This window comes from Aulonocara stuartgranti (assembly GCF_965226115.1).
Source record: "Aulonocara stuartgranti genome assembly, chromosome: 22".
Classification (NCBI taxonomy): domain Eukaryota; kingdom Metazoa; phylum Chordata; class Actinopteri; order Cichliformes; family Cichlidae; genus Aulonocara; species Aulonocara stuartgranti.
Window position 1 is genome coordinate 20360012 of NC_138957.1, and position 243793 is coordinate 20603804.

The 243793-nt window shown below is 42.0% G+C and overlaps 7 protein-coding genes and 1 long non-coding RNA gene across 17 annotated transcripts; 5 read left to right on the plus strand and 3 right to left on the minus strand.

Annotated features, from left to right (window-relative positions):
* Positions 1-22870: 22870 nt before the first annotated feature.
* zbtb10 (zinc finger and BTB domain containing 10) lies at positions 22871-44472 on the minus strand. Of its 2 annotated transcripts, XM_082522077.1 has the most exons (5): positions 43534-44471; positions 34782-35811; positions 28024-28089; positions 25384-25559; positions 22871-23501 (listed from the first exon to the last, which is right to left on the minus strand). In XM_082522077.1, the coding sequence occupies exons 1-5, from the start codon at positions 44200-44202 to the stop codon at positions 23220-23222; spliced, it is 2223 nt and encodes a 740-aa protein (XP_082378203.1). In that variant the 5' UTR covers positions 44203-44471; the 3' UTR covers positions 22871-23219. The 2 variants fall into 2 exon arrangements, with proteins under 2 accessions (XP_082378203.1, XP_082378204.1); XM_082522078.1 differs by lacking the exon at positions 28024-28089 and having other exon boundaries at positions 43534-44472.
* Positions 44473-46269: 1797 nt separating this feature from the next.
* tpd52 (tumor protein D52) lies at positions 46270-66546 on the plus strand. Of its 4 annotated transcripts, none has more exons than XM_082522083.1 (7): positions 46270-46417; positions 59274-59404; positions 60240-60388; positions 60851-60952; positions 62358-62399; positions 63219-63267; positions 64589-66546. In XM_082522083.1, exons 1-7 carry the CDS (start codon positions 46399-46401, stop codon positions 64712-64714), a joined length of 618 nt encoding a protein of 205 aa, XP_082378209.1. In that variant the 5' UTR covers positions 46270-46398; the 3' UTR covers positions 64715-66546. The 4 variants fall into 4 exon arrangements, with proteins under 4 accessions (XP_082378209.1, XP_082378206.1, XP_082378207.1 ...); XM_082522080.1 differs by lacking the exon at positions 46270-46417 and adding an exon at positions 54257-54948; XM_082522081.1 differs by lacking the exons at positions 46270-46417; positions 62358-62399 and adding exons at positions 54258-54948; positions 61427-61453.
* A 1591-nt stretch (positions 66547-68137) lies between these two features.
* znf704 (zinc finger protein 704) lies at positions 68138-134770 on the minus strand. The gene is made up of 9 exons (XM_082522079.1): positions 133606-134770; positions 125411-125598; positions 89579-89682; positions 88223-88500; positions 84825-84925; positions 84310-84604; positions 83120-83257; positions 82952-83043; positions 68138-80217 (listed from the first exon to the last, which is right to left on the minus strand). The coding sequence occupies exons 1-9, from the start codon at positions 133864-133866 to the stop codon at positions 80103-80105; spliced, it is 1572 nt and encodes a 523-aa protein (XP_082378205.1). The 5' UTR covers positions 133867-134770; the 3' UTR covers positions 68138-80102.
* Positions 134771-136492: 1722 nt separating this feature from the next.
* On the minus strand, positions 136493-197726 carry pag1 (phosphoprotein membrane anchor with glycosphingolipid microdomains 1). 4 transcript variants are annotated; one of them, XM_082521407.1, is made up of 10 exons: positions 197474-197726; positions 179276-179312; positions 160772-160807; positions 157841-158072; positions 155869-155917; positions 151073-151166; positions 150671-150840; positions 149965-150399; positions 139711-139770; positions 136493-139334 (listed from the first exon to the last, which is right to left on the minus strand). In XM_082521407.1, exons 4-10 carry the CDS (start codon positions 158026-158028, stop codon positions 138999-139001), a joined length of 1332 nt encoding a protein of 443 aa, XP_082377533.1. In that variant the 5' UTR covers positions 158029-158072; positions 160772-160807; positions 179276-179312; positions 197474-197726; the 3' UTR covers positions 136493-138998. The 4 variants fall into 4 exon arrangements, with proteins under 4 accessions (XP_082377533.1, XP_082377530.1, XP_082377532.1 ...); XM_082521404.1 differs by having other exon boundaries at positions 155860-155917; positions 197474-197724; XM_082521406.1 differs by lacking the exon at positions 179276-179312 and having other exon boundaries at positions 155860-155917; positions 197474-197724.
* Positions 197727-199999: 2273 nt separating this feature from the next.
* On the plus strand, positions 200000-203301 carry mrpl53 (mitochondrial ribosomal protein L53). The gene is made up of 3 exons (XM_082520631.1): positions 200000-200117; positions 201503-201615; positions 202985-203301. The coding sequence occupies exons 1-3, from the start codon at positions 200023-200025 to the stop codon at positions 203101-203103; spliced, it is 327 nt and encodes a 108-aa protein (XP_082376757.1). The 5' UTR covers positions 200000-200022; the 3' UTR covers positions 203104-203301.
* A 1860-nt stretch (positions 203302-205161) lies between these two features.
* fabp4a (fatty acid binding protein 4a) lies at positions 205162-206528 on the plus strand. Its single transcript, XM_082522431.1, has 4 exons — positions 205162-205329; positions 205492-205667; positions 205772-205873; positions 206246-206528. The coding sequence occupies exons 1-4, from the start codon at positions 205257-205259 to the stop codon at positions 206297-206299; spliced, it is 405 nt and encodes a 134-aa protein (XP_082378557.1). The 5' UTR covers positions 205162-205256; the 3' UTR covers positions 206300-206528.
* Positions 206529-212646: 6118 nt separating this feature from the next.
* LOC309699606 lies at positions 212647-217426 on the plus strand. Of its 3 annotated transcripts, XR_014274410.1 has the most exons (8): positions 212647-213476; positions 213640-213769; positions 215262-215393; positions 215511-215610; positions 215729-215788; positions 215879-215969; positions 216136-216293; positions 216953-217425. It is a non-coding gene; the product is annotated as an uncharacterized lncRNA (long non-coding RNA). The 3 variants fall into 3 exon arrangements; XR_014274409.1 differs by having other exon boundaries at positions 212647-213764; positions 216953-217426; XR_014274411.1 differs by having other exon boundaries at positions 213026-213769.
* Positions 217427-229916: 12490 nt separating this feature from the next.
* Positions 229917-235085, plus strand: fam8a1a (family with sequence similarity 8 member A1a). Its single transcript, XM_082521271.1, has 5 exons — positions 229917-230625; positions 231212-231332; positions 231451-231574; positions 232658-232797; positions 232978-235085. Exons 1-5 carry the CDS (start codon positions 230244-230246, stop codon positions 233120-233122), a joined length of 912 nt encoding a protein of 303 aa, XP_082377397.1. The 5' UTR covers positions 229917-230243; the 3' UTR covers positions 233123-235085.
* Positions 235086-243793: the final 8708 nt, after the last annotated feature.

Genomic DNA, 243793 nt, shown 5'->3' on the forward strand with positions numbered 1-243793 from the left:
TGAGATTACACCAAAACTAGTGCAGTACCTCCATTCAGGTCAAAATATTTCACTTGACGCTGTTAAAAATGACGCACTGCCCACCCACCAAAATCTGACAACACCAAATTCTGTTTTTTGTGTGCCACTGCAATATTTTTAGTGGGCCCCATACCGCCACCCCTATGGAAAAAATTCTAGAGGCTTCCCACTTATAGGCTCCACAGCCATCATGGCGAACAGAAACTGTCTTACACGATTGTTTTATTGTACTTTTTATATTTTACATTTATATTTATTATTGAATCTTGCACCAAGGGAGTGGCACTCCAATTTTGTTACACACAAGGTTACGAAACACGACCAACACTTTGCATGTCAAGAGTTTGGAGAGATGCTTCTGTTTTGTTTTTAACTCTTCAAAAGCAAAACAGAAACATTGTGGGGGTTTTTGCTTTCACACAAACTGCAATCATTATGATTTCCATTCAAATAACTTTATACACACACTTGTAACCAATTTACTTCAGAGGCTGAGGAGCACATTCTTAACTTACCACACTAGTTTTGGGGGTTATGTAGGAAAAAAATAAAGCTCAGTTTGATTCTCGCACTTCGACTGAGTGTCGTGAGGATGTGCAGAGGTCGCCCCAGGATGCTAACAGAGTTTGGGCTGCTCTCTCTTGGCTTTGGGCAATTTTTACACTCCAACAACAAGAGTCAACACTGCACACGATTATACAGGCATTACTACATTTAGACATCAGCATGCGTCTGCACGCACACACACACACGTACACACACAGCAGAATTTCTTTCCAGCCATTTAAGACCTAAGAATATTTCTTGCCATGTCTTTTGGTTCTCACAGTCCTCAGTCACTGTAGGAATGCTAAGTATCCAGGCACCCCCTCTCCGGTTGAGGGGACCAGTGGTTAGGCCCATGATTTAAAACAACTCGGGTTGTTCCCATGTCACACGCTGTGACAGGGGGCACCATCTATGCCACGGCCCTCAGCAGTCAACTCTCCATGTGCAAGCTACACATACTTGGAGTTTCTTCTGGGTGGAGCAGAGACATCCACCTACAGTAACTCCGTGTTGGTGAAATACAGCAATTTGTTTCTGTGCATTCAAGCTTTAGCCTGTTCAGCTAAAATTAAAGCATCATCTCCTTTTTAAGATGCAGATTTCATTTCATTTCTGGACATTTTTAAAGACACCTTGCATGACTTGCAGCAAAGCACCAAAATGCTTAAACGTCCCATAGGAATCCTTAACACCAACAAGTTTTTCATTGCTGTAAAAGGACATCTGATCAAAGCTGCTTTTGCCAAAGTTAAAACAGCTTTGACAGAAAGGTCTACCAAAAAAACCCAAAAAACAAAATGAAAAATAAATCTTAGTGATTAATTATTCTTCTAAAGGAAAAGCCCAAAGCGATGGCTCTGAGCAAGAGAGGAACAATGCACTTATGGCTTCAGAAGATTTTATGAAATGGTTATCAGTTATATAAATAATGTGTAATTAGTGGTAAATAAGAAAAGCCTGCAGACCCATGAGATGGGTGTGGTTTAAATACCAATGAGTATTAACAAGCCTGTTCTGGTGCCAGAATAACTTCAGTGGTTAAGCACAAAGTAAACATAACTTCTCTGGATGCGGAGTTTTGCTTTTATTTTAATAAACACCGGGTGGTATTCATGTACATCATGAAATAAATGTGGTTTTAGTCCAATCAGATTAGCTATGAGTGGTCAATGACCATGCAGACCTCAAGAATCACCATCGATTGTTACAATCCCTCAGACAGCTGGGACCCCAGGATTCACAGATGCCCAGGCGAGAGAGGTTGGAGATGGGACCGTAATTGGGTTGGGGGTGGGGTGAGTGGGTGGGGGTCTGGAGCTGTTAAATATACACATGCAAATGTGTCCATGTCTGTGTGAGGCAAGTTTGACATGTCAGTGACCGCATGCGTGTTAAAAGTTTCGTGCTCTGAATCTTTTCATTGTCAGCTTGGCAGCTGATTGTGATTAATATTTTACAGCCGACAAATGGAGAGCACAGGCAGGAGTGTGTGTGTGGGTGTGTGTCCATATGACAGCAGTATAATTGACATAATTACCCACCCCGACAGACACCGTAACACATGCACATGAGCAGCGTCCTTCGCTTCTCAGCCCACATGTTTAAGAATCAGACATACGTGGAACCGGCTCATGCAGAGAAATGAGCACACTGTGCCACTGCGTACACACACGCTAATGTGGTGACTTTGAATCTGTGATGCTTTGTTACAGTTTGGTGAGTTTATTAACTGTACTTCAGCTTAGATAAAGCTTGGCTTCATTTGAAAGATGGATAACATTTCAGTTGTGGAGATAAGTTTACATCCACTCATCATGGGCATGAATGTTGTGGTAATTTGGGGCTTTTAAGGATTTCTTTCCATTATTCTTTATCCAGGGTTTAATGATTGTACTGCGTACATCTCTAATGTCTTTGAACAAGTTGGAATTTTCTTTATTCCACAAGATCAAAGCACAGCTGTCCTCAGAAACAGCTCTGTTACCATTAGTGGTGTGAATACTGCAAATTATGGCATTGATCTGATAGCAAGTAAATACAGGACCTATAAAGGCAACTCGTGTAAGGGAGCAGTGTGTCATGATTTATGAGATTAATTATCGTCAATCTACAAATTCACATTTTATTGAACAGCAAACTCAGACGATAGAAACAAAGCATCGATCCAATACCAACACCAGCGTCGGTAAAGATACTATCGATATTTGGATTGATCCACCCACCTCTATAGACAGGGGTGCACATAAGTGGTCTGCAGGTTCGCATTCGCTGTCAAAATAAAAGACACGCACCAGACGCGCGTTGCAACTTCTTATCTGGTGCGCGTCTTTTATTTTGACAGCAAATGCGAACCTGAGGACCACTTATGTGCACCCCTGTCTATAGCTACCATTGCTGCTGTGTTAAACAGTTAAATCCATTGTGTGGCTGCTCTGTGATGAAGGTTGGACAAAAACAAATGTCAACTCCTGCAGTGGTGGGGTTTTTTTCCAGTTGTTCAGCTTGTGGAGGATATTTCTCCATCCTCTTTGTAGTATTTAACCGAGCGAGTGAGCCGATCATACATATTTAGGGGAGCATTCGAGTTGTGGCTCCTTTGTACAGCTGTGCAAGCACTGGTATAATGGTGGCAAGTTTAGTCAAATATAACCAGCAGCAAGTCTTAGAGTGGTATGTATATTACTCAAAGCATGCAGTGATGTTGTGAACTTGCAAAACAGAACTTAGTAATTTATAACAATCTGTTGCTTTTTGGATCCTCCTCCAAAACATTCAGTGAACCAGACTATGAGAAAGCTTGACTGAGTGTCATCATGGTGTCCAACTTTGCTGCATTACACTTTGTCTTTCAGACACGTCGTTCATAACTAAGATGCTTCATGAGTCACTTTTTTCTTTTCTCTTCTTCACTAAAAAGCTTTGTGCATAAAGGTCCTGCTTGTGTCTCATTTTAATGACATAATGTATTTATGTGGTATACTCCTTTAACAGGCGCACAACATTGTCACACATACAGTTTTGATTTTACTTATTTTAAACATTTATTATAAATTTCAAAAATGCATTTATTTTAAAAAGAAAAGGCTAGCCAGAAAAAAAATGCCAAAAGTTTGATTCTTTGCTCTTTTTATTTTTTGCAAAGAGGGCAAAAAGCTTCCATCAGGCTACCTTGTTACTGGCTCTTTGGTTCCTCTGACCGTCGGCCTCTTTTTCTTTGGGTGGGTTGAGTTTCCACTTTCACTATGGCGGTTCCAGAGTCCACTACTCAAGTAACCTGTGCTAATCAAAAGCACTAACATTTGTTTTCCCAGGAAGCAGACAAAGAAAAGTAGCACTTTAAAGCAGTGGTGTCAAACATAAGACCCAGGGGCCAGAATCGGCCTGCCAAAGACTCCAATGTGGCCCAGTCATGGAAAATGTGAGCGAGGACATAAACTTTATACTTTTAACCCTATTTTCATAAGTTTTACAAGCCTCCCATATGGTCATTCAAACTACACTGAACTAAATAAGTAACAATACCAAAGATTTCCTGTTTCTTCATTATCTACTAAGAAATTTGTGATTTTTACAGTTGGTTCATATTTTTAAACAAGAACATATAACCTTCCAATCTTCCATTTTATCTACAGCACAGTCAACATAATGAGATAACAGAACTGTTTCTGTAATTTTACACATTTGTTTCTTACAATTTAAGCCCCAATCAGCATTTCTTTATCATGTAGAAAATTAAGGTGTATTGTTGAAAGTATACTTCTTGTTGTTACATTAAAATATCCCAATATCTCAAATATGTCTATTTGGACTATACATTTCTGTGCCTATGGTACGCAGCACTTTTATACCTTTGCTTGAATGGCACCTGTTTTGTGAACCAGACTATAAACATTTCACACCCATAATGCATAAAAAATAGCGTACGTGAAGAATAACAAACCTTCCAGCCCTTTAGTCTCTTTCTTCTCCAGCGAGTAATCGCTTTACAAATGAGGGCGTCACATGCTTCAAACAGCAGATAACTCATTTTGGAATGAAAATTAACGCCAAAGTTAAAACCGTTATCTGTGTTGTTTGCTGTTTTTGTACATGAAAACTTCAAAATAAAATCTTTATCCCATGTGAAAGTTGTCCCTGATGAGACTCCTTTGATGGGGGCTTTGAAGTGGAAGAGTCGTGGTAATAATGGCGATGATGGTAATTGATAACTGTGAGCTGAACAGTAAATGGCTGTTCATTGGGGATAGGAAGTGCTGAATGCGAGCCAGACTGGATGCTGCCTAGCCTCGGGCTGTGTGATAATAAAAGGGAGGAGCTGGAACAGTGATGATAAGGAAAAGTGGTGATTGCATGTGTGTACTTGTTTTTCTATGTGTCACTGCATCTATGTGAGAGTATGTCCGTTTATGTGCTGAAAAGCATGTCCGTGTCCGTGTCGCCGTTCTGTGTACGTGGTGTCAGCTGGCGGTCGTACGGGCTTGTTAGGGGAGCGGGTGTAAAGGTCAAAGTTTATGTGTGGGGAGCAGATGGTAGACAAACCAATGCATGCTTTCATTCTGGGAAAGAAGAGATTAGCAGAGGTATTTAAAGAGAATATGATAACATGAAAATATGATTGAGTATTTCTGAAAGGTTTGAGTATTAAATGTATAACCCCGCCACGTCAGGGTGTCTGAAGAACACCACATATTGGTACTCTAGTGCTGAAGTGTCATTCCCAAGCTTTTATCAAAGCAAACAAAAAAGTTGCTTGTGACTTTGTGTCTCAAATAATATATAAATGTTTTCTGTTCTCATGTACAGAACGACACAATTTGTCAGTCCTTCCAAAATCTGTACAAATCTCTTCAGGAGAAAGGAATAGGCAAGCAACTGCTTGGGTCCGGAGGCCCCCTGAGGGCTAACAAACTTCAAACTGCAGCAGTGGCAATGTGTAAAGTTTGCAATGACAAGGAGATACTTGACCCTCCTCAGGGACCCCACATGACTCCACTCACTTCACTTCAGCTGCAAGTGGCATGCATAATTCTGTTGAAACAAACCAAATGACAATAACAAACACCTCTCAGTGAAAAAGGAGGGGAGTTATCCATCTGGGAGTGAAAGTAACAAAAGAAGGAAAAAAAAGCAAGACAGTAGTAGTGCAGCAGATAATAATGATTTATCATAATGCTAAATACTTAAATGCTGTTTGTCAAGGCTTTACTGTGAGAGAGAAACATTTGAATAAAGCCCTTTAGCATCAAAGAATTCCTTGGGGTTTTTTTTACTTTAATTTTTAACATTAGTTATTTTCGTAACTAGAGTAGCATAGTGAGTCCAGGTCTGCTAACCGTGATGCTAGCAGACCTGTTAGAATAGCTAACAGGAAGCTATGTTAGTATAGCTGCCAAGAATAGAAGCTAGTAGTTACAGTAAAACTTCACAACCAGTCAGCTTAGCCTTGGTCCGTATTACAGCAATCAACATGGCCTCTTCCATTTTTAAGCCAATGTTTTATCTGTTGTTTTTTCTTTGGGTAATTTGGAGGGGAACTCAGCAAACTTGGGCAATACTTTTTGGTACTTAACTGCTGAATGTTATGTTTGGAGCAGGTTTGCATTTTTTTTCCCTGTCTTTCTCTCTCGCTCTCTCTCAGGTAGAGTTTTGTGCCAGAGCTTTCTAACTAGCAACTTTTGCTCAATAACCAGTCGACTTGTGGCATTTAAGGACCGCTAACTGCTGGTGCTGCTACTCTCTGCCAGATTGTTGTTGCCATAATGAAGGTAATTAGGCCTCCCTTGTTTCTTACAAGTTTTCGTGTTTTCCGCCCAGTAATTGCATCCTCTCCCCAGTTGTCATCTCGAACCTCAGCAGATCATCCGGTCACAAGCAAAAGGAAGAACCTACAACTCACCTGCCTGCACATTCTCCACCGGTTCTCTTTGTGCTACACTGGATTACCACCTGCCTGCCAACTGCCCCTCTGAAACACCTGTTCAAGAAATCTACAAGTAAGGCCTCAAACTGTAATTACAAACTTTGCAGACTCCACTTGTCTGCTGTTAACACCAACAGAAACGCCACCCCTGCTCCAGCACTGGTTATGTAGTCCATACCACTCACCTCTTGCCCCAATAACTCGTTAACATTTGTTATTAAACCTTTCAAAACCGCTGTAAGTTGACGTGGTGTGCTTCCTAGCTCCAAATTGCAGTTACAAAGGACATAAGTTGACTTTTAGATGCAAAGCTATATTGACAAGAGTTCTATGTTTACATTGTGCCTATCAAATAAATGGATCCTATGCTATCCTGGTTGGAGGGGGAACCTATGAATTTATGAATAGAACTCCAGCAAACTCTAGAATTGCCACTGGGTGCTAGGTTTAGGTACAAAAACAATACTCGGGTAGAGAGTTATTCACGGTTACAGTATTGGAGCTGGGTTCTTACAACTTCTCAATAGGGAAGAACTCCCACTGTCAAAACTCTTCAGTGAACTGGGGCCTATGGAGCTGTGGAGTAAAAGAAAAACAATCTCAACTCCCGTTGTTTTTTCTTGGGGGGGGGTTGGATAAAAGGTTTGGTTTAGATTTAACAGCAGTAAAACATCTTTAGGATATTAAGTATTAAGGCTATCACAGCACCAGAGCCACATTTGCTTTTTGATTTCACGCATCAGCAAGGCGCCACCGTGCAGCAGTCACCATCGACCATGACAACCGGCAGCTTCCCATACACAAAATGCTTCTGTTTTCCAGGAGCATGTTGTAGTTATCCTTTGAAAACTGGTGCCCCTGTAGGACGATATCCTGTTGTCATCAGTGGCAAATCCTTTGTTTTCTTTTTTATTTCAATTCTCACACTTAAGTTATACAATATTTAGGACACAAAAAGTAAAGATTGGGGTAATATCTTATCTACCAAACACTGAATATATTGTTGGTTCATTTTCATCTCAAAATTGCATGGGCAGTTTAGATGACGAGGAGCGGGTTTTCAAAAAAGGTATTGTTGGAAAAAAGGAAACAAACATACAAATGAGAGAAAGAGATATGAGAGGCAAAGACAAAAATAGTCTGAAAATAAACAAAGAATGTTAAAAAGGCAGCAGAGAGCTGTTCAGATAGCTTTTATCTCATCTTGTGAGTGTGTGTGTGGGTGTGAGAGTGTGTGCGTGCTGTAAACTCCTGGAGCCAGCAGGGCGGAGTCAGTTACTAACGAGTACAGATTTTCCCACAAGCTCCAGCTGGTTTGAACACGCTTGCTCCTGCACGCGTCTGTATATGTTTGTGTATATGTCTGTGGCAGTTATCGGTACATGTTTGTGTACATGATGGTTATCGCTATATGTTTGCATATGCAAATTTGTAGCTGTGTTGAAAAGTTAACTTTAGTCCTCACAATTTTGTTGTTCAACACCAGCTTTGTTAGTCATTTATTGATTTTAGGAAAAAAGACAAAGCTTTATTACTGGCTTTTGATTTTATTCAACAACACTTCATAAATAAATCAACACCACATGCAACACATGACGATACAGATGGCAAAAGAATGAGTTCCAAAACCACAAATTCTAACAGAGGGAGGAGGATTAGCAAGACAAAATGCAGATTATATTTCTGAAGACATTTTTTGACTGTAAGATTAGTGACTTTGCTCAAAATTAAGAAACGTCAACAAGACACTTGTTTTTTGCGGCGTAGGGGTGGAACAAAAAGTGATATATTTGGATAAGCATTAACATGTTATCAGCTAATACTAACAAGTCTGGTTAGCAAGCTATATCCATACACCACTTGACTGTCACAACGGACACATATATTTGTTTAACAGTTATAACAGCCTAAAAACAATTCAGTTTTTAGACTTAACAAACAGCTAACAGCTACTACTCGATATTTTAGCACACTTTTATAAACTGAGGTGACAATTTGGGCCAAAGGGAAGAGAAGTAGAGGTGTTACCTAATGTTAGCGCTGGTTAGCAACTAGCTTGTTTAGCATATTCTAATTCAGTGGGAGATTCTAATGTTTGTTGAGCTTAAACATGTACTAAACAACGAACTCTGTGCTTTTTTTGTAAATGACCATGTCCTTATTACACATAACTTTAGCTACATATATAAGAGCACTTTTTTGTGGCCAGCTGTAAATTTATTTTTGTTTTTTATTTTAGGTTGTGTTTTTTAACACCAGTGCTAGCTAAAACTTATTAGCATATTGGCTTAGTATTGGTCATTTTAAACAAAATGGCACTTGCTTGGGTTGAAAAACAAAGTCATTGTAATGGAGTTTGACTTTATATGCAAAGCCAACATTGCAGAACCAGAGAGGTGGGCTGTCTAATTGGTTCAGCATATTGTGGAGATGGCTCTGCCTGTTAAACAGCTTAGCTTAGCTGTTGCCTCCACTGTTAGCTTAAAAGTGTAACATGCAAACCCACCATTCGACCTTTGTTCCTTTTGTATCGACTGCAACACAAATACCAAATAACTAAGCAATATTCCCACATTGAACAGGATGTGAAAAAGAAGCTTTTCAAGTGACTTGACTAGCCTCCACTTTTCAAGCTCCAGCATTGAAAATAAGTAGTCTTGGTATTGTACTTCAGCTCACTGCCATCTGGGCCTTAGGCCACCAAAACCAGCAGTAACCCTGCTTTAAAAAATGCAGCTCCCTCATTCATTTGAATACAACTGTGGCGCCAAGCTTATTCTGCAAACAAGTTGTACCTGGCTCTTTTCCTGCAATAAAACTCTTTCTAGTAGGAAACTGCACTGGTTAGCTATATTTATGTAACTGACACATTCCTTTTGGATTTATTTGTAATGAAAACTCTGTATTTATGCTGTTTACCTCATGATTGCTGTGATGAAAATTGAAATAGATGCCACTGTGATAACCCTCTGATAACTGACTATTACAGATCATTGGGAAGTGGGCTTTTTGGCTGATAAGCCTTTTAACTCTCTCCATAAGAGTCCTTAAATCTGAATTTCTTAATTTCTAAAAGACACAGAAGAAACTTCAGTCATATGTGTTCATGTCGTCTGTTCTGTTTGTTTCATTGTGAGAAAGCTCTCAGTCTCATGAACGGGGCGTGAGCACACCGTCGTATTGTTGTTTACTCATGCTTCCATTGTGTTAGTGTGTGTGTGTTTCAGCCCCATGCGTGCATGCTGTTGGCTCGTCTTTGATTGTTCTATTCAATATTTGAAAAAGTGTCTGCTATATTATACAGAACAACTGCAGCAGGAAGCAATGCCATGCACGATAACATCGGCCTCAATGTAGGGTTTGGTTACCCAGGGGATACCGAGCTAGTGACTAGTACACACACACACACACACACTCATTTGCACAACACCTACACCCACGATTGGGAGCCAATAAGGCTGGACAGCATTCTCTTCAGTGGGTCTTTCAAAAACCAATCAAGCAGACATCTTGGCTCTTGTCATTGTTGGCTGCTGCAGCACTGTCGCCTTTGTCACCGGATATAACTACAAGTAGCTCAAGACTGTGTAAATCTCAGGATGTAGGCTGTTGTGCCAAAGTTGTATACAGAGCGCAGGGAAGTCATTTTGTCTGAACACAAATATGCTGTGCAAAAGCATTTAAAACTGCCAGAGGTGGCAGTTAATACTCTTGGGTGTGTTTCTTTGAGTGCAATAAACATGTTAATCTATGATAAGAAACACAAAGCTGGTAGGTCAGTGAGTTTATTGATGACTATTGAATGATATGATAGCGCAGAGCTGCTGCAGATGATATGAGCCTCCCGTTCCACCACATCCCGAAGGTGGTGGAACAGCTCCCTTGATTTGAGTACAGTGAACTCATTGTCATGTTCAAGATGTCTTGAGCTTAGTGACATGGTGTGTTATCTTGCACACCACATCTTGTAAGCTGTTGCAGTCACTTAAATCACATTTCAACCCTGTGATGCTTAGTCTGAACTTAAATGATCTTGACTACGTCTGCATGCTCCAATGTTATTGGCTGATTAGAGATGTGTCCCAAAACCTAGGCCGCATCCTTCAGACGCCGCATTTGTTGACCAATTACTCACAGCCAGGCGACAAAGGCTGTACCAATTCGAAGGTTGCTCCAAACGCGTCCAACAAATACGTCATTCATTTCCCCGAATTTGAAGGATGGGTCAGGTGTGTCCTTTGTGGCCCATCATATCCCAGAATTCATAGCGTGGCCCAGCCACTTCCAGTTTCCAACAATGGCAGCAGCTGCTTAGTTTTAATATTACTCTTATTAATCTTTCTGGGTCACAAAATAATGTTTTAACATATTTTCAAGCGAGAATGTAGCTGTGTGAACTTCAAATATCTGCTCGGTTTATCAAAACATCGCATATTTGCAAAAGTGCTCCAACATTTTTGGAGATGTTACCCACCAGATCGATAGCTAGCCGGGGTTCTAGGGTTGCTAGAGCCGGCGAAAACAGCGGACTTCCAGCACATCGTTTTCAAACCCCCGTGGTCTTTCGCTACTCAGATTAAATATGATATATAAGTCACTCACTCATGTTGTTGTTTGTTTTTTTTCAGTGTTTCATTTGTTCCTGATTAAATCAGTTTGGCTGAGATAAAAGTTATTAGATTAGATTAGATTAGATTAGATTAGATTAGATTAGATTAGATTAGATTAGATTAGATTAGATTAGATAAAAATGTATTAATCCCTCTGGGCTTCCTCTGGGGTTTTCACACAGGTCAATAAACATCAAACAGAAAACTGATTAAACAGAAGTGTGAGACAGTCGAGAATTTACTCCAGTGTCCTGTTATATTTTAGATAGCAAGGAGCAGACGGCTGAGTTTATTCAACTCCACCGAGACAGCGGTGACGCAATTCTGAAGGTTAGACCGTCCAATTTCACAATCTCGCACTTCCGGCCTTCTCGGTCTTCGAAGGACCCGGCCCACGTAGACTGCGAAGGCCGGGTCGTCCGAAGGATGCAGCCTAGGTTGTGGGACACAGGTTAGATGTTTGCGTTAACCAACACTTAATAAAGTGACTGTTGCAATGTAATTAGAAGAGCTTTGTTTACCTAAATTCAGTTAACTGTTGGTATTACCTGGAGTTTGTCTATGAGTATGTATGTATGTATGTATGTATGTATGTATGTATGTATGTATGTATGTATGTATGTATGTATGTATGTATGGATAGATAGATAGATAGATAGATAGATAGATAGATAGATAGATAGATAGATAGATAGATAGATCAGCATATATTATTCTACATACTGCTATATATTATTATATTATTACTCTAAATCAGGGGTGCCCAATCCCGGTCCTCGAGAGCTACCGTCCTGCAGCTTTTAGATGCATCCCTACTCCAACACAGCTGAATCAAATGGTTTGATTACCTCTTCAGCATGCCATCGTGTTTGGCAAAGGCCTGATAACAAGCCATTCATTTGATTCAGCTGTGTTGGAGTAGGGATGCATCTAAAAGCTGCAGGATAGTAGCTCTCGAGGACTGGGATTGGGCAGCCCTGCTCTAAATGATGTACCTAGAGCTTCTTTAGAAATGATTGAAAATGCACTTTGCAAAACAAGGACTTCTGTGTCGTCGTCATTCTTTGCCTTTCTTTGACCTTTGACATTTTCAGATGAAATAATGATTACTTGTTGCCACGTCCTGGGGTGAAAATGAAGTAAATTAAGGCCAACGGGGTAAAGTCTGAATAGCTGATGTCACAGTTCACTGGTCTGTGTGTTAATGTGTCAGCGGGCATTTTGTTGTGTTTGGTAGCGAGAGCCATCGTGTTGCGTAACAAGTAAAAAAAGTGTGTGTGTGTGTGTGTGTGTGTGAGAATAACAGTGGAGTTGCTAACAAGACATCAGTAGCACCTTTAGCCACGGTAGGATCTCAACCCTCAGGGCTGAAATCACACACAAACACACACATTCCTTTTGCCTGGTGTACCAAACGCTATTCAGCCAGCGCACAATATGCACACACGCGCAAAGACATGCACACACACATGCATGAATACAATAACAAAGTGCTGAATGCACAGCAGTGACTGTATAAACACTTGGACATTAAAAGTCTCAGGGCACCAGCATTTGCATGAACAATGGCACACAAACACACACACTTTTGTTTTCACACAAACACTCCCACATGTTCTCAGCCGCTCCCACACACACACAGACACACACACACACCCTCCTGGCTGGCCTGATCCCTTATGATTTTTTTTTTCTCCCAATGCTCACAAACGCAAACTCTCACACACACTCGGCGCTCCCACAGTCGTTCACATCTGTTCGGATTTGTTTTCTGTGTGAAGCACAATCCCACTCTTCTTCACTCCCTCCTTTCCTCGCTGCTCATCTCCGTACTTTGTTTCCTCTGTAGCCGCAGCAGGCCAAAGGAAACTTTGCACAGCTTACACTCTCTCAGCTGTTCTTGTATGTTGGGCACAAGCACGTGTTTAAGGCACATACCCATAAATTTACCCCAGGCCTTTCAGCCTGACGGGTCTCTCGGCAACAAAAGTCACACGTCGGTTAATAAAAGGTATTGACAAGAGAGCGACAGTTTCATTCATTGTCTCTCTATTTTAAAATGGGTCCAGTAGAGTGTTTATAAAGGTCTGTGGGTTTTTTTTAAATGTTTTAGCTCCTCTAGCTTTAAGACCCGCCCACATTCAAGGCAGCTTTCTTCTGATTGGCAGCCCCTCGCAAACAGAGAAAAGAGAAACCCCAAACTGTCTGAGCTGTAATCCTGTCTCACCTACATTTCACTCGTGTAATTTCCTGTGAGAAATTCTGCACTTTGGTGGTAATGTTATACTCCATTTCCGCATTTTCAGAGAGAAGAACGTAGAGACACAGCGTGATCACATTAATCTCTTAAAATGCTTTTTGTTCATCTCTCACACTTTCATTTCTAAATGTGTGATATGCTTGTTTCGATCAGCAGTGATTTATGATGCTTTTAGCACCAGTTTAGACACTCAGGTGAGCTGCTATGTGATATGCGAGTAGGAAACAGTGTCCGACTTCTAAGACAGCAGGCAGTTAGGTCACTTTGCATTCAGACGATTAAAAAAAAAAAGAAGACAATTCTGTGCAATATTTTCTCAAATAGATAAATAAATAAATGCATGAATAAAAATAAAAGATTTGCTCGTCAATATCGAATACTGAAACATGAGAAGCAGGTGAGTCTGCTGATAAGACTTTTATGAGGCGTTTGCTGTGAGTTTAATATCCTCATGCTGCTCTTAAATTGTTGGAAGGACATGCATTGTGTCTTAGCCCCCCGGAAAAACCAATGGCGATATGTACACAAACACACACACACACATGATCAGTGTCCCTTAACCTTCCAGATGTCTGAATGGTAGGTGTAGGTTGTCTGATTTGTATATGTGAGCGCGGGTTTGTGTGTGTGCGTGTGTGAATATGACTGCTGCTGCTGCCGTCAAGCTCCTGGCGTTGACACAGTAAACTGATCCTATGGGGTCTGAAGGGAAATGTCTTCCCCACCACACACACACACACACACACAGATGTATATACACTCACACACACGCACACACACACAGAGTCCAGAGGGAGAGGAGAGCACTGGAGGAGCGACACTCACACGGAGATTGAGTTACAGATGAATTAGATCTGAGCTGTGGGAACCAGCACCTTCTCTTAGACACACACACACACACACACACACACACACACACACACACACACACGTGTTGTCACTTCTTGACACCATAGACGAGCTGGGACACACGCTGCGATGATACGGTATGAGTACACATTCTCACACACATGCTGTCGCACACACACACACACACCAACAGATGCTAATAAACAAACAGAGAGTCATGAACAGATGCAGGCGGACCCTCAGGAAGAATATGACATCAAAGAAAAACACTATGTCACTCGATAAATATACCGCAAGTACGAACATGAAATGACAGTGTGTGTGTGTGTGTGTGTGTGTGTGTGTGATACTCATCTGTAACTATAACGGATTAAAAACACAAACACACATTTCTCTCACCCGTGCACCAGAGAAAGGGAAGCCTGAGGCAGCAATGTTATATCAGGCAGAAACACAGCCTAACACAGTTTTTGTGCGTGTGTGTGTGTATAAATGATGCAGGCCTTGACTTGGAGATGGTGGCCCTAAATAAAGCTCCACTGAAAAGAAAAGGACAGAAGAGAGGCCACAACACCACAAGCCAGTAAACTCTCCACGTCTTAATTGCCCTTTCGTTTTCACATGGTAATTCCTTTCCTTACGTGTGTGTCTGTGTGTGTGTTTATTTGTGCGCCCCTGCCAGGTTCACACAGCAAAGCCCGCCAGACCAACTGTGTGTGTGTGTCCTCCTGACATAAACACACACACTGTGTCGCCCCGAGCTCTATTGTGCACACAGCCGGATGGAAGGATGGATGGAGCATTTCCACCCACACATGCACACGTTTTAGTTCATCAACCAGTTTTTCCCACCACCACCACCACTGCTACCCGTCGGCTCAGAAATTTGAACAATTATTGGCGTTCTGAGTTTTTTCCCATTTCCTGAGAAAATATAATTAATAGATTTTTAACAGTCGACTTGATTTGCTGTGATTTACACGCTGTAACAAAGGTTTTTATTTATTTTTTTGCTACTCTAAAACATGAAGTTTTTTTTAAAGCACATTTTACTTCCCGATTTTTTCCCAAACAACTGTGGGATATTTTCACCTTCTAGATGCTGCCACATACTTCATTACTCTAAATAGGATTTTCAGGTATCTGTACTTTACTTAAGTATTTATTTTTCAGATGAATTTTTGTTTTTCCTCCCTACATTTTCACACACATATCTGTACTTTCTACTCCTTACATCTTCAAAACAGGCTTGTTTTAAACTTTAGGTTTAATGCGTCTGAACGAAGGCTTTATTTCACATCACTGCGCACCAAACAGAGGGAACAATAACACATAAAAACCAGGATTACTGCATACAAAGAGCTGAAAGAGGTAAAAACATATAATTTATGCATCAGTTATAGCGCTATACTCAGGGGTCAAAGTGGGCCAGAATGATGGGGGACGGCGTTTTTGGTGCAGTGTTCATCATGCTGAACCACCAAAACCAATCTTGGGGTTCTCCCACCTTCTGAATCCCACTGTACTCATAATAATATTATTTTAATATAATGTTAATATAGCTTAAGGTTCAATTACATTTGCACAAAAATAGCTGGTAGAAACGTCCCTTAGAGACCTTTTTTACTTTCCTACTCTGAGTACATTCCAGAGCATGCACTTTTTTACTTTTACTGACTGTCAGTATCTGTCCTTCTACTTAAGTAAAGAATGGCTCTAAGTTTGCCAGCTCTTCAGGACACTGTGGAAGAAAGTGATCAAATAAATGTTTCATCCTTTTAAAAACAGCTAAATTATTGAATGTGATTGGTGCAAAATTCATAAAAACCTGCAACAGTTGGAAAATAAGCATTAAAATTTAAACCCTGTATCTCTAAAAACGGTACTCCAGTACTCTGACTGGAAAAGACTGGTTCCACAGAGGTTCAGATTCCACTTTTAGAATCTTGTTTCAAAGCTCCAGAAGCACCGAATCCTTTGTTTTCTATAACGAACATAAATCCAAATCATATCTTTCATTTCCTTGATAAATGATCTAACCCGACCAGGAGATACAATAAGTTCTTTCCATACAAGATCTTCATAATGAAAAGAAAAGATACTTGCTCCAAGACATCAAAGTGGTTCTGAAGCATCAGTGTAACTGCAGGTCACGAGCTGCACGGTGCTAAACTGTCCTGCACATGAGAACCCGATTCGTCCAGAGCAGGGTCACAGCAGGTCACAGAGGAGATAATGGTGATCAGGGAATAATCTTCTCCAATAATGTCTTTCCCCCCTTTGACCTATGAGAGGACAGCTATGGCCTGATACATCATGACGGTCAAAAACACACCCACATGCACACACATGAACACGCATGCACATTTCATGCCCACACAATGTGTGGCAGTGGGGTTCCCCTGCAGCTTGGACCCTATGATTATCGGCCGTTCCACTTTATTTTCATGTCCAAGCTACCACGCATGGGCTACACACACACACACATTATAAACATCCCCTTTACTCACACACACACACTTCCACTACGCTGCCATCCATTCAGCCACTGCCCTGTACACACAAGCTCCAGGAGCACCAGGGGAGAGAAAGGGGAGTGCAAACAAACTCTCCCCAGGTCCAGAGCTCCGGTTTCAGCCTTCCGTCCATCGTGGCTGGGAGGCCATGGGAACATGAAGCGCCAGGGGCCCTGTGTCAATAAGGAGCAGTGGTTCAACACAATGAGGGCCTGCCTGCAGACAACACTGCTGACAGATATACACACAAAAGAGCCTGTGAATGGGAAGGAGGCTTGTGCACACATTCACGCGCGTGAACACACACACACACAGGATAAAGAATAGGGCAGTGTGTGGTTGCCCACAATGCCAGTGTTTGATGATTACTTCTTTGTGTGTACACATCGCACAGCAAACAGCAGTCTTGATGCCCACGAGGAAATAAACACACTTATAATAAACGTTTGGCTCGGCATACACCGCAAAAAACGGCAACAATGCACTCTTTGCATTTTGTCCGTTTCAGCGTAAGCATCAAGTTTGTGGATTTTAGTGCTGATCGCGTCATTTTCATGTGGTCTAAAACATGCACACTGAATGACTGACATGTGCTAAAAACTTTGAGGGATATTAAAATGAGAAATTTAAAAAGGAATGATGCGTTAAAGCAGGGATGTCAAGATCATTGTACGCTGTGGACCACATGCAGCACACTTTGATTTTAAGTGGGCCGGATCATTTCACCAAACACTGAATCTCTGAGATTTTTTAATATAAAAAAAAGAAGAAAGGAAATATAGAAAGATAAAAAGAAGAATTTCAACAATACAGCTCAGTTTCTGTACACGATAAAAGTGTAAAAGAACAGAAAATGTTCTGGTAGCTCACTGTCCAGACTGTCCTGTAATTATAAAAGTTTTTTTTAAAGTAGACCCACAATAATGAAAACAGACACTTCTATAGTAGATAGAGGAAATCAAGGAACTTTTCTGTCATTGAGCTGTTTATTTATTGCTTAATTGCTTTAGCGTTGTGTGAATGGCAGTGGGGTGGGAGTCTTTATCAATAGGAAAAGCTCTAAATCCTGTGAAAATACAGCTAGAAGTTCTAAATCTATACTCTCTTTCACATTTTCCAAAGCCTTCCAGTGTGCCGGATTGGAGTCTGTGATCGATTCAGGCTCCCAGGCCTTATGTTTGGCACCTCTGCATTACAGACTCACTGCATCTCCTCACTCAGCAGCACAGCTACCGTGCTGTTCATGATCAGTATCACTGCGTAACTGGAACAGAAGGATGACTTTTGGCCAAGAAGGAAGAAATGCACAGAGAAGTGCTGCCACCTGGTGCCAGAGGGGGGAAAACTTAAACTTCATGCTCAACCGGATCCTACCAGCAGGTGGCAGCACTTCAACTTCAAAGGTCAGAACATTGCAGGATAAAACCATCTGTGTCCAGCCTCTGATAAGACTCCAGAGGACTTCTGGGCCGTGCTATCAGGCAGTAAAATTAAATAACACATGTTTTACTGATGATGGATTCTTCCAGGTATCAGCTGACCCCACTGTTTCCTGTCTTTAATGAAGACATTATTATATTGGGAGGAAAATGTGACAGAAATAAGCACACAGTAAACTGCTGACCGAACATGACCTGAAGCTGTGCAGGGATCAGTAAATCTCTGAAAATATCATGTGTTCACCAGAAAGGAGTTACCCTGACTGCCGGCTGTCTGTCAGCTGTTGTTATCCCTTAACCACAGGTGTGTCACTCCTGCTCAACCTGCTGGTGTTCAACAGTTAGAGGAAACTCATAGTTTCAACTGCTGAAGCATGCTATCTGAAACACTGACAAACCCGGCACAGCACAAGGAAAAACATAACATGTTTAAAACAAGGAAGGTCTTCCCCAGTCCCGGGCGTATTTTCCTCCCGTGTATGATCCCTCTATGATCATAACAATACTAATATCACCACAGGTGGTGCACAGTGTCCATTAAACAGTTTCTATCAGCTGTGACAATGCGCTTGGTTTCGTTTGCTCGCCTTGTGACTCTGTGTGGGTGTCATCGTGACACACGTGTTCCTGGTGACACCTGCTGTGGGAACTACCACAGAGGCGGCTCTACCTGTCTCTGGATAGCTTTTGTTAACATGATGGCATCTCATTTGTGAAAAATACAGAGATAAACCTTGACGTGAAAGCTGGGTGTGGCTGACCCACGGCACTGGAGGTCATTGGCTCCTCCACTAAAGGCCACGGCCTGGTTCCATGTCGTTCTTGTTGTTTATTTATTTTTTATTCTTTTAATGCGTTTGTTATTTCCCAAATAAGTTATGTCATCATCTTGTGTTTAAAAATACATTCACTGGCCACTTTGTTAGTTACATCTATTCAACTCCTCATGAACACAGATATTTAATCAGCCAATCAAATGACAGCAACTTTGATCACTTGCATCAATCCGGCGTGGTCACCATGCCAGATGGGCTGGTCTGAGTATTTTAGAAACTGCTGATCTATGGGGACTTTCCCACACAATCATCTCTGAAGTTTACAGAGAATAGTCTGAAAAAGAGAAAATATCCAGCGAGCAGCATGTCTCTGGGTGAAAGTGCCCTGTTGAAGCCAGATTGCTTTGAGTTGATAGGAAGATGTTTCTTTGTTGGAAGGCAACAGTAATCCAAATAAGCACTTATCACAACCAGAAAATCATCTCTGAATGCACAACAGCAGAAACCTTGAAGAAGACGGGCTACAGCTGCAGAAGACCAACGGGTACCACTCCTGTCAGGTGAGAACAGAAAACTGAGGCTACAGTTTGACAACAGAAGGCATGTGGATGGCAGGGTTAGAATTTGGAGTTAAAAAATGTTTCCAGCATCTTGTTGAAAACCTAAAGCACAACTGTTGTACCTAATGAAGTAGTGAGTGCATGTTTGCTAGTGTAGCTGATACCGTTCATCTTGTGAGTCAGTCTGTGTGTGCACGATTATGCCACAGTGCGGTTCTGGGGAGCAGGATCTACCATAGAGGCTGTGCAGCTTGCTCTGGTACAGATTTTGTAAACACAATATTGTCACAACTGTACAAGATGATTCATTTAGAGGTAGTAATTAACATGAAAATTAAGCTTAAATTTGAGCGTGGGTGTAAGTCTGAGAACTCCAATGTATCCCACTGCAAGACGGTCCATCAATTCATGAAAACTAAGGTGAAGCAATCAGAAACTGATTTGGTTGGGCATGTTTGTCTTTGTTGTTCAGCGCTCTGGGTTTTGAATAGATGGAGTTCGGTTTATTTCTCCGAATAGAAAAAGGATTTGGGAGGCCATCATCAGAAAACCGTAGGGGGCCGCTGCAGGAAAGAGAAGCGCACAAAGAGGTTAAAGCAATATCAAAGTTTTATTCTTAAAATGTAGTATAGAGAGGAACAGTAGTACAATTCAGACAGAAAAAAGGAGAATGTAGTTCCATCTTTGAAAACCCTTGATAAAAACGTAAAAAGAGTAACCTGAATCTGCTTTGTGTTCGGAGGGCACTGAGGCGGCGGCCCGAGTTTTGCATCACTGTTAAAGTTCGAGAGAAATTGAAAAATACAACCTTTTGCAACAGCGTAAAAAAATACAGCTGGGGAAAAAAAACCTCTGCTTTACATCTGTAGTGTTTTTGCTCTGGTTTTTTTTTTTCTTTTTTTTTCTCGTGTTTTTTTGGTGTGTGGTTTTTTTTTTTTTTTTTTTTTAATGTCCATATAACAAATACAGCATAAAATCTAAAATGATACATCATAGTTTTGAGTTTCATTCATTACAGTAAAATCAGTAGGATGGTAAATAGTATCAAAAGAACAAACAAGACAACAGGATGGTGTCATGAACAAGCACACGGCGTGAACAGAGCGCGTGACAGAAAGCGGAAGGTTAAAGTTCACGGAAATACATCGCCACAGCAGGTTTGTAGCCGACTGTTAATGTTCCATTAAGTAAATCCACTAGTTAAATAATATATTCTTCATATATATATTTATCTCATATATTCTCAACATTTTTATATATATATATATATATATATATATATATATATATATATATATATATATATATATATATATATATATATATATATATATCCGTAATATATCCCCTCCCACAGTGATTTGAAGGTAAAAGTGACACGAAGAGTATGAATATCTCTAAAATATATCATCTTCCACTGAGTGTGAAGGGAAGTTACACATCTTCTGTATCATCAGCACTTCAGTACTATACTGTATATTCGACTGCATACGAACAGATACTGCTGTTCCAAGGTTTTAACCCGCAAACAATCCGTGTTTCTTTAGAAAGTATGTGCTTAAAGAAATAACCAAAAAAAAGGGAGAAAGCAAAAACATCTGTGGAAAGGAGAAAAATTAAAATATGTTTCTAGGGTAAAGTGAATGATTCTGTAGCATTAAAAACATTTAAAAAAAAAAAAAAAATCTCAACAATTAACAGACACGAGCAAGGATTTTTTTTTTCTTCTACACTAAGCAAGTATTCACCTGGCTTTTCTCATACATTATATTTCATCAATAATTACAAACAACAATTTTGGTTGGACAAATAGAAATTAACAGTCTTGATTGCATTTTGGAGTCTATATATATATATATATATATATATATATATATATATTAAATAACAAAAAAACCCTAATAATAATAATAATAAAAAAAAAAAAGTCGCACATTGGAAGAAAACAGTTCCATTCAGACCCGCTTTTGGGGAGAAAAAACAAAACAAAAAAAACAAAACAAAACAAAACACAGAAACATAAAAAGAAAATTATTTAATGAACGCAAAAGTAAGTGCATGTCTATGAGGCGCCATAGAGCTTCACTTTTTGTGGAACAAAGTGTTTTCTACCTGGCAGACCTTAACAAAAAAAAGACATCAAATTAAACGATGACATTTCTCTATCATATGAAAAAAATGGAGTTCTTTTACACTTAAAAACATCACACATGATGATTTCTACACGCCTCCCTGACCCCCCCACCCTCACAACCAACGTTCAAGTGATTCAAAATATATAGATATACTGTATTTACTTTATACCTCAGTACCAAATATAAACAAACGGGTATGGATGTCCACTTAGGTCCTCAAAATGTCAATTGCAAGTACTGCCGGTAGTTCTACAAAAATGTTGTACATGTATGTGTGGATGTGTGTGCGCGTGTGTGCATTAAATAAATTTTTTTTTTTTAAAAAATAAGCTTAAAAACAATGGCAAAGCATACCTGATAGTCGCTGTAGCACAACAGTGTTTCTATAGTTTAAGCTGATTACATATGCATAACTGAGTCAGTTTAAGCTTTATGATTATAAACATCATATATAGCCTGTAGGTCCAGTATTCTGCAACAAGCATTACAGCACCAAACGTTTCGTCATTTGGCAAAATTCAAGCTTTAAGTGAAATTCAAATGCTTTTGTATTATAATAATAATAATAAAGTGTTACTGTGACGCCGTGATTTGTGTAAAGCTAGCAATAACATTTCCCCTTGTACTTTCTTTTTATTTGTTTTTGTTTTTTTAAATCATCTTCCCCCACCCTGCCCGCTTAACAACAAACCTAACATCGTCTTTCTCTCACTCTCATCTTTTTTTTTTTCTCTTTTCTTGTTTAAATTCAGTAGTTTTTGTTTCCTGCTTAATCTTGGTGTGCGGTCTGTTTGGCACAATATCACAGCCCTCTTAAATTAATCATAAATATGGCTGTAATACATTAGAGTCGCAAAACAGATTTTTTGGTTCCAAGATTTTGTGCAGGGAAGGAAAAAAACAAACAAACATAAAACACAGAAAAGAATAATATTTAGCGCATATAAGAAAAGAAAAAAAAAAATCTACAGAGCAAGGTAAAATCTTCCTGTGGACAGTAATGCTCTTCTTCTGTGTACTTCTACAACGCACACTCAGACGCAGCAGAGAGCGACGGCTTACTACGGCTCTGCTCGCAGACAAGGAAAGAAACAATAGAACAAAACAAATTATAGAATCTGATAAGACCATAAAGACCTCTCTTCATAAATTAAATAATTAACATTTCTTTGTTTAGATGATTGGCCTAACTCAACTCAAAAACGACTTCACCCTACCAGACTCCCGCCCGCCCGTCCCGAAAACAAAAAACAAAACAGGAAATAAAATACATCACCAAAGACCTGATTCATCACGTTATTCGTCATTAAATCGTTCTCTTGTGGGCGCTGGGCCCAGAGTTGGACACATTTGAGCAATAATAAAATCTGTACATCTTGGAGTTCCCGCAAAGCTTTTCTTTAAAAAAAAAAAAAAAAAAATCAAACTCTTTGTCATATACTCGCACAATTAAGTAACCTCAAGGTTTGATAGCACTTTGGAGTTGATTGTTTACCAGCTAGATTTCTGTATACATATATATTAAACATCAACTGTTATTCATTTTTGTTTCTCAAGCTTGTTAAAAATGTATTTATTTTTTTTTTAGTCCTCTTCCGGGGCAGCACCAGCGTTGCCCTCGCCCCAATTTGATTGGTCGTTCTCAGCAGGTTCCTCGCCCTCCACTTCTTCCCCTTCCTCCCCGTCAAAGTCTTCGTCCCGAGGAAACTCGATGCCCTCCAGGCCCTCCTGAGTGGCCTGGTGCGAGTCGGCGCAGTCTGCACACACGCCGTAGCGCCGCGAGCCGTGGCGGATACCCACGCTTGCTGCGAGCATGAAGATCTTCTTGCATACCATGCACTTGTATTTTTTGTCCTTCTTGTGAACCTAGAAGGTAGACAGGGTCGATGACATTGAGTAATTCCAGTTAGTTGTTGTGTAAACGATGCGTTCACTGGTAAATCTAATGTGGACTTATGCTACTTTTCTTTAGTTTTAGTCACAATACAAGTATATTAAACATGAGCAAAGTTAATGTTCTCCTTGAGATCACCGTTGTTGCTAGGAGATAACCAAGGTTTCCCATAGGTCACAAGTGCAACATTCGCCTTCGAAGTAAAAGTTGTGGCTTACCACAAAAGTTTCAAAACTTTTACTTTGAAGGTGAATGGTCTCCGTTTCTGGTTTGAGCTGCACTTTTCATGACTCAGTGTCTTTGATGGAGACTAGGCAACTGCAGGAATCTGCCAGCTTGCTGCTAGCTGGACTAAAGCTAGCGCAAGGAGGTTTTCGGTGCAGTGGCATACATCTCAAGCAACCACTTGCCAACTGGTTGGGGAAACATTTTTCTCGGCCAGGAGGGCACTGACCCATCTTTAGGCCTTTGGGACTGGTGCCTTAGTGGCTCATTACACTTGCCACATTGGTCATGTTGTTCAGTGACGCCACTACAGCTCTGCGCTGTTTACAAAATCCTCCACATCAGCGCTTGTAGAGGAGGGGGAAAAAAAAGTGTCAAAACTGGAAGCAAAGACTTTACTGCAACATCTCCCTCTGTGTAACCTGCTACTCTGAGCTTCTGTACTGAGGATCATTAAAATGGTAGTAAAAACTGACACAATTGTAAACTTGTGTCTGGTCAGCACCGGCCACATCAAAAACACTGAGGTTGTGAAAATGAGGTGAGATGTGCACGCCTGGTGCCTCTAAACTGAGTTTCGGCCACTAATGTTCAATCACTTTTGCTGGACGTGACGACACAACAATGAGGATAATGGGAACTTTGAATGGAGAAAAGCTAAAACAGCTGAGGATCTGCACCCAGGCCAAGTTAAAAAGACTGATTATTTCTGAATTATGAGTCATGCAAAGCTCTTCTATTGGAAGCTATGAATAAAATATGGAGCTGAACCATCCACGTTAAAGAAAGTAATATTCTGGTAATCTCGGAGCTGATGGGAGGCTTCAGACTAATCTAGGTTAGACATTTATACGTTTCCAGTTTCTATGCTACGCTAAGCAGAGGTAAGCAGTAGCTCAAAATCTACTGTGATTAATTGGATGTTAGCAGAATCAATATTCCCATCGGACTTGAAGCAAGAAAGCAAACAGAAGTACACCCTTCAATGTCAAAGTCTTCGTCTCAGCCAGTGATTCTCAAACAGTACCCTGATGAAGGAAAAACAGACCAACACGTTTGCTGATTGTGCCATACTAGCCTTTATTTTACCAGTATTGAACTTGAATCCTTTTTTTTGTTGTTAATGATTGATAAAACCGGGGTGTGGGGTTTGGGCATTTATTTTCCAGCTACTAGGAGTGGCTCACCAGAATAACTGCTTTTACCACTAGTGGAACACAGAAACATTTCCCCTTCTTTTTTCACTACATGGAACTGGGATAATCTTTCTCAACTGACTAAGGAGTAAAGTAATTATGCTCCATCTTTAACGGGACGATGCCAGGACAATGATTAACTTGGCCTCCTTATCTTTAGATGCAGGAAATGAGGGACGATCCCACAATTCCATTTGTTTCGAATCACTTTGTGTTTGACCCTACAGTCCTCCCACCATTACAAAGTAAGATATGCAGCCAAAATGTTCTACTTCTGCACTCACTCCCTTTGAGCAAAAGCTACCAGACACAAAACACAAGGTGGAGGTGCACTGATGTGAGGGGGCGGCCAAAACGCTGTGGTGTTTGCCAGAAATTGGAGGGCGCATGTCACGTGGTAGCGCGAGAGGATCCAGTGCATATGCAAACTCACCAGGGAATGTCTCTTTACATGCTCACGGCGGGTGAACAGCTTGCCGCAGATGTCGCAGCTGAAAGAGCGCACACCTGAGTGGATGATCAGATGCCTCTTGAGCGTGCGACGGTGCTTGGCGATGTAGTTACAGTGGGGGCACTTGAGCTTATTGAGGGCTAGGTGTGAGGACTCGCCTGCGTAGAGAGAAAAACAGAAAACATGCAGATGCACAGGAAGGTCAGCAGGAGACAACATTTTGCTCAAGGAAAAGAAAGTTGCTTTAAACCAATAATGGTGAGATGGAGCAAGACAATTATCGTAAAAGCTGCATTTCCACCGAATGATGACAGAGGGGTGTGCCAGCAACCAACATCCTGTTTATCAAATCACTGAGTTAAAATGCATTACAAACCACAAACTGTAATGCAGACATAATTTAGGCAAAGCTACGCACACTGCTAAATGTGACAGATTCGCAATCCCTCTCTGTAGCTGCTGACTGGTCTGCAGGTTAACTTTACGACAGAGGTCACGCTATGGCGATGATACAAAGATCTACGTTAGGCATGAATGTAAAGCAGCACCATGGATCTATGGATCTACTGCTTGGCTCATGTAGTTCAGTCGGGGGAGTGGGTGGTGGGGTTTATACAATTACCAGAGCACTGCAATTGAAACGAGGAGGCAAGTGTTAGCGGGCTACTAAATTAATGAGTCTCTTTATTAAATAATAAACTGAATAACGGTATGGTAAGGATAGCTACACGCTAATAACGCTCGTTAGGAGCATTAAGGCAATCTGAATAATCCATAGACACTGATCTGCCTAATGATACAGAACACACGATTAGCAAGCTAAATAAATAAAGCCTGGCTATTTTATCACTCAAGGACAAAGTCTATGTATCAGCATGTTTATTTATTTCCTTATTATTTTTATTTCAGTGTGTAAATCAATAATAATGCAGATGTCCTTGCACCCTCATTTTCTTCATTAACCCTGTGGGTATGTTTACAAGCCAGCGAGGACAGCTGGGTTTGCAAATAAATAGACGATGTATTGATTTTGAAAAGGCTCCAAACGGGCTGTCTCCACTGAGAGTGGGGTAATAGGGCTGATCCTTTTGTTTGAGCCAAGGAGCGCACAACAGAGTCGTCGTCAAGGCAGGTTGCTAAGGGGAGGAGGGGACGATGGTTGATGAGAAGCAGGTCACCTGTGTATTCACTCGGCCTGCGTGTGTTAAACACAGCACAGAAGCACCTCGGGGAAGTGCAACACGCTGTGAATTTAAGCTGCACAGATTTTGTGTAAATTCACAAACTGCCCTAAAAGTGTACATTTAAATAAATGCATTTTAAATGCAGTGATTTTTTTTCTTTTAAGTGAAAGGTCACATTCAGTAAGGTTACATTAAAAAAAACAAAAAAAACAATCCCTATCACACCTTTTCAGCTGATGCCACCTGACTAACCTGCCTCTAAATCATTAATCATCTATTTAAAAACAAACAAACAATCAAAGCAAAATCAAAACAGAAGATCCGTCTCAACTTTGGGAGCAATGGGAAAGAATCTAATTTAGAGTGTGCTGTGGATTCAAGTCAATAACACACAGCTCCTATATGGAATCTGGACTCTGATCTAAACTCAGTTTAGAGTCAGACGAAGTTGAAGGGATGAAATGACGGCTTCAAAATGGCTTGACAATCTTTTCCAGTTTAAAGGGAACATTTAGGAAAATGCAAAAAAGTAGTGTATACCCACTGACCTACCATTTCACACCCGCTGTATGAACTATATATACACACACACTACACACCCTGTCACTTATGACTGTAAGCAGTACTCTCCCCTCCTACATGTATGTGACGATGTCAAGTTATTTTGCATGTGTTAACCGTTCTGTCGACTACTCTGGTTCTCAAGAATATACTGAAATCAATTACAGCTTGTTGTACCGTTGACTGTTCAGTACTGTTGAGTCGGAGCACTGGCCATTTTCATATCCTTTATAAATAGACTGAAAGTAACACATAACCTTGTCTAAATTTGTCTTCCCATCTCACGCCTTGTTGAACACTACCTTTTTTTTTTTTTAAATAATAAAAAAAAATAGAAAAAAAAATTGTGCTCTCTGTGTCATTGTTATACATATACCGTTTAAAAAAAAAAAAAAAAAGCTTTGGTTATAGCTTTAATTTAGCAGCTTTATAGATATTAACCCAAAGGACCAAATTAAACACCAAACGTTGTTGCTCATTTTTACAGAGAAAGAAGCTACATGAGACAGTCTTGTTTTCCATATGTCAGTCTAATTTGCTTAAACTTGCCCCAGGCTTTCCACATACTGTGGAAACTCAAGTCCCGATTCGGTAGAGGAACTTTTACCCCTTGGAAAGTGCCTGGACATCAGCTGATTTGAAATTCCAGGAACTTTTGGTGGAAAAGCACCTCACAGAGATCACAGGTCAGCTGCACCTTCTAAAACCAGTTGAACAGGAGTTCCTAAATGAACCCGGTTGTTTGTCTTCTCACTTGTTAAAAGAAAACATGTTAAATAGACTTCCCACACTCATTTGAAATAATGGGCATTGCACAAGAGTCACTAAATTTGCCTAAGCTGGTAATTTAGCAGTAGTCTAGAGTGTGGCATCTTACCATTCTCCCAGGACTCCCCTTGTTGTAAGTCTTGCATGATGCTATACTGGATCTGATTGGCCAGCTCTGGGAAAGGGGGAAGGGACAAGAGAAGGGAAAAAGACAGATGAGAGGTGGTTGAGAGCTGGAGGGTGGGGTGGGGAGTGGGGGCGACGCACACCTCACAATGTCTTGTGTACACAACTAACCACCCCCACATGAAACAATGGAAGTTTCAGTGAACAACATAGGCAAACACAAAGACACAGGCCCCTACTGTATGTAAAGCAGTGTGTTTTCCACCAACCAGCGCAACAAGTTAAGGAGGCTCCAGCAGGAAGGGGGTTAACTGGAGGATGACAGAGTCGAGCCCTCACACGGCTCATCTTACACTCAGCTTTTGTAAGCACTAGTGTGAGCACCTGTGTGTGTGTGTGTACGTGCACGTCCGGTTCGTAAAGCATCAACGCTTAGAGCCCATTAAAGACACACCCCTTTGTGTGTGTGCGTGAGTGAGTGAGTGAGTGAGTGAGTGAGTGAGTGAGTGAGTGAGTGAGTGAGAGAGAGAGAGAGAGAGAGAGAGAGAGTGTCTCCATTCTCCCTGGGTCAATATTTGGAATAGTGAGGACAGCCCCAGTGCATTAGAGTGGATTAGGGAGAGAAGGGACTGCCCCTTGCGGCTTTGCACCTCGCAGGGATTGGGGGTAGGGTGAGCAGTGGTGGGTTGTTTCTATGTGTGGGTGTGTATGGGTGTGCTACAACAGAGACCAGTGTGCATGCAAATACATTTCACCTGCTCTTTGTGCCTTTGCAGCACCCACCCTTTAAACAATCCAACAGTCTTGTTTGGCCAAAGAATTTACTGGCCATGAGTAATGGCTGTGGGCTTGGTGTAGGAAGAACAGGCAGCACCAGCAGAGTAACATAACCTTGAAACACTCTTCACTTTCAATTGCTCTTATCCTATTCAACACCAACCTTCCTTCAACATCAGCCGTCTTTACAACTGAACCACTGCCAAGAATTAATTGCTGCTTTTCTGAGCTTTCACAGCTCATAATTAAATATTTGAATAGTTTGGGACGTTACCTTTAACGCTAAAAAACTGACATATTTCACTAGTCAGCCCAATTTAAAGGCCAGACTAATTATGAAAAACAGGGAAATAATTGACAGTTGTTTGCAACAACGAATAATCTAAAGCACAACAAGAAGAAGACTGATAAAAAGTTACAGTTTTTATTATCCCTTTCAAAAACTGTAACAAACAAAGGCCTCCATTTGTGCTAAAATGTTTCCATCCTTGGAGCGCGACTACACAGATCAAAATGAAGCAAAATGAAAGCCAAGAGCGTGACATCACTGTGGGAAACTGGGACAGCTAGTATTGCTCGATGACTATTCACTCAAAGAGAAATATGCAAGGCAGCTAGTGCGAGAGAGCTGTGTAGTTTAAGCCAGCAGAAGAGTTTTTGTGGTATGTACTTGTACTAATGACGGAAATGGATCATTCTAGTATTTTCTATCCAAGTATATGTAGATTTAGAAGATCATGTGACACACAAATCAAGACTGAATTACAACAATTGAGCACTGTATTCAGTACATGGCTAATCAAGGCTAGACTGTGGGAAATGCCGTCACCAACCGACCGCTCTGACAAGAAACTTTTTGTCCATAAATGGCGCTGGACAATCGAGGTGAAAAATTGTAATGGTACGGATCTTTCAATCAGACAACAGTGTATCTAAACCAATGCAGAATATCTACCATTGTGGCTGCTGCCTGTGTCTAAAATAACTCACTAGAACCACAATTTGCAAAATGCTGGCTCCAGAGATCTGATGAATTTTTTTTTAGTAATACATTTATAATAAAATGAGGGGGGGGGAAAAAAAACACAAAAACTTGAGGAAGCCAAATCTACTTATATAGAATGAGGACAAAGGTTAGTGATCTTCTGCAGAGTGGAGAAGTACACTCAGGGTTGTTGTTTTTTTTTAGCATCGTCACCTCCCCAGAGACAGAGGAAAACTCACCAGCTTTGTACCATTTATTAACCACTTTTAAAGATTACTCAGTAGTACAAGGTACCATTAAACAGTCAGAAATAACAGGGATATGGAGGTTTCTGTCAAATAATGTCTAACACACTTGTCTTTATGGCTCCCAGAGGTCAGTCTACAGTCGTTTTACCATTAGTACCTACCAGTGTTGGGTAAGTTACTTTAAATGAGTAACTTAGTTACATTACTAGTTACTTCTATCAAAAGTAACTCATTTACTTCAAGTTACTCATTACTTTCAAAGTAACTAGTTACTAGGGAAAGTAACTTTGGTTTTACTCAGAATTCTCTTGTTAATGTGTTGCTTCCATAACTTTGCCAGTCTTCTAGCTTGCTTACTTGCCACAAGTGCACTGCGCCACCTACCAATAGAAAGGAAAAAATAATGTGCATATTTCCACGAGAGAAATCCCACGCCTGGACCGTCATTGACTGCTGCCATGATTCTAGCCTACGTCACAGCGTCATGTGTGCTTTGTACATCCAACACGAAAACTGCAGTTGTGGTGCTTTCGATTGTACTCAGAACTCGGAAATTCTGCCTTCCGAATAGGAAGATGTAGGCAACACCAGACTGCAGATGAGCTGCCTGGGACAAAAAAAATAAATAAATAAATTTTAAAAAAATTAAAAAATTAAAAAAAATAAAATCGGTCCAGGCGTTTTGACTAGAGACCGGCCCGCCATTATAGGAAAAATCATAAAGCCTTTGAATGAAAACAAATGCTATTGTGACAGTGATGTACACCGTTTTGATGGTATATATGCGTCAATCTATCAATCGTTTGTTGTAAGATTCAGATAATTTTTTTTTAAGAGCTAGATATTTTAAATGAGAATAAGAAAGAAAAGTATTTCTTTGTGCCCCCCTTTCCCTGTTAATGCCCTACCTGGCTCCCTGGCAAAACTTTGCTAGACCCGCCCCTGCACAGTTACCAGCTGTCAGCTACGTTAAAGGAAAAAAGAAAAAAAAAAAAAAAAAAAAGGATCCTGGTGTTATTTGTCTCTCAGAAACAGTTCATAACTTCCCTTCAACTCATCCATGTCACCTAAAAGGCAAACCTGTTTCTCCATCACCTGTTCAGCTCTGATGATTCAGTAAGGACATCTCCTGGTTTCATCTTCATGCTTCCCTCTCACCACATATCCAAACCGACATCATGATCAGCAGTGTTTATGGCTGTGGTTCCAGCAAACATCAGCTGATACTAGAAAGTAATATTAAATAAATTCTAACAACAGCTGATCAAGCTTAAACGTGCTGCTGTTGTTTAGCGCAACATTTCCTCTTTCTGGCACAAAGTGATAAACAAACGAGAGAGAAAAGCCGATCAGCTGATCATTGATCAGTTTCATGATTGAAGTAGCAACAGGAGAGTGAGGGAGAGAGAATGAGAGAAGAAGAGACCGCTTTGTGTCTTTTTCATTGTAGCTGAAGTACCGGACAAACTGCATTCCTTTTCACCTCAATACGAAACGCGTAATATTTTCTCTGAATATGAGACGATTCCGTTTTTTTTTTTTAAACGGGATGGTTGGCAACTCTAATAATTAACCTTATGAATAAAATAAAGTTCAACATCAGAAACATCATAGCACCTACCCAGCTGTATAGAAACTCCGTCATGCTAGCTAGTACACTGTACGAAAAAGTCAGCATAACGAAAATAAACTCCACCTAAACTTGGTTTATATCTGACCCGGATAGACTGCAGGTCATAACTTCTTACCTGAAGTTCAGTTCACCTGACACCAGCGGCCGCCTCGGTCCGCCTCGCCCTTTCCCTCATCCACCTGCTGGCCTCCACCACTTGCTAATGCTACTGAATCTGTGGAAGCTCCACGATAGCCACCACACGAAGTAACGAATAACGACCCTATCTAAATCCCAGTAACGATTAACGCGTTCCTGATTTTGGCATAATAACTAGTTACTAGGGGTGGGGGGAAAAAATCGATACTGTGTAGTATCGTGATATTTTGTTTGCTAATAATGTATCAATACAGGGACAGCAGAAATTGATATTTTGTTACAAAAAAAAGGTTTTTGTGCTCTGACTTCAGAGCATGTTGATCCTTTTTCTGAGCAAGAATCCTGACATTCCTTCACTGTCCAAATGTGTTTAACTTTTTTTTGGCAGCAATAAACATGACAGTTTACTTATTTTAACTTAATTAAAATAAAACATGTCTTAAATTAAGTTTAAAACTTTTTTATTTTATGTAAAATTATATTTTGTTTTAATTTACTTTCAAATTCTTCAGTTACTGAAGGGGCTGCATAGTTTTCATAAATTGCTTAGTTCAGAATAGCTATAATTGTACCAGATGGTTGCATTCAGTTAAGTTGGACTAGACTGTAATACAAACCGTTCAGTTTTTCAACAATAAAACTGACTGAAATGAGAGAAAGACTGAGTGCGAGACTTTGATATTAAATAAAATGAATATTGATAAAGTTTACCTTTATGTACAGAATCTGAATATCGCAAAATATTTTAAAAAATTGCAATAATATCGTATCGTGGGATGTATGGTGAGTCCCACCTCTACTAGTTACCGTGCTCGTTACCACAATAATAACGTAGTTACTGTAACGCGTTACTTAATAACGTGTTAGTCCCAACACTGGTACCTACTCAGATCAGCTTGACGGGACTCGAGGCAGTACGACTCATTTTTCACCGCAATTAAGTACCACCTTGCGTGGGGTCGTTATAGCAATGCGGCTGAACATCCTGTGACGTCATTTGTATGTGACACGAACACCACAAAGGTGGACGTTGAGATGACATATTTAGACTTGTTCAAAACAGCTGATGAGATCAGGATTCTTTGCCAAAACTTTTGTAGTTTCAACCTCAGCTCTAATCTTCAGAAGAAGAAAAAACCCTCAGCAACTTAACTTAGTCTGCACTCTGTAGCACTACTCCAAAATGGGAACTAACACTAATACACACACAAAACAAAAAACCCCCGCTTAGAATACACCAGAACCAGAGAAATACCACAAACGGTACAATTTAACCTTAAATGAACGTTGTATCACATGTTTAGCGCACAAGCGGGGCTACATTTCTTATGACCTAAAAAGAGGTGAAGCGCCCTCCTCTCCAACATCAAACAGCAGCAGCATAATGTGCTGCACATTTTAGCCTTAAATTCTCTAGACACCACCACTCGCAGATATTTCACAAAAGGCCGGCCATTAGTTACAGACGTTCAAGGTTCTTGACTGTAGTAGTTAAAGGGTTTAAGCGTCTGGATGAGGAGGTGGTTATATTTTGGTGAGCCGATCATTATTTACATTGAAAACGCAGCACATACTGCTCGACTAAAAATCTGGTAGTTGAGGTAAATGTACTGTTGGACAGAAAATATAATTTAGGGGTAAACAGCTGCCTTAAAACCTTTTTCATGTGATTGATATCTTACACAAAGCCATAAACATCTCTTTATTTGGAAAAAAGCTGTATATACTGAACAGAGACATGGAGCACACATGTTAAAAACTAACAGCTTTAAGTGAACTCTCTCTAGGCCAACACCCAGCATCGCTACACGTACATTTTAAAAGAGGCCTTGGAGGCACAAAGAGCATTCAAGTGCATTTAGGGAGGTCTGCGGGAAGAAATACTTCCCCTGCTTTCTTCATTATCCCGCATCAGGGAGGGCTTCTGTCTCTCTCACACCACACGTACATAAAATGTAATTCTCTACTTCTTCTACACACAGTCTTCACATCCTCTTCCCCCTATCCATACCACTCCACTTAATATGTGATATCATTATGGTTAGATGGAGAGCCATGCTTAATGGCAACAAGAGATGGAGAAGGCTGGATCTAAGAAGAGATTACTAAGAGTGCTACAACGTATGCGGACTGGATAGGGTGGATGAAGGAACAGACAGAGTACAAATGTAACCAGTGTTGAACAGAAGAGATTTCAAGAAATGGAATACATGAAAGTCTCTTACAGAAACAAAAACGACCTCAGCGTTAGAAGGACAGACCTGGCAACATTAACATATCTAGATCTCTCATCTCTTAACTTTTATGAGCCCAACGGTCTGGAGTATTTGGTGAAGCCCGAGTCCAGGATTGGCTTAATTATTGACCATTCATGGCAGGTTAGATGCTTGAAAAGCACAGATTGGACTGCTTTGGGTTCAATCTGTGCTTTTATTGGGTTAGCAAGTAGGAAAAGTTTGTTACTTGATGATAAAGCCAACTGAATGTTGCTTTTGAACCACTCATGTTTCAGGGCTCTACTCAGTAATCTTCACTATATTTTTTAAAACCTTTTTGGCCGACAAATGTGCAGCTACAGACTCCTTTCAAGGTTGGAATTACTTCTAAAGCACAGTGCGTTATTCTGCATTTGGACAAAAAAAGGGTTCGTTTACATTATTCACTTTAAATACAAGGTTTTAATGTGTCATGTGACTACCAAGAGTGCAGAGATGCTTTACAGCGGAGGACAAGAGCTCGGTCTGAGGCTCCACTGTGTGTTGTAGGAGTTTCTGACAGAAGGAGTTTGTCAGGCATGATGGGGGGAGGGGTAAAGGAAGAATATAAACACTTACACAAGAAACAAAATTTCTTATGCTAATTACTACTTAGCATTAGCTATAAAGGACAATCCACATATTCTCACATCTCATAGCAAGACTGTTGTAAAGTTGAAAAGGCGTGTTAAATGTGTGTCTTACCAGCATTTTCGGAGAGCGAGGAGAAGTCCTCTCTGGGGTAGGAGGCTGAAGGCTGGATGAGCATCCCCTCATCAAATCCCTCTTCAGGCTCTGGTGGGAAATTGTAGACAAACCGCCGTGTTGTAGCTTGTTTTTTCCTCCGTCCACTTCCAGCTGCAGCATCTGGTGCCTCTCGCTTTATTGCTGCGGGTGATGCGGCCGTGCCGCCTGTGGCTGGCTCGTTCCAGACGAAGACCCGCGTCTGGCCACTCGTCGCCCGCATTTCATTGGTCTCTGCTGAATCAGATGAGTTGTCGTGGTGGGTCCAGCTACCAGAGGCTCCGGGGGTTACCAGGGCACAGCCCTCACCCCCGACCACTGTCACCTCTATATCACTCGTCTCCTCTTTCACGCGGCCATTTTCGTCATCTTCTTCCATTGCCTCCTTCCCTTGATTGCTGCTGGCCTTGATTGATAGCTTTGACAGGATGCTTGTCGCCCAGAAGTTACTTGGCTTACGGTCTAGCCCCCTTTGCCCCTCTTTGGCCACCATCTGCCTCTTGTTGTAGTCCACCACCACGGAATCGGGAGCTTCTTGCTTGATGCTGATGTTCAGAGCATCCTTTATAAAAGCCCTACAAGAATGTACAACCTCTGTCATCTGGAGGTAACTAGCAACTGACATCACCTCAATGGCATTTTGGCTTGTGAGCAGCAGATTCCCAGAGTAGAGAAAGTCGAGGATGACCGAGAAGCCCTGCACAGCAGCAACATCTAGGTGTGTGACCGTGGTCTGGTCCTGGGTCTCGCTCTTGGTCAGACAGTAGAGGGTTTTGAAGTAGCGGCTGCCTGCGACCAGGATATTTTTGTGCGCGCGGAACACCTGGCCCGAGACGACAATGTTGACGTCACAGAGGATGCCACTTTTGCGTTGCTTGTCCAGCTCTTGTAGAAGCTGGTAACAGTAGGAGTTCTCGTTGGTCTTGTTGCGGTAGTCTTCCTCTGTGCAGTTAGTGGAGGGGCTGGTGTTGTCCGAGGGCCTCAGTGTCTCCTTTTAAGCAAGAAGGAAGAAGAAAAAAAAAATATTTTAAAAAACTGTGTGTGCCCACACAAGTAATTTGCAAGCGCAAGCATAAATGCAATCGTACACAAATGTTTTCCCTTCCTGTAAGTCCTGTCTTTACAAAAAACAAATACACCCACTGGGTTCCCAACGACACTGTTGCACCTGTCCTGGGGGTGAAACTGGTTTGACAGGCTGCTGTTAACGGGGAGGTGGGAATGACGGAAGGCAAGGTCCAGTACTTTAAGGCTAGGTAACACACTAATGTCAATGTGTTTTCTAAACCAAATTCCACAGCTGCAAATGTAAACATAAAACACAACCACATATTAATAAACACGAGAAATGACTGTATTCAACCATCACAAACAAAAGTAACACATCTTATTCTATGTACCAATAGAATGCCTGCAAAAACCTGAACATGACGCCATATTTGAGCACGATGGCATGTTTGTTCAGCTAAAGCAAGCGTTACAAAAACTTAACACGTTTCTGAGGTAAGCATTAGTGACCAATCAGGCACAGATCAAGTCAAATATCTGACTGATTCAACTCCTGCCAGATGTTGTGTTCCAAGTAAGCGGAAAACTCAAGGACTGAATGAAAGTGCAAATAGAGAATACAGTTCCTTGAATGGCCACTAAAGACTGGCTCAGTGAGAGAGACACACGTTAAATGCCTGTATTAAAATGTTGACATGTATGGAATGAATTTTCTTTTTAATAACTTGAATAATTTCATATTGATAAGGCTTAAAACCATGGTTATAGTCACCATGACTCCCAGGTGTTAACAATACACCTCCTGAAGTTCCCCTCCTTAGGGTACGTCCCCACTAGCTAGCCCTGATAGATTTGAAAACTGTGTTTTCATCTGAAAAGGCTCCGCGTCCACACCAGCGTTTTCAGTCATTTTCACAGAGTTGTGCGTCCACATTGAAACGGCCCAAAACGCTTACGTTCCAGTCATGCGCAAAAGCCATTGAGAATTAAAGAACTTGAAGAAAAGCTATCTGGAGCAATCAAAACAACCGCTGTATAACGCACTCTGCTATCTTTGTTTATTTGGTCACGTGACTGCGTCACATGACTAAAATGCGTCATCGTTTTAGAAAGTCTGCGTTTTCGTGTGTCCACACTGCGACGGGACAGCTGCGTTTTGAAATGTATGCGTTTTTGAGAGTGTTTTCCCTTGAGGAAAGCGCCATCTTAGTGTGGACAGGAGGTCAAAGCGGAGAGAAAACTGGACGTAGCCTCAGTCTTTTCTCCTTTTGGAGATTCTCAATGCAGTCATTTCAAGAATTAACATGACTTACTTAACAAGTGTGTCTCAGTTTTGGTAAGCAAGATTCTACCCTTCTGTTGTAGGAGATGTGTCTCTGCAATGAACCTACACAATCTTTGAAATCAGCTTGCTAACTGTAGCATTAGCTGATAACTTATCAGTCCACCCTTTCACCTAAACACGGTCACTCCCGGCCTCAGAAAGAAAAAAAGATGGCGATGGCTATAAAAGAAAAAAGAAAAGTAGAGCCTTCAAAATGCAGAATCTACAAACCGATGGGTGAGATCACTGCTGCTACATTAGTCTTTTAGATACAGACCGTGGTTTCAAAAAGGGAAGAAAACAAACACATAACATTAACACTACACAGAATGAAACAAATGGACTTTCAGTGACCCCTATATACACTCGCATGGATAAGAATAATTCTGGATTAAGACCTCTATCCATTTGTATGTCCTGATAACACAGTTTGAGGCACCATTAAGAAACTAGCCATAACTGTGCTAGGAGCATTTTTGAAATGTCTCAATGTCTTGAGTTTGTTTTATTTTTTTCTCCCCCTTCATTAAAACATGTTTTCTTTCCATTTATATTCTTTAGTTAGTTTCTACTACAGATTCACAGGATTCAACGTTTTGCACATATTCTGTTTCTAAACAACTAAATTCTGTCACTTGATGAACAGGAAATAGGCCATAAATAGACCAGGAGGCCTGAGAAGTATCCAAAACAAGCATGGGAGGGGTACAGGCAAAGGCATCAAACCCCACTCACCTGGAAAGAGTTGAAGGGCAAAGAGCCCGACTAACACAGAGCAGGAGAAAGAGGTGTGTATAGAGATGTGCATGCATATGCTTAATGCAAACATCACATAACACACAGTCTGGGGTGAAGTAAATGCATATATACTCACAGACAAAATACAATGCGCCCCCCTCCCCCCAAAAAAGTATGTATGTATGTATACACACAAAATCATAAACCCAGAACATGTATGTCAGTTTTCCCACATGATGTACACAAGCAGGGCATATATCTCTGGCTCATTTTAGAATTGCAGAGCAGATGTCCTAATCCAGAATAATTCACATTGCTCAAGCCCTGCATTTTTGCCCCCACCCATCACCATCTCGCCGGCGCGCGTGCACATCCACACACAAACCCTGCCTACACGTACAGCTGGGGTTTCAGCTCGAGTAATTCAGATTAAATCCATTTCTCTGAGGTCCCCACCCAGCCCCCACCCACCACCCCTACTCGCTCCACACTGCAGCTCTTGTCCAGGGCAGCCTGGTCACAGTATAGGGGAGCTTATCATCCTCTGCCACAGCTGGAGGGAGAGAGATGGGATGGAATAAAACGAAAGGCAGAATGAGGGAGAGATAGGAGGGGTTGACTTTGCAGACCACATAAATAAATAGAGGATGCACAGATAGAGCACATTAGGAGACAAGAAAGCTGCACTGCACCATCCTGGTGGGGAAAAAAAAAGCAAAAACGTAGAAACAGAACTGACAGAAATATATGAAAAGAAGCTGAGAATGTGCTGATAACACACACTCCAAGAAAATGAATAAAAGGCTGAGCTTGAGAGAGCAGTGAGAGACAGGGCGGAGGAGAAAATGTCGAGCAGAGGGGGACAGAAAGCGAGCGTGATAGAGAAGGAGTTGGGTCACCCCATTTTAGCCTTCACAATAGCTCGTGTTCTCCCCTAGGCTTATTGTCCACTCACTGTGGGCCTTTGTGAAAAGGCTCGGCACTCACTCTCTTATTACACAGCAGCTCCCACTTGCAAGCATAGAAAGGAGCCATGGTGCATGTGGGTGAGGCTAAGAGGATGAGGAGAGAGGGAGAGAAATTATTCCATGATATACACATCAAAGCCTGTGGAGGGGCACGGTTATCATGTTGAGTACTATGGGTGGGGTGGGGGTTAATATAGCGTTGTGGTGACAGGCAGGAGAGCGATCGCAACAAGGGGAGTCGGATATGCTTTCAACTTAGGTTGTCAACACTCATGCTTGTTTGTTTTTGCCCAGAGTTTTCAATTTTCCACCTAACAGCATGAAATAAAATAACCTTAATGACAACTTCAGGGCTCAACAGACTCAGAAAATAAATAAATAAAAACAAATACATCTCAAATACCACAAATAAACCAACACCCACAAACTTGCAGACTGCTTATCATTTGCAGCAACTAACCATCCCGCTCCCAAACACCCTGACTCCTCTCAGCTTTTATCCGGGCTAAGTTGCTCCATACTGGCTTCATGAGCAGCATCATTCTTTCTCCAGATGTGCCATGTGTGAGATGGGAGCTTAAGAGAACCAGCAGATCAACCCTGCACAGCAGATGCTGGAGGCAAAACCAGCTTGAGCCAAAAGAGAATGTGGGGACAATATCAGCCTCCCCCAGTCATGACGTGGCTGGGTTTTTATTTGAGCCAGAGATGCCAGGGGTGGAAGAATAAAAGGCAGAAAGAGAGCACAGCATCCAAGAGGGTGCTTTGATCTAGGTCAAACATGAATGCTTCAAAATCTTACAGTGAAAAGCCAATAACTGCTGATTTACAGGTGGATTAAACAAACCAAGATGGTCATAAACCCGAGCCTTGATGCTCTGACTGCTTGTAGAAAAGAATACTTCAACAAACTCAACCACAAACCCAAACAAACCACAACGCCCCCAAGGCCAGCAGATCCATGGCAAACACTCAGACACACCTCCAACAGATCATGTCATACAACAAGGTCCCCTTGAAACATAATAACCCACTGGAGCCAGTTTTTGTTTACCTTTTATGCACACATGTTTGCCTCCGTCCCCTCACTTATACCCCACCACCCTCCATCTATCCAGTCCCATGACCAGCCCAACCCCGAGGCCATCTCCACCAGTCTTTCACTAACTCCCTCCATCTAGTGTATCCTTCACTCAGCCCCCCCTTTCCTCACCCAACCCGTCTGTCCCCAGATGCTAGAACAATACTGCAGTGTGCATTTGGCCCAAGGTGTGGGAGGGCTGCACTAAGCGAGTCCCTGCCTCCCAACAATGCTAAAGAGCCGGGGGTGTCACTGACAGACTCAACGAGAAGAATTCTCCCTCCGGCTCCTCCCCACCCATTCCCCTGACCTGCGTCCCCCAATAAACACCCCCCTCCCGCGTATCCACCCCGGTCTATCTGCTAGGCACCAGGCTGGCAATAGGCTGGACCCCTTATCCCTTGTGGGAACACTCAATCACAATGAATATGGTGTTTGTCTAGGGCTACAACAAGAATTAAAATCTGAATTTTTCAGGCCAATATTAATGTCATCATTTCTCAGAGACTTTGGGAAAAAAGCATTTCCTTCAGCTTTAGTTGCAATTCAACAGAAATTAAACAAATAATGAAAAGAGAAAGAAATACGACCCGAACTAAACGTGTCCCGGCCTGCAGGAAGGGAAAGTGGGCTTTTAGGGAGCAACAAAACTAAAAGAAAGTGTGTGCGGTTGAAACACAAGCACAAGAGAGACACTGTCAAATAATCATTTTATCTCCGCTCTTTATCTTATTTCAATAATCGTTATAAGCCAAAATTATAACTGAAATTAAAGTTTGATTAATGATGCAGCCCTATGTTTGTCTCTACTAAAATGACAGGATGAAAATTACATATAAAAAAGAAGCCTAAACATATCTTAATTTCCCTTTTGGAGAATTAAGTGTAGTGATATCATCTTACACCCTCATTTAGACCAACACAGTAGTGTTTGTTTGGCCATCAAATCAAATGGGTCAACATACATCATCTGACCTGACTACAGCCGTATCCTGAGCTGGTTCGGGCACATATCGCTGATCTCTGGTGAACAGGCGAGATGGGGATTAAATTTGTCATTTATACTCAACAACAACAAAAAAAACAAACAACGAAAACAAGGAAGTAAATGAGGGGTAAGAGAGAATGGCTGTCAAAAACTTGGTGTGACAAATGACAATTACACATCTCTCTGTGTCATCATGTTAAGAGGAATACCAGCCACATAGTCTCTGCACACAACCATGACAAGGAACTTTCTCTATCACTCTGTAACATCTAGAGTGGGTTTAACACACCCTCAGCCGCCCTCCTTTAAATACGTATTAAAAGAAGTGTATGGACTGCCCATTTTTCACCATAAAAAATAAAACTTTTCTGAGAATTTAATTTAATTAAAATGGTCGTACATATGTGACTTCATATCTAATCTCAGAAAACCTTGTCTCCTTTTGCCTCCGTTTACCCTTTTTTTCCCCCTCTAGTGAGCACGGGGAACAATCTGACCATAAGACAGCATCTAGAGAATTAAGGACAACGGCCCCCTTCTCCAAGGATACCCACATTTAACACAGCTGCCCTGGTGTGCTACAGATAATTGAATTAGGTTTAACAAATGCAGCAGAGGCCTGACTAACATCAGGAATGGGTGAATAGAACAAGACGTTGCCTCATAACACCGTAGTTCCCCTTTAATGTACTGCTTCATAATGCTGTCTCGCTTACACTGCTGCCTATTATTTCAGCAGTACTGTGTTTGCTGTTTTGTTTACTTTAAAAAGGCAGACCAAGTTGAGGAAGCATAAAAACAAAAGATAAATAGTTCAGAAAAAAAAGAAAGAAGGCTTTAAGCTTTAATTCAATCTTTATCTACTCAGCTATAACCATTTATGAGGAAATGGCCTGAAAAACCTCTCAAGACAGCGTCTGGGGTCCTTGTTGCTAGGGAAAAGCCTCACCAAGCCCCTAATCCACTCCTAGTGCTCTCCTTACCAATTAGAGATGTGTACAAGTTAGTGGATCACTTTAAGTCATTCTGATTAGTGATTGCGTGTACAAAGGAAGGAACTAAATGTAGTAGTACAATCCTCTTCACTCACAAATCACAGACAAATAGCACCCTGCTCTTAATTCTCGTGACAGCCCAAGCCATTCTCTGAATATGAGGTAGGATGTGGCAATTTAAAAAGGAACTGAGCTCCCCCCCTACTGTAGGACTAATAAGAAAAATGTCCTTTGACACCGAACTGTACAGACAAATCTGCCCTCCCTGTTTTTATGAGGTCACTAAAAGAGTATTGTAGAAGTGTTGCTTAAACTGTAATAAAAAATGACGAAGCAATAAAAACATCTCATGGACATCAATAAAGGCAGTTCACATGCAATAAGACGTGAGTGTTTTGAATTTTAAAAAAAAAGGCATTCAAGAAACTGATACCCAATTATACCTACATCGAGCTTTAGCTAACTACACACTCTTTAAGTGCCTATTAAATAAAGTGGAGTCATTTCCTGTAAGTATGACCCGTGGTTTCAGTCGTCTGCAAACAGGATAAGCCTTTAATCATAAGATATGCCCCAAAGTTATAGCCAGAGCCCAATAATCCAGAAATATGGATGACAGGCTCAGGTGATGCTGTGTCATCCTATTACTGACATCTATTTTCACTCTTTCAAACCTTTTCAAACGCTGCCTCTGGGCAAGCAAGATGTCACGCTCAGGGCAACCTGATTTACTCTCCCCTCCTTGTCCAGCACTGCAAGTGACACCATCTATGGATTTTGGGGGGTCATTCTCGCACAATGCCTCTAATTTAGCTCCCTAAAGGGAGGCGGAGGTGGAGGAGCAAGAAATGCGCCAGAGGTCACCCGGGACAGAGAGGCAGCAGAGCTGCATGAGAGGCGGGGGGTTGGGTAAGGGGTGCGGTTCCCCGAAGGCTGCCAGGGTCGAGCCCTTGCCATTGTGCGACCTCTAGCAAGCTAGCGATCAAGACTACTGCTGGTGAAAGGACTAGCTGCGATGTACAGTGAACATCTAAAAGTGCTCCACAACACCTTCACTGTCCGATATGTATCCCTTCATTTTCGGCAGTTATCGGTGATTAGCAGTTAATTGTGACATGCAATTAGTCACTTGACAACAAACAGCCTCCGGAGCGATATTAGCTAGCAGGTGTCAAACTGGAGCAGGTCTTTAACTTGCCCGGTGAGTGGGCACACAACAGTAACTTGCATAGTACAATATATTTTGAAGTGATTTTGTTTTTCCACTCTGTCACCCCTTAGCTTCGGTACAGGGGCTTTCCAATGCGGCCACTGGTCACCTACCTCCGGCTAAACAGTAAAGCCGCGGGCGGCTTGTGAAGCTAGGCTAGACATTAGCTGTGGTCGTTAGCGCACACCGATGCTAACTATTTAGCCGGGAGAAGGGATTGTGAAGCTTAGGTAAAAGCTCATTTTCCTGCCAGGCTGCGCTTTACAATTTGAAGTAACTTCTATTATGTGTGACAGAAAAGGGAAACAGGTAATGACATTAAGGTATACCGACGGTGTGACAGGTATTTCACGTTACGTAGTTAACTAAACGAAAGCGTCGTGGAGTTGGGCTAACGTTACCTGTTTGGTGGGATCGTTTCTCCCGTGCTCAGAAGACAGGTGATGTCTCAGCAGCAAGGCCCGCTTGTAGTTGCGACTGCCTTTGACGAGCTCGTCGCTGTTTTTAGTGGCAATGTTGTGACACCAGGAGCACGACATGAGTCCAGTCTCCTGGCAAAATTTGAGCCATGGAAATTCTTGCAACCACGAAGCGTGGAAAAGCGAGTGTTTCTGAAGCAGCGTCTGCGGTCTCATCTCTACCCCAGATTTCCTGGATCCCGTCTCGCCTCCCCTGGCAGTCTCCTGGCCGTCAGCGCTGTTGCTGTGACCGTTCCCCGCAACCCAGTTTTTCCCGTCCCCGGACCCGTCCTCCGCTTCCACCGAGTCGACACGATCGTCGCCCTCCGCAGCTGCCCGACTGCCCCCTTCCGGGTCCTCTTCTTCCTCCGCCTCGGGTTCCGTGCTATCGCTGACAGATCCAGCGCCCTCCACTCTCTTCTGCGATGGTCCTTTCGCCCCCAGATCCCTGTCCTCCTCTTGATCCGGCCTGTTCCCGTTAAAATGTCGATCTTGACAGGCCGGGGCCTCCCAGCTGTTACAGTTCCCCCCACCGATACCGCTGGAACCCGTTAACCCAGCTAATCCACCTCCTCGGAAAGCCAGCGACCTGCGGTTTCTCTCACCGGACATTTTTTTTCTTAATATATGTTAGAATCTTCACTTTCTCAACAGTATTCCCCCTCCTCCGATTAAAATGCTGTGTTTATAACCGATGTGTTTTCCGAAAGAGATGGACCGTCGTCGTTTCTGCGCTCCGCTCGGCCCTCCCGGTGAGAGTATGTAGGTTATGCGGAAATAAATAAAGGTTTTAAACGCATAATGAATTTCAGGGTTCTCGCTGCGTCCGCGCAGGCCCCGCAGAGGTCGAATGGCAACGACTTTCCTCCCCACAATGCACCTCGACCAGAGGGGGCGGGGGGGAACGCGTTGGTGGTAGTGGTGGTGGGGGGTGGCTTTTTAAAGGAAGATGACGGGGGGGGGGGGGGGTGTAGATCAGCATGGGGTCTTTTGTGCTTTAAAAAAAAGCACCCATTTTCCGCATGCTTTTCATCTGATATCTGTTTGTTTTATTAGACCGCAAATGTCAAATCACATTCCTCACGGCGGGGTGTCCCAACATTCACGAATGTCTGCAGTAGGAAACTTGTCGGGTGTCTTTTTTATATTATCCATTTATTTACTTTTTATTATAGTGAATATATGTATTATACATAAATAAATAAAGGTTGGCATTTGAATATAAAGAAGTGGGGCCAATAAATATACATAAAAGCATGTTAACCGAGATATTTATTCCAAACAAAATTGCTTACACTACACTAATATTAAGTCAAGATTCGACATTCAACACCACAATATTCCCTCTGAGCTTTATGTGGTGTGTGTAAGAATGATGCCTTATATTTTGTATGTGCTCGAAGTACATTTTCATTTGTGTGTTTTTTTCCAGACCTCCTTTGTTGAGTTTGCTGATGCATGTTGAACCCTAAAACAAAGGTGTTATTCATTAACTGAGATTTTGTATATATATTTTGAAACGCGCGTGTCTGAAATAAAGTCACGCAATGCGTTTGGACGCGAAGCGTCATTCTCTGGAGACTCCAGCCTTGTATTCTCGCGTATCTGCTCGTCTCCCACTCCTTGTGATCAAAACGAAATCCAGTAGGTGGCACTCTTTCATCTGAGCGTCTTTTCTCACCCTCAGTGTGTGTCACATTGCTTGGTGTATAGTTTCATTGCTTCCCAATTAAGAGCTTTGCACACACAGCGTGTGAACAAGAGTGGGAATTAACCCGGGTTTGGATGACAGTAACGTGGAGGATTGTATATCCCACAGGAGTGGGTAAATCCCCGAGAAGAAGACAAGGAATGTTTTGTATGGCTAGTGTGTGTGTTTATTCATCTAGCCCGTACACGCTATCAGCTGGAAAATAAAAATATAATGGAACTAAAAGGAAAAATAACTGAAATTCCTTCGATTCTGTCATACTAAAATGCAGTGTGTCATCTCGCATCAAATGAACAGCAGGCCTCGCAGGTGGCAGTGAATTCTGTCTCAGCAGAGCAATGACTGCTGTATCTTTAAAATTTGAAATAAATCTTGAGTTGACTTGATTGTAAATGGAGGTTAGTTTGAGCTTAAGAAAGATATGCTCAAAACAATATTTAGCCGAATATATATAACTCTTAAAAAGAAACAAAAAGAAGAAAAACAAAAAAGAAATAGAAACTAATATTTAAGGCAGCCATGATAAAAATTGATATTGATATATAATTTCATTCTTCCTGTATATGCTGGAGTTACATGATGTGGAGCAGCGGTATTTTCCTCACTATTAGTATTAAAAATAAAATGATAATGATTTAAAAGCCCGATTTAACTGGCTTTTCTTTAAACTGATTTAACTGGCACCAGAAGCAACAGGTTTGCATGTGTCATAGTCTTCTTCGCATTTTACCTGACACTGTATCTGTAAGAAAAAATAAAACAACATATATATACTACTACACTATTGCAGATATATATACATTTTACATATACATACTCTTGTTGTACAGTAAAAAACAAACAAACAAACAAACAAAACAGAAACACAAGTAATGACGTGTCCTTGTTGCGCAGCTTTGCATTGTTGCTGGGCTAAAACTTGATCCACGTGCTTGCTTCTGTTTACACTGCTGCGTGCTGACGTCACCGCGAACCCCACCCCGCACGGCGGGCTGCCTGGCAACATGAGGCAGAGAACAGGAAGACCCACAGCAGGAAAGTGAACAACCTGAGGACCCTGAGTAGAAATCGACGAGAAACAACGCTTTGGACGGACAATGGAGGATGCAGACAAAGGTAATTAAATCATCGACGCGTGCCAGTGTCGTAATAGATGTTTTAAAACTACTTTTTCCTTAGAGAAAAGTTAGCGGACTAGCTAACTTTGTGCTGTGACTCAAGTTAGTTCGTTGAGAGCATATGCTACCTCTCGCCATACGAATAAAGTGAGTTATTTTTGCGACGGACAACAGTTTGAAGAATTTGAATAAGAAAATAACTTTTTTTCAGCAGCATCACTGCAACAGATTTCTAGAAAAATGACACGGAAGTGCGGTGTCACGCCACAATTTGTTTTTTAACCACCCATTAACTTATTAGGTGAAACCATAAACGCACATTTCAGTTTTTGTGTGAGTTAAAAACCTTGACAGGCAGTGAAGAAAAGCAGTAAAACACTAGTCAACAACATATTTTGTAACTGACGGCGTAGCCTGTAAAAATGGGTTACACCTGTTTGACAGCTCACTGCTATAACTAGTTCAGACAAGTCACGCTGTGCTCTTATGCTCTTTCAAATGGTTTTTTACACTGAAAAAAAGTTTTATTTTGAAATTTACGAACACTTATTCTGTGCCAAAGTGGTTGTGAGTTGTGGGTTTTGCTGATTTTTCTCGTGCCAAACTATAGCACAGTTCAGTTAACCACAGGTATCCTACCTGCATTTCTGTCTTTCACCTCGTTACTCTTCCTGCACGTTTGCTTTCCTATCAAGCAGCTGTTCTGCTCTCTTATGTACTTAAACACAACTGCTCCTGTCTCAAGTCCATATGTCTTTGCTGGAGTACAGAAAAGTCCACATTTGCACACAAAAAAGCTTGTATGTCCAACTTTTTGTGATTTTACTCATAAACAGCATGATCCATTCTTCTCTGATCTTTGTGTTATTTTATTCTACTTCATTTGCACTAAAGTGTTTGTGGAAAGAAGCAAAGCATCTGAGTTTTATTTGTTCATTTAAAATGTCATGTTGGAATTTTTGACCAAATTTCCCTGCAGCACAAACAGCCTTCACCCTCCTCTGGGTTCTCAAGAGTAATTTTCTGATGGTTGAAAGTTGTTTTGTGTGGGGGTTTTTTTTGTTTTTTTTCCCCCTTCTTCTTCTTCTTCTTCCCTTTTTAATAACGCAGAGCGAGAAAGCCAGAACAAATGTTGCGTATGAACACCAGAATTATTGATGTAACTGGTTCCTGATTGATAATTTGTGCTTCTCCATATCAGAAGAAATGAGGTGTGTTTCTGCATCACTTTCTGTGTTGCTGCCAGTGGACACAATAGAAAAGAATGCTTTACTTGGCTTTAAATGCCACGCTTGTGAAGCCCATTCCTGAATTAGAGTTGCAGGTCCTGAACACATCCTTAAGTAAATGGTATCTTAGTAACTGTTTGATCTGGGTTCTCTTTGCTCATAAAGGTTTCTTGTGGTATGCTTTGGAGGGTTTTCCCTTCCCACATGACATGTTTTTTCACTGTGTGCGTGCGGCGGATGCACCAGTTAGATATCTTGTCTTTTAGTGGTTTTATAAGTCATTGCATGTGACCTTAAAAAACACAGTTTGAAAAAAGGTGAATGCCAGATTTCTTTTAAGGCCGTGCACACTTGCACTACAGGCTATTGTTCATCAAAATCGCAATAAAACAGGCCTGTACCACAAGTAATCACAAGAAAGTGAAATTGCATAGTTATCAGATAAAGGGGAAACTCTTTGCCAATCTCTAACTTTACTGCAGCCTTGAGGTGGTGTCTGTTTACCTCTCTAGGCAGCAAAAGTAAATGATCTGCCTCTCGAGATGTAATTTTATCACCTTAAATATCATCATAGGAACTGCTGTGCTCTCTGAATTTATAGTCGCACTGCTGTACAGGCAGCCAAGTTTGTTTCAAGGTCAGACTTTTGGTATGGTAGCTATATTTTACTACCATCTGTACCTGCATCCTCCTCGTAGAAGTTGAGACCGCTCAGTGACAAGTATTTGCTTGCTTCAATACAATAATCTCCCTTTACGTTATTTATTTATGTATTTATTTTAAGGGAGGGTTTCATAGGTTAGATGTTTCAATCCTTTGACAGTAATTCAGGTAAAGCATTTGCAAATAACTTGGTGAACAGGTTTTTTGCAGGACCAAGGTCGGAGAGTGCTCTGACTGGTGCCTCTCAAAGGAGTCTGCTCTCCCCTGATTGTGTGTCTCTGTGCAGATGATCTTTGGATAACAAACTTGTCTGTTTGTGTCCTCCCTTTTTCTTGCAGTATAATGTTATTTTTTCCATAGTGAATGTTTTTTTCCCCTTAAACTCAGGTTCAGTGAAATCTGTGGTTGACTCAGATGTGCCTTATGATCTTGTTAATCTTGATTTGTTCATCAACATTTATAGAGCTTGAATAGACTACAAAGAAGTTATTGGTACTCTGATAGATGCCTGAACCTAAACGCCTTCTCACTCAGTCATATTGTTCCAGGTCAATGTCAAGGACTGTAGAAAGTTTTTGTACTCCAGACTAACTTTTATTGTTGTTTTGAATGTTGCCTGTTTCATTTTCTGCATACAAGCTTGTGGCTTGAATCAGTTCAGAAAGGACGTGGTCAGGTTCACCAGCCCGTGTTGTTTTTCAGCTACCGGTCTAATGAGATTGATCAGGAGCAGAAGCCAACATTTTTTGGCGTTATTAGATTTCTGCGATGCACAACTGTCTGCTTTCAGCTGTCAGAGGAAGTCTCTCACAAACAACATCCCCACCCCAGTAATGTAGATCCGGTCGTTTGAGCTGGAAATACATTCAGCACAGCCAAATCACACTTTAAAAGCTGCAAACACTGCATGTGTTTATGTAAAGGTTTGCTATGATTTTTTTCAGTCATGCCAATAAATGTCATATTGGGCTACAAGCTGTGTCAGTCTGGGCTGGACCTCCCATTTAGTGAAAACCAGATGTGTGTTTACCAAAACCATTAGTATTTGAAGTCTACTCAGAAATACACCTGTCAGCAGTCATGGCTGTCGTAGATCATTTTCAAAGGACTTTTGGAAGGGTTTGATGTATGCGAGAAGCTGTAGCCTTGAAAGCTGTAACTTTGAACGTTGGTGTCGCCAGGTTTGCACATTTCATTTCAAAGATTAAAGGGAACACCAGCTGTCTATTTGAAAACTTTGTATGTGGACCTGATAGTTGCCTGAAAGAAAACGTTGGCAAATATGGTATAAGATGCTTTATGCTGATCCAAAAAGTCTGAAGTTTGAGAGAATACTCAGGCAAAGGTGCTTTTAACCTAAATATATACATCACAATGCAATGCATTTAATATTTATCTGAATTGTTTGACATTTCAGCAGTAAAATGCAGTGATCAGGCTCTGTTAAACTGAACGAAAAAGAAACTCAAAGGTCAATAAATTCCACTACTTTCAGTACAGCTTTATGGAGAATTTTTCACCGACTTGTGAGATTTGGCCAAGCAGCACTCTCACCTAGTAGTTTATTTTCCAGTGAAAGACTGCAGACAGAAACTTTGATAAACTATTTAAAAGAAAGTTCAGTAGAGATATAAATTATTACTCCCAATTAACCAAAAGTTCTTTTTTATTTCAGGTTACTTCTGTCCCTGCTTTCATTATCTTTTAATCGGTACCTTACATGACAGTAGAAGGTTTGGCAGACCCTTTTTTCCTGTCCGATACCTGCTGTTTTCATCTAAACTCCATCACTTCAGTTATTTAAGGTTTTGTAACACAATCAGGGAAAAAACGTAAACTTTTAGCGTTTATTGGTATCATCTAAGATGTATAATGACTGCAGAAAGTTTTGGTTTCATTACTTTTTTAATGTGCTGTACTACCGTGCTGCTCTATACACCATGTCCTGTATTTGTAGTGCAAATAGAGTAAGATGGTGAATCTGTTTTGGAAGTAGGCCACACAACAACAGCTTTCCAATCTGTTGCCATACATTAGACCTTGTATTTGGAGAAACAACCCATTTTTAGTGTTTACCGTTGTTTGAAGGATGAGAGGATTGACACCCTTTTCCAGTTTGAATGGTTCATGTACAGTTGTGTTCTGGGTCGGTTAGCTGTTTCCAGTTGTTTCCAGTTGTGCGCTAACCATCTGCAAGCAGCTGCTTCACATTTAAGCAACAGATCGAGAGGAGATTTTTTTTCCCCCAGCCTGTCAGACTAACTTTAATCAGCTTTCATCTCCATGTTTGTCTTAAGTCGTGTAGCCAAGAGTCTAGATTGAATGCACATGTACGGTATCGGTGTCCATCTGAGGTATAGCCACTTCCCATCATGCACATCTCATGCTTTGTGGGCCTAGTTAAAGTATCCACAGTTATCCATGTCTCATGATTCCTGTTTAGGCTAATCGTGTGACAGGCCCTGCTTTGAATAGTAAGGTAATTGATCGTGCGCTGTGCTTCATTAGCCGCTCTAAAATGGCTGTTTGTTTGTGTTTACGGTCACAGTCGCGGCAGGGGTTGATTTGTGTTTCTGTTTGTCTTATAAATCAAATGGGATGTTTTAATGGCATGAACTTATTCTGTGAAAATGTCTGATTTGTGACCTTGACTTTCATCATTTTTAATAATATAGCTATACAAGCGTACTGGTTTGTGTGCACGTGTGTCTGTGTACGTTGTTTTAACAAGTATCACATGGATTAGGGGCTCCACTGATCAGGAGGGAGTTATGTTGAGTTCATCATGTTGGGAGGCCTGTCCAGTCTAGCTGAGAGAGATACTGTTTGCGAAGACAGAAAAATGAGTGTGCTGGTTTGATCCGTTTCAGTACAGAAGGATTCTTGTAGAAAAATATTTGTGCTTGCATCTTAACGAGGACCTCTTATATTCATATTTACCTCTATATTTGTATTCTGAGACTTCCCAGTTTAAGAAAAAAAAATTTTCTGCTAAACCGAACCCTCATAGAGGCTTTCAGCTCATTCTGCCTGAAACAATCACTTTCAGCTCTTTCACATTTCCTTCTGATTACCCGTCCCTTGTCTGGCTTCCACAAAGTGAACCACAAAGTCTTTGTGAACACTACTTCCTCTTTTTGGGAGTATGCAAAGTCACAAAAACAAACCTGCCGAGGGACATAATTTCTTATTGTTTATGTTGTGGCTGACTTGTGGGGAATGTCATAAAATGCCAGTTGAGAGGGGAAAATATCTGTTGTCAGGAAATCCCAAAGTTACAGAAACCAGAGAAATATTACCTGCAGCCGCCAAGTGAATGTGTAATGACTCTCAGCACTGGAGGCTGTTTGTATGCTGGAGTACTTGAAAGAAGTGCCAGTAATACTAATCATTTAGACTGTTTTAAGAGAATGTGTTCGTACATTTACTGAGACGTTTATATTGGACTGTTGTTTGCACGTTGAGGCTTGATAGTTTGCCGTGAGCGACTGCAAACGCATTACTTCTGGGTTGACCTTGCTAAATAGAAAAGCTGTGTTGTGGAGCCTGTCTAGTGTAGCTGTAGTGTTATGCTATTTAGCCTTATATGACCAACAACTTGTTTTACAGACTTGTCATGTGTACTGTAGGGTTTGCTGTTACATTGAAACTCATCATCTCCCTGTCACCATCATTGTAATACCTCTGCTGCCATGGTGGGGGTTCTTTGATACTGAGTTACTCTTAGTCACCTGTTTTCCTCAAATGGAAAAAATGAACATGTTCATCACTTGGATGTACAGTTAAGTAGAAAAATAAGTAAGTCCCATTAAGATTATTGGCTTTTTCCACATTTCAGCTGGTTGGCATGTTTATGTCTTTGAAACATTGCTTACAGTTGAAAATGAGATCAGACCATAACTATGACCTGCTTATTCAGCAAGTGCTGTGTTTTTTATTTGTATTTTTCCTTTTTAAGGTGTGGGATGCCATCAGACCAAGAGCTTTAGGAAAAAAAAAATCTGGATTTGTTTTAGTCTGATGAGGATTTAAATAGGATCTCCAAATAGTTTGAAAGTGGAAAACGTGTCACTACTGCTGGTGCAGATTTCAACTGTTTTCCTATCTGCCCAACCAAACAGCAGACCAACCAAAAAACATCACCACAGTGTCTGCAGGTAGCTCAAAGCGCGTTCATCTACAGTGAGAACGAGAGGGCAAACATTCACATGGGAGGCTTTCCCACAAACCAGCCTTTGACTCTAAGAAGGCAGAATTTGAGTTTCCTTGTGAACATGCAGGAAACGGATCAGGCCTGTGGATTAAAAGGCACAGAAGAACAGCATTGCAGAAGAACCTCGTATCTTACAGTAAGGTGCAAAATGTTGATTTGCTTTGCTGCCTCAGAAACTGAGCAACTCGATGAGTTCGATCTAATATCAAAGACTTTTTCTTTTTTTTTCAATAAGAGTTTCCTTGCTCTGTTTAACTTTATCCACAGGTGCTGATTTAAAGAGACTCGAATGTTGAGTTGTGCAAAATATGTAGGAGGAAAAAATGTCAACTTTTTTTTTGACTCTAGTTAATCGTGGAATTTGTCCCCTAGTGTTTCAATACTTTCAGGAGAGCACCGCTCCTTCTCTCTAAATGTAAGGCATTTCCTGGAGAGGATCAAGCAGACATGCACGTCTGGCTTTCTGCACAGAAGAATGGTGGCTGCACAGGCCTGAAGGGAGCTCGTGATTTATGTACATAGTTTTTAAATTCTCCCTGTGAACATTTCTGTACTAATGTGCTAATTTTCCCCGCAGCGATACCTTTGCAGAGCTTAAATCTTTACCACTTCAATTTTAATGCTGCTCGATACCGGTGCTGCAGCACATCTTTCCAAAGTTATCGAGTAATTTTAGGGCAATTTTACATCCGTAGTTGAGTCTGCTGGGATTACTTATTATACATCAGGGAAGAAATAAAAAATCGTAAATCTACTGAAGCGTTTTGGGCTTTCCCCAAAGGAAAATCATCAGGGTAGTAATTGAAATATATTTGAATGCATTTCTTTAAAGAGGGGTTTGATATAACCCTTTCTGTTTTCCCTGTGATTGCCTGGATAGCCCCCCCCCCCCCCCCCCCCCTGCACATTTGCTTAAATATAAAATACATTTTTGATTATTAAATGTCCAGACCTAACAGGAAAGCCTTCGTCTGACACGTCTGTTAACTAAAGGTAAATTACTAGGTGGGTAACTGAGCTGATAACCCCCAGACCTCAGTTTCAAACCAGTAAAAACTCAGTATATGATCTTGCTTTGAGTCGGCTTCACTCTGTTTAAACTAGCCGATGTTTGTTTTGTACCTCCTTCCACAATGCTCTCGAGCTCTTTCAGGGATTCTGTCTGTTCACCGTCATAAAACTTGTGCTGCTTTTCCTTTTCAACGCAACCTTGAAAGCTTCAGTGTCTAATATGTTGCCATCTACGCTGCTTTTTGCACATTTGATTGAAATGTGACAAGGATTGCACTTATGTTTTCCTCTCTTTGTGCAGCCTAAATACCTGCTTTATGTCACAGCTCTGTGCCGTGTCGTAATGCAAAAGAAAAAGTCTGCTTTCAGGCGAGGAAAAGCTCGATTAAAAGAGTTTGTCTTCATGTGATGAAGGTCTTGCATTACAGGAGCTTTCTAGTTCAGAGAATGCCATTGTGGCAAGCAGTTTGTGTGAGTACACAATCTAGCACTTGTTCCCTCTACCACTTCGCGTAGCCTCTGGCACCCTCTCTTCTCCTTTCTAGCTGACTAGCATTACCGCTGCTTCAAGCTGGACTGTCCACCCTGGATTAGAGCTTTGCTGTAATCTGGGACACTGCAGATTATGCTTTTCATCTAATGCGCCCCCACACAATCACATCGCATGACCGGCCCACACAAATGGGGTCGCTCTCATGTCCTCCTCGATTGACAGGCTGGGAAGCGAGGGAGGGCGGGAACTGGCGGCGGAACCCGAGAGTATTGGAACAGGAGTACCGTGCGGTATCGCAACAGCAGCTAGGCACACAAAAATGACAGCGATGGCGCTCACGGTCTGCGGGATGGACTAAGAACTGACCTTTGGGATTATAGTGGAGAGGAAGTGGGAGGGTGTGTTTTTTGTGTGTCTGTGTGTGTGAGCCGGCTACAACAGCTGCTTGAGGGGACAGGTAACTTATTAACAGCAAGACAGGAGCAAAGGGCTCACTACACCATGGCCCAAAACAGAAACCGATATTTAGAAATTGGCATCACTGTAGTCACTCTCACCTTGTGACTACCTGAGGGCCGATACAAAACCACCTTCCTTGTGCGTGCACACACTTGGACACTCGAGTGTGTCTCCGCATGTCTAGTAAAGAAGGAAACGGACACAAGCAGCACGCGCCTGGGTCACATGCAAACAATCAGCAATAAGCACTCGGCTGGCTCTGCTTAGGTAGTGCTGGTAAAAAGGAGGTGGTAGTCGCTCCGGCCGGCAACACGCTGAGAGCTGTAAAGAATAAAGCATGGACCCTCTGGAGGAATACCGCTCTCCGTTTGACTTTGAACAAGGAGTCAACACCAGCTATCTCTACCTCTCCCCAGCCTTAAGCGACACACCGCCCAGCTCGCCAGCTGTCAAAACCAGAGGTAATCACAAAGAGAGAAGGGAGAGGCCGAGTGAAGGGTCTGTGTTTTTCGCGTGTGTGTGTGTGTGTGCGCTTGCTGGATAAAAAGACAAAACATGGGTTTGGTTCATTGAACAGGAAGAATTTGGGGTGGGGGCACAAACTGGAGGGGGAGGGAACAAATGATGATTGTCGGCGATGCGTATGACAGCATTCTCTCAATTTAGATGTTTCTAGATCTCAGACAGTGTTGATTTCAGACCATCATAACTCTTTAAACTTCAGTCATAATTATGCTGCTGTACCACACGGCGCGCCGCGTTTTCCTTCTTTTTCCTAGAAATGTAGAAAATAAGGATGCAATGACTGTAAAACTGTCCGTTTTTCTGTTTTGGGGGAAAAGAGAAGTATTCGCTGCAGTAGTTTAAAGTTTTTCAGCTCTTTATCACGCTGTCTTTGAACATTTATCCAATTGAGTTAGATATAAACAGAAAAAGACAGAACAAGACGTACACAGTTTGTACCATAAGTTAATGGGTGACATTTTTGCAACGTCCAGTACAGACTGTCCATATCGAGTTATGCTTTGATTTTGTCTCATTTTTACAATTAAGCCTTTCCAACGAGTTCTCACAGGCAGCAGTGTTCATCATCTGTTCCCCAACCATCATTCCTCCCATTACAGACTCATTCAGCTGCGGTAGGAACCTCCTGTTGTCATGGTACCTGGGTCTGTGAGCCAGGATTTCAAGTTTTGTGTGAATTCATTATTCTTTCCTTTGCGTCATGAAGATGATTAAGAGTTTTAGTTTTGTACGGTTTAGTCTTGAGTTTGGTTCTTTCTAGAGTCTCTGAGTCTGATATTAGTTTCCTTTCATGTCTCGTCCCTGTGTTCTGTCCTCGGTGTCTCCTGTGGATGTCAGTCTTGTTGTCATGTCCCGTTGGTCATAGTCTGCGTCTCTATGTTCTGTCTCCTGTACCTGTTTCCACGTTCTTTGTCTCCCCACTCTGCCACGTGCTTCCGTGTCCGTTTACCTCCTGTCCTACTGTCAAGCTTTCATGTCCTCGTCTGGGTCGCCATGTGTATGTCACTTCCTGTTTTATTTTGACGGTGCCTCGTCTCATGTGTTATGCTCAGTTTTGCTTCTCCTGTTCTGTTACTCAGATTAGTTCCAGCTGTGTTTCCACCTGTTGTCACCTGTTGTTGTGAATTCAATTCCTCATCTTCCTCTGTTCCTTGCCACGACCCTGGCTGTGTGCGCGCTCCATGTGTCTTAGTGTTCCCAGGTCCTCGTAGTTTCTGTTCATGCTGAGGTTTTTATGCCTCATGTTCTTTAACGCTAGCACTGTTGAAAGTTGCAAATAACACAGAATGGGTTTAGTGCCTCGACGCAGCTGGATGCTTCTTTTAATACAAGCTCTAATTCTAAGTATTTCCTTAAGAGGAGAGTTTTGATTGTAGGTATCCGGATCGCTGACTGTCATATTTCCTGTTGTGTTCGCTTGCGTGTTGATTTACATAATAAGGTGGCCAATATTTTAGGCACCACAATGTCAGAGAAAATCGCACGTATCAGTCAAGTTGCCGCTTTTATATTAAATGTCATCATTTTACCCTGCTGAGCATTTATGCTAAATTTCCTTCTAATTGGTTATGGTTGACAGTGTGCTCGATGACCTTTAACCTTTGACTACCAGTATTAATTCACTCTTGAGTCCAATTAAATCTCTGTGCAAATTTGATGAAATTTCCATGAGGCGTTTGAGGTAGGTCGTATTTATGAGAATAAGTTTGACAGAGAGAGAGAGATGGAAAATCTTAAAGGATGTTCCTCGTCATGTTGGGAGCTGTTTGTGTGCAGACACACACACAAAAGTGTGTAAGGATTGAGGTTGATATAACTCAAATGAGACAATAGAGCCCATTAAGGTGAACAAATAGCTTCCTATGCACACTGTCATTCTTATCTTATTCTTTCGTAACATTCTGGTTGTGTAATACAACTTTATTGATTTCCATGTTTATTGGTGTGTCGTCTGGCCCTTTATGAAAGCTGCATTAGCGTGGTTACCGCTATCCGATGACTAGGCGACCTCGCTGCTTATCGCTTATCACAGGAAAAGAGGGACAATCAAAAAGCTCGTGGTCTCTATTTAAGTGCACGTCTTCGTCGTTGCTACAGTACTGACAGACACACAGTTGGGTGCTCATAGGGCAGGATTGTTAAGAGGAAATGAACTCAAACCATAGAGGTTGGGCAGGGATGTGGGTGAGTATGCAGTTTGATGTCGCAAGCCAAACTTCTGCCTACACTCGCATATAAACTTCTCTATTTGTTTCTCTCTCTGACTCTCCCTTTGTTTCTTTTTTTTCCCTCTCATGCTCTTAGCACCTACTGATGGAAACACACCTACAAGACATTTACAGAGGTGCCCAGAATTTTACATAACCCGATGTGCTTGAAGAAAATGAGTTCCTGAGCAACATATTATAGGTTATCAAAACATTATGTGTACTAAAATTTACAAAAAAAGGGTGGTGTCTTATTTTTTTCTTTATCTGGCTGAAGCACAGCCGTTATAACAGGAAGTGTCTTTTGCAAAATTGTGATGTTGTAGTACGCAGGTTTGTCTGCATATATGGTGTCAGTGCTGTATCACTAGTAGAAAGAAGAGGGGGGTAAATTCAAAAGAGAGTGGAAAAGCGCTTAAGGGCAGATGAAGTGAAACACCCCACAGGAACAGAGGGGGTGGTTTCAGGACTGAGGGCTAAATGAGAATTTCCTCTGTGGTTCTTTTTGCCTGATTACCATAATGCCCATCTCCGTTTCCTCGTCGAAACGATTTGCCTCGGATTCACTTCTCTCGCCAAAGCGTGTTTTGACATATAAATATTTGCACTTGCGAGGTGTCCAATCCGCTCGCCTTGTCCCCTGGCGTTAATTAAATGTAAAAGGAGAAGCAATTAATGGCACAGCTCCCTCAGCTCGTGATAATAATGTGTGTTTTGAAGGCAGAGGAACGTTATTTCATTAACGGCTCTCCAGACGGCGTGAGCAATCCCGCTGTCTTTGTGGGAGTGTGCACTGCTAGATTTATGTGATTTTTTTTTTTTTTTTTCTTCTCTTTTTTTCTGTCTCCGTCTCACGTCTTCACAGTGGTCCGCATTGAAAGAGAGAAAGGGTGTCCTCAGTATTTGGAATGAAGTGGGAGGAGGAGGCTGGAGATAAAGATGTATTTCAAGTACCATTCCTTTTGGCGAGATTGCGCGTTTCACCGCAGCTTCCGTGTGGAAACAAAATCTATCACCGGCTAAAATGATGTTGTGCGTTTTGCTGTTTATGCCAAATCCTGACCCCAGCTGGGTGACAGCTTAGTCACTGAGAGGAACATTTCCTATATTCATGCAGTGAACAGGTCAAAATATAATGATTGGCTGCTTACGCGACCACCTTCAAATGCACTTTTTCTTTTTAAATCCTGAATAATAATAAGCAGCTGCAAATACACAGAAGCTGCACCTGATGTCTTCATTTCACTCTTGCACTATTACATATATTTCACTGTTATTACATAATTATTACAACCCCAGTCTGCTGAGAAAATTGCACATGGCCAAATTCTCTTACTCGTTAGGTTGAGCCAACGCTTTAATGAAACTTACACTCTTCTCTGTTTTGTGTGATGGTTCTGCCTCCACGCTGAGGTAACAACACTGTATGTGTATTAAGTTCACTCCAGCAGTTCCTTTTTCTTGTATTCTTCCCCTCACACTGAGTTATTCAGCTCTGGGGTTTCCCCTTTTTCCTTTATTTTTATTTTTTTCATACTCTCCTATTTCGGGTTTTGCGTCTATACTTTAACTTCCTTGAAATAATTTGACTAGATACCAAAAAAAAAAAAAAAAGACCTCAGGGAGAGATTTTTGTTTCCCCTATTCCAGCTCACTTCTGGCCCAGAACATCCTTATTGGGTGTCGTACTTTTGTTTCACAGATCCCAACAACTCCTCCTCTCACACCGTCTGAGCCGAGGATATCTCCATCTAGAAAGTTTTTTGTATTATTGATGCGCTCTTGTTCCTGCTGAGCACAGCTCTGTCAGAGTCATCAACATCCAAGACAAGCTTGTACTCTATATGCCGTGTGTGTGTGTGAGGGAGATGGTATAGCTGGTCTGTGCAGGAAGAATTGTGGAAAGCTTCACTCCTTAATCTCTGTCACATGTTAAATCACCAGACATGTCTGTTTATCTTTAAAAAGAGATCACTTCATTAAATTTTGCACTTCTTGCTGAGTCAAAAACATTGTTTTCTTTTCTTTCTTTCTTTTCTTTTTTTACCTCCCAGGTTCCCAGGGCCATCCGGACTCGGCCCCAGAGGTGGGAGAGGATGCAGTGACGTCTGTTGGCGCTGCGTCCTCAACAACGCCCGACTTGACAGAGGAAGAGCGTCAGGAGCTGCAGGAGGAGCTGGCTAAGGTCAGGAGGGGTCAAAGATTTAATAGAAGAGATGTTGGTCTGAGCGAGGTAAACATTCACGCTCCCAGTTTGGGATAATCAGTTAACCTGACAGGATGGACTGTGGGAGGAAGCCAGAGTACCCAGAGAGAGCCCACGCATGGGGGAACATGGGGGAACAACTCTTTAACCACTGAGAAGCTAAGTTCAGGCCTTTTCACTTAAAAAACGGTTCACAGCTATTTAAAACAGCTGAATGTTGTTGCTCCAGGACCTCACCTGGTGGCGCGTGTGACCCGTGTACTAACGGCTCGGTCCTCTCTGCAGCTGCCTGGGTTCGATTCAGCCTCAGGGCCTTTGCTGCGGCCTGTCACCCGCCCTCTCTGGCTCCATGCTGTCCTGTCCGCCTCTATCAGATAAAGGCTAAAAGGCTCAAATAAAAATTTTTTTTTTAACGAGTTATTTGGAGAACAGTCATTCTGTTCAGTCGATTTAAAGTATTTTGATCAAACGGCTCATTTGTCGAATGTATTTACTGCGGATTTAATGAGATAATTTGTATTTGTAACAGCAGAACGTTGGTGTTTGTGGGGACTGGCTCCAAATAAATTTGAAATGTCGCCACGGTCATGCGGTTAAACAATGGTGGAGTTTTATGACCTGGAAAAAATGTGTTTTGAATTTGGGTCTTTTTATAATGGCAAATACTGGATGAGCCAGACTTTACATGTTGGGGTACAGATTTATATGTAGAATCAAATATGACGTCTGTGTGCGTGCGCGTGTGTGTGTGTGTGTGTGTGTGTGTGTGTGTGTGTGTGTGTGTGTGTGTGTGTGTGTGTGTGTGTGTGTGTAGGTCGAAGATGAGATCCAGACTCTGTCCCAGGTGCTGGCATCCAAAGACAAGCAGCTGGCTGAAATTAAGAGGAAGCTGGGCATCACTCCTCTTAATGAGCTGAAACAGAACATCACCAAAACCTGGCAGGAGGTCACTACCTCCACTGCGTAAGTACTGAGCTACGCGCTTTTCACGATGCCTTCATGTCAGCCGGCTGAAAGCGTTTGCTAAAGACTTTTTGTAGTATTTTTGTCCTTTTCCCGTCCTGATCGAGAGCTTTCTTATGCATCAACCCTGCACGTTTTCTCTAATTGCTCTGAAAATACGGATAACTGTCAGCGCTGTGGAGAAAACGCTCTTTTTGCGCTGAACGAGAAAGCTGTCAGTGCTCCTGACAGGCTGCCTGTGGCCTGTTTGAAATGGTTCGATGGGATTCACATTGAAGGAAATGAGCAGCATTCTGATGCTCTCCGGCTTTTCTTTAAAATGAAAAAGACACTGAAGTTTACTTCTGACCTTCACGTGTCTCTTCCGGCTTTGATCCTTCAGTCTCTTTTCATCACACTCATATCCTTTTTTTTTTTTTTTTTTGGCCGCCCATCACTCCTCTTTCTCTCTCTCTGTTTCAGCTATAGGAGGACTTCTGAAACTCTGTCTCAGGCGAGTCTGAAGGCTACAGCAGCTTTCACAAATATGGGCTCAGCCATCACCCGGAAGCTCGAGGATGTCAGGTGAGTCAGACGGGGAGATGTCAGCGAATCATATTTTGTAATCCTTTGAAAAGCCACAGTAAAAATGGCTCCGCTGTGCTGCACCTGTCCATCATATCACATGTGATAGAAATGTGTTCCTGTAGCGGGCTCTTTTCCTTCTGTCCTTCCTCAGCGTTTAAGAGACCACACTCCTGTCTTTCTTTACTAACCACTAACAAAACTCATTTTAACAAGATTCAGAGTCAGGACATGTTTTTAAGGTGACAACTTTAAAACTGGGGGCAGTGTGAGACTGCTCGCCTGCTTCCGTTCATAACGCACCCGCAGGCCCACATGAAACACATCTTTGTTTAAAGCATAAGCAGTGGCTTCCATATCTCCTGTATATTCATATTCTGCCTTTCTTTGTGTTAAACAAATGAGAAATGTGCGATAATCAGCATAGAAGCAGCAGAAGTGTTAGTAACTTACAGCATTGCTTGGCTTTTGCAGGTCACACTATACGTCTAATAAAGTTAGGTAAGACTGCTCACTTATTTAAGGCCAGTTAAAGGAGAAATAAATCTTATTTTTCTTTTCATACCATCTTTGTGAAATGTGTTTGAATGTGGGACTGCAGAGGTCGTTCTTCTGATCGATTTCAATTTGCATGAATAACTTGGACATTTTCCTGCATGTTTTTTTTTTTTTTTTTTTTAAATCAAATTCTGCAGAATGAACTGAAATCAGCTGTGTTTTTATGCACTGATGGGTTTTATTCAAATCTAATTAGCCTGTTGCACCACTTTGACCAGCTTCTTATTAAAGGGCATATGTCCCGGTGGGTTAGGTGTCAAACTATGCGTTCAGAGCACCAAACGCAGCACTTCCTGTGAATTATTCCTGATTAAACCCGGCTTTAAAAAAAAAAAAGAAATCAACAGCAGATTGTTGCATTTGAGATGTATCTCTTGTTGATCCTCCCTCTCGCGTCTTAGTGTGTCTCCCCTCCCCTGTCATCCTTCTTCTCTCTGGATTACTGAGCCGCAAACAAGATTATTAGTCCTCTCAAAGCTGCAGTGTGCTGAGAAGAGCAGCCTCAAAGACTCCGGGCTGGTTGCCATGGGGGGGGGGGGGCTACTGAGGGCCTGACAGGGGTCAGAAGGGTGTGTGTGTGTGTGCATGTGTTGTCCTTTTGTGTGTGCGTGGGTTTGATGACATGATACTCACCCATAACTCGCAGGATTAACACGTACCCGCTGTGTTAATACACAATCAATCTTAATTGGATAAAGTGGGATTTATAGGATTTATGCACTCGGTAGAATAAACGAGGGTTTGTGCTGTATGTTGTGCTCTCTCGCTCTGTGCACGCTCTGCTGCTGCTGTGCTAACATGACCACTAACACTTCCTTCTTTTCTCCTCAATAACGCTGTCGGATAGCGTAAAGTCATTGCAGCACTCGGCTAGCATGCCCGTCATGAGGTAAGAGAACCCGAACCAGTTCGTGTGAATGTTGGAGGCTGCTCAGTGTCTGTGGGCGGCAGTAGACAGACAGAAGAGCGTGTTTCCTGTTAAATAAAATAAGGCCTGACAGCGTACCCTAATAATACCGAGAGACCGCTGGTGAAAGCCACTTTATCTGCTATCAGTGAAGCTGCAGCTTTAATAATCTCGCTCCGCCAGGCCGCTGCTGTTTCGTCAGGCTCAGAGGTTTAACAGAAATCTAAAAAAAAAAAAAAGAAGAAGAAAATATGAAGATGCAGGGAAACGCCCACCTGCACAAACTGCTCGCCTGGTTTTTGTTTTTCTGCACTTGGAAAGAATGTTCTGCCCTAAATATGGCTCTGCTTTCACAAAACCTGGACACACACACGTAACCAGGTTTTGAAAGAACTTTATTTCTTATTTGGTCTGTAAATATAATCAGAAATTTCTCCCGGTGAATCCGAAAGTTCAGCTCGAGAGCGCACACACACGAGAGGCTTTTCGGAAGACTGTCCTCTCGCCCTCTTCGCTCTGTATTCTCTTTGTGTGTTTGCATGAAAAACAAGCCCTCTTAGCACTTTCTCAGCTGAACAGAGAAGAATGGGGTCACTTTAGAAAATCCCGCATTGTGTGTATCGAGTATCAGATAACATGACCTTTAAAGGCTGTGCTTGCAGTGGGTGTCCTGCTCTATTTTCCTTTTGAAAGGAAGACGTGTCTGCATCTCGTCTGGGTGTGATTATGTCTGATAACTTCAGTCATCTTTTTTTTTTTTTCTCTCTCCTCTCTGTCTTCTGCCTTTTTTTCCTTTCACAGAAACGCACCAACCTTCAGGTCGTTTGAGGAGAAAGTAGAGACTCTGAAGGTAACGCTGGATAAAGGACCTTGATGCCGTCTGCAGACGTGCCTGTGTGGATGTAGAATGGCTAGGAGTCAGAAACGCACCATTATTCTGCGCACAAACTGTATTCCACTGCATTTTGGCGTCACGCCGCAGTAATGAGGTCGCGTTCAGTTCGTCCTCTCTTTTCAGTGTTCGTGAAAAGAGGAATTCGGCTCTTAAATAACTTTTTAATCAAGATTTAAAGTGAGCCTTTGTGGCTTCTGAGAGCACGCGGTGTCCTTGGTTTCTTAGTTAGATCCATCTGTTGCTCCACGTGTCTGGTTTAAATAATAAAAATAAGATAGTGGATGTCAAAATGCTCAATTCGAGGCCTTAAAAACCAGTAAGTGATGTCAGATGCCCTCCCTGAATCAGTCCTGCCACTTATCCAGGCTTGGGCCCAGCACTAGCGGTACAGGAGCTTTATGAAGCTTTATTCAGTGTCCTTCATATCCTTAGTAGTGGAAGCTGTGACATTATTTGACTCATTCAGGTCACAAAAATGTTGTGCAATATAAGTTCCCAGAGTTATTTAAGGGTCATGTATCACTGTTTTCAGCCTGGTTGCGTGTGACTGAATGTCGATGTATCTCCTACCGCATGGCAGGAGTTTGATGAGACGGTGTGCAGGGTATCTGGTGATGTTAGTGGTCCTGTTTATGTAGCGGGCCTAGAAGATGTCAGTGACTGCAGGTAGCTGGATCCCAATTATCTCATCATCCCAATTAGTGACCCACTGTGCACTGGTCTAAGTTAGTGATGAGAAAAACACATTTCTGTGCTCTGGATGAGTCAGAAAATATCCCACCTTCCACTACAAAGGATATGAAGCACAGCTTCTGTGCACACTCACATAAAATGATCCCCCTGAGTGCCTCAAATCTGAGAAGTTGTCAGACGATGATCATAAAATGAGGGTTAAAAATATGCAGGGATTATAAAAATATAGCAGTAAAATGCAACATATTGCGTTAAATGTGACGAGTTTAATGCTGCAGAAAATCTTTGATCTTGGGATTTAGCGTGCAGAGCCGGAAAACAAACATTTTAAGTTGAGTTAATTATCTTAAAGCTGAGCGTGCTCTCAGTGCTGCTTTTTTAAAAGGTGATGGCTTCACTTAAATATTCCTTTATTTAAACATTAAATGTTGCCACAGCCTAATAAACGAGGCCTGATCAAAGTCAGCGGATCAAAGTGAGATTCATTTCATTGGTTGTACAGATGCTGGTGTGTGCTCTCTGTTCTAGTAGCTGTAATTCCATCAGAGTAAAACCTACATTGTTTTCTTTCCTCCTGCCTCAGACCAAGATGACCCCATCACCATCCACCAGTGAGACCGGCATCCAGGACGGCGGGGATTCTCCAACCGCTGAGGCTTCACTCAATCAGCCAGACAACTCGCCCTCCCAGGAGGAGCCGATGCACTGAGAGGGCCTAACCACTCTTGAGCTCTCTCTGTCGACCCTCTAACCCCCCGGGCCATCTACACTCTCCCCCTAAACGCTGCGTGCCAGTTTCCCTTTATTGGAAACCAGTGACTCCCTCCCCCCCACACTCCCAGCCTTCCTTGTGATCTAATTGTCGGATCTTTTCTCATGACACGTGCTCTCACTTGTTAACCACCGCGGAAAGTGAAAGCATGGGATGGGCGCAGGCATGTGGTCTTTTGCTGTGTATCTTCGAGTCTCTTCAGGCTCACTGTGGGAGAAATCCTCCCTGCTGTGCCACTTTTCCTCTTCCCCTTCATCTTCTCCCTCTCGCACTCCTCATGCCTCTGCCTAACCTGCCAAACATGCTCCAATTTATCTTTTTTTTTTTTCTGTAGAAACGTAACAGTTTTTGTGTTTTTGTGTTGTTGTTTTTTTTCTTTTCTGGAGAGTAGAAAATTGCACAAAGTTTTCACTCGTTTATGAAGGATTTACACATTGGTATGTGACCCAGGCAGTTGTAGGCTCCTAGCTTCTGCATGGCCCTGTGTTATGTGTTAGTTGTTATTATTAGAAGCACTCGTTTGCTCCGCTTCCATTTCGGGGTCTTTTTAAGTTTACCTTGTTTTGGGCTTCTTCTTTTTTTTTTCTTTAATTTTTCTTACAGCACGATTGCAAAGTAATTTAACACTGCGTTCAAAGAACAAATGTAAAAATGTATGCCTTTCAGTGTCATCGGGGTGTGACACCTGGTGCGAGTACTGTGGGTTAAATTAGTCAGTTTTTCCCAAGTGCAAACACCGACTCGAAAATAGGAATTTCAGAGCACAGGATGGGGGTGAAACACACACACAAAAAATTCCCCCCTTTCTTTGCCTTTGTGATGATGTTGTCAGAGAACGATCTCCACGCTCAGATAGTTACAGGAAAACTGCCAAGATCAGCGGAACAGAGATAGAGCAAACACAGCGTCAAGGTTCAGCCTTGACCCGAGGTGAAAGAGGGAAAAAAGAGCCAGAGTCAATATTTAAACACTTCATTGTTCCTGCGTGGGAGGTAACACCTAAACCTCCCCACACTGTGCGTGATAAAAGGCCTAGCAAGAGGATACTTCACTGATATGAAATAATATTGTAACAGAGAAGGTTTCCCTCCCTATTTTGAATATGCGCACTAAGCTTAACAGGCTTTTTCCTGCTTTTTGGGGGGAAGTTGCATAAATAATTGAAATTCTGGTGGTAGAGTTTTGGCATACTGCACAGGTACATACAGTATTGGGTAAAACAAATAAATGCTGCTTTCAGAGATCAATCACCATTTCTGAGTGTTGAAGGTAACTTAGTGGTGCATCTTCAGTGACCACTGTTTTCAGCTCACTATTGATCCTGCACATCCTAGAAACTATTGAACTGCTGAACAATGAATGAATCGAGTTGCGTGCTACCCACGGGTGACGATGGAGGCTCAATGAACCTCGAAGGGCGAACAGAGCCAGGGTGGAGTCAGCCAGGGCTTCCTCTGAGACGTGAGCGTAACTAAACTACTGATTTGTAACCCTTCCCCTCTTCTGGATGCACGACCAACCTTGTGCAAGTCTTCTCCTGCTGGTGGTCCAATCGTGCGTGTGATTCAGCTCGCCCTTCGCCGTTAACGTCGCCATGCAGACCAAGGGTCGGGAACACTGCTATCCAGCCATGAGCAAATTTGTTGCAGCCTTTTATCGGAGGCGCTTTTATTTGGAGTCGTTTACTCAACACACACACAAACACATTTGTTCATGAATGGAACCATGGAGACAAGAAATGCACTCTAATTAAAAGACTTTTGAAGTAACCTGACTCAGTGCTCATTGACTTTATGTGGGAGGAGTGGGGAGTCACTCAGGCAACATTGCTTACCCTACTGTGTTTATTCATTAGTTTCTATGACGTCATTTTACATTAAATACACAAATATTATAGAGGTGCAATACCTCAACTAAACACAAGAGGGCAGCCAAGATCAGAAGCTCTGCTTGTGGTGCTTTTACGTCTCAGTCCGGCCCAGACAGCCTGGAGCCTGCTGCTGAACTGACTCACAGTCATTACTGTTGCCTGACACAGTGAGGGGAGATGTAGGAGAAGTGAGGAAGTCAGAGGAGAGGATAGTTTGTAACCGGCTTCTAAATATATATAAACAGCAGTTTCAGTGACACTGGAGTTGGAAAAAGTTGAAAATACTGATCTGATCAGCGTTTAAATCAGACCTGAAGTCTGGGCTACAGCAGTGGTAAAATGAGAAGTATAAATTTAGAGTTGACTGCAATAATATGACTAACAAAGCAGTTGGTATTCGTATTTGATTGTTATTCCTACCACAGTACTGTGCAAAAGTCTCGAGTCACCCCTCATTTCTTTATATTTTGCTTCCAAGGAGCCAGACTTTCTTGTAAAGTGGTCTCGAGCAATAGTTCTCCAGGCTTTCAAAGGTTTTCTTTACACGTTGGCTGTTTTTTGTTTGTTTTTTTTCACTCATTTTCAATCCAGTCCTCATGCCTGACCGTTTTCAGAGAAATATTTGTTTAAGCTACGTAAAACTGACCCAAGTCCACATAAAATATGGATGAAGCAATATTCAGTGTACAGACAACTTTGTAAAGAAGTTTAAATTGTATCTTTACACATTTTGTCACCAGCAGCTGGCTACAAAGACTTATTTGCTCCAATTTCTTTAGTGGAGTCATAGTTTCACTGCCATAAAACAGTATTTTTGAGCCATTAACTGAGAACTTATGTATCTCAGCACAGTGTGCACATTGTCCCCTAAAAAATTTGAGGAAACTGGACAAGTGGAGGACAAAAGAAGTATTGGTAGGCCTGATCTGCCTACAGCAGCTGAACAGTATCTGAAAGTCATGTCCTTAAGAAATGGGGAAGTGAAGGGAATCTTCTTCTGATCCACTATGTAATACTGGCATCAGGTCAGCAAAATCTTCATTTTTCAGCATGAGAATGATCCCAAACTCATGGCCAATACAGTAATAGCATAATTAGACAGAAAACCACATAATGACCATATCTGTCATGGACTGGTCTCCCCAGAGCTCGGGTCTCTACATTACCGAAGCAGTGTGGGATCAGACAACAGAACAAAAGGGAGCCAACATCTGAAGGTGCTTCAAGAAGCCTGGAAAACTATTCTTGAAGACTACTTAAAGAAATCACAAGAAACTCTTTTATCCAAGCAGTGTTGAAGAATAAAGGATGTCATACCAAATATTGAGCTTGTTAGAAATGTACTAACTCTAAAATTGATCTGTAGAATTGACCTACATTATTTCCAATAAACAATCTTAAGGAACGCTTTGTGTTATCAGAAAGCGTGTGGTTAAACTGCACTCACACAGAAGCGCCACATTCAGGAGAAACGACACACCGACAGCAGCTAACAAACAGCTGCCAAAAAATCTTTATTCAGTTATAACCAGACGCCTGCAGAAACTTGAAGTCACACAGATCGCTCTGGAGAAGGTCTAAACTCTACACCGAGTCAAACAACAACAGCACCAGAACGCACTTTGTCAGTAAACACAATTTTACAACAAGAACGATGGCGTTTTCTACACACACAGAGATCAGATAAGAAAAACAAAATGGTACAGGAGATTTAACAGTCAGTGTGCACCGATTCTTCTCAACCGGAGAAAAATCATATATATATATATGTATGTATATATATATCGATAGAAGTCGTTTGATAATATCGTGGAAAAGAATGCCATTATAATAATAACATCACTGGTGCAATAGAGTACACATTTTGTGATAGATCTTTACTGCAAGTGCTTTGTGTCGTGTGTTGTGTTCACAAAGGATCCCGTGTAGACTCAGTGTGTGACACTGACAGCTGTTGTTGTCGTGCGAGTTATGAAGAAGCAGGCCGGTTTAAATGTGCAGAAAGAGAACATTCAGTCGAAACATGGCTTAGTGTGTGTAAGGTCCAGCAGGCAGAAGAAAAAAAACAAACCTCCGGGAATCCCAAATGACAATTTGGACCGTTTTGGATTTTTCTTGTTTAGAGTTGAACGAGAAGATCGATACGCTGCTATGAAGGGAGGCATTAATGACACGTCCCACAGGGGACCCTGTAGTATATGTCATTATGTGGGCTCCATGATCCCGTTTCCCACCTGTGTGTAGCACAAAATGGGACTTACTATGCCGTGGGGTTTTGTGGGAGCTAGTCAAAGAAATGTGTGTCCAGCACTGGTTAAAGTTTTCAACTGAAAGAAAATAAAAAACAAACCAAAAAAACAACAACTCTTAGTTAAATAGTTTAGAGCAGGGATGTCAAACTCATTTTCCATCGTGGGCCACATACAGCGGAACATCTTTCTGTCAGTGTGAAGAAGTTTAACCACACATTTAAAGAGCAAATCAGTTTTTCCACACGATAAAGTTTTTCTACTGTAGTAAGTGAAATGAAATCTGTCAGTGTGACTCTTTGGGCTCAAGCTGTAAGAAATTATAACTAAATCATAAAGTGGGCAGCTCATCGCTCACAGTATGATAGTATGATAGTATGGGGAAGGAAAAAGCTGTAAAACGTATGAAAACAGTTAAAAGTCAATTTTTTTTTTGCCATTTTTCTTTCTTTTTCAGAGCCGTCCAGATTGGGGGTTTTCCCGGCCAATTCTAGCCCCCATGCCTCATGTTTGACACCCCTGGTTTAGAGGATGTGGGTAGGTCAGTCTTGCAGACACCAAAGCCAGCTTGTCTGTAAGTCGACTTGTTGCGGCACGTTGTTCTATAATTTTATAATAAACAAGCAGCTGGTATCGATCTTCTCTTCAAACTTCACGATAATGTAAATAAGCATATTCCTACCCTGCAAAGAGAGAAGTGGGGGGGGGGGGGGGGGATCAGACACGTGATCGGCCCCACGGACATCTGAGACCTTCTGTTGTGGCGCCAACATGCAGAACCGATTCCACCTTCAACCAGAAGAAAACCAGAGCCTGCGGTTGCACAAATCTCTTTGTCTCGGGTAAAACTGACCCATGTGTGTCTCCCCCCCCCCCCCCCCAGCACCCTCACAGTAAAAGGCAAGCTACCGATTCCACGGACAGCAGCGATTCTTATCATCTAAGGTCACACATGGGGAGCCCTGCGTGCGTGCCCCGTTTCACATCGTCCTCGTCAATTATTCAAAGACTCGGACGCACGCGTACGCACAAACAGCAGCAGCTCCCCCCGCCCCCTCCCTCACGCGCTCCACCGATAACACCTAACATCGTCTGCGCTCTTGACTCAGAGAGGCCTCCGCGTCCTGTAAACGCGGAGTTACAGCTCATACTGGTTGCCTGATGGAAGGTGATGCTCCGCAGATGCCAGTGTGTGTGGTAATGAATCACGCAGGCGGCCGTTGGGCTGGTGTGAGCAGAAGTGTGTGTAGGGCGGTGAAAATTCATGAGGTACGACAGCTTGAACACTGAAATGTGCATTTATGGTTGCAGGAATGGCTTGACCAGGCTTTGTAGGGAGTAGAGGTGTACAAACACACACACGCACACAAAATAAGCTTTTGTGGTCACTTGCACAACACAAACACAACAGGAGGAGGTATAAATGCTACATTGAGCAGATGGGACATACCTCGGGCGGTCGTTGGAAACACAGTCCATCATCTCTCTCTCTCTCTCACACACACACACACACACGCCGATAACTCCTTAGCGGATCTGTGTTTTTGGACCAGCGGCCCGGTGAGACAGGAGCAAGCTCTTCGCATCGTCACATGATGAGATCTGAAGCCACGGGGACATACGCTGAGCAGCAGGGCCACATATCGCACCCATGATCTCACTCAGTGGGCTTTCACACCTCTTTCACTCATATTGTGTTTGCTTGCTTGCGTGTGTGGAGATGAGAGAGGTCTGTGTTGTGTTACATCACTGTTTAATGCGTGCAGTGACAGAGGCCCAAAGAAATAAAGGCGACAAATGTGTTGTCGCTGATGTACGGTTGCATATTATCCTAACAGATCCTGCTTGATACATGATGCCGACTGATATAAATGATGCGGTTGCTTGAGCGATGGATGAAAACGAGAGAGCATCGCCAGTTTGGAAACGGTTCGTACCGCCCCAAAATGGTCTGAGCTAAATCCCTACATCGGCCGCGTACCGCCCACCCCCGTCTTTAGACTTTTCCTCCCCCCGGCGCGAGACGCCGGCTTCGTGAGAACATAACGCTGCTACTCCTGATGGCACAGGAGGAAGGAGGCCTGTGTGACTGATACTGGAGCTCATCATGAGGTTTTAAGCGGCTTCCTAGGACTTATTTTCAGCACATATAGAAGGAGGAAGAGACTTTGGGAGACTAGTGTTTCTCTCAGAGCTGACGTGTTTGAGATGTCAGAGGGGGTGTTACAGGCTCATGTATGTTGACTGGAGGAGATACCAGAGGAAATCCTTTTGTCTGGTCTAAGGTGGCACTTGCAAAGATTAACTGATTTCCATCTGAAAACTATCTTAATCAGTCATCACAGCCTGCATGCAAATGCCAAAGGAATAGCTCATCAAGAAAGTCTTTGTTTGTTTTCTTGATGAGAGTCGAGAAAACCTCTGAAGCTTGTGGAGAAGTTAGCCTGTCAGCTTAGCTTAACCTCCAGACTGGGAAACACAGAAGGAGCTCGGTACACTCTGCCACAGCAGCGCTCTGACGGCTCAGTCACACTAGAGCAAACACAGGACACGGCAACCTCCATGTAAATAGGTTTGAAAAAACCTTTAACGAATTTGGAAAACTTTTTCCAAATTCATCGGATGATTGCAAGAAGGTGAGGTAACCAATATCACTTTTGATCGCAAGGTGAAACAATTAGTCTGACTCCAATCATTCGTGGGCAGATTGGAAGGTTTGCACATAACTGCCATGTAAAGTCTTGATTATACTCCACAGCAGACAAGGCAAACTGCACACCCGAGGATTGAGCAGTCAATCTGACATCTGCTTGAAGTCTGTCACTTTGGCAGGGTGTGTAGATGGTGCTTTGTCGTGTTGACTCTGATCGGTCACAAAACTCAAGCAGGCACTCGGATGAACAGCTGATGCTTAAATTTACCTCACAGGGACTCAAGCGGGTCCATGCAAAGTCCCTGCTTAATTCAGAAACGCAGACAGATTTCTAGCACGCTGCAACCAACCTGAGCCTGTCTGCATCAATGACGCGTCTCTTTGCATTCGGGGTCTCACCTCAACTGGTTGCCATTGGGTGTATTCCTACTTGCAGGTTACTCAGCGCCTTTGTCATTTTGAAAATCGTTGTTCTGTCTTCATGTTTTCAATCTGTGAGGTTCGGACTGGACTTACAGATTGTGATATTCGCTGCTTCATCGGTGAATCGCTGCATCAACACAGATTGGATGTAACTTGGCCGTGTTCAATCGCAGATGGTTTCCGTCTTATTGCGGCTTTATCACAATCTTTACGAACACAAAGTCACATTGATGCAACCTTTTTGAAGTCAATGAGACCGCAGGTTCTTCGCACACGGCTGCAATAATATTGGTCACCCTCGGTCTCCACCCACTGTTTTCTCTAGTGCGACTGTTTTGCAGTGACTGAATTGATCTATAAATGGCATCCACCTGTTTAATGGTGCGGTGGAGCATTTCTTCACCCAGACTTGTTACTTTCTGCGGTGCTGGTGGGAGAGCTTGTAGCATCATAATTGCTTTTCTTTTCAGTTTGTTTACAGTTAGGCAACAAAGCTGATTCTGGTTTGGGTTGAAATACAAAACTTAGAACTAAGAAACAGTCTGGGCCACAACCCTGCTGACGCTGGCAAATTATTGCTTTTTATGCTTTGGTTTTTGTGCAGCTGAAACAAACAAATGGGTCATTTAATTTAAGATTCAAATACGCTGGAGGTGGATTTTGTTGCACACCAACTCAGCCTCCTTCTCCGTTTCTCCCAGTCTCTGTGTCACAGAGAGAAGCCGAGAGCCAAAAAGTGGACAATAGTGTGCCGCTCCAGGAGTTGTGGCATCTGCCAGCTGCTGCTGGGACTGCTCCATAGTACATGTACTGGACATGCAAACATTTCAACCACAAGGACACAAAGTGTCTGCAGCGATGAGCGCCGCGCCATTGGACACTTCCGGATATCGGCGTTGCTGACATTAGCTTCATGTACTTTCACTTCCTAGCTTCAACAGAGCAAAGATTTCTCAAAACGCCTTCGCTGCTTTAAGTTTGCTCGACGCCTGGCAGCTGCATCAAAAGCAGAACCGACCCCGTTCAAGAAATGACACCCTAAGCACGTCGGCGTAGAAGAAACGCTCCCAGCCGCGGTCGCCGGTGGTAACAGATGAGGAAGTGTTTGAGATTTTACAGCCCAACTGTGGCACCTGATGCACTGAACAGACTCTGGAGCAGGAAAATGTGTTGCATCTAGTTTACAGTCTGGAAACACATATCAAACATTTACATTTAGAGGCTTCAAAAGGATAGAAAAACGCAACATACCGTGGCGACCATGTCAGGGCGGAGAGCAGCCGCCGCCAAACAAAGTCCCCCTTGCAAAGTTACTTAAACATCTTAAAATCGGGGAAATGTTGTTTTAAATAATCACCGTGTTTTAGGGAACTCGCGGTTAGACCTCTCAAATCATTTTGTACCGTGTGTGGTGTAAACAATTGATTCAATCAAGCACCACATGATTCAGGCCTCCTGTGACTGATGTCCACACATGGAAAACATCGGCCTTTTCAAAGCTTTGGGTGTCTTTTCAATCCAGCTTCCCAAGGGCGGTGCATGCAGGAGGAGGGACGACAAAGAATTCGTCCTCAGCATCCAACCAGCTGAGGAATCGGGTACTTTTAAAGAGATTTGCAAACAAAAGCAGGGGATTTTATTTTTAAGCTAAACTGTGACGCAGTTTAGCTACCGAGGACTGCACTGGCTGCTCTCGAGTCCCCGTCCTGGACGCCACAGCACAAGTAGAGCACATTTATATAAAGTCATGTTTTCCCATAATTTCCTTATTTGCATGCACATGCAGTATTAAAAATACAGTTAGACCAGAGCAGTGTGTATATATATATCTATATATAGATATATATAGATGTATATAATGTTTGAAAAAGGAGTGTAAAAATCGAGTGCGACAGTCATTGAGTTCTTGAGGTCTACATGATTGTAATCAAAATAAAACAGCCAGTGAGGTGATCCAGTTTGGAGAGAGGGCCGAGCTCTCTGTTGCATATTCGAGTTCAAACTGAGGAAGCTGCGGCACAAATACCCTGAAAACAAAGACTGAACGCCGTCTGGACTGTTTAGCGAATTTACATTCCGAATGATTAAAAATCCAATGATAGAATTCCGGCTGACGGAAAGTGAGTTTCTTCTCTCTACCTGATCGCCTCACCTTCACGCCGAACGCGAGCGATGCCCGTTGAGGTTTTCCCGTGGAAGCCGCTTAGCAGCTCAGCGCTATAAATGGATCATCTCACCGACTGTTTCACATGCCGTTTGCTGAAAACGAGGCTTCCTTGATTTCCCAAACATATCGAGATTGCGCCACGACAGCGATTCTTCTTCATGTCAACATATATTTATCTACAAGCCCTTACACAAAGGGGAGAGGGGGTTCATGTTTGGGAAAGCAAAGAGAAGGAAAAACACATTGGAAACACAGTATCATCATCATTATCATCATCAGGTTTGGATCAAAAAAAATAAGTTTACAGCAAAGAGTAGAAAAGTCACTCGCAGATATCTTGCAACATCTTTCTTTCTGGAGCTGAGACGGGGCTAAAGAGGCTCACAGGAGAACTCAGACTAGCCAGCACCAGAAACATTCCTCCAGAGTTTCTCAGAGCACAACGCTGCGACGGCTTGAGGTCCGATCTAGAAACTCCACGCTCATCAAGGCACATTCAAGACTCCTCCAAAAGGTAACCACCAGAAATGAGAGGTGGTGGTCGAGAGGGGGGAGCAACTCTTGGAAACACACACTCAGGACTTCTGAGCGTTTCCCAAAGCCATTTCACCCATCCTTCCACCGTCCTCCTCCTCCTTATTCACATTCCTGAATGAATGAAGGACGGACTCGAGAAGAGGGCCCCTACCCTTTTAAATCGACAACAACAACAACGCTGCCCCCTGCTGCTGCACTGGCAGCTGGAAAGAGGCAAAGACACCCCCCAAAAAATGCTGCCAGTTAGCACAGCAGCCATAAAAACCAGCCCAGAGAGTTGGAAGGCTCTGACACTGCAAACACACTTGTTCCCCAGTCTCAGCAGAGCGCCACCTGCTGTTAGCCTTGCAGAACACTGGAGGGTCTGTGAGGCAAACTGCAGGGCGCAGGGGCAGATAACAGCACCGTGGGCTCACGCACATTATCACCCACTAGACGTGGGTGGGTGGCACGTCTGCAGACACAGCTGAGGTGGGGGCCGGGGAGGGGGGGGGCACCTGACCAAAGGCACAGCCCGTCACTTTAAATAAAAAAAAAGTAGGAATTTTGATCGTATTATAGTTAGAGATATCACATCAATGTACTGATACACACCGATACTGTAGCTTAGATATACTGTACTGTAGCATATATTGACCTCATAGGTGGATGATACAGGGTATATTAAGTGTCAGCCTCTTGTCACAAAAACAAGCGTCGTCACGTATGAAATATTGATCTGGTTAAGGGTCAGCTTACACAAACGAGGGGTCCTCATAAAACTGTCAACACGTGAACTGCTGTTAAAGCTGCCACCGTTCAGGAGCAGTGACAGCCCAAAGTGCAACACACACACACATACACAGGGTCCCTCATAGCTCATGAGAGTTGATGTTTATATCGTCCGTAAGTAGAATAATGCTGTCTTGTTTTACTCGGCTCATAAATCACAGCTCAGCCCTTTAATAGGCAGCAGCGAAGTAAACACGACAGGGAACAAAAGCCAGACCAGCCGCTGCCGCTCCGTGTGACAACAAAACAAAAAACAAAACAAAGAAAGTCCTCATAAGTATTCATATGGCTCCCTCTCGAGCAACAAGTCCGCCTATCGTGGGCCTTTGATGCCACCGTTTTAATTAAGCTGTGTGAACACGTGTTTATAATGATAGCCCATTTCTGAACTCGTGTTTACGCCTCCACCCCCCAAAATCCCATCAGGTTTCAGGGCTGAGAGATCAGATTAATATGAATGAACAAGTTAGATTATCTGATCGGTGCGATGCTGCCATATGGTGTGCTGCACATCATTAACCTGTCAATTTGGGGGTAAAATGAACATCGTGATTCCCCCCCCCCCCCCCCCCTGCTATTTTCATCTAAATGGGAGTAAATTATAAATTATTCTGCATCTCTGCAAATATCTCCATTTGATAGTTAAATAACAAGATGCTGCAGCCATATGTCTGCACGTTATGTCAAATTTCATCATGCTCGGTATACGGTAAGAAAAAACTGCCCGTTTACTCACTCCATCCAGAGCCTTTGAATGTCTTCATCAGCACTGATAAAAGGCAAATTTAAAAGGGGACCTATTTATTGTGCTACTTTCCTATAATGAGCCTTTTATTCTCTGGTTCTGCTAGAGTAGCTTTGCATGACTCACAGTTTGAAATAATCCTTATTTATATTACGGGCTACAGTACAAGCCTGATGAGTTCAGCCCCTTTCATTTTTAGCCAGCTTTCTACCTTGGCTGCCCCTCACAAGCAGCAGTTTTGAACAGCGGGTCTTCTGAAGCAGATGTTTCCGGTTGGCTGGGATCACATTTGTTAGTCTGATTATTTTAATATGAGTATAACTGCAATAGTATATGTGACAAAAATAAGAACAGAACACAACAACCCATTTTAAGCTACTTTACAACCCATAAGTATGTAACTTAGTTCCCATAGTCCTAATTTTACCAGCTGTGGTGATTATTAATGAACCAATTATTAGACTGTTATGAAACAAGCCCTCCTGCACGGTGAATATTTGATTCTTTTGAGTACGTTTTGAAGCTCAGACTCGAGCAGACCGAGACTGCACAGCTGAAAAGATCTGCAGTTCAATGAAAACCGAACCTGCTGATGAAGCCTGAAAGCTCAAGGACCAGTGAGTACATGGACTGTGATTCGATTTTCATCAGCTGTTATTCTGAAGCTCTTTGTTGTTACAGAAAATAACTTCCAAGCTTGAACATAAGAGTTCAGATTCAATGTGAAATAGAAAATAAGCCGATTTAATATTCTGCCGGTGTTTTCCATCTATTCACAGGGCTGAGCCGCAGACGCGAGGAAACAGTCATCAATAGAAGTCACCAAAATAAAAGCATTAAAAAAAAAACAACCGTGTATTTTTGTTTGTTTGTTTTTTGGGTGGGTTTTTTTTATTTAATTTTTATTTTCATGTTCTACAGCAAAACAATGTTTACAAAATGGAGTTAATGGAGAAACAGCACTGCGTTGAGTGTTTAGCACCTCTGTTTCTCCCTCCGCCGAGGGCACCAGGACGCATGCAAAGACAAACCCTGGCACAGTGTCTCTGAAAGCACCGTCACGACGAGGCCATCTTTGGGCCATCGAGATGTTCTCAGATCAGGCCACGGTCCACAAAACAAATCCCATCGAGCTTCCCCACGATCCAAGAGAACATGGACGGGTTTCAGAAATATGGCAGCAAATATATCTTTGAAGTAATTTTTTTGGATCACCTCTAAGCGAGGGAGTGAGATGAGCTTATTTTGGCCAAATCTTATTGTCAACCGTGAGATCGGCTCGACAACCCAGAGAGAGGAAAAACTAGCTGCCTGGAAATGCTGCCACTGTAATTATCCAGTGCTCTGAATGATCTGAACAACTGAAGGGACTCGTTTCTGGACAGGATCCTGACTGAATCTGATTGGCTGCCAAATATATATAAATATATTTTAAACATCAGTGGAGGAAAACGATCCAAACGCTGAGACGGAGAAGCCCCGTTCAGCCTAAACTAAAACATCCTTAAACCCCAGTGCGGCCAAATCAGGAGTGGACGAGACAGAGAAACGCCACGGGCCGTTAGACGCTTCAGGGGAGTGCAGGAGCACCGAGCTTCAGCAGCAGCCCCCCTCCACACACACACGCGCTTTGCCCGGGGCTCCTTCAGAGTTCACACACAAGAGCCAGCGAGCGCAAACACACTGAGGTGTCAATCAAACTAATTGCAGGCGGGCCTGCGTGACACGGGCGGGGAACGATAGGGGGGCGGAGTGGCAGAATTGGAAATATGATAAAGGTTTTAATCAACTGCAGTTTTTGACGCAGCGCCGGCAGTGGAGAGCGTTAACGTGAAGGAGCTCCAGGCGGGAATGTGAGGGTCACGCTCACTCAAAAGAGCCTAACGAGCTTCGTTTATGAAGCCGATGACGCCACATAAGAGTCTCCCTCAGCAGAACATGAAAACAAAAATCATAAACACTTCATATATATATATATAGATATATATATATATGGATGTGTATATTCATATGTATGAACATTTAAATAACAAAAAAACAAATTAGTTTCATGTTTTTAGTTTTGAATGCAACTGTTTCTTTCCAGACAATAGATTTGACTTAAACAGTAACATGTTGACAAAACCTCACTGTAACAAGCACGATGGCCTTTCAAAGAGTGACTTGAAGGCTGCGCCTACAGCACGGCTCGTTCATAACGTGGCATTTGTGATGACAGAGGTTGGCGGTCATTAAAACAAAAAAGGAGCGTAAAAGGAAAACAAATATATACAGGATACAGGAACAAACTAGAAACAGCTGATCAAAAGTAAGAGAGCGCCACGACTTTCAGGCGCTTAAACTGGACGAGTGTGTGTGAGTTTATCAGCTGGTGTTGGTTTTTAGAAACTCTGATGAAGCCTGTTTGTGCGCGAGTGTGCGTGTGAGAGAGTGTGTTTGACAGAAACCCTCCCAAAAAAGGTCGAGGCTTTCAGGACGATCTTAGAAAGCAGATGGAAAGAGTTGGTCCGCGTTTGTAAACGCTCGGGCCTCGTGATTCTACTTCCTGGCTCTGAGGCGGAAGAAAGGAGGCTTTTCAACCTGCTCTCACCTCAGCAGCCAATCACACAGACTCTCGTGAGCCAAAGCTTTGCGTTCTGAGTGAATTAAGTTAAACGCCAAAGGAGTGACTTAATTAAGTGCCGCTTTGCTCTCCCAAAATGAAAACAAAAGCTTGCTGCAGAGAATTTAAGGGGGAGCAGCCGCAAGCGGGCGGACAAATATTATTACTCTTTCTGTAACGTCCAGTCAGGAGATGACGCGGAAACACTTCCAGCTTTTAAAAGGGACCGCAAAGGAACTGCGTTACACAAAAAGTATCTCACTTTGGGTTTTCAGCCCTCCCTTCTTTTGGATATCAGGTCATCGGGAGACGCCTTTGTGGCAGATGTAAACAAACTTAATTTGTTGGAGTAAAAGTTGGTGCAGGAGGGCGACTGCATTGAACGTTGCTGCTGACTTCCAGTGCTATGAGGAGGGTCTTTAACACACATCGTAGTAGCAGGTAGGTAAGCAGTCTTAGTTTCACCAAAAAAAAGAAAAAGAAATAAATGACACCGACTACACTAAACATGGCACCTTAACCAAAAAAACCAAAACAAAACGTGAAGGACAGGATAAAGTTTTGGAGTTTTCGGTTGCAAAGTTGTCATGCATTCCCTCGGTGCTGTCCGGGAGGCGTGAGGGACCGTGATAAAAGATCACCTCAAAGTCCAGAATTGGATACAAAGGGACGAACAAGTCGAAGGAAGAACAAAAACTGCGAGCTTTACCTCCACGTGCTTTTTCATAGCTTTCTTAAAACGGACTTCAGAGAGTTCCCTTCTTCTTTTGAATAAAAAAGTGTTTTTTACTCTAATCTTTTGAGAAAACACACACTTAAAAAAAAAAAAAATCATTTGGCCTTTTTCTCAACCCCCTTCTTTGACAAGACTTTCATTTAAAAACCAGAGCTGTACAAAACATAGAAAGATGCAACACTGAACCCAACATTAAAAAAAGAAAACAAAAAAACTGCAGAAATCTTTTTTTTTTTTCTTTACACTGTTTAGCTGCACCGAGGTTTTCCCAAAAACTGGGAAAGAAGGGAATGGCGAGCCCACGCTGGGAATCCCGGACGGCGATGTGAAAGGTGACTCTGCCGTCCTGCGGTTGCTTCCACAGCTGGAATGGTTCAGTGGAGCTGATGAGGTTGGGTGGGGTGTGGGACGGAGCCGGAGAACGAGGGCGGGGCCATAGCTGACAGACAGTTGCGATGTTGATCTGAAGAAAACCGAATGCATGCAGGATGACGCCCCCCCCCCCTTTTCCCCTTGTTTTCCTCAGCTGGAAAACTGCATGGCTTGTTTGTCTGGCGAGCTGCGGGGGACGATCAGTCAGTGAATCTCTGGCAGGCCTTCTTCCAGCGGCACGCGGTGCACCACATGTCGCGGTTCTCCATCCCGTACACCTTACGGCACTTCTTCCCCTCGCCACGCACCTTCCGACTGGAGGAGAGATGAAGACCAACAGCACATGAAGCTGTTATATATTAACGACATAACAAACAACAGCACAACGCTTATAACACTGGGCGTTATTATTCCTGGACTCTTATTCGTCTTGCCCAGATGCCCACTGCAACTAACTGATTAGCTCTTGTCCCTTTAAGGCCAGCCTCCCTGGAAGAAAGCTTTTTTCTCACTGGTTGCCCCTCAAAGCCGCAGGAGGGTGGAGCTACTTAGGGACATCATCATAACCGAGCAAAAAGAGCAATCACGAGTTTTCAGCTCACAGAGATTACTCGTGTTTACACTGACCTCACTATTTGAAACTTTGTCCGCCATAAAAGCATACATTTGAAAACCAAAACCAGAAAACCATGAAGAGTACAACATGTTAGAGGTTAACATGAACACAAATCTATCTGACATGTTCCACATGTTTGCAGATGAAGTTGCTGTCTCAGCTTGTGTGTATCTTCTTCCTGACAACAGCGCATAGTTCCTCTGTGGGGTTCAGGTCAATGGCCAATCAGGTACAGCAATAACACGGTCAGCAAAATATTTGGCAGTTTTGGTACTGTGGGGAGGTCCCAAGTCCTCCCCACAGTACTCCAATCCTCCACTACAGCTGTCTGCAAACAGCCAGCCTTTACAGCAGTGACCTTCTGCGGCTCACTCTCCCTGTGTGGGCTGTAGATGATCGTAGAGGATCGTCATCTGGAGGACCGTAAAGCATGTAGTCTTCCCCATGATTGTGGCTGTGTTCGCTGCACTAGACTGACAGGCACACACTATTTAAACCGTGTTCATAGCAGTTTACTCAAACTCAAAATGAAATATTCTAATAACGTGAGATATGTTTATTTTTTAGCTGTAGGCCACAATTATCAAAGTTAAAACAGAAATGCTGAAGCATGATGGTTTCTATGTAATGAGTTTAAAATAGATTAAAATTTCACTTTCTTAAATAACTGATGGAACATATTCAACTTTTTACATTCTAATTTTTTGAGGTGCGTCCATATGTTGGAAGAAATTTCCTTTTTGCTAAGAAAAACATGACATCTGTCTCCTCCCAGTCCCACCATTGTGCTAAGCTAACTGGTTCTTTTTAATTACGCCACTGACTGCAGAGTAGGGCTGAACGATTATGGAAAATAATCTAATTGCGATTTTTTGCCCCAATATTGCGATTGCGATGCGATATGCGATTATTTTTTAAGGTCTTTGTCTTCTGTATTATTAAACAAAGACAAGCAATACATCATATAGTATGGCCAATACTATATTACATTAATTTTAAACTGTTCTTTCCTGGAAGACAGACCTCTGTTATGATGACATGAGGTGATGCATGAATTGATGACTGACATTTTTATTTAACTTCTTCAATCACAACAGTATATTTGAACATACACAATAGTTTATTTTTAGCTTACAAACATCTGAGCATAAAGTGCTGACAAGGAACCCTGGTGTAAACATTAAAATGAAAGTCAGTACAATGTGCAGATTGCAGAAATATACATAAAAAAAATCAGTGGCTTTACCACACTCAGTTTTTCGACATCTGTGAACTACTAGACAGTCATTCAATTAAAAAATAATATTAAATAAATAAAACTAATAAATAAAAAATACACACATCTTACTGATCTCTGCAGTCAGTAACATTACACATAAAGTGCAAACATAATAGCAATTGTATAAACACACACACAAACACGCCTTTAAAGTTTAAAGGCGTGAAATTGGACGGTCTAGTTCTGATTAGCGTCACCGCTGTCTCGGTGGAGTTTAATAAACTCGGCCGTCTGCTTCTTGCTATCTAAAATATAACCAGACACTGGTGTAAATTCTCGACTGTCTCATACTTCTGTTTAATAAGTTTTCTGTTTGACGTTTAGTCAGCTGTGTGAAAACCAAGGAGGAACCCACCCGGGGGATTAATAAAGTTTTATTTTATCTAATCTAATAACTTTAATCTCAGCCAAACCGATTTACTCACGAACAAACAAAACACTGAAAAAAGCCCAACAATAACATTTTTAGGTTGTCTAAGTGACTTATATATTACGTTTAACCCGAGCAGCGAAACTCCGCGGTGATCTGAAAATGATGTGCCGGGAGTTGTGCCGTTCTCGGCCGCATCAGTAATCCTCGAGCTCCCGGCTAGCTGTCGAGCTGGTGGGTAGCAGACGCCTCTGAAAACGTCGAAGCATTTTTGCAAATATGGGATATCTTGATAAACCGAGCAGATATTTGATGTTTACACAACTACTTTCTCACCTGAAAATATGTTAAAAGTTTATTTTGTGACCCAGAAAGATTAGTATGAGTAATTTTAAAACTTAGTAGCGGCCGCCATTGCTGGAAACTGGAGTTTGGCTGGGCCGCATGAATTCTGGGATATGGTAGTAATTTGGACAGCCTTCGGCACGTCGCTGTGACGTAATCGGTCTACAAATGCGGCCTCAGGAGGATGCAGCCCATGAATTTGGACATGTCCAGAGTATAATCGCAGCCTTTGCGGTTAGAAAATTGCACTTGATCATGTCGCGATATTATCGCAAATGCGATATATCGTTCAGCCCTACTGCAGAGATAGATAAACACATATCAGAGCCTTATTCCATTTTTCAGGTTGCACCAAACAAGCTGAAAGAGAAAGGTTTAATTCGACCTTTAACTGAAGCTATAACCAGTCATAAGGTGAGACTCTGTGAGAGTCCAGTACCTGAGGGCAGCGGTGGCTCTGGGAGGGGACGAAAGCACTGCAATGGTCTGGGAACGTTGGTCACCAAATCCTTGGCTTTTACTGGGAGACACCTGGAGAACGAGAGCAGATCATGAATAAGAGAAAGACGAGCTGCGTGAAAGCAAAGGCTGAGCCAGGCTTTCTCACCGTGGTCCCGGTGAAAGTGACGGGTGGCGACTGCCAAGAGATGCTGAAACTGGAGCTGTTGGTGGGAGTGAAGCTGGTGGACGCCGAGCCGGCCGAGTTGTTGTTGCTGCTGGATGGGATGGACACTGGAGCCGTGGCCTGAAGGCAGAGGTCAAAGGTCACTATTTTTAACTTTTATTTAAATTCAGCATATTGGAATACTTTTATTTATTTTAGTATTTGTTAATTGATGCAGAGCTTCTTTGTATTGGGATGTCAGACAGTGGTTAGTGAAATCCTCTTACGAAGCCTCAAGCTGAACATTTTTTTCTGCTTTGAAACTCGATTTAATGATCAAGCGCCCTGAAGCATACCTTGCTTTAATCTCTTTTTTTGCTTCCAATTAAAGCCATAATTTATAAAATTATCATTTTGTGCTCAAGACCATAAACTAATCAGAAAAGTGTTAATGATGTCACAACCAACAGAGCTGAGGGTCTGTTCCCCATAGACTTAGTATCAACTGGAACCAGGGGAGTCTCCCCCTGCTGGCCATTAGAAAGAAAGCAGGTGAATGACTTCCCTTTTTTTTTTTACCCAGAAACTACACCTGTCCTTTACATGTTTATACTGCAGGCTACTGATTGGCTGGAGATGGGACTTTTCCATCTTTTCTGACACCGAGTTTACCCAGAGGAGGTTTCTTTTTTTGGGTCAGATTTCTCTTTCTATTACATTTTTTTGTTAAAAAAAACCCTCTTTTGTTATTTTCTAGGTGAGGTAGATTTTAATGGTCGGATAAATATACTTTATTCAAAGAAGGTTTTTTTCAAGGCAGATTTTTGGCCTTTATCAGAAACATAACTACTCATGTCAGACCTCAAGCGTGCAGCTCTGCATTAATATTAGATGCACAGATATTAATGGAAAGCTAATGGCGGTTATTCTTCAAACAATAATCTGAAAACCGAGGCTAAAATAGATAAATTGTGTCATTTTTCAACCTTTAATTAATTATTCAAACCTGCTGCTTGTGTGTTGATAGACCGCAACTGTTAGCACAGCTGCTATAGGGAGGGAGGGACCACAAGTCGCTGCGAGATCTTTAGTGTGTTTACGAACACTGTGACACATCGTCAGCGTAACAAGGACCTCGATAGTAATGTGTGAGAAACTGAGGGACGTATACAGAGCACATAAGTCTTCATCACCTGGTAGGCATGGTCTGTGTGGATGAGGTAGAGAGCGCTGGGTGCAGAGCGGCTGAGCGGCGTGGTGCCGCCGGCGTGGGGCTCCTTGGTGTCAGAGGGTTGAGTCGGTTTATGGGAGTCTGGCAGCTGGCTGACCGAGGGGAGAGGAGACGGGGGAGGAGGCGGGGGAGACAGGACAGAGGGCGAAGCTGGGGACAGGCTGCTCAGCCCGTCGGCCACCGAGTCCGTGTTCAGCTTAATCTCCGTGTAGTAGAAGTCCTCCTCACCGTCGCTGAGGTCTGAGTCACAGTTACGACTGGGAGACGAGCGCAGGGGCAGGACAGACAGAAATACATCATGAATGTAAATCTCCACCTAAAGGTCAGGTTAGCCATCTATCCAGTATCACTGGGACATATTACTATGCTGATAACCTGTAAGTCATCAACCAGAGGCAGGATATGAGCAGCAGAGCCGTTTTTGAGGCTTCGAGTGGACTTTATCTCAGGTGTGTATGCAGACCGTCTGTGTCTTACCCCAGGTGGATGGTGCGGATGTGTCTCTGAATGCCAGCGGCAGTACTCAGCACCTTGCCACAGTTCTTCCACAGGCACTTGAACATCACCTTCATGGAGTTCTGCAGGAGACACACAGCACATCAGTGTTTCGCTGGCGCTCTGATGCCAACTTCAGAGAGTCACACGCAACAACTGCAGGGTACATAACAAGAAATCGTACACATGAAAGCTTCTTTTCTCTGAAGGATGTGTTTTTTAATATCTGCCATTAACACGGAAAAAGTTTATCTGCACCACAGACATGTTCAGATAAAGGTTACAGAAAAAAATTTTTTTAGGTTATAGAAAAACTCTCATTTTCATTAACGAGCAGGTGTACCTAATCAAGTGGACAATGTACAGTATAAAGTCACTGATAACATTACAGTTCGTTTAAGACTGCACAGAAATGAAAATTCGCTCAGGTAGCAAAGTAGGTACAAAAAAATATATCCACTGTACTATTATAATCCATTTAAAAAGTGTAAAATTTAAATTGCAACTTGCTCTTTTTTTGCACATCACATGCCATTTTATTTTAAACGAACAAACACATACATAGAAATTACAACATTCTGATGTAGGGGCTGTTTTTAGAGTAAAATAACCATAATTTACAAAATTAAGGCGATATATGGAGATAAATGAAATTTCTCAGATTAAACATGCTGCTGCACTGCCTCACTAACACCCTGCTAGTATTCATTGTTCAACGTCATACCTGTCCTAGATTAAAATGCAGATATGCCATGTTTACGTTGGGAATTTAAAGGATTTAAAGGACTTTAAAAATGCAGTCTCCTTCAGAGTGATCAGTTTATGATACCATATTTAAAGTCTTTGCGTTACACTATAAAGTGTCACTTTGAAATGATGTAGATTAAAACTAGGGAGGAAAACAAAATAGACACACAGCTTTAATGCAGCATCTATCTCTGGTGTTACCGTGGACACAATGGCGGTGATGCTCCAGTGTCTCTGATCTGCCTAATGTAATTAAACCACCGGCGTCCTACAGAGACCGTGTATTGTTTTCATGGAGTAAAAGAGCCCCGTGAACTTCCTCCCTGCCCTCCTGCACTCTTGCTCCGAGCTATTATAAACGGTCTTATAGCCACGTCTGTCAAGCTATTGTTAAGCAGGCTGATTTAACTTTGACAACATGTTTTATTTCTAATTTTCTCTCTCTTTCAGAAACACTCTCACACATACACACAGCAATCACGTGCCCCCCTTCCCCGATTGCATTGTTTTGTCTTTGCGTAACAAAAGCCGATTTTGTGTGTTGGCGAGCGTGTGCGCCCCTTTAAAGCAACATTTCACAGTTAATTAAATGGGGAGCCTCAAACGGTGCGGCGCTGCCAGGAGAAAAACAAGAGCACGCGAGTAGCATGTAGATAAGTTCACGAGGAAGCCTGGCATCTGCACGTATAGATTGTGTGAGTGCGACTTGTTAAGCCAACATTATAGGAGCTTTCGGAGACGCTGTTCAAGCCTCCGTCTGCGCTCTCTTCCTTTTTCATGTAATTCCTGTTAGTCACTCTTTAATTTTTCATCCACAACCTTCATCTCTCTTCCCGTTTCTCCCTCTCTTTCTCCTCCCTCCACGCCCTTCTTTGTGATCTTCCCAATTATCCGAGTACACTGCGCCAACGTGGAGCTCACTAAAGAGTCTATCGATTTCCCCCCCCCCTTTTCTTTTCTTTTTTTTTTAGGCCAGCAGAATCTTTTCTGTTTGCCGTTGAGGGAATTCAAATCATTACTGTGTTTTTGAGAGGAGCTACACGTGAAGGCTGAGGAAGTAATTATTAAGGACAAATGTCTGGGGAGGACACACTCAAGCAGCGAGAACGGAAGAGAGAGGGGAGAAAACAGAGGCGAGAGCAGGGGAGAGGAAAGAATGAAAGGAGGGGGAGATGGATGATACCGTCGGCAAACTGGCACACAGGAGCGCTGATAAGCAGAGGAGAGCCCCGAGATGAAGGCAGAGAGAGAGAGAGAGCGACGCAATATACGTCGGACAAAATAACGAGTGGCAGCGTGGTGTAGATGTGATGAGCTGTCAGTGGCGCGTAGTGATGAGACGAGGTGAAATGATTAGTGTGAAAGAAAGTGTGTGTGTGGCCAGGACGCGTGACACGAAACTCAAGACCGGAGCAAAAAAGGCTTTGTGTCCTTTCCTGTCCAATTTCCCTCTCCGCCTATCAGTCAGAAACTAAATTACATCAGTAACCTCACAGGTTAATATTGCAGAAGAGAAATCAACCAGCTCATGTACATGTGGCGGGATCTCAAAGACAAGTTCACGACCTTTATTCTTACCTCCAGATATGCCTGCTATCAGGATCAGTGCGACTGTTTCCTTCAAAAAAAGCTTTTAATGCACCACACGGTAATAAAAGTGAAGCCACAAGTGGGACAAAAGCACCTGGGAAACATATCATCATATCTCCTTCCCTTAACCCCGTGATGATTAACTACTAACAGTGCCGATGTTTAACAATGAAAAACTGCTACCATGTTAATATGGTTGTATCAGAAATAATCCAGTGCTGATAACTCCCTGATTGACAGTCATTCTTATTTCTCTTGATGCTGCATTGATGGCAGATGTTTACCAGGTAACTTGGCTGCTGATTGTTATCCATGAAGCATAACTGCTTTTGTACAGTTAAAGTTCTTCAACAGTATTTTGAGTCTAAAAACACACACTAACAAAAATTAAGTTTAACCATTGAGTTTGGCTCAAATCTTTATTGGCTTCGTCTCTTTTCTGCTAAATTTACAGAACCATCGAGATGATATTAGCATAAATTCAACTGACTCGAAAAATCGTGTTGGGAAAACACAGCGTGCAGTGGTTTTCATCATTTTGAAGGGGCATTTGATGCTCGTCCTTGTTTTCTGTGTATATGATTTTCCCTGTACAGCAGTGATACTCGCTTTAAAGATTTCAAATAACGAGGTCAACGCATGTACAAGTAATCCCTCACAGGGAGTCGGCTCAGTCTGCTATAAACACTCCGTTTCATGTGTTTTTTGTCCTACTCTTGGCTCTGTCATTGAGTAAGGATATAGCTAATATGATCACCTCAGTGGCCTCACCCTCCTCCACCCTCTCTTTAAAAGAAATGTGCCTTAAAAAGACCATCTGTGTCAGACAGGGGAAGCGCATCAAGATCACAAGGCGAGAGGCAGGGTACACCCTGGACAGGTCGCCAGTCTGTCACAGGGCTAACACAGAGAGACAGACGACCATTCAGACTCACATTCACAATTACCAATTAACCAAACCCCACTAAACTCATGTCTTTGGACTGAAGCCGGAGTATCCAGAGAACCCACACAGGATTTTTACCCAGCTAAACTCTATTCACCTTGCGCTTGCGAGGGATGGGCTCATCAAAGAGCAGGCTGCTCCCGTCCTGCTCATCCAGAATGGGGTCTTCAGGTCCTGCGGGGCCAGGCCCCACCCCTCCCAGGCTGGGTACACGGAAGGGCTTGAAGCTGTCTGCAGAGAGCGGTGGGGATGGTGTGGAGGGGTTGGACTGATCGCTCGGAGCAGACCAGCTCCAGTAGCCCCCCGAGGAGCTGTTGCTCGATGGGGTGAAGGGTCCGGCCGAGCCGTTGTCTTTCCACGATCCACTCAGACCCTCTGAAGACACAGAGGAACAGGAGATGGAGAGTTTATCTAACAGAAGCTCAAACTTCTTTAGTTATATCTGTAAATGCTACAAACACAACAAAGGATGAGATCAAGACATCCAATTAGGTTCAGACAGCTATATTTGCACTTCACAAAAAAAGAGCCTCCCAGAAGCAGTCTTCACTATGACACAAGAAAATAAAGGTTACTCTCCTGTTGTGTGATTCCACCGAGACACTTCCAAGGTCTTCTTTTTTTTAAGATCAAAGAAGAGTTTCTTTTGAATATCAGCCACAAAAGGCATTTCACTTAGTGAAGCAGGGGAAAACTTTGCAGTGATTGTACATGTGTGTGTGAGAGAGACAGAGACCCAGTTTGGTTTAGTGAAGCTGCTTCCTGGCAGGGTGCCTCTCTCTTCTCTCTTCACTCGTTTCTTCGGCAGAACATTTAACATAAAAGAGGATGTGGCTCAGCAGCAGCACAGGCTCTGAGTGGTCAGAACAACAAGACTACTGGTTCATTTGAGAGATATCAGCAGTGCTCTGTGTTCCGTGCACGCTGTGTGATCTCAAACTACATGACTACATTTAGATAAAAAGTGTACAGTTAGCATTTAAAGCCCAGTTTGTTCATCTGTGCATGACGTACGGCAGTGACACCACGTGCACGGTGGTTGGCTGCGCGTCTGCTCGGCTGGAAGGACAGCAGGCTGGTTACAAAGACCGCCTAAATGGTTTCACGAGATTGCAGTTGTGGGGCATTTTGGACTTCCGCCACTTTGCCGAGTGGCAGAGATCCAGACTCATTGTGCTTTTCTTTGGATTTCCACAGCTCATTGATGAGATGATCCTACAGCACAGCAGGTGGCAGTAATTTATCAACCTTAAGCTTCCACATGCATTCACAAGATAACAGCTGTGAGGGAATGAAACACAGCGTACAGGAAAACACACAAATTATTGGCTCAGCGACTTGTTTTAGTTCGCTTTTCATAAAACTTCTGCTATGTTATTAGAAAAATAGCCAAGTGAGGCATAAAAAGGAAATATTTATTTACGGCTGTTTATTTAGTACTAATGATGCTTACCACTGACTCTCACAGGTGGGCTCCTCACCAGCGGGCTGGTAGAGAGGCTCGTCAGCACCATAGCGGCCGTCACTTTGTCCATATCCACTTCCTCCTCCGACCGCCTGTGGAAACAGAAACAAAAGAAAACTTTACTGAGCTGCTTCCAATCAGTTAAAGAGAAAGACCTGATAACTCTCTTCTTCACAAATAAGTCCAGACTATTACACTTTTTTCTTTTTAAAACAGATAACAATAAACACACTACAGGCACATTACCATTTACAGGAAGCTCGAGAGCTCAGCATGTGTTTGTCTTCTTCGCTGCTCGGCCCGGTGTTTTTAGAGGGAAAGCAGATGTTGAGGTTTCCATGCTGCTGCGATGACTGCAGCAAAAACTGCTAATTACATTCAAGTTGGGTTTTTTTGTTTGACTGATGCAATCACCCAGACACCATTAAGAAAAATAAACAGCTAACAGAATAAAATACAAATAGAAACTAGGAAACTGATTTACTGCACAGGATGTTGCAGGCTGCAGAGATGACACACTTCACCCCTGTTGTTAAAAAACAACAACAACAACAATAACAACAACACCCAGCATCATTACTGATGCATGCAAAAAAATAATAATAATGAAGAAATACCAGGAAGTCACATAAAAAAAAATTCAATATTGATCGTCTCTGCAGTGTTGCAGTATTCTGCTTTGTGCACGATCCTACTGATAAAAAACATAAAACAACAGGGCAGGAAGGAAAAATGAGAGAGCGGGGACATGTAATAACATTCACCGCCTCTTCTAATGGACAGAACAAAGCACCGCTGTCACACCCACCGCTGAATACCACAGTCAAAGGCTAGATGTCGTTCTCAGTGTTTATTTTTGGAAGGGTTTTGAGGGGCACACGCTCGGTTTCAAGTTGACTCAGTTTAAGAAGCCAATAAACACAGCTGACATTGAAACTTAAGGTTACTAAATGCATCCGTTTTGTGTGTAGATACAGAGAGGAAAGAAAATGTGAGTCTAGCTTTATCTGCTAAAAGTTTTCCAGAGTGGAACCAGCCTGCAGAGAAGAACAAGGTGCGGTTTTGCTGCTTTGGCAGCAGGAACAGGAGAAAGAAATTTTAGGTCAGTGTTTGGATAATTGACAGCTCTCCTAAAATGTTTATACACGGAGAAAGACGACTGGTTATTTGCTAAAAGAAGAGTGCAGCTGTTTAATGACTGCATGCTGATGAGCCACTGACAGGGTCACGTCCATGCAGCGGTGAAAACACTCAAACACATAAAGATGATCTCTACCGGGAATGCTTGCTGGAAGGTAATAAGTAAATCTGCGGTCTCAGGTGAAACGGTAACTAAATGTTAATTAAAAGCGGGTTTCATTGCCCAGAACAGCGTTCTTGCTGACTCAGAGTGGGCCTCTGGGAAGCAACAAGAGAGGAAGTGTGATCAATCAGCAATGTGTCAGCCACACTGGCCTAGAGACCAGTCAGGGTAGGGAAACGTGTATGTCCTGACAGGTTGGTGAGTGTTTGCTGGAGGCTGCTCCCTGTTACCAGGTGAAAGTGGTCACAGTGAGGGTGGAGCGCCAAAAAGTTCCTTGTGAGCTCTTTGGTCCCTAGCAGATTGACACGGTCGCCAAGGGTTTGCATTGAAGACACCAAGTGATCGGCAAAGACTCCCCATTTACTCTCTGAGCTTTAGTAAAAAAGTGTGAAACGAACTGGAAACGGAGAACGTTCACCTTAAAACTTTTAAAGCTATGCCTCAGCAAAAGATGCAGCTTTTACTTTGAAGGTGAGTGTTCACAGTTTCTGGTTTGCGTCACACCTTTTCAAAGTTCACTGAAGCTCAGTGACTAGTTTGCAAGCATTTGCAGTCTTTCTTGCACACCGTCTACTCCTGACTGAAGCGATTGTGGGGAGGATTTCGTTCCAGCGTGGTATTCCTTCTTATGACCAATTTCATGCTGGCAGCAACTTCACCAGTGACAGGTGGTCTCTAGGACGGCGTGACCAGGACTTTAGCAATCTACTTCAGTCATTTCCCTAAAATGGATCCAGCACTGGGTCGAATGTACACAATTCTGATAAAAAAAACTTTTACTGATCAGATCTGAGGAGCAGTTTTCACAAACATAAAACAGGTGAAGCTTTATTTAAAAGACATTTCGTGACTTTTCATTGGAAAAAGAAGAAAAGAAGTTAAATATAAATGCAACGACAGGTTTACGTTGTAGAGAGGCTCTTTAATGCCAGCATCTTCTTGTCAGTAGTTTCGCTGTGAATAAACGACACTTTAAAATTTATGTGAAAGTAATTAAAAGCGTATTTACTTCACAGGGGAAAAGAAAAGAGCGATGTGAGCAGAGAACAGGAGCGCGCTAACAAAGGAAGAGCCTCAGCCTCCATTAGCTGATATCTAATTTATTACCCTTTCGGCTGTTGAATATGATGTCATTACAGCCTCCACATAAATCAAGAAAAGGAGCTGCACGCACAAATGCCACTTTTACCCCTGACCCCCCCATCTCCCCCAACCAGCCACCCAACATCACCATTAGAAAAACCCACTTCCTGGTCACCTTGGGAGGCCATCATGTGACTGTAGATATTATATCCACGGTAACAACGACAGACAGTAATTGCTGGGCGCTTTGTCAATCTTGAAATATGAAAGAGTAAATCCCAGGAAAACACATTAGGAAGACTCATAATTAAGATGTGATGTATGAGATGACGAGGACGAAGCTGAGAGAGCGGGAAAAGGGAATTTCCCAAATCGCATTTGTCATTAGTGGCCTTATCAAACTTAGTTTCCATCCAAGTGCTTATTATGGCTGTAATTAAACACACGGGGAGAGCATGCATGCACGCGTGTGTGTGTGTTAGAGAGAGGCCCGTTAAAACACATGATACATGTGACACAGGGTGGGATGGTTAATGGATCGGTAAGTGAATTCTGAGAAATGAACTTTATACCCTGGCATGTTTGTGTGCGTCTCTGTGCGCTTTAATATTCTTACTTCACTTTATTTGTAATAAAACATCTTCTCATATCCGATCCCTGGAGCTTCCTAAAGGGAACATTATCTTGGATGTATAGCTTCATCAACAGAAAACTAGAGAGGAGGTAAAGGGCTTGTTTACTAATGCAGATTACATGAAATGGATCCATGTAATTTTATCTTGCTGCTGGCTATTCATAAATGGAAAATGAGTTTACACTATAGATGCTGTTAATGCTGCTAAACCTTTAGAGACTGATAAGGTTTTTTTTTTGTTTTGTTTTTTTAAAATGACCTGAACAAAGGCCGCGGACGCTTTAACCGATGCTTCTGTTCAAGCAGCGTTACCAAATCGAATTACCTCTCTTCACTTTACAGCTGCCCCCGAGCTCTTTTACTCTAAAAATGCAAATATGTCACTGTTCATGGACAACCCTCCCACAAGATGATTTCACATTTACATACACTCAATACACAAACCCAATCAGCCAATCACATGACAGCAACTCAACATACTGATGCCAATGAGATCTGCTGAAGTTCAACCAGAGCATCAGGATGAGGAGGAAAAGTGATTTAAGTGATTTTGGCTGGTATTTATTTTAGAAACTAAATAAGAGTGTACATCACTGTCCACTGACAACAGACCCATGAGATTATAAAGACACTTACAGTATCACACTTTATTTTAAAGGCAGCAGAGTAATTATAAACCTGCATGCTGCTTTTTGTTTTTCTTACCCCTTCCTGCCCTCAGCTCTAAATTTAAATGCATGCGGTAGTGCTAAAGAAAATAAAGTTTTCATTAAAAATAGAAAGACAGCACAAAAGATAACACAACTGTGGCTGTGTATAAATTTTTATAAACATAAATAAATAAGCTGCTGTAACTTTCTAAATTATAAAATCTAATTATTTTGGTCTGTATGTTTTTAAAATACTAACAATGTTTTTAAAAATGTAAAATGTCAAACAGACTGTGTGCAATCACATATTGGAAAATCTGTAAGGACAATCCAATAAAGCAAGTGAAATATGCACCTTTCTGCGCTCTCACTGGAGCTGGAGTCTTCAAGCTGCAGACCAATAAGGTGCAACGCCAAACCAACAGGAGGATCAGGCCGGTCTCAAAATACACACAGTCCACAATCTGAAGACTCGCTTTAGTTTTTGTTGTGTTTTGATGCAGTTTACACACCTAACAGCTTGGTTAGGTTAAGAAGAATTTCATATTCTTTCAACACCGAACAAGTCAGCGAGAGCAACTCTGACGGAAAGGCTTGAGGGCAGAATTTTCCCCATATGTGCCCACTCCCACACAGACCTAAGGCAAGGTTTTATCCTATCTTTTTTCTTTTAATTATTCACCTTATATTATTAGACGAGCTTAGACTGGTTAATGGGCTGAAGAGAACATAAAGCAAAAACAGAAAAGAAGTTGATTCGGGCTATTCGCCGTCTCACAAAGACCTGCAGATCACTGCCCGACTGCAGGGAAAATCATGAACATATGTTGGAAATGACAGATTAGAAACTAAAGAAGTTAAAATTAGAAGTAGGGATAAGACTGTGTTAACCCTCTGTGGGAATGGAGGCACAAATAAAACAACAGCTCCCTCTTCAGGGGACTGTGATGAGCTTGGATGAAGATGTGGCGGTTTGCCAGTGTGTGTGTGTGTGTGTGTGTGTGTGTGTGTGTGTGTGTGTGTGTGTGTGTGTGTGTGTGTGTGCGCAACAAGTGGTGAAACTTGTACTTCCACAGCCAGATGTGCCTACTCTTTTTAAGGCAGTGAATACAACAAAACAAAGGGCCTCCATGAGAACAAATGAGACAGGAAGCGGGGTCACGTTCTTCTTCTTTTTTTTTCATGTGTAAAGTCAGGTCGCCACCATAGAGGGGGGACGTGGAGGGTTTGGTTTCAAACAAAACACCGGGCAGGAGGAGAAGGGGGGGGGGGGGAGACAATAACAGGGGGCTCATGTTACCGTGGCCACCGTGGTTTGACAGGTAGATGGGAGACAAAGAAATGGAGGCCTGTCTTTGTTTTTCATCACATTTTTTAAATTTTAAATGAAAGAAAATACGTGGAAGGTGGAAAATATATAAACGTCTTACGAACGGGTTAAGTTTGCTGTTTTATCTCAGTATTTAAGGTAAACGCCGCCATGTGAGTCCAACAGACTTTCCCTTTATTCCACTGGATAGTTACAGGGAGTTCATACGCCAAATATACCAAATAAAAGCTCAAACGCTCCTGATCACTCGTTATCCCAGAATTTGACCACGCACACTCAATTCAACAATCCTCCTTTTTACAGTTAATGAGAAAAAAAACCTCTGGTCAGAGTGAATAACAAGATCCCGTCAGAGACACAGACTCTTTAAAATCTCTAATCTTTGTTTTCTCTTTCTCCACACTCCCTTTTTCTTTTCCTCCCAAATGCCTTCAAACTAACTGGGCCAAGGTCAGTCTGTGCACACACACACACACACACACACACACACACACACACACACACACAACATGCACAAATGCCTGGTAGCTTTACTTTATATATCACCCCAAAACTATCAGTCATTTTTAATGAAGGCAGCTGAAAGGTGTGGTGGGTTACAGGAATTCCCCTGAAACACAGGCCAGCGCTGGCAAGCACACTCGCCGCCCCCCCGACTCCTACACTCTTCCGTCTCCTCGCCTTCCCTTCGCCCCTGCTGGACTCTGTCTCTCTCACTTTTCACTCCTGCACTTTGAGCTTCTCTGACTTTCTTTTGCCGTGGATCACAGTGGGAGCGAAGTTAAAAGTGTGTGTGTGTTTTATGCACGCGTTCGCTTTGGATCCTCTTCTTTGATGCCACGTGGCGTGTGGTGGTCTCCTCCTTTATAACAAGCACTGGACTATGAAGACTATTTCCTCTTCAATGCACTCTTATAAATCAGAGAGCTCCTCCTCTGTTATCTGCTTATCTGATTTTCTCCCCGCTCTCCAACACACACAAACTGCCAAAAGGCATCTGCGAATGACACGGAGCTAACATGCATGAAGGACACAGCTTTTGATTGGCAGGTGTGTATGAAGGGAGACGCTCAGGAATTTCTTTGACATGCTTGTGTGCATCGCTCAGAGATGTTTCTGATAGCGGTTCTTTGTTGGTAAACACGCATAAACAAAACAAAACAAAAAAACACTGTATTTCCATAAAAGCTGAGACGCAGCGGGGTCAGACTAAAGCAGAGCATCGCCTATTCAATTTCCTGAAGCACACTTGGGCCCGGGCTATTCACAAGGTGGGCATAATTGTGTCTGTGGGGCTAGTACACATCCTGCCAACAGCTGCGAGACAGTGTTTACCTCTTTGCAAAGTCAAACGTGGCTCGTAAGCAGCATCAGTTTTTATGGCTGCAAAAGGAATTCAACAGCACATAGAGAGCGTGTCCAAAATAAATAATCTCCCTTTAGTGTTGTCCGTTTGCTTATTTATAGACTTGGAGCATGAGGTATACTGGCAGTTAGGTTTATGCATTTTTGGATGCTGGCACGACTTAGCTTTAATTGCAAGCCTTGACCTAAATGCTGCTTTCAAGTTTCACAGTCATTTCAATGCACAGCCACCTGTTTGCAGTAGCTCATGTGAAATGCTCGCCTTTAACCGTTTTGCGCATACTTTGCGACACCCAGAAACTCTCGTCTGAAGCCCGCGGACAACAAGAGCTGATATGTTGTTTCCAAGACTTTATGTCTTTAGTTGGGACTTCAGCATACAGTGAATTCACCATCAGCTTGACATCGTGACGTGTATAATAATCCACTTCTTTACCTTTAAAAACATTAGAGTTGCTCTCACCATCTATTCAGGTCAGTGTCCATGTAGACCAGCAACGGCCGGCCAACTTGGCTTCGTGTTGTGAGCAGAAAGCGTTGCACTTTATTTGCGCTTCACAATTCGACTGGAGTATTTTGTCTTCAGTCAGTAAAACAGGTGACTTACTGCAACTGTAAACCAGGCATGCGGCACATCTAAAGTAAACACTGCAAATGCAGCAGAACCTGTGAAACGATATATTAAAATGGCTGAAGTTGAAAGTGTGTAAAGTAAAGCAAGTATTTATCTTTAATCTGTAATTTGAATGTTTTTGATACATGGCTGCCCGTTTACTACTGCAAATACATCTGAGGTAAACGTTATTAAAGCTGATTCTGCTTCTTTATTGATTTAATACTTTATTCCATCACATAATCACAAGTATTTGGAACTTATTCACTTGCAATTTAGAGATTAATGTGATTAGTTCAAATACGAATTTTAATTATTTCGTTTTACATTTTCCGACTTAATAGATTAAACGACTGATGAAGAAAACAATCACATTTTTTCACAGTGAAAATATCCATCAGTGGCAGCTGTAGCTTGTCTAATGATGTGTGGATTCATATCTTCTTCTTTAAAAAAAGAAAAAATTCTGATCATGTCTCTAAAGCCAGTTTGAGATCAACAGATGGTCTGAAGCGATGCGGACGCTGTGCATCAAGATAAAGTTGTTAAAGCGGTCAGTCTACATTTCTGCCCTCACCTACACCCTGGAGGATTAGGCAGTGGCTCAAAGAATGCGATCGCAGATTCAACTGGCAGAAATGAGCTTTTTCTAAATGGTATTTTGGCTACTCTTCCGAATCGAAAGGAACCAGTCGAGGTGGTTTGTGTAGTTTAGAATGAGGCATTTCAGGGATGTCTCAGAGATTATGTCTCTCAGGTGCCCTGGTAACCCCTCGACATCCCCCCAGAGGAGCCACAGGTGGTGGATGGATTTTGACAATCTTTTAATCATTTAAACGCTATTATCAAAGAAAAAGATCCAATTTAATCACGGAAGCGGACGGCATCTGTTTATATATCACTGTAATCTGAGCATGTCTGAGTTTTGGTCTGCCTGTCGGATAAACTGAGGCATGTGACGACCTCAACTCGGCCAACAACCAGTCAAGAATTATGAGCTATTGCACAGTTTGCTGATATTTCACAGTACACCAACTGATTAATCCCATTAAAGCATTGCCACATTAGTTTATTTCATTTACAATAATGTTTCTGAGCTGCACATCTGTTTTGGGAGCGACACAAACACACACATAAACAAGCCATATAATCAAAGGACCTAGTCATCTTTCTAGCCATAACAACATATGCACTGGCCTCGCAGCCAGCTTCTTGAAATAGGAGCCGTGGGCATCCTTCCTTTCACGCAGACTCTGCTTCAGTCCTCAGAGCTGAAGTGCCAAACCTCCATCTGATTCACTGTAACGCGGGTTTCATGGTGAACTTCAGTCCAGATCCTTGGGGCCCTCTTCTTAGAAATGTCAAGATGCCCACATTTAGTGTGGAAACATCACAATGGAAAAATGGAAAAAGCAGATGGTGTTAAATTACAAGCTGCCTTCTTTCTAGATTTGGAGAGGAGAGACCTTGACTGAACCCATGAGACTACACGCAAACGAATAACAATGCCACGCTTAGTCATGATTGTTGTAATCTCGCATGGACGTGGCATTTCTGACACAACATCGCGGTTCTCTGGTTGATAAACGAAATAACTGTAGTAAATACAGAGTTCTAATCCGTCTCCTATTTTTATAAATGAAGCTTAAGATCGAGTTAAAACTTCACAGCTGTTTTTTTTTCTTTTTTGAATGGCACTGGCCTGAATCGAATTTGACAAACTACACACTAATTGAAAGCACAGCAGCCTCAAAAGTGCAACCCCAACACTGCAGCAACACCTTACCTCTCATATATCTGTGTAATGAGAGCCGACAGTCGTTCCTTTTTAATCATAAAACGGGGAGTTCACGTTAAGGGGTAAAACACACAAAGACGGAACGAGACGACTTCTTCTTCTTCTGATTTGGAAAGTCAAAAAATAAAAAAAAAAATCAGACCCTGAGAAAATTCTCGTGCTGCGAAGCCTCTCGAATTCACTGCCCCTAATGAAGTGAGGCCAAGACATAATTATGAGTGACTGCTGACTTTCAAAGCTTCAAAGATCAAACAAGGAGACGTGACCGTGTTCGAGAAAGTGCTTTACATGATTAATATCAATCAAACCCCGAGAGGCAGAGCAAAGTGTTTCTGGTTTGTGAAAAATCAAATATGTTGAACGAGAGCCTGAAAAATCTGCCCGACCACGCCAACACCATCATCTCCTTAAGCCCAGAAAATCCTGCACACAATCTAAAGTAAACAGTGCAGAGAATGGCTCACTGGATGTAGAGGGCTGGTCACGTATAGATTAGTGAAGATGATGAAACCATTAAGACTCAACGATAATATTGCTGAGAGCCACAAAGCGTCTAATCATTGGCTTTCGGTGGCAGCTAATTAGTTGATTACACATTAGCATGTTTTAGTTGTCGGCCTCTCTCTCTCTCTGTCCTCCAAACACGCAAAGTCAAACACACAAAGCAAAGCGGGCATGCTTACACATGACAATCTGTGCAGATGGAGACGGACACGCACCGTTTGCTAGGTTTTAAACAACAAAAGCAGCACTCAGAGACACTTTTCTCATAGCTACAGCTCTCCCCTAAGTGAAAAACAGGGCGTGGCATTAGCTGGGCAAGTAGCCAAAGCCCTGTGTGTGTCTGTGTGTGTTGCTTCCATGTGCACCCAGCCAGTCACAACTGTACAGTGTAACTATTTGCAGATCAACAGAGGAAGTTGCACGCCTTTGTCCTTCTCTGCCTCTAATGTACCGAGAGCAGATGTGGCATGTTTTCACGTGGCGATTCGGCCTCTTTCTCGGGCAGTATCCCCTCAGAGTGCACTTCGTTACAGGTACACAATGCCAGCTCTTCTGTGGCTCGATCTCATTCTTTGTTGGAGTACAGCTGATCTTTAGTATCACAGAAAACACGGCCTCTTACTACACACTACACCGCTGGGACAGAGAGTGTGCACACAAAGACGAGAAGAAATTAGATCACAGATGTAAACAGGCACACACGTGTGTGTGTGTGTGTGTGTGTGTGTGTGTGTGTGTGTGTGTGTGTGTGTGTGTGTGTGTGTGTGTGTGTGTGTGTGTGGACAGGGTTAAAACAATTATTTGCACTTAGATATATGAGTTTGCTTGACAAACGAGCAGATAAATGTGGCTTAAGAAGCCCTCAAGCTTCAATTTTCATTCTGACAGCTGAAATTATAATGATTTTAACATCATCTGGACCAAACAGTCTTTGAGCTGCAGATCACTCACAGCCACTCACAGAGTCAGTGAAGCTGAAAACCTGCTTATTAAAATATCCGAAAGACATTCATATGCTACTCGTCATTGTTGACTCATAATCCCCCCCCCCCCAAAAAAAAACCCTCCTCAGTGTCAGATCAATTTCTGGCATGACGGCCGCAAATGTTAAGCAGCAGCTGTCTTTCATGATTTTTATGTATTACCGTTAAAGAGGCAAGTCTCCTTTTCTCGGAAATCACCAGACTCTTACAACCGAGCTTAAATAAGAAAAACATTATAACTGCTGCCTGCAACAGCCAACAAGTCGGGAAAATCAGAGACATCACCATTAGAAACGATAATAAAACGTTTAAATGTTGCTTTAGGTCTTGGAAAAAAGTGGAGACACGCAGTATCGGCGCAAACTAGTGATAAGCAGCAGCTTGTGTTGAGTAAATTGAGTGCCTGCTTGAAAAATTAGCCAAGCTCCAGAAAATTTGTCAGTATTCCTTATCGCTTTCCTTCTCCTCTCGCTTTTCTATTAAAATGAGGAACTCCAGGAACAGCAGCCATCCAGAACAGCTTTGTTTATGACCCACCGGCAGACTGTTTTTGTGAGACAGGATTAGGTTTGAACTCGAATGTAAATATGTAGTGACAAAGGCGAGTCAGGGGTGGTTAAGTGCACGAAAGAATGTTTTTTTTCTCTTTTGAGGTAGTGTGTGCCTGTGTTTATAGAATGAAAGTGCTGCAGGGTCAAGAAATGCGCCTTTCTTATCCCTGTATATGTGTGGTATATGGTATATGAGTGTGTATGTGTGTATGCATGTGTCAGTTTGATGTATATAAGCTCTGATTCGTTCATATTTCATATCCACAGAGACGGTTAATCCGTGAGCAACTGAAATGAGTGCAAGTGATCATCCGCTCTCCCTGCTGCCCTTTTGACTTTTAATATGCCTTTTGACTGGCACGCACACACACTTCAGGAGTGCGCCCTAGATTTACAATTTGCAATGGCGATTCTATTTAGATCCTAGCATATAGGATATGTACCAGCCTCTGGGTGAAGCCTATACACACACATACACAATACAGCGCATGCACACCTTCATCACTAACAAAAGGTTTCTATTATCTAATATTATGGTAGCAGCTGTTTTGTTTGACTGGAAGTAAAAAGACACTTAATGGCTAATAAATAAGAGTTTCTAAGCTGCTGCATTAACCCGGCATCACAGTATAACATGAAATAGTCACAAAAAAGTGATCCGTGTGTTCACGTTTATGGACATGAGAGCTCACTTTTTTATGACAGTCAGTGAGACTTTCTCAGTAATATATCGAAATAGCAAGTCTAATTGTGCCTGCAGCGTGCATTTTGTCCAGAATAAGCAAGGATGTCTCACCATGGCAACCATGAAAACAGAAAAGAAGTGGTAACAGTTGAATTTTTACCAAAGCATGGTATTTTTTTTTCCCTAAACCTAACTGAGAAGCTTTTTATATCCCAGCCACTTATGAAGATGTTCCATGAAAGTGAATAATATACACTCACCAGCTTCTTTATTATGCACACTTCACTAGTATCAAGTTGGAACACCTTTTGCCTTCCGACTGCTTTAACTCTTTGTTGCACAAATTCAACAAGGTGCTAGGAGCAGTCATCGGATACCTTGCTTCATATTAGGGCTGCCACGATTTGTCGACTAGTCACGATTACGTCGACTATCAAAATCGTCGACGACTGATTTAATAGTCGACGTGTCGTTTGAAGCTTTGTAAGATCCCAAAAGACGCAGGAATAATAGCAGGATTTAAGAGTGTAATAACGGACTGAAACAGAAGATGGCAGCACTGCATGTACAAGGATTCCAGCTGCCGTTAAACCCCGAAGAAGAAGAAGTAGCTGTGTCCCAGAATTCATAGCGCGGCCCAGCTTAGTTTCCAACAATGGCGGTAGCTAGTTAGTTTTAATATTACTCTTATTATTCTTTCTGGGTCACAAAATAAACGTTTAACATATTTTCAGGCGAGAATGTAGCTGTGTAAACCTCAAATATCGGCTCAGTTTTCGGAGACGTCTGTTACCCACTAGCTCGATAGCTATCCGGGGGCTAGGTCACTAGCGCCGTGAGAACACCGGACTCCCGGCAAATTGTTTTCAAACCCACCGCCTTCTTTCGCGACTCAGGTTAAATATATATGAGTCACTTAGATAAATTAAAAATGTTGTTGTTTGGCTTTTTTTTTTTTTTTTTTTTTTTTAGTATTTTATTTGTTCCTGAGTAAATCGGTTTGGCTGAGATTAAAGTTATAGTTTTTACACAGCTGAATAAACGTCAAGCAGACAGCTGATCATCAGAAGTGTGAGATGCTGGAGAATATACCCCGGTGTCCTGTTATATTTTAGATAGCAAGGAGTTTATTCAACTTTACCGAAACAATCTGCAAATTTCATTAAAATTGAATAAACTATCATCTTGTCTTTATTTTTAGTTAGCACCTTAAAAGCTTAAAGCTGTAAGCTAATGATAGTTATATAAGCTGTAGTTTTACGTCCAGTGGATGATGATCTGATTAGTCGACTAATCGCAAAAATAATCGGTGACTAGTCGACTATCAAAATAATCGTTTGTGGCAGCCCTACTTCATATTGACACGAGAGCATCACACAGTTGCACAGACTTGTCAGCTGTACATCCATGATGGGAATCTCGTGTTCCACCACAACCCAAACATACTCTACTGGACTAAAATCTGGTGATTGTGGAGGCCATTTGACTACAGTGAACTCATTGTCGTTTTCGAGAAACCAGCTTGAAATGATTCGAGCTTTGTGACACGGTGTGTTATTATGCTGGAAGCAGATGGGTACACTGTGGTCATGAAGGGATGGACACAGTCAGCAAAAATACTCAGGTAGGCTGTGGGATTTAAACACTGTTGATTTGGTACTAAGGAAAAGTGTGCCAAAAGAAATCCCCCCACGCCCTTACACCACCACCACCAGTCTGAACTGGTAAATGACCACCAGTGGTGGTAAAAATGTAGCAACAGATAAATATAAGCCTATGCTTGCTAACAGGAGTGTCACCCAGGGTGGTCTTCTTCTGCCGTAGATCATCTGCTTTAGTCTTTATGCATCCAGAGATGCTCTTCTGCATACCTTGGCAGTCACTGATGGTTATTTGACTTCCTCTCAGCTCAAAGCAGTCTGGTCATTCTCTTGTGACATCAACACTGCATTTTCGTCCAGACAACTGGTGATCACTGGATACAGAGTTAGAGATATGGGAAAATCCCAGTGGGTCAGCAGTTCCTGAAATACACAGAGCAGCCTGTCTGGCACTAACGATCATTTCACGTTCAAAGCCACTTAATCACTATCATCAATTTGAACTTTAGTATGTTGCCTTAATCGTGTCTACATACTTAACCGCACTTAATTGCTGCCATGTGATTTGCTGATTAAATATTTGTCTTAATGAGCAGTTCAACAGGGGTAACTAACAAAGTGGCCAGTGAGCGTATGCAACAAACGGCATGATTACTCATGATTACTGATGGCTCTCTAAGAACTGTTGTTTCTGCATTCTAACAAAGGATTAGATCATTTTTGTCCTGTCTGCTCTAATTTATTGTTTTGGTCAGCGTGTTAATGAATGTCGCACACCAGTGGGGGATCCAGCGATTGTTTTGACCAGGGGTCCCCAGTCCCAGTCCACGAGGGCCGGTGTCCCTGCAGGTTTTAGATGTGTCCTTGATCCATCCCAGCTGATTTAAATGGATAAATTACCGTCTCAATTGTCTTGAAGTTCTCCAGAAGCCTGGTAATGAACTAATCATGTGATTCAGGTGTGTTGACCCAGGGTGAGATCTAAAACCTGCAGGGACACCAGCCCTCGTGGACTGGGATTGGGGACCCCTGGTTTGAAATTCAGCAGGTTGTCTTGACCAAGTCCACATGCCTCAGATACACTGAGTTGCTGCCATATGACTGGCTGATTAGATAACTGTGCTAGCGAGCAGATGAGCGGGTGGACCTATGGATGTAAATGTACAGTTATGCTTTTTATACTGTAGAATCTGCAGGCATGAATTGTTCAGTTAAGATTCATGAACTACTGTTTTTTTGCATTTATTGGCTTTTTTCTGGGGGGGGGGGGTATCGACTTAAATCTTGACGTACTGAACTGCTCCCTCGTGACAATGCTATCAGTGCATCTCTGTGTGCTTTCTTCAGAGCTGAATCTACACTTGAATCAAATAAGCACCCTGACAAACACGCGGCTGAATAACAAGAACAACAAAAGCCCTCTGTCTCCTCTTTTTTAGGCAAAACAAGAAGAATACACAAAACACACATCAGCAACTCTGTAAAGCTGTGATCTGAATGTGTTTGCAAGTTGAACTTTTGCACCCAGAAACCATGACAATCCGTTGTCAGCCGACTGCACACAAACATTATCAGGATTACCAACCATGTGAAGCGCGAGGAGACTGTGAGGTATCATTGTACAGTGTTTCATCTTTTCCTGTCTACAGATTTTCAGCTAAAAACCAACCACATGGAGCGTCCTGATATCAAGGGGTTTCAGACAGTGGCAGGTGATCCTTAGTTAAAAGTCACTACTTTATCGATCTGTCTCTACTTTAACCTGTATTATAGAATAAACACATTTCCCATTTCCAAAAGAACAATTAGGGAAAAATAAGAAAGCATAAACCTTTGACAAAAAATCAAAAATTATAAAGAGAAACCCTCTTATTCAAAAAACAAAAGATTGTAATATTTCTAACAATACAAAGATAACAAGGGATGTAAAAGATGAAGGAAGAAAGAAAGGTAAAGAGGTGGGACATGGGATAAGCAATCTTAGCAAATACACACACACACACACACACACACACACACACACACACACACACACACACACACACACACACACACACACACACGGAGAGTGATGGGCTTTCCCTGAATAGATGTTGCTGAATGCCGTAATGAGCAGAGCGAATACAAGTGGATCTCACTGCTCCGAGCTATTCATTTGGTTTCTTCGTGTGTTCATGTGACAACATATGTGTGTGTGCATAAGAGTGTATGAATAAATGTGTTCTGAGAGATGTTTATGTTTTTGCGCCGCAGTATGTGCGTCTGAACACAGGGCAGCCGTGTGACTGTATGTGACGCCGTAGAGAAAGAGTTTCCACCTCATTCTCCTTCCCAACATGTTTTGTTTTTTTTTTAATTTTAAAAGCAAATTATTTAAATTATGTTTGCAAATTAATAAAATCCTTTTTTTTTTTTACTATTATCTGTTAAATAAAGGCAACCTGTCAAATATTAAAACAGACATTTAATTCATGATTATTATTATTATTATTACTTTTTTTTTTTCTTTTAATAGACGATCATTTTGACTTTGCTGCAGGGGCAAGCTTACCACTGTGTTGCATCACCTCCTTTAACAACACTCTGTAAGCATCTGGGCACTAAGGAGACCAGCTGCTGCTTGCTGTAGGATTTCACCTGCTTTACACTTTGGAGCCTCCTTTGTTGTAATTTTTATTTCCGTAATGTGCTAAATGCTTTCGACAGGTGACAGGTCTGAACATGCTGTTGCAATAAGTGCCGAATGTGGTTTGGCTCCTTTCTGAGATCAGCAGCATGTCAAACTCTAAAACCTCTATTATACAATTAATAATCTGATGCCTGTAGGCTGCAACAGACACCGATCAGAGATGCTGGATTTGAAAACTGTATTCTGATAACATCACATCTCCCTGTTAAACTGTGAAATGTGACGAGAATAGTTTACAAAAAGAATTTCAGAACACTTGAGCTCACCTTAAAGGATTCTCATTTAAGATGAAATGAGTGTTTTTTGTGTGTGTTTGAGCCCATGCAGTGATTTCCACTGGAGAATCAGGTCTGTTTTTAATGCAAGGCCACCTGAGGAGCATCTCGACCATTCAGCGCTGGTTTTTAAGTCGTGTTCCTTCTGTAAACATTTCTTTGAGAGATTCTTTTTAAAGATATTATGAATTGAAAGTAATAAAATTCCTGAAGTTGTGAAAGTAATTTCATGTTTAGAAACATTATTCTCCAACTGCTGCAATAAACACCCTAGCAGTCTTTGACAGAGCGGTCAACTCTTAACCTCTGAAAGGCTCTTCAGGATGTTTTTCAAAACTGAATGTTATCATTTAATAACTTTTTTTTGTTTGTTTATAGGCCATTAAAAGCTACAGATACCATAACTATTGCTAAAAAATGATGCAGGAATGCTTTTATGCACAAAACATTAGGCCATAGAAAGAATCTTTTAGTCAGTACAAACGCAATACTGGACAATACAACTTCTATAGAGGCTTCAAGGCAAAAGTGCAGAGCAGCAGCTTCCATGCTTCGCTGATTGCTACGCATGCTTAGGCACAGTTCTGAGAGCTGGTCATCATTTTGGCATCAGTTAGAGCCCAAACAACAGCAAGACTTATAAGTGTCTTACCGTGATTGCAACTCAGTTACAACAGAGTTAGCTGGCATCCAAGCTTTTACAAAGACGGCCCGTTTCCTGTCCATTTGCTTTATTAAAACTATTAATATTGGAAAAAGGCAAGTACTACCCAAGTCCAATCTGATATCAAACTTCCTGTTTCCTTTAAGCACTGAGTATATTTACTCCTGCAGCTACCTCTCACCTCATCAGTGTTTGCGTTAGCGTTGAGTGTTGAGAGCAGTGGTGATTATGGGGGTCGTAAGAGCAGCTGGTATTAGCTCAAAGTGTTCTTTCTCTCCACCTGCCCTCTGGACACCTGCCACTAAGTCGCATAAACCACGGACACATGGAAAAACAAGAAATCCACACGAGCACCCTTTTATCACTGCCGAGCTCGATTATAAACACCTTGGCTGTAACCAGAGCAGATGCAGACAGGCACATGCCCACACTTTCATACGTACACCTCTAGCGCTTCAGCTCCCCAGAGAGCAATACTACACATCGGAGAAAGGAGCCTCTTTCCCAATTACACTTCGTGAGAGATGGCTTCTGTGTGTCACAGTGTGCATGTGAGTTTGTGTGTGTGCGGGCTTGCTGAAGGTGCTCGTAAAACCTCTGGAGATTGAGTTGATGGAGAGCATTAAAACAGGCCTATCAGCTGGTTCAATCACTTCACCCAGCCTCCAGGCAGGACAAAGGATCTGCCCGCCACTTCAACATCTACCTAAAAGCCTTTTACTTTTACCCCCCCCCTCCCAATCCCCTTCTCATTCTTTCTCTCTAGCTCTTCCTTCCCGAATTTATTTGCTAATTGTGCAACATTTAACCTTTTGTAAAGGATAAGTTGACTGCACGGCTTCAGTATTTAAAGAGCTCCTTGCCCACTGGTAAAGGAAAACAGACACACAAAAAGAAAAGAAAAGCGAGAGAAAAAAATCACTCATTGGCAGCGAGACAATCAATGCAGGATGCAAGCACGTTTGGATGACCTTTCCGTTCCATCTTTCTTTGGTGCAGAAAAAGAAAAAGAGAGAAAAAAAAGGGACAGAGAGAAACGAAGGGTGTGTCTTTGGGGAAAAGTCTGCATTAGGCGAGCATCACCTCTGATTAATTTACTCCTGTGTGGTGAGTGTGTGACACCGCCCAAGAGGAGACAGCTGCGACGAAAATAAAAAAAAATGAAAACACAAAGCAAAAGAGGGAGCGAGGGAGCTCGAATAAGAGAGAGAGCCCACCCCTTCCTTCTTACTTCCCAACATGTCAACAAGTCCACACAAAGACCCCGCCATTATCCAATATAGATCTATACAGATACATGCGCACATTAGTAAGAAAAACCTCTCTCCAGTCGGCACTTCTGCTTATTTTGTTCCCACACAAAAATAAAAGTATAACATGAGAACTGCTTTGTATGTTTGCAGCGTAATTCTATTTTCTACTACAAAAGTAGAAAATAGAATTTTAATCAATTATTTCATGACAAAACAGTCCTGAACTGTCCTGGCTTTTATGTTCAATTGTCTCTGGCACCTTTATAAGAACACAGTTACTTTTACTCCGGCTGTACCATTTGACGAGTTGGGGTAGCCTAAACACAGCCCAAGAAAGCAATTCTCTTAAACTGTTAGCGGTTGGATGGGGAATACAAAGCAGCAATATTTGAAAGTATCGGCAGTAAAATTAAATAAATAAATAAAAATAACTCCATTGTCTAAAATAAAAACTCTAAGAAAGAGTACCCCAGCGAATTGGTCCACTTTTAAAGCAGAGGGGGGGACGGATGGTTCACAAGAAATCCCGCTTTTACGTAGGTTACTGCAGATGCACAACATCGGAATATTTGCAGAAAACAAGAATCTGTAAGTCCCACAAACAAAGAGAAATGCTCCACATCCCTGCTGCATTATTAATAACTGTGTAGGATATCTGCATTCTTCAAAGCACAGCCCGCGTCGCGCCATGTAGAATGAATTCACCCGATGAGAGGATTTATTAAATCGCATCCGAATGCAAGTGTGGCAGAAATGACAATAAAACCGGCAGAAAGGAAAACCTACAGGCTACGTGAATGTGACTGCACTCCCGAGCTGCACTCCCGCACCTGTGTGTATGTCATCATGCCGCTCACGTCCTCAGCGCTAACGCTCTAAGCAGCCGCGAGCGAGGCCACAAATTGATGGACGCTTTCAACCAGCCAACGTGCCAATTGTCACTTAGCATTTGGGTCAACGCTGCGTCCCTTAGCTTACAGTAGTCTGCAATCAAAAGGTAAACAAGGAAAAAAAACAATGTCTCTTTGCTGTCTACCTCTCTCTGATACTGTTATCAGTTTCAGATGGGTGATGGTTCTGATTATTAGTTACTTAACCCTTTCTATAGGGGAGCAACTACAAATGACTGGCATATTTGCATAGCTAATTTGAGGTGTGCATATGTGTGTTTGTCTCCAGTGGACCTCTGTATACATGTTGAGTACACTGCATGTTAATTTATGTGTACATTATTAATTAAAGCTAAAACATTTAAAGTTTGCATGTGAGAACGTCCAAACGAACAGCGGGTAGCTCTAAAATTCGTGGACACATTTGAAATTTTGAAAACGCTCCAGGTTGCCAGAATTCGACACGGCTCCTTGTCGTCGAACGCTCGGACAAACAACGTGTATCCGCCTCTGTGTGTTCCGTACGCTGCTGTAATTCTGCCACGCTGCCTCTTCTAGAGCTCAGCAGCAGGAGAACATCTCTCTTGTCAGTCAGAGGAAAAATACAGTCACACACACAAAGCAGGCAGAAAAGAGAGAGAAGACAAAGGAAGAGAGGGAGGGCTGGACTGTGGGAGGGTGGGAGAGACACGGATCATGGGGGAGCGAAGAGGGGGAAAGAGCGGAAAAGCAGAGATGGAGAAAGTAAGACAGAATATCTCCGGTGAGGGAGGTAAAAGCAGGAGGGGAAGAAAGAGATGGAAAGCTCATGCAGTGACAGTGGAAGAGAGATGAATGTAATAAAAAAAAAAACAAAGGGACACGATTGGCCAGCAAGAGTACAAAGTGTACTGTAAGTGGGAAAAACAGGAGGGAGGTTAAAGGAGTAAGGGGAGCAACAGTTTTCTCTTTGTTTTAGTGAAGATCAGTGAGACATCATCTCCCACACAGCAGGATACATTCAACCCAGAAAACACATTCACCTCTGAGTTAATCCAATATATAAAACCAGCTGTCAAGTCTGATTTAGCACCAGTACAACTTTATCCAGGTTAGTGAAGGCCGTGGCTTTGACTGGCAATGCAATAAGTTGTTACTGGAAGAAGGCGTGTGCGTGGCTTATGCGTAAGTTGATTTGAAGTTAAAGCGGTCACCAACACTCCCCACAAAGACCATACTGCAGGGAAGCACCCGTGTTTACACTGATATCAATGAGGGGTCGTGAATTATTCATGCTATATGGAGTACGGCTACGCAACATGGTTTATGTGCATGTTTGCAGACCTAAGCTGGAGAAAATGCTTTGGTGTGACTGTCTAATGTGTTATGTTGCCCTCCATCAAGGCTGGAGGAGCGAAAATAAGAGAGGGTGCTTTAAAAGAGAGACCAAGAGAAGGGGAGAGAGAAACCCCTGGTAAACACATCCATTTTCGGCTCATAGTGAGACAGTGCTGCCAAAGCTGCTACGATACACGCACACAAGTACACACTCAGGCATACATGCAAAAACACACGCACAACATCTGCAGCTCTGCAGCTCTCTGGTTTGGCAGAACATTGGAGTCCCACCCGACCCAAACCCATAAAGTGATTGCACACACACACACACACACACACACACACACACACACACACACACACACACACACTCAGACTATCCCGCTCACATGGGAGTCAAGTCGAGCATGTGGAACCCAAATCAAAACAATAACAACCTCGCCTGCAGAGCTGGTAGTCCACGTGACCGAAGCCACGGGCTCCCATTGTTTACAGGGGGACATGATACAGAAAGCATGTGGGAGGGAGGGTAATGAATCTATAGTTGGGGGAAACAGTCGCATCGCTGATATTAAGAACGCGCCGTCGGTGGGGCTGATGTTTGTCTATGAAAACAGGAGATGGTGCGAACAATCTTTCCAAATAGGGGGGCTGAGGGGGCAACTGTACCAGCTGCCTTCTGAATTCCAGCACCACCCTGAAAGTGTACACCCCACACCCCGCACAAAGATACTCCTATAATCTACCTCAAAGCAAGACGTGCCACTGCTGGCTGTTTAATTACTTACAAGCTGTTTTGTACAGCTACGAGCGACAACCTGAAGAAGAGCAGCGCTGTAAGAAAAAAATAAAAAAATTAAAAATTAACCTTTTACCTTCAGGGGTTGTGTGTCTGTGAGTCTACAGTAAGCATGTCTGCTGGCCTGCAGGTGAAACTAATGAAGCTAATGACAAATGTCTTTAAAGAACAAAGGACGGTGGAGGAAAAGAGAGAGAGTGAGACAAAGAAGAGAAAGTGTGAGTGGATAAAAGAGAGACAGGGAGAATATTGCACTGGACCCCTACAGAGAGGAGACGCGCCAATCAGAAGCTTTATCTTATTTGAAGGTTGGGTGGTGTGTGGCCATGGCCAATTATGATCTGGCGCTTTTATGATGCAGCTGAGGTCCACCATTTAGAAGTTTTAGCACCACCAAAAGCAGGTTTACAGATTTTAAATGTCAAATTCAAATTCAAATTTTATTTGTCACGTACACAGTCATACACAGTACGATATGTAGTGAAATGCTTGGACAACTGCTCGTGACCTAAAGAAAACAAAAAAGGAAAAGGCTATGAATAAGATAGGAAATAAATATGAAAAATTAAAAAGGGTAAATTTAACTAGGAAGGAATAAAATATAAATTAAGGTTAAAAATGAAATAACTGTACAACACAAATTAGAATGAAGGGTAAATTTAACTGGGAGAATAAGATAAAATATATAAATTAAAGTTGAAAATAAAATAACTGTACAACAAAATACACAATATAGAACTATATAAGAATGTATGAAGAAATCTAAATAAATATATACACAATAACAGCAGCTGTACAAGTATTAACTGGAAATGAAGAATATAGTGACCAGTGTTGTGCAAAAACAAAGTCCAGAAAGTCCAGTGTGTGTGTAAAAACCATATGTGTCATGATGATTTCTGAGAGACAATCACAAGGACAATAATTAGGAGCAAAGGCAGCCGTCCTCCATGTCCTTTTGTCTTCTTCCACTGAATGTAAATCTGTCCAAGTCAGTTAACCGAAACCTGGCAGATGACAGTTTAAAATCTATTTTGGAAGTGCCTGCTCACTTATTTACAGTCCTGCTCTGCTGCCTCCTCGCAGCTTTAGATCTTATTGGAGACACCAAAGACCAGGGAGGCCCCTTATTGGATTATGGAGTAAAAGGATATTCCACTGTTGTCCTATTTGGGAACAATTTATGTAGATCTTCCTCAGCAGATGGTTGTTAGATGTCAGACTCGCCAATGGCTAACTTTCAATTAACTTTATCGCTCCCCTCCTCGCAGCATAAGGCCTCTTTGTTGAGGAAGACATCTGTGGGATAGTTTTGGCTAAATGCAGAAGATTTAACAGCACTGAACTCAATTCAAAGAAGGCTGCACAGCAGTGGGCTTTCTAGCTTTCCTAATACTTATTTCATCGCTAAACATAACAATACCAAAAAAAAACCTGAGAGCAAATCAAGCACATCTGCACCGAAAGATCCCCGATACACGCTGCGCTGTCACAACATTTAGCGTGTATGGTTGCTGCTTATATGAAGAAATATCTTATTGCTCCCTTTGAGGTGAAATTACATGCAACAGTTCTAAATGCATTATAGCCTCTCCCACGGTGTAAATATCTTTGATGCATCTGTTAGCCCAGAAGGTGCATTCATCTCACATCTGGATATTAACACTCATGTAGACATAATGGTTTTGGCTCGTTACATAAGTCAGGATCGGATGAAGGCCCTGTTTAATCTACAAATTTGTTACTGTACTTTTATTTTTACTGCAAATGAACAGAAAAGTGCTTTTACAGACTGCTTTTTTTTTCTTTTCTTTTTTTACAGCTTGGCTGTAACCCAGGCGGTAACTGACAATCGCTTTCAACATCAGTTCTTTAAACACTAAAACGTATTCCTGTGGTTAAAACTCAGTTCTCTATCAACATGATGGTGTGTAATGTTGTTTCAAACAGCTAATTAGCAGGTAATGTGTCCTCCTCTGATCAATACTCAACTGTCATTGGATCAATACAAAAACCTTTGATACCATTAGTAGAGGATTATGGGGTCAAAGCTCTTCTAAAGGAGGAAAGGAAAAATTGAAAAATGTGAGATTTGTCCATCCAACCACAAGTGTTGTGGGGGGGGGATTATTGCACTCAAGATATTTTGCTGCACAGCAAAGGGTTTTTGAAACAGAGCCAAAGGAAAATGACTAGTAAAATAATCATAGATTATAGAAGGCATGTCACGATACCAGAAAATCAGTAGTCAGAGCCAAAGCCAGCAAACATGCAGGATTCTCCATACCCAAATTAAAACCAAAACAATCTCATGTACTTAAATTTAAACTTAAACAAACTCCTTTATTTAAAAGTAATTTTAAAATCAAAATCAACAAATATTATCATTATATTTTGTAGACAGGACAGACTGAAATGTTAGAATAGTGGCTGATTAGCCTACTAAGGTTACGATGAGGTATAATGTTAGTTACATCACAGAATGCCATGGAAGTCTATTGGATTATGGATTTTGGTCTATGGATTTCGCTACAGCAATGCCAGCTGTCTCAAACAAAATGGTAATGTGTATTTCAGGTTAAAAACCAAAGTACTTTCATACCTGACTCTTACTGCCTTGTCAACAAGTTGGGGCGGCGCCATCGTGGAAGCTACACTAATCTTTCATGTTGTTTTGTGAGCCATGTGGGCGTCCTTCTTCAGCACAAAACGATAGACTAGAACACTTCGAGGTGTCTGATGCCTGGATGAATTGCTGCTGCGGAGGGCTGGAGAATATCCCAGCTGTCATAGGGCGTGAGGCAGCATACACTAGGGCTGCACGATTTTGCATAAAATGAGAATCACAATTTTTTGGTTTAGAATTGAGATCACGATTCTCTCACGATTTTCTTTTCCAATATAAATATTTATTGCACTTATTAACTGCACATCAACTTCGTAACAGTTGAAACTGAACATAAAAACAATAAATAAACATAAAAACAAATGTCTCACGTTTTGTGGTTGCCGCAAAATGTTGTACTGCTTGAAATTCCGTGTCCACCGTTGCTCGACACTGCGTGTATAGAGCAGGTAGTGCAACAATAGAAAAATAGTTGCGGGACGGCACTGTGTAACGTTTGTCTAGGGTGTTGATCATTTTGCTAAATCCCTCTTTTTGCACAGTGTTGATGGGAGCCATATCTTTGGTCAGGTGATAAGTAATAGCCTCCGTAATTTCTTTGTGCCTGCGGGAGTTCGACGGGTATAGGGAAGCGCTGTATAAGGTTCCCGTTATTGATGTTTGGGTGGTTGACCGGGACGGATTTTCTCCTGTCACTTTCTCGTCATCCCTGACGTGCTCTCCGTTGTTTTTTTCCCTGCTAATGTTAGCATCACACGGCACAGCTTCTGTACCACGTGGTATAAGGCTCCGCCCTTGTCATTTGTCAAGCAGGAAGAGTGAGCGCTTGTTTTCATGCAGATTACGTCCCGGATCAAAATGCGGTACAGTCGTTGTCGTCTTTTTTTCTTTTTTTTAAATCGTTGTCATTTGGAAATGAGATCGCACATAAGTATGAATCGAGATCGCGATTTTCTAACGATTAATCGTAGCATACACCCTGGACAGCCTATCACAGGGCTAACACAGAGAGACAGACAGCCATTCACATTCACACCTACGGCGAATTCTGACTCACCAAGTATTCCTTTGAACTTTTGGAAGAATGTAGAGTACATGGAGAGAAACCACAGGGAGAACATTCAAACTCAACACAGAGAAACCCCGGTCGCCCAGTGGATTCAAACCCATGACTTCCTCGCTGTGAGGCAAAATTGCTAACCAGTTTACCAGGACCTATGGCATATTTGCGTTTTCTGAATTTTGCTATCAAAAGGTATCAACAGCTTTGGTACTGATGACATCCCTAACTTAGAAACCTTTGTTGTGACCTGAAATAACCCGATATAAGAAAAACGCTGTTGGTGAGTAATATGGTAGGATTGAAACAATAAAAAGGAATTACAACATCCTTACCACACGTATATTAATGTCCCTGAAAATATATACTAGCCATAAAAGAACATGCACAGACACACAATTAATTTGATAAAAAAAATATGCACTGAACCATGCTAAGCAAGTCTCACAGCAATTTACACATTTCATTCAAAGATCTGAGAGACTAATTGAAAGATGTTCCTGCATAATACCAAGATAAGTTACTGAAGACAGCACACCAAACAGTTTTTATATGGTGCCTCAGTCCAGCGTCTCAGCAGATTAAAAATACAATTAAGGGCCCCGCAATAAAACATATGGCGAGCAGTTTATAGGAGGAACTACCACGGGTATGCCGTTGACTTTAATTTGCACTTATCTGCTGAGATTATAACGAAGAATAACGGATGTTTCCATGCAAACACCACAAACAAAGTAAGAAAACCATTACAACATCTGGTCTATAAAGCGGACGATGCTAGCATTCCGCATAGTGACAACTCAAAAGTAGAAGAGTAAACACATACACACATGCAGATTAATGAAACACAATCAAACCAGGGTACCTCCACCCTGCCTTCACCGCCACTTCGACATGCCTCGCCCACTCTGCCAAACCGCGATAAAACTGATGTGCGACACTCAAATTAAAAGGTGGCTGCAGTTAAGACACCCTCATGTGGTGCTCTTAATTAGTACATCTCCATTTTAATTAATAAAGCCTGTCAGCCTGACAGACATCAATAATTTAAAACAGACAGGTCAGTGAAGCTTTACAATTGATGGCCCTAATTAGAAATAATGTGTGCAGGTGGGAGGGACTTCAGCAGCGCCGGGTTTATGTTTGGGTTAGACTTGCAAATTCCTAATGGTACCACAATATTTTTGTGCCCCTGGGTCAGTGTAATAGTACTGATATCAAATTATGACAGAAATTGTAAAATCTGTGAGACATCACTTTGAGTTCTCTGTGTTTTTTAGAGCAAACAAGGTAGTAGACTGCAGCTTAATTCCAAAAAAAAAAAATCGAACAAACGTGCTTAAACAACAAGCTGCAATATATATTCCAAACCTGTAAGCACATTCTTAAAATGTCTTAGTATGGCAGAGCAGCACACAAATGCTTCACTATTTGAATATTTGTTTAATGGGTTTTCTGCTGAAAAGTCACACATGCATAGACTGGTCGGCAATCCCCTTGAAACCACTGGTTGCTAGGGAAAAATATGTATTCCTTATTTGGTTGCTGGAGGTGACTGACACCAAAAGTATTGACTTCCTTTCACACACATGAACATCCCATTCTTAATCCATAGGGGTTTAGGATGATGTCAGCCCACCCTTTACAGCTATAACCCCTCAAACCTTCTGGGAAGGCTTTTCACAAGGTTTAGGAGTGTGTGTATTGGAATTTTTGACCATTCTTCCAGAAGCACATTTGTGAGGTCAGATACTGATGTTGAACGAGAAAGCCTGGTTCACAGTCTCTGCTCTAATTCATCCCAAAGGTGTTCTGTCGGGTTGAGGTCAGGACTCTGTGCAGGCCAGTCAAGTTCTTCCACACCAAACTCACTCATTCATGTTTTTATGGACCTCGCTTTGTGCACTGGTGCACAGACATGTTGGAACAGGAAGAGGCCATCCCCAAACTGTTCCCACAAAGTAGGTAGGATGAAATTGTCCAACATGTCTTTGTATGCTGAAGAGTTCCTGAAACTAAGGGGCACGGGTGAGTGAATACTTTTGGCAATATAGTGTATCTATTGAGATTTGTGGGGTATTTTGGGAGCCTCTACAGTATTGGCATGCATGTCAATAATGCTATATGTAAGACTTTGCTGTAGCTTCAAACAAATATTACACACATATTGTCATTTCAAAAGCACAGCAGCCCACGTAATCCACCCTGTTGCTTTTCTTGCTTTTGTTCAGCATCTGTTCACTAGTTAAATGTTTGAGCTTTGAGGAAATCTAAGTAAAATCCACATTAACTTTAGGTCATCATTAGTTCTTATGTTTGAATACGATGTGTGCCACTTGATAATGCTGTTAATTAGTACTACCTTATATACACACACACCACAGATGAGAATAATGCACATGCGTCAATAGGATCAATGGGTGCTTTTCTTTTCCTACAGCACTCAGCAATCAGTCCATTAAAAATGGGGACTATAGATTAGTCCACTGCAGCAGCGGAGGGCCCACAGAGCTAACGTCACACAAACACTGGGTTTTAACCACTGCTGTATACATTTCAGGCATATGACAACTGAATACAAAACCACTTGGTGGAAAACAGTGATAGAACAAATGAGCAAATTTCTGGTATTTTCCGAGAGGCTTTAATTCATTGATAAATTGTGATTCTGTGCTGTCACGTCAAAGCATTTAGTCACCCTCCCCTGACAGTAATAGTGAACATTATTGCCACGTTATCTTTATTTACGGCCTCAATACCTGTTTTACCCAAGTTTTTGCTGATGGCTTCAAAACAAATGTGGGCTATAATGAGTCAATTACACTGATAGACATCAATAGTGGACATCTTGAGTTTCAAATACATTATTTAGACCAAGTCAATCAAACCACATGCAGTGAACCTTCAAATTAAGACAGGAGATCATTAATGTTTGTAATTAGTGTGCCAGATGTATGCTGGTGCTTTCAAATCTCCATCGTTAATGTCAGTGTAAATCCCGGACTACACGGATGTTCAGAGCAGAGTTTTTAATAACTGCGCCATCCAATTATGAAATCAATTGAAATGAACCACTCAAACCCAACCTGACCAACAACTCCACTGCAAGACACCTTATCCATAATTCTACAATTTTACAGCCACAATCCAGGCTATAAGCTAAAGCCCAACCAATACTACATATTTAGGTGCTAAAGACCACAGCAGGTGTTACTCCTGTCAGCAAAGAACAGGAAAGTGAGAATACAATTCACACACAAAATTTGGGCAAAAATAATCTCAAACTGGTTTGAGATTATAGACAAGAAATAATGCAGTACTGACAGTAAATGTGGTTCCAAACAGGTACTAGCAACGTGTATCTGACAAATTGTTTAAGAAGTTATATATATTATTATGTTCGGGTACTCATATATTTGTGATAGACAGAAACCTGCCAGTAATATCAGTCATGCCGAGCCTTTTAAGTTACAGGATATTGAATTATGTATAAATGTAGCTGGAGTGCAGTCTGTGCAGGGGGAAGAATAGGTGTAAGGTATACTAGCAATCACAGCCCAGCCAATAGCATAAAATATTTTTTTGATTTATTCAGCCTATAACAGTCTTTGTCGCTTTTTGACCCTGACCTGCTCGAACTTATATTATTTTTTATATTAAGCTTACCCAGACCCATGGGTTAGAGGTCAACTTGCACATAACTCACTATGAGAGCCCAACAATAACACACACCTTGCCTGCACACTTCCTGCGTCCAGCGCTTTGGCAAAAGTTCATATTGGATTCAGGCCAGCCGACTAATCCATAGCTACCTATTCCCCCATGTACACTAGCAGCACACTTAATTAAAAACCCATTTGCATATAAATTTAAACTCACAATTATACTCCTGTCAGGTTTGTTGTTCTCGGGAGCGAGATCCTTTCAAATGTCCTGGCAGACCAACTCAGTGTGGCTCTCACTTGCGTGCCTCAGATATTGAGAGGAGGAAGAGGAGTTTGCCTTTGATTAGTCTACGTGTAATAAATCTAAAGCTTCATTAACAGCAGGGTGAGGTTGATCTGTGAATACTGTATTTGAGATTAGATGGCGGCAGCAAATCCTGCTGAACAGAGTTAGCCAATTTAACCTACTTTCTTCACTTATCAACAACATGTCACCAACTTGTGGAGGCAGAACCCCCGAGAAACAACAGGCATGATATTTAAGTAATCCATGCAGGCCTCTGTTTAATAAGATGCGCTCCACGAAAAAAAAAAATCCTTCATGCGCGAAAGCTCCAACGACACCCTGCGGCACATGCGCTGCTTTTTTGTCTCAGCTGGGTTTCACGTCTCCTGTGCATTTATTCTTTATCCCCACAGAGAAGATCTAATTTGGGCTCATTACGCTGAGTTATATTTTACTGAGACACCAAAGATGTAAAATGGGAGGTTAGAGAGAAAGGGTGTGGTATTGCACTGATGCAGGTGATAGTTACCGCACAACCCTGACACTAATTAGATTGTATCAGTCTAATTTGGGCATGTTTACACTGGTTAGCTGATCCTCTCAGAATTGATTTTAAGATTCTGCTGATCCATTATAAAAAAAAACATACACAAAAAAAAACCCATATGCACCTGGTACCGAGATATGATCAGAGACCTTTTAACCCCACATAAGCCAGAGCCAACACCTTGAGACGATCCCTAGTGGCTGCTGGGGCTTCTTCTATCAGGGCTCCACGACAATAAAGCATAAAAATAAAGCTGTCTTTATCCTACTCTAAGGCTAAGGCAAGATAAAAAAATCTAAGAGTGATTTAATCGGGATGCAATGAATGTGAAATCCTGAGCTGATATCGATGTTTAAAACGATTTGGCCAACAGATGATACAGACGTCATTATTTATCTCCCCTCGTGTTCAAGAGAAACAAAGAAATCTTTGTTTTAAGCTCCTTCAGCTCTGAGTCACATGCTCTTTAACCCTTTAGCCTGTACAAACTGTAGTGACACAACAGATGAATATCGGCCACTGACGTTCAATTAAAAGTTATTTATACAGCACCAAATCAAGCATCTTTAAAGTTTTCTGATCAGTGTTCAGGTTTTATTCACAGGACATCCAGTGGTGTTTGGGGTGGGAGCTACTGGGTGGCCTGTAAACACACTGCATCCAAATGTGTTTTTTTCCTTCTTTTCTTTTGTTCTCTCCATTTTCCATTTGCTTGTATTTAAGGAATGTGCTAAAGGAAAAAATCATTCCTTCTCCTCCACTGTCTAACTTTCCTAATCTCAGTGGGCCTTTATCTGATTGGATGTTGATGGGGATTTTTTTTCTTTAGCTTTAAATAAAAAAAAAACAACTAAATAAATAAATTAAAAAATCCCAGCTAAGGCTGCCATCAAAATAAATCACAACATTCGTATTTTCAGAAGCCGTTTTTATGGTTCAAAAGCAGGAACGCTGATTTACACATGCTGAACAATGTTCCTTTTATATGAATACAAACACGTTTCTGTTATTTTTAGCTGTGTGTGGTAAAGCCAATCAGATTGTCGGAATATTTGCCTCAGCACACCTGGTTTGGTCAAACTGTTGTGAGGAGAAAAAAAAAACCCCATCAACATCCAATCAGATAAAGGCCCACTGAGATTAGGAAAGTTAGACAGTGGAGGAGAAGGAATGATTTGTCTTTTCAGATAGTAATCTTCTGGTTTCTAAACTCCACTGGCATCCAAACCAAGAAAACTGTTTTCTTTGGCAAATGCACAGTGCGCTTTTTCCCTCCCTCTCTCGCTTTCCCTCTATGTCACTCACTCTTTCGAAAACCCACGCCGCTCCCCTACTTTCTCTTATTTCGAAACTCGAGCGCCGGCGCTCACCGCAAACACAAACACGTTGTGCAAAAGCAGCGAGAGCTGCAGCGGTGTTTCCAAAAAGGTAAGAAAACTCCATAAACACAAACAAAACCACCGAACAGCAGGAAAACAAACTGATTACAGGCCGTGCCACTTTATCAAAAGACAAACGATAATTTGAGAGTCCCTCTGGGCCTCTTTTTGTCTTTGGCCTTGTTCCATGCCTGAGTTGGCTGATGCAGGCGGCTCTGAGAGTGGAGCACATGGTTGGCTCAGCGCACTAAACTGGGTGATCTGCAAGCACACTGATCAACAATAAAAAAAATGACAATAACAAAATGCTCTTGGCAACAATGCTGGTTTTGAAGTTGGTCCCCTCCCAAATTCCAGTCCACCCCACCAGACTCCTTGTCATCAGTTACCATAATTAAATTACATGTGTAACTTTGTTGAGCTTTTATGCATTAAAAAAAGAAACAAGGAAAGAAAAAACATCATGGAGGAACAGCAAGGGGTCCAGTCATTTAGAAATACATGAATAACCTCTGTTAATGCTAGACAGATTTGGGGTGGGGTGGGGGGGTTGCTGGCTTTCTGAAGAGAAGAGGATTTAAACCCTCAGATCTGCTGTTTTGGGATTTTGTAATAACAAGCAAAGCACTCTTGATTTTGCCTTCATCTAGGGTTATACTTCACTTCCCCTGCTAGCAATTAGTCTCCTGAATGCTATTTGTCAAGAGCCAAGCCATTCGTTTTCCACTGGTCTGGCCCCACTAGCTCTTGTTACAATTGGCCGTTTCCTGAATAAAGAAAACATAAGCCCTTGGAGGAAGGAGCAGACCCAGCAGCTGGCTGAGACTACAGTCTGACAATGTTTAACCATGTCTGATAATTCAGCAAAGACAAACATGGCAATAAACAAATCAGAACCTGCCGCAGTGAGCAAATCTTTCTACTCTTAATGTGCAGAATAAATATTTTTTTTAAAGACAAAAAAAGGAAATCATTTCTGAGCGTTTGAGGGTTGTAGTGATGGAAAAAAATATCAGTCAACACATGTCAATCATGCAATGCCATCGATTTCTGTTTGCAGGACTCATAAAAAGTTGCCAAAGCAAGCATCCTGCAAACAAAAGCAATGTACGCAGCTACTCGATAAAGCACAGAGAGTTGGACAAGCTGGCAGAAGCATGAAATGTAGTTACAAAAAGCCCCCCGAGGTCCAACATCTTATATGGCACACTGTCATTTTTCCTCTAGTTTCCCAATGATTGCAGAAGAGGCATTTGGGTACTTCACTGAATCCCAGCGAGGGAGGGAACCTATTGTATTCTAGGTTGCAAGGGATCTGGAGAGCCATCAAACAGCCAGACATTTTCTTGGTAAATCACAAGTTGAGAGGGAACTTTTTTTTTTCAGAGCGCAATTAACAACCTCAAGGTCAGACTTCTCTGGAGAGTTCTCTCTGACAAAAATCCTCAGGCATTTTCTCCCTTTCCTCTCTCTTTTGCTGTTAACTTAATAGCTACACATGCTCTCTCAGCTCCGTTACCTTCTTCCCCTCCGCTGTATGCACAAATTTCCCCTCGGTGCTTGGGCTTCCTTGGGCTCCCTCGTCCCTTTGCCACCAGTGGGGCGATCGTGGCTCAAGAGTTGGGAGTTCGCCTTGTAATCGGAAGGTTGCCGGTTCGAGCCTCGGCTTGGACAGTCTCGGTCGTTGTGTCCTTGGGCAAGACACTTCACCCGTTGCCTACTGGTGGTGGTCAGAGGGCCCGGTGGCGCCAGTGTCCGGCAGCCTCGCCTCTGTCAGTGCGCCCCAGGGTGGCTGTGGCTACAATGTAGCTTGCCATCACCAGGGTTAGGGTTAGGGTTGGATATGTAAAGCGCTTTGGGGTCCTTAGGGACTAGTAAAGCGCTATATAAATACAGGCCATTTACCATTTACCATTACTCCTCGCCACCTCCCTCCCTCTCGTCTCTTTGCCCCTTTGTCTTCATTACAGATAAACGTTACTCTGTGGTCAGCGGCGACACAATTTCTTCCCCAGTGTGGGAGCAGGTTTAAAATTGGTCGCAGGTGTGCAGCGGATGAGACCTTTGGATCTTAATCTTGAGGCAATAATGGAGCTGTATACCGACGAGGTCACTGTGGGGATATCTAAAGAAAGAGCTTAGAATCATACCTGCTCTCAGGGGCAGCAACAATGAACTTTCCATCTTCTTGATTGTGCAAGCACACTTTATGAATTGGGCTGAAAATTGATTTTCTTTTTTTTTGGGGGGGGGGGAGTCTGCTTTTGCACAATTATAATCCACAATTATTCTTCTTCAATGCTGAAACTTTATTAAGGGGCAAACAAGTCATCTGCACATATAGACATTTGCTTTATCTTCCCATGTCTCCTGTCTCTGTCATTACTGTGTCTGCCGAATGAAGGCAGAAAAATAATGTTCAGAAACAGAAGAGAGGTGTCTTTCAGGTATAAATGAAAGTAGAGTACTGTACAGAAGTTCATTTGTTTAAATTTATTGCGATGAAAATAGGAAGGTGGTGCAGCGATTTATTGAAAAATGGAAAAATCTATGGAAAAGTGGCTTATGACTTCAAATGGTATTTATGTGACTTTCATTTTTTGGCTCACGAAGTGAAATAACTAACAAATCCCTAATAATGACAAAGTTGCTGATGTGCAAAAAGGCAGTAACACAAACAACCCCAGAAAAGACTTAAAAATACAAGATCTGATAAGGCCAGAGCATTTCAGCATGTTTGACTGTTTTTGCTTTTTTAGCAGCTTTTGGTTCAGATGCAGATGGAAATTGTCAAGCTAAAAAAAACAAAAAAAGTGAAGTGTAACCTTGACTTAGCAAGTGTTATCTTCATTTGACATCATTTCACAAAAGTCTGTACACAGAATTGGTTTCAAGGACTTCTTCTTAAATGTTCGTATTAGTGTTTCAACAAGTGGCAGCCAGAGCTTCATTAGAACAAAGCAGGGAAAAAAACCAAAACATAATTACAGGGTTCTTTCCAAGTTTACTGTGAAAGATCTGCTGCCCTTCATTAGAGTGGATAGTGGGTTTAGGTACCATATCCTAACCTCTAACCATGAGATTGGAATTAGTGCGATCTATTCTGACAATCTGACACGACTAGTTTTTGTTATAGCACAGCCCCCGACTCCAGAAGCACATTGCAAAACGCCATCATGCCATGGCAATGTGCTAAAAGTAGCCATGGCAGCCATTGTTAGCTTTTCATTTCACACCCAAATACGCAAAGGTGTTCATAGTTTAAAACCAAATCTAACTTTAGTCATTGGTTGCTTCTATATACACACGTATTTAAGAAGTATTGCACACAGTGCTCATGTTTTTGGTGCCTTAGAGATGTCTGCACAGTCTAAATAAGATCACAGCATACATAATCCAGTTGGAATTCTGGCTGGAGAGCCAATTTGGATTTTCGGAGTGCTGTGTGTGCCCACACCAATAACTCTGAAGATGTGAAGCTCTCTGAAGGTCATGTCTTATTTCAGTCATTTTATGAGGATTTCTGAATGTGACTTATAAGACATCTCCCCGTGGCTACAATGTTTTTAGCTGGCCTCAGCGGGAGGAGGTGCAATCACTAGACAACATGAAGTTGGTCTAGTGATTGCACATAAACTTGAGCAGCAAGATAATCAATAAGACATCCAACCATAAACACATAAATATCAATATTTTTGCAATCCCCATCCAAAGGACAAGTATGAAATTCCAGTCTAATCTATGCGATAGACCTTTCTTCCTTCTTAATGGGCCATAAGGCAGCTTCTAATCAATGACTCATCAACAAATAACAGTTAAATTTAAGGCAATAGCTCAGGATGGAGTGATAAAGTTGCACAAATGGGAAACTTTTGCTGTACTTTTCAGCAAGTTGCCATCGATTGGACTCCAGCAGCAGAGTGAAGGCAGGTAATGAGGAGTGATGTCCAATAACAGCAAAGTGCTTTACAAGGTATTAGGGTTTCACATTTAATTGAGAAAGAGTGTTGTTCCTTTATTAGATAGAACTTCACTGTCGTGCACTGCTGCCCACCAATGGTTAACTGCTCTATTGTGGAAATGGCTTATGTGGGGAATTAGTCTGGTGGTCTAAAATAATATTTGTGTGCACATGTGTGTGCACGTGTGTGTGCACGTGTGTGTGTGCAGTGTAAAGAGAACCACCGAATGAGTAAAGAAATAACTAATGCATCATAACATAATAATTATTTCCAGTTGTATAGGGTTATGTTCTGCATGTAGGATCAGTTTGGAATATGTGCCACAATGTTTATACCACATGAAAGCAACAACTGTACACGCGGGCTATAAGGGCAAAGTATTCTGCAAGGCCACGGTGTCTTTGCTGTGTAGCAGGAAAGACGCTCAACAGGGTAACTGTTGAGAAACCACCAGAGAGGCATGCCGTTTAAATAACAATACCCATAAATGCTTCTGCAAGTTAAAGAAACAGCATCCAAAAGCAACATTTTGCTGAAAACCTTTTAATATTCAGAACACGGATAGAATCCTAAATCAACAAAATGTCTGGATCGGTTTATAGAGGACCTATTATGCTCATTTCCGCCTCCATATTTTTACTCTTGGATTCTACTAAACTAGCTTTATGTGAGTCACGATTCATAATAATCCACATTTATCTTATAGTAGACACTGGTGTAGTTCACGCTATGTCAGGAAGCAGTTTTAGCTACCCTCTCCCTCCCTTGAAGTCAACTTTCTTGTCTCGATCACAAGGAGAAGGTTTGAAAAGCAGTTCTTTGAGGCATGTTCTCAGACAGCTGTCTGCCCGAGATGACATCATCCACATTAACAGTAGAAAAAAAACAAACAAACTGTTGAGTGTTTACATCAGTCTGAAGCCTGAACCTTTGGATTATATGGATTTGGATTACTTGCACATACACATCTATGCAACTATATATCTATCTATTTATAATAAACACACACACACACAACACTGTATGTTGGAAGAGTGTAGCATGTGTGAGGCCATATAATAAAATATTTATGTAATGGAGTAAAGCAGACTCTTGCCAAATTATCTTGTAAACTATGTGCTGCAAAATTGGCTTCGAGGATCAAATAAAATACAGGATGTCAGCCCACATAAGGTCTGTCCTATTTGTGAGATGACATATCTATGTCATAAACTTTTCGTGAACTTTGCCTGTACCACTCTAGCCAAGCTGCCTGCAGGATAGGAATCAGACTGTCACTGCTAGAGAATTTCATATACACAGTCCTACCTAGCGTGGGGGACGTCAATGCTGGAGGAGACTACTTTGCGTTTCTGCTCCAGCAGGGACACCGATCGGGTGTCAGAGTCCCGGCTAACACGTTTTCCGTCCGTTGAACGCTGCTCCTCCGCTGGCTCTGGGCTCAGACAGCTGCCCTCCACCTTCTGGCCATCTGGAGCTCCGTTACTGGAGCTCTGCTGTAGAGAGGCGAAAAAAAGAAATAATTCAGTGCTTGTGCAGAAATACCACATAAATAAGTTGGAAGAAATGATGAAGTAGCAATCAGCTCCTTCAAATGGCCTCTTTTTTTATTTAACAAGGTCATAATGATAAATATCTTTTGCAATTCTGTTACTGGTGAAGAACACATCTACAGAATGAGTCCATTTCAATTTATTATTAAAGAGAGTAACCAAAAGTAAAAATAGACAGAAAATAAGGTCTGGGCATTGGCTGCCTCAAAACCTGGCAGCTAAAATTTGAATTTGAATGTTTACATTTCAAATGTGATAGAACACAGTCTAAATACGGTTTAAGAAAATTTCCACATTCTTGGGCCTAAAAAAAGTCTTTGCCAAAACACACTGGACAGAGTAAAAAATGAACAGTGGTCAGTCACAAAACCAGTCTATTATTCTTCCTGCAGACGTTTTGGAGGGATGAGGTTTTCCACAAAAGACTGCACTGTCATGAGCAAAAATATAATAAAACATTACATAATAGCACCACACTTGCTTTTAAAGTAATTTGTTTAAAAAAAAAGAAAATTCATTTTTAAAAACAGCATCATCTGTACTTTCACAAACACCATCAGGTTTTAGTGGAAGAAATGTGAGCAATTTATTGATAAGGCCAGAGAGTGAAAGAAGGGTTTGCATGTATGTATGTATCACAGCCACCTTATTAGGAACATCTGCTTAACTCCTTGGTAACACAAATATCTAGTCAACCAATAACATTTCAGCAAGTTGATGCATTTAGCCATGCAGACATGCTGAAGTTCAAACTGACCATGAGAATGGCGAGGAAAGGTCATTTAAGTAACTTTGAATGGGGCATGGTTGTTGGTGCCCAAAAGGCTGGGTGAGGATTTCAGAAACTGCTGATCTACTGGGATTTTTCCCCACATAACCATCTCTATGGTTTACAAAGAAAGGTCTTAAAAAGAGACAACATCCAGAAAACTGCCAGACCGGTTCAAGCGGACAGGACGCTGGTTACAACCAGTGTGTGCAGACGATATGGTCAGAATTTGGCATAAACAACAGTAAAGTGTAAATCTGTCCTTACTAGGCCTTACTTGAAATTGATGGCCTTTCCGGCTTTTTAATGCTTAAAAAAAACAAATTATATATATTATTATCCTAAGTCTTTGGTCCCAGACATTCTTATACACAGAAAAAACCCTATCATTGTATTTTAAACAAATACATAGAGAGGAAGTATATTTCACTGGTTTCACTACATCATCACATTGGTTACTTATCTCCCATAGCCAAGCCTCAAACAGAGTGGCTTTGTCAGATATAAGAAGCAAGGGTTGGATCAGACTGAGAAACTTGGGGACACTGCACACTTATTCAGTAACTTCTCAAGAAATAAGAATATAGGTCAACCCTGCTGCATTGCATTGGTTTTACTTAGAGCTGGGCAATATAAGATTTTTTCATATCACGATATGTTTTTTTCGTTTCAGGCGATAACGATATCTATCACGATATAAGCCAAATAACTATATTTGTAAGATTTAAATGTGCCGTTGCTCACAAGTAAAATGTGAAATAATCAGCAGCTTGTTTTTATTTAAATATTTATTTCCCATAATAAGTTCAACAGGGTAGATGTACTTAAGGAACATGAGACTTTTTCAGATAAATAAAGGCAAATATTGCAAACTACACAAAAGGCAGCCGCTAAAGCGTTTAAGTTTCAAAATAGAACAAACAAAACAGACTAAATTGTCAATTCCACTTAGAAACAAAATATTAATTCTAAAAATAAATCTTAGTTTGTTTTACAGAAGAACAGACAAAATTGACTAACTTTTGTCAATATCAAATAAACTGAGAACTAAAAGGAAATTCTCAATCTCTCCTTGTTGTATAGCTTAGCTTTTCAAACAGTTTTAACAGGTACTTTAGTCTGACAAAAGCCGAATGACGAATTAGCGCTTCCAGTCAGAGATTGAGCATGCACCGCTTTATTGTATTTCCAGACTTGTTTTCGGCACAATTTACAGTGCATGCTATTCTGTTTTTTGTCAGACTTGAAATAGCCAAAATACTTTCACACTAAGGAACTTCTATGGCTCTTCCGTTCGACAACCATCATCTGTTTTCTCTTCGGTAACCTTCGGTCACGCTCTCGGTTGATTTTTCTCTAGTCGGCGCACTCTTTTCCTCCATTACCCGGGCGGCACGGCGGCTGGCTGCTTCCCAAACAAATACACATGTGCGGCTTGGCACTTGTGCTGTACGTAACAAGTCACGTGATGTGACGCTGCGGCTGTGATTGGTTCGGCTCTGCGCTACTTAATTTGGATTGGCTGTTCTTTTTTTTCTTTTTTTTAAGAGGACAAGAGCGGTGAGGTCTATTGCAATAGTTAAATTTTTCTATCGAGAAAAAGTTATTTCGCAATACATATCGTTATCGTGCTATCGCCCAGCTCTAGTTTTACTGTAAGACTACAGATTTCATAACGTAAACATTGTGTTTTATTAAATAAGAATCAAACTGTCAACAGAGACTATAAAATGTTGACTAACATCATAGTTCACGGAAGCCAAGGAGCATTTTCACATAAATAGTCATCTTTTATGTACAGTCTATTGCCACAACCAAAGTAATGGTGTTTATTAATTAAATAAATCCTTAAAGGGTAATAAAAACAACATTTTTTTTTGTTACGGCAAAATAAAGTCTCAGATAAACTGCCTGTTTTATCTCACAGACATACTGATTCATCTTGCTACGATTCGGGCAACATTGCAGAAGCAATAAAAAAGCAGAATGAAGTTCAAGGTAGACTGGGGTAACCAGCAACAATGGCTTTCTTTGTTTCAGGGCTTCAGCCATTAAGGTGACCTGCTCTGGCAAGATTGTCGGATCAAAAAACAAGCGCAAATGCACCCACCAACACAGACACACAAATACACACGCACCTCTGTTTGTAGCTAAAGCCACGGTGATCTTAGAAAAACACACTGAGAAAATGGCAAAACAAAAGCAGAGTGACACACACAGCTGCCCACACCGAGCGCTGAGGAGAATGGCATTCAGGCCAGTGTGTGTCTGTTCGTGTGTGTGAACTAGATCATTATCTCAAAGCAGTGCAACAGGATTAGTCTTTACTGTGGAAAAGTCAACACACACACAGAATGCACACGCCCAACACACAACACCATTCATTTCGATTAATGAGACAGAAAAAAAACATGACGAATGGATATCAAATATCATTCATGATATAGTCTCGTCACAAAAAATGCCCAGTGCTGTGCAAAATACACAATGAAAACACAAACTTGAGCAAAACAACAAGATGGATTACACCGGCTGGGAGAAGATTAGGTGTTGTGTGTAAGATGAGTGTATTCCTCGGATAAAACCAACCGTAATTCCTTCCTTTCACCGGGCTTATGAATTATAGCGTTGCAGAGAGCCAGGAAATTGTGAATCATGCCAAATCGGTGGTGAAATGTGAGTTGCATATGTCAAAGCTGGTGTGTGTGTGTGTGTGCGTGCGTGAGTGCCTGTGCAGAGAACAAATACCCGGAGTGTCCCTCCTCTCCTCATCTATCATTCTCGTTCTGTGTCCCACTCAAAGAGACACAAATTAAAACTCGTAACCTACTTACAGCAGTTTGTGAAGCGTAAAGATTCTTCTACCTGTGCAGGTCAAAGGTCATAATAAAGAATTTCAGTGGAAACCACGTCTGTTAGCTCATGTGGGTCTTTGTTGCTGGGAGGAATTTCTATTATGACTATTAAAAATAGTTCTGATAAAGACAGTTAATGGCTTACTCATAACCTCAGTTTTTCCAATATGGCATTCCTGGACTGAACCACATCCTGACCACAAGTTTAAAAAAAAATGCAAACAAACATTGGCTTTTTTTAAAACACAATTTCATTCAAAAAAAGTGCAGCAATATATTTTTTGGATGTTTTAAATATTAAATTAAGGGGGAAAAGTGTATCATCCTCATACAAAAATATCCTGGCACATGGCAATAACATCACTTTTTTTTTTTTAATTAAAATTAACTTACAATATGAATACTTTGTCAAAATGACCCTTTGGCATGGTGCCTGGTGAGCCAATCTAATCAGGCTGGGCCAAATATCCTGAGCATAACATGTGCCAAACTGTGGGCTATAGCTGCCTGTAGGGTGTTATGTACAAATTGAAAAATCTACATTTTAATTACACAGCCCAAGGTGTCTAACTAATTTAAAAATAAAAGACAGATTTAAATGACTGTGTTTAGTTTGATTATTTTAGCTGGGCTCCAAATGATCTCAGCTGGATGCACTGTATACATTAAGGTTTAGTGAGTGGATGAAGTTATCACCTTTTTTATCCTTTTACTTATGATGTACTGGTTCCTTGACTTGAGAACATGTCGGTAACGCACAATAGCTTTAGCAGCTAAGGATGTTTGCTGGTGTCATCTTCTTTTATATTCAGAGTATTACTGACACACACAATAGACTGTGTATGAAAAATGAAAGTCGCTTCAAGGTCTGAAAAGGGAAGCCAATGCAGAAGAGTCTAACCAATACGGGATTTTTAAGACCAATTTCGACAGACATTTGGTGATTAAAAAAAATCGTATATTCTGATATTGCCAATATTTTTTTCTTTCAGACACACGAGACATACACAGATTTCTCTAATATTTGTAACGTGTATTTACTCGTGTACACTCTGACCGACTCCACTCAGGTCAGCTGGTTGTTGTGTAGGTAGCTTCCAAACCCGGTTTCGGAACAGAAAAATTGTGGAGTGCCCTCTGGTGGACAAACTATGCATCATCAACAATCATAACATCAGTGAAGGGCTCTTTCTCTGATTTCTTTTTCTTTTTTTTCCATCTGTCTTTATAAACGTCAATACCAACAGTTCAATAGATAACTAATAATGGCTGAAAATATCGGCCCACCGATAAATCGGTCGGGCTCCACTTAAGCCTGCATTCTTTTCAATGGCCAGCAGGCTGCAAATTTTTCAAACTCTATAACTGCCCCAATGTGTGATCTCATTAACAGTTTCTTAATGAGTTTATGAGCTCCATCACTACTTTTAAAATCATACTGAATACATTAGTGTCAAAAAAAGAGGCTAAAACCAACTCACTGTGTACCTGTCGATCACAAGTTGTAAACCAGTGAGTGTGTGGTGTCCCTGAGTCCACTTCTGATTGGTTACATCTTAATACCAAGATGATACTGGTAAAAATACTCAGCTCGAAGCTTCACAGCAGAACTTCACTAACCCGCCATTGCCATCTTAAATAGTCTATAAAATGGACACAGCTGGAGAGTCTTATCAGTATAACAAGTGGATGTAACACCTTGTAGACATAGTCCATAGTCTAGTATGGTCAATGTCAAACACTCAGAAGCAAATGATGGTAAATGAGCCTTTATGTACAAATTATTATTATTAGTAATATATATATATATATATATATATAAAAATTCAAATTCAAATTTTATTTGTCACGTACACAGTCATACACAGTACGATATGTAGTGAAATGCTTGGACAACTGCTCGTGACCTAAAGAAAACAAAAAAGGAAAGGCTATGAATAAGATAGGAAATAAATATGAAAAATTAAAAAGGGTAAATTTAACTAGGAAGGAATAAAATATAAATTAAGGTTAAAAATGAAATAACTGTACAACACAAATTAGAATGAAGGGTAAATTTAACTGGGAAGAATAAGATAAAATATATAAATTAAAGTTGAAAATAAAATAACTGTACAACAAAATACACAATACACAATATAGAACTATATAAGAATGTATGAAGAAATCTAAATATAAATAAATATATACACAATAACAGCAGCTGTACAAGTATATATATATATAAACTCATAACCTTCTTTCACCCTCAAAGGATTACTCATCCATTTCCACATGGGTGCCAGCATCCAGACTGACTGTAGTTCCTGCTGATGTTGCTCAGCGAACCAATAAGCTCAGCCAGCGACGGGCCCGCCTGAGATCACCGCCTTAGAACAAAGAGTCACAGCCTCTGTCAACAAGCTTGCTTCATTGACTCCCGCATCGGTGTGCAACAAACACAAACAACGACAGCTCCGGCCCAACAAGAAGTGAGTGAGATCTCTTTGTTAGCAGCTGGAGAAATCACCGTAACTTAGTTCTCACACAACATACATTTGCACAAAACAGCAAGTCAACAAGTGGCATCGCGCCCCCCCACTCCCGCCCCATGCAAAACAGGGACCATTCGTTCGCCATTCTGGGCACAGAGCCAAGCATCCAGATTCTTTGGAGCACGCCACCCGTTGCCAACCTGGGGGCGCCCACTTTGTCGGCCGTACAGCTGCTGCTGTTCAAACGGGGTGGCATGCTCTCACAAACAGCTCCTGTTCCAGGATTTAAAGCAGTCACATCTCACTCGTTAAAGATCCAAAACACACAACAGATGAAAATCACATTTATATTAGCGCCCTAATGCACACAAAAAGCAACACAGATGCACATGTGAATGCATACACACACAGACACACACGCACATACAGAGCATACCCCTCCTCCTCATTTTATGGCTTGTTTTCGACATCAGCGGGAATTGAGTCGTGCTGAAAGAGAATTGACCATTGTGCTGACAGGAATACGTTCTCACCCTCAGCTGCACTTCTCCAGCCTGCGCTGGGGACTGTAACAGAATTGTGCAACAGCTTTTGTGTTGATCACTGCATGCACAACTGCAAAACGGGAGACCTAAGTTCACACTGCATTTCCCATCACTCACAGATCTAACAAGTCCCCCCGAAGAGCGGGTTTATCTTTGGGAAGATCTGGCATCTGTTTGTAACGATTTAAATAACAGTTTACGAGATTTATGTGCATTTTCAGGCAGAAGAGTACAATTTACTGCTGCAGGAACTGTGACAGATCCACAAACTGTGGCTCAACATTTCAGCTTTGGTCATAGAAATAAGACTGAAGATTACAGCCTGCAAGTTTCTGCATCAACAACATGAAAACACACACACAAGAAATGCAATCAAAATCACAGCATCAAAAAAAGTTGTTATTCAGCCACAAGCATTCCTCAGTCACTCCCTCGCTATAAAAAGGATGAACACAATACCCCACACACACACACTTCCCCTATGTTAGAAACAGTGTGCTCATCCAAGCGCTGAATTGGCCTTTTCTTCCTCGCACAATCTTTATTTGGGGCCACGTGACAGAAAAGCATTCAAGTTGGATTGCAAGGCAATCAGATCATCGCTTGTTAGGCCTACATCAGGACTGCAGATTTGGACACCGTCACAACTTACTATCTTGACTCTAATGCAACAAGAAGTGCGCGTGATCTCTTTTATAATAGCTCTTAAAACAATAACACCCTTGAGCAGAATGAGTGCACACAGAGACGATCGATTTTAAACTGTGTAACATGCATTAATATATGAATGAGAGAAAAATAAACAACAACAAAAAAAACCTAAATGTAATTAAGTCTTTAACCAAATGTGCAATTAAATGCCGGTTGCGCAGAATTATCTGTAAGAAATGTCACATTCACATACATATATGTATAAAATATAAGGCGGCGAGCATGCAAAAACCTCGGGCCGGTTATTTACATCAATCTAAAACGCTGCAGTCAGAGCGTGTTTGTTTGCCTCATCTTACCCACCCACTAGCCCACATAAACATTGCGCAGGCCCCATCAAGCCCTTTGTCCTATATATCTGATGTCGCCAAATGTCATGACAGTCCGTTATATGCTTCAATATGCAAACGACTCATTATAGCAATAACAGCATAATGCATTTTTTAAAATCCCAGCCGGTTAAATCTCTCGTCCGCGGCGGCGGGAACGGCGGCGGTGACACCGTTAAATCCGCTCCGTGCAGGAAGCGGTTAAACGCTGCAAAACACCGCACAACAACAACAGTGAAGCGTCGCCTGCCGGTCGGACCCACGTACCTTCAGGCTGGACTTGAGTGGTCCTTTGGCTGCGGTGTGGTTGAAGCCCGAGGCTATCTCCTCCTCGGAGAACTCCTTGAGGCTCCCGTCTTGCATGAGCACGGTGTAGACGCTTCGCCGGGCTCCCGCAGCCGACAAGTCTCTGTTTTCCTGCTTGACAGCCTGGACCACTCCTGTCACCGGGGCACCGTCCCCCGTCGGACTCGGCGCATAAACGCGGCTGCCGAGGACCGAGCGCTTCACCAGGCGCCTCGTGTGCATCTCTAAAAACTGTTTCACTGTATTCAAAGCCGGCGAGCCGGTAAAATTAAATCATTAAGCGTCGAATTATAGCCGGTAAACAGCGTCGTGAAAAACACAAAACTGCAGCGGGTAGACTACGCGCTCCAACAGCCCTGACAAAATGTTAGAAAGGGGCAACATACTCGGAGGAGGGGGAAACTCCAAACAGCGTCCGGAATGCACCGCGCACAAGCACCCCGTAAAAAAAGAAACAAGAAACCGACCAGCTCTGAATTAGTAGCCGACGACTACGATTCATTCGCCGCTAAACAACCTCTACATCCAACCGGCTACCAATCTTCCTCCGTTCGACCTGTTTGTTTTCCTCTCTGCTCCCTGCGAGCTGAAGGGGCGGCGGGAAAACGCGGACTAATCGCCGTAGTCGTGAGCCGAGGCGACACTTATACACGATTATGTAAAAATGGTGGCTAATACAGGGCAAACAGCTTGAGCATAGAGGCACGGGAGCCAGCACGTCGAATTTTTCCGCCCCACACGGCTCTGTACCCCGACACCTCGCCGTATGTGTTACAAAAGATTGAAATTTGACCGTTAACCGGCTCCGGTTCCAACTACTGCCGCATCCAGTCCGCCGTCACCTCAGACCGAGCGGGGACTCTACCGGCGGAATGCTGCCTGTAAACATGTGCGGTCCGGCGGCCACGGCGGTCTCTAATTGGTCGGCGCTGCACACGCCTCCACAAGCCCCCACCGCTCCCCTTCTCCTCCGAAAGAAGGTAATGCAACCGGGGAGGATGCTCCATTGAAAACAATGACGCAAGGAGAGATTGGAAGCGAGAAGGGAGGGGGTTATGGCAGAGGGAAGAAAGGAAAAAGGCGGGAATTTAGGCTGTGGAAGAGAGAAGATTTGGACCAGGCAGCAAAGCTTCATGCTTTAACCTACTTGTACAGCCTACTTTTCAGGTGCCGTGGGACCTCTGAATTACTATGATCTGGTTAAAAATAAATAAATAAAATGAGCTGAACTGGTCTGCGTTTTTGCTTATAAAAACAACAGGTTATTTCCCTTTTTTTAACATGCCAGTTTTGTTCTGGTAAAACTGGTTGTCGAACATAAGGTCCGGGGACCATAATCGCCCTGGCAAAGACTTTAACCGGTCCCACAGTTTTATAACAAATAAAGGAGGGTATAACTTTGGATTCTTAAATATATTTTCACAACTTTTACTGCTGTTTTGTTTTTTATAGATGGATAGATAGATACAGTTGCATTGTTTTTTATCATTTTTCATCTTTATACCAGCACTGTGGATTTTACACCAAGTGCAAACTTTCACTTTGAATTCAAGGGGTTGCATTCATACAGTCATTTTCATACAGATGCTCAAAAGTAATTGGAGAGTTAACCAAAGGACGATGATGTGGCTACTGATAGAAGTAGCAGGATAAACAGCAGGATGTGAAGTGTACAGGGCTACACTCTCCGGATAATGTCTCAAAGCGTGCTGCAAAAGCAACCCAAAAGTTTCTCAAATCAAAGAAATTGGATATTTTTCAATTGCCAGGTCAGTCACCTAATCCCAGCCCAATAGAGCATGCTTTTCAGTCCCTGAAGAAAAAACTGAAACCAGAGAGAACCCCACAAACAAGCAAAGAGGCAATACAAATAAAAAAGATGTGCTGCTGTATACTAATGGACCTAATTGTACAGAACATCGTAGAGCAGGGATGTCAAACTCATTTTACATACTGGATCATATAAAGCCCATTGTCATCTTAATTGGGCCTGACCAGTGAAATTTGCTTTTTAGTCAGTGCAAAGAAGTTGATTAAAATGATTAAAATATAGTTAAAAGACCAAAATTTATGCTGTTCTTCACATTTTCCAAAGATGTCCAATAGGCCAGATTGGAGGCTTTGTTGGTCAATTCTGACCCCTGGGCCTTATTTTTGACAACCCTGCAATTGAGCCTGAAAAGGAGGGAAAGGAGTAGAAGAAGCAGAAAGACACAAAGAACCGAAAGGGGAGCAGAGGAGGACAGGAGGGAGACAACAACAGGTGTGAGGACCCTTCGATTAAACAGCATTATCCTTATAGGAAGAAGGAAAAAAAATACTTTACATACTTAGGGATGAATTTATATCATCATAAATACATTTTAATTTTCCAAGGATAGACAGCGCCCTCCATAACGTTTTAGAACTGTAAGAAAAAAGTCAGCAGGGTCTTATTAAACACTTGTGCCCAGGGGTCTCTAACTTGATGACCGGGGTAGTCCCCTTCCTTCAAATAATCTTAAAGCCGCCTCAGAGGGCTGTTAACTCTCATATAGCTGGCATCACGTACTAAATGAGACATTTAAAAGTGTGATTTCACAAGCTATCGCTCTCTGAGAACCAAAAAAGTCCCGGGATAAATCTCTCTCTTTTGAAAAGAAAGTTCAGTTTGATAAATCAAGTGTGCCAGCACGCTGATTCATCGTAATTATCACCCAGCGTGGCAGAGAAAATACACCAAAGAATGTTATCACAGAAACAAATGACCTAATTAATGTCAAACGTTAATGTTTTTGGAAACTCTTACCCAGCGTACAATCCTTCTACAAGACATCGCCCCAGAGAATTAAAAGACAAAATGGCACCATTTATTATACTTATATATTTAATAGAACAATTCATGTCATAAAATATTTACATGCACAGAATGGAAATTGGACAGAGTGGAGTGACAGATGTGGCTATAACCGCCAAACCAGGCTTTGCCCTTTAATCAAAGGCGGGTGTCACCATAGAGTTGTCTGATGGTCGTGAGCGGGAGGAGGGGGAGGAGAAGGGAGGGGGCGGGGGGCAAATCATCTCATTTAGTGAGGGTGCTTCTCCACTCCCCCCCAATCCCTATAAGGAAATATGTGTTTATCTGACCAACAGCTTGAGGGAATAATCTTTTGGTGCAAGTAAGCATCTTTTAGCGGTGTGTTTAAGTTTTGTCCTGATTAGATTTGGCACCAACACCCCCCCCAACTTTGGCAGATCTTCCTTCCTAGTGAAAAAGAAAACAACAAAACTGATAATTAAAGATGTTTTTCTCATAAAATACTGGGAGGTGGGTGTGTGGGGGGGGGGAGTGGCATTTAAAATCCTCTTTCACAGTAGCAACACTGGGAGATACAACAGCATTTCAAATGTATATAATTTATTAATCCGATAGCAGTCAGAGCAGGCCGTATGAAACCACGGGCGAGCTCCAGCATGTCTAATGAAACACAAACCCGATGCTGGAGATACTGTAACGCTGTAATATTCTGATGTGGGTGGAAACAGATGACACCGATTTTTCTGCTAAGAGGTTACATACTGTAGCAATGATAAAAATAATAATGATGACAAAAAAAAGATATTTACAGCACAAAGCAGAGGCAGTATTCATTTAAAAATAAACAGTAACGAGGCAATTTCTTTTTTGTGTTTAATAAAAGTACCACAGGTTTCTTAATATGCATGTACCAAAGGGAGCTGTACCATATGTCTGGCATTTCAATGGATATTCTCAGATATGAAACGCCATCAACTTTGAGTTAAAATAACATGAAAACATGGTTGAAGTTGTTGTTTTTTCTTAAAACAAGTCATACAATCAGTGCTTTTAATCTTATTTTAAAACTATATGACTCTGGACATTGTACAAATAAGTAAAAGCTCACATTAAATTTTCCAGCGAGTAACAGTTGATTAAAATACTCCTCTAACTACAAGCCTCGATTGGCACTGTCGTCAGTTCAAGCTACACAGAGACAGGCATGGTTTCCTGTATTTAAAAGAAAAAAAGAAGCGCTAGATGTTGAAAAGTGTGCAGCGATGTTAACTGCTTTCGATAATCTGTACTTGTGCTTTAATGCCGACAGAAGACTGTACCAAGAATAGACTCGAGGAAACATACGAAGTACAATAATACAAGCTCGTCGCGTCATTTCATCACAATATGTCATCTGAACTTGTTTGACCAAAGTGTGCAAAATGACAATATACACTGACACATTCATTTTTCTTTCTTTCTTTCATTTGTTTGTTGTTTTTTTAAAAACAATGAACTCTTTAAATGCTCTGGGGGGAACACGTACCTAACTGCCACAATCCTCGCAACTCATTTTCATTTAGTATCTCAGTAAAAACGCTAGAAATTTAATTTTTTTTATAAATGCCTATTCGCTTTTTTCTCTCACAGACATACTTTAACATTTCACAATTACACAACAATAATCGTCTTCAAATAAATATGAAATTCACAAAAAAAACCCTTTGACATCGACTGTAGCTCTTCTAAAAGAACAACAACAAAAAAAAGCTTTAAAAACGTGTTGCGACACTTCCCTTCTTCCTTCACTCCTCGTTTTCCGTTTTTTTTGGCTCGCCACAGATGACTAGCGTCAACCTGCGACACGCTAAGCCCACACACATGCGCCGTGTAGTCTGAGCAATGACACGTGTACGCGGCAGGGAATTCATCAGCTGTGTTAAATGGTGAAAATCTACTGAATGCAACCTCTGTCTCTGCTAACCGTTTGGCAGCAAAACTGAGAGGGGTGGGAGAATGCACAGTGGAGGTGTTGCCGACCTGACAGGAAAAAAGCCTAAAAATACACCACCTGACACCTCAATAAAACATGACACTGAGTCACTCGGAAGAAACTAGAAAGACTAGCAGCTGCAGAGAGAGCACACAAATAATATAACCTTCACGTGTGTAAGTGCATGAATTTCACCATCACTTTATGGCACTTAATTACTTTTTTCTTTTTCTTAGATAGTGTCGTTAGCTAACTATTAAAATGCTGCATGAGTGTTGCGATTGGATATTTATTTGGTAGTTTAACTATTGAATATTTTTCTTCCACAATCAAGTGTTGTTAAGGCCCACCAGTACCGATGACATTCACCATGACTGATGAACTAAAGGAGTCAAGTTTGGATATGATAAACCGTACCCAGGCTATAAGGAGGATGCTCGTGCACGGCTGGGTGGATGCTGCGGCGAGCTGTTTTCTGTTCACAAGTCATGCGCCCAAAGCATCCTTGATAGCAAGCTTAAAGCACTGCAGCGAAGTCTGTTAGATGCATCCAGGCGATACGAGGAGGGGAGCGGGGACGATGACTTAAAGGCGGGACATTTCTGGGCCCAGACCCAGCTCTCCGACGCTTTCATAGTCGGGCTCCGCCTTGCCCACGTCTGACCCCTCGGCTCGGTGCTCGTCCTCTGAGCTATTAGTCTTTGGGATGCGGATGGTTTCGTAGCCTGGGTCTGTGCTGTCGGCGGGGCCGGGCTCATCGGGTTGGCTGTAGATATCTCGAACGGTGGCGTAGAGGTCACCGGAGGAGGAGGCCGGGACCAGACCTTTAATCTCCGCTATGCTGCTGTAGTCGTGCTCTTTGTCCTCCTCGTTAACAGCGTCGTCACAGTTTGTTTTGTTGACTGTGGAGTACACCGCTGACTGAAAGGCACAGAGAGAGAGAGAGAAAGACAAAAATGACACAAACCGTTAACCACAATCGTGTTGTTTTTCTTCTTCTTCTTTAGTTGGGTTATTACTCATCTAATATCGCCAAAAAAGCTGCACGTCAAAAACGGCACAACAGTGGAGATAATAAGATTGTTAAAACACTGACGCATTCATACTCAAGGACCCCTGCTACGTCCCCCCCCCCCTCCCCAAGCACATTGTGTGATGTTATCTGACTATTTTTCCACTGTGTTCTATTTTTTTTTTCTCGGGTGCTCGGAGCATTTGCATTCGCACAGCAGAGGAGCTGCTGTCTCGGGACCGGAGACGTCAGTTTTGGGAATAAGGGAGTTTAACACACACTTACCTCATTGTCTGACAGAACGTGGTTGTCGAACTTTGGTGCAGGAGACGGAGGGGAGTGTAACTGGAGGAGAAAAGAACAAAAAAAACAAAAAGAACATTTAGATATGGGAGTCGGTGTATAAAAGGAAAAGAGTGAGGTTTTAAAAGCTTCCACGGTTGCTTAAATCACCCAACAGCGTCCGTTAAAAGAATCTGAAGGTATGTTACACATTTTCATTTTCAGGAATTTAGATGTAAAAAAAACCTCTTTTTAATATATATCAAAGCAAGGCAAACCCAATACAGCAAACAGAGCTGATCCAAACGCCTTTGAAGGAATTAAATGAAGACATAGTGGACTTCATATCGAGCTTTATTATTAAAACATGCTGGCAAACTATCGACAAGTTCTCAGAAACAGTACCCAGCAGAAACAGTACCCAGCAGAAAAGCACCATGAGTATGAAAGAACGCCTGGTAGCTGATCGATAGTGAAATTCTAAAGTGTTCCCAGCAGTGGGAGGAAAACACGCTCTGCATTTTCGCTTTAAACAGTCGAGCACGCGAAGCTACAGCTCGCAACAGGCACTCGTTCATTAAAAAAATTAATAAATAATGGAGTGAAAGTCGGTAGGCAGCGACGGAGAATGCGATGCTTTTGTGCAGTCTCTGTCCACTCCGTCTTATGATCAATGAGAGGGCCATTAATCAAAAAAGCACATCTGACAGCAGCACAAAACACCTCAGGAGCCTAATAAGAATCTCAATAACCCCGCCAGCACTGACTAAAGAGTTTATGTCTAGTGGAAAATAAGGGAAAATATTGTTAGGTTTTTTTAAATTCAGATGTAGTCCTTGGACAATCCAAGGTTAACGGTAATACACTTAAAAAGAAAAAGGGGAAATGTGCTCCCTGCTGAGGCACAGCACTCGATGCCTCACGCGAGCTACAACGTTAGGTACTGAATGAAAACCTGTGCTCGGAGCCCATCCATCAAACTGTCCACCGCAGCTGTACAGCCGAGTATCTTCATGCAGACACATGTTTCTCCAGCGTTTTCTCCAAGCACTTAAATCAATATGATGACTTTATGGTTAATGCATGTTTGGAGACATGATTACTTTTATAGATCCAACATACACTCGTGATGCAGCTGACGCCTTTTACGTTTCACTTTAATTAGCCAACCAATTAGGCAGAATGCCCCCAGAGGAGTGTTTGCACGAAACAAGGACGTAGGTGACATGACCCAGACACCGCACCTCCAAGTTTGTTAATCTAATGTGAAGCTCGCCTCAAGTATTATTGCAAATTAGAGTGGAATTTTTCATTTAGTCGGACGCGCATCAAGCATCTAAACTGCAGATGGGTGTTAAAATTTGAGTCGTAAAAACTCAATTGTGTCCGCGTGAAACATTTCTTTTATTAAACGAAGAACCGCGACAGGACGGGTGCTTGTTTTGTGTCGATACACATCAGGACATTACGTCTGACAGATTAATATTTTGCTGTGTTGCAGTAAGGTGGTATGCTTATGTCTGTGGGTATAAGGGAGGATTATGGGAGCTTGTTTATGTGCACGTAGGTGACACAGTGATATACGGGGCAACAGGTTTGACTGTAAGCTGATTATAGCTGTCTCAGAGGATGGGCGAGTCAGGTGTCAGTGTGTCCGTCACAGTGATGCGCATGTTAAGACACATATACAGTGGGGCAAAAAAGTATTTAGTCAGCCACCAATCGTGCAAGTTCCCCCACCTAAAATGATGACAGAGGTCAGTAATTTGCACCAGAGGTACACTTCAACTGTGAGAGACAGAATGTGAAAAAAAAATCCATGAATCCACATGGTAGGATTTGTAAAGAATTTATTCGTAAATCAGGGTGGAAAATAAGTATTTGGTCAATAACAAAAATACAACTCAATACTTTGTAACATAACCTTTGTTGGCATTAACAGAGGTCAAATGTTTACTATAGGTCTTTACCAGGTTTGCACACACAGTAGCTGGTATTTTGGCCCATTCCTCCATGCAGATCTTCTCGAGAGCAGTGATGTTTTGGGGCTGTCGCCGAGCAACACGGACTTTCAACTTCCGCCACAGATTTTCTATGGGGTTGAGGTCTGGAGACTGGCTAGGCCACTCCAGGACTTTCAAATGCTTCTTACGGAGCCACTCCTTTGTTGCCCGGGCGGTGTGTTTTGGATCATTGTCATGTTGGAAGACCCAGCCTCGTTTCATCTTCAAAGTTCTCACTGATGGAAGGAGGTTTTGGCTCAAAATCTCACGATACATGGCCCCATTCATTCTGTCCTTAACACGGATCAGTCGTCCTGTCCCCTTGGCAGAAAAACAGCCCCATAGCATGATGTTTCCACCCCCATGCTTCACAGTAGGTATGGTGTTCTTGGGATGCAACTCAGTATTCTTCTTCCTCCAAACACGACGAGTTGAGTTTATACCAAAAAGTTCTACTTTGGTTTCATCTGACCACATGACATTCTCCCAATCCTCTGCTGTATCATCCATGTGCTCTCTGGCAAACTTCAGACGGGCCTGGACATGCACTGGCTTCAGCAGCGGAACACGTCTGGCACTGCGGGATTTGATTCCCTGCCGTTTTAGTGTGTTACTGATGGTGACCTTTGTTACTTTGGTCCCAGCTCTCTGCAGGTCATTCACCAGGTCCCCCCGTGTGGTTCTGGGATCTTTGCTCACCGTTCTCATGATCATTTTGACCCCACGGGATGAGATCTTGCGTGGAGCCCCAGATCGAGGGAGATTATCGATGGTCTTGTATGTCTTCCATTTTCTGATGATTGCTCCCACAGTTGATTTCTTCACACCAAGCTGCTTGCCTATTGTAGATTCACTCTTCCCAGTCTGGTGCAGGTCTACAATACTTTTCCTGGTGTCCTTCGAAAGCTCTTTGGTCTTGGCCATGGCGGAGTTTGGAGTCTGACTGTTTGAGGCTGTGGACAGGTGTCTTTTATACAGATGATGAGTTCAAACAGGTGCCATTCATACAGGTAACGAGTGGGGGACAGAAAAGCTTCTTACAGGAGACGTTACAGGTCTGTGAGAGCCAGAGATTTTCCTTGTTTGAGGTGACCAAATACTTATTTTCCACCCTGATTTACGAATAAATTCTTTACAAATCCTACCATGTGGATTCATGGATTTTTTTTTCACATTCTGTCTCTCACAGTTGAAGTGTACCTCTGGTGCAAATTACTGACCTCTGTCATCATTTTAAGTGGGGGAACTTGCACAATCGGTGGCTGACTAAATACTTTTTTGCCCCACTGTATATTATATGAGCATGAATAGACCAGTTCAGGGTGTTGGAGCTGCATGTAGTTGGTCAAGTACATACGGTTAGGTTTTGCCTCTGTGAACAGTTGAGATATAATTTGAAGGAAGACTTTCAGCTTCAATTTAAGGGGTTCAGCAAAAGAAATGCATTAAATGCAGGCCTTTTTATTTCTGCAGCCACCTGTAGTTGCAACTTGTTTGTGGGTCTTTCTGCCTTCAGTAACTTAGAAGCTGCTTTAGTGGGCAGGAAATCAGGTGACTGACTTCAAGAGTATCACATTTCTTTGAGAAACTTTTGGGTTGCTTTTTCACTTCACTTTGAATCATTATCCATTTTTGCAGTGACGCATGTTCCAATCAGTTTAGCAGCATTTGTCTGAATCTGATAAGGGAGTATAGCCCTGTACACTTCACAATTCATCCTGCTGCTTCTATCAGCGTTCACATCATCAATGAACACCAGTATCCCAGTTTTACATGCTCATACCATAACATTGTCTGCAGCATGTTTGTTCATCTCTATTTGGTCCTAATAATTTTTTAGTGCAGGCAAAGTCTAAGCTGGACTTCATGTTCTTGAGTGTAACCAGTGGTTTGCACCTCTTTTAAGCTCTCTCTGTTTCTCCATACCTTGTAGACCAGGGGTGTCAAACACGATGCCCGGGGATTAGAATCAGATTCCATTCCAGCCTACTGGATGTAAAGAAGGGAATAAATTTGGACGTTTAACTGCATTTTCAAAGTTTACAGCTTTATCTCGACTGATAAAGAGAACCCCCATGGCCATTCATGCTTACACCAAAGTAATTAGACCTCATTTTGACAGTTCCATTGAACAGCTATGCTAACACTTTGAGAAGAACCTTCACACAACACTGAAAATGCTTCAGTTGAGCCTTTGAAAATGGGGTACTATGTACAAAAATGGCTAAAATTCCTAAAAAGTTAATGCAATAATTTTGTGAGACCACTTCAATTAAAGCTGAAAGTCTGCACTTCAATCACATCTTGACTGTTTGATGTTCACCACCAACTGCGATGGCGTACAGCCGCAAACTTGTAAACTACATTAAGACTAATATATATTCTCTCCCATGCCACAAAAGCCATCAATAGTGATTCTCTTTAGCAACAGCTCAGCAGTGCTGACACGCCACATATCACAGTTCACCTGGACCGTGCCCCCCCAATGTATACCCCGGCAGCCCAGAGGCTGGGTCAAATTCATTTCCTGCACCTTGCATGAAAAGCCTGCAGGCGACACACAAGCAAATGATTGCAAACAAGTGTTAGTGCTGTTTATGGCAGTTCAATCACTGTTCAGTGCACACAATCACAGAAGCCGCGAAGAAAAGGTCACAAAGGCTGCGGACGTGTGTTTCAGTGTAGCTGCAGCAAATATTACAATAATAATAAGCAGGTGTGTGTGTGTATGGAAATTTACTGCATATAAGAAAAAAGTGCCACTGTGTGTGTGTGTGTGTGGGTGTGTGTGTGTGTGAGAGAGAGAGCAGCATTTACTGAGCTGCTACCTGGGGGGATTCCTTTCAGACATTTACATTCATGCACCTCTGAGATTGCCTGTGTGTGTGCGTAAGAGACAGAGACGGAGAGAGAGTTTCTATAGTCCATATCATCCATCATGAAGCCAGACTAACTGTCGTAGAGATGGTGGCCAGCTGGTGCTCACTAGGCGCGCGCATACTCACACACACTTGGTCAGACAAGACAAATCACAGACGACTCCTGGTCATACATGGGCGTAAACCACAGGGAGCCAAGAACATTCATGCTTAACCTTAAATACGCCCCAGGGTGTCTATGCGTAGCAGAATATATGTAAACACACACACATCATAAAACCTGCATATGTGTTTGGTGTGTGTGTGTGTTTAACTTGAGGGGATGGGGGAAACTAATATATATGCGGGTGGATGTTAAATTCTGTGTATTTTAAAAATGTGCAAGTGTGTGTGTGTGTGTGGGTGTATGGTTTCCAGAGCTGTGTGAAGATACATTTGGAATTTGCAAGATTAAGATTTTATCACAGATATGGGGGTTAGACGAGGCCATGCCTGCTGTCCAAACGAGCAGCAGTGATGAACTAATTGGCTACAAAAACACCAGAGACAAAGGAACAAAGACGTGTGAATAAAGTAAAAAGATACATCAACACAGAAAAGAGGGACCCAAACCTAAAGTTCAGAAAAATACAGAATAGTTCCGGTTTATAACAACATGGGTCTTCTTGTTGCTTAGTGCTGTTATTTGTATCAGTTGCAACAACTTACAACATTACTAAGAGGAAAGCAGCAGTTAGACAAACGAGCAACCAGACAGATTATCATAAAGAGCGTATTTAAAGCAAGGACAGTAAAAACATAAATAAATGGATTTACCTTCCGAGTTGGAAAAGCAAAGCCAATGTGGAGGTGCCTCAAACCTGCATTCTATCTGATGGCCACCAGATGGCGACAGCTGTGGTTGCAGAAAGACTTTTACTCCTATAAAAGGCTAATCCGCTTTCCCTTCGAATTTCCTTTCATCCACTCATTTTCGATGATATTAAATAAAAATTTTAGTCTATTTTGAAAGTTTTGGTCTTGGTTTGTATTTTAAACGGAGGATTATCTGAAGTATGATATTGCACGCTCATTGGCTAATAAGTTATCTGTCACAAGTTGCAGTCAGATGTCTTTTTACAACCAAGATGGCGATGGCAGAAACACTCATCTCCGGGTACTGCACCTCCCTCCCACATTTTAAAGACATGTGTAGGGTTAGTTTAACTGGTTACTGTAATGTTTACCGCTGTAACCACTTTAATCTAGTTGGCTAACCGACAAATATTCACTAAATAGAAACACAAAGCATAACAGAGCATCAGTGTATTTAATTAGAAAGTAAAGCAAGTTATTGACCTGACGCTAACTTATCTTAAGAGGAACAAGAACACCTGTGCTAAAATGCAATGGACCAACAACACCACAAACTCGTATATCTTTTTACACTGCCCCCTGGTGACAGCACACTGGCACAACACTGTAAACAAATGTATGTAAAAAGTGCTGTAACATTAGAAGTATAATTTAAAAGTACTTTAAGTTAAGAGATGATCTCTGTGGCAGGCTGATAATGTGATTCTTTGTCTGATGCAATTCTTTGAGCTGAGAGTGTGTTGGTTCTCTGATGGATCTCAGCATGCTGTAAGCAGCAGCAGCAGCAGCTCTGCCCTGCCTTGTTCAGTCCACGATAATGAACTGCTATGCTTCTCTTTTTACCTTTTCTTTTACTCTTCCTCCATCTCTTCTTCTACACATCTCCACATCTCACCCTCTGTAGCAGTTTTCTTCTCCCTCATCCTTTTTTTCTCGCCGCCTCCTTGTCGATGACTTCGTTTGTATGCTCCTGGCTTTCTTTCTTTCTTTTTTTTCCCTCCTTGTCTCTCACTCCTCTCTTTCCTCCTCACCCGTCATGCCTGCCAGTCCTTTCCGAGTTTTTTCAACTCTCCCATCATCTCTCTGTCACTATCTCCATTTCATCTATTACTCTCTCCTGCTCTTCTCACTTCGGCTCCCATTTTCATTTTTTTCTCTCCTCCCTTCACTCCCACACCGTGTTTTTTTTGTGGTTTTTTTCCCTTCTCACCATCAAATTTCTTTCTTCGGTCTGCCAGTCTCCATAAAGCAGCACGAGATGTCAGCTTAGCGGATAATAATTGTAGCGGAGAGACACATCTCTCTTTTTCTTTCTTCTCCGTGGTCTTTATCTCAAGCCAGGCATGATGTTGAGAAGATGACCGACATCAGCTATATATTGGTATAAATTGTGTTAGTAAGATGGGGAGAATGAAAGAGTGAATCCCTATCATTACCGTAGGATGATAAGTTTCAGCCTTTTTATGCGTGTGGGTTTGTCAAATGGAAATCTTATATTAAGACTAAACTGACTCAACTTTTTCCAACAACGTTCCGTTTTTCCTCGTGGAATAATGCCACAATTAAAGCCCATTTGTTCAAGAGAAGCTTTGCTGTGTTTGTGGTTGTTGTGCTTCGAGAAAAAACCTCGGCATCCCCTTCAGTAGCAGTGCAACATTTTTTGGGTGGTGCATCAAGTGCCATGATGCTACCCACTTCTACTGCTCTTACCCATTTATGTGATATCTGCTAATTTAACAAAAGTTTAAGAGCAGTTTGCAGTTTAAGAGCTCCAGGGTCACAGCGTAACTGAAAATTACAACTCTACTTATTATTCTTGTTGTTAAAAATGTAAAAATTAATTTCGTTTCTCCCCTTTTTTCCCTGCACAGCTCCATTAAAAGCTTTTCATTTCTCTGTTCCATCAAATTAACAATGTTCATTATGCAGATTCTAGCTGATTAAATCTACATGCAGGAGACTCATAACACACGCTGGGCACCGCACTCAGTGGAAGCTGAGAAGCGGCGAACACGTCTTTCTCGACCGCACGACTGAATCAAACAAAAGAAAGTAAAATGCAATGTTATATTTTTAGGGTGACATCATCGTATCAAAGATTTATTTGGGTGTTGTAAAATATTTGTAAAGATTTTATGACATCCAGTGCTTAACAAATTTATTAGACCACCACTCAATATATAAGGTTCGAGCCACACTTGATGAAAATTAACATTATTGGTAATTACCAAATTGTTTTCTTAATTTAATCAAAATGGACTTGATTAGATTTTCTGATTAAAATATAATTGTTTTTAGCTGAGAATTTTCAAATTGACCACTTTACAAAAAAACGTAATTTTCAGTGTTATTTTAGCATTATATTTTATATTTTAACATTATGTTTTTAATGCGACAATATAATTATTGTTATCCATGAATTTTCAAATGTGCTGTTTTACAAAAAAGTAAAAAATGTTAAAGTACATTATTATTTTTTCTACTTACATCCCTGAACAGAAAAAATAGTTTTATGTCTACAAAAAAAACACATTTAAACAATTTTTTGACTGATTTGTAAAATTGAAAGGTGATCTAATAAGTTTGTTAAGCGCTCTAAACGACAAACGTTTTTTTACTATAATGTCTAGAACTGCATTGCATTGCTGTATTTTTCTTTTTTGTTTCATTCTACATAATCTTAACAACAATAGCTGCTTCATTCCTCCCCTCCATGTAACCTGTCCTCCCTGGCCTTTAAACACCCTCATGCTCTCTCTGAATGCATTATAGCGAATACGAATGAAATACTATCACTATCACTTTCTTTTCAAAGCAGTGTTTTGTCAAGATGGTCGAGAATGGATTCATAGTTTTTACCGATCTGAGTATTTTATGCCAAGGGAAATTGAAAAATGACTTTCCCTGTCATATAGTTTCATCATCTGACTAATGCTCATTTTCCCCGTCGTCACAGGTTACTTTTCTTCTTTCCTGCCACGCTTCCTCTCGCTCACGATGACACATTGAATGAAAGTTGACTCTAATAAAACTGCTCGCTCTTTAATCAGACGCCGCCTGTAATAAGCAACTGCGGTTATACAGTACAAATATTCAATCACTGGAACGCTCCTACATGCAGCACAGCATAAATGAGACCTTACTTACAATTCACGTGGGGCTTTCTCACAAACATAAGCTAATAAGCACACCCACGAGCACCATCTTTGGTTGCTGGTTGATTCAGAGTGTGTGGAATCATCTAGCGTCCCCTTAGTTATAGTTAATGGATTGGAAAATTATGATCCATTCACAAAAACACATAACGTTACCTTTTCACATCTGTATGTAAGTATACGGAGAGAAATTTGCCTCAAAAGTGTTGAAAATGTGAACGATGTCATATCAAGTATAAACTAAGATTTCCAACCGCGTTCGGTGATTTGTGCGTAACTCACACGAGCATGCTTCATTCCATGCACAAAAACGATGCAATTATTTTACACATGCACACATCCAAACCTGAATAAATACGAATCATTTATGCACAATTTATTAAGTTCTCCTCATCAATCTAATAATTTTACCTTTCAAAAACCTTTCTGTGCGTACAAATGTCGAAAACTACACATATTGATGCCCACGTAGGGTTTTGAGACAAATTCAACACTGCCAGCTTCACAAATGTAAGATGCATTTAAGTCCCATAAATACTTTGAAATCTGTTACAGTATTCATTACTGCTGTCACTGCAACGTTTATAGAATATTTATGAGCCTTTAGTACACAAGATCAGAAAGACCTCTCATTTATCTGAAATATAAATGAGAGGTCCCCCCCCTGAACATTTATGCAGTAGATCAGCTGTGTCTGTTTGTTGGCTGAGGGAGCCACACCTGATGTGCGGATCAAGTCCATCCCAGCTTCGGCTCAGCACTGTGCACGATGCAGACGGCAACAGATTTGTAACAGACGGCAAAAGATTTGCAATGTATCACAGTTAATTGCCGCATTACTGCAAACAGATTAATGTAACTGCCAACTTGACCTCACTCACTCAAAAACTGACCGCAGACTGACTCCGTCTTATTGCTGTTTCTCCCATTTTATTGCCGTCTTGATGCACCAAAGACGGTTTGAGGACGCCAATTCACTCTAGTAGTAGTAGTAGTTTCAGACCACGACCCCGTTTCAGTGTTATTCTACTTCAAAGGCATAAAGATCATGAGCTGATTGCACATGTTCACAGCAATGTTGGTGGCGCTGTGGTCTCTAACCAGTGTTTCCGCCAGTGTGACTGTAGACTTGGTTTGCGTTCGTTTTTACATTGAAACAGGTGTTTGATGGCATCGTGAAATCTGGAGCATGCCTTAGTGAAGTCATCAAACTGACATAATGCTTTCTCTAACCTCAAAAATGCCAATTTTTGGTCCTCACAAAGATGTTTAAACAAGTAGACACACACACACACACAGTACCCTATAGTCACTCAAAAAAAATCTCCCAAAAAGTCCTAGAGACACACACTCAAACAAGCTTACCTCTCCATTGTGCAGCCCAGCCTCCGCGAGCCCGTTCATCATCAGCGCTGGCTGGTTGTCATTTTCATCCAGAACCTTCTCCGGTACCGGTGGCGGTAAATCCTCCTCTGGCTCCTCCTGAGGCTTTTGTTGAGGAACGGCAGCATTACCAGAGCGCCTTTTGGCCTCCATGTCTGCGCTGTGACGGCTCTTCTTATTCAGGTTGACAGAGGCGTACTCTGCCCCGGCGAAGATGGGCCCCCGCTCAGGTGTGCTTGGGCTGATGTGGCCGTTAAGAAGAGCGGGAGGATGAGGCGGAGGTTCGTCTGGACTCGGCTGGATGGTACCGTTTGGGAGGCCAGCCTCTGCAGGACCGTCTTTGAGCTCCTTGACCGTCTCGTACAGGGATTCATCGGCACTGACGTCACGTGAGGCCACGGCCATCTCCTTCACCACCTTAACATCAGAAACACACACTGGTCTTACGTGCATTCAAAAACAAGAAATAACTTTTTGATGTTTCTGCCTCCTGGCTCGAAAATCACTCAATTCACCAGCCACTTGTGAAAAGATCCCTAGGCGTAATCAATCAATCAGTCATTTACTCAGTCAAGCAGCATTCAACATTACAAGCTTTAATCTCCTCCAGTGAGCATGTCCGAACTTACTATGAGTAAAGAAAAAAACCCATCATTCTGCTGTTTAAAGGTGACTTATAAACACTGACCTCATAAGTGCTGTCTCCTGAGGGTGGGGGTCCGTTCCCGATAAGGGCGTTGTTGGGAGGGATGCTGGGAAGCTGGCGGGCCTGAGGGCACTTGGAGGACCTGAGCTCTGATTGGCTGGAGAGCATCTCCTCTGACAACTGGGGACTGGTGTCCTGTGTGTCCGTGAGAACTGGAGGGAAGAAGAAAAGAGTCAGGGCGAGGAGGAAACAGCATCTTTTTACGACTGCATTTAACATTGACTATAACACGAACCAAAGCTGACCAGCAAACACGCTTCATAACAGCCATCACGTGTCAGGAAAAAACACACTGCATGGATGTTGTATCACGCGGTCTAAATATTAACTACGCAGACAACAATGGCAGGACATGACGAGCTGATAGGAACTCTATCGGCTTACTTGTACCGCTGGTGAGAGGCCCATTGTGAGAGGTGCTGACCGCCGCGTCAGTCGCTGGACTGTCTGCTGATTGGCTGATGTCTCTCTCTGAAACCTGCACAACAAAGGATAAGCTCTTTGTCACTGCTGCACCACAGCTCGCAGGCTTGGAGGCTTCAAGCAAATAAAACCTCAGTCTCAGATTCTTTAAATTACAAAAACCTACAGAAATGAATTTGCACGTCTTCCTTATGTTGCACGGGATGGACATCCGTCACACCTCCGTGCAATCGAAAAGCCATATGTGCGGTGCATTACCTTCAGGATCCTTGAAGCCCAAATTTAAATTTTCATGCTTTCCTGACTCTTTATCTCGCTTCGTCTAAGCTTTTCCAAACACATTATTTATTACTTTAAGGTAATTATAAAACCGTTATGCATTCCTAATTAAGTGTAGCTTATTTTTACCTACCAAGAAAAGACATCTAAAGACAGCTAACAGCTTCTGCGAGTATGAGTAACAGGCAGCTCTTGTTTTATGCAGCTGATTTCATATTAATTCATTTATAAGAGGCACTAAAATTGAATCAAGCATAAGCAACACATCAAGCCGAACAGGGTAAAAGGACGGCGTCTGTAGTGTCACATTAATAATTATAATAACAATAGGAAGACGCTACCTTAAGGATACCCACAGGGTAATTTGTCTCCCTGCTTGTCTCAATAGGAGGCTAAAGAACAACAGCTGTGAAGCTGGCAGGGACTCAGTTGTGTTGCAGTCGGGTTTAAACCATGCTCTGACAGTTTCTGTGCTTGCAACATCATATAAGCATGGAAAAAAATCTGCATCTCTAACTCAACTAGCACAGTACAAAAAAAGCAGAAGAAGAAGAAGAAGAAGAAGGGTTTAAAAAAAGCTCAAGTTTCCTGTTTTATCAGCCTAAGCTGAGCAGAATCAACTCTGAGAGTGAGCAAACACTCAGATCAACAGTGAGAAGAAACTAGTAATTAACAGAGGACGATTTATCAACATGCACTTCATGCATAAACTGTAATGCTTTAGTTTCCATGACGATTGCTCAGTCAGTCACTAATGAGAGAGCAGAGAAAGTCAAAACCTTTCAAAGAGTGCACGCCAAGACTGCTCTTTGTCTGGGGTTTGCGGTTTTTCCTTGTGTGAGCAGAGGGACATGCATCAGAAGCTCCATAACTCCACCTAGTGGTCACGCACTCTCATAGCTGTCGGTGCCAATGACGTAATCTTTAGCTGTTTTATGAAACCACTAATTTTATGCTGTCGTTTCGTGATTTAGGCACACGTTACATCCATCTTTCTTTTTATAGTCCATTAATCTTGTGTCATCCGTCCCAATGAGAATATCTTGTGTACACCACAGATGCAATAACTCACAACTTCACCACCACTCAGGAATCACAGAGGAGTGTAACGCTGTTTTGTGACTCGGACATGTCATCTTTGTTCTTATTAACCCCAGGCAGTGACAAAAGAAGCGTAAAATAAAGCATAAAGTTATAATACTCTCCAAAAATGAAAGCTAAACAAGAACCAGCGTCACTCTGATCCAAGCCGTCAAGGACGATAATCACTGTAATTCTCTTTTTTTGCAAATTCTGTTACAATCCCATGACAATGTCTCATTAATTGCTCTCCCCAGACATTCACATTCTTTTACAGTTTCAACACAGCTAACATTAACATCTCCTTGCTGGTGTGTCAAATTATTTTTTTGTAGGTCACTAACTGTAAAAAATCTGAGTGACACAAAGTATTGACAGCACAGATTCAACAAGGTGCTGGAAACATTCCTCAGAGGTTTTGGTTGGACTTGTTTGCTGTACATCTGTGACGTGAATCTCCCGTTGCACTGGTTCCAGCGTCAAGAAACCAGTTTGAGATGATGTGAGATTTGTGACATGCTGTTATCCTGCTGGAAGCAGCCAACAGAAGCTAACTGTGGTCATAAAGAGATGGACAAGGTCAGCAACGACACTCAGGTAGGCTGCGGTGTTTAATCAATCCTCAGCCGGTACTACGATGTGTCCCAGGAAAATATTACACCACATTGCATCATTGTATCACCAGCCTGAAATGTTGAAACAAGGCAGGAGGAATGTAGAACATTGCTTTCACCTTATTCTGACCCTACCATCCGAGTATCACATCAGCTACAGAGTCTTATAAAACCAGGTAATGTTTTTCCAATCTTCTACTCTCCAATTTGGGTGAGCCTCGTTTTCCTTTTGTCAGCTGAGTAACGTACACTCAGCGTGGTGTGTTGTGTGTTTAGAGATGGTTTTCAGCATCCCTTTGTTGTAAGATATGAAGCGGCCATTCTCCTCTGACCTCGGGCATCGACCCAGAGGACTCACTCTCATCACCATCTTCTGTAAACTCTAGAGATGGTTGTGTGGGAAAATCCCCACTGATCGGCAGTTTCAGAAATACTCAGACCAGCACGTCTGAAACCGACAATCATGCCAAAGTCACTGAACTCTTTCTTCCTCATTCTGATGCTCAGTTTGAACTTCAGCAGGTCGTCTCGGCTTGCTGCCTTGCTGTAATGTAACTGCCTGATTAGATATTTGCATTAATCAGCAACTGAACAGATTGAACCTGTTGATGTGTTTGTCCTACACTGTGTCGCAGACACTCTTTGCATTTGTGATCAAACTGATTGAGCAACTGCTAAACAATCACAGAGGCTGGTCTTTAATCCTCTTAGAACAAAACGGATCACTTTGCCCTGCTTCTGATGGACCTCCACGGGGTGCTTCCTGTATCTAAACTGACTTAAATACTAATTTTGGTTAATCTGCACCCTGTGAGTTTAAAACACTTGAACTCTCTAACGATGGGGAGAAACAGGAGGGACAGCGTTCACTGATGCTGGCTGCAGGAGAGACAGACAGATTGCAGCTCAGCGAGGAAGAGTTAATCTACTCAACCACGAAGACAAAAACCCCCATTTAACCTGTCAGGCTACGACACGGTCCGTCGTACAAATGGGTCCCTCTTGAAACAATTTGATCACCTGGCAATTGGGCTAATGCTTAAAGGTTGCAGTGAAGATATCAATCAAATGCAAAAAGGCTCTGAAGAACACACACACACACACACACACACACACACACACACACACACACACACACACACACACACAAACACACACACACACACACACGCATATAAACACACAAACCCCCAGAGGGGAAGTCAGAATAAGAAAGTAAGTGGATGTCACACTTAAGTGGTGCTTGGTTACTGAAGCATCAATATTATAGTAGTTTGTAATGACTACCTCTGCCCATTACACAGTCTTCAAAAGGACATAGCGGACGTTCGCCACGCATCATTATGAGCGTCGCATAGCACGGGGTAAAAGGTCAACTCTACAAATAATAATAATCTTTTGTTTTTCTTAATAGTATCCCTCTTATTTCTGTTTTAAGGCAGCACGACATTAAAATAAGTGACATGTGACGAGCAGGCAGTGGAGTTTCCCACGTGTTTTCTTAGCGGGAGAAACCACTTCCCTGTTGGCAGCCGTGAGCCGTTCAGAAACAACCTCTCGCTAACAACTGGAGGCTGTCAATCAGCCGTACGCAGGGAGGCTTTGTTCTCTGTATGTTTCTGTGTCAGCGTGATCGACGTGGGTTACGACGCAAAGAGTCGGAGGGTGTGTTCTAGTGTCACAGGACGTCACGTAAGGGCGGAGATGTGTGTCAGTGTGCACGCGTGTTACTGAGGAGGCACGCAGCTAAACTCTATCCACAGCTCCACTTGCCGATCGCTCCAGCGCCTGACTAAAGATACACACTCTCCCACACTTGGACTAATGAGAAGAGTATGCGTGGGTGCTTTTGTTTAAGGCTCTGAGTCGATATTTTGACAGAGTTTAAACCAAATGGCTGATCTTTGACTGCAAGAGCTGACGGTTTCTTAAACTTCCTGAAATCTGACCTGATGTATCTTTTAAAAAAACAATTATGTTTAGAGAAAATATTTTTTATGCAAAAAAAAGTGCCTTTCAGTGTATGAGTGTAATCACACTATGATTAAGCCTGAAAACATTCAGCTGTTCGCTCTACTTGTTCTTCTTTCAGCTGCTCCCGTTAGGGGTCGCCACAGCGCATCGGCACCCTATCCCCAGTTTCCTCCCCTGTCACACCAGCCCTCTGCATGTCCTTCACTACATTCATGAATCTCCTCTGCGGTCTTGTTTTCCTCCTGCCTGTGAGCTCCATATTCAGCATCATCTCATCCAAATCATCTAAACTTTGTCTCCAAACCCTCATCTCTCTTCAACCTGCTCCCTACTCTTACAGACACCAATGCCGTCTGCGAACATCATAGAGACACGCCTGCCTGAATTCATTTAACAAAAACAAACTTTATCAACTTTTCATTCACTGTCATTAACCCCCTCCCCCAGGGGGTTGGTGTTAGCTGGTGCTGCAAAACAGCAAAGTGTGAAACCATTTTTGATTAGTTGTCTTTCAGAGGTAATACCCACAGACCTCAAATACCTGCCTTAGAGCTTCCTATGTTAAGGCTAAAATAATGGACCTTGCAGATTAAAAACCAAACCACAGACAGGTTTTGCAAATAAACTGTGCCTTGAAGTCCTGCATACACACCGCTTGACTTTTTAAAAATGTAACAGTGTTAGTATGCATCCTTGCTATTAAAAATAAACAAATAAAACATTATTATTTCATTCCTCTTCAGGACTGTAGCTTTGATATATTGAGAGAAAAGGCTGTGGAAACCTGAAGGAAAAACTCACTCCATTCACCAGGCTCTGATGATCTCCCGCTGGGTGTCCATTCACCGCTTTCTTCTGCCTGAAGAGAAGAAGAAAGGAGAGATGAGAAAACAGAGAAACACATCAAGTGTTAGAGCAGCCTGCACAGCTAAACACGGGGGCTCAGCTGTGCATGCAAAGAACTGTGAAAGCAAAGCGTGCCTCCAGATTAGGGACCAAAAACCTGTTTTATAATTGTACAACTCTTCCACATATTATGCTTTCAACCCAACCATCAAATAAATCCAAGAAAATTCTAATCTTGAATCTTCTGACAAATTAAAAAAAACACAGAAATCAAATATTAATTTGCAAATATGAGTTTTATTTATTACATTTGTTGCTTTATAGCTTTTTTAAATAGCACTCCTTTTTCTTCTGTTAGAGTAATCTAAAATTAAATCAAACATTCAAACAAAAACAACTGAACTGGGATCAGTAAAATGTAATAATAACCATCACTAATAAATATTACATTCCTTCAGACACGTCCGCTTTAACCTCCTAAAACCTGAACTCTTTCATGGAATGGCTTTATAAATTTCTCTTTGCTATTTGGGCTGATTGGGACCTGATGAATGTAAAAACAAAGAATTACCTGATTTTTTTGTTTCTGAGAAAAATAAGATCCACATAAGGGGACATCTGTTTTAAATTTCGATAAAACAGTGGCAGTATAATGTCCTCGTCAGTGGATATCAGGCCCTTGTAGAGCAAAATTTAGTATTTTGGTCTAGACAACCCAAAATGTGATGTCTATATATGTGGAGGCCAGGTCCTAGGAGGTTAAGGCAGACCTGCTGTGAGCAGGTAAACCCTGTGAGGCTCAGCCTTCAGCCTGCTCAGAAACACTCCATTTCAGACATTTTTGTTCTACTCTGGCTCTCTGTGATGTCACTGAGAACAGATAATCTAACTGTGGGCATCTAAAGATAGACAACTGTCTATCTTTAGCTCCACCTCGAAACTCCTGTTCTAATCAGATGAAGAAGTTGCTCTAAAGGAGGAGGAGCTATGTCGAGGGACAAATAAAGACTGCATGTATATGCATGTGCAACACTGCTTTCATGCTGCTGTGACACTTAGTTTTTCATTCACGGGTTAATCAAATTTGACTTTATGTCATAAAACAGGCTGCGGCGAGCTGATGCATATCTAACTGCATTATACTTGTTTCGAATGTTCTGCTCTCATCTACATGAGAAGAAAAGTGACATCTTCTTTATTTACCTCTGCAAATCTGAAAACTTCTCTTAGCTCCTGGGGGCTACATATAAAAACAATTACAATCCCACACGTTGGAACCGCTGCGTAAGAGGTGGGCGTTTGTGTTGAATATACAGCCCGTCACGTCACGCCGCAAAGTAAATGCCTCATTAATCTCTTAGCCATTACTTCAGTGCAATCCCAATGAGACAAAACAAAGCTTTACGCACTATAGCGAAGTTCGCAGCGTAGACTCGTTAACATTAAATCTTCATTACGCGCTGGGTCGTTAAGTCGGTCAAATTAACTTTTAGTTTCAGTTGTGCTGCTTTATTTGGAGTCTGCTTGCATCAGCTCTTTACGGGGATTACACGAAAGGAAAGTTAAATGACAAGGAAACGTGTTTCTCTTTTATATATATAGATAGATGGGAGTGTGTACGGCTGCTTAGAGACAGCACATGCTTCCATTCATAATTATTAATTAAATAATTATGGCCTACTACCCTAGAGGGCATTTTTAGTGTTACTCAGCAGCACTGCTCTGTACTGCTGCTGTACCTATAATTACTGTAGCTAAGAACGGCCTCTCAGGTATTTGTGCACTGTCTGCATTTCCCAGCAGAGCAGATCTGCTTTGGATAGCTGACACAGCAGGAAGTGAAGCTTTTTTTGATATGTGAGCGTGCCCTAACAGCGATGACAATAACACCAGTACACGGCATATATGGGTGTGTTTGCTTGGTGATGGCGCTCACCCCTGGCAGCTAGCGCAGAGCAGCAGCAGCACCGACACCAGCAGCAAAGCAGTGAGGATGCTGAGGGTGACGATCAAGATCAGCTGCCCGCTCCCCAGCCACGACGCCACACCAGTAGAAGCTGCCGTCCCCGACCCGACGACGCCTGCCTCCGGCCCCCACCACACTCCACTCAGCACCGGAGCCATGGCACATCACACTGTGGGGGAAGAGGACATCGGACTGGTACCAGCTGGGGAAACACGAGAAAAACAAAACTTTTTTTGTAGATGTGAAATTACAATCACATTTAAACCGAAGCAAAACTATTTATTTTTTACAGTTTTACCAGGAATGACGTATATTGTAGATTTTTTTATGTTTTTAAATGTGAAAAAAAACTTGTGCAGCGTTTTTTTTTTAACTTTTCAGCAGATACTGAGAGATCGCCGTTGGCTGAGGAGGAGCAACGTTTACTGAAGGATACAGTCAGCCAAACCGTGCAAGCTGTGCTCTGTTTGTTAGGAAAACATACTGAGAGGAGAATTTGAATTCAGCAGCCACCTTAAAGCTCTATCATGGAAACCTAAAGGCGAATCGTGCTCGTCAGACAATCACTGTTTATAAACACCTTATGAATCTTTCAAACCCAGGTTGACTCGAATGCAGACAGAAACAGAAATAATGACTTTTTATTGTTTGCTATTATAAAGAAATCTGAAGTTTTCCAAAATATGACCTGCGGGCAAAAAACTGCTTCGCCAAGTGTCCACTGGGTGACTTCTTCTTCTTTTCTTTTCTTTTTTAAATAAAATAGAGTGAAAATGTGTAACTTTAGATTTGAAAAGCTAAAAAGGGACACTTTGCCACTGCTGGGTTGGAACCTCCTTTTTTTTCTTCAACAATGTGCCAGAAACACTTCTCAGTGTTTGGTCCATGTTAACATGATGGCATCACACAGCTGCACATTTGTATATCCATGATGGGAATCTCCCATTCCGCCACATCCCAAAGGTGCTCTATTAGACTGAGATCTGGTGCCTGTGGGAAGCCATATGAATACAGTGAACTCATTGTCATGTTCAGCAACAGTCACCATCTGAGGATTATTTCCTTGTTATTGCGTGATGTAATGGAAGGTGATTATGATACACACCCTAAAAATATTCAACATTGCTTATGCTTTTCAAAGAAATGACACACCTTAATAGAGGAAACCCTCCATATTTCCTGGCTATGCTGCCCAGCACGCTGTAGGAAATGTTTTCATCTCAAATCTCGTCTAAACTCCTTTAATATCAGCTCTAAAATGTAAAAATATGTTTGGCTTTCTTTGGTAGAAAAACCGAACCTCTACACTCGCTTTTGTTTTGTCACTTTGACTGCACAGGTCAGCTGTCCCAGTTCTTCATGTATAGATTCAACAAGATTTTGGTCCATGTTGACATGAGAGCTTCACACAGTTGCTACAGATTTGTCGGCTGCACATCCACGACGAGAATCTCCTGTTCTACCTGAACCCAAAGAGGCTCTATCGGACTGCAATCTGATTACTCTGGAGGCATTTCCTCCCGCAGATCTGCCATTAACTGGTTATTTTCTCTTTTTCAGACCATTCTCTATAAACCCTAGAGGTGGTTGATAGATCAGCAATTTATGAAACACTCAGACCAACAACCATGTCACAATCAGCGTCACTGACATTACTTTTTCCCCCATTCTGATGCTCAGTTTGAACTTCGGCCGGTCGTCTTGTTTACACATCTAAATGCACTGAGTTGCTGTCATGAGATTGGCACATTGGTACATTGAAATGCACATGTAAACTACTGGACTATTTTCTTAATTATCTGTGAGAGTGACTTTAAATAAGCTACTACACCAACGCCTAGTGGAACAGAGGACACCAGGTGCATTAGCTGTTTTGTGTCTTGGACACCTGTGAAGCTCCAACTACAGAGACGCATACTACAATAAATGAATTGCTGTTTTTGGCTAATTCATTTAGATTCTTTAACATTCCTTATAAATATTTGAACTGCACACACTGACTAGACATGACCAGCAGGTGGCAGAAGCGAGCAGTGTGAGACCGCAGTGCAGACAGCGATCTGCCTCAGTCTGCTGCAGTGGCCCTCACAACAGTGCCTCCAACAACTGGTGTCTGGGCTCTGCGCACAGCATCAGAAACCTCATCACGTCTCCGTCTAACAGCTAAAGTTGGGTTTAGCTGAACTGATGGAACCCCTGATTTTATCACGGATGATTTATGGGGGCTGTGTGGAGCTGCGGGTGAGTCACAAAAGGGTGGGGAGGGATTGTGAGCCTAAAATAATAAAAATAAATAAATGTGGAGAGGGTGGTTTGTATCCCACTGTGTGTGTGCAGGGAGGGGATGTCGTGCACTCCCGTGACTAAGATAGAGAAATAGTTCAGGGCAGACAGTGTGGAGAAGGAGTGAAACCGCACAATGAAAAATGGGAGCGAAAATAAACCGCACACACTCTTTCTCCTTTCAGTCACAGCACAACAGAGAGCTACAGCAGACCTGGTGGCAAGTGGCAGTGACAAAAACATGACAACCTATCTTCCCTCGTCTTTTTTCTTGGAGAGTGCAGGAGCCAAACTCCTGTCTGGAGTGTATGTGTGTGCGAAGAATGTGTGTACTCTGTGCCGGCGGTGAAAAACTCCATTGTGTCTCTCTGCTCGCCTATGCTAATGTGACTGGGGAGTGTGGGAGCTGATGTAGCACTCGTCGTATTCGAGCAGCATGGAAGTTTTGTTTGCAAATCAGATGGAGCTGCAGAGCGCAGTTTTAATTTCGCCTTCGTCTTCTTCAAGAAGACGCTGAGGAATTCCCGCCTTTGTCAGAAAGCCGATTGTGTTTATCCCTGTACAAAAACACACAGGTGCGCCTGGTACGAGACACCAACAGACTTAACAAAGCCTTACCTTGACACCTTGGATGATTAGTCAGGTCGGCCTTGCCTGGAAGAGAGCAGATAACAAAAAAGGGGGGGGTTAGATGAGTTAATGTTATCATTGGAGGGTGGTGTTGTCCTGCGAGTGTGTGTGCGTGCACAGATGTAGGCTGGGCAGGCATGTGAGTGGGAGAGCAGCGAGGCTATTGAGTGTTTGTTTTTTAATGCCCATAGCAAATACATATTGGACAACAGGCTGCTTGCAACCTCTCATGCACAAACACACACTAGCTGTATGCAGTACACACAATAAGCACTGCATCTTTCACACATGCGATGTATTGATCAGTCAGCCCATGTAACCGAGAAGATAATAACCAGGTGACATCATCACTCAACTGTGTCCCATAACATGTAACGTGCGCAGTATGCACTGCAGTATTTTACATTGTACACGTACAGGGTGCAGGTTCAGTTATACACTCTGATTTTGCTTGAAATGACTTAAAAATAGTCCGAATGCTTTGGGGTCCCCTGGGACAGTTACCTCACAGACGCCGTATCTGACCTCGCCTGAGAGGCTCGTGTCCAGGTGTCACTATCTGCCGCTGCGTGCCAGCTCGCCCGCGGCTCGCGCTGGCACTTAAACCAGAATAATTACCGGCTGCCACGGCGCTGTGTCGCCATGGCAACATTTCCTTCTACCCATCGCCGCTATTTATGGTGGTTGAGTGGAAAAAAAGGGAGGAATAAATAAATAAATCTCCGCAGGGATGTTTTGTGAAAGAAACTCGTAGGAGATCACGAGCCTGTAACTGGTGGTTTTGGCGTGTTCAGCACGGTAGGGTATCCTGCTCGACTCAATTTAGCTTCTGTGGATCAAAACTAATCCTGGAACCACTAAGCCAAACTTATGAAATGTCCTTCAGTACTTCAGTGTGTCATGGCAGATTTCAGGCGGTGTTTTCTTGAAAAAGTCAGCAACAGGTTGTAAGGATAGTTTGAGGTTTGAGGAATGAAAGACAGTTCAGACCTCTGTTTTTGGATGCGTGAGTGGTGTGTCAGGAGTGTTAACCAGCCTCTAGACACATGTAAGCAAACCCCACTTTAACACTTAACTTTGGATTTCTCAGATAAGATTTTTCAGTATGACAGGAGCATAAAATTAAAAATACGAAAAGCAAAACACAATAACACAATAGTTTGAAAAGTTCTGAATGTATCCTAGTAAAACGTTACAGGGGTGTAGCCTGAGGTCATCTTTAACTGTCATTTAAATTTGGCTTACATACACCAAGGTCTTCAAGGTCACGAGTGATTTCACTCAGAAACCAAAGGACGCTGCACACATGCGTAACTGCACCTTGTCAATAACAAAGCAGTGAAAGGACAAAGTGTACTCTGTCTATTTTACTCTATATTGGACCATAAATGACAAAATAAACATCATACTGAATGAAATGAATCTTAAAACCAGTAAATGAGACCATGACCTCACCATGAGCCTGTCTACTGAGGTCATAGATCCAGTGATGAGTAGGAGCATTTTCTCATAGACTTCTATACAATCGACACTTTTCCCCAACCAGAGCAGTCACCCCCTGCTGGCCATTAGAAAGACTGCAGATAGCAAGCTTACAACATAAATATAAAACGCCTTTAAGGCACTCCTTCACTCACTTATACAGTCTTAATATTTAGACTTAGAGTAAATTCCTGGCACATGAGGCCATTCCCATACTTTCCACTATTCCAAGGCACCAAACTCTCTCTGCAAAAGTCTTACATTTATCATCTTACTCCCAGAGCAAAAGAAGTTGGATACCACTTTGGGTACCCTGCTGTGTACAAAATATGCGTAGAATAAACCATCCGCTCTGTCATCAAAGCATACTTTTCTTTCCTTAATGCTTCATAAACACTACACATTAAAGCTCCGAGTATCTTTTTCACAGCGGAAAGCTCTCCACAGGCCACCGTTATGTGATACAAGACTTCAAGCCAACGACTACAACTGTGCTTTCTTTTGCTGTCACTCTTCTTTCTCCAAGTGCTCCCTGGCTTTGATGAAAGAAAGCAGAAGCCTTGGAACGGAGACAATCAGTGTGGATGTCTTCTGTTTACACATAATAACTGACTGGAAAAGTCATTTTAGAAGGAATGTGTTTGGAAATTCGAAGGTAAAAGCCCAAATTTTACCCTCACCCAGCTGTCCACACACACTGAGACCTGACATAATCATAAGACAGACCACTGCAGGACTTTATATGCAAGACACCAGAGCCAAAAAGCCACGGCATCTAATCTGAGCTGTGCTGCTCTACAGGAAGAGCGTTTCCCTGACTCTGAGTGTGGGTGTGTGGGAGTTTTGTCTACTGGACAGGTCACTGGCAGGGAAATGCAGAGAAGAAAAATTAGCATCCACAGGCGAAAGCGGCGCTTCGGTTTCCATGTATACTCTCGCAGCACGTGTGACACCTCCCTCTGCAGGGTCCTCTGGGTGCACGCAGATGGGGAAGGTTTACAGCTGGATGTCTGCAGCGAAATGAGCCCAGGGAAAGCTTCTGAAAGGACAGCCAGAGGCATTTCCACAATAATAAATAATCGAGTTTTCGGGAGAGAAAGAGCCTCCACTTTCTTCAAGAAGTCGTGCTCGTGTGGAGCTCTGCAGGAAACCCAAGTAACCTTTCAAACATCATAAAAGGAGCTAGAGAGGGGTTTATTGCAAACAATGAGGACTTCTGCTTCTGAACATCATTCTCCACTGATGGGAGTGGGGGTCATTATGCAGAATCCATCTTTACAATAGGAGTATATAAAAAAGATGATAATTTTCGGTGACCTTTCTGACCAGTAGGATTACAACAATGCACTTTGGGGCAGGGGCTAAACATAATCCAAAGATATATATATATATATATATTTTAACCACGAGAATACAGTTGGTGTGGGAATCACAGAGTAAAGCCCCATTCCTACAGGATTAGTATCCCCAGGGGACTTCATGTGATTTAGAAATTACCCCTAACGTCTGTGCTTCGTGCAGCACATTTGCACGGGAAAAAACAAAGGCTGCATTTTACTCAGATTTACTGACATCTGTGTTTGCTACCCACAGACTCTAATCTGATATGAACAGGCTGCCACATAATAGCTTTTAAACATGCTGAATGCTGCCTTGCACGTCCGCCTGCATAGTGCCACACGCCCTCCTCCTGCCATCCAAACTTTAATTTCATGGAGCAGTCACACCAGATTATGATCACCGGTAGCTTTCACAGCTAATAGACGTTGCTAGAGGTAAGTAACGCTATGCAAATACTGCAAAACATAATAATTAACATAAACATTTTTTTTAAACATCTGGCACATGGCAGTGATTTAAATCAAACTGTTTTAACTGTGCAGACGTGAACACGGTAGTCACATGGCTAGAACATGATCTGAACCTGATTTATGCTGCAAGTCTGAGCTAAACGTGGTATACAGACACACTCAAAAAAAGGGATTCTTCACCCAAAAGTAGCAGCTGGAGCTTTTCTATGTAAAGTTATGCAACTGTATGGTTTTCCTCCAGGTCCTACGTGTAATTAATGACTCTAAATTAGCTGTAGGTGTAAGGCACTTAAAATGTCATTAAGCAATAAACATAAATATTTCTCATTCCATTCCTGCTGTATAATACACTGTCTGTGCATTAATGTTAGTCCACTTCAGTAATCTGGGCATTTGATTTGCTCTGACTTGCTGTCCACGTTTTTTTCCCGTGTGAGTTTTGTCCTCGCTTACTTTCAGTTCATGCCATCCTCATTCACTTGATAAGCACTGATAAGAGGAGTCACAGAGACTCTGCTAAGTCGAATCCCTTTGGAGCGCCTTCATGATTTAATAAAAAACGTCGATACTTCGTGCCAGTGTATCGATTATTCAGCTCTAAGAGGATGTGATGCGACATTGCCATGCTTCTTTTGTCTCACCCCTGAAATACTGTGTTTACCAAATGTGCTCTAAAGCCATCTCGATAAAGTGGAAAGCAGCAATATGCTTGCAATGCCTCCCTTTGCTGGCATAATAGCATCAGAGTAATGTGGACATGGTTAAGGGAAACTGATGACCTCCTAGTCTTCCCAATCAGTGCAAATGACATTTGCATGCACGCACACACACATTAGTATACAGAAGCACACATAGGCAGCATTATCATGATAAACACAGAGATGCATGCAGACACTCCTGCAGGCTGTGTCAAAGCAGAAAAAAAAATGCTCCATGAAATCCAAACACACTACTGAGCATCTTGTGACTTGACCGGAGGGCCATTTGCTCGGTGGAGGGGGTGAGATAGATGGGGGAGGGGAGGAGAAGGATGGGGGACTGATGTCAAGGGTTAAGAATTGAAGATGAAAAAGGGAAAAAGAAGCAAAACAAGTGTACGGTGTAGAAAAAAGAAAAAGATGTAGAAAAACCACAGCTACTAGAAGAAATAAAGAAGGGGGAGGAGTAAAATAAAAGCCGAGACAAAAATACATGGCGAGAAAAAGCAGAAAGACCGCATAGGCAAGCAGTAGTTCACTGTGACACACACACACACCCATCCCCAGAGAGGGTAGATGAAATACAACTCCCCGACAGGATGCAGTGCAACAAGGGACCCTGCCCCTGACTGAGACAATGCAATTAAATGCACGCACACATGCACAGAAACGCCTGCAGGTGCTGCAGGATCTGCTTACTCAAATCCATCACTGCAACTGAAGAAACCGTCAAGTTTCAGTTCAGGAAAGTGAGTGTGTGTGTGTGTGTGTGTGTGTGTGTGTGTGTGTGTGTGTGTGTGTGTGTGTGCGTGCAATCCAGGCCTCGCACAGTCTAACTCACTGATCGCTGCATACGCCCGCATGAGCCAAAGCAATGGTGCGTCCCCATGAAAACAGGTGCTTGCGATCAAGAGACATAAGAGTGTTGCCATGGCAACACCAGCCATCCTAAGGGTTAATGGTTTTAGTCTGAGAAATTGATCTATCCTCCCTAAATGGGGAAATTGAAACTGCATAATTTAGCAAGGCTGCCTCATTTTCTCTCTCTCATATTACAAATTTGCGTGCGTGCGTGTGTATTTGTTATAGATTCACCCACAAGATGACGACCCTCCTTCTTACAAGCTGCAGTAACTATATCTGCTGGCGGTAGCATTCACAATCATTTCCCACCGGGGACATGTAAGTGAAATATGAAGCATGTAAACGTTTTGTAATGATCCAAAGAGATTAAAGGAAATGCACAAAGGTGCAAAACCAACCAATCTTACATCGTCTAAGTCCACAGGGTTACATTTACACATGTATCTTCTTTTTTAACTTTCGTATACAGAATCTTAAGAAAAAAGGGGGCTAATTTTAACAGTTCACTGCCAACTCCCTTCTTCCTGAATCCCAAACAGCTGCAGGGCTACAGAAACAGCAACATGTGTCTTAAGCTTTCACCAGAAATGACACATCTTCTCTCTCCCAAAGCTTTTCCCTGACCTGTCCTGACCTCGCGGAGCCACTGCAGTACACAGAGGCTCTGGGCATATGTGCGAGGATTGTGTAAACATGCGTGCGCGTCTGTAAAATCTGCCTCCACTTAATGTCACACTACCCCATGGGAAAAGCCACATTTCCTGCCTTCCTGTGCCAGTTTTCCGTGGTGACCCCAAAGTCTTTTTAGAGGCCCAGGGAGATTTCTTTCAAACGCACTCGGAAATGCAGCTGAACCAGAAGCTGCCGGGCTCTAATTGGATGGGCAATAAGCATTGATTTGATTGCCTGGCTGGATAACCTCTGGCATTCTGGGAGCTAACAAAACATGTTTTCTTTGCGGCAAAGGGAAGATCTCAGGTTCACAAACTGTATCCTGAGCAAAATTCACACATTTTTGCCATCAGAGGTAGACTATCCTCCCCTTTTTCTTACTTTATCTGCTCCTTTATCTTCTTCTTCTCCTTTTCTTGCCAAAGCCCCAGGCAGCTGCTCTGCATGTAAATCATTAGGACTTGAGTCCGTGAGCGTTTGTTCAATTAACCTCAACAATGTTTGTCTGTGTGCAGCACGGAAAACACAAACTATTAAAAGAATATTCACTCACAAATACTGCAAGCATCTCGATTTCACTTCTGCTTCGTTTCCTCCCTTTCCTTCCCTTCTTTCCTCCTCATGGTGAACAGCTTTCTCGACCTCGCTCAGTTGCCTCCTCCTACTTGCGATTAATCTTTAGCTTTCCACTGTTTTTCTCTCACACACACACACTCCCTCCGCTGAAAAGCAGAAGTGTACTCTTGCTGTCAAAAACATCACCTATCTACAACATATACTGTAACTGTCTGCTGCCCTAAACTCCCCTCTGAATGTGACAAACGCGTGCTTGTGGTTTTTTTGCTTCTCTGCAGGAAAAAGCAAACTGAAATTTCAAGAAGCAAGCTACGATCTGCACCACAAGCCTCCACGCGTGCCTCGACAAAGCAACTTTTATTATCCCCGCTCGGGCATTAAAGACGTCTGCCGTTGTTTCAAATTGATTAGCTCGGTGTCGGCGGCGCTGCGCGCCTAATAATAAGATGCTGAAGCACAAAAACAACTTTAGTAATTGTGCAGCCGACCAGCTTACAGCAATTAAACAAACCAGCCGGGCATGTCATCCAAATATGTAAATGGAGGCATGCTGCCTTTAATGAAAAGAAAAAAAGGAGATGGATTGTTTTAACGATTTCAGGGATTGTCACTCACATCGTAAGTGACCTTCTTGGCAAACACTGACGGTGGGCTGGAGGGGCAGAAGGAGGGTGGGGGGATTGAACTCTGGGAATTTGAGGAGGGACAGCCTGGATGTGGGCTGTAAAGTGTGCCTGTTTTTGTGTGTGCAAACATGTGCCGTGGCTTGTTTTGACTCCTGCTCCCGGCCCAGAAATTAGGAAATCAGATTTATTCAACTCCGAACGACCGCATGCATAAAATTTCTCCATCACTGTCATCCCCAGATGAAGATTATCACCGGGGGCGAGCGAGGAGTAGATATGACCGCATCATTATTCAGTGGCATTGGCCCTTTATGTGTTGAATAGCTGCCAAGATAAAGGGATTATCAGGGTGGATGGAATAGGATGAAGGGTGCTCTGTGTGTGTGTGTGTGTGTGTGTGTGTGTGTGTGTGTGTGTGGGGGGGGGGGGGGGGGGGGAATCCACTGAGGTAATTCATTCTAAAAGCTGCTAATGATATGCAACAGATGCCTGTTCTCGCTCCGGCGAACGTGCGCACACACAAACCCATGCACATTTATCACACTGAGGTGACACATGGACAACCCAGACGCACACTTTCACTGTCAGAGATGCAAGCAGCCACAGATGTAATTCTTTCTTCTTCAAAGCCTTGAAACCACCCTCCGAAGCTGCCGCTGCTTCTGCTCTGAAAATTGCCACATGCCACTTCATTTATCTCCCCTTGTGACACCAACCCTTTTGGACAAAAGACACAGGCCAAAAAAAGGATTAACGGAGGTGTGCGCCTGCGACTGAAATGGAAATGTGATCCATCTTTACGAGGCTCGGACAACAGCAGGGGCGGGTTTATTAGATGACCCAGACGGTGCCATTGGTGGTGGTGGGGTGGGTCTGAGCCTCTCGAAAGGCTTCTATAACACATTGGGGCTTAAGTAGAAAGTCTGCTTTGCTAATTGGTGTACGTGTGCGCTTTTAAAGGAGTACTAGGAGGCGTGCTGTCATGGCCTCTGACCTTTAAGAGCAACACATTTTTCAGACATGCTTTAACAGGCTGGTAATTTTCACACAAATGCACGTACGAGCCTTATCCAACCCTTTCCGGCTCTGCTGGTTTTACCCCCTCTTCCACATCCTATGTTTTGTCTTTTTCCCCCCCAGTTTCCTGCCATTTATATCCCTGCTCTTGTCCAATCTCAGTCCCATTTGTCAACCCTGGCTTTTAACAATCTGCAGTTAAACCTTTTCGGCTGCACTTTCAGAAGCCTCGTCCCTCTTTGGAGCTCGCCATCGCATATTCAACACGTCTTCTAGCTGGACCATAAAGATATGGTAAAATATGGAAGCCTGCAGGAACTCAAAGGGCACATCTACAATCAGGAGCAGCCGGCAGGTGGGGAGTGGGGGGTGGAAACAAATGGCAACCCCCATCCTACCCCCCATGCCAAGCAGGGGGGTAGGATGCTGCAAGACGTGGCAACCTTCAGACGGCTATCTTCAGATTTCTGGTTAAATTCAAGCAGCACACGCCTGAGCAACACACGAAGATTGCAACAGCACAGATGAAGCTCTGCCTTCACCGTTTTCACAATTCCATTTGATTTCTCATTTCACAGACCAGAGGTTATTCCATTTTTCATAGCGGTGAGCGGAGAGGGGACTTCCAAACAGAGAGTAGGAAAATCAAAAGCAGATATGGAGAGAATATGCACAAAATTATTGTTTTTGTTAACAAAGTCTATATTTTTTGACTTTTGGGAAATATGCTTATTCACTTGTGACTCTTGAGTCTTTATGGTAAACATACACTTTCAACCTGACACTGCCGGAGGTTTCTTCCTGTTAAAAGGAAGTTCTTCCTTTCCATTGTCGCCAAAGTGCTTACCTTACAATATTAAATGGCCTGTATTTATATAGCGCTTTTACTAGTCCCTAAGGACCCCAAAGCGCTTTACATATCCAGTCATCCACCCATTGGTGATGGCAGCTACATTGTAGCCACAGCCACCCTGGGGCGCACTGACAGAGGCGAGGCTGCCGGACACTGGCGCCACCAGGCCCTCTGACCACCACCAGTAGGCAACGGGTGAAGTGTCTTGCCCAAGGACACAAGGACCGAGACTGTCCGAGCCGGGGCTCGAACCGGCAACCTTGCGATTACAAGGCGAACTCCCAACTCTTGAGCCACGATCGTCCCACAAGCCACGATCGCCCCACCTTGAGACAACTGCTGTTGTGAAATCTGTTTGTAATTCAGTCAAAAGACTGAGACACAGCTACCTGCTGAGCGTTTAACATGATGCCGCTTGTCTACGAACCGGTTGAGGAGATGATGATGACAGGGTGTTTGTAGGCCCCGTGAAGCTCTTTAATACACTACTCACAATGAAACTTTATAAAATATGCACAGTGTAATCAAAACAGGAACCTTTGTTGAGACTTTGAGGTTTTAAAACACTTTTACTTACCAATATTTCTAACCTAGGTAGCTGCAGCAGGCTGCCTGCAGCCTCCAGCAGAGACTTAATTATGCTCTGAACGTAACAGGCACAACTGAAGCCAAAAACTGCATAATCCCACTGCTGAACCCTGTGTCGTCAACACACTATTGCTCAGCTACATGAACTAGAGGGCCAAAGCGTGTATAATAAATATGTAACATGGTAGAATATTTATTTACAAAGCAGCAGTGGCTGCCACAGCCCTTCTCAAATCAGTTAATGGGGGCGGCTCTGTGTGTCCCCAGGGAGGGCTGAAAACCAAATGAACCAGCTGAATGTGCATCAGAGCAGTAAACAGGATGCCGGCTGGCAGAAAATCTGCTGTCAGTCACACACACACACACACACACACACACACACACACACACACACACACACACACACACACAAAGCCACACTCGGGAATTTAGACTCAAAAAATACACCGAAAATGGTCACGCACACAGAGTCATTGGAATAGAGATGAACCAATTAGCAAGTGGCAGACATCAGCGTGACAGAACGAGGTGGAGGCAGAGAGGAGTGAGTGATGAGAAAGAATATATTAGAGCGCGCTCAGTGTGCGGGCAGCCGGCCGAGAGGAAAATGCAAGTGAGGCACCTTCACACTCTGACACTTTCAAGGAAGCTGAGGTGGCCAGTGGCAAATCCACCCTGCCGCAGTGGGTGGATAATGTGGCAAGATGTGATGTGAGCAGAGAGCAGGACACACACAGAGGTGACACTCACTGATATTATTCACAGACGTGTACGGACATAGAAAGGTGAAACGTGGAGGAAAAACCTGTTTTATACCATCAGAACTGCTTAGTGGAGGGTCCCTAGCTTACAAAACTACACCTCCCACACCTTTCTTACTTTGCCTCAGGGCGGTGCTTCATATAGGAATGCAGAGCCTGCAGACTTTAAGTCAAATCAGGCCGTATAAACTGTACCTTAACTCGAAATCACGGCAGTATCTGTTTAGGGAGGCCAACAAATTTTGATGATAATTATTATGGAGAAAAAAGAATATTAAATGTATGTTTTTAGCACGGTGATGCAGACACCTTCTTGCCTCACAGGAAGAAGATCCTGTGAGGCCGGTTTCTCTATGCTTGTGTGGGTTGTCTCCACGTACTCTAGCAGTCCAAAGAGATGCACGGGTCAGGTTAATTGTCTGCTGAGTGTCAGCATGAATGGTTGTCTGTCCTTCCAGGGTCTACCCTGCCTTTAGTCCTATGACAGCTGGGAATGTTTCCGTCCACCTGCAACTTGACTTGAATATGAAGATGGATGGATATTTTTATACCAAATGAAGCACTTATTGTTTATCTACTCAGCTGTGATAGTTTTCTGCCACAGGTGCTCAGAATGATCTAAAAAACAAAGCCAAAGGTGGGGCTTAACGGACACCATTTTTTCTGAGGGGCAGTTACACATTACATCTTTTATTTATGTAGTGATGTATCCAGGTTTCTCCTGGTATGTGGAACGGAAAATGACTTGACTAGTTCTTTCTTTTAGAGGACGTGTGGATGTTTTATCACTAAGCTGATGTTGATTTTTAGCACACCTGACATGTTCACCAGGTAATATTCCCTAATTGATGGATGATCGAATGCTACCTGAAGTAAACGTTTGTAAAATTGTGTGTGGGTGATAATATGAAAATTGTTTTGTACCTGATAAAGGTGAGCTAGTCTGAAGCTTTGTGACTCAATAAAATAGTGGTAAGTGGGAGAATGTGCAGAAGTTAAAGTTCTAAGACTTGTGCAAACTCCTCTGCGCGCACAGACGTCAGAATGCACACTCCTCTCGAGTGCCCCTTAAAATCAAGAGCCCTTACAATACAGCGTTTGTAAACGACCTCTCAACGCTCCTGACCGCCAACTCATATTAGACCATTAGCAGTGCCCTGGAGACTTAACACACTGCACAACAGAACCACTCTACATCGCCCTGACCCCACCAGTGCTGCTGATGGAGATTTTATTTCTTGTTGACATCACCCGGGGTGAAACGCGTAATACATACGACACGGTATGGTGCTAAAGCTTTATGACTTCCTGAGTGTCTAGCAGTTATTGTAAGCCAGACTATCAGGACAGACAGGATGCTTAGTGTAGCTCTGAAGGTTTTCCCAAAGGAGGAAGTCAATTAAAGAAAAGCCAACACGATCTCCTTAAAGAGAAGCTGAGTGAACGAAAGCATCTCTTGGATTTCTTTATCTCCTGCAGACTTTAAAAACAAAAGACCCTAAATACCATGAAAATGCAATTCAAAAGAAAGCATGCGATCTGAAGATTAAGAGGGAGATAGAAAAGGCACCCAGTCTGCCGTAAGCTGACGCAGCAAGGAGCACAAAATCATCTCTTGAGGAGGAATTAACAGCGTGAACAAGGCCATAGACGAGATTGCAGATAAGCTGCTTTGGGTACAAAAATGACATTTGCAATCCCCTGACTTCCTACAACAAATTTGTTGTGTAATACTTTCCTAGAAGCCTCCATTAGTAGACCGAGCATGGAAGGATGACAAATCAAGAACTTTAATTCCAAATGTCATTTTTAAATAAACCCCTATGCTACAAATAAACACCACATTCCCAGAATTCAGTTAAAGAGTCCATCGGGATGTGCGCTCGGTTGTGTGTAAGTAGGGCTTCACTTTCCAAATGTTTTCCAGAGAGACCTCTGAGAATATCACAGACGCCAATGCCTTCCCAGGCGCTCCAGCACAGGATCCGAAGAAACAGAGAGAGGGATTCCCGTGAGGAATGCCTGGAATGTAAACAGGCCACCCACGCAAAATGAAATCACACATCCTTTTCTCTGCATCAGAGGCCATGAGATGACGGCCTCAGCTGGAAAAAGATGCCCCAGAGAGCAGTGCAGTTTGTCCTTCTGGTTTACCCCTTTCATCCGCACACATCCCTCCAAAAAAGAAAAAAAAATCCCATGAGAGGCTCCAGGAATGCAAATGCATGCTGGGAAATGTGTCGACCTTCATCCTTTCATTGCAGCAAACACCCTCTGTGCAAAGTGTTGCAGAGTTATGGTCTTAGAAGAAGAGCTCTCGTAATCTCGCCTACACACAAACTATATACACACAAGAGGCAGCTGTAATTAGAGTGTAGTGGTCAGCCGTCAAAATTTGAAGCTTTCTTTATGAACCCTCCCTGGTTTTAACACCTTCTCAGCCATATGACACCGCTGCTGTTATTAGTCCTATGGCCCACATAACCACCTGCTCCAGAAATGACTTTCTGGGTCGCCGGGGGATTACTGTAGGGCTAATGCAGCAGCACACCAGCAGTCCTGGGGGCCACAAATGGGTCAAATACTGCTTGCTTCATTTCAACAGCATCATAAACAATAAAACGTGCAACAGTGACACTCAGAGCTCCTTCCTTTGAGACCTGAAATCCACCAGGGGGCTCTGTGCAATTAATTAGTAGGAGCGAATGTAGGCAAGCGAAAGTAAACAGTGGCTAATTTCCTGTGTTTTAACTGCTCGTGGCCTTGCTCGGTGGCTATTCCTGCTGTTTAGCCGAGTGGCGTTAGCCACCGCCCCGCCCCCCGTGCATGTGGCCGCGACAGTTATTGTTCTGCTGCAAGGCCGCTAACAAACAGCCAGCTGGAGCCCGTGTTGTTGTGGCTAAATGAGCCACAACTGCCTTTAAAAAAAATCCACAACAACCCAGCAAGCGTTTGAAGTCGCCCGCCTGCGAAAGGGTGGATTCCTTATTGTTTAAAACTGGAGATTCCTTCTTTAGCAAGGAGGGAAACCATGTTTTCATTTCAGCTTTCATGTCCTTTTTATAGAGTGTTTTGTCTGCTATGAAAGTGCTGACACATTTGTTTTTAAAAAGAAAAAAAAACCTCAGGGGTGAGGAACAAGGAACAACATCTGAGGAAATACAAAAGGCGGAGACAATCGCATGAAGGCAGGGAAAGTAAAACCTATTTTTAACTTTAAACAGTTCATCTGGAGTGGAAAAACATGGCAGACTTACAGTGTGTAATGTTTAAGGTTTACTTAAAAGCTCCCTTTTCACTGGTTCCTATTTAGCACTAATTAAAAGGAGACTGGAGAAGTAAGCAACACGATAAAACAACACACATCCTATGGTAATAAAGGCCTTTACTGCATGGTCATCGAGGACCATTAAATTATCCAGCCTGCATTAGTAAAAGCGTCCAGCTGAGAGGCCTTTCATGTCAAGCTCTCTTAAGGTAAAAGAAGTTAGAACAGATGTCTGGAGTTATTCCAAAAGGCCACCAGCTGATCTTCAAAGATGAACTGACTACTGAGCTGCTGAGCACCTCAATCTATAACGCCCCTCGAAGGAAAGTGTAGACTTTAAAGCTGCAAGAAAAACACTGGATGCTTTACACACTTAGAAAAACACAAGTGAACACAGACAAACTCGTGATGACTGAATAACTGGTTGACACATTGAGCTGTTGGTCCACATGATGGTTTGGTAATGAGCTCCGTGGCCTGATTCGGAGATTTAGTGACTGGAGCGTGACACCGTTTCTGAGGGAATGTGGATTTTATTGATTTTGAAGTTTGAAGTCAAAGCAAAGACGAGGAAGTCCTCGAGTGGAAACTGATGTGTGACATATGTTACAACCTGGACTCGAACACGCAAGAAAATGAGATTCATTAAACCAGTGACCCACGAAGAGGCGCCGCCGGAGATGCAACTGCACTCACTAGTCCATGAGCCACCCGTCTTACTGTTGACTGTCATTAAACTTTCATGGGTTTTTCCCATTTTAATCTTTTTAAAATGATTTCTTATGAGCTATTTGGTGTTATCTTAATGTGGTTATTATATCTTTCTATTTTTAAACTTGTGCTTTCTGTTCTGTATGTTTTTATAATGTTACTCCATCTACATCGACTCCTTTTTAAATGTGCTGTTTGAATAAAAGTGACTACCATTAAATACTGAATATGCTATCTGCAAGTGTTATTCTCAGCTTTAATGGCTAAACATCTGTCAGCGTCTAGCCTTACACAGACTAAATTATTGAACTGAACTGGAAAAATAATAATAGGTAATGACAATAATGCAATTAGTTACAGTCCTTTAAACAACGGAAAAAATCCACAATGGACATTAAGAATGAATGCAAAACAAAAAAAGTGCAGTTTGTACTTCAGAACATTAATGTTTTCAATATACCAATATACTCGTTCTTTATATTTGGAGAGAAATACGAGTGAGGTGGAGTGATTTATTGAAACGTGCAAACATACGGAGTTTGTACAATTTTAACAACTCTCTTTGGCTTCCTGAAGGACTTTTAAAGATCTTTTTTTGATGTTGGCTAACTTTTGTTTCATTTTCTATCAAAATGATCCCACGCTGCTTCAATAATCTCGAGGTCCGGGCTCTGGGGAGGTCAATCCCACTGTGCATTTTTTTCTACCTAGGTATGCTTTTTATGCACAGGCAGTGTGTTTGGGATCATTGTCATGCTGAAAAATTAAGCTGTTGCCAATCAGACATTGTTCCAGCCCCAAACCATGACAGCCTCCACCGTGTTTTACAGTTTCAGACCTCTTCCGTACACACAGATGGTGATCTTCAGTCCAGTTCTTGTAATTTGGAATACCGGTTTTCCTTCTTTAAGAATTGCTTCTTGACAGCCACCCTTCCACTGAGACTATTTCAGATCAACTAAATGTCCAGATCTCACAGGAATGTCAGATACTGTTGATCTGCCTAGATAGTTTTTTTAAAGCCTGACACTTCTTCTTTTGTCCTCCACTTCTCCAGTTTTTTAAGGACACACTGTGCCGAGAATTCAGAATATCACTCTGAAAGTCACCGTGTTGGTGCAAAGAATTCTCTTTTCTATCTGTCAAACTGTGGATCTTTATCATTTTCATAGATTCAACTAAAGGAATAGGAACATAGTGTGTTTCGTGACAGGCTGCTAATAACAAGGTGACTAAAGATACTATTTAAAATTGGTTCTTTGGTAAATTGTCTGTGACGTGTAGACATTACACCAGCTCTTTGAGGCAGGTGCCTTCGCTATTCATAGGTCAGAAGACTTTTGCATAGTATTGTGTGTTATGTGAAAAAATCTTCATCAGTTAAACATAGTATGACACATTTAAGTCTCCTAAGATTTATATATGAAACAAAAACATTCACAATTGGATGGAAGGAAAAATTCTCCTCCGCAGGGATCAGCTGAGTGATGTAATCAAGTACTACACCCCGTGTGCAGTCACATATGTGTGAACATGCACGCTGCATAACAAACAACCAGGGATCAAGAATAGCTTGTTAACATCCCATCTTATGTTCAGAGGTCGAAAAAAACAACACTCTCCCCGGGTCTTATTATCGCCTGGCACGCTGCCTTGCACCAAAGCAGCATTTCCCAATAACAGGCTATAAAAATGACAATGCGCATCGACGGCCTCAGAGACACTCGGGGAGACGCTCCAGAGGATATAAAGCAACTTTGAAGTGTGACGCTGTGGCGCATGAGAGATGACACATCCACAAGCGCGTACATGCTCCCGCAGATGCAATACATATCGATAATCCCAGACGACTGGCTGGCTTTGTACGTCAGCGGCGTGTGTCTGGGGCGTGTGTGTTTATGTCTAAGTGCGGGGTTGGCCGCATGACAAATCTGCAAAGAGCAGAACGTATGAACGTCGTGAGAGTTACAGGTCACTAGAAGAGCATTAGCATAATCCTATGATAAGTCACGAGTAACTACATAGTAATTATGTAATTATTAGAAGGTTTAAACCTATGTTTAGCCACAATATGACGTGCATTCAATTATCTGTCATGTGCAAACACAGGCAGCTTGGTCAGTATCTGTGAGGCTTACCTAAGTAAACAACTCTCTATGCAGGGTTTATCTCCAGGACAAAACATTAAATGCTGCTAACATTTGGTGTAATCAAAAGAAGGCTTTCATGAAGCAACACTCATGTTGTGTAGTAAAGGCTTTTGTGTTGTTTGTGTCTGTCACCAGGTAGACTGTGACTAAAGAGGTACCAGTTGCTTTGAATGCCGCAGGAACGAGTCACTGACTGCAACTGAGCAATGAAGTTTCGCTGGCTCTCTAAATCACAGATACACACACAATATAGAAGCAAAGTTATGTGTGTACGCGTGGGGTGTGTGTGTGTGTGTGTGTTGGTCATCCTGCTCATTCGTTGTAATTCTCCCATAATCCTTTACTCTGCAAAATGACACAGCTGCCAGACATATCCTCTTTGCTGGCGCCTCAAACCTCCACTTCTTTCCTCTCTCTCCCACTCTCTTTATATGACACACACACACACACACACACACTGTGACACACACGTATTTTACAACCATCAACCATGCACAGAGATTATCTTGACGATTACATGATCAGCATCATGTTAACTCGTGCACTTTACAGTAAAAGCATGACACAACTATTTCTGTGATTCGCAGCGCACAAAGACGTGCCTCCGTCACCATGACAACACTATTCCTGGAAACAAACAGGATCTCCATTCCCGATGCATTTATGATTCCTCGTCTGCTAATTGTTAAAAGAAAAGGCACCAGTTGGGGAAGGATGATAAAACAGCGCGCTGGCTTCCTGTTTGTGAGGACAGAACACACCCTGTTTACACAGCGAGCGCACAAAACTGCTTCCTAATCCCCCACATGGCTCGGTGCTGGACTCGGTTGGTGGAGTGGGTTTTTGAGAAGCACCTGCTGGGGACTTATCAGCTCAGTTTAGAGGAGTTTAAAAAAATAATCTCACCTGATTTTGAAATCGGGTTGCATCACGCTCAAAAGGAGACAATTCTACAAGATGTCGAAATAATGGTGCAACACACACGTACTTTAAGAAATCTTTAAGATGATCCTAGCAGAGGGAGAAAAGCAGCATCTTATGTGCGGATGAAAAAGAAAACTGCGGTGCAACAGCTTGCAGCTTAGCAATGAGCAAAAAAGCAGAAGGTTGAAGCTAAATGAAAGGTGCTAGAGAAATGCGGTCAGCCTATTCTAACCTAGTCTATTTAGAAGGGAGAATTTAGCTTCTGTATTACATATATATCTCTAGCAGCATTGCTAAGTAGCAGTAGTTAACGATATGAGCCTCAGGGGCTAGAATGGCAACGGCTGTACTTCCATCTCAGCTGACTAACGCACCGGTAGGCCCTGTGGTAGTTTCAGATCTCATTCTCGTTGTAGGCTCTCCATCTCGATCTCAGTGGCTGCTTTGAAAGTGATGATGTTATAATAATCACAATCGACTGAATTTTAATTTCTTGTGACACCCTGATAAATATAGGAGCAGTTTGAGATGTTTTAGACTTGCGCAGAAATGGATAGTCAGAGCCAAAAAAAAACAAAACAAAAAAAGAAATCCAAAGAAAATGTAACTACCAAAGGTCCTGGACCCGATTTATCGCACTGAAAGTGCTGGTGGCTAAAGTGACCTTAAAATCCTAAAAGCCCAGCACAAGAAAGCTTCTTAGTTTGTATGACGTGGTCAGAAAAGCGATCCTATCGCTGCTTTTCACCTGGCAAAATTAATTTACAGCCTCTCTGATATAAGACAAAAGGGAACATATCAAACAAAAAGAGCAGACCAGAGATGTGGAGCACCCCACATGCCGCGCTGGCACTTTGGTGATGCCAGTCTGTCCATCTATTCCCTAGCAACCCTGTAACCCGGGGCGACAGGGCCTCCGCAACAAACAGACAGACCAGAACTCCGCTTGCTTGTTGCCAAGAGGCTGATAATGCAGAACTTTTCAGATCTGCATACAACCACACACAATAGGAACACAAAGACAGGAACCTCCAGCATATACATACAATATTACCATCATACTTCATCTATTCGCACTTGCATGCAATCACACACAGTGTAAAGCAGGAATAGAGACATTATACATAAGCGATATGCTGCTTAGCAGCATAGCACGTTTTTCCTGGCTTAATACATCCACAATATTAATGATGATGGCATTTGTTAAGTTGAATTGATAGAGACAGAGACATGCTCATGTCACGCATTCTGGTTTGAATTATTAAAGCTGTCAAACTTTGCACATCCACACATAAAAAAAACATTTTTGGGGAAAACTTTTTGCAGGAAAGAGTCTAATGTCTCCATCTCTGAGCATTCACACAGATTCTTTGCCTGCACCGTGTGGGAAGGGTGGAGGTAGGGAGGTAGAGGGGTTAGCGAGAAGTCTGCTAATTGGCAGGGCTTACCATTCTTCGAATGACTGAGTAACTGAAACAGTTAATATCCTACCTCAAGAGAGAAATGGATGAGTCTCGTCATTCATCACCTGTAAAACAAAAACAAGAGAAGACCGTGTTTGAGAGTCAACGCACACGTCTGCCGGTAACATAATAAGGAAAAATAACCCCAGAATATGCAGAGAGCTCAGGAAAAGAGCAAGCACACTGTGTGATTCACGCAGGGATTCAACATCCACTCGAATGGCCTCCTCGCAAATTCTTGTTGATCGAATCTGAGCATGCTCGGTTGACAACGTCAAGTTAGGGAAGCACGAGGGGGATAACCCTGCTATAGAGGATAATGTGTTATATGCTCGCTTCCAGCCCTTAGTGGATGCAACATAACAGGAGCAGGGGGGAGAAAGTGCTGAAAAAGCTCCCGTGTGAGGCGGCAGCGCAGACATCAGAGCAAATGGGATGTGAAGTTTCTGGAACAGCGTCTGTATTGTTGGGGGAACGCAGCAGGGGGGTTAAGCTCATGCAGCTTCTGTTTACTGACAGAATATAGGAAAGCACAGCGCTCACCTGCACCTATTAACTGATATTGCGTCGCAAGCACCCGTATCCAGCACAACTACAGAGCTTACAGATATTCTGCCATTAAGTCTGAAAGAACTGTGTGTGTAACAAGTATTGCAGAGTCATTAATAGTGTTCCTTTCACTGTTACAGCCTGTTTAATGAGAGGCCACAACCACACTGTCTGAGTGATTAGTTACTGTGGCGGCTGACGGCCAGCACTTGTCTTTGTATGCTCAAAATATTTGGAGGGAAAAGGAGGTCTAACTGCGCGCCACGTACCTTCAATCATTCCAATACCAGCTTCTAGTCTACTTCCAGCCCCCTTTATATCGTCTAGAATGCTATAAAAACAAAACATTTACAGGATTTCAAAATCAAAGAGTAACCTACACCCACAGGCACAGAGCGAATATGTGTTCAGAAGCCAAACCCTACTAGCGTTGTTATTTTATGAGGTATTGTGTAGATGACAAGAGTCTAAAAATAACCTTCATAACGTGGCTGAAAAGAAGCTAATGTCCCAGCTTCATTTGTTGCTCTGAGTCAGGCTTTTAAATTCCCAGTTAATGACCTGTTTTTGAGCTCTTGAGTTTCTCTTTCTCTCTCTGTCTCATATACCGTGTACATGTACATACCCATACATATACATACATATATATAGCATATTTATAATGATGTGTATAGGATCAATGATGGAAAGTGACTAATTATAGTGTGAATCGTCCCGTCCTGCGTCTCTCCTGCTGAAGGAGCCACCGCAGCTTGCTCTTTATCGAAACCGACATAGCTGCTTTAAAAAACAAAACAGACCATGTCACATTCTTTCTTACTGGTAGTGACAGGTTAGGAGGAAACAAATCTCTGAACATTTATTTAAATCTGACAAACAATGCAGAAGCTGAACACAATGGCATGAAGGGAATGAAGGGAGGATGTAAATAAAATAGCTGTAGGGGCAGATTAGTAAGCAGATTATTTTAGTGACCTTTGCGGTCAAACGGCAACACGATACTCTCTGTAACTTTTAGAGATGATGACATGGAGAGAGGTGAATTAAAGTATTAATGCCTAGAGATCACCGGTTTCTTGGTAAAATTTATATTCCCCAACCGGTTGGTGAGTGGTTGCTGGAGGTTGATGGCAGCTGCTGTGAAATTTATTGCATAAGTCCAAATCACACAGGTCTAGAGAGAAGTCAATGACTCCCTGGCAACACCTGGTTGCTAGGGGAAAATGAATCTTCCCCAACCAGTTTGCAAGTGATTAATGAAGGTTACTGTCAGTTACGGTAAAGAGGTATGTGGTGCTGCACTGATAACCTCCCTGTGATTGCATTGGTTGCAAGCAGACTGCTGCAGTCACTTATTGCTAGAATGGAAGATGCAAACACTGAAAACTAGCTAAGTGGCTGCGGAACTTGAAGTTTTGAATGCAAATTGGAAACATTAAACGTTCATCTTCAAAGTAAAAGCTGTGCCTTTTGTAACATTGTTGTAGTTGCTGAGTTTTTGCTGACAAGCCTCCATCTTACACACAAATTAAGGGGAACTGCAGCACTGTGGAGGTGGTAAATCATAAGGAGGTTTTTTGGGTGCAGTGCCTTCTTTGTGATCAGTATCACCCAGCGTTAGCCTGCAACCTCCAGCAACCACTCTCCAACTGGTTGGGGAATACAAATTTTCCTTAGCAACCACAGGTTCCCAAGAGGTTGCCAACGGTTCTCTAAGCCTGTGTGACTGAAACCTAAAGTAAAATCCTGAATAAATAAGCGGAGAAACACAACAAATGCAGAAGCATCCACATCCATAAATTGTAATATCTTACATAAAAAATAAAATGCTGTTACTCATTTCACTAATTTGTGCTTTCCTTGTGTCCCCTGCCCTTAGTATGCTCTGTTAAAGGATGTCTAAATTGCTAAAATGCATCTGGAGCACAGAATACAGCAAGCCTGTATTACTACACAGAGTTTTTACGTTCAGCTCATAAAAGAGGCGTGGCACACAGCTGGGACATCCGAACTGATTGGAGGACTGCTCTTTGAACAACTATTAGCGTTTTTAAGGTAGTCAAACTTTCTGCTCTTCACGACACGTGTGTGTCACACTAATTAAATGGTAAATGGTTTGTATTTGTATAGCGCTTTTACTAGTCCCTAAGGACCCCAAAGCACTTTACACAACCAGTCATCCACCCATTCACATACTGGTGATGGCAAGCTACGTTGTAGCCACAGCCACCCTGGGGCGCACTGACATCATCATCTGCCTTGACTCTTCTATCCACAGGTTTCTGCCGGACACTGGCGCCACCAGGCCCTCTGAGGCAACGGGTGAAGTGTCTTGCCCAAGGACACAACGACCGAGACTGTCCAAGCCGGGGCTCGAACCGGCAACCTTCCGATTACAAGGCGAACTCCCAACTCTTGAGCCACGATCGCCCCATAATTAAGTGTGACCCTGAGTACAAAACATAAAAAATGTCTTAAACACTTTTACACCTGAGATCATAAATCGATGTCGCTGTGTCAAACTACACAACTACAAAACAAGTCTGTCTCATCATCTGTCTCGACTCTTCTATCCACAGGTTTCTGTCTTACTCTAGGGTCTCTCGTGAGTCAAGGAAAGGAATTGAGAAAGTGCAATTTGGGAAATGAGAAAAGGTTCAGATGGCAGGAGAAAAAGGTCAAAGTAAGTTCAATGCGGGGGCACAAATGGAGAGTTTCAGTCACCAGAGCTTTCCAGATGGCTTCAACGGAAGTAAAGATTGGTCTCAGAAAGACATCGTGGTCAACGGCACACAGTAAATGACCGTGATTCTTGTGCACTATTACAGGTCGGCATCAGATGTGATCACACTGTCAGCAGTAACAACAACAACTTCAACAACTAGACAAAGAGGGTCATTTTTATTGCACATTACAAAGACGACTGCACATTTGAGAGCTCAGTAGGGGAAACACCATAAATACTGATATGGAAAAAAAGGTGATATGATCAGATAAGTTGTACTTTATGGTATTCACAACAAATGGGTGAATGGAAGTGTGGTGTACACCCAAAAATTAGGACAGGCCTGAATGCTTGACCTTTACATCTGGTGGCTTTGATACCCTGTAGGCGCATTTAGCTGGTTTGTTTCATATCACTGCAAACTATGCTGAGCTGTGCCGAGTGCTCACCTTTAAACTCGGTTAAACCTTTCTATCCTTGCTGGACTGGTTTCTTCCAGCATAACAATCATGCACAGTCATCTTCACTAGATATCAACCGAACTGAACCTGAGGGAGGTTTTGAATCCAAGGTGTTAGACAGCACTTTAGCACCTTACGAGGAAATGTTCATTGAAATAATGGTATTTTATCCCTCCAGAGACTTGCAGAACCAACGAAAAGACACAAGCAGACTACACAAAAGTAAGGTAAGGTTGATGACTAAAAGGATAGGATAGTATAAACCAAAGGATGTAACGTTGTACAAAAAGGAATATCGATCACATAAAGAGACCTGTCTCTGACCCAGAGTCGGCACGCCCCCCTTTTTCAGCAGAAAAGGAATTTTCCCAAGTGAAGAGAAGTGACAGGTTTCGTATCTGTACCAGCGCTGTGCTAGTCTGGTGTGGGGAAGAGAGACAAATTACCCATCGACCGGTCGAACTCTGCATAGTGACCAAATAATAATGAGATGGTAGATACAAGCAGTGAAAATGAGCTTCTTCTGCAGGGTAGCTGGACTCACCCTTAACAACAGATTGAGAAGTTTTATCAAGCCAAAGTGAGTAGACCAGCAGCTCCTTCACACTAAAAGGAGCCAGTTGATGTGGTTCAGGCATCTACATAAGCCTAGAAGGCCTCAAAGCAGACCCAGGAAACACTGGAGACACTAAAACTCTCAGGAACGCTGTGGTATTCCTGGATTTCTCTGCCTAGACTGCTGTCCTGACAACCTGGATGGACGGACATGGATGGATGGATGGATGGATGGAGGGATTGAACTCCTATTATATTCCAGTCTGATCAAAAGTTGAGGTTCAACCGGGTCATGTACAGTTCTGGTACTTGCTTTGTTCTGTCTACCAGTTTTTCACCACCAGCTCCTCTGTACACTGACTAAATCTCTACAAGCTATAAAAGGTTGGAGCCTCACTTCAGGATTAGGAAAATTTTCCAGAAGGACAACGTCAGACTGAAAACATTTTCATCAGTGTGCTAGAAATTTCTAAGAATTGTTATGTCTAGCAAATCTGTCTCGTTTGGCCCATCTGAGAGTTGCCACTGGCTCTTATCCCCAGCTATAGTCTTTCATTCCTAAATTCCTCTGGATCAGCGAACACTCTTGAATTCATTTCTGAATGAGTCATACGCAAAGCTCCACCTAAATTGCACCCTCTAATAAATTTCCACTGTTATCCCAAAGGGAGTCTTCATGTTTGAATTCCCTCCTTTGTTTAAGAGTGGTTGTAGGTTTCGTTTTTTCTTACAGGAACGGTGTCCCCTGGAGAATTGTTGTTCTGTTTTAGAAATTACTTCTCATTCCACAGCTTCATCCCGTACTCTGTCAAGTTGAAAGAAGACTGTGGAAAGCACTTTCCTTTACGTCTCTACCCAGGTTTCATCTTTTTCGCCTCTTTGCCGTCCTCTCCGCGCCCATTTTCCTCTTTCCTCTTCAGTACTTGCAACTCTTTTCATCTTCACCCCTCCTGTCTAATCCTCCCTTTTCTTAAACTTTCCTATCCTCCCATCATTTCCTCTCTTTTTTTTCTCCTCTCCTCAGTCCCTCAGTATCTGTATAGCTAAGGGGCCTGGCTCAAGTTCAAAACCTTTTTCATGTTGCTCTTTAGCGCAGCTCAGCAGAGCACCCTGCTGTGGTGGGTCTCCTTGCCTTTTTTCAAGCTCACATCCCACATCTATTCCTCTCTTTGCCTCTCACTGGCACTCAGATCACTTCCTTTACCAGGAGCTAGAAGGTACACTGCCTTCATCTTCCCCTCCTTCTTTTTCCTGCTCTTGTCAAAACTTCTACTTCCACTGTCTGAAGAAAAAGTGCTGCTTCTGCAACGCAGCCCAAGCGTTTAAGCTTTGCTGGGATTTTTTTTAAGTGCTACTCCCTAGGCCAAGCATGCTGTCTTTGCAATGTCACTGATCTATAGAAGAAAAAAAAATAGCACAAGTAAATGATCAGCAAACTGTCAACTGTCAAGTTGTTGCACATGACCACTGATTTTGGTTTTATACTCAGCTTCATGTCTTGTGATTGAAATACACAGTTTGCTTAAAAGTTTTCAAGATAACAACGATTTGGGTCGAGGTTACCTTAGAACTATTAACAACTGAAGGACTTATTATTCAAATTATTGAAAACATTTCCAGTGCAAACAGCTGATTCGCACAACCAAAATAACACTTCAACATCAAACAGGTTTCCTATTCTTCTATAAAATCCTAACGATGTTTAACCCAATCACACAAAATCTTCCAATAAAAAGACAAAAATTAATTTTGATAAAGCGTTGTGATGATGGTTGATGATATCAGTGATAGATGACAGCCAAAGTGATGAGCGAAAGCTCTCCCATGGAGGCTATTTTTAGCTCTTTTTTTTACTAATGCATTCAAATAATATCATTACTATGAGGTTCATGATGAATTGAATCTGCGTCGCTATAGTTTCATGTTGCACCGCGCCATGCAACTGATGCTTGCAACACAGACACATGTCCAGGCATGCACGGGCAGATACCTTCTGCGAGCTTTTAGGTGTAGCGTGTGGCGCATCATCATCATCGTCATTATCAAAAATCACAGCTTCTCAGAATGTTGTGCAGGTCATGTCTTTACACACCACTTTGCATTTAAACATTATTTTTTATTGATCTCTGGCTCTCTTCCACAGTGTTTTGTCCTGTTTCTACCAGAGGTTTCTTCCTGTTAAAAGCAAGTTTTTCCTTCCCACTGTCGCTAAGTCCTTGCTCATAGGGGATCGTCAGATTGTTGGGGTTATCTTTGTATTATTGCAATGTCATTACCGTGCATTATAAAGCACATTGAGGTGATTTAGCGGTACACAAATAAAACTTGAATTACAGTAAGTTACTAATCAGAAAGTTGTTGGTTCAAACCCTGGCTGCACCAGTCTGCATGAAAGATACTAAATCCAATACACTTATTAGAAAATGAATGGGTGTTAATATTAGATAGAAAGCGCCTAAGAGTAGAAGTAAAGTGCTTGCATGTGAATAAGTGAATGAAGTGTATTGTATAAATTGCTTTGACTGCTCAAGTTGAGTAGAAAAGCGCTTTATAAGAACCACAGCGCTGAGTTATGAAAATAAACCAGGATTAAGTGATGGTAATAGAATCAGTAGCAGGAAAGAACTCACAGACTTGTGATGGCACTCACATCTGAGACATTTTGTAATAATAAAAAAAAAAAACATATCAAAAGTTACTTTTTCTTAACAAGTACCATAGAATTAAACTACCAACCGAGTGGACCTGCTGAATCCTGTAACTTCTCCTCAGAGAATCTAAGACAAACATCAGGGACCAACTGTCCAGGAACTGAAAGGCCCCTCAGTTTACTGCGACAATCAGCTCTTTGTCCCTCCACTTGGCTCCAACATCTTTCCTCCAGTTCTATTTACTCATTCATTCAGCACTAATTCTCTGTCTGTGTCACTCTGTCTCTCTGCATCTTTCTCTTCTTTCTTCTTTCCTTTATGTCTTATCATTGCCATTGTCTCATCCTGGACACAGAAGCATATTTGCCAGGAGCCAGCAGAGGCAAACAGGGAGCCTATTCAAAGAGCTCATCACGGACACGAGAAGGGTTAGAGAAGGAGGAGGAGGATGGAGTGGAAAAAGCAGAAGGAGACAGAGAGTAAATTCCCTGGATGTCTTGATATCAATAAGTAATTTCTTCAAGAGAAAACATTGGAGGGAAAAATAACTAATGGCTTTAATTGCATCCTTTTCAAACCTTCTAGCAATTCTCACGTTGCACACTGTTGCACTCAATCCAAACCACACAAACAATATTTGCCTTGCTCTTTATCATCCCCCCACATACACACACCCCACGCTCTCTGAGGACATAATGCCCTGAAGTCCATTAACAAATACAGTCCCTGCTGACAGACAGTCATTTGCAATCAGTCTGAAAGAGAAAAATGCATAGTTGCTCATATCCTCTGTAGCAGATGATAGCCTCAAACAATTACACACTCTGAGCCAAGACAGAAGTCAGAACTGATCACTTCCTTTATTGCTTATTGCTACTGCTTGGGCGGTGAGCGAAACGCAGTGATCAAACAGACATTGTCTCACAAATATTGGCTGTTTCTCTGATGAAGGAAAGATCAATAGGATTTCAAGACGTGCCCTCTAATCGCTGTTGTTTTATGCTCGTCATTTGATCCCTGATCTAATGTGTTTTACATGCCACAGAATTTCTGTCACAGACATAAATGGCTGAAGTTAGCTGCAGTTTCAATATTCAGCCTGCTTGTAAATGAAGCATTTTCACACGTGCATTTGAAAAGAGGAAAAAGTGATTTATTTGAAATCCAACTCGCCGTGCTGACTCTCAAAGGAACAGAAAGCAGCTTTTTAGCTGAGTTGGCAACAAGTCAACAAAAGAGGAATGGAAGACAGACAGTTATGACAGATGGGTGGATGGTACAGCTTTTTAAATAAACCGTGTGAACCTACTGTTAGCAACAAAGTAAACAGACACTAAACAAGGGAACACATTTGCTAAGTGTTTGGCAACAAACATGTTGAGGTTTTAGGGCTTTTTTTTTTGTGCCTCATAATAAAAAGTTTAGTTTTAGTTTAAAAGAGAACAAATTGGACAGTTGATGAGCACCGGCTGCCTGGAGTCAATCTTCTAGCCCAGTGGATGAACTTTCCTCTAACTGTGAGGCTGTTCCATTGATTCAAGTATTCAGGTTGTGAAATATCAAAATTCAGTGTGTGGTGTAACATATTTCTGGAAGGATCTAGACCTTCAAAGCTGAACCAATTCACAGACAGTTGATGTGGGACATCGAGTAGGAAGGCAGGTGTGTGTGTTTGACGGGGTTTTCTGAGATTTTGTTGGAAGGATTTTTTTTTAATTTAATAAAATAAAACAAAATATGAAATGTAGTCACCCTTCAAGATCTCCATCACCACTGGTTGACTTGAATTGTGGAGCGGAGACCGGCCCTTATTCAAAAAGCAAGTACGCAATAGAAATAATAGAAATCTCACATCATGTTAAGATTGTAATAAAATATAATTCTTCTTTTTTGCACAAGAATAACACCACATAAAACCATAAAAGTGGAACTAAATACAGCCCAACTCATGCAATCATCCATTTAATACATTGTGAACTTGAGTCTGCCCCCCAGCTCCCACCCCCTCGAGTCTTTTCCCTCCACACTCAGCTATGTCTCCATCCAATCAACCCCCCAAAAATTCCACATCACACTCAAGAATTATTATTTCGCCCTGGAGAGCTCCACACTTCACTTCATTTCCCACATTTCTCCCTTTTCCTTTCTTGCTTATCTGTCCGGCACCTTTCTGTGCCCCATTACCACGCTGATGAGCACAAAACCGTTGGAGAGGTTTGACCATGAAATATCAGCCTGGAGCATAGCAGAGCACGTACCCACACCTTGTTTGTCTGCGGCTTATATTAATAACGCTGGTACGCGACGAGATAACAAGGGCATTTCCTATTATGAGCCTGCTTGGGAAAAGGGAAGAGGGAGGTACGCTTTAATTGTAAGCAGAACAGACCGTCAATGTAAGTGTGTGTGCGTGTGCGAGCGTGAAGCCAAGAAAGAAAAATAAGTCGTCAAAGGGAGGCAAAAGGGATAGACGATAAATACAGAGGAATTTAAAGCAGGCAAACTGAAGAAAAATAGGATTGAGTGAGATATGGAGAAGAGGAAGAAGAGTGGTATGCAAAAAAAAAAAAGATGACGACGGAGAAAGAAGAAAAAAAAGTAGACTGGAGAAAAGATGGAAAAAGTAGTGCACATAGCCAAAGAAACAAAGAGAAGGGATGTGAGCAGGGGAACGGCAGACAGAGAAGAATAAGAAAGCGTAAAAATGGCCCGAAGGCTTTGCTGATGGATGAAAACCAATCCACTGCCCATCCCATCCGTCACCTGACTGCACATAAATGAAGCAAACAACCACCCTGTGGAGCACAAAACCTCATCACAACATCACCTGCATGTGTGCACCTTGTAGCTTTACTTGTGAACACACTGGGAGACATCAGAGAACCAGCAGATAATCATCTCTTTGTGGTTTATCTTTTCATTTAATTGCCAATAAGCTTCATTCAGCTCCAGCTGTAAAGTAGCCGTGAACAGATATTTTAGCTCTCCACGAAAACCTGACGTTGAACAATGGACCACACAAACCAGCAGCTAGCATGGTTTTAGGCCAATGCAGGGGGAGTGCCACGTTATCCAGTTGTACTCCATTTGTGGTAAGAAAATGACAAATGATGAATAAGAAAATGACAAATATTTCAGTATGTTTAACGCTTGCACCTGTCTTGTAAGTGCAGTGAAGCTAAAGTAGCTAATAAAGCACTTAGCATGGGTTTGAATCCCACCTGTGGTCCTTGTTTTTCTCCGTTTTCCTGTCTGTCTCCACGATCGCTATCAAATTAAGGCAACACGGCAAAAACAAGAGCACTCAGCACTGCAGGTCTGTCTGAAGACCAAGGGCTTTACTAAAACTTTGGATTTTGATGGTGTTTTTATAACCACATATTACAATGTTAGCCTGCTATGGTGTCCCTGTAACCTCATAGGGCTTCATATTACAAAAACAGTGTCTTGTACAGCCCTCTCCGTGCCCTTTCATATGATATATTACTCGATATAGTTTCTTCATATTTTGTTTTTCAAGGTCATCTTTGACCTTGGGTGCTAACGATCAAGGTCAAGGTAAAATGCTTAGTCAACTTAAGTACTCCCCCCAGGTATAGTATACTGTTGTAAAGTTTGAAGATGGTCTGTGAAAAAAATATTGTGGGTAATATGAAGTTTTTACTGATTTCCACATTTGGTGTGAACTTACCCTTGACTCAAATTTCACACAAATTAAATCAGCTCGAGTTGTTTCGTGTTTCTTCCTTAACAACGGCAGAAACAAAGCAGAAAATTACTTTGCAAACTATAACGATTTTGTTCTCACAAAGGCAAAAATGAAAAAGGCTGTACAGAATATAGATAAGACTCTGTATGTGCGTGTAGGAGTGTGCATGCAGGCCTTTGTATACAAGTCATGTACGTGTGTGTGTGTGTGTGTGCGCCCTCCCTGGAGTGCCTCAGCCAGCGGAGCGTGAGATGAGGCGGCTCCCTTCGAGCGACATTATAGCGTCCCAGCCCTGCAGTGTGTGACTGTGTGCGTACACGTCTACACCCGCCGCATCAGCAGCTCTTTACACCAAGTAGGTACACGCGCTGCGTTCACTCACCCATCTCTGCTGTCCGTCACCTCCTCTCACCTCAGCCCTTCACACTCAGCATGCTGGTAATCATTTGTTGCCACTTGTTTACAGTTCACGCATACATAACACTCGAAGGTGTTACGAGTTGGAGTGGTGATCAAAAACACAGCCGCACTTCCCCACAGATCCCGCTGCTGTTATTACTTAAAGGACGCTGCCGCCCGTCCCCTGCCTGTCGCTTGCATCGCTCCGTGAGGTTGAAAAATGCATGAGGCCTCAAAAGATGGAAACATGGCATCTACTCATACTGGAATAAAACTGCAGGAGAGGAGTTCTTCAGTTTTAAAGTTGTGACACCAACCTGACCAACTCAAGGTCTGCCTGCTGTGGATTTTTTATGAGGTAGCAAGGCTGTCATGGAGACAGATTTGTAGGCATACAAAACTTTATTTGGTTTTAAAGGTGAACAAACCAGGAGATTATTTGAAACTCTGATCGAACGTCCACTGTTCTAATTGTACGTTTTTAGGCTGGAGTTAAATTGGAAGACCTCTCTTCAATACATCTGAACCTGTCACAAAACACAGCACACACACACACACACACCAACCACAGAGAACCAGTCTTGTCAAATTCACACTCTAACAACAGGGGGCGAATGCATAACAATGCGCTACCCACAATTCTTGAGAAGTGGGACTCTGATTTCCCATTAGACTTTCCTCTTAGGCAATCTCAATTAATTGCATCCACAGTGTTTACTTGCCATTAACACACAACACTCTCTGTCTTCTGTAGCCCAGAGGTGAGTTAGGTTTAGTGGGTTGTTTTTTAAAGCCTTTTCATTTTCGCACTACAGGAAAGAGACTTGGTGCACAACACAAACACAGAGCAGCAGAATAGTCTAGCGCAAGCTGAAGCGCCCTGTTATCTTTGAGAAAATTGCTGAGGGCCAGTGTGATTTGATAGCAGCATGTGTTTCTTTGCGCATGAAAGAGATAAATAGTATGTGTCTAAGTGGAAACCGGTGCATTGTCAAGTGTGTGTGAAACATAGGAGGGAGTATATCTAAATTCTGCATGTGTACCCGTGTACTGTAAACGGGTTCATACATGTGTGTGCACTTGAACACATTCATGTTCTGTATGTCTGTTGTGAGTCGAGAGTGAGTGTTCCCGCTGTGATTTGGCTGCTTAGAGTGAGTATCTCTGGGCATGATCAGGCTGGATTCCAAATACTGTATGTCAGGACAAACAAGTCTAGCTCCAGCAATGAGTGACATACTAGGTTGCAAACACACACATACACACACACACACCTACGTTTGGTATGCTTACCTAATGAGCTCAGAGGCTACGTATCTCCAAATATTTTGCTTCTTTCTAGAACTCACTTTCACAGAAACATACAAGGTGATGGAAGAAATGCAACAAGTTTTCTAAGCCACGCCACTATATTCTATTCTGCAGTCACAGTTAATACAGATGAGGCTGGCAAACATCTACCAGCTAGTCTTAATGGGTGATAAATTGGTCCAAATCTGCAGGTTTTTCTAACCCCAGGTGATGGCGCTCATCATGGTTCAACATTTTAGATTACCAGAACATTCGGTGCTTTCCCTGCTTTAAATGTCTCGCTACAAGCATTTCCTGGTCTTACTGAGATGTGAAACAAGACTTTTAAATTTTAACACCTGTCTGCTTTCTTTAGGTACGTGGTTTGGTGGTGAGAATTTCTGAGCAACACCTGCTAAACATCCATAGACTGTCTTGGAAACTGTGTACTTGTGTTTCTTTATAACAAAAAATATGCTCAGCAAGTCCCCCTGACATTGTAGGAAACAAATTCAATTCTTGCAAGGGTCAGCAGTGTTTAGGAGACGTAGAGCAGCATGAGTGATAACCAGACTCACGCACCGTAGATCAATATCCTCTTTTTATTATTAGAATTGCTCTCTCGTTTTTTATTCACCTCATCTGTCAAAGTCTCCGTCTAATAGGTTTTTTTCCCTCCAGTTTCTCGATTCTGTCTTCATTCTCTGTCCGGATCTGTCCCATTTCTCACCATGAGCCTCCTAATCTTTACAAGGAGTGGACCCGATACATTTTCAGCGACTAATTTGACCAGGGTGAACAACCACAACGGCAATGGTCTTTTCTCCATGAACACCTCTCTTCATTTGAGAAATGACAGGCCTCACATAGTCAAATTACAGATTAAGGTGTGAGATGCGTGCAGCACTGAATCAAAGGCACACAGTTCCAGAAAAGGTGGAATGGAAACCTAATTATATCAGATCTGCCCACCAAGCTCCGGACATGGGCGTGTACTTGACAGTTTTTGCTAGTACGTTCTCAGGCCACAGCGGCTTCCCTCAACCAGAATGTGTTGACCACATGAGCGGCTCTTGTGTGCGTTTCCTCTTCCTCAAAGAAAAACTCAAGAAAAATTTCTAAAAAGCCACACCTTCTGTAGCTGTAGCTAACTTTTGGCTGAGAAATGGAAGAAAAAAAACCCCAAAACAACCAACCTGCGACATGGCAAGTTCTGTTTTTCTATTCGTGTGAAAATATTCACATGTTGAACATGTGGAGTTCAAATAAAAGCCACTTCTGTGATGTTGTGATGTCTACACAGCTGACCGTCAAAGGTTTTACAAACAAAATTCAACAAATACTTGCAATAGCTCAATAAAACTACGGATAACTGTTGAAATTATTAGCTAATAGTGTGTAATAGTGTTTGTTTTGGTTGTTATGTGACTTAACAGAGATCTATGAGTCATTCAAACATAAAAAGGCACCTAAGTCAAGGAATAAAGCAGTGTTGTGTCTACATAAGATAAGATAAGATAAGATAAGATAAGATAAGATAAGATAAGATAAGATAACCTTTATTAGTCCCACACGTGGGAAATTTGTTTTGTCACAGCAGGAGTGGACAGTGCAAAAGTTATGAGGCAAAAATTAGAATACAATAAGAATAAATACAGTACACAACTGTACAGAATAGAATAAAATAAAATACTATATACAGTAGAATAAAATAAATATACAATAAGATAAAAATAGAATACAAATACAAATACTATATACAACTGAGTAAAAATACAACGATGACAGAAAGGATTATTGCACTTAGAGACAATAAGAGACAAGAAATAACCAATTTAAAAATTTAACTTAAAGCATTTTATTACTAATAGTGCATTCAAAAATATCATTTGTTCTATTTCCTTTATTTGAATCTGCAAAAATGCCAGTGATAACACAATTTGACTTGAAATAAAATACTATTTTTGCACTAAGAAGGTGATTCCCAAAGCTCAAATTTGGTATTTCTCAGCATGGTGTGCACTGTATCCTTAAAAAAAATCTGAGGGCATTGGACAAATAGAGGATAAAAGAAGTGCTGGGCCTAAAAATCTTTCAACAGCTGATGAAAAGTATCTGAAAGTTATGTCCATAAGAAAAAGAAAGAGAAAACCCCAGAAAAACTGTGACACTGGACCTGAAAAATACATTTGTACTTCCATCTACTGATCACTGAAACGTCATCAGAAGTGGTCTCAGTGGAAGGGTGGCTGACAGAAGCCATTCTGAAGGAAAGAAAACCGGGAGACAAGGCTGAGGTATCCCAAATTACAAAAGAGCTGGGCTGAAAATCAGTGATAATTTTCTTATGGAGTGATGAATCCAGATTTTACTATTTTGGTACAATATGTATGTACAGCTATCTGTAGAACACAGTGAAGGCTCGTTCATGGTTTAGGGTTGCATTTCAGCTACTGGTTTTGGAAAGTTTCTCAAAATTGATGAAATGATAAATATAGAAAAGTACCATCAGTTTTTGATCCACCGAGGAATAAAAATTCGAAAATCAACGTCATGGATTGGCCTCCCCAAAACCCGGATTCAACAATGCTGCAGCAGTGTGGGATTTGAATGTCCTTCAAGGAGACTGGACACTCCTGAAGACTATTTCAAGAAATTACAAGAATGCTTGTCTAGGAGAGTTCAGGCTGCGTTGAAGAATAAAGGCGGTCATACGAAATGTTGACTTTCAAGCTCGTTAGAACCGTAGATTCTCTGCCATGTATTTCCATGTATGTTTGCTTATGTTTCTGCTGCACCTTTTTTTCATTTTCCTCGCAAAAAAAAAAGAGAAATGAGATGTTGCCCAAGTACCGCAAACTCATGTAGCAACCTAAATTATTAATAAATATGGGTAAGATGTGTAATAAAATACAGCTAGCGGTTTATCTGTTGGGTAACAACTGAAGTTGCGAGTAAAGATTAGCCAAAGATGATGGATAAACAGTTAGAGAACAGTGTCAAGCAAAAATTATAAATAAAATAAATTACAAATTATTTAGCTAAAAGTATGACTAGCAGTTAAATTATTAGCTAACAGTGGATTAGCAGTGCTAGCTAACTGTAAGAATGCATTTTTTAGCTACATGTAGTGGTTAAACAGGTTCAGCCGAACAGTAATAGCTAATAGATACAGAAGTAGCTGAAAGCACTGGATTGAAAAGTATGTTAATATTAAACCACAGCTGACAGAGTTGTTTGAAACAAATTTCCGAAGTCCCTCTGACATGGCTGTGAGGGTGGGCAGCTAAAAAGTGGACACAGCTGTTCTAATCTTTCACGTTGCTTTTATCTCCTGCAGACCAGTACAGCAGAAACTGCGTGGAGAGGGACAATAATTACATTTAGCTCTTCCATTTCTCCCTTCCAGATCAATGATGGAAAGAAATGCTCTTTGCAACAACACCACATAATAGCATTTTCCATTTTCATAAGAGCAGAAACTACTCAATTCAAAGCAAGCTTGACATTAAACAAAAACACTCGCACACAGCAACACGCACTTCCTCCAGACTCAAGCCTGCATATTTTTTTCCCTTCAGGGCAAATGCAGGGTAATTGTAAAATCTGAGGTGCACATCCAAACGCTCCACTGTTTGCCTACCAATGATGGGGCTGATGTCCTTGCTTGTTAAAGCCTAACTGACTGTGAAATGTGTGTAGTCTGCTAAACGACATCTTGACAGCCTATGATGAAACAATAGTCGCGCAGCAATCAGACAGAGAGTGATTATGCTTTATCCTTTCAGCAGGAGGACCTTCAGGCCCGGGGCAGCAGCAGCATCACTGGGCTCTCTATCAGACCATACACATTATGGCCAGTTTTAATGAGCGCCGACCCGCCTGCAGCTGCTCAGCCTCCACCCCTCTAGAATACAGAACCATTTTCTGATGCAAATGACTTTCTACAAAGTCATTTTACTAACATGTGTTACAACTTGAAGTCACAGTTTTACCGTGCATTTATTTCTATTTCCTGGAAGCACCTGCTTAACAGGTATCATTTATAAGCCTGTATCCAAACCACTAGACTAACTTGTGAGCTAGGAGGTGACAAAGCACAGTGTAGTTGACTATTGCGATGTTGCTGAGCCAACCAGTAAGAAAAAGAAGCAATAAAAGGTTCAAAATTGCTTAAAAATGACAAAGAACTTGTGTGGAAACCTGTTGGATTCTTGCGTTATAGAGTAAAAGCACCAGGCCGAAAAATTTCCAAACCTTGCAACTCTTTCGGGAACACTCACTCATTTCCCTTCTTCCATACAACAGCTGCACATACCCAGCCCCTCATCTCCATTCAAATTCCAGCATTAGCAGCAAGGCTATGAATACTCTAGAGTTAAAAGTGTCACAAAGCATTCAGCTTGCCCTCCCATTCGCCCAACACAGTTGCTTTTACAGTGACAGAGATTTAATCATACGCAGACATCCCGCTCTGACCCGTCTGACATGTGCATGTTATAAGCTGCAAACGCTCGCCAGCTACTTTCTATAAACATAATATTACATGATCGTACCTCATCAGGCTGAGCATTTCAACGTTTTTAAAGCATCGTTCCCAATCCTCTGATTTCCATAAAGGCTTAAAGGCCTGAATGGCAGTCATTGTTGCTGTATGGAAAACAAATAAACAAATTAAGGATCAGTTTTGTCACAGAGGTGGGAATTCATCCATAGGGCTCTTATCAAGTGATGTCACAGGAAAGAGGAAAAGGAGGACAAAAGAACCAAAAACATAAAAAAACAAATTTGTTAATGTTTAGCACGTGACAGGCGGAACTCAGAGAGAAGCTGAAACAAAGCACAAACTGTGTTTGCTGAAGTGAAGTGAATGTCAACTTCTGTGAAAAGCCAGACCGCTGCAGGGTGAATGGTCTGCCAACATATCGTATTCAACTGAGCACAGACGGAGGGAGGATGGGGGTGTTTTTTTGGGTGGCATTTGGCTCTGTTTGCCTGTGTGAGTGTGTGTGCCAACGTGTGCAGGAGAGGGGGAGACTTGGGGGGCAAATCTGGGAGAAGTGACAGAGAGTGAAAAGGGGGGTGTTTATTTATCCGGCAGGTGAGCCGAGGGAAAATTCGTATTCACGATTACAGGGAGGGAAAGCTGTCTGAGGTTCATCTGCAACTTGCTGTATATGCATGTGCATGCAGTAGGGCATGCATGGCTGCTTGGAGCTATGAAGAGGGAGGAAAGACGGCCCATACTTGTTAGTGTCAATGAGGAGGAGCGGTGGGGGGGATCCACAGAGCTCAACATCCACGCACATGACCATATCCGTGTGTATGGTAAAGTTAATATGCATCTTTAAAAAAACAGATAATGATCTCGTGATCCTTAAAAGAATCACCAGGAATTTCCTAAAAACATCATAAGCTATGAGCTCGTGCAAAACTTAAGCAATAGATGTTATGCGGGAGGTTGCATCCTTTAAAGCGCATGCACTGTTTTTCATTTTAAAGCTCGATGTACTGCAGCAGCCCTAAACCGTACACAAAGTGTGCAGGGGAAAAAACGAGATTTAAGACACAGACAGCTCGCCACTCATGTAAATCAGCAGGAAAGACGAAACGCTCAGCGGAGGGCAACAAGTCCTTGTCTCAGCGTGACTGTCACCGCTTCTTAAATTTGGTTTCACTGCGAACACCGAGGCTGCCTCTCTGCCTGCCGCAGTGACAACTCTCAGTACACTCAGCCTGTGCGTGAAGTTTCCCAATGCAGCCGTCCACACACAGACAGTCACTCACAAAGAGAGGCATAACACTGGATATACCGACTACATATTAAAAAAACAACAACAACGAATAAAAACACAACTTCTACACACAGATGTGAAGATGCACTCACCGGAGCTGAGAAGACAGTCTAAAAAACCCAGCATTCAGCGGCCGCTCTGAATAGAAAAGTGCGCCTGGCTTTTCCCGCTGAGCTCTTAACCTCTGTCCACGCCGTCCACGCGCTGCATGAAGCCGGTGTGAGAGTGATCGGTGTCCGCACACGGAGCGATGCGGCTCGTCCTTCAGCCTGCGCGCATTTCAGGACGCTCACTTCAGTCTGCTTCGCCGTTCCAGCCAGCCAGGACGCTGCTGTGAGGAGGAGGCGGCGGAGGAGGAGTGCCAGAGAGCTGCCCCCGCAGGGCTTCACGGGAAATGTAGTCGGCCATTCCTATGAGTGGCCTTGACCGTCTCCCAGTAGCTTGCGAAGATGTGCAGCAGAGTCACTTCTTCTGCAGGGCACTGAACCCTGTTCATTTAATTCAAATATAAGCTTTAAGAGGGATTATGGGATGTGTAGTCAATTTGGATCCTTTACCTGGCTGCTATGTGGACATTTTTGAGTGTTCAGAAGTGAAGTAACTGTGTGTGAAGTTTATTAAATCTCTCTCACGGTGAAGAAAACCCACAAATTAGGTATCATTTATTTTTTACGATGCCTAAAACATTATAACTAATTACCATAATTAGTTCAATCCAGACCATTACATGCAATGCACTGAACAGTGTAACAGTTCCAGGCTGTAGTGCAATACTCTCTCATACTTGTAGCTTTGTACTTTGCACAGTTTGCTGGAAGGAACTCAGCAGGAATCGTTTTTTGTTATTTACTGATTTATGAGTTTTTGTGCTTAATTTATATTTAATAGGTTTACAGAGAGGCATTGAAACAGGGAGCACTCACTAATGAGTAAGAGCACTCAGTGTGTTTGATTTCTTTCCATTTTGTCAGCAGTACGATGATTCTGTGTTACAGATACGCCCTTGTGATTCCTCTCAGTGGTGGGGCCCTTTGCCACAATCCTCCACCTTTCCTCAGAAGTGAATTCATCTCTATTACCCATCAGCCATTCATTTGGAGGCTGTTACAGTCACTTCTGATTCATTCTTTCATACTACAGCCTCTTTGGTTTACACTCATACCTAACTTGGGTGTCATTCTCAAGGAGGAAACAACAATTCAAAACAGGGTTTTGGCACCAGAGCATGAATTTCTTTCGACATGTTGCAGAAACAGCAATGATGGAGCCTTGTGGCAAAGAAGAACATGGCAGCTCATGTTAAACACCACAGCTTCCCAGGGGGACCATCTCATAAGTTCATATTGTGTTTAGGCTGAGGCCTTCATAGATGAACTCCAACATCAAGACAATACCCTTTTCTTTCTGAGGTCAACATCCCCTGGAGCATTTATTGTTTCTGACCGCCCTCTCCCCAACTTTCTTACAGTAAGCCTCCGACAAATACTTATTGTGTGTGAGTGTGTGCATGGGTGCGCGCGTGTGTGGTGGGAGGTGTATAGGAAATGCTTCGGCCTCTCGGTAGCCTTAATGTTTAAATTTAGAGCCCTCGTGCCTCTGCTGACTGTCACAGGCTGGGTCAGGCTGTCGCTCACAGGAAAGAGACTTGAGGCGTGTTAGAGCTGGGATAAACAGCACACACTCTGGCGTACTGATCTGAGAACAACACATTTGTTCTGCTCAGGCCCTGACACCAGGGGTGTCTATAAATAACCGGCTGCAGCGAGCAGAGGTCAAGAAAGGCCTTGATAAAGTTTAGATGAGGTAATTAGTATGTGCAAGGTTTCTTCTTCTTCTTCTTTTTTAAGTCACAGGAAAACAAACTGTTCAATGAGAGGAATGTATCTGATCCCCAAAAATATTTTTAAGTATTACTCTTGAGAAGTATTAAAGGGGTCACGCCCAAAATGTGCCAAAAAAAAAAAGTGTTAGATTGTCTATTTGAACAGTAGCACCTCCTTTATTGAATTATTTCCTCACAGACCCCCTTCTCCAACGTCCTGATGATTGCACGCCTGAAGGTGCCCCAGTCACTTTTCCTCTGAATTTGTCACTTTGATTGGGGATGTTGGTGTTTACATAACAGTCACTTTTTTGTATAAAAGCCGTGTCGCAACTTGTGTTGTTATCAGTGAACTGCTTCCACTGGTGAAGCTATCACTGGGAGTACTACAGCAATATTACACCAATAATTTACTCTGTCAAGTCACAGGAAACGCTGATATTAAACAGACAGTGCCTAACTAAGTAGACAATGTTACAAGTTAATGTCACAAGTTAATGCATAATATCCTAGAGGGGAAAACATTTGTTGGTGTGTCCCTGCTTTGCTTATAAATGATCTTATGAATGATTTTTTGATCTGTAGCAGAAGACTGCAAAGATAGGAAAACACCTGCTTTAATAACTATGAAGCTAAAAAAAATCATGATCACCTCCCATTCTTTATAAAGTAACAGCTCCATGTCGTGTTGAATAATAATTACCTTTGTATGGACCTGTTAGTGAGGCAGCTACTGGAATCCTTAATCCTGTGGCGCCCTCTCGTGGCCCATGTGAGAAACCCCATTCTGGCGAGGTTAGAGGTCATTAAATCGAAAACATGGCGGCTCCCAGCAAAGCGACCGTGGTATTGAAGGCTGTGAAGAAAATAACCGTTCAGTTTTGTCCGTTCGAGTCCAATGTCCGGTCCACACGGTAAGAAAGGCGCGTTTGACGCTGCTGTTGTGTCGGAGAGCCGTTCAGTGTGCCTGAAAGGCGGGTAACGGTCGTAATTTGACAATAAGGCTGTTGGCGACAGCCAGCAGCCGCCAACCGCAACGTCATTTCATGTTTTATGTAGCGTATAGCTCGTTGATGCTTGTCGGAATAGACTGTGGTTATGCTGGCTTTCATGCTTAGTAAAGACACCCTTAAAACATTCAACATTTGGTTAATGTTAGTTGAAGAAACCCTCCGTAAATTCATAGCAACACTATATGACATGCTGCACGAAGTCTCGTCTAAACTCTTTTAATGGAAGGTTTAAAAGTAAGTTTTGCTTGAAGTAATCTCAGCACTTACGTTTGTTTTGTTATCTAGATTGCACATGACATTATACGGTCATTATACACCGGCCACTTTATTATTGGGTAGTGATTTTCCACGTTTCCGTGTGTTTTTATGTTTCTCTGTGTTTATACTGTGCAAATGTCACTGCAGAAATTGAGAAATTCAGAGCATGCAATGTTTTCCCAACCTGCTGTGTGAATATTAGCCTCAGTTTCCTGTTGTTAGCTAACTTGAATCCCAGAGCGGTCTTCTGCTGCCAAAGTCCCACCGACTTCAAGCTTTGACACACTGTGTTCAGACATGCTCTTCTGCATCTGCATGGTGGTAATGAGTGGTTGTTTCATTTACTCTTGACTACCTGTTAGCTTGAAGCAGTGTTACCATTCTATTCTGATCTATGACCTCAAAAAGGCATTTTAACCCAGATGACTGCGGCTGGATATTTTCTCCCAGAGATGGTTGTGCGGGAAATTCCCAGCAGATCAGCAGTTTGCGAAGTACTCAGACCAGCTTGTCTGGCACCATTAACCATGCCATGCTCAAAGTCACTCGGTTGATGCTTGGTTTGAACTTCATCAGGCCGTCTTGACCACTTGTCTACACACCCAGTTTAGATACTTGTGTTAACAAGCATTTGAAGAGGTGTAACTATTAAAGTGGCCTTAGAGTGTACATTACTGCCTAAATCAACGGTTCACAAATATTTTGAGAAAATACACAAAATGTCAAAGCTAAAGGGAAATCTATATTACTGATGTTTAAACACTATTTTAATGTTTAGATTTCAAGCCTATTTCGTCTAACTTCAAAGCAGATTGCCGGTTTGGTGTCAACTTTACTTTGAATCTGTAGAGTAACTAGTGATTACTGCTGTAAAATCAGTGCAATGGAGCTAAGTGTGTCATACTCGATGTCCCCACTGTGGAAATACTCACATCTACTACAGCATCTCGAGTTGTGCTAACATACTTAGTCACTTTAATGCGTTATAAGGTAAATCTAAAAAAGCTTTTCTTTTTCCTGTCCCACAGGGAGTTTCTGACCTTAGTGGGTTCAGAGAAGGCCAGAGCTACCAACATGAACTGTGAGGTGATACCAGTGGTGAAACATGACAAGTCTGAGCCCGTAGTGGATATCACTTATGGTAAGTATGACGTGAGCACATTAGAATGAGTGGGGGAGGCAGAGTTTGGTCCATGAGTTGTTTTTTTTCTCTAGTTTTATCTTAGTACTCCACCACAGTGGATTTTAAATTAAACAATCAAGATGTCACTCGAGGGGTTTAACAAAATGATTGCATTAACTCTGTAGAAATTACAGGTATTTTTATACACAGTCCACTATTTTCAGTTGTTGAAGAGGAATAAAATGTGATTTATGTAGTTTTATAGGTGGGGAGGCCTGCTAACTTGTTATTTCACGAGAACTTAAGGAGATCAATCTGGAGACGGTTGTTGAGCTGTCAGTATGAGGTCCAGTTACATGCTCATATCATTACAATTCAAGACTTCATGGGAGTGTTCTCATGGGTGGAGTTATTTTGGATGAGATCGTTGCCGTCGTTCCCTCAGCTGTCTGAAGTGATGTGTAGTTTCATAACTGGCTCGTCTAGCACTTATGAAATGTTAATAATGCCTACAAAAGTAGCTGTCTGACTTTTGTAACCTGCTGCTAAGACAGAATATGTCATTTTATACAAGTGTGTTCATTTTCCGTCAAGAACTTGTATTTGTGCATAAAGTCTTTCTCAATGTGGGGTTAAGGTGGTGTCCAATTCATACTGTCTCCACCACTCTCTCACAGTTTGAGCCTGGTGGCTCCATCTTATGCATCTTCCCTGTCAGGGAAGATTTTTTTTCATAGAAAAATTTGGCCATTCAGTTTTTTCAGAGATGTCAGCTGATCTCGGTTTGTGGTCAGAAATTGTTGCCTAACGTCAACCTGACCAGCTGAAGTAATCCCTGATCATAACGCCGCCCGCACAGAGTTTTACACTAGGCATCACTTCATCCATCTGTCTTCTTACCCTGATGCATCCATCACTCTGGAGCACCAAATCATAACTACAATCACCTCCAGGCACAACAATGATAAGGCAACTAAGACGTTCACTTTAACCTTTGACTCAAGACAGTCGTAACCTGTTTTAATTTTCTCTTTTTCTGGTTATGTTTTTAAAAAGCCCATTCCAGATATGTCACGGGAGCCAAAGATGATAAAAAAAAATATCTAAAAACTCAAAAATAGGATAAAGTCCTGGAAATGGTGCATATGTGCAGTTCATACACTCAGAAACATATGACCCAGTCTTGGAATTTCATACAATTAGCATCACTCACGCAGTGAGTCAGGCTTTTACAAAGCTGGAGATGTCTGCCACAGGTCAGCAGAGCCGCAGCGTGTCTTACTTGACTTTTGTGCAGAGTGAACTTTTGAACATTTCCTTTCTGTACTCCTTAAGCATGTTGTTCTTATGAGTCATCTCATTGTGTTTTTGTCCTTCTTTTCCGCAGTAGACGGAGAGAAGCTGCTGATGAAGGGAGCAAATTTGACCAGCAGTGAGATGCTGAGTGCTTTTCAATCCCGCTGCGTCGCCAAGGACCCGCAGGCAAAAGTTGGAGAGAAGAAATAATCATGAGCTTGGCAGATGTGTATTTATCTGTGAATATTGTTGAACATGTACAGTAAAACTATTCCATTTCATACACATGGTGTTGACTGGCTTTAATCTAAAATGTTGTGTTGGTTAAATATTTAATAGTCAAATTCTTTTGTGCCCTTTTAACTAAACAGTAAAAAATAAAGAGAACTGTATCGTTTTTGTCACTTGGCCAAATAGTTTCTCTCAGCTGGGTTATTTCCCAACAACATTCGCCGGATCAATTAAAATGCTTTAACTGCTAAAAAAAAAAAAGGTGCTGCGATCAGTACGGGGTCACGGTGTGTCCTTGCATAATGTGTCATTTTCCTGATAAAGGAGACCATTCCAGTGTTTGAGAGAGCGTCATGCAAGCTCCAACCTTTGACACAGCAAAGCTGTAATTTGGCACAGAGTTTTACATCCAGCCCATCTGAAAAGGAGAAAAAAGCCTTTCACCCAGTCACAGATAAGTGAAATCCCACCCTCTCACATAGTCAACCTCTGTCCCGTTACCATCTGTGACTTAATGTTTTATTAATGGATCATTATTGCATCCACACACTTATTTTTTGGCAGGTTTCCTGAAAAGAACTGTAACATAAATGACTTCAAATGACTTTTCTTTAACTGACAAGCAAAATGATGGTAGGAGACCAAATTTATTGTGACTGTGTGCAACTGTGTCGATCTCGTTGCCTTTGAAATTGTTGCTTCGAAGATGAGGACCGGGTCTCCGACCTCGCGGCGTCCCTTGCTGTCTAGTTGTTTCAAGACAGGCTGCCTCCGACCAGGAAACCTATGCAGTTGCCTGGTAATCAGTAAGCAGAGGTGCAGCATGATCAGGGACCAGCTGGTTGCTGCAACTACCTTAAATAGGTCACTGGGTGTGAAAAAACTGCAAAGACCAGTCAGTCACTGATTTTTTCTAATCACATTCAAGCCTGTAGTTGAAATTACACATTACAGTTTTGCCAGTCTTTAACAAGACAAGGATCCAAAGTGAATTTAACTGAAGTAAAGGTCATCACAATATCAACAGAGCCCCTGTTTGTATTTCCTCAAAATGAAATCAGTCAGCAAACTAATAATAAACTCAATTTGACTTAATGTTCACCTACAAAGGCCTAATAATAATAATACTATTGTGCTGGAGCCTTTCTCAGCTGTCACAGGGCAAGAAGGATGTGATGGATTTGAACTCAGGACCTTCTTTTTTTCCAACTATTTATTTATAAGTGACTTATGTATGTATGTATATATATGTATATATTGTACTATTCTTAGTTAGCGTATTGTCTGTCTTGTCTTAATGTTGGTTTAAAATGGAGCACTGTAACAAAAAATAATTTCCCCCAGGGATCAATAAAGTATTCTGATTCTGATTCTGATTCTTGCGTTGAGAGCACAGTGTTAACCACCATGCTACTGTTATTTGTACCATGACAGTATCATGGTAAAAGTGTTGTTCCAGCAGATCCCAGGAACAACATCTTAGATCTCAGTCCAGAAGAGCGCAGTCCTAGGAACAGCAAAGATACTGCACAGGACCCTCAAACTCCGAGGCCTCTGGTAGACGACCTGAGCTTGAAGGATACTGCCTGCAGGGGGGAAAGGGGGATTAAGCCTAAAACTAGGAGGGCAATTTTTCACCTGTTAAGAGGAATGGCTTCTTATCAGCAGATCACTACAGAATGACGGCTCATAACCAAGCTGAAAACAAATATGTCATTTTTGGCCTGTTTGGCCCGCCATATAAAGTGACATCTCTGGAACCAGAGAAACACTTGATATTAAACTGTAACAAAGAAAAATATTGTTTATTCTGTATAAAATGACCGTGTTTGAAGATTAATTTTGATAAATACACATGTAGCTTAGAATATAAAACTATTGCCACGACTATGTCACGGATCAAAATAAATAAATAAGTGGGTGAAAAGGGAAAAACTCACAAGAGGAGGGATTTCAACAATTCGTTATATGACGTTGCAGGCTGTGATTGGCTCCTATCGCGTTGCTGAAAAAAAGGACTGTCCCTTTAAAACGGCCACACTCTGCTCCCACACTGGAAGAGTGCTGAACCCAGAGTCGCTGCACACTTTGTTGTTGAGGATAAAGAGGAAAAAATTTTCAAGGATTGCAAAATGGTCGAGAAATTTGTTGGAACATGGAAGATGATTTCCAGCGACAATTTTGACGACTACATGAAAGCAATCGGTAAGAACGTCTGTGGTTGGAGCTAAATTTAGGGGGAGAAACATTTTAATCTTAATTGTAATTAATTTTATTGTCTCAAGTTTTCACAATAGTTTTTTTTAACGTTTTAATTAAAAAGCGTCTCTACATCTGACACATTTCCTGACACCTCGCGCTCTGCAGGTGTGGGATTTGCAACCCGGCAGGTGGGCAACCGGACCAAGCCCAATTTAATAGTGACGATGGACGACGAAGGGACTATATGCCTGAAGTCTCAGAGCACCTTCAAAACCACCGAAATCAAGTTCAAACTCAACGAACCTTTTGATGAGACGACCGCAGACGACAGAAAGACCAGGGTTAGAAAGACAGAACAAGCATTTACACAGCCTGACTTTTAGATGATTGATCATTGATTTAATCTGTGCTGGACGTGACCACTTGTCTGTTTTGTGCCCTGCAGACCGTGGTGACTCTGGAGAACGGCAAACTTGTGCAGAAACAGAGCTGGGATGGCAAAGAAACGAATATCGAGAGAGAGATCACAGATGGGAAATTGATAGCGGTGTGACTTTTTTTTTTTTTTCTAAATCCTCAAACTATCTGTTTAGAAGTTCTGCGTAAAGTTATTTTACTTCCCCTGTTCTATATGTTATATAGTAGATTTAGTATGTTAATGTGTGTGTTAAAATGTACTGTTTATACTCAATGATCCTGTTAGGATGATAAGAAAAAAGGTATTTGTCTTAAAGTGAGGAGTTTTACAGGAAATAAAAACATCACAACATACCTGAGGAAGATTTATATAATTAAAATTTTTTTTAATAAATAAGTCTGGCAGTGACTTCTTATATGATTGTATGCTCTGCTTGATGTTTGCCAGAGTTGATGCACATGCAGATTTCTTCTAATCACCTGACGTCTCCTTTCCACACAGAAATGCATCATGGGAGACGTGATCGCAGTGAGGACATACGTAAAGGAGGCATGATGGAGGGAGTTTTTCTCTTTTTCAATTTTCAGCCCACTTGTTGGATGCACTGCTGGATGACAGGCTCAGTTCAATGAGCGCAATACCAAACTAAAGTACCGGCGTACTCTGCTTTTCTTATTCGCTGTGTTGATAAAAATCACTCTTCCGTGCCTGTGTTCTCCAACATGATGCATTTGGTTTCATTTGGACTTGTTGTGGTGATTTGAATAAAAATGAATGAAAAAAACTGTCGTGTGTGCCTCTGAGTTTGTCAAATGTTGGTCAGCAAGTGAGTTCGCCTTGTGCGTTTTGGATAATATCTTGATTTAATTGTGACCTACTTGAAAGCATTCATCCACTGGGCCGTGCTGAGGAATGTCTTAATAATTTTTTTTTTTTTTAAGTGCTCTAATGGGAACATGCCTCCTAATCTGGCAGTCTGACTTTAATGGGATCCCATTCATGGTGATTACAGCAGTTATTCTACATGCAGTGGCTTCTTAAATCTGCGTCGCTTTATGTAGTTCTTTGTTCTTCTTAAGTTCTGAAGAGAAAAACAAAGATTTGAACATACCACCCCCACTTAAAGTTCAATCAGGAAGCAATCCTGCCTTTCTCATGATGTATAATGTGTGTTGGCAGGGACTCTTTGAGGCATGTGAACTCATTTTTAGAAGTATTGAGAGGTCCGTTGGGAACTAAAGCCCCTTTTCCGTTTTGGGAGGTTGAACATTGCACATGTACTGGCAGCTGTACATGAACATGGAGTACATGGAAAACACAAAACATTACGGGTCTTCCCAACAGGCGCTCCCACCCTTTGGCCACTTGTCAAGTTTTTGTATGTTGGGGAGATTGTTCGAGAGCCGACCGCCACTTTCCCATGACAGGAAAGGGAGACGATAGAACTGATTGGCTCTAATGGTCAAAACAGCTGAACCAGGTGGAACTGCAGCCCAGTGCTCTCGTTCCCTTCAGCCTGGACAATAGAACTGACAGCAGCCAAGGACGTACAGTGTCTGAACTTCTGGGAGACTGCCAAGAGAAGGGTAGTATCACAGTGGACAGCTAGCAAAGGTCAAGTGGAGTTGTGTTGGTGTGTTAAGAGCTTTTTTTAAACATTGTTTTCCTTTTTTAAAAAGAGGAAAGCATAAATCTACCAGAGCAACTGCAAAACAGCATCCAGCACGAGTCTGAATGAATTGTCTGAGGTTCAAATTTACACTTAACTTGTTTTCAGTACAGAAAAAAAAGAAACTCTTCATCAAACAGCTTACATTGTATTGACATCAGGTTTCCTCTTAAGCCCCTCGGATCACTGTACAAGTCTTTTTGTTTGTGTTTTTGGACATTTGATAGCAAGCAAGTTTGTCAGGAAATTGATGCCTTTTGCTTTTGGGGGGAAACTCCCACTGGGTTTAAATCTGGGACTCTCCACCATTTGACCTTAGAACTGAAGAAGCTTCTCGGATAAGAGGTGAAACGTCTTCAAGCAACTTAAAGAAGTCCAGACGCTTTTCTTTCCAAGCTCCTTAGACTACGATGACCTGGATGACTGAGAACCTTCACAAACACGCCACTGAATTAAACCGGTTCTTTCAATTTATGAATTCATTTTTTAAAATGCAAGTTTTCACTGAAACATGTAGGGCTTCAGCTAGCTGCAACGGTTATTGTAAATATGGTGGAAGCACCATAAACAGGATAATATGTGCCTCGTACCTTCAAAACTAGAAGCAACAAAGGCCTAACGGGGAGTTTCAAATTACAAATGATGGATTTTATTTTGTCTTTGTTGAACATCATAAAAGAAGATCTGGGCTAAAAGAAAAAAAACATCAGATCTCTGTGGGTTTCCTGGACTGTCTGGCACGGACGGTAATGTGAAGAATGCCAGGAAGCAACTCTCCAGAAGTATAATTACATCTTTTGTCCATTTTGATAAATGAGGGTTTAGTGCAACAAAAATAGCCAACAACACAAATGACGCAACACAGTTAGACAGCAATAAATCCTTCAAAACATTCTTTCTTTTATTGTATTAGTGCGGACTGGTGGCACACTGGAGGAGTGCCACGCACTATTGTTGATTGCATTACGGTGTGCGGACTCGAGACGGGTCAAGTGAGTGGGCAGGAAGGCTAGAAAAAGTCTACATAGATGCTGGTACTTTATTTATGCCTTTTCGATTGGCTTTTTTGTAGCACTTTGCCTTATTGATCTTAAAATTGAGCTATCACTGTTTCAGACTTTCAACAATAACCCAAACTTGCATCATCTTTGCTGTTATAAACAAAAAAAGCCTGACTGAATTCACCTGAGGAGTTGCTGCTTTTATATCCTCTTCATGTGAATACTATTTAAAGCGGTGCATTCTGTGAGAACATTATTTAAAAAGTGCGTTTTCAGAGTCAGAGAAGGCAGAACACATCTGCTATGGATTGACTTACAGGTGCACCGCTTGTTATCTGCACCATTTTTGTTTGGATAACTGCAGGAACTGGAGAGTGGATCTCCACCTCTTTGTTTTTATCTCTCGCATCTTTCCCCAAATGAAAATGAGAATCTCATTCTGCAACTCGACCCGGTGGAAGGTGTACGCAGATACAGACACAGTGCAGGCGTAAACATGAACTCAGTGAATGAAGCAGAGATTCCAGCTGACCATCTGAAATAATAGTGTTTCAGCCCACGGCCAAGCAGGACAGAAAGGGAGGTGTTCCACTGAAGAGGAAAGGTCCTGATCTCGCAGCTGCCTACTGCTGACAGAGGTGAACCTTGCAGCAACGCGGAGCAATTAGGAAACTGCTCAGGAAGGAGGAAGATAGTTGGAAGCCCACAGAGAGAGTGGACTGGCAGCGAAGGAAGTAAAGAAAAAGAACCTAAGGAAAAAGGTCAATGTGGCATATACTGTATGTCGTGTTGCTGAAAGTGACTCATGCACTAAACAAACACTGTGGCACTGCTTGTGTGTGTATGCTTCACCCAGTGTGCGCTCTCATACACGAGAGACAAAGGTAACTTGTTGACATTGGGGTTGTTTTGTGTTAAGAAAGATTGTCTTGGACTTTAAGAGAATGAACTCACATCCTCTGTATAACATCTGGAAAGCTCCACTTGACTTCTGACGCTGACACCCTTCCTGTGTCTGTCCTTCACTTTTAAACACAGCACTCTGAGACATAAACACCTTTTATGTCCAAGCAAACCCATGGGATCAAAGATACATGATATGGCCTACAGTATGAGTTCGTACTTGCTAAACACGCTGACGTATAGGGATGCTGAGGCATGTGGAATCGCACGAAGTACGAGCTGCAATCTGCAAAACGGGGAGCAGATTCAGCTGCTTGTTTGTTTTCCTGTGTGTTTTAATATCTGAAGCAGTGTGAAGATAAGGAGGATTAGACAGATAACAGTTCTAAAAAAAAGCAAAAGATCATTTTGTTTTCCTTTAATGTCTTTGCACGACTTCGATGTCTGAATTTAAGAGAAGAAATCAGCAACGAGAAAGAGGAAGTTCCAAGGAAAAGAAAGACAGGTGACCTGACTAAATGCCCCATCACCTCCAAAAGCCTTCTGTTCATTTCCCCATCACAAGCTGCACATCGAAAATAGAGGGACTGTTCCCTAATGAGCTTTTTTAAATGGCAAAGCATTTGACATTGACTTGTTTCATTCTGGCAGCTTTCTCGCTGCTGCTTCTTGTTGAGTCTGACTGCATTGTTTTCAGGAAACCTGAGGTAAAAACAGAATGAGCAGGCTATCTCTGTTGCACCTGGAGGGCGGGGATGGCCTTGAGGTCGACATCCACCTGCTTTTCAAGGGTAACTCCTGTGAACGGCGCCTCCTTGCTGGCTAAAAACCTTGACTACACGATCCCCTCCCTGTACATCTTCTCCATGGGATTTATATATGTAGCCTACACTGGCTTGTTTCCAGGGCAACCAAACAGCTGAGCAGAAATATGTCCGCTGAGGCCCCTCGGAGCTGTCGGGGAGGCTGGCTGCCATGCAACGAGGCTTTTTTTCCACTGAAACTCGCAAGCTCTGATTTCTTCAACAAGTGTGAGAATGTTGTGCAAGCTGTTCTGTCTAGGCGCGCAGGCTATCATCTCTCCAGAGACTGCGGCAGAGACGCTTGGATTAAACTCAAAAATCTTTAAAATACCAAATCTTTTCACACAGCATGTCTTTGATTTTAATTCTGAATCTGACAATCATAAGGAGTTCATACTTTGTTATGTATGCCAGTTCAATCGCTCATTAACATTAATATCTAATCAGCCAATCACATGGCAGCTCCTCAATGGATTTAGGCACATAGACATGGTCAAGGTGACCAGCTGAAGTTCAAACTTTACATAAGAATGATGAAGAAAAGTGATTTACGTGATTTTCAAAGAGGGATGGTTGTTGGTGACAAGTTGAATAAGTATGAGCATTTCACAAACTGCTGATCTGCTGGATATTCCTGCACAGCCGACTTTAGAGTTCACAGAGAGAAAAAAGAGAAACTAGTGAGTGACAGCTCTCAGGGCCAGGGACTCAAAATAACCTCTCATTACAATCAGGGTATGCAGAAGAGCATCTGTGAATGCACAACACATTGAACCTTGCAGCAGATGGCCACACTGAGGCTACAGTTTGCACAGCCTCACCAAAATCGCACGACAGAAGGTTGGAAAAATGTTGAGCTAAATTTCCACTGCAACATTTGAATGGCGAGGTCAGAAGCCACATGAAAATATAAATCCATCCTGCCTCGTATCAACAATTCAGGCTTTTGGTGGCACACTTTGCACTCATCTTCTGATGACTGCTTCCAGCAGAATGGATTCCTCCAAAGCTGCTGCTTTCAGGACCTTGTTGAATCGATGTCATGAAGAATTAAGGCATACTACTAGAGAACAGAGAGGCTTAGCTAATCCCATACTGTTGACTAAGTTCAGTAATTTAGTTATGATATATTTTGGATTTTGACAGGTTCAGTTATTCATACTTAGTCTCAGTCTTTCTGAAAGGAAACAGACTGTCCATATTCTCACTGTTTAATCTTTAAATTATATACTTCTTTAAGATGATGCTGTTAAACTGCTTTATATTTAGAGGCAGCTCAAAATATAACTTCTGATGGGCCTCTGTACTGTATACGAGGAAACACTATTACACCCTTGAGAACACAACAAATAATCTATGTTTTTCTAGTCATCTCAACAAGAGTTCCTGTCCGAGTTTACCTCAGAATAACAGCCCCATGAGTGATTGTACAGCTGAAAGGAGGAAGGATGGTGGAAATCTTTAAAGCGAGACTATGCAAACCAGTCTCTACACAATGGGTACCCCTGGGAACACTGCAGCTCAGACCTCAAGCTCTATAGAAATGTAATTACCTGCTTACTATTTTGTCTATTTTTGTGATCAAAGACATATAAATGAATGGAAAGCCAACTCTCCTGATGGCCTACTTTAGAAAAAGTCAATAAACAGAAGTGGCTGTATTTTCTGCTCTGAATCCTCCACCAGTTGTCACAGTTTTTGGCTTATCCACTCGAAAGACTACTGTGTGACAGGACATGTGATCTATAATCTTTTTTTTTTTTTTTTTTTTGGCCTGTCCCGTTTGGCTCTTTTGCCATCAGAATTGTTGTCTAAAGGCAAAGAAAGATGCCCAACGGATTTACTTTACCAAACTGACCATCCCAGCCTTGCCGTAATGGTCCATTTGATTCACCTTTTATTGTTTATTTTATTTTCACTTACTGAATACGGGACAGACTTGACTGGGGGAAAGAAGGGGAGAAAGAAAGAGGGAAAGAGAAACAGCTGAGAAGAGGGACGGGGGAGAAGGGCAAAAGACAAAAACCAACAGAACGGGCAGAGAAAAAAAAATGCATATATCAATCACCTGGATCACCTGCTGAGAAAGAAAAAAGAAAGCAAGCAGAAGAGAACAAGAGTAATAGAATAAACAACATCACAATGATATATGGGAATATGACAGTAAATACTAAATGTTAAACATTATTGTGCAGCACATAAGATCAACAGAACACAGTGTGCTTTGAGGTAGGAGCCAAAAAGGGTGTAGTTTGTGAGTGTGATCACCCGTGTGTACACCTGTGAGCATGGACGCGCTTGTTTTTTGTTTTTTTTTAAAGGTTCCTTCATGTAATAATCTGCTAGAGGGTGTGGGGGGGCCACAGCCCCGTCCTCCAGGGCGTGAAGCAGGTGTGGAGGAGATCAAAACTCCAGACATCCAGAGGCCCGCAGAACACAAGAGACCAAGGAAGACCAACAGAGGGGCAGCTGCGCCACTGTCCCGGAAAGAGCTGAGGAGAGTCCCACACTGTAAAAAAAGTCAGTAAAATATACAGCAAAACACCGTCAAATTCCAACGGTAATGGAGCGTAAAATCAAAAACTTCCTTTTACTGTATTAAATAGATTGAATAACCGTTAATTGTGAGACTGGATAAAACTTTGTTTTTTACTGTAATAAAATGTTGAAATTATAAATATTTTCTGTGAAAACAAATAAATATGCATACATTTTACAATTACATATTGTAATGTTGAAAATGTCTGAAAAACTTAGATTTTACGGTATTATTTGAGTAAAACTACATCTTTTGGGGTTGTGCACATTGGAATTCACAGTATAAAGCTGTAGATTTTTAAGCAAACAAAAACATTCATTTTTACAGAAACAAGATGTTAAAAAATTAGGGTCCACCGTAATAATACAACCAGTACATACCATTAAAAAAAAAGCAAATATCAGCAGTGAAAGACAATAAAACTGATAATATTTTTTTATTTTAAAATTCAGATACTGATATACAGATTAAAAGTTAGGCCTGCAGTATATCATTGTTAACCTTCTGATAAAAAAAATCAACAGCAAAAGAAGATGTTAAAAATAAAGTTTATGGTTGTGAATAAAATTGATTTCAATAATCTTTTTTAATTATTATTTTAAAACAACTTTATGTTGTTGTGTTTCACGCCATATTATCAGACCACCTTAAGTGGGTCGGCCTTAAATTTTGAATTTGTGTGATCGCTGTTGATTGGTAGCTAAACTGCTGGTAAACTGTGTACAGACGTTTTACGTTCGAATTGCAGAGAAAAAAAATCTGGTAGCAACATTGTGCAGTATGAGCGAACCATTTCACCAAAAAAAGGGGAAGCAAGGTAAGACGTGGCTGCAGCGGTCTGCAGACGTGACTTCTGATCAAATTCGAACCTCCTAAAGAAACAAAGAGCGACGTTACATTGCGGGATGACGTCACCTGAAAATGACCAATAGCGCGGCGCGCTGCTGAGCTGTGTGCCAACCGCTCTTTTTTTCATGCAGGAGACTCAAGTTGGCTTCGCTAACGGACACAGTTTTGAACTCGTATATTAGCGCCATTTATTGCTGCTTGGACCACAGCATCTTCGGAATTTGTAGACATCCTGGCAGCTTACAATTAGTTCGAGGTGAGGTGAGTACATGCAACTTCAAGTTATCTCTGTTATAAAAATCCACCAGCCCAGCGTTTATAGATAATTTTAGCAGTTCGTTTTTTATGAGTGAGGTTGTGAATTTAGTTAGCATTTGTGAGTTGAGTTAGCATTACTGTTGCGAGGGAAGCATTGCTCTGGATTAGTTTCTGTATATGGCGTGCTTAATTCGCTAGGGAGGAATTACCAAAGTACATGGAGTTATGTTAACGTGTAATTTCTGTGGTAAGGTAGTTCAGTCATCAAGGGGCTACGTGCTTCATTGTAAACTGCATCGGAATGAGCCACGTTGTTTCTTTCGGTGTATTGAAGCAGGCTGCAAGCAGACATACACCAGGTATGGCGCGTTTAAGGCTCATTTTTACCGAAGACACTGCCCCCACCCATGTCACTGGTGTGGTGGTGGTTTCTTCGTTTACATGTGCAATGGCGATGTGTGAACGTCAGTGTCAGAACTCTAAAGAGTTAATAGCTCATCTGAAGAGCCATATTGTGGAAGGACACGTGGTCACTTGTCCAGTAAGAGGATGCACAAATACCTTTAGAGTTAAATCATCTTTTACTGCTCACATGTCACGTAAACACAGAGTTTTCAGACAGCAGCATTGGTGATTTATATAGAGAGTCTGCATGTCAATCATCATCTGTTCCAACCACATCAGATGACTTTGTACCCTTGATTTCCAAGCCTGCTGCACAGTCTATTACACATGAAGATAACATGGAAATGCCCCCTGAATTCTGTGATCTTTTTCTGAGAAACGTTTCACTATTCTACTTAAAATTGCAGGGTCAGTTTCTACTGCCTGCTTCAACCATACAGAACATTGTAGAGGAAATGCAGAACATGCATGAGTTGGGACAGACATACAGTTTGGGTAAACTTGCATCACTGTTAAAAGATGACACATCATTATCAGAGGAGGACATCAACAAAGTCTGTGAGTCTGTCAAAAGCTATGATCTTTTTTCTGCATGTCATACCGGGCCATTGAGGACAGTGCACTCCAGAGCTCAGATCTTTAAAAAAGCCTTCAACTATGCGGAACCAAAGAAAATATTTTTAGGGAGAGATGAAAACAGAAAAGATAGGTTTGCCTATTATGTGCCTTTAAGAGAGACTTTGAGATGTCTGCTAGAGTCTGATCTGTGGCAGAAATCAGAAGAGCCCTCTACTGAGCCTCCTGCTGATGTTCTGTGTGACATAAGTGATAGTAAGCTGTTTTAAATAAAATGATTTTTTTGGTCAAAACCCATTGACTTAATTGATTTCTATCCATTAACATCTTACATGAAGTATGGGTACCAAATGGTTCCACTGAAACACAGTGTGCTGTCACAATAATGGTGCTGTTAGTTTGGTACTTACGAAACACTGTATAAAAGTGTAGTATCAAGCAAGATCAGCTTCATATTTTAAGACCAAAGGTACCACTTGGTGTAAATTGACCTTTATTCACATTCTTTTATCAGACATCTTGGAAATGGGGGGCAGCATAAGGAGTTCCATTACTAAGGTGCTGCCGGACCTGTCTGCCTCAATCCTTGAAATTGTACTGGAGGCACTACAATCATTAGGAGTGGAGACATCTGAGAAACAAACCAGTAAGTATTATGATTTCATTGCACAATAGCCATGAAGGACTTTCTGTTTTTTCTATTATGCTTTGGCCAAGGTCCAAAAAGTACAATTAATCTATTGTTTGTGATATTGTTTTACAGCACCAAATATGGAAATTTCAAGCCAGGCCAGCATATCGTCTCCATCTGTTTTAAGGTTTAAGGGTGGTGGCACAGCTAAGACCCAAGAGTCTCTTTCAAGGTTAGTAAAGTAAACAGATTCAAGAAGATATTTTACACATTTCTTTGTCGTCTGTCTCTAAATCTTATTTTGTCTTTATTATGATTAAAAAGGTTTGTTTTGTTCCTGCCCTTTTCAGACACTGAATTTGAGCAGAAACCATAAGGATACTCAAAGGACCTGTGACTCTCAGGAAATGGTGAGATTTCAGGTCATAATCTTTTTTTTTTCCATTAAATTAATTTTCCTTTTTCCCTTTACAATATTGCTGTTTTGTTTTTGTAAACAGCATCAAATGAGAGAGACAGATGAAACAGTTTCAAGACAATGGCAGGAAAAAAATGCTGAAGATTGAAACAAACCTTGGCTGGAAATATTTGGTATGTGTTTTACCGTAAATCAAATTGTTGAAAAACATTCAGCTACACTGTAACACAGGGAAACTTGATTTGCACTTATTTTGTTACTTTAATTTCTTGTCTCATTATTTTTGTCAGTTATTATTGTTTATGGTGTATGCCCTTCTTGTTTTCCTTCTGAATGCAGAAGGTATCTAGCCAGTCCACAATGAAAGCTTCGTTGCACCCAATGAGTCTTCTGGCAGAAATGATGGCGGCTGTATTCTTTGGTTTCCCTAAACATCACACCCTGCCTGTTTATACGAGGCTCTTCAATTAAGTCTGCACCCAAAGATTCAATAAGAGGTAAGCAGTGGTATTATTCAAGTTTTGCTAAAGAAAGATGGACAGGAGACACTAATCTTAATCAGCCGAGCTCAGGTTCATGTCCAGGTGAGCAGTTTCATACGCTATAAAATGTAGATTGAATGATAGGTCTCATCACCATGCATTCAGCCATTAACTTCAAGTTCTATGATAAATCAATACGAAACTTAAATACGTTTTCCAACAAATTATGATTGTGATTAGGGCTGCGTTGTCTATGTATAACTTTTACATAAGTAGATTTAAAGTATAACTATTGCCAAAACGCAACCTGGGCTGTTTTTTTTTTTTTTTTTTTTTACTGTATCGATTTTGATGTGCTCAAATTTATGCCCCGGCCCCCTAGTATTCCCATTCACTGGCTATTGACCACAAAACAAAATCACGGTCAATCTCAAAAACGGCTTGTTTGTCGTAATTATGCTTTTAGATATATGTTTGTCTCGTTTACAGTAAAAAAAAAAAACTGAAAAAAACAGCCCAGGTTGCATTTTGACAATAGCTATCCTTTAAGAACTGTATATTTTACACTTAAGAAATCATTTATCATTAGATCTGGTTTTGGCAGCACGTTTTGTTCATTTCTGTGCATTTTGCTCAAGCACTGATCAAACTTTGTCCATTTTTTTTTGCTGCAGAGGGGATCCTGCCAGTCCAAAGTGAACTCCTGATGGACATTGAAGTACTCCTGCAGAGCTTGTATCTTCAACACCATGCGCATTAGAAACTCCACCGAGTCCTTTCCTTCACCAAGGCAGGACCCAGTGACTCATTACTGTTGATAGGTCAGGGGCAGGTAATATTTTGTTTCATGTTTATTCATTCCTCCATGGATTACCAGCCATATATATGGACACATGCTGTATTCTCAAGATCTATGCTGTTTTGTAGGAATAGAGAAAATAATATGTTTAGTCTGTTTTCAAATGGTATGTCAAATTTTCTCATTGTTTATCAGTAATATTCTCTACCTTGGTTGTATATGAGCATCTTTAGATTTTTCTATATTTAGCGGTTGCAAATGTAAAATGTACGGTAAACCATTTATGTTCCTCATATTGTACTGTATTTTTAGCGGTAAAATACCGGCAGCTGTGGTTGCCAGGAATTTACCGTAAAACGTATCTGGTCAAAATAAAATGCTGTAATTTGTTATACAATTTCACTGTGTTTTTTACTGTCAAAGGTTTTAATAAGGTTTAACATATTTCTGTTATTTTTACAGTTATTTACAATAATAGGGTCTATCCTATTACTGTTAAATTAACAACAAATTACTGTAAATATTATTATATTATTACTTTTTTTTTACTGCAAATATCTGTAAAAAGCTATGGAAAGTTGCATTTTTTACATTAAATTGCTGTATAATTGACAAATATATTTGGTTTTTTCTATCATGATTTTGGTAAAATAATACGTTGTCTACCTTAAAAATTAGGGTTACAAAACCAGTATACCGTATTGTCTTTTACAGATTCCACATTTTTTACACGGTATATTCCTGGCAACCACAGCTGCCGGTATTTTACCGTAAATTTGACAGATTTTTTTTTACAGTGCAGATGAGGGCTCACTCAGCAGCCGCGGAGCAGAAGCCAGGGGGAGTTGCAGTGACGCGCCCGTGAGCTCCGCCGGCCCCCAGCTGCGCCTGAGTGACCGAGCCCCAGGCCGAGAGGCCGGGGGCACCCCACCTCCGAAGTGGCCCGAGCGAGCCCCAGGCTCCAGGCCCCGATAAGCGGCCGCCAAGGAGTGAGCCGGTGGGTACCTGGACGCCCATCCCCGGACACAAAGAACCACCAACGCACCGATGTCTGAGGGGGTCCGCCACTGGCAGGGGAAGTGGTGGTAGGGGGAGATAGGCCTCCAAACCTTGGAGGGCCTGAGATGTCCCCAGAGAGGTGGCGCCTGACACCCAACCTGACATATAGACACAGACATACAGGCACACACAGATACAAACATCCATTCCCACCCTCATGCTCTCATATGCACTTACTCCACACTCAACCAACGTGGAGACAGACATAAAGAGACGCTGTACACACGATCACACTCCCCAAGCGTACTCTACAAACCGGGTCTAGGTGCCCCCGCCCCTGGAGGGGGGAACTGCACCCAGACCCAGGTGGTGTTTCCCTTTTCCCTGCGGTGGGGGGAGGCAGACCGCCCCGACTCCGCAGCAGCAGGAAGGCTCCACACTCCAGACCGCAGTCGGACGGCCAACTCCTCCTCCTAGTCCTAGCCCCCCTGCTCCAGCAGGTCGCAGAGAACGGGGGTGAGAGAAGACTCCGAACCTCCCTCCACCCGCTCATTGTAATGTTGATGCATGTGTGTTCTAAGGTGCATTTAAAACCCAGGAGGGCATGGAGCTACCTGCCAGAGAGCAGCAGGTAAGCGCATGGTCCCTCCTGCTAGCCCTCAATGTCTACGTGTATTTAAAATTGAGAGGTGGGCAACGATGCCAGGGGTGGGGTGTACACCCTGATGGTACTTTGGACTCCGTGTATCGTGCCCACCCCCAAGATCCTATATGTATGTGTAATGAGAGTGTGAGTAATGTGAATGTCTAAGTTGTGGGATAAAATTGAGGCAGAGGCAGCCAGAAGGGGACAGAGGGGGGGGGGGGGGGGGGGTAGCCTCCTCTGCACCCTGGTGACATACCCCTACTCCAAGGCCCTGCATGTGTGGGTGGTTGTGGTGGAGCGGGAAGAGGGAGGCAGCTGGAGATGGGGAGGGAAGGAAGGGAGGGGCAAGTGACCCCTCCCTGGGGCCAGCTCCCCCGCTGACCCCAGTAGGCACCCCCATACTCCGCGACCCGCCAGGGAAAGGGGGCCCAGGCCCATCCAGACCGGGCCCAGTGCAACAGCGCCGCCCGGCCCCACAGAGCCCGGGACAGTCCACCCAACCCCACCACAGAGAAAACTGCACCCACCCCACCATCCACTCATCTTCCAGACTACATAAGACAATAAACACCCAGGCTGAGATCTTCCTCCACCTCTCCTGTATCTCCCCCTCCTGCAGAGGCAGCTCCTGAGGAGAGGAAAGCTCCTGCAAGATGTGACAATCTCCCCCACCAGTTGAAGAGCCCCCCAGGTGGCTCGACGCACCGGCGGCACCCTGCTCTCGGAGCTGTCGGGGAGGCTGGCTGCCATGCAACGAGGCTTTTTTTCCACTGAAACTCGCAAGCTCTGATTTCTTCAACAAGTGTGAGAATGTTATGCAAGCTGTTCTGTCTAGGCGCGCAGGCTATCATCTCTCCAGAGACTGCGGCAGAGACGCTTGGATTAAACTCAAAAATCTTTAAAATACCAGATCTTTTCACACAGCATGTCTTTGATTTTAATTCTGAATCTGACAATCATAAGGAGTTCATACTTTGTTATGTATGCCAGTTCAATCGCTCATTAACATTAATATCTAATCAGCCAATCACATGGCAGCTCCTCAATGGATTTAGGCACATAGACATGGTCAAGGTGACCAGCTGAAGTTCAAACTTTACATAAGAATGATGAAGAAAAGTGATTTACGTGATTTTCAAAGAGGGATGGTTGTTGGTGACAAGTTGAATAAGTATGAGCATTTCACAAACTGCTGATCTGCTGGATATACTACTAGAGAACAGAGAGGCTTAGCTAATCCCATACTGTTGACTAAGTTCAGTAATTTAGTTATGATATATTTTGGATTTTAACAGGTTCAGTTATTCATACTTAGTCTCAGTCTTTCTGAAAGGAAACAGACTGTCCATATTCTCACTGTTTAATCTTTAAATTATATACTTCTTTAAGATGATGCTGTTAAACTGCTTTATATTTAGAGGCAGCTCAAAATATAACTTCTGATGGGCCTCTGTACTGTATACGAGGAAACACTATTACACCCTTGAGAACACAACAAATAATCTATGTTTTTCTAGTCATCTCAACAAGAGTTCCTGTCCGAGTTTACCTCAGAATAACAGCCCCATGAGTGATTGTACAGCTGAAAGGAGGAAGGATGGTGGAAATCTTTAAAGCGAGACTATGCAAACCAGTCTCTACACAATGGGTACCCCTGGGAACACTGCAGCTCAGACCTCAAGCTCTATAGAAATGTAATTACCTGCTTACTATTTTGTCTATTTTTGTGATCAAAGACATATAAATGAATGGAAAGCCAACTCTCCTGATGGCCTACTTTAGAAAAAGTCAATAAACAGAAGTGGCTGTATTTTCTGCTCTGAATCCTCCACCAGTTGTCACAGTTTTTGGCTTATCCACTCGAAAGACTACTGTGTGACAGGACATGTGATCTATAATCTGGAGGGGGTGATCCAGAGAGGGGGGAGCGAGGACTAACACGTGTGGGACCACAATGAGCCAGATGGGAAGAACCATTTCAGGTCCACACGAGGCTTTCTTCACGCTGCGACCTCTGAGAGCACTCAGTGACTTTACAACACGCAGAGCAGTTTATTTTATGGCCACAGCATGAAGAGCTTAAGCGGAACTTCTGTGAGGGAAAACCAACTTCAAACGCCAAAAGAGTACACAATCCAACCGGCAAAAACAAAAGATGTATACACTATACATACAGAGGAAGTCGCTGAATAAAGAAATACGTTTGCAGAAATTAGAAAGCTTAATGAAAACAAAGCAAACATCAAACCAATGCTTCAACATCATCATTGGTATAATTTACCAGCCTGACGATTTGAGCAGCAGACATTCCAGTCTGAAAACTGATTGCTTTCTTCCAGAACAGATATTTGCCCCGTTGTTGCAGACAATACAGCAGGCTCTCCGTCGCACTGCTTACAATAGCAAAAATGTGTGAATCTAAGTGGCTAGAGCAGCGGATAAGTGATGCACGGGGACGCACTGACCTTCTGCTGCAGGTGGCACGGCCGAACGGAGCTGATATTTTAAAGGTCAGGCTATGCGGTTTGTCTGACGAAGATTCAACAGTTTCACTGTTTTTTAATCAAACCATTTAACTTCAGGAAAAAGCAGAGGAGGTTAAAATACGAGACCGACGCTCAGAATTGAACATTTCAGACATTGATTTTATTCCTTTGAGTTTAGCAGAGTTTGTGTATGTTTGCATCTTTATCATCTCTTAAGAGGATTTATTATCACACTGGCTGCGTTTGTGTCAGTTTGCCTTATTACTCCTAGTAAGTACATTCAGTATGTGATGTTAGTTTTCATCAGTGACAGAATGCAGGTAGTTTAGACTTTCATAGGAAAGCTTTGCTAAAAGCAAAACAAAACAATAGGTCATCAGGAAAGTTGGCTTGATGGACACATTGCAACGTGCTGTAGGCAACAGGCACTTCCCCACAATGCTGCGGAGAGATAACGGCAGCCTCTGATAGGCGGGAGGAAAACGGAAGCCATTAGTCACAGACTGACCTTTCTCTAAGTGGACTGTAAACAGCTCCTTCTGCACCATAAACCCAAACCTTTCAAGCAAGACTTATTTAACATCCATCCAAAAAGCTCATTTATAAAAACAGCACAGTTGCTTTTTTATTTCACGTGTAACATCTACACACTCTATTTTATTCTATTCTATTCTACTCTGAGGCCTGTGGGTTTACAGCTGTTTGAGTTAAAGTCCGTGTGAAACTCACTGGGAAACAGCTTGGCCGCCTTCCCTGCAATGCACAGCTGCACATTAAACAAACATGCACTCTGTGCCGGTCAACTCTTTTGTTTTAGCTGTTTGCCTCGTCAGGCACTTTTGATTATGAAAAAGTGAAATGGAGCATGTGACTGTAAGTCTGGATCGAGACACCGGTGTAATGAAATAAGAGTGGGTGGCGGTGGCGGTGAAGATTACAAGTGAGATATTGCAAAACGTCTATTGGGGGTTTTTGCTCTGATTTTAGAATTCGTCATCATTTTGTCTGCTGAGCCAGCAGCGCTTCATTACACTGGAGGAAACAGACATTTTATAATGATATCTGATTAACTCAAATATTGATTTAGAGCCATAAAAATGACAATATTTGTTCTTTGAGGCAAATATAAAGGCGATTTAAGTGACTTTGAACGTGATATGGTTCCTGGTGCCAGACTGGATTGTGCAAAGATCCCAGAAACTGATGATCTGCTGGGATTTTCCCACAAAACCTTCTGTAAGGTTGGCCGGGAATGGTCTGAAAATATCCAGTGAGCAGTAGTTCTCTGGGAGAAAATGCCTCGTTCATGCCAGAGGTCAGAGGAGAGCAGTCAGACTGCTCGGTGGTGATAGGAGGATAACAGTAATTCAAACTGAAACTGAGGCTACAGTTCACATGGCCTCACCAAAATTGAGCAACAGAAGATTGAAAAAATGTCGCCTTGTCTGATGAGTCTTGATTTCTGCTGTGACATTCAGATTGTAGGGTCAGAATGTGGATCCATCCGGCCTTGTATCAGTAGTTCAAGCTGCTGGAGGATATTTTCTTGGCACACTTTCTGGACTTAGAGCGCTAATATTGACTCTTTTTTTGTATCTACGAGTTTCTGATGGAAACATCTGGATCTTGAGACCTTAAATGCTCCACTATGTACACCACCAAGTGTTGATTTTGTCTGGCTGGTGCTGAGCAGAAAGGACTCAGTTAGATGAAAGTGGTGAGAGTAAACCACGACAGCAACCTACTAGCTTTCTCCATTGGGCGCATGCAAGCTGCAACATCTGCAATTTCTGCAGGAATTCTACTCTTTGACGTTCCACCGTAACTAAATGCAATGTGACGATCAAACACTGATTAGAGCACATTTAAAATGAGCACCCCCCCCCCAAAAAAAAAAAACCCCAAACAAAAACAAAAACCAATGAAGGTGTGGAATGAATGAATATGAACAAAGTGCTGTACGGAATGAGCGAGGAAAAACAAAACAAAACAGGGGAGTGTGATATGTAAAAGGGAAGAGGAAGGGGAGGTTTGTTACTGTTACGTGAGCTAACCTCTCACCTCCTCACCGCTGTGTACTAACAGTGGGAGAAAGGTGAATACAGGCCGGGACATTAAAGCTGCAGGAAACTGCAGAGAATTAGGCGAGGGAAGCGATGAGAAGGAGGACGATGATGAGAGGGAATTTGCTCGAAACTGAAGCTGGTGGGAGAGCGGTTGTGCTCTCGTTCTCCCCTTGGGTGTTCCTGTCAAGGCTCTGGGGATGCAGACATAATTTACTTAATTGGTTCTCACTGATACATATAAGACTAAGAGGGGATTTTTCCCCCTGTTCTTTGGGGCAAAGGTAGCAAGGACTTCCCTCTGCTGCCTCAGCAGATGAAGTTGTTCCTCTTCAGCGCTCTCGCTTTTTGAAGTTTCGACTGCACAAACATATATTTAGTACGACAAAATTGCTCATTTTCTTTAAAAAGAGTCTCTGATCCCTGCATGAAATTAGGGAAGGATATTAAAGGCATTAATCTGATTTGAAGCTGTGAGAACTGACTTTAAACTACATGAAACATTAAATGCCACGTGGATTTTGGCCAGTCTGAGTAATGTATACACAAATCACATGCTGCACTCTCTCCACCCTCTAAAAACAATACGGGTGACCCCTTACCCCACATTCTCTGGATGACTGAATGCCTGAAATCACAGACGCACTCCAAATCTAACCTTTGTGTCCAGTAAGAACTTAAAGCAGTGCGTGGTTTATGACACAACGTGCAAGGACAAAAAGCCTGCAGACTCCCAGATCTTGAGTTCACACATGACCATGAGAGGAATTTCTCAAACTAGGTTTTTTTTTTTTTTTTTGACAAACTCATGATACTTTTTGATACATTTGAAAACCCCAGAGTTATGACCTTTTGTAACGGGCTCCACACCAGAGATATGGTATTATCTGAGGAACTTTAACATAAACTATTCCACATGTTTGAAACTGACACAACCAAAGAGCCCGAGACATTTCTCAAGCAGGGACTGGACTAAAAAAAACAAATAAAACACAACAGTGAACATTTTTTATAATGTCTGCTGTAAAAAAAAATAAAAAATTACATTTTGAAATGCATTGGACTCGAGTATAGACAGCATAAATAGATAGACATAGCTATTATGACGTGCCTTATTGGTTAGGTATTGTATTACCCTTATCAAACCTGGAGCTGAGCTGTTTGGTATTTTTATTCTAGATGTGATGAAAATAATAATTATGAAAATTCCATTTTTTCAGTGTGACCTGAAACTAGCCCCACAACGCATTAGCAAACTGTTTGAGGTCACACGTCAAAGCCTTTTAGCAACCAGGTTAGTCGCCCCATGCTGGCCATTATAAACAGTTTAAAAGTTTAAGACACTTTTGTGTCAGCTTCACTGGGCTGGGACTCGTGCTTTAAAGTTTGAGACTTCAAATGTTGTTGTTTTATATGATCCGTTTGGTTTGCCTTTTTGCTTTCATGTCTATTGAACTGTCTTTAGTTCCCATTTCTATTCGTGTGAAAGTTAAGTTGTTTCTCGTGGTTTGATTGATTTTTATTCAGGATCTTCATGGTTTCCTGGTTCCAGGTGTTTTGTAAGTATTTCCTTATATTCTGAGCTCTTAGTTCCCTTTAGGTTTCTAGTCTTGGTTATAGTTTATCTGTGACCTTTTGTGCCTTTTGCTCTCCCTTCTGTGTCACGTCCCGGTCTCTGTGTTAGATGTTTCTCTGTTTGGCTGCTTCCTGTTTTATTTTGAGTCCCTTTTGCTTGGCCTTTATTTTTGCTTCCTGTGGCTTCTGTCACCTTGATTATGCTCAGGTGTGTCTTTCTCTCCAGGTGTTTCCTATCTCCCCGACTGCCTTGTGTGTATCTATAACCTTAATCTTCCCTTTGTCAGTGTCTCTTAATCCTTCCTGTTATCCTGCTTGGTGTGCTCCTTGTCTGTTTTTAGATTCTGCTGACTGCTCCATATGTTTCCCAGTTCATCTCTTGGATTCTAATTGCTTTCTTTGTGGATTCTTTGCACCTTATAGACTTTGGTTTTGTACCTAAATACAAAATGAGTCTTCTGTTTACCCATTTTGCAACAGTGCTCCATGATGACAGTGGCCTCCCTCAATAAAATATCCTCACATGTTCCCTCGCATCAAAAAACTGCTCTAGAACACAACAAAGAGCCCGAGGCACTGACCCTGTCTGCAAACTGTTAATCTGAATATGAGGAAACACTTGGTGGATTCCCTGGAACAAACCCAATCTGTGAAGTGTGATGCCCTGCAATCCACTGAACCCAAAAACCACAATCTATGATTTTAGCAACACAAGAGACCAAAAATACCAGACAGGTGCTTTTAATGCTGTGGATGATTAGTGTAGAAATCAATTATCAGTCAAATTCTCCTGTATTTCAATGATAGAATTGCCATATTGATAAGTTTATTAACAGCTGAGTTTTACTGACTAAAGCGCACACGTTTACGGTTCAGTGCTGATTCTCTGATGCTTTCAGTGTTCTGTGTTTAACTCTTCCTAATTGATAAAGACCAGCTGTTTTTGCTAAGCTAAACCCTGTAATTGCCTGGTGACGCTGTATTCTGAGTATGTCAGAGTGTTATCAGTGTTAAATTTAATTAGAACTATGCCAAGTTCTTATCTGCTATCCTCCTTTGTGGATTGTAAATATCCCACAGAGAGACGCCGGGGCGGGTGCCGGTTTTCATCCATCAAAGCCACTCAAAGAGAAGAAACATGTTTATATTTAAGAACTCAAATATGCCAGAAATGAGACTGAATCTTTGACCGCTGAAGACCAAATACACAAAGAATTCAGCTCATATCGCGCACTTCAGAGCAGTTAAGGTTATTTGGTGACCTTGTTCCCTTTAAGTGTGTCTGGAAGAACTGTCCATATCCTTTATAGACACAGCAAGCCCTCTCAGCTATGAACACTCTGTGTTGCGCACAGATACTTTCAGTGGCTCAGACAACAAAAGGAATAATCAAAATGAAGGGGCCTGTCTTCCATGTAGGGCAGTGAGTGTGCGCACCAGCAAAAGCTAAACAATCAGAGTGCAAAAGGAAGAAATATTTTCCTTGTGAAATACCCAATTAAGAAGCTGCCTCAGATAAAAGGAGAGAGGCTGCTCTAAGTGCCATTAGTGTTCCTCTACAGCAAAGTTGACTTTACAAGGAGAACATGTGTCTTCACACACACTCGAGGAGTCCAAGTGCCTCCCTTATCTCACCTTGACAATATAGGGGTCTAATAAGGGCACAGGCAGATTCAGCGGTTTTAAAATGGGCGCTCACTGTGATCTAATTCTCTCCAAATCCGAGCAATGGTGACATCCCAGCAGGATGAGCATTATAGGCAGTACCGTGAAAAAGTCTTGAGCCACTCTTCGTTTCTTTATAAATTCCTTACAAGGAGTCGAACTCTTGTTGAACAAAACTTCTCCAGGCTTTGTGAAGGTCTTTTAATTTTTTTTATTCAGACAGTGTCATTGTGTGCTGTGTGGCAGGCAGGATGCAGGACTCAAACATGGGAATTGTAACTGAAAGCGGCAGTTTTATTGGTGAAAAACAGTACAAAACAAAACTAGAAACCAAAAACTCAAACTAAAGCATGAGAAAATAAACCAGGAACTGGGAACTATAATTACTTGGAACACAGAGGGAGGAAACACAGCAGACCGAGGGTACGGCATGACAACTGACAGAGAGAAACACAGATTTAAATACAGAGGCAGGACAACAAGAGGATGGGGAACAGGTGGCAACGCAGCTGGGACACATCAGACCTAACAAGACAAAGAGAAGCTAAACCAGACACACACCACACAGGACAGGGACTATCAAAATAAAACAGGAAATACACGACATGCACAGAGGCATGACCTTGACACTGAACAGAGGGAATAAGGAGCACAGGGACAGGAGTAACAAACTGCGACATGAGACACGACTGGAGAACAAGAAAATAAACATGAAGACAGAACTAAACCTACGCGAAATGTGAGGGGCCCAGGAACAAAACCCAAGAACTAGAAATCACAAAGCAAAGAAGAACTAGAGCTAGAAATACCGAATCAAGAACTGGACTGAAAATCAGTATGCGTAGAGGAGGTTTGGAGAGAGGTTCAACAGTGTCAGCAGCTATCTGCAAAACATGGTGGAGGCTGTGTCATGGCTTCCAGCTGCTTTTCAGTCAGTGGTGTGTGGCATCTTCTTAAAATTGATGGAATTATCAACACAGAAAATACCATCAGACTTTGATCCATGCACTCAGACTCTGATTGGCAATAGCTTCAAACAAAATGCCAATGCAGTAAGTAAGCATACCTAGACAGAAAATCACAATATGTAACGTTATCGGTTGTGGATTGGCCTCCCCAGAGCCTGGACTTCAACATGATTGAAGTGGGGGATCATATTGACAGAGATCAACATCCAAAGAAGACAGTTAAATGTCCTCCAAGAAGCCTGGAAAACTATACCTGAAGACTACTTAGAGAAATTACAAGAAAGCTTGTCGAAGAGAGTTCAGGCTGTGTTGAAGAATAAAGGTGGTCACACCAAATATCAACTTTTAAGCTCGTTAGAATCCTACAAACTCTGTTTCTGCCTTATGTACCATATTTCCATGTGTGCTCACATAGTACACAGTAACTCACTGCACTGAAGTCCTATTTTCCAAGCAAAAAACCCCAGAATAAGTGATGACTCAAAACTTTTGCACAGTACCGTAATATTTGGTGTTATTGCCAATATGATTGCAGTAGCAGAAACACACAATCCAACGAAGCTTTTATTTGTGGTTTCTTTGAAGATTTTTTTAAAAAACAGGCTGTGTAATAATTTTAGTTACTCTTCATGTTTCTAAAGTTTTGACAGTCTTCAGATGTCGTGGACGACATTATAGCACATCCACAAATGGAAACTTATAAATAAATTTTACACAATAAAATTACAGATTCTTCCTTATCTGGGTGATACATAGCCCACCACTAACCAGATCACCAAACCTCTCTTGCTCATTCATTTCTTTTCTAGCACACACACTCGCTCAGACACACCTCCACAGCAGTAATCCCACCAGGTTGTTGGGTTTCTATGGGGGTCAGCGTTTGCCAGACACTGCTTTTATTTGGACCTGATTACTTTTGGGCACAGTCATCGTATGGTTTCTGTCGACTGGGATAACGCTCATTGGGGGCGGATTGGCATTCGCCTCACTGGCTCCATTCACTAGGCCCGGCACAATCATGTGGATCTGGCAGACCTAACACCTAACCCAAAGAGTCGGGCCAGCCCAGTCAGCAAATACAATGCCCTCACTTCCCCGGTAATCAGAGAGGAGGGGGAGTAAAACGATAGCCAGCGAAGACACACAAAAAAAGAGACTGATGTGAGTGAGTAAGTTAAACATTTAGGAGGGGAGAGAGGCGTGTGCAACATCTGTAAAGTGGGGTTAAAAAGAAAGAGAGGGAAAGAGTTTGTGAGAGCGAAAACAGCACAGCTTTCCATCAGCTGACTAGCCAGTTTTAGACTTTTTGACCCCAGTGACCTCAGCGGCAGACCACTTTGCAGAAATCACTCAGTTAAGATGTTTGTGAGCTCTTAATGTGGTAGGAGGTGGGAATGTACATGGTCAAAAAAGTTCTGTGAGGAATCATTTTATTTTGAAAAGCCCAGAAAATGCACCTGAATTAAAGCAGACAACATAAAAACTGCAATAAGCCTAACTGTAATAGACATCATCATCAGTCACTGTTGATAAAAGTGTACAAATACAGGGTAGGTAATGCTGTTGTTTGTATTTGGTATTGTTGAACGTGCATAAACAGACCTCTGCTGCTCTCTTGTGGTGCAGTCTTAGAGTAATGTTGCACGTGCTATACATATACTGTAGACATCAAGTATAACATTATGACTATGTGTCTAATATTGTATTGGTCCCCCTTTTGCTGCCAAAACAGCCCGACTCATCAAGGCGTAGACTCCACTCGAGCCCTGAAGGTGCGCTGTGGTGTTTCGCACCAGGTTGTTAACATTTCATGAAGTCCTTTAAGTTGCAAGGTGGCCTTGTGTGTCTGGCATATCCTACAGATGCTCACTTGGATTAATATCTGGGGGCTTTGGAGGCAATGTGAACACTTCAAACTTGTTGCTGTGTTCCTCAAACTATTCCTGAACCACTTTTGCTTTGTGGCAGGGAAGATTATCCTGCTGAAAGAGGCCACAGCCATCAGGGAATACAGTTTCCATGAAGGATGTAACAGAGTATTGTAACAAACACTGTGAAGGTTGCAGACCCATGCTCTAGACGGATGCTGTGGATTTCCTGCCCTTCTCCAAAGGAGCTAAGATGTGAGGAAGAGATGCCAGTAGTGGAAGCAAGTAGACACAGCACACTAACACAAATCACACTACAACTGGAAACTAGCGGTAAACATTTAAAACTTGTGCTGTGAACTTGTGGAAAATTAACAGCTCAATAAAGGGCATAATTTTAAAAATCAAAAGCAGTAAATGTTTGCTATGGCTGCCAAAGGTGGAAGAAATGTACTTTTCAAAGTATGACAAGTATCCACAGGAACCTGAATAAAATAACAACAAACAAAAAAAACCCAGAATGATCCTTTAAATGGCTCATACCATTAATGACAGCAGGGGGATAGAGTTTCTTGCCATTGTGATTACACGGTGTTTATTTATGATAAATGAAGCACTGATAGAGTAGATAGTATTGTTTTAAAGACACACAAGTCTTTAATTTGAGCTTCATAAATATTATAAAACGACACAGACTCAGGGCGCGGCGTATAGCAGTGAGTGGTCCCGGAAGTCCCCGTATTTACAAACACATTTAGCCGGCGCTTCCTTGCACCAGCCGGGAGCTAATGAACGGGGCGCCGGGAGGATTACCTGAGGGCTAAACGCGTTTTAAACGGTTTTCCTGCCAAATTCAGGCAAGCCTGTGAGGACGCTGAGGTATATTTGCGGCTATGACGGACGAAAAAAGCAACAGCGGTCCTGAAAGTGACGCACAGCAGCCTCGGAGCACCGCTACAGCGGAATACTGCGCAAACTTGCAGCAGTGGATGTGGCAGTATTACTGGGGGTACGCCAGCTGGCAGAGCTGGGTGGCTCTGTCAGCTTTCCCCTTCCCTCCGCCGGGGATAAGCGCTCAGACGCCGCCGGGTACACCCGTCAGTGGGCAGCAAGCATTTGACACAAGGAGCTGGTACAGCTACTATCCTGTCACATCCCCCGCAGCTTCCTTTCCTCACCTGGCTGCCGGGACCGAGCTGGGCTCAGCCACCAACCCGCTCCCGGGTGCCGATGCTCGTCCTGGTCAGCAGCAGAACGGGAACCCGCCTCAGGCAGGTAGGGCTCAGGTTTGGCAGCGCGAATCAGTTACTAAGTGCTAATTACAACACATGCTGCCCAGTCTACATGAATACTTTTACATTACTTCAGTATTAAACATATTTAAACAACTCACAAATGTAAGTTTCTCTTTAAACGTTTTTAAATTACCCTCATAAGAACTGCACAAGAGGTGCACATACTAAATATATATTACTGTTTATGAATTGAAAGCATTATGATTAGTAAAAGTTTAATAAGAATTTATGGAAGTAATCAAAATGTAATCTTTAAAGCAGGATAATCATCCGGGCTGATTATTGTTGCTTATTTGTTGTAATCTGATTAGTAACAATTGAATGTAAGACCCAGCTCTGTGTTAAAGCTAGGTCATGAGTCTGACCAGGCTTAAGTAAATGACCTAGAGGAAACGAGCTTATATGCTTAAGAGTCTTTCAAGGTTTTTCCTCGTCCTCTGTTTTCTCTTGTGACTGTCAGCAGTGTCTGTTCACTGATTATATGTGAATGATTATGAGTTTATGAAGCTTTGAGTTGCCACGGTAATGAAAACGGCTGTTCTGTTGTCTTTTCATCTGCCATGCAGGACAAGAGTACACCATCCCCTCTCCTCTCCAGAGGTTCCTCGCAGAGACTGTGGACTTCTTCATCCTGTTTTGTGTGAAAGCCACCATCGTGTTATGGATCATGTATCTGAGTGGTATGAAGTGAGTAAAAAACACCAGGATAAACGGGCAAAGACTCAACTTTAAATGAGGCCTCTCAATCTGCTTGAATTCCAAGTTATGCCGCTTTGCACAGACAAACTGTCTCTCTTCTTTAAAGGGACATTGCCAAATTTATCACCCACTTCATTGTGGAGGAGATAGATGAGAACACGTCCCTGGAGGACCTGCAGAAGATGATGGCTGTTGCTCTGGTCTACAGGGTACTGGTGTGTGTCTACGAGGTGAGTCTCATTTCTCATTGCCTTGATAAATGCTCGGTTAAGTGATGTGCAGAAGTATATTAATATTGAAAATTTGCATGCTAGCGTGTGTTTATCTTCACCCAAACTAAGCTTTCTGTTTTATAACATTTAATAACATTTTAGAGTGTACAAGGTTTTCCTTGTGCAACTGCGAATTAAAGCAGAACACCTGTTAGAGTATAAATAACATTTCGCACTGTTCTCATTTACACCCAATAGCAGCAGCACGTTCTCTTGTTTAATGAGAACAGGCAGCGTCAGAGTTCTTTGCGGCGCCCACAGAGAACAGTGATGCAACGTTGCATTCATAGTTGCCTGCGATTAAGTCACTTATCCCGTCTCTTGTTAGAATTACGATATTGTCTTGTTTTCCCAGGTGGGAGCCAGCTCTGGGATATTCATGCACCTCTGCTCAGACTCACACCATATGGCATGTTTCCTTCTCTGCCTCTGAGCTTGTTTGTGCTATACTGAAAACAAATTTCTTGTCCTGTTAATGTTTTGGGCCGGGATTAGTTATGCAATAAATAAAAGCTTGAGTAATTTATTTTCATGGCCATGTGTATTGCACTGCGAAATATTGGGCAATAAAAACTTGAGCCTAGCATTAGTTCATTTAACGCTTCACACATTAAAATAGGCACATTTTCTGAAAAGTGCAAGCTTATCTAAATATTCCCCTTCAACTGGTCTCTGACTGTGGTTGTTGTGCATGGGGCTGATCAAAAGCTGGAATTATACTCTTGATTAATTCACTAATTGTTACTATATACTGTTATTTTTGTTTGTGCATCTGCTGGCTGCTTTGCAACCCATCTGACACCAACTGTGACTTAATCAATATTATCTATCACCACTGATGCCTGCTCTGTTCTGTGGGCCTTGCTGCTGTTCTTCCAGCCTCCACCTTTTCATGTATGCACACTGAGGGCGAGGGTAGTTCCCAGAACAGCGCAGCTAAATATACGTTGCAAGACATGGAAATGAAAGTCTTTCGTAATTCTCCTACCGAACGACATTCGGTGACAAGCGGTGTGATGTTTGTTGTTCTCATCCAATCAGATCATCTGTATTTGGGGCGCTGGTGGAGCTACGCCAGGAAAGTTCCTGCTCGGCTTGCGGGTGGTGACGTGCGATACGTCCACCCTTATACGACCCAACTGTGTTCTTGTGGTCCCAGCATCCAACGTGTCCTTCTCAGCGTGAGTCTTCACACTTTTTATGTTGGTTTTTTTCCCTGTTGAGTTATTTTTATATTTATTAAAAAGTTTTAAAAAAAAGTATATTATTTGTTGTTTCCAGTTCTTTTAGAGCATCTGTGTAGGATTCAGTAAGTCCCTGTTTGAGCTCATATTTTGCCTCGTCTCTCTCGATTTTCACAGCTCTACTGTGCGGGCGTTGAACAAGAACTTCTCCATTGCCTTCCTCTTCCCTGTCTTTATCACCCTCCTCTTCTTCCAGCACAACAGGACTGTGTACGACATTGTGGCGGGGACCATAGTTGTTCAGCGCAGAGGAGGCAGATAGCAATATTAGACTTCTGTTTAAAGAGTATCTAGAAAATTTTATCGAACTCAGATTTACTAACACAGAGGAGAGTGACTTTGCTGGGAAAAACTTGGAACGCTCTATAAAATGAAACGTATACAGACGTAGACCTGGTACAGTGGGATGAGAAACATCTCCTGCTGTAAGGGATTTAAAGGTGCAATATGTAAGATGTTTAATTAAAAACATTTAAAAATTAAGTGGAATCGTCAGCACAATGTGATGAAATCCTTCAAAGTTTCTGAAGTTATGTCAGATTCTACATGTTATGTTGTAGAGATGAAATTATAAATGCAGTGGTGGACGGGGTTGGACAAAAGCGCTGGACGGTTTCGGTTTCAGCCTACAACTGACCTTACAGTGTGTCCTGTGCGCGTTAATGGCAGTAGGTGACACAGACAGCTGGAGGCTTGGATCCTACAACATGATGTTAGCTAGCTTTATAATATATCAATGCTGCAACAGGATCTGTGATAGCAAACACAAACAGTTGTTGATCTGCTGTTAAAATAAATAACAATAAAAAGTCCAGTGCAAACAAAAATCTATATAAGTTAAATCTTCACATATCAGCATTTTGGTGATTGCATGATTATCAGTCGTGCAATCCAGCACAGTTAGACACTGCATTAGTCTTTTTCCCTGGCTCAGTTGGTCTTTACCTGCCAACAGGCTCATCAGTACTGCACGAACACTACTGCTGTTACTGTGTCCCAAAGCTAGAAGGTCTAAAGCTGAGATTGGTGGAGAGGGAAAGCCAGGGAGAAGTCCTGATTGGACACTGGCTGTCTGTGTATTTTAGGCAGCCCGGCCAACCTATTATATGGATTTCTAAAGCCGATAGCTCGTGTGTGTCTCCATGTGAAACAGAGCACAGGAAAGCAGCAAAGTAAGTGTAAACAAGTAGACGTGAGTTAGCTAAACAACATCAGTGTTGTTTTTTTTCAGTGTCATATGTTTATGAAAAAAGAATAAGAGCAATATTATGAAGTGAGGTGCTCTAACATGCACTTTCATAAAAGAGCGACACATTCAGGAAACTTTAAAGGAGCAGTTAAAAAAACACATTTTGTTGGTGTGCTTTGCTTTTTATTTAAGAGCAATTTTGTTCCGTTTTACCTTTTAAAATTAAATGACAGAACATGACTGTTTTTGTCAGCCTCTGCAGAAAATTTTTATATTCAAATTAACAAACTTTGCAAGTAAAAAGGTTTGAGTCATCCGTCACTCTTTTTCTATGCACAACTGGTATATGCAAAGCAAGATGGCATGCGAGGCTCCTGAATGGCTTACTGTCCCCAAAATAAAACTGGAGGAAAAGTCCATCTGCAGTCCTGAGTCAGGCTGAGAAACAGAACACTCTTTACAAATTGCACCTTTAATTCTCACCACTGTATCGCTCTAAATAAGCTCAGAGGACAAAACTAAAGTATTGTGAGGTTTTTGCTCATCGCAGAGTGTGTAAAGTTGGAAAGCTTGTTGTCGTGGAATAATCCCGCAGCTCATGTGAATTTTAATAAGTGCGCTACTGTATGACACAATCTACTGTTTCCTTTTTTTTTTTTGGTGACCCTGAAAGGATTTGATAACTTTTACTTTTTGTGATTATGTAGTTGCAGTATGCAAGATTTTTGTACCACTAAAGTGCATGTCCACTATTGTGTGATTGTTTCATTTTTCTACAAACTGAAGCTAACTGTTCTTTAATACTTTGTAAGAAAAAGTTATAAATAATTTAACGTATTGGCAACTTGCAAACACATGGGCAGCATTGTTATTAGAGTACGACACTTTGCAGCCTCTTTCTTTCTTTAAGCCAACAATGATCAGTCAAATGTCTAACATGCTGATAGTTTCTTTGTGATTTATTAATGTTGAAAAAGAACATTTAAGAGTTGTTTTTATGTGCCCACGGACCATTTAATGAAGTGTTTTTTTCTGATGTGGTGACATAAAGTTGTCCAATTTCTTGGGGGGGGGGTACGGAGTGCAAATAGATTTCTAAATTCTCTGCTCATGTTTTCTCTCGTCAGTCTTGTAGCTTTTGTGACTCAGGGCAGCTTTTATTTTGAAAGGACCCGCGTTCGTATGACCGCTGTTACTCTTCAATTGTAAAGACTCGTTTTGTTAGATTACCCGTTGGACTGTTTTCTAACACAGACATCTAATCAGCCAATCACAGGGCAGCAATTCAGACAAGTAGACATAGTTAAGACGACCTGCTAGAAGTTCAAATCGATCTTGAGAACAGAGCATAAATAATGTAATCTAAGTGATTTTAAGGGTGGTATTTCAGAAACTGCTGATCACCTGGGATTTCCCCTCGCAACCAGAAACTTAACAGAAGTTTCTGTTTTTTATAATAAAAATACATTAAAGCATCTATTCTTTAAAAATATGAATAAAACATTTTAGTAGCCATAATGAAAGTTTACATTTGCTATTAACACAGGAGATTACGCTCTCCACAGTAAAAATGACTTCTCAGCCTTCAGAGGAAAAACAAGTTCAAACACTGATGAAACTGGTTACAATTCATCGAATGGAAAAAGACATTTCAGATTTTAAACAGTTATTACGTCATATTTAATGTTATTTAGGCTGTGGAAAGAGGAAGGGTTGAAGATGTACTGCGGTAATAAAATAACAGCAGAAAAGTTTGCTTTTTACTACAGAGTCTGATACATTTGTTCCAGTCATAAAAGCAACTAACAAAAGGGCCCTTAAGAGACCAAAGGGTAAAAGAAAGAAAAGACAACAACACTGACAGACAATCTTCAGAATACATTTATGAATCAGTTTCACTTGGGTGTGCACGTCATGACAATGTTTGCACTTTACCACAAAAGGCACTTTGAATTAAAGTAAAGTATAGTTCCAGTCGGAACAACAGCAACAGTCCTTCCAACAAAGCACTCAGTCAGGTTGTTTCCCATCACATGTCTGCACACTATTAGTTCCTGTTTTCATAGAGCTGTTAATACTGACGTCTTTACGTTGAGAACTGACATCCTTTAACTGCTGCACACTTGGGACCAGGCCACATGAGGGCAGCAGAGAATGACACAGGCTGAGGCGCAGATGCTAGAAATACGAACCATCTTGCTTATTGTGCCTAACATCCTGTTGTATCATCTTTGTAAACGAAGCAGCGCTTCTATTGTGCTTTTCTACTCTGAGCACTCAGATTGCTTTCTACTGTGAGGCCCATTCACCCATTCATACAAGCACTTTATCCTCTGACATTCATACACATACAGTGAACAAACCATCAATATTCCCATCAGTAGATGACCCGCTCTACCTCCTGAGCCACAGCCACTCCCTCAATTCCTGTCCTGTAGGCCACAGGTGTGTGTCAGACATGAACCCTGAACAGGTAGCAGTCTTACATTCATGACAGACAAGAGAAATCAAAAGGCTTTTGCATAGGACAGTGAAACATTTCCCTTTGATTTTAAAAAATAAAGTTAATTATATAAAGACAGGCTGAATTATGTCGCGTGGGGATACTTTGTTTGTGTATATGGTTTTATGTATTCAGTACAGGGGACATTATGGTCTATGTTTAGAAAAAAAGAAGTGAAGAAGTGTAACTTTGCAGCCCCATTAAACAAGTGGGAAGAGGACAGTGATTCTTTAAGCCTTTAAACCTGCAGTAGGTGATGCCCATGGACACTTGGGGGCAGCAGAAACCAGCTGTGAACACAATCGACCACCTTTTAAGTAGATGAACTTGTAAGAAAACATTTGCTGATTTACACCTCCAGTGCCATTAGCATTAATTCTGTGTCGTGTTTAATTTGGGGGATGACTGTCTGTCTGTCTCTGTTGGCTCTGTATTTAACTTTTCCAGGGTGCGCTGTACCTCATGACCTGTCACAGCTGGGATAGGCCCCAGATAAGTAATTAAGAAAATGGATTGGTTAGTATATTCCACTACAGGTGGTGTTACTGTGCATAGCACTGCTCTTTTGTAATACTACAGTGACTTGGAATTAAGACTCATTAACCATAATGGTACAGCACTGGTTCCAGTTGAATCAGTCATAACTGAACAAAACGTTTGGATTCTACTTACTGTGCAAAACTCTTGATCCACCTGTCATTTCCTTATTTTGTTTCCAAAGAGCCAGACAAGTGGTCTCGAGTAGCTTTCTGAAGGTCTTCAGTTATTTATCTGTTGTTTACTCATTTTTAGTGCAGTCTTTGTGCCTGACCAAAGACTGGGCCACTTATTACTGACCTAACAAATAACTTTGCAAGGAACCAATTTAACAGATTTTTAGCAAAACATCATTTGCTCCCATTTCTTTAGTTGAATCTACCAAAGATTCTGAATTTAACACAGTTTGACAGACATAAAACAGTATTTTTGCAACAACAAGGTAATTCCCAAAGAGCTACTATCTAAAGTCTTATATCTTACATTACAAAATATGAGGAAACTGGACAAAGAAGTGTGTGTAAAAAGCTATCTACAGCAGATGAATGAAATCTGAAAGTCATATCCTTAAGAAATAGGAAGGAATCCAAGACACAGGACCTGAGAGATGCATCTGGCTCTCCAGGTGATCCATCTACTGTTCACTGAAGCCTCATCAGATATGTGTCAGTAGAAGGGAGGCTGACTGGAAGCCATTCTTAAGGAAGCGACGCAGAGAGAAAAGGCTGAGGTATGCCAAATACCAAATAAGTACCAATACTTGTGGAACGATGAATCCAAGCTTGAAACCTTTGGTTCAAATCATCGGACAGAGAGATACAACAGCAAGAATCTAAAGCCATCTGTAAAACACAGTGGAGACTCTGTCGTGGTTTGAGACTGCTTTTCCATCGCTGATATCGGGAATCTTGTCAAAATGAACATAAATAAGTACCATCAGATTTTGATCCACAGGTAACAGATTCCTTTTTCAGCATGACAATGATCCCAAACACACTTTCAATACATAAAAAGTATGTTAAACCAGTCATCACTAATCTGGGAGTTAAAATAGAGGCAAATCTTAAACTTGAAAGCCAGGTCAGAGCTGCTGTAAGATCTAGCTTTTTTCATTTGAGGGAATTAGCCAAAATAAAGCCTATCTTATCGAAACAGCATTTTGAGACAGTAATCCATGCCTTTGTTACTTCTAGGCTGGATTATTGTAACGCACTTTATTTTGGGGTTAGTGATGCGTCCATTAGGCGCCTGCAGGTTGTGCAAAATGCTGCAGCACGTCTTTTAACTGGAACAAAAAAGTTTGAGCACATTACCCCAATTTTAATTTCACTCCACTGGCTACCTGTACATTTTAGGATTGTTTTTAAAATTCTCTTATTTGCTTTTAAATCTCTTAATGGCCTGCCCCCCCCCCCCTACCTCTCGGAGCTACTACAACCATATACACCTCCCCGTTCCCTTAGGTCCGCCAATCAGCAGCTCCTTAAGGTACCAAAAACTAAGTATAAATCTAAAGGTGATCGTGCTTTTGCTGTAGTTGCTCCAAAGTTGTGGAATGATCTACCCTTGCATGTTAGGCAGGCCTCTTCTCTCTCTGAATTTAAAAGTCTTCTTAAAACATATTTATTCGCTGAAGCCTTTGGCATTGATTAGAGGGGTTGACTCAATTTGTTTTGACATGTTTCAATTTATTTTAGTTTTTTAGTTATTTATTTTATTTTATCTTATCTCATTTTAATTTTCTTTACTTATGCTTTTAGCATGTACAGCACTTTGTGAACTCTGGTTTTATGTTAAAGTGCTTTATAAATAAAGGTGGTATGGTAAAAGCATACCTGGACAGAAAAACACACAGTGGATTGGCCTCCCCAGAGCCTCAACATTACTGAAGCAGTGTGGGATCATCTTGACAGAGAAATGAACAAAAGGCAGCCAACATCCAGAGAAGAACATTGCATGTTCTTCAAGGAGCCTGGTGAAACATTCCTGAAGACTACTTAAAGAAATTAAAGGAAAACTTGGATAAAAGAGTTCAGGCTTTGTTGAAGAATAAAGATGGTCATACCAAATATTGACTTTCAAGCTTGGTTTTTGACTTATGTGCTCTATTTCCATTTATGGTTGCACATATTTCAATAAATCCCCGAACCTGTTTCCCATTTTCCAAGCAAATATAAAGAAACGAGGGGTTTTTGCACAGTACTGTGTGAAGAAATCTACAGCAGGTATAGCTCCCACTGGCACCTCTCACACATAAAGACTCAAGATACCTGCCTGTCCTTTAGAAAACATGATCAAGTTGTTATTCAGAAACAGCTTATTTAGTTATCATAGGCTCATAAATAACTTTAGCTACAGCTACTTTTTTCCTAGTGCCAAATTGTTGAATTTTTATGAGCCGTTTTCAAGCAGAGATTAGCTGGAGGCATATTTTGTCTCATGGTCCCATTGGGAAGACACAACGCTCGTTCGGCTCTCCTCAGAATGGTAGTTTTTAAATAGCAACCATTAATCCTAATGAATTAGTAATCATCACCAATCTCTTGCCAACTTTCTCACTCCAACATGCTCACAAATGACACTAATGAGAAATCACAGCCACCATTCACGACTTTTTACTAACTCTAGTCTTTTAATTTCATTGTCTTTATTGCCAAAGCAGATGTGGCTTACCCTCCTGTTTTCATCTGTATATTTCTTTCATAGCTTTATTTTTAAAAATTCTTAGCAAAATCTGGCCTTCGGGGACCACTAGATCAACTTGTAGGTTGCTCTGATGCCCACGTGTGTGGCCTGGAGCTCCAACAGGGGTAGAACATATGTAAATGCATCATCTGAATTATAAATGTATAGCACCCTCCATAAATTTTGAGCTAGTAGAACTTAGATATGAGTTTAAAAAGAGGATTAAAGTCCTTAAATGGCTTTGAGGCAATGGGAAAATTAGCTTTCTGCTGTATAATCTCTGTGCATGGGAAAACTATCCAAACATTTTGTCAGCTATTGTGCATGATTTTAAGAGTTCATCACAGTTCGTCCTTCAGTAGCAAGTTTTTGTGCAGAGAGTCATGAGTTGTTCTCTGTGCCAGGGAACTGAGAGAGGCTTAGCAATAATTACGCCTCGAGTGGCTCTAATACAAATTTCACAGGGAGACAGAGTGGGGAAAGAAAAACAACAGAAAGTGTGAGACACAGAAAGGGATTAAGAGAAAGACAAAAGCCCAAGAGGAAGGAACGGATTGGAAAAGAGAGTTCAAAATGAGAAAAGAGGGAGAGTGCAAAATGGGAAGAGACGACGAAGAGAAAGGGAGGAAGGGAGCGAAAATGAGAAGGAGTGAGTGTGAGAGACTGAGGGACACCATGCTTGAAAATTCTCTCTGATCTCTGAGCTGTGGGACCAGAGGCAATGGAATACCCCGCAGAACTCTATTAAAATTCACCCAGCCTCACTTAAGCGTTCAGTTATTATACAAGAGATGCCCTGCAAAGCTCAGCTTTCTCTGTTTGTGCTCTGTCGCACGCACACACACAAACATAGTGCATGAATGCACATGAAAAAGACAAACAGCCATGGCCATACACACACACACACCCACACAACACAAACCAGCACTTTGTCCTCACTGGTACACATACTAGTGACGGTGCCTTTGAACTGTACTTCATACAGTATACACACATACTTCCTGCCTTTATATGCAGTCTGTTATTGTAATTGTGAAATTTGTACAAACTTTAAGGAGTCACCATCTAAAACACAAAACACTAAATCGAATCGAGCTGGAAAGACTGATGTTTCTCCAGTGGTTATTTGGGCTGGCTCCAAAAGTGGTATAATCCCATAGAAAGTGGATGCAGCCACTAGATTTTAAAGCATCAGCAGTAGCATTTATTTATTTATATTTTGTCACACTTTGTTTTGGGGGCTGGAAGCCATGGATGACAGGAGTGGAGTGCTAAGCTTCCTTAGCAAGCTGCAGCCTGTTCAGGTGCAATGCATAGACATAGCGGCTAATTAGTGTAGGTAATGAAGTAACTGGCTAAAAAAATGCTAGAATTTCATCACTCATCAAATTTGAAGCGCAAGTTTCTTGAATGGCCTTAGCCACATTGCATGTTGTATTATTGTTAGGCTAATCCATTAAAATGCTTCAAATGTCACCAACAGCAAAAACATGGCAGAGAGGTTAACTTCTTTGACCCCAATTAGCAGATCCCAATCAGCTCCAGCAGCCTGCATCCATCAGTCAAAAGTGGCTATGCCCCTAAGTCTAATGTCCAGGTGGAAGAGTTACATAAAAACTCTTCTCTACACTTTTTAATGCTGTAAAGTTTTTATTTTTAAAATGTTAACTTTTAGGGAATGTCACACTTTTGGATCCAGCCTCACGTGGCCACTAGAGGAAGTAAAGTTCCTGTAACAAGAGTTTGGGATTTAGAGTTTTTAGCCGTTCTGCACTGATGGGGCTTGATCAATCGTCATAAACTTCCATATAAAAATGCCCAAATTTAGAGCCTGGCTCAAAAAAATGGTTTGAGCATAACAACCCCTAAGCGGGAGGTGTTTTGGGCGGCATGTCTATTAAAAACCAAATGATATACAATATTACAAGTGCGGGTGCTTTGACTGACAGGTACATGCTGACACCTGTCTGTAGTCTGTACCTGTTAGCTAGGCTTTGAATATGCTAATTCACGTAACTGAACTCCTTCTCTTGCGTAGGCTATTTGCACTTAGTGTTTTTATGTATCTATTTGTAAAATTAAATGGCTCAGAATGCTCTTAATTGTTCTAACAGACTGTCAAAGAAGTGTGTGCTGAATGTTGAGTGATTTTTTCCAATAAGTAAGTTAGCTAGCATGAATTAGCACAAACTGCAACTTGCTAACCAAGCTAGTTAGCATTAAACAATAACTTAGCATTCAGTCATCTTGATTAAATGCAGTCACTTCTGACTTCATGCGGTGGCCATAAAGCCATCCTGTCAGGCTTCAAAACTGGGCTCACAAACAGGTGACAGTGGCTACCTTCATGTTTTATACAGAAACAAAGGCTGACCAAACTATATGCCTGTTAGCAAACAAATGGACACCATAATAGCTTTCAACATATTTAATATGTATTATATATATGTTAATTGATTCAATTTGTCTAATAAAGTTGATCTGGCAAACTTACACACAGAGTAGTTAGCCTACATTTAACAGTTATGGTGAAATATTTTCTCACCTATGGCTTGTGTAACAGAGATACCTTCTAAGCGAATTGTTTAGGTGCTGAATACTCTGTGCCTGAATGTTAAGTGTGAGGGGAACTAGAAAGGTTGTGAGGTTATGATACTATGTGGGATCATCATTTCACAAAACACCTTTAAAGAAATGACAAAATTCATTCAGTGGTGTAAACGTCACTAACAGTAAGGCAAGGCAAGGCAAGGCAAGTTTATTTGTATAGCACAATTCAACAACAAGGTGATTCAAAGTGCTTTACAGAGACATTAGAAACAAGAACAAATAAAAAGCATGATTTAAAATTGATTAAAACAAGCAAATAAACTAACTAACTAATTAACAAACAAACAAACAAACAAACAAACAAACAACACTATATAAAATCAAAACAGATAAAATCAGAACAGTAGATAAAATCAGTAGTTAAATGTAAGTTTTGAAATTTAAGCTTAAAGTGTGGATTTGGTGCTTTATTCAAATGCAGCTGAGAATAGGTGAGTCTTCAACCTGGATTTAAATAAACTGAGTGTTTCAGCTGATCTGAGGCTTTCTGGGAGTTTGTTCCAGATATAAGGAGCATAAAAGCTGAATGCAGCTTCTCCGTGTCTGGTTCTGACTCTGGGAACTGATAAAAGACCGGATCCAGATGACCTGAGGGATCTGGATGGTTCATACTGGGTCAGGAGGTCATTGATGTATTTTGGTCCTAAACCATTCAGAGCTTTATAGGCCAGCATCAGAACTTTAAAGTCTATCCTCTGACGGACAGGCAGCCAGTGTAAGGACCTCAGAGCTGGACTGATGTGGTCCACTTTGTATTAGAGTAACTTACAGTATTAGAGTAACTTCATCACTGCCTCTCTGTGAGGCAGTGAGAAGACCAGAAGATTCACCAGGTCCAAAGGAGGTTACGGGACGCACTGGTATAAACTGTGACAGCATTTTCTACTTGACTTGTTTTCTTTTAGTAAACTAAGTAAAGTTTATACAGTCACACACACAGACACACACACACACCTGTAAACTCCACACTATAAAGAACAGATAGAACAGGACTTTCCATGTGACTCAGCAAGCTTACATTTACTGGGAATTTTTTTGAAAGGACACCCCCACCCTCAGATAGCTTGCAAAATATTGTTACAAGCCTTTGGATGCTTTCCAACGCCGCACACAGCTGAGCAGAGCCAGGGAGCAGCAGCAAACTGGTTGTGTGTGTGTGTGTGTTTGTCTGCTGTAATAATGAGAACGTTTTGTACTGTGCATCATCTGTGAAATGCAACAGAAACCCATCCCTTTGTGTGTAAAAGTGAGCAAATGCTAAGTTGTGTTACTGTGTCTACTCAAGCGTGTGGCAGCGACAGGCTGTATGGCAGCAGAGCCTCTGTCTGAATAATGCTGCTGGAAAGTGGAGGCGAGAATAAGTGACTGAAGAAGAGGTGAAACTGGGAAGTAGGACAGGAAGGGTTTGT

Bases quoted from the DNA above. Each gene is read 5' to 3' on its own strand.
- zbtb10 (XM_082522077.1), bottom strand. From the start codon at position 44,202: ATGTCCGGTGAGAGAAACCGCAGGTCGCTGGCTTTCCGAGGAGGTGGA. The intron at 35,812-43,533 runs GTAACGTTAGCC...CTTGCTTAAAAG, and splicing joins GAAACGATCCCACCAAACAG to GAGACACTGAGGCCCTCGGA. The intron at 23,502-25,383 runs GTGAGTTTGCAT...TCTACCTTCTAG, and splicing joins ATGTAAAGAGACATTCCCTG to GTTCACAAGAAGGACAAAAA.
- tpd52 (XM_082522080.1), top strand. From the start codon at position 54,825: ATGGACCCTCTGGAGGAATACCGCTCTCCGTTTGACTTTGAACAAGGA. The intron at 60,953-62,357 runs GTGAGTCAGACG...GCTGTCGGATAG, and splicing joins CGGAAGCTCGAGGATGTCAG to CGTAAAGTCATTGCAGCACT. The intron at 63,268-64,588 runs GTAACGCTGGAT...CTCCTGCCTCAG, and splicing joins AGAAAGTAGAGACTCTGAAG to ACCAAGATGACCCCATCACC.
- znf704 (XM_082522079.1), bottom strand. From the start codon at position 133,866: ATGCACACGAGGCGCCTGGTGAAGCGCTCGGTCCTCGGCAGCCGCGTT. The intron at 89,683-125,410 runs GTAGGACTGTGT...CTGTTTCCACAG, and splicing joins ATTGACGTCCCCCACGCTAG to GCGGTCGGAGGAGGAAGTGG. The intron at 88,501-89,578 runs GTAAGCATCATT...CTGTGTCTTCAG, and splicing joins CCCACCTGTGAGAGTCAGTG to AGGGTCTGAGTGGATCGTGG.
- pag1 (XM_082521406.1), bottom strand. From the start codon at position 158,028: ATGGCTCCGGTGCTGAGTGGAGTGTGGTGGGGGCCGGAGGCAGGCGTC. The intron at 150,400-150,670 runs GTCAGTGTTTAT...TCTGATGTTAAG, and splicing joins CAGGAGACAGCACTTATGAG to GTGGTGAAGGAGATGGCCGT. The intron at 139,335-139,710 runs GTAAGTGTGTGT...TGTGCCTTTCAG, and splicing joins ACGTTCTGTCAGACAATGAG to TCAGCGGTGTACTCCACAGT.
- mrpl53 (XM_082520631.1), top strand. From the start codon at position 200,023: ATGGCGGCTCCCAGCAAAGCGACCGTGGTATTGAAGGCTGTGAAGAAA. The intron at 200,118-201,502 runs GTAAGAAAGGCG...CCTGTCCCACAG, and splicing joins TCCAATGTCCGGTCCACACG to GGAGTTTCTGACCTTAGTGG. The intron at 201,616-202,984 runs GTAAGTATGACG...TCTTTTCCGCAG, and splicing joins CGTAGTGGATATCACTTATG to TAGACGGAGAGAAGCTGCTG.
- fabp4a (XM_082522431.1), top strand. From the start codon at position 205,257: ATGGTCGAGAAATTTGTTGGAACATGGAAGATGATTTCCAGCGACAAT. The intron at 205,330-205,491 runs GTAAGAACGTCT...CGCGCTCTGCAG, and splicing joins CGACTACATGAAAGCAATCG to GTGTGGGATTTGCAACCCGG. The intron at 205,668-205,771 runs GTTAGAAAGACA...TGTGCCCTGCAG, and splicing joins CAGACGACAGAAAGACCAGG to ACCGTGGTGACTCTGGAGAA.
- fam8a1a (XM_082521271.1), top strand. From the start codon at position 230,244: ATGACGGACGAAAAAAGCAACAGCGGTCCTGAAAGTGACGCACAGCAG. The intron at 230,626-231,211 runs GTAGGGCTCAGG...TCTGCCATGCAG, and splicing joins CGGGAACCCGCCTCAGGCAG to GACAAGAGTACACCATCCCC. The intron at 231,333-231,450 runs GTGAGTAAAAAA...TCTTCTTTAAAG, and splicing joins ATGTATCTGAGTGGTATGAA to GGACATTGCCAAATTTATCA.